At 40.1% G+C, this 288,358-nt stretch overlaps 1 protein-coding gene across 2 annotated transcripts; it reads left to right on the forward strand.

The window, feature by feature from the left end:
• The first annotated feature begins 107,529 nt into the window (after positions 1-107,529).
• lrfn1 (leucine rich repeat and fibronectin type III domain containing 1) lies at positions 107,530-220,082 on the forward strand. Of its 2 annotated transcripts, none has more exons than XM_027014882.3 (4): positions 107,530-108,694; positions 193,176-193,261; positions 211,638-213,033; positions 217,902-220,082. In XM_027014882.3, exons 3-4 carry the CDS (start codon positions 211,658-211,660, stop codon positions 218,818-218,820), a joined length of 2,295 nt encoding a protein of 764 aa, XP_026870683.2. In that variant the 5' UTR covers positions 107,530-108,694; positions 193,176-193,261; positions 211,638-211,657; the 3' UTR covers positions 218,821-220,082. The 2 variants fall into 2 exon arrangements, with proteins under 2 accessions (XP_026870683.2, XP_026870684.2); XM_027014883.3 differs by lacking the exon at positions 107,530-108,694 and adding an exon at positions 123,877-124,305.
• Positions 220,083-288,358: the final 68,276 nt, after the last annotated feature.

Consider the following 288,358-nt stretch of genomic DNA (forward strand, 5'->3'; position numbering starts at 1 on the left):
ATTTTTGAACGATTTGTACTTGTTCACTTTAACACTAGTTGATCTCATTTAGGCTCCATTTGAGCTCATCTAATACTGAAGAAAATTTCAAAAAACAAAAAACGCCTTTTATTTCTGGGGTATATAATGTATATTTTAATTCTGGAGATTCATTTTCAGTCATGCTCTACATTCCTCTAGGTGTGCTACACATCTCCAAAGTGCCCCCAAACCTTTCCAAATGCGTTTAACAATGCAACCAATCATACACATTCCTTCAGATCCTCATCACCAGAATATTGACATCACCTGTTTTACATTTGACTATATATAAACCTGCCTAGAACTTACCAGTATTGCGAAGTATTGCCACTAGTGGTGACTGTGCTTACCGAGCATTCTTATTTTCTATCCTGTGTATCGATTGTGTTTTTTTGCTCTTCGGACTTCTGATTTTTTCCCCTTTTTCGGAATAGTTTGCCTGGTTTATTCTTGCTCTCTGGTTTTTGACTGTTTACCATTTACAGGGTTTTGAACATGGCTTGTCCACCCATCACTAATTTGGAATACATTAAATCCATCACTTTACATGCGTGAGCGTCTGGCCTTGCTTGCCCCATCACACTTAGTCACTCTTGAATCTGTTTTTAATTGCTTGCAGACCACTTCTCTTACAGTTAATTTAGCCAAGTGTGAATTTGGAAAAGTCACAATTGTGTCTGTGTAAGGAGGTAGGACAAAGTTATGTATGCTCTATCAACGTCAAAATTGATGTCATAGTAGAGCTTCCAGTGCCCACTACTAGAATTACAATGAACAAGAATTAGGTCAATTTTTAGGTATGGTTGGGTACTATCGAGGTTTTTGTTGCAATTTTGCATCAGTGGTGTCTCCCCTTACAAATTTGTTAAAGAAAACCTCTGATTTGGTTTGGTCTCCGGAATGTCAACATGCATTTGAATCTGTTAAGGCCTTGCTTTGTTGCTCTCCAGTGCTTTGCAGCAAATCTTGACTGCCCTTTTAAATTAGAGGTGGATGCTAGAAAGATTCAAATCTCATGTTATCTTAGTTTCTTTTAATTTTTTTTCATCTTTTGTATAGTTTAATTCTTTGTTTATTAGTTAACTAATTTCTCATTGTTAGTTGTCCGAATTTGCTCATCACAGCTTATATCAAGCAAGCATGCCTGGTCGTAATGATTAAGACTGGAGTCCCATTGCACTGCCACTAATGAATCCAAACTGCAGCTTTGGAAAGGCCTACCCACAAAGGCCTATTACTCTCTGCCTATACCAGCTCTGAAGATCCAATCCCTTGTCCCAAGAATCCTGGTCTTTTCACTGTCATCAGCTTTCCTTGCTCGTACACTGTCAAGCCAGCAATGGGAAAGGACGCTGTCTTTCAGTGCCATCCATGTGGTGTAATGAAAGACTGACCTCTATCTCTTAATATGACACCCCAGCAGTTAGATGGCTGCTTTCTCCTTCTCTCAGCACTATCCAGATGCCTTCAATGGAACACACTCTCCCTCTGTGTCCCCCCCAGATGGTTCTACATGGTCGAGCGCTAGCGAGTCGGAAGAATCGGCATTTCCCTTTTTAAATTACCAGTTGGTATCAATAGTAACTATTGTTCATACATCAAATTAGATCAGTTAACTCTTTCCTCATCTTTGATCCAGCCTCCTCAGTCCTATAAATAGAGCCACCTCTGACTGTTTCACAACTGTTTTCTCTTTTCCTCCTGATTCTATTATACTTTAGGAATGCTTTCGCTGCAAATTTTACTTGATTAATAAGTTACCTTTGTTGGTCTACTAGTTTATGTGTAGATTACCTGGTTGGTCATCCCCATAGCTTGCTTAAAACTGTTTTCTTTTCCCTGTCTGTTTCTTTTGTCTTTTTTATTAGCCGAGTTAGCTATCTTTATCCACCACAAATCATGTGTTAATTTTTGCTCGATAGAATTGTTATGATTTTTATTATAGTGATGCTAGTAAACACGATACTTCTGGTCAGTAGTAGAATCTAAGTGATTGTTGTGCATGCTTTTCCTCTATATACTTATTCAATAAACATACCTTAGTTATTACGTTTGTGAGTTGAGTGATATTCTGGTAGACAAGAAATAATCATGTATTGAACTGACATCTTTTATGAGTTGAGACTGAATTATTAATCAGGGTGGTGCCCCAATTTACCATATCAATTGTAATCTACAATTTATTAAAAGTGTTAAAACTCCAGAATGGTATTAAAGTGTCAAACTCCAGAATGGTGGTCCAGTTGCAGCGAGAGCTACACTGTGCAGGGCCTGTGTGAGCTTTGAGTGGGTTTGCCCAGATCCACAGATCCTACAATCTACCAGCATTAGGCCAGTAAGGACATGTTTGCTGTGTAAGATAAAATAACACTGAGATTTATTTAGCCTATCCATTTCATGCGCCTACAAGTGCTGCTTCATGAGCTATTCCCTTCACATATTACTTATATGCACTTACATTGTTCAAATGGCAGGGCCAAAAAGAGTAGCAGCAATGTTAAAAGGACCACAGTATTTCCGACAGACAGTCATAACTAACATTAATCACTCACTCAGACCTGCCATTGAGAATGTTCATCTTTCAAAAAGTGGGTTGCCATAGTGACAATTCTGCTGCTCGAGACAACTAGAGGTTGTGCCAGACTTGATTTTGCAGACCTGCGTCCACAAAGGACAGGGCTCCTATCAGAGTGATGGGTTGTATGCAGTAATTCTCTAACTTTCTAAATGCAGACCTCAGGATTCAGTGTGGATGAGTCATGGGATGGAAAAAAAAAACACTTCAAGCTTGATGAAAGAAGAGAATTGCATGAGTACTGCTAGAAAGCCACATTGATATGGACAGGGCCTGCTAGTTTTTGTCCTTTCAGTTCTCAAAGGTTCTCTTAATTTTTTGGTTTAGGTGATGCCAAGTTGTAACGTGTGGTGGCCCGAGTGCCGCAGGGTGCGAGGCAGGACGCACAGACTTCCTCGACAGGGACAAACATTTAATAATATAAATGACAGCAGCACTCACGTATTACAAAGGATCCTTGTGTATTGTGTTCGTTTAACATCAATCCTTTCCTAGTTATGAGGCTGAGACTGCTCTAATTGGTCCTAGACAAACCATAAGAATGTATATATTACCCATATATCTAAAATATGTTTTCAAAAATACATGCATTTTTTTTATTAAGAAAAACTATTCAAACACAATTTAACTAAATAACTAATCAAACGCTAAGTTAGTGGTCTGGTCAAAATGCAGCTATCTGCTGCTTTTGATGTCAAGTGCACTATGGGTAAATATATGAAGCTGTAGCCTTGCCTGTAAATGTAGAAAAATGAGATCAAACAGTCCCCAGATTTGCCCAAATTAACATCATGGTAAATTAAGCATGTGTTTGTTGAAAGTGACATTAGACACTTATGTATGTTAGCAGTTTAATAAGAAAATTTGCACTCATCCCTTATGATGAACTGGAAATATGGCAAATTTGCCCAAGGGAGTGTTATACCTCAGAAGTCTGCAAACTGTGGATCTGGATGCTGTTGTTCAAAGGCCTGACCTTCAGATAGCTGCCAGCACACAGTTGGATGTGTGGAAGCAGAACTGTGTGGTGTCCCTCTGGTAAAAACAAACAAACAACAACAACAACAACAACAAAAAACACTTTCATTGGAACACTCATCAGTCAACAAGCTGGGCTAACCTCTCAAGGTTGAAAACTGGAATGCTCACTATGGACCAGACATTCATTCAATGTCTGTATTTAACTCACATTATGATTTTTTTGTAAAAATTATTTTAAGGTCAGAGTAGAGAAGTAGAGATAATGCACGTTTTCCCCCTAAGTCAGAAATCCTCTTTGCTGTGCTTTCATCTAACATCCTCACCCCCAACCCCATTAGCACCATGGATACTAGCAGCTGAAAACTCCTTATTAATGTTATAAACATGTGTAAGGATTCATTGCAATAAACATAGAGAACATGTGGGCTGTCATTGTAAAACCAACATTTATAAAAAAATTTTTTGCCAACTGTAAAACCTTTCTACACAATTTAAATTACATTCAGATTCATCATTTAAAAACAACATTTGAATCATATTAGGAATATGTAACTTTTCCTCAACTCTTCCCCCTCAGGTCTGTGTAGTATCTCATTGGTGTTTGTCATCATAGGTGTGTGTGTGTGTCTTTTCCCTTGTTAGTCTGTCATATGTTGCACCTGTCACTAGTTAAACTCCCTGTCATTTTGTGTATTTAAAGCCCCCTGAAATTAAAGGGAATAAACTGATTGTTAGGGTTTTTAGAGGCTAATTAGATATTGTTCCATATAGTTGAAAAATGTATCTGGTTTTGAGTAGTCCACCCAATCTGTAGTCCTAAAGGCTTATATGCAGCATGTGAGGTAAATCTGGGATACAAGACCTCTACTTCCCATACCAACAACAAATAGTTTGTGATTGTATTGAGTGTAAAGGTAAACTCAATCCACAAGGGACACCATATTCTCGCATGGCAGACAGAATGCAATGACAGAGAAAAAATATATGACTATGTCTTGGAATGTCCGTTAACCACATCAATGTATCAAAATGTATTCCTTTCTGCTGCCACTGAGGTATAGAAAACGGGTTATTAGTAAGTTTGCATGGAATGTTTGACTAGATTAAGTCTTTTATTCTCGGTGGGGCAATCAGACTTTCCTCTAGAGACCACCACAAGGCTTGAGCATGTGAGTTAAGCCAGACTGATAAAAGATGAAGAACAAATGATTAATAATATAATTGGGAATAATAATATATGGTCCCAGTCATATGACATTGGGAAGAAAGAGTCCACCATCTGATTTAGCACTTTGAAGAGATGCAAGTTTAATTAGGTATTTCATGTATTTCCATAGATAGGGGGAGATACTATAATGAATCACATATGAATCCATTAACCAAAGTTGCATTCTGTAACAAACTGGTGTTATGCCAATATCTGAGGGCTCACTGTGTTAAATTATGTAATGTCTGTCTTGAGATGTTAGAATGATTAGATGGTGATAAAAGAAGCATCTAAGCTGAAATAACCTGTGTGAGCAAGGAGGAGGATGAAAGAATACACTTTATTCCAGAAAATTGTTTGTGCTTATCTTAATATCAGATGTATTCTTTTGAAGAAGGATTATGGGCACACCAAAGATCTAGTGGAGCTCAATCCAAAGCAAACACATTCAATTTCATAGAAGATCTGGACTCCCACTTCCATAATAAAGGACACTCAAAATTCAACAGGTAGTTTGATAGATAATAAAATAATGTTGTATAAAAGATAGAGGGAGCATATACTGAGACAAATATATTTTCCCTTTGATATCTGATCCAAGTGTGCAAATTGTCCAGATGTATCTGAACCAGATGTATAAAGTATTGTTATATTCAAGTTCCTACATCAGAGATTTAAAGTGCCTTAAAGTGCCTTATAATTTTCTCAGACTTAATCATAAAACAGAGGTCCTACTTGTATATATTAAATCTACTCTGGCTAAATCTGACAGTTTTATTTGACCATTGATAATTTCATAGTTAGTCCTTCCCACGAGTCTGCTTGTCATCCCTGACAACACATCCTTTTAAACACATATTACTACTATGAGTTCGTCTACTTAATATATTGTCTTCATCCATATCATAAATCTAATAGGACTGCTACCCACATATGTCCCCTGGTTACATCCCATATCAATTATTGTAACTGTAACCTGTCTGGTCTCCTTCTTAACACCTCAATGAACTTTAACTGGTCCAGATGTCAGCAGCCTTTATTATTACCAGAACCTCCACCACACCTGTCATTTAGCAACTTCACTAGCATATCACCATTGATTTTAAAATTTAAGTCTCTTCATAATCTAGCACCTCTGTATCTTTCTGAATGCCTTTATATTTAAACACCCCCTTGTACTCTCTGATCCTCCTCCTCCTCCATCTTCTTCACTACACACCCTACTCACCTAACTACCATATGGTTTGGTGCCTTCAGCTGTGTTGCCCATTACCTCTGGAATTTCTCTCATAATATGTAACACTGATTCCCATCCTACCTTAAAACTTACTGGTCTAAAACGTATGTTTTCAATCTGGCTTATTCGGTCTGATCCTAATGGTTTTCTTAATGGTTACACTTAAATTAAGTCTGCACTGACATTGTTTAACACTCATATGTATATTGCTGCTATGCTCATGTATACTGTTCCTATGTTTGATTCATTGATTCTTGATATCTTATTTTGTTGCTTTTTTTTGTATTTGTACTGTGATAAAAACATTGATAAAACTGAACAATGATGAAAACATTTGGGTGCCACGGTCCCCTAAACCTTGAACAATGTAAACAATCCTCTCTGAAATGCGAAGGTGAGAGCTCACTCTCAACTTTAGCCCCTATTCCCAAAAACAGAACCATGGCATGTTTCTGGTGTGCAAACAGCATTTAGGATATTGCACTGTTCCTTCGATAAAACAGGAATTCCTATCCACTAAAGCACCATCCCTCAAGACACAAAGAAGTCATACACCAAAACTTTACTCCGTCCTGACACCCAAGTGGTGGAACGAACCTCCACTGATTGTATGTGCTACTGAGTCACTGGCTGTCTTCAAATGAAGACTGAAGACTCACCAACAAACAAAAAAGTATTGCCTCCTTTTCCACTTTAGCCAGCACTTTAGCCTTTAGACTGACCTAACTTTTGTCACAAGAGAATTGATCTTTATAGAAATTATAAAGACAGAGACTACAAAGCACTTATGCAAGTCACTCTGGACAAGAGTGTCTGCCATATGTAAATTATTATGGTAGATTTTAAACGTGAAATTATCCTTGACAAAAGTATCACTTGAAAATATAAAAGAGAATGAAATACACATAATACTGATTGACAAGTTAATAAGTGAATATGGCAAAATAAAAATGACTGAGTATTGCTGATAACCATCTTGTGTATGGAAATTTTCATAGTCGAAGTGCAGCCAAGAGAGCATCTGCTATTTCTTAATTTCATTTGGAATGGCTAATGAGGGAAGCAGGCCCTCAGCTTGCTGGGGAGAGATGAAGAGGTGCACAGGACCTGACACAATAGCTTATAACTGAGCTGGAGGTAGCAGACATCTTTCTATATCAATGGCAGCCTGAAATCTTAGCAGATAAAAGGGACAAGCTTGCCTTCAGCAGAAGTTACCCAGTCTGCAGAAACTTGTAAATGAACACTTGTGGTATCTTCTGACCCTCTGTTCATTTCTTGTAAATACAATGTGCTCGCTTGATCTGCATTTCTATGTTGACAATGTAATGATGGACCTGTCAACCCGGGGAACCATGCGCCTGGGAAGTGTGTGTGATTCTAGATATCGGACTATGTAACCTGTATCAAGAAGAGAGGCAAAGAGAAAGAGGAACTAAAAGTTGAATGTAATGTTTTAAGATAATATCCTTACCTTTGTACAATATATTGTATCCTACATATAAACACGCACCCAATACCTAAAATCAGTAAAAACCCACAAGTGGATTTCATTGGGAATAACATACCAAACATTTAGTTACCATCTGCATTGACATATATCTGATATTGCACTGACATTGGTTTGATATTGCAGTGACATAGGTCTGATATTCCAATCCAGCTCTCTCTCATTTATCTGTCTTTCTGACTAAATCTCCTTTTACAAAGACCCCAGCACATTGTCAGAAATAGAAACAACTCGGCTGTGTCACCAGGCTTTGAATATCTTCTGTTGCTATGCCAGTCTGTACTGAGTAACACTTATGGAAATAATCATAACCATTTCATGTCAGATTCAGCAAATAAATGCAGAAAGACCATAAAGGACTACCACACACCCTGATACACATGGGTGTATATAAACAAACATGTAGACATGTGCACTCACACACAGAGTGAGAAAGAGACAGAGAACAGAGTATTTTCTGCAGACTTCACAAAAGCCAGCTCAGACGTAAAGTAGTGAACAGTGCAATTTAGACTTGCAGCTTAACCTTAGTTGTTGTAGGTCCAAGAAACATTTCAGTGATCTAGAAGCATTAAATATAAAGCACAACTAAAAGAACAGTCCATATGGAGTCCATCAGAGAGCCTTGGTGAAACCCAGCATCTCATTCAGTTAGCTTTTACTAGGCTCCAAGCATGTTAGCAACAGTGGACATCACTGTGAAGGCACCAAACTCCAAATTGTGGTCAACTTCAGTGTCAATCAGAAAGGACCATCCAATGAATAGACAAATTCATGAATAGATAAAATGGGGAGACCCATCTGAAAATTGAGACCAGCAAGTCTGCAGTGCTAAAGAAAGAAGGATTATCCCCTGAATCTGAAAGTGTCAGTTAGAACATATGCACTAGCAAAGCATGGGTAGTCAGTACAAAGTCTGGAAGCGTTCTGTGGCCTTTGGCAATCCGCCTTATGTGTGCTGTTTTATTTCAGCTTTATTTCAAAGTACTTTGGCCCAGGGGTAAACACTCATATCTAAGATCCCTGCAAATATACACATTTGTGATTCAATTTAAGAAAACAATACTTCAGTTATATAAACAAACAAACAAATAAATAAATAAACAAAAATGCCCTCAAATCAACAGTACATTTTGGTGGTTTTAAAGTTAAGCATCTTAGTTTGTGTGCATTTCAAAGTTTGACAGAAAAATGCACTTTGAATAATGCATAAGTGTGTGTGGGTGGGTGGGTGGGCATATGTGTGTAAGTATGTCTACGTATACATGGGCATGTGTTTGGAGGATTTCAGAAACTGTTATTAAGTATGGTTTTTTTTTTTCCAGGAGAGGAGTAGAACTTACAAATTCTTTTGGAGGATGCTGGCAGATCTCTCTCTCTCTCACACACACACACACAATATATATATATATATATATATATATATATATATATATATATATATATATATATATATATATATGCACATACATACACACAAACACAGAGAAAGAGTGAGAAAGTGAGGGAGAGAGAAGAAACATCTATATACCCCACCCCCCCACCCCCAATGCAATTAATGCAATGAATGTCAGGTGTATGCTTTTTCATGTATAATCATTGTACATGGAGTTAAAACACATTCAAAAATTAACAGCCAACCAACAGTCAATTCTGTAATATATCCTGCAATACATATTTTCCACTAATGAATTAACATGAGAACAGATCAAAAATATTACCTAGGAGAATAACATGAACACTACTAACATAAACCAGAACATCCAACGGTAACGTCCTTAGACCTGAGCGTTACCGTTTCTATAGCAACCGAGTCACTTCCGGGTTTTCGTCAGTTTCCATGGTTCCGTGTCTCCTCCCCTTTGTGTCCAGCTGTTCCTAGTTTGTCCCTGATTGTAGTCCTACGAAAACCCCGTTCCTACGTAATTTCTTTGTCTCCGTAAAATGTGTTTCTCGTAAGCTGCCGTTTGACATAGCGCCTCGCTTGACAGCTCCTCGCTTGCATGTGTTTATTTAGATCTCGTTTGTCTTCGTTCTTGTGTGTTTGGTTAGATATCGTTAGTCTTAGATCTTCGCTCGTACATGTTTAGTATTTTCCAGTTTGATCTCGCCCCTCGTTACTATGTACTTTCTCCCCGCGCTCCCTGTTTAGTTACCCTCGCTGTCTCTGCTGTTCCCTCGTCTGTAATACTTTCTCTGTGCTTCAGTCAACGTTATTTTGTCTAATTCAGTCTCGCCCTAACCCTATTAGCCTGTTATTGTTCTGTTAGGCTGTTCTTCTTATGTTTGTCTACCTATTCTTTGTTCTAATTGGTATTGCTGGTCTGTGGCTGTTAATAAACACAGTTTATTCTATCCCCTCCGTCCCTTGTATTATGGCTTCCCTGGTTAGTTCAGTTGCGCATAACGTCCAACGCGCCCGCATTTCGCAAGTGTGTTCCCTCATCGCCTCTCCCACGTTACACCAACAACAAGACTAAAGATTCAGTCCTATTTCTTTCACTAAGACCAGTGTTTTATTGGCGTTTTGATTTTGGAACGATACGTAAATAGTACACAATAATGAAAACAAATCTACCCTGACAAAGAAAGAAGCAAGCAAGAAAACAAACAAATCCCCATGTCTTGCTAGTAATAGTGGGACTTCAAGCATAATATGGCTGCACCTGTCTACAGTCTCTAAGAAAGCTTAGGTTGGATCATTGGAGTTGTGTATTTTTATAATGTTGAGACTGCCTGTAGACTCGAAAAAATACATTTCTCAACTACTCCAATTTCCAGATGCATGTTTGCAAATGTGTTCTAAAGCACCTGTGGTACATTTATGTATTTGTGGACACTCCAACCACAGTGTGCCTGTGTAAATTGTCTATTATACATTACCAAGCTGCACAGAGAGTAACACTTAAATGTAACCAATGTAACCAAGCTATATTGCCATACTAGAACTGACACCTTTAAAATGGGAGAACTTAATTTACCAAAGGAACACAGGCTAAAGTCATGTGGATATGAATAGATGTCAGTTGGTGTCAAGCAGGCAGTATTCATTAGCATAGCATAGGTAACACTTTCAAGCTCATTTTCCCTCAGCACTAATTTAGAGCTCTCAGTGCCTGGCCTGGCTAAACACTGTTAGGAAAATGAGTCAGACATTTAGGAGATGGCCTTGAACAGAGATATGCTGCATGACTTGATGATAATGGACTGTAATTGCATTTATTATGCAAAGTTACTTTCAACCAGACTAACAGATTGAATAGCACTCAATTTAAATGGGCATTGTGACAGTGTTTAAAATAATAATAACAACAACAAGAATAATAATGGTAATAATTACTGCTTCTGTTTCAATTTTCGAATGCTTTTTGAGAAATATATTTCATAAAGGTCCATTCCAGTAGATGCACACTTCACAGCAGATATGCTCCATGTGTAGTTTTGTTTGTGAGCAATTTTTATTGGCTTTTAAGCAAAGTGGTCATACTGCTCTTATGGTTTTGCTGCACTTAAATCTTTGCTATTTTTGCTTTGATGTTAGATGGTTTTGCTACATTTTTTTCCATTTCAAATCATCCAGGCAGACTGACTGCTTTCTCTGACAATCAATCCATCAATGAAACAGTATTAAAAAATATATGCAATACGATTTCAACTCTTTCAGTTTGGTCATGACAAGTCATACCTGAAGTACCAGAATCGGCCTGTCAATATAAGAGACAACAAACAAATCCTCAAGTACATCTTTCTTTACACACATGAGCTTTCTTTAGACCAGTATAAAAAGCAAATGACATATATACAAAGGTTTAGTAAACAGAGCTCTGTCCTGTACATGAAATGATGCATAGAATCTGCATAGGGATGATAAACCTTCAGTTTGGTGAGGTTGACTGACAATCAGGCAGGGGATAAATGAAATAGTGAGTGGAAGAAGCTTATCTGCCAAATAGAAACTATAACACAAGACGAAACTCATCAATACAGATTGTTTCTTTGAAGTGCAATCACACGTTAATTACAGTTCAATCATATGGTAATTAACACTATCATTTCCAAATAGATGTGATCTAAAGGAAAATGAATCCCCCTTCACCCTTATAGTATATATATTTCATGAACCCCATTAGAAGTAGTTCATTCCAAGGTGCAGGCTGTAATGTTAAAGTGTACAGTATGGGTGATCTCAAAGGCCGGGTATAAACAGTAAGTTTCCAACATAAAATGCAACAGTAAACCTGTGTGTAAATAGAGAAGTACCAAGAAAAAATGTGAAAAATTTGACAGCATGGGGCTGAAAAACGCAAGAATTTCAATGTTATTTGAAATGACTCATGCTACAAGGTGAGGGCAATGTCTGTTCCAGTCTTCAATTAACCTCCTGTCGCTTTCTATAACATGAATGTATCCAACAAATTATCCAACCTGAACCAGCTGTGTAGCAGCTCAGGAACAGCTCATTTAACCCACATACTTAAGAGCTCTCGTTTCCCTGACTGGCAAGTTCTTGTCTTTCTGATCCTATGCACATGGCTGTGTGGATTTGTGTGTGCTGCAAATAAACACCCCCTGCCTTTTTATCTATATTTGTATCTATATATAGTCTATAATAATAATAATAATAATAATAATAATAATAATAATAATAATAATAATAATCTTTATTTATATAGCACATTTCCTTTTGAGTCACAAGTGCTTTATCCAAAAAAAGAATAAACCTTTTTGAAATGCACAATAAGTCAAAAAGCCATAGCAAGCTGTGTATGCTAAACAAATAAGCATTTAACCTGGATTTAAAGGCACCTACAGAGCTTAACTCTTTATATTTTATTTATATCTTTATATAACTATATTTTTATAGTTCACTGAAAAGCATTGAAGATGATTCACGAACACTCCTCCTGTGGAGCATGGGACTTTTATGTGTTCATAGGCTGGACAGCCAGTACATAGAACTTTTATTTGGTCAGTGTGACACTGGGTCACACTGAAGTCAAATTGACACAGACACAGCTCAGTAACACATGAATGCTACTTCACAGTATGTCCCTCACCATACTCTACCAGGAACAGCGTGTCATACCAGCATTAGCACAAATAAATGACTGCTTGTTAGGGGTCTTCAGTCCAAAGAAATAAAATCAGTCCCTACAAACTGTACATGAGAACAGGATATAAAATGTGTTCCTTGGGAGAGCAATTCCAACAATATACAGAACTCAGTCTAAAGTTAGGGAATATCCCAGATCAGTAGGTACTTCTCATTGTACTCCATCCGCCCTATGTTGTTTTATGGAAATGGAGCAACAGAGTAGGTCATCTTGTAACCTCCTCACATCATAGCTTCATTCTCCATCACAGCCACTAATCTAAAATTGAAAATCTTGCCCGTCAGTTGAACTGTCAGGTTTTTTTAATGCGTTTCTGAAGATGACTTTTAGAACACATGGCACCGCCTTGCTGTGCTGCATATTACATTGCCTGGTAAGCTCTTATCTGGAACAGTTGGTGAGCTTTTCAAAGGAAACCCATTATTGCTCTTCTTCCAAACATGATAAAGTTCTCATATTGTCGATAAGGGCCAGGGAATTTCTGCAGAATAAAAATATTTCATTGCACAAGATGTTCAGGCACTTGCCTCCTTTGGCAGTGGTTACTTTTCCCAGGCAGAATCCGAGTGGACCTCCTTGAGACTTTATTTTTAAGTTTTGTCCTGTTAATTTAACACTGTGACTTCATAAATCAATAAGAAATTTGAATCCATAGATGCATAATGACAAGTAGCAAGAAAAAAAACTTTAAAGGTTGATAATACTTTTACTCTATGAGAATAAATATTACTCCCAATCTTTGATAAGACAAACAATATATTGTGTTCTATAATTGTCACGGTTGGCCGGTTTGGAATCATGACAAAACTCTGGTTTGGAATCATTACAAACTTCTGCCTTGCTCAAAATCACCCACGTACTGATTATACTCACCTGTTCCTTGTGTGTTTCCCATTATTTCAACCCACAGATCCCTGCAGACTGCTAGTGCTGCACATTAGTGGACTGAACCTGGACGTATCGATATGGAATACTACTCTACATCCTACTATCTTTATTGTTTTCATTTAGTTGTTGTACTGCTTCAGTTTACTATGGAGAATAAAGAGCTATATTCTTCAGCTACGCCTCTTGCTCCCTCTGTGTTGCCAATGTCACAATAATAAAGATTATTAAAACAATTACATGTCTTAATCATACTAAGAATACTATAAACATGTTCCAAGATGTTGAGACTCATACTTAAAAGGTGCTTACCATTTGGATTAGTCCTTTTAGATCTTTTCCTCCAGAGATTTTCAAAATATTTCAGAGACTGGCAAAGATTCAAGGACTCTTGAGTCTGTTGGAGTTCCAGCCTCAGTGTCACAGATTGTCCCTCCTCGCTTTGATGGTTTCCCTGCTGTGTGTGTTGTTTTGGTTCTAGTCCTTAGTTTCATTTTCTCCACCCCTCGTTTGGTTTTCTACACCCATCATTGCTTTCACCTGTTCCTCGTTTCTAGTCTTGTTAAGTTAATGTATTTAAACCCTGTCTTGTTCCCTGTGTCTTTGTTGTTCATTGTTTGGTTGTGTTAGAAAGACCGTCTGTTTTTTGAAGCCTGCTTTTCTTAGCCTGTGTGTTATCTTAACCATTAATTTTTCCTTGCCTTCGTGTGTTATTTCCTAGTCTCTGTTGTAGCCTGCTTCCCGTTTGCCTTCGTGTGCTTTAGTTTAGTTTATCATTTATCCTAGTACTCTGCGTATTGGCTGTATGACCCTAGACTGTTATAATGACTATGACTCTGGATTTGCCACAAATAAATCTCGCTCTTCTCTGCACACATGTTTGCCTCCTTACCGCTCACTATTACAGAATGAACAGTCAAACAAGGATGTAGCGAAAGAGCGAGACTCTGGGAGGTGGTTGTTCCTCTGGGACAAAACTCCGCCTGTTTGTACTAAGTCCGAGTTCGTTACGTCTCAGCGCCACCAAACCAGAGACAACAAATCCCCTGGCGCTGCCGATACATGGGCATCTCATCGTTCCTGGAAAAATCAGGATTCTGTGTATTTTGATGACGATGGGATCCCATGTAAGCACCAACCTGCACCTGTGGATATCCCACAAACCACCCAGTCTGTTCCTGTTCCTGGCGTGAAAGATGCCACCCAGTCTGATCCGGTTCAGGTTCCTGGTGTGAGAGACGCCATCCATCCTGACCCAGTTCTGGGCATAAGAGACACCACCCATCCTCTTCCCAGGTCTGTTTCTGCAGCCATGCCCCCAGACCTCCTGGACTTGCCACTGAATGCTGCAGCCACACCCCTGAACCTACTGAACCCACCTCTGAACGCCGCAGCCATGCCTCCGGACCTCCTGGACCCACCGCTGAATGCTGCAGCCACGCCTCTGTGCACCCTGGATCCATTGCTGGTCTCCTGCTGCCTCTGCCCCTTGGTTCCTGCCCATCCTGCCCTGACCAGTTTCTCCTGTTCCTTGTGCACCTCCTGTTCTCCTTTGTTGCCTGCTCCCACTGTCCCATTGTTTTTGCCTTCTCCGTTGCCTGGTTTTGTTTTTGCTCCTGTTGTGTTATCTGTCCCTGTGCCTGTTTCTGTGCCTGTTCTGGTTCCTGTGTCTCCCTTTATTTCTGTCCCTGTGCTCATCCATGTGTCTGTTCTGGTGTCCATGTCTGTTTTTGTTCCTGTCCCTTTGTCCCTGGCCTGGTATGTTTTGCGTTTTTGTTTTCTTTATTCTTTGGTGCCTCCTGTTATACCTCATTGTTTGTCATCTTTGTTGTCTCCTCAGCCTCCCTCCTGGCACTTTTTTTGTCCTCAGTCTGTTTCTGTTGTGAGTTCTGCTCATGCATCCATGTACACTCCTGGTTCTTGTTCTGTTGCTTCTGCTCCTGGTGCCCCAGTTTCTGTGTCTGTTCCCATGTCTGCTCCTGGTTCTTATGCTGGTCCATTTTGTCCCGTTTCCCCAGTTTCTGTGTCCGTTCCTGTTGTGTCTCCTGTTTCAGTGTCTGTTCCCTAGTCTGCTTCTGTTGGGTCTTCTGTTCCGGTGCAAGCTCCTCATCATTTCCCATGTTCTGCCCCTGGTTCTGGCCTGTCTGTTCCTGTGTCTCATCTGGGTCCTGTCCCTGTTGTTTGTCTTTCCCGTTCTGTTCCTGTTCATGTCTTATCCTAGTCCTTTTTTTTCTGGTTTTGGTTGTTCTTGTTTTTGCATGCTCCATAGTTGGGGGGGCTGTAATGATTTGTCCCTCCTTGCTTTGAAGGTTTCCCTGTTGTGTGTGTGTTATTTTGGTTCCAGTCCTTTCATTTTCTCAAGCCCTCATTTGGTTTTCCACGCCCATCATTGTTTTCATCTATTCATTGTTTCTAGTCTTGTTAAGTTCATGTATTTAAACCCTGTCTTGTTCCCTGTTTCTTTGCTGTTCATTGTTTGACTGATTGAATGTTTGGTTGTTTGGATGTGTTAGAAAGCCTGTCTGTTTTTCGAAGCCTGTGTTTGTTAGCCTGTGTTTGTTTTTTCTTACCTCCATGTGTTATTTCCTAGTCTCTGTTGTAGCCTGCTTCCCATGTTTGCCTTTGTGTGCTTTGGTTTAGTTTATCATGTATCCTAGTATTCTACGTATTGGCTCTATGACCCTGGACTACTCCAAAGACTATAACTCTGGATTTGTCCCTAATATATCTCGTTCTTCTCTGACATGTGCCCGCTTCCTTACCACTCACCGTTACACTCAGCCTTTGCTGTGACAAAGTGCCATTGGTAGATGATATCTTCTCCTTTCAGAGCCCAAAGATGTGCTCAGGCTGGAGTTGCAGGCATGGTGGAAGCATATCCAGGCATTGCGGTGAGGGTTGGGTTGAGGTGGTAAGTATTGTTAGCAGGAATGCAGGCATTTTCTTTCTCTCTGAAAGAAATACCTTTGTGGCAACACGACAGGTGGGATGTGGGAAATGTCAAGCCCCTCTCTGTCCACTTGAATGGCTAAGGAGAGACACAGCTGTGTATCAGCTGTGAGAAAACAGTGTGTATCTGCGTGAGCTGCTCAGAGGTGTGGGGGAGGAACCCTGCCGTGAGGAGCTAATGGGCAAACAGGCCTTTGTGTCACAAACAACACCACTAGATAGCCAGCCAAGCATGATGTGGTCATTTAAAATAATGCTCAAAGAGGTCCTTTACCCCGAGGTAGTTAAACACCCATTTTTAATTTGCGAGGGACACAAGCACTGTGTAGTAAACATGACCAGTGCTAATATAATGCACTGTAATACAATGCCATTTCTACTTAAAAAAGGAATGGAATATGAATTAGCTAACTGCATGTCTGTGTAGGGTCACTGGCTCTCAGAGAGTGAGACACAGACAACTTCACCCACTCAGTGTGCACGTTCTCTCCACACCTCTTAATTGTTATGAGGAGGTTTTTAAATTAAACACATTCCTTCATTTGAAATTCCACTAAAGCATGGCAGCAGCAGCTTTCAGAGGAATGTAAGATGCAGCATTTTCTATGAAGTGTATAACAACTAACAACATCCATAATCTATAGCAATCAGAATCAGGGCTGTAACTAGCCCAAAATTGCCAATTTCAAACAACATCTTTTAAAATTATGCATATAAAAATTATAAATTGATCAAAATACATACTACGATTGTACTGGATTTATTTAGAGCAAACAAATTACATCCTCTGACAAACTGCCATTTGTAATAACAAATCAGTGGTTAATCTTGATTATAACCTATTGCTTCCCCTGTTTAACAAAGCCTTAAATTACAAAATTATTCATTTTTTCTTTTGTTAGAAAAAATGTGTTTGGTTGTTTGGTGATCTGACCACTTCATAAAATATGCATACACAGAGAGAACCGTTAGCATACACACAAAATGTGAGAGAGATGCGGTGAGGTAAAGTTTGCTATCTGGTGTAATGGGTTTCGCTTCCAAGCCTTGAGTGCTCTCAAGGTTTTCTTCTCATGCTCTCAGGATGTTTTCCCATGCCACTATCACCTTAACTGGCTCATTAGAGACCTTAACCCAGATTCTCTGTGTGGATGATTTCTGTAAATCTACACATGAGAAAACGTGTTCTAAAAGTGCTATAGGCATACAAATAAATTTAAATCTAAGGTAGCCCAAATTAAGTCAGGTTAATTGGTATGAACTAAAATAGCAAAGTTATTATGAAAACAATGTGAAACTACAGATTGATTTAAATAGACTTCAGTGTGTACTAACCCTATACATATTTGGTAGTGTGGTCTATTACTTTATGTTTAGTAGGCCATATGTATCTCACTCAAATTTTGATCCTGGTTATGGGCCTGGTCTGAATGCAGCATCTTAGAAGTGGGAACATTGTCGAGGCGGGAGCGAAGAGTGAAAAGAAGGTTTTATTTAAAGAACAAACTGAAACTAAAGATGCTTAGTAGCGAGAGAGTCTCAGGAAGTGTTGCATCATCGTCTTAGCTCTTGGTTTTCTGTGAATACCAAGCACCTGCCATGGAGCCTAAATAACAGGAAATAAATACATAAATGACAGGGGAGGAGGATAACTACTAAACTGGTGACTGAGACTGGGGAAGTGAATGAGTCTCGTGATAGGTGCACGTGGAATGAGAGGGCTGGCTGGGTACCAGCAAGACTGTGACAAGAAGATTTCTTTAACTGTATATAACTATATGTGTTTGTACTAGGGGTGTTTGGTGAACTGCTGCAAATGTATTCACAAAGTAATAAAAAAACACCATTGTTGAATATACGTGCATGGAAACTGGGATGGTTTTAGATTGACACAATAAGATAACCTGAGTGAACGGTTGGTTAACTATCTAAACCATATGTGTTTGTACTAGGGGTGTTTGGTGAACTGCTGCAAATGTATTCACAAAGTAATAAAAAAACACCATTGTTGAATATACGTGCATGGAAACTGGGATGGTTTTAGATTGACACGATAAGATAACCTGAGTGAACGGTTGGTTAACTATCTAAACCATATGTGTTTGTACTAGGGGTGTTTGGTGAACTGCTGCAAATCTATTCACAAAGTAATAAAAAAACACCATTGTTGAATATACATGCATGGAAACTGGGATGGTTTTAGATTGACACGATAAGATAACCTGAGTGAACGGTTGGTTAACTATCTAAAAAATACAGGTTATTATCCTGGTTCCTAAAAGTTCCCAAACCGTAAAGTTTTTTTTTTGTTTTATCTGTCTAACAGGTGTATATTTTCACTGCTATCAATGTTGGTGGCTCAGTTGCCAGTCTGAAGTGCCCCTCCGAAAACTTTTAATTTGCCGATGGAGAACTCGAGAACAGCTGGTGAGAAGCCGTCTCTGCAGTTTCATTGTGATGTGTTGACAGCAGCCCTTCACATAGCTACAGCTGAGTGGCAGGCGTGGCAGCTAGTGAGAACCGTGCTTTCCCTACTTCCACTCAAAGCCCCGCATTGTGCTGCCCCATTAGTCCAGAGCAGCAGTGATAGTGTGGCTCAGAGGAGGCATGACTCCCGGCTACACTGGGCAATGTGACAAAACTACCAAAACAGGATCCTCTGTCTCTTTGGAACTGGAGCGTGAAAACTTAGAACGTGTACACACTGAAAATACTATCTGTTGGATCAACTGTTTGTGAAAATAATATACTGTGTCACTAAACCATGTTGTACCATTATGATGGAATCTATATAAGCATTTAAGGGGACATTAATACTGATAACGGTATTGCTGTAAATGAGTTGAAGCTAAATTGAACTCATAAAGCAGAGGTATATTATGGGTGTGATTTGCCTCCCGACTCGCTCGTTTAGAATCAGTTTAATGCCAGATCAGTTCATCATAATGAAGTAATGAACATCAGTAACACTGGAACTCTCAACCAACAAACAAACTTCAGCTGATATAACAATGGTGTTTGGAAACAAACACCTAAGGCAATACAGTGAAAGAAGGGCCAGTAATAAAGAACAGTGAAGGTGTCACATAGTGTAACAGTAGTTGTCAAGTAAGTGGATAATGGATGTGTAGCAACAGCAGACATGATATTTTTGGTATGATGCCCCTTGTGATGGGTGCTATCTGGGGGTCTTCATACGTTTAAATCTAGTGATCAGTGTTTTTGTTCTGTGGTACAATATAAGGAAGCATGGGCTGGATGATTGGCTGGATGATTGGCTAGCATGGAACAGTGAGAAATTCTGAAGTTTGAACGCAGATGATTGCATTATTTATTGACCTTTACTGAGGGAACAGCAGTGATATAAATCAGCACTGGTGAAGGATATCTTCATGTATCAGACATGGGTGAGTGAGAGATACCAAGCAGGAAAAACAGAACTTCAAACCCTCACTAAAATAATTCTTTGGTGCTGTGTGAGCTTTGATTGCGCTGTTGTTGTTGGTTTTGCAGATGTCGTCTTCTCCCCCGCCCCCTGTACACTGATTTTTCTATTGTACAACAGATGCTAGACACCGGCATTATTGCTCTGAGAGCAAGCGGTGCGCCATAGTGCCCGACAGCTCTGGGTGTTAAGAGATAAAGAACCCGCCGCTATGACCGGCCCTGTGCGAAAATGAAAGTGAAACAACCATGCTACTCCTAGCTGTGCTGCTATGTTTGCCCCTCCCCCCCCCCCCCCCCCCCCGTTCCATTAGCTCTGCTGCTGGGAAAGAAATGTGACAAACAGCACTTTTAGTGCAGAAGAGAGTCAGACTGTGCAATTGTAAACTTCATATTTACATTTGTAAATAGCAAAAGAGGAAGAGGTATGTTTGATTATGTCCAGATTATGTCGGCCACATACGCATTCTCTTAAAAACCTTACCTCTTACATTGTGTTTAAATCCAATGTTCAAGTTCAAGTTCAAGTTTGGTTTATTTGTCACATACATAGTCATACACAGTATAACTCGCAGTGAAATGGTTGATGTGGTGCTGGAATCTTAATATTATCCCTGTCATCTTGTCTTGATATTGGCCAGTCTAACAGTTGAATTATCAGTGTCTACAGATGAATTATGACATATTCTGTAACAAATTGCATGTATAATCTATTAGTACAGTATTACAGCACCTTCTCTTTGCTCGAACTTGGCTTAATCAGAGACCAGTTGGGTAAAAAAAACCCCAAATAATCTGACTTTTAGAAAAATGTATACTCGCAGAATAATCACCATACATTGTATTAGGTTTTATTGTCTGTGAATAAGTTTACAAACTGTGACGGCCCGAGTGCCTCAGATCGCAGAGCAGGACGCAAGGACCCCCTCGATGTTGAAAGACATTTAATGACATAAAACATACACGACAACGATGGCACTCACACAAATCATTAATGGTGAACATTATTACATTAACAACGTGAACATTAATGATGACATAACGATGACAAAGGATAAGCAACAGTAATTATACAAAACAATAACGTTTACAACACCTACACCTACAATGACCCACACCAAGGCACACACTTAATGGGGTTTAAATAGGACAGACAAACATGTAACGATAAACCCCATGCAGGTGTGCGTCCTTACGGAGGGCGTGGCCACAAACAGACGTGGTTCCCCCTGCACACGACAGGTCTTTCCACGTGACTTTTAGGGGGGAGCGTTCCATGACACAAACAGTCTGGATGTACTGCAGCAGTGTCACGTAATTCCAAAATTAAACATGAGATTAAAGTGACATGTGTTATTAAAGCTGTATAAAACATGCTCAAAATAAACATGAAATCCACACCTCACGCTTAAGTTTCTCATTCCAATAAACATGGAGTAGTGAAATAGGCCCAGGTTTGTTATAAGATTACATGCATTCTGTTCTTTTAGAGGCTTTACCACAAGATGCAAATAATGTCACATATTGTTTGAGGATACTGTATTGTGGCGTTAGTGGTATATTAGTTTCTAAAAGCAATTTTGCTCTATGCCCTGTGGCATAGAGAAAAAACATTGGAATTGTCCTTTAAGTGTAGAGCTCCCTGCTAATCCATTTTACAATGGAATACTATGCCCCTTGTAATGCAAAATGTAAATGTAAATTTAACTCTCAAGGCAAGCAGGTTGCAATAAGAACATCCCTACCTCCTGCCCTGCCTATAGCCATGGTGTACAACAGGAATAGTCTCACATTTAGACTTATTTATTGGAAACATACTGCACTTAAAGGCTCTAGCCTAGGAATGAGGCAATCTTACCCACAAAGGTCCAGAGTGCTGCCAGTTTGCATTCCAACCAAGATGTAACACACCTAATCACACCACAGCCTCCATTTGTTTGAAGACTGTGATGAACTGATTGAACAAGTAGAATCAGGTGTGCTCCTGCTCGGGTGGAATTAAAAGTTGCAACCATATGGGCCCTTGTAGATAAGACTCTACACTGCTGTTGCCATGGACATTTTGTGTTTGTCACACCAACTCCTCATCAGTAGTCAGTTTCTTACCACTGGACCACTGTTGGCTGGCTATTTTTGGGTGGGAAACTGCTCTTAACCCAGCAGTGACATTGACACTTCTAAAAACACCAGCAAGAACACTGTGCCTGATTCACTCATACCAGCACAACACTCACTACCACGTCCTTACCATGTCAGTTTCCGTGCTGTGTTGAGAATGGTCTGCCACACAAATAATAATTGGTCAGCAGTGGTCCTGTGGTCAGAAACTGACCAAGGATTAACATGGTGTCTGATGCATGGTGACAGGTGAAATGCAGTTTGCAACTATACATTTAACAACACAATAGGTTAATTTAGTGCAAGTGTTTCTAAAAAAAAAGCTGTGTGGGGATTATTATGATGACGGTGGTAATTGTGAATTTCAATGTGAGTTTTAATAAGATTTTTATTAAACTGCATCTCATATCTCACAGATCTTAGTCTTGCACCTCACCACATAACTGCTACTGCACAGTAGTTGTATTGGCACAGTGTCAGACAATTCTTCTGCCTTGGTTTGTCTTTCTGATTTGTAAATGCTAAACAGTCCATTCTAACCCTCGTATACCTCCATTGATGGGAACAAGTTTATGTCCAACTGCAACTCAGGCATTCCATATGCAAGCATGTCTGCCTCTGGTAACATGCAAGACTTGTGTGTGGTACAAAATACACAAGAAGACTCACTAAATAAAGGGGTTAGACACATTTATCATCATGGTTAGGTGATTAGTTAATGCATTGTTTATATGCACTGTATATAGAGTGTTGTTTATATTCTTTTGTGTCACGATCAGGCTATAATGAAATAGATATCTCTGTTAGACGTGGGCCAAAGTGTGGCTCATCTCCTTGAAGCGACTACAAAACCGTAAATAATTGCGCTGAGGGTTATTACAGTAGGGGGGTTGTGGCTGATAAAAGTGGCGGCACTAATAGCAGCTCAGCTTGTTGGGTGAGTGAGTGGGGGTTGCTAAGAGCATGACACATGGTTTGCAGTGGCTGGACTTTAATAAGAATACAATAAGGCTACAGTGGCAGTTTAAGGTTAAACTGGGGGTAATTGAAATATCTAGAGATAGTCTTTTCGTTCTCTACAATGAGAATGGAGAGCTGTAGAGGGGATGTGGCTTAGAAAGAGAAGACTGGAATTGGGGAGCATGCATGTATATTTGTGTGTCTGTTTGTATGTGTGTGTGTGTGTGTGTGTGTGTGTGTGTGTGTGTGTGTGTGTGTGTGTGTGTGTGTGTGTGTGTGTGTGTGTGTTTAGCACCATGAACAATGATGGCTGTCAAGCACCACCAGGGAATAAGAAATGAAATTACTTTCATTTGAAATTAATGTATGTGTGGAGGTGTTTGGATGTGTAGGAGGCAGATAATATCAGAGATGAAGGGATGCAAATAGAGGAAGAAGAGTAGAAAAGAAGAACAGAAGACAACACAAGAAGGACTGATTCAAGATCTAAGGTTCAAATGAAAGAATATTCGAGGTATAAGACTCTTGTTTAAACCAAGGCGACAGTAACAAACACAGCTTCTCATCCAGCTGATCTCTTTCCAGACAACCCCAGTGGACACCTGCAATTATTCACCGCATTCAATCATTTTGTAATTACAATGCTGAAGCTCCAATGTTGGATTAACATGACTATGGAACGCAGAGATGGCACCCAGTGGCTATAATTTAATGCTGACAGCTCACACTGATAACTACACATCAATAAGGAGGATATGTACTGAGATCATTCTCAGATACATAATTATATAGGATCAGGAATTTTTGCTGCAGATGATAACAATTTTGAGAAGAAAACCCAAATAATGTCTTAGATGACATTAATGTGTGCATATAAACACAGATTCCATGCAATCCATTGCAGCATGTGTGTTAATGTTTAAATGCTTACAGGAAAAATGTAAGGGTTTGCCTTTAGAAAGTGAGGTTAAACCAATAAGTCTGCCATTTGTAGTATATAAAGCATTGGCAGATGTGAGGATGATGGAATGGAGTTTATGGGGCCTTTGCTAATTATTTTCCCAGGGCAGACAAAGGAAACAAGAGAATGCCAGCGAAATGAATTCATAACAAGCTGAACATGAATGATTTGACAAGGCCCTGACGAGTCTTAACATAAGCAGAAATAAGCCAACCTGAGTTTCAACCAAACTCCGGCAGTGTTTACTGGGGAGTCAGGACTCAGGACCCACAATGCTGCATAACTGTGGTTTTTTTTTTTTTTTTTGTGTGTGTGTGTGTGTGTGTGTGTGTGTGTGTGTGTGTGTGTGTGTGTGTGTGTGTGTGCCAGTTCTGACAATGCTGCACTGTTCAGTTTTTGTTTTCCCTGCTATGACAACACCTGATCTAGCTCATCAGCTAACTGCCAAACCTCACAGAGACAAAGACAGGTGCATTAGAGCAGGAAAAACACATATGTCATCCATGCCTGAACTGCCCAGTTTTAAAGCTGGAATCCATTTCCGTAGTGATGCAGCAGTGCTGATTTAGTTCTGTCATCACTGTGATGTGGCATAATTGCATCACATAGTCTTATTAGGACAACTGACATAAAGCACAGCTAGCTGTTCACTGTTTCAGAACATATAAAGCTCTAGGTCTAAACTTCTGATGACACAAGCATTGCATATACTACGCAAACTGACAGCTATACTGCACATAAAATTGTGTTTGGTTCTGTTTTTGAAATCTATTGACAACATTTTGAAATATATTCCATTTTAATATAGTTATGTAATGAAATAATTAATTCAGTAAGAAACATTTATAGAGCACAACTGCTATTGATCCAGTGTTGTACCACAACGAAAGACATAAAATAATTAAAATGACATTAGACAGTCACAAGACATCAGACCTAAAACTGTATTCCATGTAACAGACAATCCCATTGGTCTTAGAAAACATAAAAATTCTTTCATGGAACGCTCGCCTCCCGCGAGTCACGTGGTTTGGCCCGCCACGTGCAGTGGGAGGATCTTTGTTTATTTGTAACCACGCCTGCACACCTGCACTGGGTTAGTGTTTTGTCTTTGTGTATATAGACCTGTGTCATGGAGTGCAGTGTGGTCGGTCTTTGACATGTTTTCCTTTCTGCATGTTTGTCTCTGTATATGGTTGCTCTTGTTCACACTAGGTATATGTATTTAGATGTTCACCGTTTATGTCATGTGTGAGTGCCGTTGTTGTTTTTGTTACATGTTAATAAATGTCTGTCCACGTCAAAGGAGTCTGTGCATCCTACCCCTTGCCCTGCGGCACCGTTACATAAAGACTGACCTCTACAGGACGCCAGCTCCCACGATAAAAAACAGACTTACTAGCAGGAAGTGCGTAGGCACCCCCGCACTGCTGCCTGGATCCCATGACATTGTGGAGAAGACCACGACCGCTGTCCGTGTCTTCTCCGGAGTTGGAGGGGAACACCCCCAGGAATTTTTTGGGTGGCTGAGGCTGTTGAGCCTTGGCTGAGGAGGACCAAGGGGCACTACAATGACCAGAAAGAGGGCAGATGGGAGGAGCCATTGGGATCGCCTGAGTCCTTTCTCTTCAGCGAACTCGCCAGTGAGACTGGAGGGATCTGCCCAAAACCTTGGAGGCAAACCACCTCTGGGACGCTCCTAGAGCGGCAGGAGAGAGGAGGACTGTTGGGGGAGGTAGCACGTTTGGTACCGGGGCGGAAGTGCACCCACACGTGTCCATTGAGGCCGCAGACACCTTCGAGGTGCCTGCCCGGATGGCGGGCGCCACGTCACAGTGCCTTATGTGTTTGTGTGTGGGCGCTATTGTGTGTTTGCGCCTTGTGTTTTTATAGGCGCAACACTGTGGAGAGCGTATCACACTGTCCTGAGAGAGGCAGGAAAGCTGCCTTTTTCCCTGGCACCTGGCCCGCCTGGTACTGGGTGGGCACCCAGCTTTGTGTTTGTGTTTACGTGTACACGGCACCCGGAGGTTCACGTTCAGGTTGTGTGTGGTGTCTCATTCGCCACACAACCTGCATCAACTGCAACCACTTTAGATTGTTTGTCACCTGTGCAGTGAAGATTCAGCACAGTTACCAGTTCTAAAGCCAGACTGGATAGCTTAAAAAAATATAATAAGTGCCTGAATGCTGCAGGGCCCAGGGCAGGATGCACAGACTTCCTCAACGGTGCAAGACGTTTATTAACATTAAACATATACGACAAAGGTAGAACTCACACATAACATGACTCTACCCTTAACATTAAATGAAAAACACATACTCATTAATACTGGACTACACCAACCAACGTTACGGCTACCACTTATGTTAACAAATAAGTAGCAACAATGACCAACGGGAATGCACACACTGATAGGGTTTTAAATAGACAGACAGACTTTCAACAGTAAACCCTGTGCAGGTGTGTGCAACCCCGGGGGCATGGTTACAAACAGTTCACACGTAAATCCCCCTGCATGCGGTGGGCCGTACCACGTGGCTTGTGGGGGGGAGGAGCCTTCCATGACAGTATGATTGACTTTCAATCACATACATTTTTGGATGTCACAAATTTGACTGGCACCCAACACACCCAAACATTCACTTCCTGAATGAGGCTGAATCCGATCTTCATCTCTGGAATTCTGATCACCCGTTTCTTATCAGATCTTTTAGTCAATCATGATATTTAATGGGGTTACTTCCAGCTTTTGATTGCAAAATATTGTCTTCCATGATGTGTACTGAGTGTTCATTGATGCCTGTCTTCTGTCTCTGATCTGTGCTTTCCCCTCTGACTGCACTTTCTGCATAATCCCCTGGTGCTCTTTGGGCACAACCTACTCTTAATGACCTCGGACCATTAAGACTATGAGCTAGATTTTCCCCCTGTTGGATTACGCAAGCAAACCTCATCATTTGAGTTAGTTACCCATTACCAAGTGTCTTCTACAAGTTTCCAGTTTCAATAAATATCCTTTGCATTTGGACCCTTTCTGTCTGTGGGTATTCCATTGTTACATTGGAGGTAGTATGTCATAGAATTGGAGGTGATATGTCATGGAGTGTGTCTTTATGAAAATCACACTGTGGTCAGTAGTACATTAATAGGTTTAATGTCATTGCATGATTGACATGTCACAAATATGTGCTACCATGGTAGTGCACTGAACCTAAGTGTGTAATATGAAAGAGTACTGAAAATCAAAGCAGGTTGGGGTTTATTTGTAGTTGCTGCCTGTGGAGAAAATCCATCCAAAATAAACAGAACACTGTTCAGATATATCTCCCTTCACTCCAAACTTCATTTCTATTTTTTCTACCAAAGGCAAAATTCTTCCAAGTAAATGGAACACTGCAGACTGTTTGTTATGCTCTTTTGTCCCAAAAGGGGAAAAACAAATATTGAATGTGAGAGAGCAAGAGACTGAGAAAAAACAAATGTGTGTGTGTGTGTGTGTGTGTGTGTGTGTTTATTTAGTGAATTAAAGAATGTGAAGAGAGATTGAGCAATGGCCACATTTTTAGGTCAGTGGAAACAGGTAACTGTGTGAACAGATAGCCAATCTCCACTGTCCTAATATCCTTAAGAAGCTTTGGAGCTTTTAAGCTTTTAAGCTTTGGAGCTGGATACAGAATGGTCCTGCTTTAGGCTGAGGGTCAGCAGTTGCCCAGAAATGGCCTCCTCTCTCTTATGCACACACCAATTGCTCCAGATCAGACAATGCGCAGAAGAGCCTTTTTATGAGCGGACAGTCTCAGACAAAGAGCCTTGTTATGGTCCTAGCCATGCTACTAGCTTACTATTAGAAATGATCTGGTCCCAGGGATCTATGCTACATATACTAACACAAGAATGTCTTTAGCAACAAATTAGGATGTGAATATTTCTGGATTTAATTGATGTTATATGCATTTTGGTGCATTATCATAGTCTTTATGACCCTGATAGAAATAGATATAACAAGAGATGTACAATCATCAGGTTTGACACAAAATCTGATATGATCATTGACATGCAAAAAAAATCAAGATGTGACACTGTCACATTTGACTTGAAATCAGCTTTCAGGCATGTAAGAGGCATTCATTTGCTTCCAGTAGCTAAGAAAACATGAATGCAGTATTATGAGCATTAAATAGTAATATATATATATATATATATATATATATATATATATATATATATATATATATATATATATATATATTCTGCACCAATCTCTCACCAAGAGAAAATAAGATTAGGCACCACAACCACTTTACATTTGATAAATGTAGCTCATTTTTCTTTTACAAATATGACTTTTACAAAGACATTTACTAAAGCCAAATCCATCTAATCTACAGTGTAGCTATTTTCAAACCACATTTAGCTACATTTGGTGGCACAATTTGTAATGTTTCTGGTAGTCTGCAGTGTAAGATATCTTAGGTTCCATGCATTTATATACACACATGCATACACATGCCTGCACAGTGTCAGCTATGGCAGGGCATGGAACCTAGGACTTCTAGCTGCATTTATTAACTTTGATCATTGTCTCTCTTCCTTGTTGTTTGCTAGGTTGTTTCCAGAAACCTCAGCAGACTGTTATTCATGACACATATATATTCATGATGCCTGTTTATATGTACACCTACATAAACACAGGTGACAACTTCATATATGCATATTATATATGTATAACATGTCATAGGAAATCATTTCACAAGATTACATTTCAAAGCTTGTGTATATATCACAGACTGCCTAACTGAACAATGAAAGCCATGCGTGTCACCTTTGCTAGTTCTTTACTGATCACCTCTACAATTCTGATTTGTAAGCATGTAAGATGTGTTTGGGGATATTAATGGAGAATTTGAGAAAGTCTATGTCTGTTCATACAGTCTTTTGTGTCTACATAAGATGACAACATCTGCAAACACATTTAATTTAAATAGTCATTGACTATTATCATTGCTCAATGATGGATACAACCTGTAGTGAACATATAGTATATTACCATAGTCCATGTCTGGCTTGACTATAGGAACACAAAAGATGATTGCAAAGGTATGCTGACTTAAGATAAATTACCTACTAAACCATTGGATTCAAGCCTGTGGACTGATTGGCTTATTGTTCCAGGTCATAAAAATTCATGATACAAACTTTGAGTGACAAAGACAACCTTCATTGTCTTTGTTAGCGAAGCTGTTTATGAAAGCAGCTAGTCTGTTTTGCTGCTAACTCTACATGAAGCTGGTTTGCAAGTGTGACAGATTCTTCTACCAGGAGAAGAGTCACTACTGCATTGACAAATTCAAGTTGGGTAATGAAACAAGTGTAACAGACTTAAAAGTTTTCCCCATGCAACCATGTGTCTGTGTCTGTGTCTTAAGATATGATAGAGTGGTGGAAATCTCATTCCTGAAATATCCAACATAGGAGCTGCCTGCAACCAGACAGGGGCAGGTAATTATCACTCAGACTTCTCTGACTACACTAGCTAAATCACATTTCCTACAGCTTTTGAGGATTAGTAATAATGCATTTTAATTAAGTGCTAACAAGTGGTGGCCTGAGTTAGACTATAGATTTACATTCAATCTAACACTATAATAATAACCCTTACACATGTGACACACTGTTGGAGGTGCTGTTAATTAAATCCTTAACCAAAAAATCCTAAAGTAGCTCACATTAAAACAGATACTTTGTGCCATGTAGCTTTGCATCTACTAGCTTTTGGTGGACATTGTACATTTTTTATTCTTCAAAACATGTTTATGTTCAGACTTAAAAAAAAAAATCTCTCTCAATTTTTGTAAGTCTTTACTCATTATTTTTAGACTCCCCTTGACACAATTCATTCTCCTCCATTTCCTCCAGTGACATGTACTGAATTCCTGTTGGAAAGAGAAATCCATATGTGTATGTACCCCATTCATTAACTGTTCAACGTGAGTCAGAGGCGTCGACTCATAACTACTTTATATACTGCTCACTTGTCTCACACCCACTGTTTTTCTGCTTCTCATATATGTAGGAGTTTTACCCAAGTCTGTAATCAGCCATATCCTATGAAATACTATGCATTGGAGATTTTCCCACCCTTTGGCAGGATGTGGCTTTTAGTTGGAAGATGCAACAGACAGAGGTTTGTGTCCAGTTAATGTCAACAGGTTTGAGGTTAGGTGCAATCGTAGTCTATAAATGGGATGAATGGATATCAGACTGGGTGAAATTATCACCTATTATTTAACAGGTTCAAATTAAGACTTCTAATTATGGTAGCTCACTCAGTTTTGAAAAGAACAAAGCCAGCTCAATGAGTAAGACATTATTAAGTAAAGGTCACAGATTCACAGAGATTCACAAATCCTTCCTACAGAAGACCATTGTCAAATAGCTGTTTCTATTAGCCTAAAGCATAATTCACCATTCATGAACATAAAATGCAACACAGCAAAGCAATCTTTTCTCTTTGGCATCTCCATTGAGAACCTATAGTTCTCAGCTGTTCAGAACTTCTCGGCCATCAAGTGTTTGCCCAAGGCAACACGTTAAAGCCAACACTACTGTTTGGGTGAAGGTTATAGTCCACACTGCCAATTAATTTGTGAACAACTGTCATTTTCATGCCTCTGCCTCACTGCAACGGTGTGCACCACCAAACAGAAGAGCAGAATCAGCCCTTAGCAAAGTCAGGCTGCCAGCCATGTGTGGGTATCCTGCTCCTATAAGCACCACAGCACATGTCCCAGATGGAGTGATTATTGGAAGTGTGTCCTGCAGAGAAATTTCATCACTGGCTTGCAGAGATTCCAGGCAGATGTGAGAGAGAGAGAGATGGTCTGTGTTCTCACTGAGCCAGTGCATGCGCTACTCCCCCCCCCCCCCCGCATCTGTTTTCCTCTCACTTTCCTCTCACTTTCCTCTCACTTTCCTCTCACTGTCTCTGCATCTGTCTGTCTGTGTATGTTTGGATTTCTCTCCCACTTTAATATGAGTTTGATCTGAGCACCAGGCTTTAGTGAACAGATGGTATAGTTCTTACAGCTGAGGGGTTTGTGGTACAGAAAGGAAGGGGAACCGGGACAGAAACAACCCAATGCAAGTCAGCTCTGTTCCATGTTTGTGTGTGTGTGGTTGAGAGCAGGACACATGGTGGGTTTTTGACAGAGATCTTTTCCTGTGTAGGGTGGGAGACCTTGCCATTTTTATAGCCTCTATTAATCTGAGGACTGTCACATAGCAGAATTCATAGAAGCAGAAGTATATGTGTGAAAGAGAGAGAGGCTATGTTACATTACAAGCCATACTTTTCAATTCAGATTTTTTGCTTAGATAGCATTTGCATATCATAACGGTTTAACATTCATAATTGCAAGTTCCCTAATTTGAATGTCTGTCCTCTGAAACTGCATGCACATGTTCACTGATACGTTTGCTCAAGTCACCTGGATCACCAACAACAGGATTCTATTTGTGAGATGACTTACAGTAGTAAAATGGCAAAATGGGCATGCTAATAGTTCATGTATGCGTCACATTTTGCTCAAGAGGACAGCAAATAGTTTGTCAGAGGTACATGATCAGGTTGAGAAAGTGAAGAATGCCAGGGGGCTAGCTTTGCTGGCTTTGTGGTTAGTATTGCTACTGTTGTCGCTCTTCTCCATTGTTGTTTTGACAACTACTGTGCTAAGTGTATGCATATAGGCAAAAAGTTTCATTAAACCCTTTGTGCTCATTCTCATTCAAGTTGCACGGCCAAGAATCAGAAAGCCAATTGATCATCACATACGAAAGTGACTCAAATCTGATGTAAAAAGATGGGATGTGTGTGTCCACACAACCATGAAAAAGATCAGATTTGTGTCACATTAAGGCAAAAAGTTTGAGTCACTTTAGGTAAGTAATGTGAACATAGCATGAGAGAGAGAGAGAAGACAGGAGAGAGAGAGAGAGAGAGAGAGAGAGAGAGAGAGAGAGAGAGAGAGAGAGAGAGAGAGAGAGAGAGAGAGAGACAGAGAGAGAGAGACAGAGAGAGAGAGAGTAAAAAGCACACAGAAAAAAATGCTTATACACATATAACCAGCACATCACTTAGGTTCACTGAATTCCCAAACTGTATTACTGTCAAAGAAACATTAAAGGTTTAAAAGTTCAAATTTGAAATGGCCTCTGGCCAGGAAAACTACAACATCCAGGTTCACCTCTGGCAGAGCACATTTAAGAGTGACACAGAAAGCAATTTAAATGGATCCCATGAGGCAGGAAGCAGAGAAGACCCAGGCAAATGTGTTCATGCCTCTGGCTCTTAGCTCAAGAATAAGCGTGGAGCGGCTAACAGTATTTCAACACATTCTTTTTTGAGTTCAATTTGCAAGGAGTGGGCTTAGGCTTTTGAAAAAAAATACTCTTGATACTGGTAGGCATATTCTTCACTTTGATGCTCCCTATGCACAGGGATGGATGATATACTGATCATTATTGGGATAATGTCACTTAAATTTCTTTTTTTTAATTATTTACAATATTTTTGATTTTTACTTGTTTACAATATTTTGGATTTTTTCTGTTCCTTTTTAATTATTTCAGAAAATATTGAATTGTTAATAAAAATGTCTTAAAGTATTAAATCTATAAGTTATGTAATAACAGCTTATGTAATACAGCTTGGTAAGGGCCTGGATTCAGCAATAATACAAGGTGAATAGATGGGCTTGATAAGTTTTGAAGCCAGATGCTAGCCTGCTCACTGCAGTTGCATGTGAGGTCTAAAGGTGACTGTTTATTGGTGTGTTAGAACACAGTGAGCAGCAGTGTTTCACAGCACAGTGGCATCCTTGCACAACTTCTCTGAGCTTTTCTCCACTTCTGGTTCCATTAGAACTCAGTCTGCTGGTCATTCAGATGCCTGTCCCGCTACGCACCTGGACGCCTCATCACATGGCATGTTTTATCTCTTTATTTCTTTTTTTAAATGAAAAATTAGTAGAAAATTGTAGATTTTGTAGTGATACACGTCAATGGAAATACGCCACAGAGATGTTAATGAATAAGAGTGTGGAGAAAGAAAATGTGTGTGAGAGAGAGAGAGAGAACAAGAAGTGTGTGAGAAAGAGAGAGAGACAGAGATAGAGAGAGTGTGTGCATGTGTCTGTGTGTGTGCATTTGTATCAGTGAGAAAGAGAGAAAATGAGAGAGTGGAAGTTTTGCCCACCACTTTGGCGCCTTCTCCTGGCAGGTGCAAGCTGTTAGGGAAGTGCAGTGTGACAGAGCGTGCTGGTGTCCGCATACCCTGTACTTCTCCTTTTTAACTCCAAATGTGTGTGTGTGTAAAACTCAGAGAGCCATCAAAAATGTAATAAGATAATAAACATTTTCAGTTGTATGTTTGTTAATATCACTACTAGATATGACAACATCCAATTTGCAACTGAAGACCTAATGATTTAATAAGAACAAAAAATAAGAATGAACAGAGATCTTAGATATTTCTATTACCAAGAAGGACGTAATAGGATATAAAAATGGATAATGTCTGGTGGGAATAGTTTGTTAACAATAAGATGCTTATCAGTGTATTGCTGTTGCAAGCAGCCAAGGGGATCAATAAAGTTGCCATAAATCTGACAGAAGCACAGTTCCATCTAACCAACATCTGCTGCCTGTATCCTGCCTGATGCTTCTGCCTCTTGATCTGTGTTTTAATGCAAGCCTAATCCTTTCTATTCAGAAGACACCCCAAAGGTGTGCTCTTAGACACCAAGCAAATGAACTTTTTGTCCTATTTGTTTGAGAATATCAAAACCTGTGCAATCACCCTAATACAATTTTTGTGTGTTGGATTGTTTATGGAAAACAAACAAACAAAAAATAAGAAGACATACAAAGAAATGCTTGTGTGGTTTGACTCTGAATTTGAAAGGTGGCTTCTCTGTCAGGTGAAAAGTGGCTTTCCTGTCAGGTGCTGAGTTCTGACGAAATAGAAAACAAATGTCTCCTTTGGTCTTATCTGGAGTCCTCAACCAAATTTCAGAGTGCAGGGGGCTTCAGTCGAGAAGAAATAGTAAAGCATGGGAAAGGGCCCTGCTCTAACTGCTCTGATTGCTCTGATTAAATCATCATATTAGTTGACTCTTCCTCAGGAGGGTAATGCCTGCTTTTAAATCCTGCACAATAATAATCAGGTTTTTAAACTTTTTCACACACATGCACACACACACACACACACACACACACACACACACACACACACACACACACACACACACACACACACACACACACACACACACACAAACACATGCAAACTTAATGAACATGGTATGTGTCAACGGGAGGCCAAGGACTACTGTATAATATGCCTCATAGAAACATGGCTGTCTGAGGATATATCAAGCCATTGAACCCACAGCATTCTCCGTATGTTGCACAGAACAAACGAACTTTCTGTGAAATGCAAGGAAGGGTGTGTGTGTTTGATTAACAAAGGTTGGTGTAATCAGAGGAACGAACACCACATCGAGGCTCCCTGGACCTGGAAAGTAGTGGTTATGTTGACCACTGTGGCTACTGAGGAGATGTTGCCATTGCGTTTTCAGGAGTTGTCGTCATCATGATGTACGTACACCACAGGCTGACACCGATGTGGCACTTGGCAATCTGCACGAGGCTATTAACAGAAACCACACACCCTGAGGCTGCCTTCAGTGTTGCTGGGGAATTCAAGAGAGTGAACCTGAGGAATATTTCTCCTAAATATTTCCAACACAATAACTGTAACACACAAAAACAGATACTGGATGACTGCTGCACCCCCTTCCAGAAAGCATACAAAGCCCTCCCTCACCCACTTTGGCAAATCGGACCACTCCTCTGTTCTGCTCCTGCCTGCGTACAGGTAAGAGATGAAGCGGAAGACATTCATCAAAAGGGAGGTCGATTGTTGGTTGGGCCAATCAGTATCCAGTCTTCAGGACTATTTCGATCATGCAGACTGCATGATGATATGCATAGCCTCGACCGACAACAATGACAAGTGCACAGTCTCTGTCCCTGGATTCTTCAAAAAATGCATGGACAGTGCTGTACCCACAAAAACCAGAAACACACATAGATCCTAACCAGAAACACACATAGAGAATGAGCAGCTCAGTTAGAGTATTTACTAAAGTTTTCAACTTCTCACTCTCCCTGTGTGTGGTTCCAGTGTGTTTCAAAAAGCCACTATTGTTCCAGTACCAAAGTCAAACACTGTAACCTGTTTGAAGCTCTAACCTCCATCATAAGCAAGTGATTTTGGAGGCTGGTTAAAGACTTCGTCTACATGTCACTTCCTGCCACCATGGATCCACTTCAGTTTGCCTACAGACACAACAGATCCAGTGATGATGTCATAACAATACACACTCTCTTTTCACATCTGGACAAGAGGAACACATGAAAAAAAAAACTTTGTGGATTTCAGCTCAGTATTGAACAACATAGTACATGAATCTACATGCTCTTGGTCTGAACAGCACAATGTGCAGCTGGATCCTGAACTTCCTGTTGGGCTGGTATACAGGTGGTAAGGATAAGCAGTACCACCTCCTTCTCACAGACTCAGGAGCACCCCAGGGCTATACACTCAGTCCTCTCTTGTATTCCTTGTACAGACATGACTGTACAGCCACACGCAGCTCCAAAGTCATCATTAAATTTGCAGATGATACAACAATAGCATGCCTGCTTTCAGATGAGAATGAGCCTATAGAGAGAAGATTAGTTCTCTGACACACTGGAGCCAGAATAACCTCTCACTCAGTGACAAGCAGAACAAGGAGCTGATTATGGACTTTAGGAAGCAAGAAAAGGGAGAGTATATACCCAATACCATCATTGGATCTTTAGTATAGAGGGTCTGCAGCTTCACGTTCCTCAGCGTAAACATCACAGAAGACCTTGCTTGGACCACTCACATGGGTCAGGTGGTAAAGAAGGAGCAACAGCATCTCTTCTACCACAGAAGGTTGTGTAGGTTTGGCATTCTGAAGACTGGTTAATACATGCACTGTGGAGAGCATCCTTTCAGGCTGCAGGAATCTGCTCTGCACTGGACCAGAAAGCTCTGCAGAGGGTGAGGACAACCTAACACATCACTGAGGTTGAACAACCATTTTGGTGCTGTACACCGAACTTTGTCTGAGGAAATCCAATAACATATATATATATATATATATATATATATATATATATATATATATATATATATATATATATATATATATATATATATATATATATAACATGTGTAAGGTGTACAGAGTGTGAGTGTTGTGTTTTATGTATCATTCGTGTGTGTAATAAACGTGTTTAATCGTGCCTCTTCACCTGTTAAATACCTTGAAACGTTACAGTGTATTCACTGTGTCCACTGTAGGCATCATGTCTCCACAGATAAGGGGGTCACTGTACAGGGTCTTGTACAGTCACAGTTACAGGACATATGTAGACCAACATGTCACCCAGGTGGACCCTTTTAAAAGAGGGGATTCCCAGTTGTCTAACTTGCCACTAATCTAGTGGTTATGTAGTGAAGATAGTTTAAAAATTATTCCCCTGATGAAATTCTAACCTGGTCAAAAGAGGGCCTCTCTCCACCCCTGGGCCACACACCAGACCTGGGACATGCTGGTACCTTGAGGATTAGAAACAAAGCCATAAATCCTAAGCTCCTAACCCTCAACCCCCTCTCCTTAAGGGTCATAAACTGATGGATGTCATGGAACGCTCACCTCCCGCGAGCCATGTGGTTTGGCCAGCCACGTGTAGTGGGAGGATCTGTTTGTGGCCACACCTGCACACACCTGCACCTTGCTTGTTTATATGTATTTAAACCTGTGTCAAAGTGTGCAGATGTCATTGGTGATGTCACATGTTAATGTTGTGTGTTGTTGTTAATGGTAATGTTAAATGTTATACTCGTTGTTGTTAGATGTATACATGTTTATCGTGTTCTTATAATGTTAATCGTTTCATGTTCATCTTCTTTGTTTGTAACACGTGTGAGTGCCATTGTCTTTACGTGTTTGAATAAATGTTCGTCCACGTCCTTGGAGCCTGTGCGTCCTGCCCCTCGCCCTTCCGCACTCGGGCCAACCAACGTTACAATGGATGGTAAGGTAAAAAGCTCTTACAAGCCTGGGTATTTATAAGATCATAAATTTCATTAGATTCAAATTCCTATCAGGGCAAATAACTTTGCTCATCTCACATATCCACAAAGTAACAATTTACCATTTAATCTACCATGTTGTCAAATAATAACCAGTAATGTAGTGATTTTTAATATAATCTCCAAATTGTGATGTGTGCTCCTAATTTTATTTTAGAATTACCTGTTGTTGCGTTATTCTGTTCATTACTTGTCCTTCATTCATTTGTATTATTCACTGATATTACCTCATCTGCATATTGCTTAACCGTACATCTCCAAATTGTGACCTTTGCACTGAATATTCTATTATTTATATTGATTCATTATTCTGTTCATGACTGTTTGAATCACTGGACAATTTCACAGAAAGGACGCTACTCTCACCGCCATTTAGGCAGTTGTATGAAAGACTGATCTTAACATCTGAGTTAAGTCTTTTCCCTCAACTGTTACACAGCCTCATAACTGCACTTCACTGTTCGCAATGTCAAACAACTTGTTGAATAAATGGGACATTTATTGATCAATAAATAAACAAAATTATTGACATTGTGAAACAGGTGCTCTATACTACTATGATGGACTTGGTGAACAGGTGAACAGAATATCTAACGAGTGACAAGTGAATGAGAAAAGAAAGGGGGTGGAGCAGATTAAAAAATGAATCAAATAATAATAAACCAACTACAAAGACAAGAACTGGGACCAGAGGGAAGAACGTTTGTACAAGCCAGAGATCTGTTTATCTAACTTAGCTAAGACTAGCCTATCCCAAAATGTTAACGGAGCTAGCGGTGAGTGTCACTACCAGGGAGGTTGCCTAAAAGGTGAGGAGATTCCTTTTCCTATTATTGCATCGACTAATGAGGGGAGGAAATATTAACCTGAACAGGATTATCTCTAGGAAATGCAACATGCTATAGACACCCTGGCTGGTCTGTCTGTGTAAGAGGGATCACTGAAGATTAGGTGTGGACATGGTTGCCTGGTGATACACCTGATCCTGAATATTCCAGTGCACTGCCAACAACACCAATGTCTTGAATTAGTGAGTGTGAGCATCACTGAGAGTGTACAGCTGAGATGGACAGTTCCTTGACTTTGCAGGTATCAATGCGAGAGCATATCCTAGATGTATTTTGTGGAAATCTAAGGTTGGCTAATTACTACTAATTACTATTGGGCAAACAGGATTAATTCTAACTTTACCAATGATGCAAAACAAAAATTTGACTATGTTGACGGAATAGTGGAAAACAAATTAAATGGTTTAAGATGAGATGTTCTAACTTCTTCTTTTCTAGATGCAACTTTCCTCAAGTTTAACCACCTAAAAACTCCTTATTCTGACTCCTGAGTGTTGATGTTTATAACTGTCATAATGCCAAATCCCCTGACAGACTACGATACTCAGCAACCCGTTCGTCACCCAGTCAATGACTCAACCAATTGGAGGCGTCCAATCAGCTCGGTGTCACCAGAATATTGAACTCACCTGTATGTCCTGATTATTGGGTTTCTAACTCTAAGTCTTTATGAAGTATTGCCAATAGTTTCTAGAAGCATACTGAGCGTTATTTTGGATTGTTTTTTTGTGTACCATACCTTAGCTTACTATTCCTCATTGTTGTATTTTGCCTGCCCCTTTTGGATTGTCTGCCTGGTTATATTGTGATTGATCTTCTGCTTTCTGACTCAGACTGTTAAGATCTCTATGATTCGGATTATCCCTTTATCTTCCCCTTTTGTCATCACACCGGATTATTGCACAACCCCTGAACAACGTTTAAACCAACCTACAGTCTTATATCTGCAAGCATCTGTTTTTGCCCAATCCGTCACAATAACCCTTACTCTGGGATTGTTCTCAGATTTGCTCAGGCAAATTCATGCCTTTTTGGTGGGTAAAACCAAAAACAAAATTTTAAAAAGAATTTTAACAAAAAAAAAAGAGAAAGAGGGGAATAAAACAAATAGGTAGTGATATTTGGTTATGAGACATATGTCTTTTAAACTATAACAGGTGGGGTCAGTTACCTTAATTCACCTGAGCCATTTGGTCCACATATTTAGATATAGAGTGCACATGTTCTGGTAGGAAGTAGTATAAAGCACACACCTATATGTCATAAAGCAGTTAGATTTTCCAAGTAACACACAACTTAAAAACAGAGTTGGTTACTGAGAGAGACAGAGGAACATAGAAGAGAGATATAGAGAAAGGTGCATGATTATCACATGTACGTTACTGTACTAGTATTAATGATTCACACAATTTTCCTCTATCTGTTATACTTGAGATTAGGAGGTAGTCACTATTTAATACATATATAAAGGTTAAAATGCAAACACTAGAATAATAGGGTTAAGGCATGGATATAATATATATATATATATACTGAAATAACCAGACATAAATAACCAGACATAAGAAAAGTTAAGATAGAGAGAGCAGATTTCCTAACAGTCATGTGGTTTGGCCCACCATGTGCAGTAGGAGGATTTGTGTTCGTAACTACACCTCCACCCAATGACAAGAGTTTAAATACACAAAGACAGTGCGTCTTTGTGTATTTAAACTCTTGTCATTGGGTGCAGTGTTGTCTGTTATTGTTGGTGTAGCGTGATGATGTTATGGTTAGTCTCGTCGTTGTTAAATGTATTCGAGTTCGTGTTCATGTTCATCATTATATGTGAGTGCTGTAACATTGTGTGTAATAAATCCAAGTCGAGAGAGTCTGTGTGTCCTGCTCCATGCCCTTTGGTACTCGGGCAGCTCCGTTATGGAAAGAACAACTGCCACAGGATGCAAGCTCCCACAGCAAAAAATGGACTTCCTAGTGGGAGGTGTGTAAGCACCCACCGCACTGCTGCATGGATCCCAGGAGATTGGGAAGAGGACCGCGACCGCTGTCATTGTTCACTCCGGAAGTGGAGGGGAACACCCCCAGGAATTTCTTGGGGGATGCCTGGGGCCATGGAGCCTGAGCCGAAGAAGACCGAGGGGCACCACAACAACCAGAAAGAGGGTGGTTGGGTGGAGCCAGCAGGATCTCCGGAGGGCAGGGCTGAAGCCCTAGTCCCTTCCCGTCAGTGGACTCGAGATTCCACAAGATGCTGTATGACTTTGTTGCCTCCCAGTTCAGGACTGGGTTTGTAAATGGCAACCTTCCTCACAGCATGGTGTGGAGCTCTGATAAGGGAAAGGAGTACCCTTTTAGCAGTGCCAAATGTGTTCTGGTATTCATAAAACAAGGCCTCTCAGAGTGGGTGTGATGAGCTATCCCAGGGGTGAGGGTCTGGTCACTTCACAGGGCAGTGACTGGTATTTCAGAGCATCTTGATAAGGAGACTTTCTGTGAGGGGAGCAGGCTGCAGCGTCCACTACACCATGCAACAACAAGACCCAGTACCAGAGCCATTTTCCAGCTGATATCCAACCCAGAAATCACCCTTCCCTGAGACATTATAGCAGTTAAGCAACATTAACAACTTATACCTCCAGAGACATCACCTCAAATTTGTCAAAGGACTGCTGTTCCAACTGTCCATAGGAGATAAGCCATCAGCAGAAAATAGTTTACTGGCCTTTCATGACCAAAGACATTGATGAATATATCAGGAGTTGCTTGGTATGCTGTCAGTTTAACACCTCACAACCATAGTATAGGGCCCCATTACAGAAAAAGGAATTACCTTTTCTCTGTCCAATCTTCCAGTGGACTGGATCAGTCCAGTCCCAAAATCTTCAAGCGTTAAAAAGTGCCTCCTCACTGTGACATGTGCCTTCAAGAAAGTGCACATGTCAGTGCACATGGGTGGAGTGCCATCCATCACTGATTGACACAGCAGAAACCCCTTGCTGATTAACCATTTATTCTGCTGTTGGGACTAATCCTTGACTATTGTTTCTGAACTGGTACCCATTTTACATCATTATGACATCATTATGGCAGATGATACAGGTTGAAAGTTCCACATTACCTACTATCCTCAGTCAGCTGGAAAGTTTGAGTGACCCAACCGTACCAGTGTAGGCATGCTGCACAATTAAGTCAAGGCCGATGGCATAGACTAGTATATTAAGCTCCCTCTGGTACTCATGGCCATTCAGACAACCCCACGTCGATCCACTGGTGTCTCACCTTTTGAAATGATGACAGAGAGAGAGATGACTCTTCCTTTATACCTCTATATCACATATATCTGAGCATAGTGGATGTATACACTCCCCACCAATATGTAACAAATTTATGTAGGCACCTCCAGAACCAAATTTGGAAGCCAGTGCCAGAGGCAAAAATGCATATCAAGGCTGGATTGCCACTGTCCACAAATACAACACTGGTGATAAAGTATTTTACTTCAACTCTTAAATTTGCTGGCACACCAAAGAAATTCCTGTCAAACTGGTCTGGTCCTCATGAGATTGAATCAGGTTAGGGTATTAAGACTAAACCAAAGCCCTCTCTAAAATGGGTCCATTCCAGTGTAATGGTTTTAACATTTTAATAAATTGTCAATCACAATTGGTAATGCTAATTGGGGCACCACCCTGATTAACAGGGAAAATGTATTCATTTAAATTTTTTATAATGTATAATTCAGTCACAACTAATGAAGTCACTAATTTGATATGTGATTATTTATTGTCTATCGAGCATTAGAATATCACTCTTGACTCACAGATGTAATAAGTAAGTTATGTTTATTGAATAAGCAGAGATGGGACAACAATCACTGGCTAAGATTCTACTAATGGCCAGAAGTATCGAGTTCACTATAATTATTATAACAATTATAACAATGCAATCAAGTGAAAATTTACACAACTGATTCATGGTGAATAAAGGTAGCTAACTAGCCTAATAAAGAAAAGAGAAAGAAAAAAAAGGAAAAAAGCAATTTTCTGGGAATGACCAACTGGGCAATCTACTTCTCAACCAAACAAGCTGAACAAAGAAAACGTATTAATCAAATGAGATATGTGGTGAGAGAACACAACTAAATTATAATAGAAGAGTCAGAAGACAAAGGGAAACCCAATGTGAAACAGCCAGAGAGAGAAATTATAGGAGTGAGGAGTCTGGAAAGGAAAGTGTTAACTGATCTAATTTAATGTATAAGCCACATTACTATTACCAATAATACCAAATATTTTTACTATTGATACCAACTGGTAATGTAAAAAGGGAAATGCCTGTTCTTATTACTCGCTGGTGCTTGCTCATGTAAAAGTCTTATGACTTGCTGGCACTCGATCATGTCTGGGTGGCAATGAGGGAGAGTGCCCATTTTCCATAAAACTGCAGGGATGGCACTGAGAGAGAGTATCCATTATCCTCAGTGTTGCTGGTTCGACAGTGTACAAGCAATGATGGCCAATGATGATGAAAAGATCAGCATTCTCAGACTGAGGGATTGGATCTTCTGAGCTAACTTGGACAGAGAGTCATAGGCCTTCATGGGCAGGCCTTTCCAAAGCAGGAGTTTGGATTTGTTACCTACAGCACAATGGAACACAATGGTCACAATTTGGAGATTATATAAAAATAGTCACACATTACTGGTTGATTATCATTTGACATCATAGTAGGTTAAATGGAAGTTCTTAGTTTGTGAATCTGTGGGAAAGAGAAATGTATACATCTGTGAACATATCTCTGTGGCATGAGAAAAGTTGGTTGCCTGTTAAAAGTTTGACTGTGATGGAATTTATGGTAACAGTTCCTTGAAGTATTACCAGGCTGGTAAGAGCTTCCTGCATTTCAATCTATGGGGTTTATGACACCTAAGAAGAGGGGGAAGGGTCAGAAAGCCAGGCCAGCATGGTGAGTTATCAGCTAGGCTGTTTGTGGTTTTGTTGCTCGATATCATCAGTATCAGGTGCCAGAGGGGTCCTGATTCCTGTCCATGAGAGAAAGCCCACTCTGATCAGGTCAAAGTTTCATCAAAGGGATAATTTGCAGTCTATCTTCACTACACCAGTCAGATCAGGACCCCCACCCCGTCGAAACAGGGTTGCATACATCAGTAAGCCTTATGCATGTGACGATTCTGCTCTCTATTCCTTTCTTCCCTTCTTTTCTGTTTTGTTTAACAGTGATCAACAGGGTGCACCCAAAACATGTTTGTATCCTTTGCAGGATGACCTTTGGGTGAATCCTAGCAGCTGTTCTTCTTTAAACTGCATAGATGGATAGAACCAGGGCCACATATGGGTATCATCCTCTAAGACAAGCAAGAATTACTTCTGACCATCTGCCACATTCATACTCAGAGGATTTATATCCACTTGGATCCCTGAATAGCTTTTCAGTAACAGATCATTAACCCTACACTTAATAGAAGGGGTTAACGGTTCATCAAACCACTCATCACAGAAATTGTTGAACAAAGCTTGAAGCATAAACAAAATCATGATAGAATGAAACAAAACCAAAAGAAACCACAGGACAGACTGGGATGGAACCAGGAGCCAGGGGAGGAGGCACAGGAACAGCAGAGGAGATGGGGCTAGGAGGTGAGGAGCAGATATGACCATGGGAGCAGGAGTTACAGGAGAACCACAATGGGAACTAGACTTGGTGGTTTGACAAGAGGTGGATAAGACAGGTGACAGGACCACAGACAAGACAGGATGTAGAACAGGATGAACCAGAGACGGGCATCCAGACAATGGACTGGAGGACAGTGGACATGGGAATGGCATGACGACATTTACAGGGAAGGGGACAGATGTACTTATGCAAAGATGGAGGCAGACATACACACAAAGAGCAACAACAACTGACACAAGTACAGAAACCATGACAGGGACCAAGACAAAACCAGGAAAGGGTGATGGCAAAAGCACAGGACCAAACAAGGAAGGCTGTGGGGATGGCTGCAGGAGCAGACAAGGAAGGCTGTGGGGATGGCCACAGGAGCAGACAAGGAAGGCTGTGGGGATGGCCACAGGAGCAGACAAGGAAGGCTGTGGGGATGGCCACAGGAGCAAACAAGGAAGGCTGTGGGGATGGCCACAGGAGCAGACAAGGAAGGCTGTGGGGATGGCCACAGGAGCAGACAAGGAAGGCTGTGGGGATGGCTACAGGAGCAGACAAGGAAGGCTGTGGGGATGGCCACAGGAGCAGACAAGGAAGGCTGTGGGGATGGCCACAGGAGCAGACAAAGAAGGCTGTGGGGATGGCCACAGGAGCAGACAAGGAAGGCTGTGGGGATGGCCACAGGAGCAAACAAGGAAGGCTGTGGGGATGGCCACAGGAGCAAACAAGGAAGGCTGTGGGGATGGCCACAGGAGCAGACAAGGAAGGCTGTGGGGATGGCCACAGGAGCAAACAAGGAAGGCTGTGGGGATGGCCACAGGAGCAAACAAGGAAGGCTGTGGGGATGGCCACAGGAGCAGACAAGGAAGGCTGTGGGGATGGCCACAGGAGCAAACAAGGAAGGCTGTGGGGATGGCCACAGGAGCAAACAAGGAAGGCTGTGGGGATGGCCACAGGAGCAGACAAGGAAGGCTGTGGGGATGGCCACAGGAGCAAACAAGGAAGGCTGTGGGGATAGCCACAGGAGCAGACAAGGAAGGCTGTGGGGATGGCCACAGGAGCAAACAAGGAAGGCTGTGGGGATGGCCACAGGAGCAAACAAGGAAGGCTGACGGGATGGCCACAGGCGCAGACAAGGAAGGCTGTGGGGATGGCCACAGGAGCAAACAAGGAAGGCTGTGGGGATGGCCACAGGAGCAAACAAGGAAGGCTGACGGGATGGCCACAGGCGCAGACAAGAAGGCAAAAACTGCATGCTTTCAAATTTTACATTGTCTGTTTAGAAATGTATAAATGTTTTTTTAAATAATTTATGTTACAGCCCCTTATTGAAAGCTGCAATAAATCACTGTATAGCCACTTAAAAAAGGTTGGTATATCATTACTAGTGCAAGTATTAAGTGATAATTGGTACACATTTTTTATTTACCTGCCTGTAGAACATAAAAGGTGATAACAGTAAGGACAACTTTCTTGAATTTACCAAAAAAGTAATGTCTTTACTTTGTAACAAATACTATATAGTGGGGTAATTATGCGCTCATTTGACTTTTTTCTGTAATGTATAGACTAATCCAATATACGCTGATTTAGTCAGTAGGAAATATCCTTCTTATTTTCTTGTCATTAAAAGCATTTTTTTTCCTTTTTTGTACATACCATTCTTTTGGACATTTGCACACTTCATTGCAAACACATATAATTTCTCATCATGAGTTACTTTATTGTTCATGTGCCGTAATAGCAAGCGCTGCAATAGGAGCATTGGCCACTACAGTGTTTCTGTCTACACCAATTGTCCTGTAGGTATAATGATGACTTTTCCCCCTCCTGTACTGCTGCAAAATCTTGCTGGATCTTTTACAGCCTGCTGTGGATTACATTGGGTAACTTGTATCACATTGTGACTTCTTGGCCACTATAATCTCCAGGCATGAACACACACACACAGACACACGTTGCTAGTAATTCACCCAATTTTTCCTTATTCACTTTGACTGTGTTTGCTGTGTTTTGCAAATAATAAATGATTTTTGGTTAAATCCTGTTGCCTGAAGTCAATAATACTAGTGAACTATGACCTTCAGAATTTAATTAAGTTATTAATATTATCATCAGTGAAAACTAACAGATATTTTTACTTGACTGATAAGATTGTAATAATGTTAGTGGTATTAATATCAATCTCATGCTGATTGTTTAGGTTAATGCTACTTAAACTTCCACTTGGGGCAAATCTGTTGTGTAGGTTGGGTCATACAGGCATAGATGCAGCATTTGACTTGTGCATTCAGTCATGAACTATAATTCTTGCCTGGCTTTCATCAACATTAAACTAATTTAACTCTCAACTCTCACCATTTCACTGCGAGTTATACCGTGTATGTACGTAACAAATAAACCAAACTTAAAACTTGAAACTTGAAACTAAACTCGTGCTATCCTGCCCAATCACACATTGGTAAACATTTTGGCTACGCTGCCTGTCTGCTCCAAATGCCATGGAAAACATAACCAATTATGATCAATTTATTTTTACATTTTAGGATATGGGCAATAATCTGGAAACACAAATATTTTTCCATATTCTCTTTTCTTTTTTATATACTTATCTAGACCTCAAAATTACTGAAATCAAATACTATTTAATACTACATAATACTATTTAGCCTACATGCACCACTTTTAATAATAAATAGTTTCATTTCATTCACTTAATTTGATTAATTTAATTATTTCTCAGATTGCTAACTTTTTAAGATGCTAGATCACTCTATCGCTGTTGTTTGTATGAAATCTCACATAATGTAAAATATCTTCATTGTTGCATGCGGGATTTGAAAGTGCCACTGGGAAAAAGTCTGTTATAATGAAAATTATTATATTTGGATACTCTATGCTATATTGTTAGTAAATATAAAATGAACTGAAAGCAGAGCTATCGTTGTCAAAATGGTTGTGGAAAAAGTTTAAAATAATAAATGAAATATTTACATTGAACATTTTAAAATGAAATGAAAGTGCTACATGGAATAATTTGATTTAATGATTTATTGTTTTAATCATTTCTGCATAATTTGTTTTTTCATATTCATGAAGTAGAAAGCTAAGAAATTATTCAAATGCCAGTCAAATGATCTTTGAATGTGCCCTCAAAGAGATGTTGCACAATGGTAAGAGTAGTGACTCTAGGATGTCCTTGAGCTAGAGAAGCCCATTATGGGAACACACATCTCTCTTCTCTCTCTAATCTAGCCATACTCAGCTCTGCCCTTTTCCATAACATCAACAGTGGTGACCTTTCCCTGAGCTCGCGTTGAATTAGCCACAGCGTCCTGCGGGCAATTCAATTAAGGAGGCAGGGGGACGGTGATGAGCTTCTGCCAAGGAACAATTAAGTCGCAATTCCAAGCAGGTAATTTAAAGGCATTAGGCAGAATGTTTGATACTTACTCTGCCGGAAATAGGAATGTATGTGTCTGTGTGTGTGTGTGTGTGCGCGTGTGTGTGTGTGTGTGTGTGTGTGTGTGTGTGTGTGTGTGTGTGTCTAAGGAACAATGGAAATTTAACAAGGATAGTTGACAGGCAGACATGATAAGTACCACTGTACAACCGTGTTTGCAGATCCCCTCACTGTTTACCTTATGCAGATTGCATCATTTTTCATTCCAGTTTAGGCTGTCACCTGATTGGTTTACAATTGGAGAAAAAAAATCTGTTATGATTTAGATGCGACATTTCCATGGCAACCCAGCGACAATGGGCAATAGCTCTTGGCTGCTGTTACTTGCTTGGATCGGGACAGATTCCACTGTCCTGCAACTTAAAAGACAATAAAACTTACAGCGGAACTTTGAGATCATTTGATCGAAAAGCCTATAACAAGTTCATGAACCAGGCACCATATTTTGTAATGATGCCAAACAGATCCAGTAAAACTTCTATCAGCAATTTAGCTGTCCTGGAGAACACCAGCTCTTTGCCCATACCACTGTAAAATTGACTGTCAAGTTCAAGTTGAAACACAGACACACAGACACACCCAGACAAAAACACACACACACACCCACACATACAGACACACAAACAATTTTTTAAAATTTTATATCCATGCTGTAAGCCATTAGTTTTAAGGAGAACTGATAATGCAGCAGAAAGTCAGGCAGGGTATATGGCACCATTGCTAATAAGAATTTATGAAGCTGCTGTCACTCTGAAGTGCTCCCCAAGGGCCAGGTCACTATCATGCATATATGCAGAAACACAAACACAAACACACACACACACACACACACACACACACACAAAAAGGTAATTGGCTGTGTAACTGTGGCCAAGGGTCATAAGCTTTAAATGCAGATGTACGATTTCATTTCTGGAAAGAAACGTGTGAACAGTGCTGGCCTTCTCAAGGAGTTTATTTATGCCTGAAATCATACAAACTTATTATAACATATTATTGCTGCTGTTGTTAGTTATTGTTAGTATTGTTGTTGTATTTATTGTATTTTGTTTTTTAATTCTTTCTTTTCTTTTTAAACATGTATTCCCTTTTTTGTTGGATTAAGTTGCAGTGCTGTTTGCTTGCTGTTTGTATTGATCATCAGCACTGGGACAGCTCATGTGGTTTTCACTATAGAGCGAGATGTAATGCAACTGCTGTGGATGAACCATTATTTTAAGAGGCCAAGCTGTTTCCAAATGCTACCTGCTTTCATTGTTTTTGGGTACATCAGCCTTTTTTGCCTCCATTTTATCTCCCATCTTCCTTGTGTCAAGCGCTCTGACAGCCATCGAGTGCCATTTTCATAAAGCTTAATGTCAATTTGTTGCAAAGCTGCTGTTGCTGTATTGGTGGCCTGGACCTCGGTTGCGTAGCTTAATGAGAACGAGGCTTCTGAGCGGCCACCTGTTATCAGACGCTATGAAATTGCTGCTTGATTGGCCTGTGTATTGGCTTCTGCAGCCTATTTACTGTCTGAATGGCCTGAATCAGACAAACTAACTGCAATCCACATTCATCTAATTTACAACAGTAAACAAATGCATGATAAGTCTGCACAAAGAGGAGCCATTTTACCAATGGAAAATCTGGTGCAGTCTTGGGACACAGGTTAAAATTCAAGTTGTATTTCCTAGTCATGCAGGGTTTATTTGTAAGCAAGTGTGTCACCTTTTCCCTGCTAATCTCAGCAATAAAAAAATAAATAATAAGGACAGTATGAGGTTTTTTTCAGATAGTCCTGTGTGTTCCCACTCAGCGCCTATGTCCAAATAAGTGGGCAAAATGAAACAATGACAGGAAAATACAAACAAACCTTTTTGTGCACAACAACATTTTAAGGTGCAGTAAGAAAAAGTGACTTAGCATTTACCTTAACCAAAAAAAACATTTGAATGCAAACATCTTGGGCACTTGTCAGCAGACATGATTGAAAGCATGATTGAAAAGCAGTTAAGCATAATTGTTTGGAAGAAAGTTTTTTTTTATTTTTTTTTTAACTGCACCTACCCTGTCTCATCTTTTAGCACGCAAACCATGCTGCCTGGCTAATTGTCAGTGAATATGCTCCGTTTGTCAGTTTTTTTAAACACCTTTCCCTGAGCTCATGCATATAAATGAAATGTCCAAACCAATACTTGCACACACTTGTACAAGCCTGAGTGCATATTTCAGTTAGTAATTATGCTAAGTGCAAAGTCCCTTGGGCCTCATAATGTATGCTTTAACATGACAGGCTAACTCACTGAAGAAATAGGCAGCTAATACACTACAAACCAAGTTAGGCTTGCGGGGTTGAGGCATGTTATTGCAAAGAGAAGAAAAAGTACACAATGCTTTTAATGCAATGTCTGGGGCTTTAGTGTGTATGCAGGTGTAGGACTGACACAATATGCTTGTAGAAGGCAGGTGGAAATCCCCTTTTGGTTCTTTTTGTTTATTTTGGAAGTGGCATTGCTTTTACATCTGGCACATGTTTTTCTGTTTCTGTGCTCAAAAGGCTGCTTGTGCGGAATGACCGGGTGCATTGATCTGTTTACCTCCCTGCCCTGTACCCAGCATGCTTCCTGCTGCTTGACATAAATCGAGCCAGCACCAGAACTCATTGTCCTACAGCAAAGTCACCATGGTATCATTAGTGGACTTATGCTAATTATTTGAATTATGTAAATTACTATTAGCAACAATGAAGTGCCCCTGTATTTAGGATCTAATTAGTATTTTTAATAATTCGGTGCCTATATATTTACCTAATAGTAATGCCAGCTGCTGTTGCACAAGTACATTTTATTAGTCATCTTAATTACTTTTGATTATAAATCTGCTTTTAATATTTAATAGTTTTCCCTTCTGTGAGTTTATAGCATGAAAATATACCGTTAACAATGTTGCTGCAATTAGTAACATGTTATGATCATCATATTTTACTGAGCCCTGCAGTGCAATAGATTTTAACAGATTAACAGTTTTAGGGTTTAACCCTTTGTAGGAGAAACTATGCATTCAGCATGTGCTTTGCATCATTCTACAAGTGGTTAAAGTGTTAAAGCAATAGCTATTACAGCCAAGAAAAAGCCTATGCAACCTCACTGCAGCAATACTGAAAAAAGAAACATACAAACAACAAAGCTCAGATAAAGTCTTTTCATGCTTTGTAGTAGCACACCTAATGTAGAGGGGTGGATAGGAGCAAGAGATTCTTATTGTTTAATAACAAAATAATACAAAGTTATGGTAACAGAATGTGTGTGGTTTATTTGGCACAGTTTCTGTAGAACTTCTCAAGGAAGAATTTCATAACTTTCCACTTCAGCAGTAGATAAAACAGCAGGTCAGACCAGAATGTTTTAGCATTCTAGCCAGGGTATTCAAAAGCTTGTGATGTCTCAAGACACCTGTGCTCTGACTCTTTGTCTATGTCTGTCTCTCTCTCTCTCTCTCTCTCTCTCTCTCTCTTTCTCTCTCTCTCTCTCTCTCTCTCTCTCTCTCTCTCTCTCTCTCTCTCTCTCTCCTGCAACAGCCTTCCTCTCCCACGCCATAACAGCCAACACCTGTAGGAGGTCAACCAGTGGCAGTTTTGGAAGTTGCTGCGATTTTTGAGGATGCCATCAAAAAGCGCCACGGCTTTCAGTGCTATTGCTGCTTTTTCATGGCCATCGCAGAGAGTGGTGGAGCATGCAGGCAAGCAGTAATATAGCACTCCTAGCTGGTATTTGAATCAGAATGAACGCTGTTGTGACAGTGTGAATATGAGATTGTTCATGCTGTTGGTAACTCAGCATTTCACTTATGTTTTGAGCATCCCCATCAACGAGGAAATGCCCCCTGGCCATTTCTTTGGTGGAAATAGAAAGCCTCACCTGGTAATCATTGCACTTACAATTACATCACAGACAATGCAGGCTCGATCCAGGATACTTTAATCCCAACTAATATTTATTTAATTGTAACTATTATGTACAATGTCTCTGATAATGCCTCATATATTGCTGATTTAAAATGAATGTGGGTCTGAATGTGTGGGAAACAGTAGGCAGTTTGTCACTGACTGTAAATGATTTCCCTTTTTACAAAATATGAATTCTGAGAGTTTTATTGAAAATTGTGCTATTTAGTGCAATTACTTATAGTTTTCTGAAATAGTGGAAAATATTTAAAAACATCTTTGATTCCAGTGGTGCACTCAGTGTTAATCATATGTCTTCCCCATTTTGCACATTTTGGTTTAATGAATGTGGCAGCTGGTGTGGCACTTTTATCAAGTGGACCTTTGTTTTCCCATCGTTTGCTTATAGTGAAGGCCAGCTAGATTAAAGCTGAAGTCCCATCAGTGTACTCTTAATTCTTGGCCTGTACCCTGGCTGCTTTTTCTATACTGATTTGTTAAAAATGTCAGACTCTGTTTTTCACCCAAATAAAATCAACCTTTTCAGAAAAAGGGAAATGAAAAGTGATCTATCATAGCACTCTGCAGATTGCAGTCGTGCAGCCTTTTTTGAAGCAGTACTTTTACCTATTTGCAAAAGGCTTACAAAAAAATGCAAGCAAAACATTTTTGGATCAACCTAGCACATATATTTCATTCTAAAATCATATCTTCTTAACATGTGCAGTACTTACAAAAAGCAAATTAAAAGCATATTTATATACTAAAAGATTTGTTTGTATCTAATGCAAACTTGAAGGTGTGTAAGAGGGGGTTTGTATGAAAAATAAAACTGCTCTAGGGACAATAACCATGTAAAAAAAAATGCTTTATAATAAAAGACAGGCCTTTATTGTAGTAACACAGTGGAAAAGGTCACAAAACAAAAATGGGCAAGGAATGGAGTAGCTCGATGGAGTAGCATTTATGGAAAACAGTCAGTGTAAAAAAAAACTAGAAAGTCCACTCAAAAATCAAGGCAGCAGAATACAAAAGGGGCAGGCAAGAATCAGAAACAAGAAATACAAAGTCAGGGTTCAGTATACAGAAAGCTAATCCAAAAATATCGCTCAGTATGCATAAAAATCTAGAGGCAATACTTCATAATGTCTGAAAACTCAAGACTGGCTTAAATACCAAGCACACAGGTGAGTTCAATATTCCGGTGACAATGATCTGATTGGACGTCTCTGATTGGCTGAGTCGTTGGCCACATGACAAACAGGTTGCTGGGTATTGTAGTGTGATAGGGTATCGGGCGGTATGACAGCTATGATATTCTTACACTAGGACACTGGAGTGAAACAGAGAAAGCTCTAGTAAGAATATGTGCTAAAAAAGGGATATGAGGCAATCAGAATCCTTAGCTGATGTGGAAAAGATATAATTTTTAATTAGAGGCCAAGTCCTTCACTGGTACTGATCCAACCATCATAGACCTCAAATGTGACCTTTACAAATAATTTGTCTGCCTACTGAACTCATTTGAAACCTAATGATTAGGCTAAAAAGGGGACTCTTTTAAATCTTTTACTGTTCTTCACCACCAGTCAGCAAGCTCTCTGACTGTCTGATCCAAAGCTTAATGCCTTACCTGATTTTACCTCCTGTTTTCTGAGGTGCATTTCATTTGTTATTTCAGATGTCAATCACCAGTAGTCTCGCTGTGTCAAACTCTTTTCAAAAATATTTCAGTAAATCTAAAGTATGGCCTGATTACCATGCTATAATATTTACATCGCTGAAATACTACTTACAATACTTAATGCATTAAGTGCATAATTGAAATCAAAAGAAATATATTTCTTTATAGATTCTCTGCCTGTTCTTCTCAATTCTAGAGATCATTAATAGGAATCTCTGGGAAATAACTGTTTATGCTCTCAGATGGCATGCAAGGCATTGCCAGCACAGTGCAATTATGAGGTATGAGTATCTTTTCACATATGGCCATCTGCTGATGATCCCCAAAAACACTCCAAGAATCTGTATTGATGCCAACATCCAAATTATCTGCACAGTAAGAGCAGTCCATGTTGAGGTTCCCTAAAGAGTTCTTTGCTGACAGATTTCTAACCCTCCATTTTCCCTAAACATGTGTGATCTCCACAATGCATGTTCTTGACGTACCACTGACATTGTTGGCTAGAGTCATGCTCCTTGGGTGGAAGCATTTGTAGTGCCTTCTTCCTACATCTGTTTCTGAGACTCTCCACCTCCGGGGTGGTTGAGAGAGGGAAAGGATGTAGAGGTGGAGGCGCGAGGAGAGAGATGAATGACTGAATACACAGATCATTTAATAACTGCATTAGTGGGCCTGCCATATAGTGCTTTTATCTTCCAGAAACAAATTAGATCAGCAGAGGCAGCTCTCCCTCCATGTGTTGCAAGCTGGATATAGAGCAAGAAGAGGGACTTGGCAGGCCTTCCTCCACATAGAAAAGTACAAAACATTTCAGCTCTTGTTTCTGGCACTCAGAAAAGGTCGGAGGGCTTAACAATCTGAATAAATGGAGCAGGCCAGTTGGTAGAAAGAATTCTTTTCTTTTGACCTAAAGGTTTGATGCATGCCAGCCCTTATATTTTGCTATCTGATGTATAGACCGTTTGAGACAATAGTGAAAATGACATGACTAGCATTATGTAACACTAAAGTATCAGGTGCACAAGAACTCAGCAACAAGTTTGCACTGAGTTTTGCTAAGTGCTTGAGTCTTAGTAAAGGTTACAAGAAGGAAATTGCTCATAGCAGTGACCAGACACACCGATTGGCAAACACAGAAATGTAGAGATGTACAAATGCATTTTCCCCTCATCTTTATAAGTTTATACAGAGTTTAGAAGTACGCCTTTTAATGTTGCAAAATGTCCTGAGTTTAAAGGCAAGAGAATAATTGTTGGACAGTGTGATTGATTTATTTCTCTTGTACATGCCTGTAGTCTTGAAGATTAAGAATGCTGTATTCCTTTGTGCAAGTTTATTTTTGAGAAAAGTAACATCTGCTATGAAATATAAAACCAAATAACTCTTCCAGCTGATGTTATTCTGTGATAATTCCAAAACTGTTTTTTGTGACATATGTTCTCAAAGAAAGAGCATAAAGCAGAAATAAAAGAATCCAAATAAACCAGTCCAAATATAGTTTGTACCTTTAGGCCGAAAGCGCATTAGACCATAATACCATTTTCACAAAATCTGCTGTCTTGGCGGTGACCAAGAGCTCTCTCTATTGTGCCAAATGCCATCATCTCACACTTGACTTTAAAGGTAATAGTTTCTACATTTTATATGCATTATGTTTCTGAGTAGTCAGAATTTGGCCTGGAATGATCGAACCACATTTTCCAGGCAGTCTGAATTCCCAGTCATTTGTGGCGGCCCTTTGAAGCCTAATGCACGGTTGCTGTGGCTTCAGACAATTCTCACCCCTCAAATTCTCTATTTCATGGCGAGCTTTGATTTGGCTGACTAACGGGATGCCTTCCCCTCTCCACCCACTGAAGGCTCAGCTGTTTGAAATCCAATCGGCTTAGTGCCGAAAGACTCGAACGTTAAACCAATTAGGTTCTGCGATTCACCCCGCACACATGTGGCAAGGCTCTCTCTGTCTCTCTCTCACTATCTATGTGTGTGTGTGTGTGTGTCTTTTTCTGTGTCTGTGTGTGTGATAATTATTTACATACGTGTAAGGCAGTATTATATGAGTCTGTTGTCCATCTTTTAACCTGTGCAGCTGTGTGAACATTTCTAGCCTTTCAGACTTTTAATCGAGTAGGGGACTGTAGGTTCAAGTTTCCCTTTTCCAACCTCAGCAACCGGGCCTTTTAGCAAGGACACACAAGTGCAAACAATTCCAGGTGGGCTCCTGGAATCCTGAGTCTCCCCAACACCTAGCCTCAGCATGGCTAGCCTGGGAAAGAGCTAGAGTCTGCTCATTACACATAACTTAAAAGGGGAAAAAGATGACTGCATTCATTACATTTACTAGCACACAAGATCATAGGGTTTATCACCTTGGGACTTTTCGTTTGAGCTAGCTCTTCCATTACCTTTACTGTCAAACTGATTCACAAAGACCCTCTTTCTCATTCTCTTTCTCTTTTTTTTTCTTTTCATCATTCTCTGTCTCTCTCCTCGATGGGCTTGTGTTCTAGACTCTAAAACTGAAAAGTTGCATCAGCTTTAAAAAAGTGCATACATTTATCACTTCTAAATTAGGCAGATGAGGGTGAATTGCTTTAGGTGTGCTTTTAAGTGAATAATTCTCACTGAACTCATTAAAAGACAAGCTTCAGATGTACTCAATTTGATACATCCTTAGCTGATTTCACCTATGATGTGCCTGCTCTAAAAACAACATACTGCAGAAATCGTGCAGTGCTGAATTTGAAGAGAAGTTCAAAGTAGATTCCATTCATTATCTGCACTTAATGCCAGTAGCTTCTGAATGTGTCAAAACTTGTGTGTGTAACTTGCTGCACTACAAAAATAGCACAGCTTATTAGGCAGACTAATTACACATAGGCCCAGGCATGCCCGGTACAAAAAAAGTAAAAATACCATAACTGCATTATCTGTGCCCTGTATAATTTCTATAGTGAACAGGTCAATCCAATCATGGTTAAACTCATGGCTTCTAGCACAATATGTTCATATAAACCACTCTGAGTTGTCTGTGTGTGTGCATGTGTGCACGTGCGCGCATGTTTGTATGTGTGTATTTGTGAGTATGGGAGTGGATTCTACTGGTTTGTCTTAAAACATGGGATAATTGTTCTGTGCATTGTTCTGTGCATATGACTTTTATCAAGAATTTCTGTGGGTCAGCTTCTGTCCAGTCTTGTTATAGAATGAGAACCACTTTGTCGTGGGATGAGAATTAATTTTCTGCATAAGACAAAGAATAAGAGCTCCTTGCAAGAATGGGCACAGAGAAACCTCTGCAGAAGGTTTGTGGTAAATTCCAGCACATTGTCCACTACAAGCGTACCATCTATAGGCCAAAATTACATCTTAGTCACTGAGTCCTTGGCCAAGAGAGGCATCAGAATGCAACAGGAGCCATCTGCCCAGGAGCCATAGCTAGCTATCAATATCTAGCCTACTATGCTTATGGTAGCAACTTTGCTACTAACCCTGAACTGCAAGTTAAAAAACAAATGGAACAATATTGCAAAGCATGGACAGAGTGTCTAGTTTCACCAGTAGGTGCTGCTAACAGCCTTTGCTGCGATGTCTTATATAGCTAGTAGATCTTCACTTCTATATGTGAGTCCATGTTATAGGAATTCATTCCTTTCAGCCAGACCAATTAAAAAATTGTGCCTTTATTACTTTTATTTAAGAGTTAAATATTGACTCCAGTTGCTGAAACTGAAGTATGGTGTTTCATGTTCTGTGATGTCTAACAGACGTTGGCCAGTGTCCACATCGTTCAGAAGTGGCTAAAGCCATGACAGGTGATGCACTGGCCTCCTGTGAGCCCTTCTGGTCATACAGAAGAATTGGAGGCAGAATGATGACATCTGGTCAATAACGTTCTCACTGCATGCTTACAAGGGCTCTGGAAGCATTCTCAGTAATGAAAGCAAGGATCACTGATCACATTCCCACATACTTATGCATGAGTATTCGCCCTTATTCACACACACACACACACACACACACACACACACACACACACACACACACACACACACACACACACACACACACACACACACTTAATTCATTTTAGGCGACACCTGCCATAGTTGATATGTGTCTTGGTGGCTTATTCTGAGTTTATTCATTGTCATACATTACAGAGGAGCATTTCATTAACCTCCCCTGATCTTCACACTCTCCATAAGCTGCATGGGCAAATAACACACACATACACACACAAGCATGCACGCATAGATGCACATATGCACACACACACACACACACACACACACACACACACACACACACACACACACACACACACACACACACACACACACACATACCTGTACACCTGCAGGGATTCAATCACATTTGCAAAATGTCACATTTGTAAATTTATAATGTCATCAAAATAAGTCTGGCACAAAATGTAATGAAAATAAGGTCATTGTTAATCTATAAGTAATGGTGACCATTCACCTTATGTATTAAGGATTAACAAAACAAATGTAATGCAAAATAGCTGTGTTTTTATTTAAGATGCTGTTCATTGGTTCCAACTTACCTCTGTATTTAGAAGATACCTCTGCATGAGAGCATGTTTTGTGGAACAAAAAACATTTATCCCTTATAGTGCCTGTTTTCTTTTATGTTGTTGTTAATATATTTTTAACCCCTTCTCTGCTTGCCTGCAACCAAGGACAGTGTTAACTAGGTGGAGGTGAAGGTGCTTCTGTACCTTATAGAGCAAGCTGTACATAGTGCACTTGGATGATTCTCACTGCAAAATGTATACTGTAAATATTCACCACTACACACAGATTATTAATCAAGTGTCTATGATGAACAACAGCACATGATAGGCTGCCCTGGGCTGTTCGGCACCCCAGGGCTGGCCCATTGCCTGGAGGCTGTGTTCTCAGGCAGTTGAAGCCCTGTCAGAAAATGCCTTCCACAGTTTTAGAAGTCAGAAGATTGTGATGCCGAAAGGCAAAGCATCTAAATTTCATTGCTTTCAGATACCTCAGATATGTACACACAAAAAACCCTTTAATAGTAGTAGCAACCTTGCTACTAGTAGTTTAAAAAAGTTTAAAAGTAGCAACCTTGCATCTTCACTCACTGGCTACGTTGGTGGATACACCTGTCTTATAGTTGTACATGTGTACAGTTACAGACTGTAGTCCACCTTTTGTCATGCAGTTTATCAACCATACTAGTGGCATGGTAGTAGGCCTTGTGTTGGTATGAGCAGATCAGGGGCAGTAGTATTGCTGATATTGCTTTTAGTTTTTAGAAGTGTGGGAATCACTGCTGGGCTAAGAGTGTTCTGCCACGCAAAAACATCAAGCTAACAGCAGTACTCTGAAAGTGTTTGTGTGTGTGTGTAAAGGAAAGACAATTATATTATTTAATTATGACACAGGAAGATGCTTTACCTTGTCAGAAATGGTGTCATAAATGTGTCAACAGCAAAAAAAAATCTATAGCTTAGAAAATCTTACTGAAATTAATGAGGCCTTTGGGACCTGAAGGTGGCACAAAGGGGCTTCCACAGGTTTATTTTTCAGTTAGTGTGAATTATTGACCCAGTGAAATTACAGCTTGATGTGGGCTATGCAACCAACTTTTAAAACAGCTCGCCTTGTGAAATGCCCTTAATTATTCAGGTCAGCATGGATGGGGTTGAACACTTGTTTATGTTGGTTAATGTTATGTGCCTTCAGTAAATGCATCAGGCAGTCGTGGATTTAAATTTTTAAGTTTGACGGAGCCTATGGCAAGTGGTCTTGTGGCCACTGGCATGCAGAGAGTTTGGAAATATAATAAAGCAGTGACAAGACTACACACTTAAAAATGAGTGTACTTACCATCTGCTTTGTTAGAACAAGACATGCTGCTGTTTTGAGCTTTTAATGCCCAAACTTTTATTTTACCACGAAAAACTACTCAGAAAATCTGGGCTGTTTCAGCACCATGAGCAGCACAGTTTAGGCCTATAGTGCTGAAACAGCTTATTCCCTTGAAAAACATACCTGCTTTTATTGCTATAAGAGGTTTTGCATGGGTCATGAGAATTACAATATAAATTGTCATGCATTCTGACCTTATTTCTCATAATCAGCCACTTCAAAATGTTTAAAGGAATCATATACAGTGCCAATTCCCTCAGGTGTCACTGATTAACCCTTTCTCTTTCATGCATCACTTGCCCACCATTCTGCATGATTAGCACACTAATAGCAAAATCATTTCAGTTGCCTCAGAAACTGTTGTTTGATGTATTAATACCAGGGTGATGTAAGCCAAACTCTTGTCTATGAAGTCTTGTTCTTATCTATCTCCACTGCTGTGTAACTGTCATCTCACAGAGATAAGGGAGATCACAGCGTAATGGTCACTTTGGTGCTACCCCAGCACAATGGTCATTTGTTATGCAGGAGTGTAAATCAATGTCGCACCAGGTGTGAGTACCTGTGGCTGTTGTTCTATGGTGGAGTGTTACGAGTATGTGAATGCATTTGATTGGTCAGTGGTGCAAACCCTGTTCTAGGTTAAGATTAGACAGAAGAGCATCGTGGCCTTGAGTGAAGAGTCAAATAAATGTAAATAGATTTCTGACACCAATTCCCTATAAAGTATACCATCTACTGCATGTTTAATAGGTTAAATCATAAACCAAAAAGCAGGCTGTACATTGGTTAAACATATTCGCAAAACTTATGCTGAGTTATAGAACATGCCCTTTCCAACACTTTTATTAATTATAAATAATAAATAATAAATTATACATATATTCAATTTTACATACATTAAATATTTAACTATCTATTTCCATCACTGGTTATAGGTAAGCAGGGTAGGGCTAATTAAATACTGTAAGTAAAACTCCATACGAAGTGCAAAACAATTTGTGATAACTTAGACCCTTTTATGGTTTTACATATTTCATGCATCATAAATATTAGGATAATGATTGGATAGGAATATCCACATAAAAATACAAGTATAAATGCACCCAAGATGAATTTAAATGATTGATTTCTCAAACCACTCATGAAAGGAGTGCAATGAATTTTAAATACATATGAAATGCGTTTTAGCCAGATGATACACAAGAGTTTATTGATTGATTGACTGATTGTCGTACTTGTGAAGAAATGGCAGATTCACATTTACATACTGTTATCTGAATGCATTAATCCTCCTCCCATAATAAAAACAAACATGCACTGAGCTGGTATATTAGCAGAGAGAGAAGTACATTAAGCCTATATTAGGGACATGGTTTTGTGGACTGTGATGATCAGATTCTCGGAATATGCCTACAATTTTACAGTCAGCCATTGTCAGAATTGAGCAGTTTACATTTTTGGAACAGGTTTTCCTGCATTCCTTAAAGGGTTAAGCACTTTGCAGCTTCCCTCAGCTGGAGCCATCTTTGTGCCTTTTTTCTTTAGCTTGATGGACTGTATGAACAGATATATTAAATTTATACTTGTCTAAGTGCACTCACAACACTTCATTTGCTAATGCATTAGGTGTATGCAAGAATATTTTTAATTCTGCAAATAAAGTAAAAGGATATGTGATAGGTACCTGCTTTAATTGGTGATAATGAAATTGCTTGCATTTTATACATTGTTGCTGTTAATTTTTATTTATTTTTTTTGCCACGCTTTTTATGTATGAAATGTGTAGCTATTTGATTTGTCAACTTTGCATTAAAGATTTTAGTAATTCTATTCAGACTATATTTGTATAGGACCTTTCATAATGAGTATGTTGTGACAAGCCTTCACAAGCAGAGACTGGATTCAGGTGCGGGCTAATTTATTTAATGAAACAAACAAAACCAAAACAAAAGTAAAACATGAAGAGTATAACAGATACAGAGTAAACACTTAGCCAAGTAAGGACAAAAATGAAATCAAACAAAGCACAAAATTACAGGCAGCACCACATAGAGAGCGACACAGATGAGGGGGTTCCATTACAAATGTCATGAATCGGAATTAGAGATATTTTTTTAAGTTCTTTTCTTTCCTCTTCTTCCTAGTAACAACAACAACAACAACAACAACAATAAAAAAAAAAAAAAAAAAAATAATAATAATAATAATAAGAAGAAGAAGAAAATGTTCTTGAACACATTTTAAAAATGTTTTTGAAAAGAAAAAGGTTGAATAGTTAGAGCTGTCTGTATGATCCCTCATCTTAATCCTTCCTAACAGGCTTGGTGTAACAGTGAGCAGTAAGGAGGCAGATGCAAGTGCGGAGAAGAGCTAGATTTTTTAAAGGCAAATCCAGATTCAGAGTGGTTATGGCAGTCCAAAGTCAAGTTATCAACATGGAGAGTTTGATAATACATGATAACAAAACAAGGGCTTGGATAGTATACACAGAGGCTAGGAAAAACAAAGGCTAGGAATAAGAAACAAGGCCTAGGATTCACACAAACGGGGGCTATTAAGCACGAAGGCACAGATTATATTCACAGACTAAACTTCCAATACAAATACAGGCTTTCAATGAACAGCAAAGACACAGGAAACAAGACAGGGTTTGAATAAACTAATAAATACTAAACCAGACACAGGTGCAAATCATGAAAACAGCGAAAACCAGAACAAGGACTGTAGTGGGAATGGAGAAAGTGAAAAAACAACATGAGACAAGGAAACCATGGAAACATGGATGCTAGGATGGACCAACCGTGACACTTGGCCACAACGTTCGAAAGAGACATGGTGCCCTACTTTGACTAGTAAGCTAAGAAATCCCAAGAATATGAAATGGTGCTCATGTGTTGTGCTGTGTGACTGACAAGGAGTTATATAACCACTATTTAGATGTGTAAATCAAAAAGCAGAACAATTAGTGAATGGCTAATTAGTTCCAATGTTATAGTTATTTTTCTTTGTGTTTTAGAAATACTCTGTTTGAATGGTTAATGATGACTAATGAGGCTTCTTTTAACAAAATTCAAAATCACACAAGAAAATGTTAATGAAGACAGACAGAGAGAGAGAGAGAGAGAGTAAGACAGAGAGGTGAAAAGTGTCTGAGATTTGCAGATACTTAAGGAGATGCTAATGTGCTAGCAGTGTGGGCCAGGGTGTAAGAGTATTGACACTTTGTGACTGAGCTAAATTAGGGTGGAAGCACACACCATGTGTAGGTCCATATTGGAGAGCCTTCATGGTGAAATATTAGCACAGGGAATGGGGATACAAAGATGCTGCTTTCAGCATGTTTCCTGCTGATCTCCTCCAATCCATCCCCATCTTACACACTGATTGCAGAAGGAAGAGAACAGACATTTTATTGTGAGTCCAGTGTAACTGACCCATAATTTCTGAGACAGAGAGTCTGAAATGGTGGATAGAGGTGCAAACCAACTGCACTTTGTCCAGAAAAGGTGAAGCTCATGGCTGTAGAAGGCATCAGAAATCTGAATTCCTATAAAGAGAGACAACAATAGGGTGATGAGAGGTCCAACTTTCCAACTTTATTACCTGTGTAGCTGCTAGGTCTTAGGCTTATGAAGAAATATGTGTTAAAGTGTGAACCCAGAGATGTTGTGGAACCAGAAGCACCTGTGTGAGTGGGGGGCTTTGGTCTAGGACTCCAGGAAACTTGACTAAGTAGCATTTTGGGATTAATTTAATACATTTGATGCTATTTTAGATTAGATTAGTGTATGCCAAACCAAATGCTTCCCAGAGCATGCTCCGCGTAGACCAGAATTTATAGAGCTCTCTGTATTTGTGTGTGTGTATGTGATGTCTGCTGCTCTTTGGGAAATGGCTGACATAGTGAGATTGCCATGGGGCACTTGGAATCTTTCTGTCATAGTCCTATATTATATTATAGTCCTATTATTATTATTATTATTATTATTAACAACAACAACAACAATAATAATAATAATACTCCAACTGTAAAACTCCAAATGTAAAACTACACATCAGTCACACACTGGAGCCTTAGAAAAGTAAAGATGCTATGAGAAAAAAACACACTGGCCTGGTCAGAGACCAAAAGCAACTTCATAAACTTTCATTCTGCTCAGTTATTTCTGTGTGGCACCAACCAGATTGTGAAGCTGTGTGTAAATCAAAGAAGCAGTCAAAGTATATGTCTGCCCTGTGGTTCTTTTTCTAGGTTCTCCTTTATAAGATTTTTTTTCTTCCAGGTTTTCTTGGAATTTGGTAAACTACTATCCAGGATTTTAACACATTTCAATTTTGTATTTATCTCTGAAGACTTTAATATCCACTTTAATATGCCTTTAGATCCCATTTCTAATGGGTTAACATTTTACTGAACTATTTTGATCTTACACAGTTTGTTGCAAAATAGTTTTGGTTACACTGTATCACATTGTTTAGATATCAAAATGTTTTCAATCACCACTGTGCCTTTGTTGAGATGTCTTTGCTCAACTGCAACATGACTGATAAGAAAGTCATTTGTAAATGCTATTTTATTGACCAAGTGGTGATAGCTTTCTCAGACCTCTTTGCTGTTCTTCCTCCTCACATTGACACCTTCTGTGACAGTCTTGTAGAGCATTAGACTTAATGCATTAATACTCCTGCCCCACTTAAAACCAAGCCTATATCTAGCCCTCTGGGGAATCTCATAAGTCACCTTAAAATTAAAAAGAGACAGGAGAAAAGCAGAATGAAAAAATGAAACCACTCTAAACAATCTACTGTGAAATATATAATATTCAACTGAAATTCTTTAATAGTCAAGGTCAAATAGCTAGTAAGGCATATTTTTAAGCCTCAGTGTTATTTAAAAAGATAATCATAAATTTATTTTTCACAATCATTTCCTCTTTTCCATAATTAACAACAGACCAGCATACTTTCCATTAGGATAGAGCATGGCACTAGTAACACCAAGGTCATGGGATCACACAAACTGTCATGCTGATAAATATGTACGTCACTCTAGAGAGCATCTGCCAAATGCCATAAATGTAAATGATCACCTGTCTGCAGACTTTGTGCATGGTAGGGCAAGAAGCACAATGTCAGCCGTCTTTACAGTGAATCATGGAATGCCTACTAAAGTGATTTCATTTTTGAATAGTACTAGCTGCCCTCTTGATTGCCCACCTACCAGTTTTTTTTTAAGTACATGATTTACTCTCTAGTGATGTCCTGTACATTGTTATTCACTTCAACATGATGTTTATCCACAAAGTCTTAAAGCAGATCATAGCAGGTCTCTTCTGAAAGGATACACTGACATTCTTTTCTCAAAAAACAATTTCACATATTCCCTTTCCTAGGAAAAATCATTGAAAAAATGATTTTAGCTCAATTTCATGTCTCGATTCTTACAGCCTGAACAAGGTATTTCAGTTTTCTCTCTCTTTTTTTTTTTTAAGTTCTCAATGACCCTGGAGTGAATCAAAATGCAGGTAGCATATTTACTTAATTTTTATAGTGTCACTTTTGAAGCCACAAGTTATTACTTAATTGGCTTCAAAACTGGGTTGGCTTTTCTGGCTCCGTTTTTGTGGTGACACTGCTGGTGTCCTTCATCAGACGATGGTGGTTTTGCATGCAACTTTTGTCAGGTCTTCTGTCACTCATCTCTGTTTTTGTTTTGTGCCACTCCCTCTACTCAGGTGGTGTGTGCATGTGTGCCTTATTCACACACCACCTGTGTCTTATTATCTTATTATGTTGTTTCTTATTTAAGCAGTTTTGTGCTACTATGACTTTGTCGGCCATTGTTCTTATATTGGATTTCTTTTGTTCCTGTTAGTGCACTTTTATGTTCGGCTTCGTTTTTGTTACTTTCATTAAATTCTTCAACTGGAGACACGTGTTTGCTTCCCTTTGTTTCTTGCAAGTTCTTTGCCCTTGACAGTGTTAGAATGGTATGTTTCATCTTCTGAAATCCCACAAATTGTGATTCTGGGATCTGGGATTATTTAATCTATATATGCCCCCTGAAGTATAATTAATAAATACAATTCCTTCCATCAGGATGCTGGCAACACACTGCTGTATATGTTCCTAGCTACTGACCTTGGCAGGCCTGTAAGATCCCTGTTTGATTGTTTAAATGACAATTCCTGGATGTGCCAGTTTTCTGCAGTTAAACAAAGACAAAACTCAATTCCTTGTTATTGAAATGACGAACTGAGAAATGTTACACTTCATTGGAAATTTTGAGTCCCTACCTAGGAAAGCTAAAACTGTGACCAAAACCTAGATGTTAGTTTTCAAAAGCAGCCTTATCTTTAAGAACCATATAAGTAATGTTTGCAAAACATTGTTTTATCACTTCAGAAATGTTTCCAAGGTCTGTAGCATTCTCCTCTAACATCTTACTGTGGAAAATGTAAACATGTTTTAATGTCAATTTGCCTGGATTACTGTAATACTTTTTTTCTGGAGTACCAATAAGCTCCACTTACACAAAATGCAAAACCCAGCAGTGAGAATTTTGACACGCATGAGAATGTGGGTCAGATTTCACCTGTTTTTACAGATGCACTGGCTCCTTGTATAATTTTAGTACTGAGATAGCTTTGATGACCGTTAAACACCATCATTTTCTGACCACATTCTTCCTGAATTAATTGATTCTTAAGTATGGTTCCACAAATGCCCTTAGATATACTAACAGAAATGTGCTAGTCATACCTGTTACCTGAGTAAAGAGTGGCTAGCAACCTTTTTCTCAAAGCCCAATGCCTTGAAATTCCTTTCTTAGTGATCTGAGGGCTCTTGATGGCATATTTAAGAAAAGTGGAAAGATATATCTATTCTGATTAACTTTTAATTGGCATGCAATAAATCATATATACTATAGTTGCAATTTATGTTCTGTTCCTGAACTTTACCTTGCTTATTCTTTGTTTACTTTTTAGCTTTTCTTAGTATCATATTTCATTCTATATATTTAGACTATACCTGTAAACCTGTTGATTTAGTATGACTATCATAAATATGTGACAGAGGCAGCAAGGAGGGAACAAGAGGCAAGGGAAAGTTTATAGAGTTTATATTCTCTGTGACATGAGCGACAATACAAAATAAGCGGGCTGCAAGGTAGCGTTAAGTAAAATAAACAAAAGGCGAGGACAGTGTAGTAAAAAGCTTGCTCAGGAAGGAGTCTCAGAAGCAGCTCATCGTTGACTGTCAGGCAATGTGAAGCAGCAAGGGTAGCTATCTGTGGGCTTATATAGGGGAAAACAAAAGCAGGAGAAATGAGAAACAGGTGTGCACTGACTAATAGGTAGGTGAATGGGACTGTGGCAGGTGTGTATGTGTGTGTGTGTGTGTGTGTGTGTGTGTGTGTGTGTGTGTGTGTGTGTGTGTGTGTGTGAATGAGTGGGTGTGTCCCTCCTGCTGGATGGATAGCCAACCATGGCAAAATAAAGATTTATTATTATCATTATTATTTTATTTTTTAAATTATTTTTAATTTTTAACTGCCTTCCATGTGTGTTGAAGGTGGTTAGGTACAGTATATATGTATCAATCTCAAGTGCTTCGTTCATTGTTTTTGCTTTTTAAAATGATTTCCACAGCCTCTATTTGAAATTTGAATACATTCTGAACCATACCTGTAGGTCATCAGAGCATGCTAAACTTTTTGACTAAGAAATGGCCGGAGAACTATTACCCTAAAGTGAAAGCAAATCTAGGGGGTCCCAGACCACATCAAACCTCAACATTCGGAATGATGGTTGGACTTTGGTTTCTGGTAATAGAAGCTGCCATCTCTAGCAGCCACTTTCTAATTTCAGCGTCTGAGTCAGACAGAGGAGTAGACATATGGGCTGTGAAATGGGGTGATGGGGGATGATGATGATGATGATGATGTTGATGATGATGATGATGCTGTGGTAACAGCAGGTGGGCATTGGCAGGGAAGGAGGATGACATCCTGAGTTGAGTCACTGACCTCAACAAATGGCACCTGAAGGGATGAACATCCATAAACTACAGACACACCACTGACAATGATATTCTTTTTTTATTTTACACTGCACCTTCTCAGTGGATGCTGCCTGTTGTATAATCTGTCAGCAAATATTGTTGATGCTGATTCAGTATTTCTTGATGAGGCATGGGACACATCAAAAACAATGTCATGGCTCAGTGCTATACAGTCTGTTTAAGGAATGTAGTACTTGAATTCTATACAATATATTTTTTTGGAATGTATCAAAAGCATATTAAATTGTATTGTATTATTACATAGTGTCTTTAAAGAGAAGTAGATCAGGCTCAAGGAACAATGTCCTACAACACTAACTTGGTAACAAGATTTTGCAATTTTGCCTTATACATAGGTAAACGTTTAGAATGTACAAAACAGATCAAGAGTCTTAAACTAGAAACCTTGTTTGCCTAAGTAATGAATGTTTATAGATATGCACAGACTCATTTCAAAACAGAATTTTTCTACACATTGTTTTTACCATTTACCTGCTAATTAATTTACTGGAGTCAGATATTTGCCCTACCAATAACTGATTCAGTTATCCACCTTTCAAAGACTGGAGCTGGATCACACATGGAATTAATGCAGAGATGAGGAATGACAGCAAGCACAAATTTGTCAGCATCATTAATTAAACTGCAAATGAACCCACAGAAGGCCAATAGTAGATCGGTGGAACTAATCAGATGATGAGAAATGAGAAGTGCTCTCTTTTGACACTTTTCAAGACCGTGAAACTCTTCTTTAAGATCAAAGCTTCCTCCTTTTGCCTACCCAATTCATATGGGCTTTCCCTTCAAACCTTTATATTTATTGCACAGAACACATCTGGTTTAAATAACCCTCACAAGTATCTAGGTGTAGCAATGAGTAGGTATAGTGCAGAGTTTTTAATTAAAGTACACTGCCCCCCAGGTAACAAAGTAAAGATGTTTACTACTCAAATATAAATAGTCTTCTCAAAGATGTACTCATTGCTGTAGTCTCAACATGGATGGCTAAAGAAAGGTTAACTTAAAAGGCAGTAAGGGCTTATGGATAGTGAGCTTTCCACTTGGAATTATCTGGTGTTACAAATCATATATGTTATGTTCCAATGGGCTGGGTATATGCTGTATAACTCAGAATTACAATGGGCAAAAAGTAAAAAATGCAAGTTTCAAACTAAGGTTTTAAATGAAAACAAAGGAAAACTTTTTAAATAGTGCACAAACAAAAACTAAACAAACCCAACGTAAAATTTATGACCAACGCAGTGGATAAAATGAAAAGGGATTTTTAAAGGAAAGAAATAAAGACATAATGACACACAGATGGCACAATGAAAGGGATGAGAACACACACCACCTGTTTGGGGGCACCATCACAACTATTACTTTAAATACCGCTTCTCCTCCTCCTCCTCCTCCTCCTCCTCTTACTACTATTAATGATAACTTCATTTATATAAAACTGGAAATTCATAACTGTGGACAATAAACCAAAACAAGGAGTTTGTTTGAATGTACAAAATATACAAGCAGACCTCTACAAAATGCAAATGCAGAATACACAAAGGCAAACTTGTGAATTGAGTTTGAGTTTTGTCTGTGGTCTGGGGAGTACAAATAAGTATTACAAGCAACACTGAACAGCGTGACAGAAGGAATGTGGATTGGGATGGTGAATTAAAGTGTGTGCCAATTTGAAAAGCAAAGCTTGTCGTACCATCAGTGTATGTTTAACACATTTAAATCTTCTTTGTCTCACCTGTAGCAGGTTAAATTAGATCCATTCTGTTTTTAGACCTGTTAGTTTGCTCATCTTTTAATTTGGGCTTTGTGGTTGCAGTGTTGCATTTTACAGTGTAGCAGAAAAATACTACCTCAAAAGATCTACGGTGTGTGTGTCTGTGTGTGTATAGGCACTTGCATATTTATGCTGTTTTTTGTAATGTTCATACAGACACCTGCGTGAAGTGTATAGATGTGTGATGTGCCTGTGAGTAGGTGTGTATGTTTGTGGGTAATTGTGTGTGTGTGTGTGTCTGTGTGTGTGCGTTATTAGTCATGAATACACAGCCTGGGACTTATAAACAGTCAGCCCAAGCACTGCAGTACTCACATGCTCCCATCCATCTCAAATAATATAACATTTAGCCATATGAATCTTTCACCAGAGCACTTCATATCATTTGAAATGGGATCCTTTACATTCTAAAGGGTCAGATGACTGATACCAGACTTTGGTGAGGTGTATGTATGTGTGTGAGCCCGACTTTCCCCATCAGCCTCGGCCCAGTACTAATCTGAGTAGACCCCAACTGCCTCAAAGCTTTCTCTTGGCTCTGCTGTTTCTGTTTGACATGCAGTAACCTTTCAGAAGTGAGAAATCTGCACACTGGCTTAAAGAGGTAAAATTGTGGGACTGTGGGTGGTCCCTTAGAAGAATGATTTGCTCTCTCCATTTTTAACCTCTCTCTTTTGTCACTGCTTTTTAAACTAATTTTTCTCTCTCTTTTTTTCACAATCACTCTCTTTCTCTATATCTCAGGCATATGTGGGATAGCAACACTTTCACATGATTTGCCAAAACTATTGTCAATCAAAATGATGAAGGAAGAATCAAATTCTTGTTTGGTCACCCTTGTTGTCAAAGACTACAGCTCATCCAATCAATGTTAGCATAGCTAATGATAGATGGATATATATATATATATATATATATATATATATATATATATATATATATATATATATAAATAAATGGCTGCTAGGTTAGGTTGCATGCATCAAAGTAATTTCCCCTTCTGTTGGCAATCCTCATTTACTATGTGGCAAACCTGGCTACAAATTCATTATAAATGCTAACGAATGCTCACTCAACTTTCCCAGCTTCACTTTTGCCACAAGCAAAGTTGCTTTATTAAACTTCAAAGGACTTATCAAATTAAGAGAGTTTCAGCAATGGAGTTTGCTAAATGCAATTTAAAGTTCAGCTTGAGCCACAATACAATACAATGAGCATTAATTTATCATGACTCCATTTATATGATCGGAAAACCAATATATATTTGCATCCTGCCATGGTGCATTAGGTAACTGGATGAAATAAGTAAGTAAGTGATGCTCTTTGACATAGCAGCAGTGCAACAGCAGGTGCGATAAATGTATCAGACAGAAATGACAGAGTTGGCAGATTCCATTCTTCTCTGTTGCATTAACTTTCTACCTTTTCATGGAGTCGTTAACATTTACATTTTACGGCATTTAGTAGACACAGACGTTAACATTCAGATTTAAACAGTTCTAGTATTAATCTTCTTAAAAATGCGATAAGCTTGAGAAGGATGTGATAGAAAGGAATGAGTCATTCTGAGGGAAAAGTCACTGCTTTGTTTGGAGCAGTGTTGATAAGATGCAGGTATTATCACAAGCTGTATACCTTTCCAAGGAGCTGAAGTCGTGTCTGGAGGCATACGCTCATGACCCTCTCATTCCCCAGAACAAACTCTTTTACAAAATGAAAATATAATAGTTGCATCTGGGGGTGTGGACCATAGTTGGACAGCAGTGCGTTTGTCCAGCCTCTGACAGATTCTTAGGCAATAAGAGCTTTAGGTCCTGCTCACACCCATTCTAAGTTTACCCAAGCTGAAATGAAATGTCCAGCACTTCAGACAAATGGATCGTGGCAGCATTGAGTCAATTACTTAACGTAACCCTAACCCTAACCCAGAGAAAATGAACATACACACAAGTGTACATATATGCACACTTGCACAAACATATGCACACACAGACACGTACATACACAGTCAATAATCTACACACACACACAAATACACACATGCATGCTCACACATATACACACACATATTCTGTCTGAATATGACACAAATCTGAAATATTCCTGTACTAAATGTAGGAGCCTCTGATGTGATTTTGAAAAAAAAAAAGCACTTAATTGATTACTTTGATTTGATCGAATATTCTTTTGCTGTAAGTCTTGTTTAATACTTGGGCAAACTGTAGTCATCTGGTTGTTATTTGGAGGAGTGATTGGATGCTTCATGTGAAGATTGGATTAGACAGATTATCGTTCAAACCACTCGAGTGAAACATGAAAGAGGGAGCTGGAGTGAGGGTGAGACTGAGAGTGAGACAGAGACCAATGGGGAGGGAGAGAAAAAAGAGAGAGGAAACAAGAGAACAAAGCAAAGCTTCCCTGTGTTTGCATCAGGGAGTGGGGGATCGCAGGTGTATTTCCAGCTTCTTCATTTACATCCAAATGGTTCCCTTTGCGTCCAGTCTACACCTCCACTAAAGCCCATCAGAGCTGAGGGAGCCTTGAGATGGGTGGAGAAGGGTCCCAGCATTCCCACGACAAGCTTCGGGAAGCACCCCTCCACCACCACCACCAGCTGATGCCTCTTCTGTAATTGCCATTCTATACCCGTGGTGGGCAGGGCGCAGTGCAAGGTACATTAGATTGAACTGTTAGGCAGTCTCGGAACACCAGGTGAAAGTGGAGGGAGGGCTCGGTATATTCTCCTGTATGCAGAGGCTGTGGAGTCATGCTTAATGACGTATACACTGGCAAAAGAGGATGGGATGGATTATAGAGCTATTACCATCAGTGCTGTTATAATGAGGGGTCATGGACCAAAAGACTAGAAGTAAGATATTTAATGCTGAATAGGGTTACCGGGTTAACAGCATAGCTATCAGGGTAAACAGAGTGTGGGGTCTTGCCATTCATATGCTATGTTAACTTTATGAGTTAAATAGTTTGATATTTATGTAGAAGTAGGTATTATATACCATATTCTAAACAAATTTCTTATAGAAAAGTCTTTGAGTGTTCGTTTACGTACAAATGAACATCAGCCAATGTTTGACTTCTCTTTCAGTCAGTAATGACCCTGCACTGTAACCAGGGACTACCTACTGTCTAACTGCAGCCAGAGTAAGAAGAAAAACAGCTAGACACAGATGCTGTCTCACAGAGTCTGTATGTTTGCATGTATGTAGGTGGGTAGATGTGGGTGTGTGTGTGACAACTGGACTCTGAGTAGTATGATTGTATTTACTGTGCTAATGCACTACTAAGCATAACTGCATGCAATTAGTAGTGATAGTCCTAGTAATTGTACTAGTTAAAATTAGCTGGTTTGTTTAAACAAAGCACTATGTCTGTGTGATGTAATATATATTAAATAAGTCAAGAAAAAAGAGAGAACCATTATTAATGCATTTTAAATTGTATTTTATTATTATTCTGTGTCCCTGAGCTTTAGTTATATGACTCCAATGGATCAGAGCTGGAACTGGGTCAAGTGCACATTAATCTGAATAGCTGTGTGGAGGAACAGTTTGTGGATTCATCTTTTTTTTGAGCTGCTCCTCTCCTTATGTGATGCACAGACTCATTAGCACCCCAGCCTGAATGTATGTTGCAGCAGGAAACACCAGGAAGCTTTCCATCTGAAACATGTGGCTGCAGAGCTGCTGTCAGGTCTAGCATCACCCAGTGGTCTAACAGGGGACATCTGCTCAAAAACTGAACGTGGAGAGATTAGCCCAAAACATGCATGTGCACGCACACACACATGCACATACATCACACACATGCACAAACTCACACACGCACACACACATCCGTGCACGCATGTGCACATACTCTCTCACACACACATGCGCACACACACACTTCAACAAAGAGCAATACTTTCGAGGTCTTTTTTCAAGTCAGAGATAGAAATAAATGGAGACCTTGGCACTTTCAGAGTCTCAGAGAGATGTATTTATCCCCAAGTGTAGATGTGCCCTGCTTAAGATGAAAAGCATGGAGATGATGAACAAAGATTTTGCCCTCACCATCTAGCTCCTCTATAAGTTCTTTCTGTTTCTCATTTTTTCTCAATCTCATTCTTCTCCCTCTCACTGTCACTCACTCACTCATGATCTCATTTTTGTTTTTGCTCTCTGGGTATATCAAAGGCTCAGACCACACCCACATAGAATGTTGTGAATGTACAGCTTGCCACCACTGTAGTAAATGACACATTTTTTACAATTATTTACCCAAAGTGGAATTCTGAGTCTCTTTCACACTCAGCTTACATATTGTTCAATGATGTTTCATTAAGATGACATTGAAAGTGACAAAACATTTTTTCCCTCAGCCTATATGTGAGAGTGTGAAAAGTGGCTGAAAGTAATTTATTTAAACTCTATTTGTTTTAGGTTTTAAATGCTGGCTTGTCAAATCATTTTCTCTCTATATAAGCCAAACAACTTGAGTCACCAGTATAATTAAAAAAAAAAAAAAAAAAAACCTGTTTGAAATTTGTACGCATTTCTGTTTCTCAATGTGAAACAGATTCCAGCACTTTCAACAGATCTATTTCAATCTTTGCTACAGGACTCAAGCACATCAGAGCTTTCCCAAATCCAACCAACTAAGCATGTATTTATTGAAGACAAACATCAAAAATCAAATTAATTAGAAAACTGAAACTGTTTTATCAGCACATCCAAAATAAAAATAATCAGTTGTTCACTCATTTTGGGATTCCCTTTTAGAGAGAACATGTATGTGTGCATGTGTGTAAGTGAGAGAGAGAGGGGGGGGGGGGGAGAGAGAGAGAGAGAGAGAGAGAATGAATGAGGAAAATAGAGTGAATGCTATACTCAAATGTACAATACATTTGATATTCCATTGAAAATTAAAATGACAAATAAGGGAAATGAAATTTTCCTGAAGGGATCATGTGTTCTATGAACATCATTTGCCTATATTTGATTTATTTTGTTTTGTCTTATTCTTCTGCTCCTTACTACGACACCAGTATATTCAAAATATATGTTCATGTTCAATTGTTGCAACAGTAATGACCTACCATCTACATCCAAAATTGACCAAGGCAGAAGTAGCACAGCAAGTTGAGGCTGATTCATACCGACAGAAGGCAAGCTATGTTGAACATTGCCTTCATCCCTCTCAAACTGCATGTGTCTTCAAGCCAGTTTTCGCCATGAAGATTAACTGGATTATGCAATGCTAAGTTAATATTATCCCAGCATTTGTTTAACACCTGTTATCTCTGCACTGCCAGTTATACAGAATTTGCATGTTGTATAAATTGAAATGGGTTGCTAATGCATGCTATGCAATTAGTAAGTTCTGTGTTGTTGTGGTACACATAACCTAATTTTTTTCATCACTTAGCCAACCTAATGGTTTTCATTTTATAGCCTCGTAGTATATCCATGAAGATAAATCATTGACAGTATGTTTCATATACAGTAGTTGAAATGACAAATATCAAATCGCAAGACTAAAACACAAATACCCTGGATGCTAAGAAATTGTTTTTTTTTTGGACATTTTAAAATAGAGCGAACGAGATTGTGAGAACTACTTGGCAAATTAAAACAAGCTGCAGTTGTTAACTAGAACAGCATTCACCGGAGAACAGTGTGTGTGGGAGACCCGGAGATGGGGAGTGTGTGGGAGAACCTGACTCTAAAGGGGCTCTGTCAACACTGCACTGTTTGATGCATGTGAATCCCACAGGTCTCCAAAATCCTAGTTCAAAAGAATACATAGTAGAAGATTCCAGATAATTCAAGTTAATTATGAGTTTCTTCCACCATGTTTCTTATGCTGAGTGATAGTCGAACACCTACGTGTGGCACTACTTTGTAATGCAATATGTGGCAGGGCTTGTATTTCCTCCTTCAGTGGAGCCAACTATTAAAATATGGATTAAGAGTACTTGGAGTATGTGATATATGTGATATAATAATCTCAAATAAACCAAATTTAAGTCATTACCCATTTATGTCATTTATGTCATCAAGCTCTTATCCAGAGCATCTGACAATTTCAATCACGTTACAGAGCTAGGTGAATGTAGTCTTCCGAGTCTTTCTCAAGGATTCTTATTGGTACAGTATGGTACATTTTCCCAGATGAGAGATTGAACCTTGTCCCTGACTGCAGAGGCAGCATTGTTACCCACTACACTATACTATTCACATACACCAAGTTCTTGTCATGACTCATCACTTTTTAGAACTTCTAGAAAGTTCTAGAATTGTAAAAACTTTGCTTCTATGAACCAGGCCCATCAGAGCTCAAATAGAAACATTTAAACTGTTTCATAATCTGATCCTACATGGTTTGGCAAGACACAATCCCACTTGATGATTCAGAGAACAGTTTTTATTTGCCATCAATGTTCTGTCATTCTTTATTTATTTGATTTCTCTCTTTTCCCCCATATGCTCTAGACTCAGTCCTGTTGGATTGGTGCAGAGTATGCAACACAAGAATACGACACATCCAGCTGCTTTCCCCCACTCCTCATACACATCGATCTTACCCTTTCATGCCTTCTCTCAACTCCCAAGAATGTCGTCTTATGGCCCCGTGGCACTGGGGTTTTTCAGTTTTAAAAATGGCGACATCAGAGGTAGTAAAGTTGTTTTTTGTTTGTACTGGGTCGTTATTACATGAACTTGTTCTCGTGGTCTGTCTCTTTTAATGGATGTGAGCAAAGCTCACCTATCATCCTGAGGCTCAGAGATTAATCGAGATGCAGGAAATGTACATCTTGCTCATTTGCACTTCACTTTTTTTCTCTCTCTCTCTCTCCCTCATGCAGTGATAACTATAGCAATGATCATGACTAATGATGCATCATCAATGTGAAACACAGCATTTCCACAAAACTAAATAACATTAGAAACAAATGTAATACTAAATGCCATTGAAGTCTTAAATGCTAATAAAACCACTGCAAACATAAATGCAAGCAGACATCTATGTAAAATGCTTGCATATAGGATTGAGGTCAGTTCTTTTTTACATAACGTATTTACAACATTAGCTATACACCAGTCTCCAAAAAAGACATCAAAGCTAGGAAATGAAAAAAAAAAAACTTCAGATGCTATATGTCTCCCTGTATCAAGGGGGCAGAGTGCTTTTAACCAGAGAAAACTCATTACCCAATGCTTGTGGCTGGCCTGAGGGGATTGTTCTGTTTCTTAGCCTCTTTCTTACGTTCTTTTCTCTCTGCAATTTTCAGTGGCTCTCTCCATGTCTTCTCACTTTTTCTGGTTCTCCATCTTTCCACTTTTCTTTCTTTCATTTGCTTTCTCTGTCTCATCTAGCTGCTCTCTCTGCTTTTCCCACTTGAGCTTGACAGCATGTGAGAGTTAAAGAGTCTCCCTCTTCTACTGTCAATAACCTGGAACTGATTTCCATAATCCAGAGCGGCTGTATTAGGAGGCTAAGCTGGTTTGCCAGTGCAACACGAGAGCTACTAGCCTGTTCTTAACACACCCATTCACACTAAGGGGAGTAAGGCAGGGAGTGGCACAGAGGGATAATCCCATGTGAGATATAATGTCTGTTGGAATGAGAATCTTACATGCTTAAACAAATACCTCACTGCTCAGCATGCACACTTACAGTGAAGTTGCTTTTTAAAGGTGCAGCAGGGTCTTTTCGACAAATGTCTCTTCCTTTGAATTCAGATTCTTTAGTATTTTGGTAAATAGAAAGCTGGCATCACAATTCACAGAATGTTGTTCAAATCTAAGGAACTGGGTGCATTTATTTTCAGTGTTAGTGTACAGAGATAAGAACAGAGTGTGGCGAGGCAAGGGGGAATGAGGACAGCCAGGGTCGGTGTATGACAGTCGAGGTGAAAGGGCATGGAGTCTGGGAATTTTGTTGATCTTAACCTCTTTGTCCAGATATACAGCAGTAATGGACTTCGTTCAGCCTTAGAGGTCTGGGAAGAAAGTAAGCGGAATAGACACAGGGAGGTGGAGGGAGGAAAAAAACAGACTGTTAATGCCATGCGCCCCAAGTGAAGCCTGTAGAGGACACCTGGTTATCATCCCAGTAGACTATTTATCTGTGCTAAATGATGGAGGTTGAGGATGTACAGCCTGAAAAATCAGTAGATGCCAGCCGTGTGTAGTTTGCATGTAGTCTCCATGTGGGATTTGGCTGTCAAAAACAACAGTGCTGAATGGGGCCTGTATTCATTCAGAACCACGGAGAGCTCTTTGCCAACCCAGAGGCTCTCTGCTTTTTGTTTTTTTTAAATCCCTAAGGCTGAAACTGAAAAGGGAAATAATTAAGTTGCCAGTGATTTTTCTGTGTATAGCAATTCTTTAGAAAATATCTTTAAATAACACAATTTGTAACTCCTCTGCCAGTGGAAGTACTTTCAAATACACCATGTAGTCAGTAAGCAGAAGGATGTTGGATATTCACACTACCCTGTATATTGGAAACTTTAAGGAGTAAAATATTTATTATACATTGGACATGCAAAATGTTCCTGTGTTCCTAATGAATGAATTCTGTAAAATGCTATAAATCAAAATGCTAAATTCACTGCTTAAAAAAAATGATAAAACCTGAGTATAAGAAATATAGAGGGAGAGTGTAAATACATGCATCCTGCCTGCCCACAAGCTATATTTTTTTGTTCACATATGTAGTGGAAGCTGTAGCCTTCTACTGTAATTAAACCTAAGGTAACCCAACACCCCTCACAGAAAGTCTACTTATCAAGATGCTCTAGAATACCAGTCACTGCCCTGTGGAATAACCAGACCCTCACCCTTGGGACAGCTCATCACACCCACTCTGAGAGGCCTTGTTTCATGAATACCAGAACACATTGGGCACCGTTAAAAGGGTACTCCATTCCCTTATCAGGTCTCCACACCACTCTTAAGGAAGGTTTATTACTCCACCAGGACACATGTCCCAAACTTCACTACCCCAGCCTTGGACTGGAAGGCAAACTCATAAAGCATCTCGTGGAATTTTGGGATGACTTCACAACATGGAATATTTAGGTCAAGAAAAACTTATTCTTGAAGCAATTTTGGAAAGTGAAGTTCTTCTTGGGAAAGGCCTCCTCGAGAACATTGCAACAAGACCATGATCATGTACAGTATATTAAAAAGAAAAAGGTTTTGTATTTACGATGGATTGTACAGACAATGGATACATACCTCATTGACTATAACAGACTTCCCATGTGGACTTGTTAACCATGTATAGTCATTGTTATATATATGAGAGGCTCAACATGCTCAATTTGGGCTGAAGTCTAACTAAGCTATTATCACTGAACTGTTATGAAATCTATTTATTTAACTGTAACCCCTTCTCTCTCAGTCTGTGGCTCCCTGGCAAGGCTCTGCGTTGTGTTTGATGGAATGAAGGAGACCAGGGAATGCAGAATTGTGGTGCACCAGCTGGTGGTCAACTTCTCTCTAGCTTGCGACAGGCAATGGTTTCTTCAGTGGCATCAAGCTTAGCTGTGGACATTACATATTTAAGGGGATTATTGTCTGTCAATACTGTGAACATACTGCCATAAAGGCGGTCATAGAATTTATCTGTGACTGCCCAGTTTAGCGATAAGAACTCTAATTTATGAGCAGGGTAGCATGTTTCAGCTGGGGTGAGGCCCCTGCTCACGTAGGCTATGATTCGCTCAGCATCTCCCTAGACTTGGGCCAGAACCGCTCCCAGGCCTTCACTTGAAGCATCAACCCGCAGCAAGAAAGGTAGGCTGTAATCAGGATATCCTAAAACAGGAGCCATGGTCAGTTTCTCCTTCAGGGTTTGGAAGGCAGTTTGGCATTCACTGGTCCACTTGAAAGGGAATGCAACCTCAACAGGAGATTTGCCTCTTTTCTTCCACCTTGGATCTCCAGCTGTAAGACAGTAGTGGGGGGGGGGGGGGCTGCTATGGAGACATAACCCTCTATAAACCAGCAATAATACCCAGAGAATCCCAGGAACTTCAAAGAGTTCCTTGCGGTTGGTTGGCAGTGGCCAGTCTTTCACTTTGTTGATTTTTTCAGGATCTGTCCTGATACCATCAGCCGATACCACATGGCCAAGATACTTTACTTCCTTCCTCAACAACTGACATTTCTGAGGCTTCAATTTCACAAAATTCAGGTCACCAAAACAACGTCATCAATCTTTGAAAGGTAAACGGCGCATTCTGTAAACCAAAAGGCATGCAGTTTGCCTCAAATAGCCCCATCGGAGTGCTGAAAGGAGTCTTATGCTTGACAGGTTCAGCAACTTCATCTTGCCAATAACCACAGGTGAGGTCAACAGTGGAGAAGAACTTGGCTTGCCCAAATGCCTCTAGCGCATCTTCTATTCTAGAGGAGGGGGAAGGCATCTCTAGTGCTGCAGGAGTTTAGTCTCTAATAGTCTATACAGATTCTATGAGACCAAGCTCTTTTAATGACCACAACAATAGGGGATGAGTAAGGGATTTTATTAGGGTAAATTATGCCGGCCTCAATGGCCCAACTGACCTGCTGGTACTGGGTCGGGGGTATATTTCTTTAAGGCAATCGAAAAGGCTTGGTGTCAACCAGTGGTATTTCATGCTGCACAGTCTTCGTGTGCCCCTTCATTACTAGGGCCCACAAGGGGTGTGTCATAACAGTTCTGAGTGACGGTGGCATAAACACCAGGGGGACTTCGCTGACAACCCATGGTTGCCCCAGTAACCACAGGTTCTAGGCATTTAAAGACTGGTTAGTCTCACAAACACTTACTGCTTGGCCTTACTCCTGTCCTACCAACATAGCCCTGCAATAGCATGCAATTTCACCTGGTTTCCCACACCGGTGACAGGTGAAATCTAGCTTGTTCATAGCCAAGCTCAGTGGCTCCTTGTGCTCTACTAATGGCCTACTGGGTTCAGCTAACTTGGCCTCGAATTGAGCTAGCCTATTCAATTGCTCTTCTTACAACCTCAGTGAGTTCTGACAAATCTGGGTTGTTTACCAGGTCTTGGGTCATGATCTGCTCTATGTGCATGCATCTAACTGACTGCTTTCTTGGGCTTGGTCAGGAATCTCTTGGCTTCATGGGCCAGGCCACGTACCTACGTACCTTTGCCTGGAGCTCTCTAAATGAGGAAAATCTTGACTTCTTTGGCGCCATCTTTAAGTAAGTGTCCAAGTCATTTAATCCCCGGAAGAATTGACGAATCAATTTAACATCACAGTCCAGGAAAGGGTAACCTTCATTCTGGGATTCCTCGGCTGCACACAAAGTAGCATCCAGTGCAATAGCATAAGAGCAAGATGACTCACCAGGTTTTTGGCTTCGCTTTAGGTCTGCAAGGGGGTCCAGATGTCTGGGCATCACTATATTGAGCTCTCAGCTCATCAAACGCCCTTACTGGTGTCTGCTCGTGAGCAGGTAAGTTCAGCACTAGCTTCCTCACTTCACCACTCACATAACAGACCACTGTGGCAAAGGCAAGATGAGGGGGAGGCTACCCACATCCAGGAGACATTGCGCATGCCTGATCCAGTCATCTATGAGGATTCAATTATCAGGATTGCCATTAAACACCTGCACATTCTTTACTTGGTGTGCTTGTGTAAAGCCATACTGAGGATGGGTGAGGGAGGGTGTCGTGTAACTACTGGCATACTCGTGATACCTGGAGTTGGGAAAGGATGTAGCTGAGCTGACATGTACAGAGATGGATAGGTGTGTGGACCTTCCAAGTGAGGATGACTTCCAGCAGGAGTGGGAGAGCAAGAGCAAGGCATTGAAGTGAAATCATGCTGTGAGGGCACTGCTGCTGGGCTGGTGCGAGTGTGAGGGCTAACATAATTGGGTGGCTGTCCACATGCAACTTTAGGTTTTACTGACCTAGGTTGGGCTGGTGCAGCATTTTTCTCCACCTTAATCTCCACTAGGTGGCCAGTACTCTGTCGCCCTTGACTATGAGGGATTCTGGCAGAATCCCATGACAACCAGGGAGCATTGAGACAAAGATCACTTGTAGGAGATAGCCGAGGGCGAGTTATTTTAGGGGCACCCTGCATTAGTCTTTTGTCTGAGCCCTTTCGTTTTTTTTAAATAGCTAAACAATTTCTGATGGCTTTCAGTTTACTCCTATGTGGGTAAGGGAGGTGTAGTTTATGGGCTAGACTGCAACAAAACTCTAGTCAAACTATGCCCTATACTAGAAGTTACTCTGAGTAGATACCTCAAAAAAATGACAAAAATAAAAGATATTACAAATTCCAGGTAGCCTTTTTAGAAACCAATCAGTTACTGAACAAGAGAAACTGTTACTGACTCGCTACACACACTATTTTTCAGCCTCAACTTTTCATTTTTACCACTAAAGTACCAGAAAGTACTTCCCTTATGACAGTTTCACCTGTAGAAATGTTTTGTTTTGTTTTTTAAAGTTAAATAAAGGATATTCAGTCTAGGAGAAACAACGTTGCCTGCAGAAGTAGCCACCACACCGATCCTCACACCACATCCGGGTCACGGCACCAGATGTAACCCCCTTCTCTCTGTCTGCGGCTCCCTGACGAGGCTTGGCGTTGTGTTTTATGGAATGAAGGAGACCAGGGAACATATAATTGTGGTGCATCAGCTGGTGGCGCTGTTTTTATTGGTCAACTTCTCTCTAGCTTGCAACAGACAACGGTTTCTTCAAAAAATAAAACAGTAATCAATTCAAACATCTTAAGTTTCCTAACGCCGCTAATAAGTTACAGGCAGTATTATCCCCTTCATTCCACGTTCCAATTTACTTGAACTAGACAGTACGCATAAAACTAAAATTTACACAGAACAAAACTTAGTAAGAATTCTAACCTTTATACATTTTACCAACTAATATTTTCAAAGAAATAAAGTACAGAAACTGCCCTTTTGAGGGAGCGAATACAGTACATTAACACAGCCGATACCGCAAAACCTATATACATCTTAGCTACTTAGATTAGCAATTTAGTTATGGTATCTCAAAAATAAACGAAAATAAAAATATATGAATTCTCACCAAACAAATGACATAGGGGTTATTATGTAGCTAATCTATGAGAGACATTGCTGGATGCCTAAGGTTTTCCAAGGATTCGCATAAATTATTCACAACGACAAAATCAGCGTCACCCACCTTCAAATATTAAAACAGTAAAGAATCCACGGAAGTAACGTCGCAGCAACGGAACTTGCGAAACAAATCAAGCGCCACCCAGTGGCTCCAACTGTTAACACTATCTTACATTAACTTTTCTTATGTCTGGTGATTTCAGTCAGTTATGAAATTATTATAGCCATGCCTTAACCCTATTATCCTAGTGTTAGCATATTAACCTTTACACATGTATTACTTAGTGACTACCTCATCATATCGAGTATAACAGATAGAGGAAGATTATTTGAATTATTAAAACTAGTACAGTAACATACATGTGTAGTAATCATGCTTTCTACCTTTCTCTATATCTCTCTTTTATGCTCCTCTAAGTAACCAACTCTGTTTTTTTTAAGTTGTGTGTTTCTTGATGAAAATGTAACTGTTCTTACATATAACTGTGTGCTTTACATTACTTATCAGAACATGTACACTCTATATCTAAATATGTGGACCAAATGGCTCAGGTGAATTAAGGTAACTGACCCCACCTGTTGTAATTTAAAAGATGTATCTCAACCAAATATCAGACCTATTTGTTTTATTCCTATCTTTTTCTTCTTTTTTGTTAAAATTCAGAGATGAGACAAAGACGCATGAATATGCATAAGGGAACCCTCCTGAAACAGGGTTATAAACATCAATGCTCAGGAACAAAGAGTTAGAAGGAGTTTTAAATATAGTTATATATGTGAAGAAAGTTGGATCCAGAAAATAAGAAGTTAGAACCTCCCATGAGAAGAATTAAGTTCTTAGCATAGTCTTTTAAAAAAAAAAAAATTATGTTCATCTTATATCTAGTGTTAGTCTGTCTTAAACCTTTTAATTTGTTTTCCACTATTCAGTCAACACAGTCAAATTTTTGTTTTACATCATTGGTAGGGTTAGAATTAATCCTGTTTAGTCAACAGTAATTAACCAATCTTCCACACATTATGTCTAGGGTATGCTCTCACATTGACACCTGCAAAGTCAAGGAACTGTCTATCTCAGCTCTACACTCGGTGAAGCAAGCTGAGGTTTCCCAATTTGGTACAACCTTTCGCACAGTGTCATTGGCAGCACACTGGAATATTCAGGATCAGGTGTGTTTCCAGCCTACCATAGCCACACCTAAACGTCAGTAACCCCTCTTGCGTGGGCGGACCTCCCAAATTGATGATTGTCACTGGAAACAATGGTAAGAGCTACATTCGTTCCATTCATATGCTATTTCGGGGTATCTATAACGAGTTGCATTTTCTAGAGATAATCCTGTTCAGGTTAATAATTGGTCCCCTTCATTAGTCAATAAAATAATAATAATAGGAATCTCCTCATTTTTTAGGCAGTACTCCGGTAGTGACGCTCACCGCCAGTTTCATTAACTTTTTGTTATAGGCTAGTCTTAGGTAGGTTAGCACCCTAGCTAAACTGTGCTACTCTGGCTTGTGCAAAGGTTCTTCTCTGATCCCAGTTCATTTTCTTTATCTCTTCCACCCTTTTCTCTTCTCATTCAGTTGTCACTTGTTAGGTATTCTATACGCCTGCACCAAGTCCGTCATACTTGAATATAGCACCCGTTTCACAACGTCAAAAATGTCATAATGTTTGTTATGTGTTTTTGCTACACATGGCTCTTTTGAATCTGTAGATGTCACGGTACACCTGTGGCATCTACATACATGTATGTGAAGGCATTCCTGTCTATGTATGTAGGCGCCCATTGTCTGTCTGTGTTTGTAGGCGCATCACTCTGCCGGGAAATCATAGGACTGACCCGAGAGAGGCGGGCACTCTGCCTCTCTCCCTGTCTGGTGAGGGCCTCCCAGGTGGGAGGTTCCTGGCCCGCCTTGTGCTGGGTGGGCACCGGGCATGGCTTTACTGTGTGTGTGTACGGCAGCCTGGAGTTCGCTATCCCGGAAGGGGAAAGTGTCGGGAACCATGTCCCTAGGGAGGGGTCATCATTGGAGAGTGTCTCCCCCCCGTATGTTTCGAAGAGCCCGCCAGACTGCCCTGAAGGAGGCAGAAATCCTGCCTCCCTCCCTCCTGTTTGGAGGTCTCCTGTGACATCGGTTCCTAGCCCATCTCATGTTGGGTGCGCACCAGGCAAAGCCGTCCTCTGTCTGTGTACACGGAGTTCGCAGTCCTGGGATGGACGCGCCAGGAGCCGTGACCCTTGGGAGGGGTTTCTGTCCCGGTATGCTCCCCCCCACGAGTCACGTTCACACATGTTTGTAGCCACACCCCCGTGAAGTCATGCGCCTGTACGGGGTTAAGTGTTAGTGTGTGTCTGTCTATTTAAACCCCCGTCAGTGTGTGCCTCACCGTTGGTCATTGTTTGTTAGCGTCTGAAGTGTAATATTTGGATCTATGTTTGTATAACCTGTGTTGACGTTAAAGTCTTAATCGTTAGTGATAAGTGTGTCTATGTTTATTGTTGATGTTGTGTGAGTGCCACTGTAGTCTTGTTATGTCATTAAATGTTTCACATGTCGAGAGAGTCTGTGTGTCCTGCTCCACGCCCTGTGGCACTCGGGCACAGTTACAGTAGAAGCCTGGCTACAAATGAAGAACCCAGACAGAGATCAGCCTATTCTTTAAAGTTGCCTGTAAATCTGAAAATAATCTATAACAAGACGTTCCTCAAAATGCATCTATGTTCTGTATTAAAATATAATAAGTGTTTAGTTCTCGTGTGAAGATAATTTTAAAAAGAGTAGTGTTTTGTTACCTGTATAGAATTCAACAGTATTATTAGTAGTATTATCAAAAACACAGTCACTATGAGATGAAGGCATGAAGCATTTTCTGACTTAATATCTTATCTACCATTAATTCTACTTTTGATAGTGAATAGTAGTGTGTAATTAACACATTTAAGTATGTTTAACACATACTTAAGTATTAAGTATTAACACTTAACACAAAAGCTGGTAGTTTCTGGATAATTATTTTGGTTTATGTTTCTGTGCAACATAGTGTAGAAGAGGTTAAACAGAGGTATTTGTCCACTACTGTTTTAAAACCAAGTGGATTCCTATTCTATTGAAAATACATAGGAAATAAATAAATAAATTTATGACCCCGTCTAAGCTGTGAGGCCATAACAAGAAAAAAGAAAAATGTGAACGGCTAACGGAATGTAAGTTGAAAAAAAGAACAGCAACAAAACAAACTGGATCACAAGTGGAAGATTTTGTCAGTGTATTGTACAGAGGTTATCATTTACAAATAATCTTACTGGTGCAAATTGCTTCAGGAGTGACTCAGGCCAAAATAATAACCAAAACCCACACTAATGAAATAAAACTACACACTAACTAATCCTAACAACACAAGAAACATACAACAGATTTTCCTAACTGCCTAACATATAAACGAAGACAAAACCCACACCCAACAAAAATGACAGTCATTCCCTACCACCAGTGTCTAAGACCAATGTACCAAACAAACAATTTTTACACTCTTTACAAAATCTATATATGTATATATACACAGCTACCAAAGCAAGAGGGGCAAAGCCAAGGTCGAAGTCCAAAAATGGGGAAAAACACAAAACATCATACGCATTTTCAATCACAGCCAAACAAACTCTCTCTCTCTCTCTCTCTCTCTCTCTCTCTCTCTCTCTCTCTCTCTCTCTCTCTCTCTCTCTCTCTCTCTCTCTCTCTCTCTCTCTCTCTCTCTCTCTCTCTCTCTCTCTCTCTCTCTCTCTCTCTCTCGGGAGGGGGCCATTAAATAGCCTACACAGTTGGCTTGAAAACCCAGTGACGAACGGGGCGGAATCTCAAACAGGGTGGAAATCCTGCCAGTGATTTCAGCACATAACAATACATTTTAAAAAATTAAAAATAAGTGTAGCTATCAGAGTATGTATCTTATCTGAGGACATCATACTTTAATAGCAATGCCTGTTATAAATGTTAGCCCTCTGTCTTTCTTTATACTTGACCCTCTTTCTTTCTCATATTTGGTCTTCCTTTATTATTTTTGAATCCTAGAGATTTCAAGATTTTTTTACACTGTTCATCTTACCATGATTTTCAGTAGAGTGTATTGCACAAATACCTGATAATCAAAGCCAAATTGACAATTTCCACTGTAAATGGATTAATAGCGAAAACCAGTTGTCCAGGTCTTATGTGCATAAATACATACCTTGTGGTAATTGGGGGTTAATTTGATGTTTATGTATGCAATTGCTAAAGGTTCATGCATCGAGTAAAAAAAAAAAAAGCTGGATGTCTGCACTTCATGACCATAAAAAAACAACCATCTAATCTGCTTACTTTTTTTTTTTTTGACAACACAAATAGGGCCACAGCTGAGGAAGAGAGAAAGGGGTTTGACTTTTAGATTTAGACAGCATGGAATACTGTGCAATGAAGTGAGATGCATAAAAATGGGTTAAAAATAATATCTGCAATTGCTAAAGCTCTTAAGATTGAAAGTAGCCTAAAGTAAGCTGTATATGCATCTAGAGCTAATTTTCTTACAAAATGATTTTTAAAGAATATTCTGCTTTCTAAGTAATATTTTAATTATTTTACTATGCAGGTTATCACATATTATGGAATGATTTGTAGTATCTACAAACTAATACGTCTAATGATTAGCAATTTACTAACAAGTGTAACGCGTGCTGGCCCGAGTGCCGCAGGGCGTGGAACAGGACGCGCAGACTTCCTCGATAGGGACTAACATTTATTACAGAAATGACAGCGGCACTCACACGTATTACAAACGATAACATGAACATGAAACTAGTGACATTTAAACAAACACGATGAACACGCATACGCTTTCCCAATGACGAAGAAACATTAACACGTTAGATCAACACGTTACATCGACAATGACCAATAACGTCGCACACCCTGACGTGAGTTTAAATACACACAAACAAAACGAAGTACAGGTGTGTGCAGGTGTGGCCACAAATAAAAGTCCTCCCACTGCACGTGGCTGGCCACGAACGTTCCGTGACAACTAGCATCCTGTTTAAGGAGTGAATCTCTGTTTTATGTGATTGGTGTGAATAACTCCAGCGACTGTCACTATATTACCAAGACTGGGTACCACATTGCATTACAGCACTTTTTTAGTGTAACTACACAGTAAATAACCCATGCTTAGCAACAGTGTGTAACAATGCAGAGAAACTTTGTATGTATATCATGGAAAACATAGTATCATTGCATATAGGACTAAGCAGAGTGTATGAATTCATTATTACAGATTAGTATGCAGTATACTGCACTCTAATAAATTATTCTGTAAATGGTGTTATGTAAAGTGTTACCATATATTGTTTTTGTTGTGCCTTGGAGTGAAGCGCATTCATATATTATTTAATTCAGTGAGAGAGTGGTTTTGGCTCAAGAACTAAAGCTTTTTATTCATTTTTTAGTGTAAATGATATTCTCAGTCACATCCAGTTTGTGATTTTGAAAATAAAATAGGCTACAGAATGTTAGGTAAGCATAAGTATTGAAATAGTTATGCTTGGCAAAAGCATCTACCTCACCATCCTAGTATGAGTGAATGAAAGGTGTTAACCCCCGACCCCCACAATGTTTATTTAAATAATTCAGCAGCATCTAGTTTGAATGCTCAGTTTGCTTAGTTTAGTGAGTTTTCCTGGAAGGCTATCACTGTGGCAGCCCCTTGTGCCAGCCCTCAAATGAAGTCATAGTCATCCATTGAAATGGAATCATTGCAGTTTTTTTGGCTGACTATGTTTGCACATCAGATTGGAGCACTGGTAAAAAATGTCATTAAAGCCCACACAATGACATGTGTTTTTCCCTGTTTCTCTCCATTCTTTCCGTTAACAAAGTCAAGGATAATTCTCTCAGCAGAAAATTAATTTTAATGCACAAAAAAAATTTGAACATTTTAGGAAAAGGGGAAAAGTGATTTGTGATTTGACTTTGGAAAGCCTGCACTGGGAAATTATGACCTGCATCACACTGCAGGGCTAATTTAGGCCATGAGAGCAGAGATGAACTTTTGACCAGTGATGTTGAGAGGTATCCCAGTGTGAAGGCTAATTCCTCTCTCGGCACACCTCTCCTCTCCCTCTGCCTCTCTATTACTTTTCTTTTCATTTAGTCCCTAATTCCATATTTCCCTATTTCTCTAGTTAGATAAATAAGGAATCTAGTTCCACTTACAGTGAGGGTGACCAGAGAATATGTTTTGAGTCCAAATGACCATTGTAATGCAACAAATATGAGCTAGACACATGCAGATTAGGGTTATTCAAAGAGGTGGAGTCGGTAAACATGAGTGGGACGAATACCAGAGCATGTAGAGCCAATACATGCAGGGCAGGCATAGGGAAAAAACAAAACTTAAAAACCACAAACCAGAAAGCAGTCTCAGAGAGTGAACAAACCAGTAAAGGAACAGGCAAAGTTGATAACCGAAGACTAAACAGGCCACTAAACAGAGAAGCAAATCATTGGTATGCATGGACTAGGCATGGAAATACTTCAAAATGAGGGAGTAAAAACACACCAATTATATAGGCAGGTGAAATAAGGAACTGGCTGAGCACATTTAATAATCAGGGAAAGTGGATGAAGGGAGAGAGCTATGATTGGTGGATCATGGTAGCCTGATGGATGCCTTGCTGGCAGGTGGATGCAAGGGAGCATGACAACTATACATACCCCTCACCCAACCTTTAGCACTATTTCTCTCTCATTCTCTCTCTCATTTGATCATTTATATGTTTTCTTTCTCTCACTTTCTCAGACTTACACACTCCCCTACATCCACATTCATACAATCATCTATATGCACACTGCCTTTTATAATAATGTATGCATAGTATTACCAGTAACATCAATAAACAAGGTAATAAAGTTCAAATTTAATTTCAGCTGGAAATTGAACAGACCACCAACACACCAGGAACTCAGTAAACACCTTACCTTGAACCTTACTCTGAAAGCCCGATGAAGAGTTTAGACTCACCCATCAAGTGACTTGCTTGATTAACCTAGCCTATACATTTTGTAATTGATTTTATGTCATGATTTGTAATAATGTTATTTCATTAAGGTACTTAATCTTGTATGTAAACTTTGTTTTGTGCAAAACATTTTATTCATTTAAACAGTTTTTTTTTTATACTTAAAAAACTTGAGGGAAATGTATGTTCTGTGTCAAGCCACCAAGGTTAGAAAAGAGCTAAGAGTTGTACATCTCTGGGGTTGCTTACCTATTCTGATGGCCCACACATCAAGCACCACTATAGAGGCTAACATGTTGCCACCACACTGTGACCATATGTACATTTGAAAAGAGTTGTTATGACACAGTGAGCTGTTAAGCCCTCTCCGGCTGTGATGTGTAAATGACCAGATGATTCTCTCTGCTAATTCATTTCTGTTTCTGAAAGCCTCAGCTAAAAAAGTAGCCTCATATGAAGTAAAGGTGGGGTTACATCTGCTATTTTAAAAGGTTAATTTTAGCTGCAATTTGTTTCTATTTTTTAATGGATTTTAGTGAGGAAACCTTTTTGACACCATTTCACCAGCAAGCCTGATACACAGTGCCACGCCCTTCCCACTTAGTGCAGAATTTATGTGTTTAGGGCAAAGACATTAAAATCAGAGCCCACAAGTTCTGCATCCTACTTTATAAGAGTCAGATAAGATGACAACATTAACATTAATGTAACATTACATTAATAGTACCATAACAACATCATTGCTACATTAACACTTCAATTAGAAAGTGACCACAAAAATGACATATAAAATCCAGGACCAGATTTGGATTGGAACTACAGAGTGAAGTACAGTTGGTTTAGGGAGTAATGTGCTTTACAGAGAGCAGGGCCTGGTACAGTGATAAGAAATTACCCCATTCGATGTAGCTCTGGTGTTTTTGATGTAAGACACACAATGAGGTGGTTTATTGCTTCAAAGCCAATGTACCAAGAGGTAATGGATGAGAAGTGTCGCAGAGGGTAGGGTGATCTGAACAGCTCGATCCACAGTTGGTGCAGTGCAACTGCAACTACTGGATATTGAAAAATGGGCATCTGGGGAAACTAATGGCATATCACATATAAGGGATAGCAAGAGGATTCCATTATAACGAATCCACAGGATTTCTGCCTCTGGCCAAAACCTATACACACACACACACACACACACACACACACACACACACACACACACACACACACACACACACACGCACACACGCACACACACAAACATGTACGCATACATGTGCATTTGAAGTCTGCTAGCCCGTCGGGCTGCTAGGTGACAGCATTTCCTCAGGAGGTGGTGTATTAAGTGTAGAGGCAGCTGTAACCCACCTCAGGGCTCAGAGACACAGCACTGTCAAAAATGCTCCCACTTCCCCCCACCACCAGCACAAAGCCCACCTAACTCTTCTTCTCTCCTCACTCTCACTGCCTCACTCTCATCACCTTCTTTCTGCCTCCATCATGCTCTGTTTTTCTCCTTACTTTGTCTTCCACTCTCGTTCCTCTCGCTTGTTCTTCCCCCTCTCCTCTCTCTTCTCTCTCATTGCTCTCATTTTGATCAATCAATCCAAAAAAATCTAAAATTTATTCATATAGCACTCTTTACAACAGATGTCACAAAGCAGTTTTAGAAATGTCCAAGTCCAAGCCCCCAGTGAACAAGCCAATGGTGACAGTGGCGAAGAAAACCTCCCTAGCGCATTAGGAAGAAACCTTGAGAGGAACCAAGACTCGACGGGGGACCCATCCTCCTCTGGCCAACAATGGTCACCACAATAATAATAATGTCTAGTCCAGTTTTCTAGAGGTTCTAGTCTTGTCCCAATGGTGTGTATGCATCCGAAACACATCCTGCAAGAGAATGTCCATTAAGGGCATTGCAGAAGTAGTTGGCTAGGGTGGAGGTGTGGTGGGCTACAGCAGGGGACATCAGGGGGTGGTGGGAGTAGCCATGACAGCCTAGATGGGTTGAGGTTCAGTAATATTATGACATCAGGGTATACCTCAGCAGAAAGAGAGACTAGATTATTAGGCATGTCCAAGTACGAGGGTATGTAAATTAGAGAACTATAATGTGCAATGATGGACTCTGGCAGCACAGCTAAAAGGATGGAGTCAGAAGGAAACAGGCATGAGGGCACCCTGGAACATTAGCACTGCACTCTCAGTGTGAAGTGAGAGCATCAAATGAGAGGCAAATTGACAGCATCATAACATCCCAGTTTACCATAACTCTTAATGCCCATGGACCCCCAGATCAACACCTTTACCTAAGATGGGAAGTAGTTAATAAAATGCTTGACTGTACATATAGGTTTTCAGCCTAGCCTTAAATATTGAGACTGTGTCTGAGTGTAGAACATTTACAGGAAGATTATTCCATAGTGTGGGAGCTTTATAGGAAAGGGCTCTGCTCCTGTGCTAGATTATCTTATTATTGGTACTAGTAAAGAGCCTGCACCTTTTCATCTAAGGAGACGTGGTTGATTGTAATGCACTAAGAGTTCTCTAAGGTACTGTGGGGCAAGACCATTCAGTGCTTTGTAGGTCATTACAAGTATTTTATAATTAGTACGAATTTTTACTGGGAGCCAATGTAAAGTAGCTAAGATAGCAGTGATTTTTTAGTTCTAGTAAGAACTCTGGCTGCTCTGCTACATTTTGAACTATATATAGCTTCTTTAGGCATTTAATGCTACAGCTGGATAGTAAGGCATTACAGTTGTCCAATCTTGAAGTAATAAATGCATGGAGTAGCTTTTCTGCATTATGTAAGGAAAGCACTTTCCTAATCTTAGAAATGTTCCTGAGGTAGAGAGAGAGAGTGTCCTATAAATATTATTTACATGAGCTTTGAATGAGAGACTAGGACTTATAATAACTCCAAGATCTTTAACTGTTACAGAAGATATGATTGGGAGACCATTGATGTTCATTGAGTAATTGGGGAGCGAGGATCTTGCTGTCTCTGGGCCTAGTAGAAGCACCTCTGTTTTGTCAGGATTAAGTGAGAGAAAGTTCCTCAACATACAGTGTGTGACATCCTTTATGCATTCGTCAACAATACTAAGATGATATATGTCCTCTGGCATATAGCTGAGTATCATCAGCATAGTAGTGTAAACTAGCACAGTGTTTACATATAATGCCACGTATAGGTAACATATATAAAGAAAAAAGCAAACGCCCTAGAACAGATCCTTGTGGGACACCATAGTTAACCTTGTTGTATGCTGAGAAGTCTCCATTTATGCTAACAAACTGGTAGCGACCAGCTAGATAAGATTTAAATGTGGTCATTATACCAATTTTTTGTCGCTAATTTTTTTTATTCTTACGTGCAGCAATATCATTAAGTTTGCAGCGGAATACTGATTCTAAGCATTCAGTTATTTGATCAAGTTCTGTGGGGATTGAGGGTACCTAGTTGCAAATGATAAGTCTGAGAGATTTGCAATAAATCTAGGTGCAGTGGCTGATGTGATCGTGCGTCTGTAATGATAGCGAGGCGAGATTACTATTTTGTGGCTCATACGTAGTTCAAATGTAATTAGGGAATGGTCTGAGATGGCATCTGACTGGGGTAGTATAACTACATTCTCTAAGTCTACCCCACATGTCAGTACTAAGTCAAGCATATGTCCACCAGAGTGTGTGTGTTCTCTTATACATTGGGTGAAACCAGTTGATTCTAATATAGAACTAAAAGCTGATCTCAGAAGGTGTTGGGCACTATCAAAGTGAATATTGAAATCACCAACAATAATGGGCACTTTCTACTAGAGATTAGAAAGGAAATCTGCAAATTCTTAATAAATTCTGAGTAAGGTCCTGGTGGCTGGGTGGGCTTCTTATCGCTGGCTACATCATTTATGTTAGTAAAAGTTGTAACGCGTGGTGGCCCAAGTGCAGAAGGGTAAGGGGCAGGATGGGGCACAGACTCCAGCAAGGTGGACGAACATTTATTAACATATAACAACAACAGCACTCACACGTATCACAAATGAAGAACAGGAACATGTAACAGTTCATCTTAAACAAACACGATAAAAACACATACATTTAACAATGATGAAAAGAACATTAACACGTTACATCAACAATGACCAACGACACTACACACACTGACATGGGTTTAAATAGACAGACAGGACGAGGTACAGGTGTGTGCAGGTGTGGCCACAAAAGAGAATCCTCCCACTGCACGTGGCGGGCCAAACCACGTGACTCGCGGGAGGTGAGCGTTCTGTGATAGAATCCCGTCCCAAAGGGTGCAGCTCCCGACACGTCCGTCCAATAAACGTTAACCTCCGGGTGCTGTGTACACATAAACACAAAACACAGCATGGCAATGCCTGGCGCCAACCCAGTACCAGGCAGGCCAGGTGTCGCCAGCAAGGGACACCTTGTGACGAGAGAGAGAAAGGCAGCTTCTCTGCCTCTCTCACAGCAGTCCGGTATGCTCCCAGCGACATTGCGTCTGTAAAGACACAAGGCGCAAACACAAACACACAATAGCGCCCACACACAACCATATAAGGCGCCTTGACGTGGCGCCCGCCATCCACACAGGCGCTTCAAATGTGTCCATGGCCTCAACGGACACATGGGGGTGCACGTCCACCCCGGTAACAGACGTGCTACCTACCTCCAATGGTCCTCTTCTCTCCCGACACTCTAGGAGCATCCCAGAGGCAGTTTGCCTCTGGGGCTTTGGGCAGACCCCTCCAGCCTTGCTGGCAAGTCCACTGAAGGGAAAGGATTCAAGCTTCCACTCTCCCTACTGGAGATCCTGATGCTCCACCCAACCACCATGTCTCTGGTCTATGTGGAGCCCCTCAGTCCTCCTCGACCCAGGCTCAACAGCCTTAGGCCCCCCGCCCCCCCCCCCCCCAAGAAATTCCTGGGGGTGTTCCCCTCCACTTCCGGAGAGAAGACACGGACAGCAGTCGCGGTCCTCTCCCCAATGTCCTGGGATCCAGGCAGCAGTGAGGGGGGTGCCTACGCACCTCCCGCTAGGAAGTCCATTTTTTGTCGCGGGAGGTGGCATCCTATTGGTCATTCTGTAATGCGTGGTGGCCCAAGTGCCGAAGGGTGAGGGGCAGGGCGCATAGATTCCAGCGACATGGACTAACATTTATTAACAGATAACGACAACGGCACTCAAACGTATCACAAACAAATAACATGAACATGTAACGGTTAACATTAAACAAACATGATAAACACGCATACATTTAACAAGGACGAAAAGAACATTAAACTTAACATTAACACGTTACATCAACAATGACCAACGACTCTGCACACACTGACAGGATGAGGTACAGGTGTGTGCAGGCGTGACCATACACGAGAATCCTCCCACTGCACGTGGCGGGCCAAACCACGTGAATCGCGGGAGGTGAGCGTTCCATGACAGAAGCCCCTCCCAAGGGGCGTGGCTCCCAATGTGTCCGTCCAATGAACGCAAACCTCCGGGCACCATTTACACGTAAACACAAAACACAGCACGGCAATGCCCGGCGCCCACCCAGTACCAGGCAGACCAGGTGCCGCAAGCAAGGGAGACCTCACAACGAGAGGGAGAAAGGCAGATTCCTGTCTCTCTCAGAGCAGTCCAGTACACTCCCAATGACGTTGCACCTGTAAAGACACAAGGTGCAAACACAAACACACAATAGCGCCCACACACAAACATATAAGGCGCCATGACATGGCGCCCACCATCCGCACAGGCCCCTAGAAACTGCTATTTGATGTATGAAGTATCTAGCCAAGATTTCACAGAACAATGTTTAAGGGTATATTTGTTTATTCATGTCCTTATTTATTCACATTTGCAGTAATACACTTGGATTAAAGGATTCAGACAGAATCCAGGACTAAAGGACTAAAGGATTAAAAACCCCTGAGTCCTGGCCTGGGCTGGCTATCATTCATGACTGTGCCAGTGCCACTGAAAACCATAAGACTTGGCACAGAGCTTGCTGCAGATCCAGACATGTGTAAAGCCTACAGCCTGTGTAAAGTGTATGTAGACTGTTTGCTGTCTTGTGTAAAGAGGTTGTAAAGAAAAAAATACTCTGACAAAGGTGGCCTAAGGAATAGCTGGTTTGTACAGTAGAGTGTATATGGTTGTATAGTGTGTAACACTACTTTTCCTACAGTTTTAAAATGTGATTCACACAATTCAGCTCCAGTGTCATTCTACCTGTCTTGTGTTAATTTCTTAAATTGCTTCTAAACTCTGTGGTTTGCTTGAACTATTCCGAAATTGAACAGAATGAATTAGCTCCGCTGGAGACTCCTTTCACTAACAAACTGCACCAACTGCATTACTCCTGTATGGGTGGGTGTGATTCCTTTTTTTTTCTTTTCTTTTTTTTTTCTTTTTTTGAGCACATGCCACATTGAGAATATCTGCAAAACCAGGAAGTTGGAAAACCTTAATGTATTTTCTATGTGGATGTGTGTGAGTGTCTACTAGACAATGTCTATTTATAGACATTGTCATACAGCAGCTTTATCGCAGTCCAGGCCACTAATGAGGAAGGTTTGGATGGCAGTGGAGAATTTTCAGCCATGAGGAAGGAACCTTGAGATGAGCCAGCACTTAAAAGAGGAAGCCATCCTCCTCAGGGTGACGTCAGATAATGAAAGAATAATAGAGGTTTACCTCTATGAAACAATGGCAATCAGACCATATTCAGATCATTAAAGGAAAGATCATGGAGACAAACCAGTGATCAATGTTAAAAGGTCTGTTAGATCTAAGAGACCACAGATTTTGTTGGAGATATTCAGGGTATTTGAGATATGAGAACAGTGCAGGTAGAACTTCACTGTAAGAAAAGGCTGATATAGAAAAAGTAAAAAGACTGAAAAGTAGGTTCAGAGGTCATATACACAGAAAACAAACTTTAAACAAATGATCCAGGTCCTGTCCTGTCCTCCTGTCCTCAAAAACTAGCAAACTCACAATGCACACAAAGCCTTCAGCTCTGTTCCTCAACAATCTTGTGTGTGTGCGGGTGGGTCGGTAGGTGTGGCATTGCATGTAGAGTTCATAAATGTAATATGATTTTAAAGTCACATTTTTAAAGTCTAATGTAAGTTTGTTCAGGTACTAAAACATGTTAAATTTGCACCTCAAAACAATCACTAATGCTAAATAATATGTGTTATAAATAGCTTATTAGTAGTGAAATATTTGGATTTTTCGATGGTAACATGCATTAAATTATTTTTTAAATGATCTATTTTTTAAATCTAGTTGTAAATTATGTGGGGACATTGAAATATTTTATCAGCATCTAAGGTTAGTTTACATAGGGACACTATATATGGAGACATAATCAGGTGCCTAGCTCATTAGCATGTTTATTTGATAATAAGCACATAGAGGGGCAGTGCGAGGGGCAGTGTTCTTAAGAGTAAGTGCTGGCTATAAATATTGGTTGATGGGTTGAAATGTGAGATTGGAAATTGGTAGCAGATGTGGGTAAAAAATATAGGTTCCACAGTGCATTGCCTTAAGTACCCCTTGCTTATGCGTACTTAAGTGTTGTACTCTGAAAGTAAGCAGTTTATATTATAGAGTTAACAATTCCATTTGAGGATGTGGATGAAGCATCTGAAAGGAAGAAGTTGAAATATGCAGACTTTGTGGCTTAGGTGAGAAAATGTAGGAGGCAGGTATATATAAGGCCTAGAGATAGGTGCTCTAGGGGATTTATATCTATGTCTGCCACATCCTTGCTTGTGGAATTTGGTTTTAGAAGCTCTTAGCTGAGGGCAGCTGTGAAATAATTATCTGAAGTACCTGAAAGGGCTAGTGAGTGGCTGTGGATGAGCAGGGCACAGGTTAGTTGGGGGAAATACTTTATAAAGATGGACTAGCTGAGGTGTTCAGTGTCTCAGGCATGTGGAAGATGGGCAGGTGAGGTGATTGTTGTGTCATGTCATTTTCATATCTAGAGTGATATATCCAGATGGAACCAGTGGCAATGAGCATACATTAATGGTGTCAGTAGGACTACGTCCTTAGTCACCAGAGAGACCAGTATGGATCTGCTGTGTTGGGCAGTGCTTGGTGGTGTAGTAGGTGTAGTAAGTTCATATGGAACTTGAGGTACTGAGTATGCATTAATGGTGCCAGTGAGGCTGAGTATGGCCTGTCACTGGGGAGGCCAGTATGGATTTTATTGTACAAGAAGAGAGTTTTGGCTGCGTGGGGGCAGCAAAGTGGGTTAATTAACACAATGTGCGTTGGTGTAGTATGTAAAGCCCATGTGGAACTGGTAGCACTGAGCACACATGAACTGTTTCTTTGTGGAAGGTTATGGCCTTAGTTACAAGGGAGGCTTTGAATGTGGTTGGTTTAAAAGTGAGCTTGGAGGGGGTGGGTCTCGGAAGCCAGACCTCAAAGTTGAGCTTTCTGTAAGCGTTGTGGGCTTAATTCAGCAAAACACCAATGAAAGGAGGTGCCTGCATGATGACCCGTGAAGAGCTTGCGAGAATGTGCTGTCTGTTGTGAAGTGAGTAGGCTGGGACCTATATGAAACTCCGATGGTCTGGTACAGGATACTTGACAGCTTATTTTGTGTATAATTACACATTTATTTCACTTTTTAACAGTTAAGTTAAGAAAATCCAACAATTCACTGATCAGAAAAAAAATCTATCTATCTATCTATCTATCTATCTATCTATCTATCTATCTATCTATCTATCTATCTATCTATCTATCTATCTATCTATCTATCTATCTATCTATCTATCTATCTATCTATCTATCTATCCTTCCACCTTATTCTTTTTAAAACTCACCTTCTACATACTTTACTCCTAGCCTCTCAACTGTGACCACTGGCTTCCAAACTGTGAGGAATCAGAGAGATAATACGACACAAAAAGAAAACACAAAAACCGCAGAGAACACAAAAAGACAAGAAAGCAGGAAAGCAAGTAGGAACTGAAATAAAAAGAAGCATTTCCCTGAGTTAACTCAGCTCTGCACTTCAAATCCAAACCTGCTTTTGGATTTTGCAATCATTGACAGTTAGCATTTGTTAAAGTAGATTAAAGTAAAGTCATAATGACTCCTAGGTAAAAAAAAAAAAAAAAAAAAAAGTAGAAAATTTGTCTCTTTGCAATGATTTGAATTCCTGTTTTCTGTGAGTTCACTTAATACACAGTCATTTAAAAAATCCAGGACTGGATTTCCAAACCTCTATTACAGACAGTTCTGTAGCATCTGTCAGCAGCAGAGCAGGTGAGATGATAGAAAGAAAGAGAAGGAGTGTCTGATAAAGATAGAACTTCTGCCATGCAGTATGTCTTTACTGAACAGCCAGAATGTACCTCCAGCTCAGGGAAGCAGAGAGCATTTGTCTCAACCATATAGGGAAATCTCCCAAAATATAATTGCAATGAAATGTCATATCATCCTGGACTCCAAGCTGACCCATGCTTGGGCCCTGGTCAACGCTTTAGTCATACCAGTCCTGGAGGCTGTCACCAGTTCCTTGTCGCCACGGGAATGTGAAGACTTCATCGCCATAACCAAATCCTGTGAGGGGGATGGCTAACAGAGGGGAGTGGAAGGGTTAAACGTTTTGTGATACTGCCTTGTCATTCACGCAGCCTAAGGTGCTTCCCATAGCCAATCCAAACCTGGCCTCTGATTCCAAATTGGGCTCTTTTGTAAAAAGATTTCTGGAAGTTATTTGAACAATCTGTATATTTATTTAGCCAGTATGCCATCACATCTGACTGCAAACTGAATTACATTAGCAGAAGCCCAGACCACAGTGATCTTCACTGAAATCATTAAAATTAATGATTTTAATTAAGATTAGATCTAACTGGTAATTTTCAGACATGGCTGCAATTTACACCTAAAGATGAATTTGTTTTCCAGTTTCATTATACGTGTTTATATAAAAATTGTGACTTCATTTCTCAGTGAAGCAGTGAGCAGCAGTGGAGATTTGCTAATACACCAGTCATTCACGATCTCCCATTTGATTGCATGTGCAGATATCTACAGTGCCACTCTCCCAAACACCCCAGTGTGTGCTCCTTATCCAGCTACAGTTCACTTGTCTGCTGGACTCAGTAATGGCTGTCTGCCACCAGAGGAGACTAGTTATGCTCTGTGTGGATGAGAGGGGTGTGTGTGTGTGTGTTCGTGCCTGCACGTGTGTGTGTGTGTATTTGTGTGTACTTGTGCGTGTGTGCATGTGCATGCTTGTGTGTGTGCGTGCATGTGCGTGTGTGCGTTTGTGTGTGTATTTGTGTGTGTGTGTGTGTGTGTGTGTGTGTGTTTTGAGGATACGGTGCTGAAGAATGTGTTATGAGGAAAATTGGTTTTCCTCTACATTCCCTTCCTGTTGGGATAGTTGTTGCAAAGCACACAACAAATCTGTTCTCTCTCTCACACACACACACACACACACACACACACACACACACACACACACACACACACACACACACACACACACAAACTTACTTTCCTGAACATATTTTGCAGTGTGTAGGTGATTTAAAATGAGAAATTAGATATAAGCAACATCAACATTGAGTTGTTGAGCTCAACAACTGAAAACACTAGGCAGGATTGTCTTGGAACATAATTAAACATATTTAAACAATTCTAATGCATAAATAAATCAGACTATAGGTACTTTTTTTTACCAGATTTTTGCCAGTAGGATTAATGTCACATGATGGGAGAAATACAAATCCTTCTCTGTAGTTTTCATGCATTTTGTTTTTCACTTTTTAATACATTTCTAATTGTGTAAAGTGCCCTGAATGCATTTTAAAAGCATGTTTGTGGTCTGTGGTTGCAACATTTCTAAACTTGTGTATATGTTATAAAGGCTTACAAGTTGAGTCTCAGAGTCTTATGCAGAAGGGAAACATCTTTGTTGGTGCCATCTTTCTACAGAGAATGTGCCTAAAGCAATATATTGCAGTAATCTGACTTCTTGGAGCACCATGCATAATTCCCTTACAATGAAAAATTCCCGGCCTTGTTCTTTGTGACCTTCAGGCCATGGGTATAATAATGGAGATGTGTGACTAGGTGACCTGAGAGTAACCAGGGCAGCCTAAATACCCAGAGCTCCAGGCATTCCAGATGCTCGGAGCAACGTGTTGTGGCCTCCAGCGAGGTTTGTCTGACCCTCGGCCACATCGCTACACCTGGTCTCCTCAGTCTGTGGAGGGAAATGTTTCAGGCAGAGAAAAAATGGTTTGCTATACTTTGGCAAACACCAAGATGGACTGATGCCCAAAGCTCAACGATGATCCTTTGCCTCACAGTGGCTCCAAGAAGCTCCTGCAAATGCAGTATTGAGGGAGCCCTTATAGTAGAGATCAGCGCGAGGAGCCCCAAAAGCCTGGCAAGCATGGAGTCAATTGCTTGTGTTTCATGGTCCTCTGATACGTGTGTGCATGTGCATGTGTGTAATAGGATTACCTCTCTGGGTTTTTGCAGACCAGCGAAGATAAGCGCAGACTCCTCCATTTTTCCAGATCGATATCTTGGGCCGGCATGGCCACCAGAATCAAATTAGCTGCTCTCCACTCTCCACTCTCAGCACTATACATGAAACCTTTTGCTGGCGGCACGGGTACGCATGTGTGTCCTTTCGACAGAGAGCTGCCTCAGTTCCTCATCACCCAGGACTAATGCTGGGGAAGATTTATAGAGCTAAAGTTAGGGGAAGGCAATATGGCCTTACAAGCTGAGAAGAGATAAAAAGAAAACCTAAATAAAAGAGAGAGAGAGAGAGAGAGATGAATGGGGGGGCAGAGGGCAGAGACATGTCAGTTATGGAGTTAAAAGGTGTCAAACAGCTCAACTTTGCGAACTTTGATCTTTGAGTCTCTTGCAAGTGCACATGTAGACACATGACACGTGCTCAAAGGCAGAACACACACAAACCCAGAAGCAAGCTGAAAAAGTATGTGCCCACAAATACTTCTCCACTGGGTCACGTACGATCAGGATCATCAGAGGGGAGGCTGTTTGTGCCGAGACAGACTGAGAGAAGGAGACAAGGGTTCACAAGTGAAAGAGCAAGAGAAAGAGAGAGACAAATAGGAGCCTTTACCTTTATAGCATCTGGCAGGCACTTTCATGTAGAGCATCGTGCATACAGAAAGATAGTACATCTTTTCCACTGGCAATCAAACCCATGATTTTGGGGTTGCTATCACGTTACTCAGCCTGCTGTAGCAGGTGAGCGAAGGGAGACTTTGACTGATCCCTTCCTGCATCGACCCCTGCTTTCATTCACACCTGTCAAAGCCCTCCAGCCTGTGTTCTGCTCCAGCATTCACTTTGCACAGTACCTTATACTCTGCACTCCTTTTCCTGATATCTTAGTTGTTGTTGCTAAACATGAAATCCTGAGGATCTTTTCCAGTGCTGCAGTACTGAACATGACTTTTTTATATGGCTGTGTTATATGAAGTAAATAAATATGAATAGCTAAACTACAAGAAAAAGAGAAGCATTTACCACATGCTATTGTGTTTGCATTGGCTCACATGTCTGGAGTTCATTGTAATAAGTGCACTCGGTCCTGTCTCTGTCTAAATAGCAAAACAGACCCAGGAGACCCCGAAAATGCAACAAGGTTCTGCACAGCACAATGAACAAATGTCTCCCACCACCAAATAGTCAGTATTCTCCTCATAGTCTATATAGGTCATACACGTATTGCACAAAGTATATACATATGTGATAGGACCAAAAGAGAAATATAAATTATGACAAGATAAAACAAAGATAGAACAGAGAGCTAATTAAATAATTGGGTTATTACTGGGATGTGTACAATTCTAAGTCTGGGCTTTGGTCCAAGTGTTCACTAGAGGCTTTTCTTATTTCTACATGTATTCCCCCATTTCCTCATTAGCTCCCACTGGTGATGGTGTGTGTGTGTGTGGCTAGTCATCAGTGTTTCTAAATTTTCCCATGGCACTCCACTATTCTGTTCACTTCACTGGCTTCCTGCAGCTACTTTGTATTAGATTTGAAATACTGATGCTTACTTACCTGTACCTGCTCCCTCATACTTGTTGGCAATGGTCAAAAGCTGAGAGGTCCTGAGAGGTTGTCCCACCATCTATCCAAAATTCATCAAGACTAGCAGGCATTTGGTAGAATGAAATTCCATTGGCTGTCTGAACAGTCCCTCACTATCTTCCAATGCTGATTGAAGACTCCTCACTTAGAAATGCACTTTAATTAAATCTAATCATGCACTTGTAAGAAGATTTTATATTTGCACTTGTCTTGTTAAGTAATTGCTTTTGAATCGTGTTGTTCTATGTAGTATTATATTGTATTGTATTTCTCATTTTAGGTTCCACTATTGACACAGGCTTCAGTCAGTAGCTTGGTTAATGATATTTTTGAACTCTAATTTGTACTAGGTAAGGATACTTTCAGTAGAGAACTTAAGCACTTTTGAAAGTCGCTCTGGATAAGAGCTAAATTCTGTAAATGTAAATGTAAATGAGTGAGCACATCAGTGTGTGTATATGTTTGCGCATGCGCAAGACGTGTTTGCAAGTGTCTGCATGCATATGAGCACATTACTGTATGTGATTAAGTGAGAGTGTGTATGTGTGCATGTGAGGATGCAGGAGTGAGTGTGTGTGTGTGTGTGTGTGTGTGTGTGTGTTTGTGGGGTGGGGGGTTGTATGCATGTGTATGTGTTGCATTCACATGCAATCAGACCTGCTTGCTAGTGCAATGGGGATAACAAATTGTCTTCCTTGTCATCAGCCTCACTCTCTTTGCTCTCTCATCAAAATTCTTCCGAATGCTCCGTTGCCATGGCAGCCTGCAGAATGTACTGCTGAGATTTCTCCCCTATGATAACAATTCTTTCTTCACCTCTCTCTCTCTCTCTCTCTCTCTCTCTCTCTCTCTCTCTCTCTCTCTCTCTCTCTCCCTCACTCTCTGTCTGTCTCATTCTTTCTACCGTCCTCATAAACAAATGTAACATAACCTCTGGTACTGTACATATTATTAGATAAACCAGCAGGCATGTTCTCTGAGTTAATGATACCATGTGAAAAAGCTTGTAAAAGTAGTTATGTTTTCTGAAACTGACAAATGCAATGCAGAGTTGATCTGTCTCTTTCTCTCTCTCTCACTCACTCTCTGTCCCTCTAAGTGTGTGTGTGTATGTGTGTGTGTGTGTGTGAGAGAGAGAGAGAGAGAGAGAGAGAGAGAGAGAGAGAGAGAGAGAGCAAGAGAGAGAGAGAGAGAGAGAGAGAGAGAGAGAGAGAGAGAGAGAGAGAGAGAGAGAGAGAGAGAGAACGCATGTGGCCCTGGGTTGATTTTAGAAAGAACAATTTTCTTACTGAACAAATGTAACAGGGAACTTCTGCAGATTTGAGTGGGAGTTTGAATGCTGGGTTTTGGAATCTCCAGCTGAGTTTTTATGCACTCTAGAATCTTTTAAAGTTCTCCTCCTCAGATCCATGTTTGAATTTTAGTTGATTGTGGGCCATTAGTGTTGTTCACAATGGGCAAATGAGGACTGGTAACATTAGCTAGGAGACAAACATGGTCATTACTTGTGATAGAGCATGTAACCTATTACCATATACCAGCCATGTCCAGCAAGAGTTAAACATGCAGCAGTAGGATGAATTAAACAGTGCAGAAGAGAAGCATGAAATTCCTTGTACTCATGAACATACAAGCTTCAGAATGGGTGCCATTTATATGTTGTATAGCCTTTTGTTAATTTATTATTATTATTATTATTTTTATAAAGGCCAGATGTCATACCTGACCAGCCCACATTGCTACTGTGTAATCGAGCAGGAGCAAATATGTGCCGCGAAAATGCGGCCACAGCAACTTCATTAAGAAGCAGCTGTGTTATCAAGCTCCTAGCATTACCATGTAGTGCTGTTAGCTCCTCCTGTGGGAGTCACAGACCCCCTACAGAAAACCCCAATCGCTCCTCTGACTTTAAATAGCTCACATACGTTCTGCTTCCCTTCTCTGCCTAAGAAATGGGGGATGCTTTTCCTTGAAATGGGGGCATGGGGAAAACAGGCCTGTGGTTTAGAGTGGGGTGTGCTCAATTCTGCACCTAAGAGTTCCACTGCTGGTCAAAAGTTTGTGCTCACTTTTTTATAACTAGCAATTTTTGATATCAAAGTATTTTTAAACGTAATTACAAAAATACTAAACCAAAACAAAATATAAGGAACAGCAGAGAAATATATTGAGACACTTGAAAAGTGTCCTTAAGTCATGGGCTGTCTAAAATAACCACCTTTGCCCATAATGTAAAGATATGGAGGTACTTCTATAGCTGATGAAGGACCTATATCCAAAACATACCTTTATTCTGGTACCCTGGAAACCTTGTGTACTACACCTTTACCACAGTTCACTGATTTATATATATATATATATATATATATATATATATATATATATATATATATATATATATATATATATATATATATATCAGATTTCCAGGTACTGGTTGGTTTGTGCTCTAGAATGAAATCTCTTTGACCATCTTGCCTCCTCCTTTAATGCCCTTTCTCTCTTTCTTTCTTAAAACTCCTGCACTAGACCTTAAAAAAAATCTGCACATCTCTGTATGCCAGCAGTGCTGGAATTGCCTGAGGAGGAGTGGAGAAAGATGTCTCTCTGCTGGACCCGCTGAACTGCGCTACAATACATCCACAGCTGAGTCCATCCCTGCAGTTAATTTGAAGCTAGCCACAAAAATCTTACCTCTCTGCCTTGAGAGAAACTCTTAAAGAGCTGGCAACCTTTTATCCTTATTTTGTGCACATTTAGATTTCTTATTTAACCCATGTTTTGTGTAAACATTTTACTGATATTTACATTTACATTTTTTAATGGAATACAATTCTTGTTTAGTATCAAGGATATCATCTAATAAAAATTCAGAAATTCCAGACATGTTTATTCAGTTTACACCATAGTCTGGTGTTCACTTGTAACAGTGAGCGGGGAGAAGAGCGAGATTTATTAAGGGCAAATCCAGAGATGTGGTCGTAGTCGTAGTCCAGGGTCATTGAACCAATACAGAGATTACGGGGATACATGATTAAACAAACAAAACACATGAAGGCAAACAGGGAAAGCAGGCTATAACAAAGGCTAGGGAACACGAAGGCTAGCATAAACACAAAGGCATGGAGTACAAACTTAAATACATGCATATACAGGCTTTCAAAAACATTCACCAAACACATAAACGCAATCAACAGCAAAAACACAGGGACTCAGACATGATTTAAATACATGAAATTAACAAAGTAGAAATGAGGGACAGGTGTGAGCAATCAAACGAGGGGCAGAGAAATTTAAACTACTGCATGGAACTAAAATACACACGACAGGGAAAACATGGAACATGGAAGCTGGGAGGGACTAATCTTGACATCACTGCAAACACAGATCAAGTGCGCATGCTAGTGCTTATCAAACTCTTATCACATTGACTCTCAGCATGATACCTGTTGATTACAGGATCATGGACAGGAGCCACGCAAAGTCAGCACCTTGGACAGTCTCCAACCATTCATCACTCAATAATCATAGTCATGAAGGCTTCACATTTTTGTGCTCTGCTTGTGGTAACTCAGCTCATCCAGCAATTTCCAGCCACTACATGAAGCATCAGGTGTGTCAGAGCTTTTGAGTATGCAACATCTAAACTCTGGCACTTGGCAGCTTGGGGATACAGATCATGTTGCTGATTTTATGGCGTTCTGTGATTGCTACAAAATCTCAAAGCATCTTTACCTTTGTAAACCTTTGAAAGGATCTTTCCAAAACAGATCCACTCAAGGTAAAATTCTATAGTGATTGTACATGAAAAATTTTCTGAAACATACAGTTGCACTGACACTACAAAAATCAAGACATCTAACTCTGTATATCTCCATCCATCCATCCATCCATCCAGCCATCCATCCATCTATCCATCTGTCCATCCAACCATTCACTTACATTGTGCTAACCAAATTTTTAAGAAGTCCTCCAAAACTCTTTTTGCTCTCTTGCATGTGCTCCCAGGTTGCCTCCTATATGCTTCTTGTGTGGTTAGTGTTATATATCCTGGCACTCAGCAGCAGGCTAATCTATCACAGATCTGCATGCAGGGGAGGCTCAGCTGCAGCCATATACACAGGCCTGTGTAATATAATAAGGCTGGCTAGTAGTGGAATGCTTCGGAGCTGACACTGCTGCCTCTCTCCTCTAAACTGCACTTTACTCTGCTTGCCAAATCACTGACATCTCTGACACGCTGTTATTGGAAAACAGTGGAAAGTCACCATGGTTTTTTTTTTTTTTTTCACCACTACAATCATTACTGATGGCATTTAGAACTCCATTCTCCCTCTTTCTTACTCTCTCTCTCTCTCTCTGTCAAAGATGCACATTTTCTATCAGTATATCTTAATTTCTTGTGCTCTTTCTCAAGTTCTCTCTCTCTCTCATACACACCCACACACTCCCCTGTCTTTCTCTTCTCCTGTCTGTCCCATCTCCCTTTTTTGGTGCTCTTTCTATGTCTCTCATCTCTCATAAGATGTCTCATGTGCCCTTTCATTCTCCCTCCACCGCTCACTGCTTCTTTCTGTCCCTGTCTTTTGTTCACCTCTGTGCTAGACCTTGAGAAGTCTGCACATCTCTGTATGCCTGTCTTGCTGGAACTGCCTAAAGAGGAGTTGAGAGAGACGACTTTCTGCTGGAACCCCTGAACTTTGTTGCATTACATACACATCTGAATCCATCACTGCAGCTCATGTGAACCCAGCAACAAACATCTTACCTTCCCTCTGCCTTGAGAGGAACTCAATGCAAAGAGCCAGCAATTATTTTTTTCCCCTTCAGGATACCGTTACATTGCACTTTCAAGCCAAGCATTGACAGATAGTTATGTAATATAGGATGGTTTCTTTCATTCTAATTGATTCAAAGCAACACCCCATTCTCTCTTTTGGAAGAGAAGTAAAATGAAATGCCTATTTGTCTTCTTGTCCCTCTGTGTGACTAGCTGCAGGTAGATCAAGTGCCACAGACTATTTATATAATTCCCTACATCTGTTTCTGCTGATAATTAATACCGAACTGCTAGATTGAATTTTTTTTATTTTTTTTAATCCAGCGTGTGAACAGGGCAGCTGTTATCAGTCTGGAATATATCAGTCTGGCTGCTTTCTGTGCTTGTAGGTGGGTGGTTTTAAGGAAGAGATAAAATGGCAAGTGATTACACAGACTCTTACATGCTGAGGAATCTATATGTCTCTGTGCGCAATTATTCAACCATTTTGATAAACTTGAGAAATCTGACAGGTCCTCAAAGCTCCCAAATTATAAGGTCAGAATGGATGGAGCATAAATGCCCTACTTTTATACCTGAAAAAGTGCGCATTAGGTTCATGCCACATAAAATGGGGTTATAATCTGATTCCGTTCTTGAATAGGAGTACACTCTTGATTCGATGATGATAGCAGTGGACGGGCTGTAGTGCGCCACAGTTCTAAATCAAGATAACACTGGAGACGCATTGTTTGAGATTACATTACCTATGACGAAATGACATCACGTTGCTGCGGTACTGGGGTCGCCTGGCGGCACGGGCGGGTCGGGGTGATATAAAAAAATGAATAGTTTGTGTACATTTTTCCCATCAGTATTATCATTTTGTGCCGTATGAAAGACGGAGAGGGACTTGTATAGCTTGTTTTAGCACGGGCAGATTTCCGCCCCTTACTCTGTCGTGATTCGACCGCTACACAGGTGTTAAGGCGACAAGATGCACAGCTCTTGTCATTCGCTCGTTCATATGGAGAAAAGCAATACACTAAACGACTTCGCTGTGGTACCAAGATCATAGTTTTTTGGATCCAAACAGCTCGCTTCGGTAGGCTATTCCTCATGCAATTTTCAGAAATACGCAGATAAAAATACGTGCGTGGGATACCTTCTGGTTTCTGTACATTGCAGAGGATACAAAAGAATTCGAGACGAGAAAGAGAATCCTACGTTAGATCGTGGATACAAGTGGCAGAGCGATGAAGGTTATGGCAGTCCGCAGCACACACTGGATTCACTATTCTTTATTCGCCCCAATCGGAACAGCGTCCCTGAAAGTGCCGCTGCGTCGGAGACGAGCTTGTTTCACTCGATGCCTTTGAAGCGTCTCAGCCAGGATATTCATCGAATAAGAAGGTTGTTCTCATTTTCCGCTCAACATCGTTGGATGCGAAGTTACACAGAGATGAGTGTTGCAGAACCTTTCGCCTCGTGTGGTCCCGCCGTAGTCCATGACGCTTTTGCAGTTTAAACGGACCATTTTGGCTTTCCCCAGGCAAGCAGCCGCTACATCCGACCGTCTTCAAAACTATACTCTTGTGTTTCGGTAGTGGATTGTTAAATCACGCCCAATTCTTTGCCGATAGGATTGACTCTGGATTAAAGGTTTTGTTATTTCGGGTGACCTTACGGTGTCGAGCCTACTCTGGAATTCAAAGATAGTCCGATACCCGTGCATATTCCGTTAACGAGCAGGCTTCGACATCTGGAGTTTAGAAGTCACCATTTAATATAACTTTTACGATTTGGAACATATTTAATCGGATGTGAAGAATGCCAGCGGATGTGTGTTTTTTTTTTCTCTTGTTGTGTGTGATATGTTACTCATTTGAGAATACTGAAATAGTCAGTAGTCAACGAAGAGAAAAGGAATATTGAAACATTTCTGGAGACACGCCTGCCCTCAACTTCGGCTGCATTTTGATGCGACTGGCCAAAGGTAACTCGCCTTGATTTTTATTTTTTTCTTCTTCTTGTGCAGTTGCATTCAGTGACGTGTTCAGATAATCATATAATACCAATGTAATAATGTAAACCGCAATACATATTAAATCATCGTTAAATGAATTCGTTTTAAATATAGATAAATTATTCCCATGCATTGCTTGTAGCTCGTGTTCAGCTGTGGCCCGACGGTGTCTGTTTCCTGAGGCGTGTGTTGCAGACGGGAACGGGATATATATATTTTTAAACTTCATGGGTTACGGTTTTCTAATCATTGCGCATGGCGCTTCTGTAATATCGAAGCTGCTTGAAGCGCAGGCAGGTGGAGCAGTCTCTAATCAAGAGCTGTGCGTCGCTGTAAGTGGTTGATTAATGCAACATTTTTTTTCTGACCTCTGAGATGAAAGATGTTTTATGCCTGTTGTTGTTGTTCCCATTACCCAACCCAAGATCCACTGTGTTTTCCTCCAAACGTGAAGGATGGCACAGCGCTGATAGGATTCAGCTAACTACCAAGGGTAGTTCCGATACCACCGAGTATACACACTGCTAAAATAATTCGCTCGCGCGTTGTTTAACTGTTCTTAATGAATCTGTGGCCGTACAGTAGTGGAGTCTATGTGACTCTTCCACAGCGGCCCACGAGATTATAAGTAGCCTATTCGACCAAGATGCCAAGTTGTCACTTGTAAGGCGCATCACGATCTCAGAGGAACACGCAAATGTGCAGGCTTTGTCACTGCAGCGGTACAACAGAGGTACTGTTAAAAAATACAGTTCTCCATAGGTTACAGTGTAATGTATTTGTCCTTGTATCGTACATTTATTCAGCAAATGCATAAATATGTAATACGTAAGCAAAGGCTAATTTGCACCCTTGGACAAACCGCCATAATCCCTTTGCCTGCAATTGTATCGGTTGCGCTGCAAGCTATGCCTGGTCGATAAACTCAGCGGTCCAGCTCTTCGGGCGTGTCTACTGCGAGCGGCGCAAGACTTCAGCAACTTCGCGGCGTACTGATGCTCGTAGGCTGAGCGGTGCCTTGCACGGCGGCCGCTGGGGGACACTGATACTCCCGTGTAATTATTGAGCGTTAACTAGTTCTGTTGAACACCAGCGCGGTATTTAAAGATTCATGAACTTAGGTAAAACGCTTTAGAGAAATTGTCATTTAAGTAAATATTCAGTACTTACACCTGTGTATCAGGTGTTTCCAAGTGAACAGTGACGTTTTGATTAGCTTATGATTTAATGGCATATTTATTCACATTACAGAGAAGATATAGAACATGGCAGGCGATTATTTGGGATAACATTAGTCATGTAAATTCCACTACAGCCTCCTGCTGCTCTTGGAATGCTAATGTATTCAAATGCGATTCAAATTCATGAACTATTCATAGCTTTTACATCCAGCTGGAACGCATACAGCGATGCAGATATCAGCCCTTACATCAGCGGAACGCATTCGAGACATAAATTAGACGACAAACTAAGGCTTCGATATCACCGTAATCTAAAATGTAGGCCGGGGAGACTAAAGGGTGCGTAGGTCTTGTTCGGCTTTTTACATTTATTTTATTTAATTTCATGTTTTTCTTTTTCTTTTTTTTTTTCTTTTTTTTTTCTTTTTTTTTTGAGGGGGAGGGGGAGTACCACTAAATATTCTGTCCCAATTATAGGGTTGCTACATATTGCGATATGGATTGCACTATGTGAGAAACGATTGGAGTGCATTTCCTTTTTTTTTTTTTTTTTTCTCTGTTTGTTGGGTCAATGTGAATGAGGTGAATGTTATAATTCACCAAGTAAGATTACCCTTGGGTGTCTCATTTGCATATAACAGCCTTTACGATATCAATACCTCCAATGATATGTTTTGCATACCAATACTCATATACACTTCATCAAGACTTTGGCAAAGTTGAGTTGTTCTGTGTCGCAGGATTTGGCTGCGGTCAGCAGTAGATTTCAAACAGTACCACAGTGCATTCTGGCCTTACTCCACCAACAAACAAACAGACAAACAAACAACTCTGCTTGACTTCTATCTCAGTTAGCTCAACTGACCCTGCTCAGTTCAGTACTATCCCAAATCACTGGGGAAAAGAGATTTGTCGCTCTAGAAGTTTGTGTCAGTGATTCAAAGCGAACGCCACCCGAAAATGGATTTGTTTTCTCCATCTTCTGCTTGTACTGGGGAAGTCAGAACCGAGCCCTGCAGGCTATCATCATACATGTGTGGGTGGATTGGTTTCTTCAGAAAATTATTTCCTTTGTTGTATTTCCCCCAGGCTGCATTAAAAAAATGAAAATAAGTATATTATCGATTGCCTCAACAGGAGCTCATTAGTGACTTCAGGTCATCAAGCTTGAGTTCACCTTATGTTTCATAACTGCTGACAAAATCCCACCAGGAATACTTATAGAAAAAGCCTGAAAAAACCTTGAAAAAAGAAATGAGAGGTTAATAGTATGTAAAAAGGTGAAAGCGAAGGGGCTTTGGTATAGTTTGCAGAGCTGTGTTTGTGTGTGTGTTGTGTGTGTGTGTGTGTGTGTGATGGAAATTGGGTATAACATCACAAAATTACTTATATGACAAACACATGCAGCTCTACTGAAACAGTTAAAAAAACATGCTCACATGGGTAGGCAGACATCATCATGTGCACATGTACACATTGACAATATCCAAATAGATCTGTCAAATCACATGTAGTTTCAAATGTTTTTAGACCATATGTCATAGAATTGCATTGCATTTCACCTGACTCCACTGTTAAACAGCAGTGGATTCAGATATCCGCAGAACTCTTTAGTAGATAGTTGAGAGCTGTCCTGACCATGCTCAAAGTGGGCCATTTTATGAAGGAGAAAACCATAAATAGCTCAGCAGTAGCTAATCAAAAACAGATGGGCTATATCCCAAAGCAGTTTAAATTCATATGAGAAGCCAAGCCTGTAGGTACAGATCAGCAGGTGCCAGCATCTGTATCACATTAGATGGTTTACATTCTTCTCACTTAATGCTTAATGATTCATACCTTTATTTTTAGTTTAATGTAATTTGCTCCTCAGAGTTATTGGCAAGATCTCTAAGAAGAACTCTAAATCTAAATGTGGGGAAGTGTCCTAATTTGCTTCAGGATATAAAGATTGACTTCCACTGCAGCACACTGATATTAAATTCTTAATTCATAAGCCAGTATGGAATTTTGTTATGACTCTTCAAGTGCTCTTGTGGTAAGAATTTGTTAATATGTAAATGTCTCTCTGTCTTTTTGAAATCTAACTTATATAAAACATATAAATGGTTGTGCCTGATTCTACCTTTAGTTTACTAAAAGGCACTTAGAATGTTTTGAGAGTCACCTTCTTTTAGGCTGTTCAGGGTCTAAATGAAATTTTGCATTAACAGAAATTTTAGGAGAAAGACTATACTGAAATCTTCTCCCCACATTTGGTGGATTTCTTGTTTACCACTAAAATATTTTTACACTTCAGTGTCTTCTCCATGTTCTGCCACTCCTACATTTCACCTAGCTCCAAAATGGTGAGTCCTATCTTCCAGTTTATGGCTGCCCTGATCTCCAGCCAGATTTCTAGGAGTTTGTTCCTCCTTCATTCACCAGTCAAGCCACAATCAATAATTAAAGGCTCACAGAAAGACACAGAAGTGTCTTTATTATTTATGGTGGGGTTGGTTTTAAGGCTCATTTTTTAATGCTAGGTCTGTCTTACAGATGTATAATCAAAATCAAATTTTTTTGAAATAGTGCTTTTTACACTAGATGTTGTCACAGAGCAGCTTTATAAATGCCAAAGTCCAAGCCCCCACTGAGCAAACAAAGGATGACAGTGGCAAGGAAAAACTCCCTAGAGCATAATGAAGAAACCTTGAGAGGTACCAAGACTCGGGGGGGGGGGGGGGGGCATCCTCTTCTGGCATATGTATATTGAGTGCATAGGTTCACAAGAATGAATGAACATATCAGTTTGCATTAGGAATGGTCTGTTTGGAGATCTACGACACATAGCACAAAGCAAATGTACGGAATCCATGGTTACCCATCAAAATATGAGCTGATACCAAACAATCCCTTTCAAGTATTTTATTTATTTTAATTTTTTTTTTATGTCAATGTACAGCAAAAATTGAGGTAAATGTCTGAGCCTTTATGCTTTATGAAAGGGGTGCATGGAAGGCAATTCTGGTCTGCTGCCAGACATTTAGTGAGAAATATATTCATATGAAAAAAGGTGAGCCCATTTTGTGTACTGTGAGACAATAATGGAGGATAGTGAGCACTGCAAAGAAGCATTTAAAAGCTGCTTGGATGTTCCTGGGTGGAAATGGTAATTATCTGTATGAGAGTACTAGCTGTGGTAGAACTATCACAGTTAACATCAAAACATTTCTCTTCATTTCCCATCGTTATCTAAATCCCCAAGACTTAACTAATCCATATTTGCTAAGAATTATATCATTCCATGTGAGTCCTCTGAAGCCCACCCACTTAGTTATCATAATAAAAGTCTAAAGCTGTAGCTTGTGAAATAAACAGTCCGTGAAAAATGTTTTGCCTCTGGAATATCGATCATCTAATTTCCTATCCAGACGTATTAGACCCACATTGCATTGAAGAGCGTGGTGACCTCTGTCTGTCTGGATTTCACAAACAGCACCTGAGCTGGGTGATGTGTAGGGTAGCTGTGTTTATTATTGGCCTGTCATGTATAATTCAGCCTTACTGAGCTGTTGACCACCACAGAACCTCTCTGTAGTCAGCCAGAGCTCATCATACAGATTCAGGGATGCTATTTTCCTCCCAACTCGCATTAAGGCATTACTAATGCTGTCACCGGAGATAATGGACTTTAAGGCTTTGCACGTTCTCCCTGGGCTGTTGGTGGATTTGCTTGGTGATCAGGTGTCATGGAGTATTTGCTCTGGGAATGGCTCATCTGTGCGCACTGTTTCTGCTAGTGATGCGGTGTGCATAGGGAACAACAACAACAATAACAACAATCAGAATTGAGATCAGAGTCTGTGCTCCTGAGTCATCTTACATGCTTGAGCACATGTTGGTTGTCTTAGTGGCTGCGATGAGGATGACGTTATATCATCTTTATCAGCCACATTACACTACATGTCTACAATCTCTATAAAATGGATGAGCGTTGGCTGCCACCTGTTTGGACTCTTCATAGACTGCTACTGTAATTGGTAATTCTCTACAGAAGAAAATCTACCCTTAAGACACCATATGGAAAGAAAGTGAAAGTGTAGAGAAAGGCTGAAACTGGACATTTAGTAATGTGGGCTTAACATGCAAAGACTTCTTAAACAGACTGTCTGCCTCAAAATGGCTGCCCCCCACCCCTCCACAAAAAAAAGCAAACGTTGATTGTTAAGGCAATAGTAATTTTGTGCTTCACTGTGATAGGAGAATATGCTTTCAGCATTGGTTATATCAGAGCTGATTATGCCACTGTAGATCTCGAGATCTTTGAGCTGGAGTTCTTGCTGGCCTCTGTGGATAAGAAAAGCCAGTCCCACTACTGAAGGAAAAGAGGAGTTTGGTGTTCATACTTGCATATAGTTAATCTCACAACTGGGGCTAAATGTCCCAAAGATACCACCACAGAAAATGTCAAATTGGCCCACAGCATCAGTAGAAATAACCTGTGAGTTCTCATTTAAAGGAATCATTACAGTGGCCTAGTTTTCTCTATACTTCATAAAATACATTGGGTCTGACAGACCAAGGCCATTAAGAGTCAATCTGTGCAATTTCACCAAATTGTAATTAATATTGTATGTGATTATGGTTCTGGGAATCAGTATTCATAATCACAACATTTTAAAAATGTATTAAAATATATGCAGTATGTCATCAAAAATGGCATTAGAAATTCAGGGCACAGGAGGCTGAAGTTTGAAGTCTGTGGCAGGGTGCACACTGTATGCCAATATGAATAATCACATGGAATCAAACACCCTCTGTACCCATTAGTGACCCATACGGCAGGAAACAGTGTTCCAAAACAGTTACCATCATCCCACACTCAGTGTCCGTTTTACTTGAGTTGTGAATTTGTGTTTTAGCAATGATCTGGAACTATTTTGGCTTTTCTGATTATAAGGGGCAGGCATTGAAAGGCTTTGACTGGGTCATTTCTGATTTGCAGATTTCTGATCCACTTGCAGTCTGCACTGGATTGATAAATTATTTGTCTTTAAAAAAAGAAACAGAAAGACAAAACACTTTTGCACATCAGAAGAGTACACATTTGTATAAACAAAATTTTAAGCATGCATGCACACACACACACACAGAGATGCACACACACACACACACACACACACACACACACACACACACACACACACACACACACACACACAGCTTTCCATCCAATTTCTGGAATAGTGTGAAATCATTTTCTGCTTCAAACAAGGGAAAAATGAAACAAAACAAGCAAAAAAAGCAGTCTTCCCAGAACCTTAAAGAATGTTTGTTTAAAGAACAACACAACAGTGGAAATCTAATTAAGAAGAACACACACACCCACTCACACAAAGGAAGGCAAGTTAGAAAAGAAATTTTTGAAGTTACTTTAACATAGATGGCCACTTGCCAGAGCGGCGACACATCTGGTGGGGGATGAAGATAAGGGAACAGTGTCTCATCTCATGATGCTGGGCAAGGAGCAGTGGGTTTACTGTCCCAGAGGCTTTGGTGTGCAACCACTTCAGGAGGCATACAACAACAGTGTTGTTGAGTAATCAATCACAACTCACTTTGATAGTAGAGTGGGAGAGGGAGATATGGGAGATGCAGAAACACACACACAGACACACAGACACACACAGACACACACACATACACATACATATGCTCACACACACAAAATGGGACAGACAGAGAAGAAGATATGGAAAAGACAGACAAAGATAGGGAAAAGCTGAAGGAAGAGATAAGATGGGAGTGGGAGAGAAGGAGATAAGATTGCTGATTGAGGGAATGAGTGAGGGTGAAGTGACTTGGCTGGAGCATTGGCAAGTTTACATGGGGAGGAAGTTCAGTAATGAAGCCTTAAGGACTGCAGGCCATTTCATGCCTGTAAAAAGGACCATTCATGGAGAAACCAGCATGAGAAGAAGTAAAAAACCTGATTTGCTGAGTACTTGTACATTCTTCTTCCTGGTGGGTATGGAGGTCACAGGAAGGAGAGAAAGAGAGCAAGAGAGGCAGAGACACATGAATGTGTTTAAAAAGCTCCATGATTAAGAAGCTCCACTAGGTCTCAGCATGAAAAACAGAATTGATCAAACAGGAGAAATCTGTAGTGCATAGAGAATGGGAAAGTGGCATTAAAGTTAGGGCAAAGAAAGGAGAAAGAAAAAGAGAGAGAAAACAAAATGAAGGGCGTGAAGGAGAGAATTAGTGGCATCGGAAATAGTGACAACATTCTGGAAAATTATAATGAAGAATAAATACCTTTTCCCATTGGCCATTAGAGAATGTAAATTCTCCCATTGGTTGTATTCACAAAACATGAAACATGCCGCATTGTATTGAACTTCTTTTTTTCCCCACAGACTGCTGTTTTCCAGATTCTTTAACATGCATGTTACCATCTCAGAAGAGCTGATTGATAATCTCTTCTTCATTACCTCCTCCACTCCTTCATTTTTGCTCCTTACAGGATGTGAGTTAGAAGCAGATTCATACATAAATTCTCATGATTGGCAAATTATTGCTGAAGTGTGCTTGTCATTATAGATCCCAGTGACCTTCTCCAATCACATAACAAGTGTCAGAACAGCTGTTAGATGCCATGCCATCGTCATGGTGTTGAACGGCTGAGGGTTGGAAAAACAGCCATTTGAGATTAATAGCATGTGACTTTCTCTCACACAGATATTGACATTCACACACACACACACACACACACACACACACACACACACACACACACACACACACAGAAAGAATGAATCTAAAGGGGTTGTTGAAAAAGGGGTCACTAGGTATGAAAGCATCTGGGGTTCTGATCTGCCTCTATTTGCCATACAGTCCTTTCTTACCAATCCTGGCAAAGCCCCCTGCTCATCCATATGACCAATCCTGGCACTGCCACACTATTCAACCAATCCACAGTGGCACTGTTCCCATGTCTAATGTTGGAGTGCTGACATGTTACTTTCAGTCATGACTAGTACCAGCGGGAAACAGTGGGTCCTGGAGAAAGTTAAGTCTGGGCTCAACATTTAGCTGACACTGGGTTCAGCTTTTAGGTGAAAGAAATGTACATTTGTTGATAACTGAACATGGAAATTCATGCTGCAAATTAAGAACAGTGGCATTAGTTAAGCAGTTTATTTAACATAAAAACCTAATTTTAGTTTCGTGTCTCATGTGAATAAACTTGTGACACACATTTGAAATAAAAAGAAATAGTGCTTTCCCACTCATTGTACTATATATTCCCTGTATATGCATGCACTTTATTAAAACAATTTTTTATAAATACTTTATGGAGTAAGGACTATAGTTCATTTGCTACCATGCAATATTTGAGTTAACAAATATTCATCAGTGGTGAGTTACTGACCAGAGGATCACTGTTGGCTGGATATTTTCGATTGGCAGCTCTGTCTCCATCCAGATGTCCCACTGATACCTGTTAACTTCCCATCAGTCTTGGTGTGTCTCATAAACTTGTACCAGCTCACAATTACAACCATTCCACTACGCATGTCACTGCTGTGTTGAGAATTAATCACCACTGAAACAATGCCCAGTCAGATACACTAGTGGTGAAGTTGATAATGGGTAGCGGATGAATAATATTATGTCACTAACCTGCGAATTCAATTTCAAAGCACATTGCTAAATTAATCTATGGACTGCTTCATGGGACCAAGGCTTTTCAGGTGTGGATATGAGTAAAGTGGAGTAGGTGGATGTTATTGGGAAAGACTAATGGGTCACTGTGTACTCTATATCACTCAGGGTAAGTCAAGTACAGTCAATTCTGTTCATAAGGCACTGCAGTTTGGTAATCAGGATGCACAGAAGATGCCACGACTGACCTAACATTTCAGTTCATCTCTGACACCCTGAGTCACCAGTAGTGCAGCCTTCTTCTGGAATTCTGTTATCACAGTGATTCCCAGGTTTGTTTCCCAAATTCATTTAGCATTTCACTTCCCCAGAACAGTCCATCTGCACAGATAGAGTCAAGAATAAAGTGGGTCAGTGTGCAGACCCGAAACATTCATTTTCCCTACCTGTTATTGCTAGATGATTTTTCATGGCAGAAACAGTACAGCAAGGTGGAGGGGGAGGAAGGAGTGCCTCTTGTTTTCATGTTATCATCTGGATGATTCTAAATGAGCTCTCCAACCCAAGCCAGAACAGACATCCAGCAGTGTATTCAGTTCTTCGACTATCACATGCACAAAGTACACAATTTATCACTGTGCACCCAGCTCTCAAAGTGCCACATCATGATGAATAACTCTCCAATGTTTATCTGGAGTGGACATTTAAAGATACTCTTTGGTAAACTTCTGCTGGACCAGGGGTTTTTGTGCTGTGTCCAGAAGCTGGGAGCCAAAGGCAAACAGAATAAATCTAGACCCAACTAAACAAGCTCTGGTATTTTAGAATGGTGGTGTATGCGAGTTATATCTGGCCAGGGAGGATGTTGTAATCATTCCCATTTATTTAGAAGATTGAGTACTCTGGTGAAAACAAATTACTTAAACTACTTAATAAATACCTGTATATTTAAAAAAAAGAAAGAAGCAGAATAGCAAACTATGCCTACAGAGAGAATGATCATAACTGTTTGGCATAACCTTTTAGATTAGGGTAATGGACTATATATATATATATATATATATATATATATATATATATATATATATATATATATATATATATATATATATATATATATATATATATATGATATTGAGGGTATGGCATAGTATTTACACCATTCCTAGGATTGTGCTTATCTGTACTGAGATCGATTATTATATTCACAGGATCTGTTGAAGCTTAGGGGTCATAGCTCCAAATGCCCCTACTGAGACACCTTTTGTGTTAGCTTCCCATTCCACTCTCTATTTCGTTTTTCAGTCCCAGAAAGGTCCCTCAATGTTTCCATTACTTGCCACATTTATTACTACTGCTCTTTTCTGAATTTTATCTACTTCCACTTTGTCTGGTTGTTTGATGTATACTGCAAAATAAAAACTACTTGTTTAATAGTAAGTAGCTTGGCAGGGCTGTTATACAACAGGACATGGAGTATCAGTACTTAAAAGCTTTAACTGCAATACACTGGTAGGAGAATATGAGATGTAATAGCGTGAGAGGTAATAGTAATGATACATAATGTGTAGAAAAGGACTTAAGGGGTGGAGATTAGCTGTCTGTGTTGGACAGAAAGATGACACTTCTTCCTGCTTGTTTTCTCTGGCATTTGAGGTGGCAGGTGTGATGGAAAGAGGTGAGGAGTAATTTGCTGCTCAGATTCTGCCTTTCACTGATGTAACACATGATTGATTATGATATTTCTTTTCCCCTAACCAAGTTTTCTGTTAGCACACATGCTAAATGGCTGGGTGTGTATTCACACTTGCTATCTACAGTACCTGGCCCACCATTTACTCTATATAGCTCACACTGTTACCCAAAGCAATTTACAGTTATAACTGAACACAACTTGAGCAATTGAGGGTTAATGGCCTTGTTCAAGGGGCCAACAGTGGCAACTTGGCAGTGGTGGGCTTAAACTGGCAATATTCTGATAACTAATAAAGTAATTTAACCATTAAGCTTCCACTGCCCACAAGCAAGGTAACACCTTTTTCAATCTTTGTTCCTGGATTGAGTCTTACAGTAACACATGATAAAAAATTAGTATGATTCTACTTTGGTATTCTGAGAAGCATACATCTTGAGTTCCTCAGGATTGTATGGTTAGCATAAATGTATACTGTGGAACTGAATTTCATGTCATCTGATTGGTAGCAGTTGCTCACATCTTGCTCACAGTGCTTCTTCATTCTTATAACACCGAAAGAGTCCACCCTTTACATGTTGTTTGAAATTAATGATTTTCAAAAGAGCTATACTTACTGAAATCTCCTGAAGACAAATGGTCAATATTAGCATGCAACACAATGTGGTTTTTCTTGCATTACTGCCAACTAATTATGCACTAGGGAACTTTTTTTCTTTTTTTTTTTCTTTTTTATAAATAATAAATATCTTTTTGAACTCTTGCCTTAATTTCAATGTGATTGTGTTTTGCTGGCAAAAAAACCCAAACCAAAACAAACAAATAAACAAATAAAAAAAACCCCACATTATATATATGCCTCTAAAGAAGGAAAATTGTCTCCACAACTGTGGTACTGCATTGAATCACCTATAATTTAAAACTACTGCTTTTTTAAAACTATAAACAGGAGATGCATGTTTAAACAATACACATGTAAGCATCATACTTCAGTAGGAGTTGGATTGTATAATTTCACATTAAAAGTCCTGAAAAGGTAATCTCTCAATGAGTTTTTACAAAATTATACATTTTTGTTTTAGAAATAGAACAGAGGTGCTTTATTTAGCTAAGTGAAATATTTCTACCTGGATCTTCAGGCTGAGGCTAATCAAAGTGAGTAACCAGCATTTGCACACCTCCCACCAACTCATACAGTAAAGGTTGCCTACACTGAGGAGGTTGTCTACATGGAAGGGGTTGTCTACATTACAGGAACAGCTTGCATTTCAGGCTCATTGCCATGCTCTTCACATTTTGTGTGCAACAGAGTGTAGTAGTTTCCTGAATAGATGCATGTTTCCATTTTGGTTAGGCCCACTGAAGAGGTGGAGGGGTTATAGGCACTAAGGTAAATTTAGTGTAATGACAGATCAGTTTGGTGTAGGACTTGGCTTACTGGAATGCCTGATTTTCATATTGCTTTGTCAAAACAGTTACAAGCTGATAATTTTATTAAAGAATGTAATATTTAAAAAAAAATGGTGTTTCAGTGCTGTAACTTTTGTTTATCATCCTAAACTGTAAAAACACAATGCACAAGGCAGTGCAATGATATGACAATAGGTACAAGACCTAATACTAGATATATATGATATAAAATAGATCTGACAAAAACCATGGCATTTTGTGCCCTGGGAAATGCCATATGTTTACTTGCACAAACAATGAAAGACAAGGCTGTTAAGCGTTAGCCCTATAGTTGAAGCTCTCCTGGTTTGTTGGTGTCATATGCTGGGGTGAAACTTAGCTAGCCAATTGGTGGAATTGGAGACTACTAACATTGGGAGAAAATTAACATAAAAACTGTTGGAAAAAAAACCAAACAAACAAACAAATTAAATACATTTTTAAAAGGGTGTTTATGGGGCAAACCAGCATGTGTGGCAAACCCTCACCAAAATGGAGAGTAACTGCTCGTCTTCTTTATGACACCCATTATATGTTAATATTGCCTTTTTTTGGTAAAATGTAAATACCTCAAAATGTATATTGCAAACATAAACATCATTTATATGGTTAACCTCACACAGACAGTGAAGAGTAATTAGTTAAAAATAAACAAAATGATCATTTTCCTTAGATGTTGTGTGGCTGAGGTATGTGTTAGGAAGTAAGTTGTGATAGCACATTCATATGTGTGGGTGGTTGCGTTAGTGTAGTAGTCAGGCTTCAGTGTGTATGTGCATTGTGCGCTTGTCAGGTGTGTGCGTTTGTGTGTCGTGGTGCAGTAGTGGGATGTTCTAAATTATTTACCAGTGTCAAGTTGACAGATGACGCAGAACTCCAACTGCTGTTGCTGCCAGGAGATGAACGGACATGAACAGGCTGATATTTACTTCATGGACGTGATCAGACTGCAGACACGCATGCAAACACACAGACACACACACACACACGTGTGTGCACACACACACCCATGCAGGCAAATACACACACGTGCACATAGACATTTATGCACACACATATGCACACAGGCAGACACGCGCACACACACACACACACACACACACACACACACACACACACATACACACACACACACACACACACACACACACACACACACACACACACACACACACACACACACACACACATCAGTGGTCCTTCTATGAAGCCAATGACCCTTCTGTTAAATAAAAAAAAAGGCTTGGTATTTAGCCAAATGTCCTCATAAATCTATGGTGTTTATGAAAAGAACATAAAGATGCTACCAGAAGAATGCAGGCTGAATAAGAACCACAGGGAGAAGCAGTGGAGAAGCAGCCATTAACACCTACACTTCCCAGAGCGTCCCCCACAGTAAAAAAAAAAAAGAAAAAAAAGAAAAAAAAGATGTTTAACTTAAAATAGTAGGTATCTGGGCTGCCTTAAAGTAACATGTTACTGTTCTATTAACTTATTATTATATACTCCTACTAGATATGCTTTTAATTCAAAATTTTAAACTAAGGCAATAGATCATTTTCATTGCTAAGATATCCTCCCCAGTAGTACTCATTTTTTTCTCTATTCCATCTCCCAGACCAAAAGTACCAGAAAACCAGTGTTCTTTGTGGCTTGGTTCAGGCAGGCTAGGAGCTTGAATGGTGAAAAATGTGGCCTGGCTCAGGCTGTGTGTCAGACTGGGTTGAGAAACACTGCTGTTAGACACCAGATGCCACAGACATGTCCTCTAAGTCTCTTACCTCATGCATACTGTGAACACACATGGACAGAAAATTGTGCATCTCAAAATCTGTGTCTGATATGCCTCTACTTTTGATGTCCTCTGATAAACTACTTTTCTGGAACCAATGATTTTGAAGCAGAGTTGCCATGGTAATTTAATGGATCAAAGTAACAAACAACTGCCTTTTCAAATCTGTGGTTTGTTTCTGGTTTGGTGTTTGGTGGTATATACCTGCACAGGCCAGTTGTATTTCATTGCAGATAAATGCCAAGCACTAGTGGTTATGACTACAGACTGATTAGAAAACACTCCTTGAACCTGAACTCTCTCCATAAAAATGAAGTAGGATTATGGAAGTCCAAAAAAAACATTTTTTTTTGATTGCACATCTGAATATTTCATCTTGAATTCCTGATCTGGAGAATGGCAAATGCTGACTCACTGGGTATGTAAGTCCCCCAATCATTTGCATTCAGTGAAACAGGTTTTTCAGTTTTAAAATAAAATACTGCTGCTTCTTCTACTGCAAATGATAAAAGATAATAATTTGTAATTACAAAATAAAATAATAGATGATCTGTTGGGGATTAGAGCGAGAAAATGGAATCGTGCAGAAATATGTAAACGATGTTTTAGCGTCTATCGCTGATGCTGTGGGGTAGGGTGTGGGCTCGGAGGAGCAGTACTAGGGGTTGCTACGTAAACACTGCTCTGACGTAAACAGTTATCTGAGCCTTTACATCGATGTGTGATGCAAGCAAAACAAACAACCCCCCCCCCCCCCAAAAAAAAAAAATATTAATTGAAAAAAATAAATTAAAAAAATAAAAACAACAACCTGAGCCCCGAGCCGTCACCTTCCTCGGGGAGCATCGCATATGGATCCATTCGAGATCTATGCATTTAAAGTGGCAGCACATGGTTTAAAAATATTGTTTCTGGAAAAGAAATATGTCACTGCTTGCAATAAATAACGAAATAAATAAATTAAAAAAACATTGTGTCACGTTTAAAAAATAAAATAAAAATGAAATAATAAAATAAACATAGGGCATAAACATAAAAACTGACATTTTATATTCGTTTTTATTTTTAGGAAGAATCAGTCAGTGTTGATGTGTGGGATCAACCATAAAAACAGACGGAAAAACAGAAAGGTTACCAACATAACCAATTTTAAAGCGTTTTCAGACTACGTAATTTTCTGCTTGAAAAGATATTAGACAGTTAAGTCTGACGTTTGTGGACAGGTGTTCTTATGCACGTTAAATACACGTTATTCATAATAGACACATTTTAGTGAATAAAGTGCACCTATCAAAACGAAACACAAAACGTTAATATTTAATGTGAACAAGCATGTTACAGTGTTGGTAGTTATGACTGCCCTTCCACCAAAATACTTTTTTGAGGACAGAAGCTGCCAGCTAATAGGCTTGAAATTGCCTTGCGTTAGAGGCATAAGATCGATACTGTGAATCCACTTAGAATAGCATTTAAACGGTCTAATTGCAATTTAGCTCCGTTTTCTGCTCAGCTATGCATAGTAGCAGTAAGTGGTTCAGCCTCATCTCGTCTTCCTGCAAGGTCACATGGGTGGCGTTCTCTCGGTAATCCTAGCAGCTGCGCGTAAAGAGTTAAAATGTCGGGTTTAATATGCCGTCGGAGTCGACTGCCCGTCACCCCCGTGGTCCTATCCACAAGTCACTAGAAGCAGCCCTATTTTCGCGAAGCATTATTGGTTCAAAACGTAAACACGGACGGGAATCAGCATAAGACATGTTCACCGCTGCAATTCCAGATGTAACCGCCGGGGCAACGAGTATGCGCTCAGGCAACAGCTGTAAGTTGTTTGCAACTACTACGCCGTTAAATGTGTTGTGACTTTCTCTCACGTTTCTGTCATGTGCATTTTAAACAGCGGTTCCCCAGTGCAGGAAGCCTTTTTCATACTCCATGGGACTACAGACAGAATCGGATAGCAAAAGCTATACGCACTTGGTGCACTTTGGAAGCCTATACTGTTTCAGACGACCGGGTGTGCTGCACTGCTGAACGCTTGTTGTCTGTTGCAGCAATAGCAGAACACTCACTCTCTGGCTGCATCTTTTCCTGATTAAATGGTAGCTTAAGAATGTGGCAGACCTCATTTCTTAGAGCTCTTTTGCGTTACTTTTTGGTTTTGTGTTTTGCCCTTCTATCAATATCGTTATGAATTCCTGGGGCTCTGTTTATATTAAAGAGTGTATAAGTAATACAGCCATAAAATACGTAAAATATTTTAAATCCCAAATTAAATTGAAACGAATAATGAAGACAGTGATTTGTAAATTATCGTTGACCTGTATTACATTGGAAACAATACAACAGTGCATTATTTGATGCTTTACCTCATGAATTGTATTGATTTTTGAGTCCACCAAGTGCTAAAATGTTTCAGGTGTAACTTGCCCCATTTTGTCTGCAAACAAGTATTAAGATGAATAACAGCATAGGGTCTTTGTTGTTGCCTTTATTATGCATGTGAATGTGTTTTTTTGCGTTGTCTTGTTGAAACATGCATGGACATTCCTGGAAAAGGCAGCATGTATTACTCCAAAATCCCTATGTTCTTTTTGGTATTAGTGGTGCTGTCACAGAAGTGTAAGTTACCTTTGCCAAGGGCAGTCACACAACCCCATACCATGACAAACCTTGGCTTTTGTTACTGGTTTGGATGTCCTCTTCTTTGGTCTGGAGCACACTGTGTCCATGTCTTCCAAAAATGACTTGGAAATATTGATTTGTCTGACCACAATACACATTTCAACTGTGTGCTGGTCCATCACAGATGCCTCCGAGCCCAGGGAAGTCAACAGTGCTTCTGGATGTGGTTAACATGAAGCTTCCTTTTGGCCAGTTAAAGATTTAACTGGTATTTGACAAAGGCTTGCCAAAGTAATCCTGAGCCCATGTGGTTATATTGATTAAAGATGAATGCCAGTTCTTGTGTTGCAGTGTTGTATGAGGGATCAGATCACGGCTATTCATGGTTACTAATGAAGGACACCGCTTGCCCTTTATGCACTGACCTTTGTTCATTGAATCTTATAATTGTTATGCAACATATTTGTGAAATACCCTTTTTATTTCTTTAAGGAACATTGTTTTTAAACATTTCAATAATTTTCTCTTATTGTTATACTTTGTTACTTGCGCTACACTCTACATTGCACCTGTCCCAACTTTTTTAGGTATGTGTTCTCTGAACTGCAGGAATTTATGTATATTTACACATGAAATAAAGCTGCGCAGACAAAACATACAATACATTGTGTTCATACTGTCTGCAAGGCAATAAAAGTTCAAATAAATTTAGAAATTGATGCTTTCTTTTTTGATTTTCCTTCCCCATACCACCCCAACCTTTTCTGGTTTGTGGTTGTAAGTAAAATAACCATGGGAATGTAATTTTTGTAATGCTAGAAGAATTTGTGGGTGGTTTCACAACAATGTTCCTTTAAGTTTCCAAAAGGAGCTGCTGATGCTCTAAGACTTAGTAAAGAGTATTACTACATGCATATTGTATTTTCTGTAGTAATGCATTAGTTCAAATGCGATATACCTCTTTTAAACAAGTTATTCCAAATTTGGGGTCTTAATGAAATATTTGACATGCTTTGGTAAAAATGCCTCAAGAATACCACAAGGATCAAACACCACAACACCCTTCTCACCCTGTCTAAACAGCCCTTTCCAAAAAAGCTGGTTTGACTGCCTATTCCTTTAAATGATAATGAATCACTGCTCACCCCACCCCACCCCACTTCTCTGGACTGTACAGCTTTTCATTACCTTTGCAACTGTTGAGCATGAACTTGGTTGGTATAGTCAGATGTTGCTCACAGTCCATTTCAAGTTTAAATAGGTACATCCATAACCATGACCTAGAGCTTTACAAGAGTACAATACTAATTAATATAGTGTAGTGGAGAGCCATGCTACTTCTCCTGTGGGGGGCTGAGGCTTAAATCTCCTGTTTGGTTAAGTGCAACATAGTATCCCAATAATATTTCTTGTGCAACTCTCAGTATTAGAATTTGTAAAATGGTTGAAATCATCAGTTGCTTTGGATAAGAGTGTCTGACAAATGCCTAAAGTACTAAGGATGCATGCATGACAGTGATTTTAAAAGTTGCTACTTGCAAATCTTTCCAGTCTAAGAGCCTGAACATACAGTGCAACAGGTGGCAGAGCAGATGACATATACTCATGTTGTATATAACATTCAGTTTGCTTTGAGGTCAGGTCTCATTCTAGTAGCATCACACTAACTTACAGACCTACATATTGCAAAGTGTTCCCATTTGCCAAATAACAGATAGTTGCTAATCCCCGATTACCTGAGTTGAACACAACTGTAACTTTGGAGAACAGCTACATGCAAGTGTGAGCACTCTCCCAGGGGTTGGAAAGGGGATAGTATGGGGGCAGGGCAGGCAGATCAGTCAGGGGTTGGGACAGGGGTGAGGTGAAATGGCCTCAATGATCCACAGCAAGTCATAAACTTCAAGTGAATTTATAAAATCATCTGAAACATCAGGAGACATCAACACTCATTGTCTCAATTTACTTTCATATTATTCACTTGTTGATAAGAATGAAGATCATTCACAAACTAATAGCATTATTGTGGATACTGCAGCCAGTAACACCAATAACTTTCTAGAAAATTACATCAAATATATTACTTCAGCTATTAGCAGTAGTCTGTGCTAAATGGACAAATAACGTGCATAATATATTTTTTTAATACTTACATCTCCCTTGTCTGCTGTTTTGCCACTGATAGTCATGAACCCTCTTTTAGTAAAAGTTTTGTTACCAGTCCTGTGTTGTACTGATCCAGGTTGGAAAAACAGCCAGATGCAAAGTGGTTAGCACACATGTACAAGTTGTTGCTGACAGTAGCTGGCAGTCAAGAGCTATAAACTTTATCCACTCAGCTTTTCTGTCCTGTTATGCTGAGGGGTGATGTAGCAATTTGTGCTTGTCAGTGCAGTCAACACAACAGTTAAGCTTTGACATACTAGCGGGTCCAGTGCTTCAAGAAAAAATGGCACATCTTGGTAGAGGTAGTTTTCAAGCCATTGGTGGGCTTACTCAAATGTTGGGCTGTATGAATCTAACGAGGGCCCATCTGACATAAGATGTGGAGCAATATCTGTATGGCTTGTGTATGTCAAAATTATCTTATTTCACAGTTTGTGGGTTGGTAGACATTCTAGATACCCAAATGTATGTGCACAAGCACTGAAAAAATGAATTTTTCATGTCTCCTTTAAATTTCAAATACCTCATTGTAATACAGATAATGGTCCAGCTGAAATACTAATCTGCCAGTGTCCTGTCACAGAGGGACTGCCCGTTTATTTAAGGCCATCTCATCCCTTGGCTCTGCGTATAAAATGTAAATGAGTGAAACCAATGATTTTGGAACTGGTTTGATGATCGTTGAATTTTAATTAATTTGTAATGGCTATCTGCAAATGAGCAATCAAGACAGGCAAATTAGGGTCAGCTCTGCTTCAATATTTGGTACCATGCCTGTCTTGGTGAGAATTCACCAAGACCCCATGGGATTTTCCCCCGACGGCTGGACATGCAAAAAGCTCCACTACATGAAAGACTGTGTGAATCCAAGTGTGTGGGTGTGGGTGTGTGTGTGTTCAGAGAATGTTCCACGGAGTCGGATGGGATGGCCAGAGGTGTGGGATCCATGGACCAGTCATTGGTAACCATGTCCTCATTGCCTTTTAAAGACACACTGATTTTTCGAGTCATTAGCTATGAAAGATAGCTGCCATTCTGGGGGTGACCCAGGCAGATAAAAGCCTAAACCAACACTTCTGCTCAAGGTGGCCCATTTTGAGTGCAGACTCTTTGGCACACATCCTGTTCAGCTGGGTGAAGAAGGCAATTACCCATGGCGGGTTGCATTCCTCAGGTGTGTTGGTGTTTAATCACTGGTGTCCCAGTATGTGCCAGGCATAGATTCTTGTCTGGTTTTACATATACTGCTGTGCCGATGTCTTTGTTGCGCCTTTAAAAAAAAAAAAAAAAAAAAAATTACTTCTTTCCTTTTCTTACCTCTTTGGGCTGAAGATTGAGTCTTCTTTCACTTTAGCTGTGTTGTGATTTTAAACAAATGCATGTGATGTACGTGTCATTGTAGCAGAATCAACTGTGACTGTGATTGAGTGCCACATGGAAGATTTGCTTGTGAATTACATATATAATTGCAACAGGATATAGATTTTTATTTGTTTTTGTTTTTTAACACAGAAGCCATGGAGGTCAACTATCTATGTGTAAATTATTTATTATGAGCATTTGGGCCATTGTTACTATTGATTCTTGCTAGTGTTTATAAAATATGATCATAATACATGTTCACTTTATAGACTGCAGTGTAGAGATAATTTAGTGCTTTCACGATCCTGTCCTAATTGGCCCAAAATGAAATAGATAGGTTTTGTTATTATCTAGCCATATGTGTTATAAAATGGCCATTTCCAAATTTTTATTCTTTTAGAATAAGTAGAAGCAGTATTATATCATTTTGTTTGTGGATGTTTCAATCAACCTGTTTGCCTCTAACTCATATGCTGACATGATTTAGCATATTGATCATAGTTGTAAAATTCTTGCTATCACTTATATCTCTGTATTTTACTGACGTTAAATAGACAATGCTCACCTAAAGAAATGACTTAAAATTTTCAGCCTCATAAAAAATATCCTACATGATGTTAAAAAGAAGTATCAGCTCTGATCCTAATGTGTCCCACTGCACAGTTTGGGGTTTGTCCTTCTGTTGAAGCAAAGTATCCATGCTGAGTTCTTCGTGAGTGAAATGAGATGTGCTGGAGCACAGAAAGCAATGATGTGTAGTGATTTGTGAAATAAGTCTTGAGAATGGCATTCAGCAGACAAAGCTATATATTTTATTCATAATATTATATATAAACCGATAAACAAAACCCAAAACACAATTTTATCTGGGACAGGACTTGTTTCTTCTGGTCTAGCTCTATGCTCTGCCCTCTTTGCTTGCAGTCAGAAAGCAGCTATAGGAAGTCTCGTTAGTGAAGTTTTAAGAAGAAGCATACCACAGAGCTGTCAGATGGGTGGCCACCTTCATTCAGTGTGTTGCTTCTTTATCACTGCTCTGTACAATAGAGGCATCATGGAAATATGAGCCGCATGCTACTTTCGAAGCAGCAGCATCTCTGGCACAGACTATTTCTGTCCTATCAGGTTCCTCTGACATCCTGGATCATATTGCAAAGCCTGATGGGAAGATTCACTCTCTTGTTGCTGGTATATAGCATTGTATTTTGAGAATTGACAGTGGATATTAGCTTTCATGGAAAAAAAACCTCCCCAAAAAACCACCTTCTCAAGAATGCATTTGCGTAGTAATATCCAGTGCAGCCTTAAGCGCTCAGTATACTTTTTGTGAACGAAGTTTCAGAAGGTTGTGCGATGCCAAAAGCACCTTCGCCAATCCTAGGCTTAGATGAATAATGTTTTCATCCATGGAGTTTGTCCAGCCACCATGCACATGACATGGCACAGTCCTCCCCTTGATGTCTGCAGTTGTTCGTTTTCTCGGCAGTTACGTCACATTGTTTGCTGATGCCAGCCAAGAAGTCAGTTGAGGCCTTAGGGTGGATCTGGCTGCCGGCTGCTGTTGAGTCTTTTTTTTTGTGGGGTTTTACTCTCTTAGGAGACAAAAAGCAATTTATAACCATTACTAATGTTTAGAACAGCCACAGGAAAAAAATGGTTTCAAAAGCTTTCTTCTCCAAACAGATCCTCTTGCAACTTATAGGGCGGTGCTTCGATCCAACTATGCTGCACATAAAACCTTTCCTTCAAGGGCTTCTTTATTGATGTGTGTGGTTTTAAATAGCACTCTTACAGCTAAACTCTCAGAGAGCATCATTAGAGAGCTTGTGCTTTGTGTGGGTAGCTGATGTGATGTTATTAGGGGAATAGGCAGTAAACATCGCCACAGAACCAAAAACACTTTCCAACAAGGCTAATGAAGAAGCAAGAAAGCAGAATAAGGTACCTTTAAATATACCTATAAAAATGTCTTATAAAAAATATATGGATATATGGATAATATGAGTCTTTATTTTTAAATATAGAATCTTTGCATGGCTCACAAAAGAAAATAGCATGTTCAGTATGTTCAGAAATTAGTAAATTGCAAGTGTGAGTTTTTGCCGTTGCAGTAGCAGAGGTTTCGCATATCCATGATGCACCTGGGGTATAGCCATCACCATCATCAATGTCTTCAGTACACATATCCTGCTCTGCATCGTTAAACTCAGTCTTGTTGGGGGGAAGGTCAATCCATGTAAAACTGTGTTTCTGTGGTGCTCTTGTGATTGGAATAGGCTATATTTGCCCCTCACTACAGTAGACTGAACAGATAACTTTAACATTGTTATATACTCCAGGTGATATGTGAAAATGATCTTTACTTTTTCATAAAAGTATGAAACTTGGTACACAGGTTTGAACTCTGAACATTTTCAGAAATAGAGTCATCATAGAAATGCCACAAAACACATTTGATTCTTCATTATCTTCTTCAGTTTCTTTTACATTCTTCGATCAAGCTGTGTGCTTCATAGAGGCTATATTTGCATTTGCAATTACCCCAGCATTAGAGCTCAAGCATGGCCTGGCTGACCTATGGAAGAGTTGACCGCACTGGTCCCTGATCACTTCGGATCAACTCCGATTGGGTTGGTCCATCCATCCCCAGGCTGATGGAGATGGCATATTTGGTGCCACCTCAAGTGATTGTGCCCAAGGAGGGGGGATTTGCTGCATTTTGTTTGTGCCCAAGGAGGGGGGATCTGCTGCATTCTTCTTCATTGTGAACACCTCAAGACAAGCTAGATCGATGATGCAGTATCGGTGGCTGCTGGTTCCATTGTAGGGGAGAATTGTGTAGCATTCTACAGTGGAACGGAGCTGCTCTGGAATGCATTAAAATCGAGCTTTTATCATAAACACTAGTTTGAACCTGCACCCATGCATTAAAATTAAGAGTATTCCAAGGTCCAAAAATATGTGCAGCTAACAAAACCATTCAGCTGATTCCATAGTCAACCTATCCTGGCAAACTAAAATATAATGCTCAGTACTGGACAGGATGTCTGTCCACTTGGATCAGTGAAGATTGTTTCCAGTTAAGTGCAGTTGGTTACTTTTCTAATGAATAAATGACTGAATATATACCTTACAGTAGGTTTTCTGTCTAATAACAGATGGCACAAGATTCAATAAAATGATCAGAACCTTTTTAAGTATTACTTCATCCATCATATGAAGACAAAAATTCAGACAAAACTCCTTAGTACAGAAACTGAATGTTCTGGATGTAACTATATGGAACTCCACACTCATACTGATGCGTTAGCAGCATCTTTTTCCCATTCCAGTGGGAATACCATAAAGCTTGTCCTCATTCCTGTTGTCATTATGGAAAAAGGTCACTCTGTAAAAGTGCTCTGTATGATCAGCTTTTTGAATTTTCAGCTAATTTTCAACCCAACCTGGCAGAATCCGGTTCAGCTGAGTGAGTGAGTTATTTTGAGTCAAGCAAGTTTGACAACTGATGACATATGGCTTATTTAGGAATCATGCAAAGGCTGTCGGGATCAGCTCTTTTGGTCAGTGAGTGGGTCTGACTCTGTTTAGTCTACTCTGTTTCTCTAATAGTGAGACCCTAGCAGCCACAGATTGCGCAGAGTACAAACAACAAAGGAAGCTACAGTCTACAGACTTCAGGGACAAAATGTATGTGAATTAAAAAAAATAATAATATTTTTATAACGATTTTATTTGCAATTTTCATTAGAATTGAATTAGAATTAACCTATAACACACATAAATATTTCAAAAATGCAGAAAAACTTGATTCGGCTGGATGTTTGAATCAGTTTGATGGATTTACAAAAAAATAAAAAATAAAAAATAAAAATAAATAAATAAATAAATAAATAAATAAATAATATATATATATATATATATATATATATATATATATATATATATATATATATATATATATATATATATATATATATTAGTATTTACTAGTCAAATAAATACGTAAATAGAAACACATCATGAATTGGATACCACTACATTTTTTGGGATGGTCTTTCCACCACTTAGACATCCACGTGTCTTGATGGTGATATCCAAAATGTGATCACGGGCAAAATAGGACCTGCACAAATTTCTCGACTGAAATTGTCATGCAGAATGAAGGCTGAAGATTTTTATGATTTCAAACTGACATTCAGTTTAATAGGTATCATTTATCAGCTGACAAGAAAGAAAATGAATGCAAAATAACCAGTACGTTTAACCAGTTTTTGACTTGGCGGCAGGGTTTGGGGGAGAGGGAGGGGGTTTATGTGGAGGGAGGTAAAGAGCCATCACTAGTCTTTTTTTTGTGTTAAGGTTTGTATCTCTTATCACTGTTTGTGTTAGTTTCAGCAGATATGAGTTTCAAAAGACACACTGTTCAGTTCATGTTTGGCAGCAAGTCTGTGTAGCATTCTGATTGGTCAGAATAAAATGATAGACATATGTATCCAAAGCATCCTTTCATCATGAAGGATAGAAGAAAGAAGCCAGTTAAGGGCTGGGCTCAGTGTAGAATTATATAAACCCAGCCTCCTGCATAATCAGTCTAAAAACCAGGTGCATTCACTTGTGTGGAGAAATGCTCTGGCATTCAGTTGAAAAGATGAATGCATCGAGGCATCTGAAAGGTCATCTTCACTAGTCGATTGATGCGCACCAATACATTAATGTAAACAAGGCAATTTACAAGTCTTTACAATGAAATGAAGGCAGATTGTTTATCACAGAGGCAAATGCCATTTGTCTGTTACTCTTCTTTCTGTCTCTGTTCTGCTATCTCTCTCTCTCTCTCGCTCTCTCTCTGTTAGCATTGGTTAATGTCGCCTGTATCAGAAACTGAGCTGCTCTTTAGGGGCCCTGGAGCTAGACAGAAGAGCAAGGATGTGTGTTAAGTGCGTTGTGACATGGGGAAGGAGAGCAGACATGAATTTAAATAAAGCGGAGAAACACAGTTTCTGGGCAAAGATACACATGCACTCTATTAATATGGAACAGACACACACACACACACACACACAGGCACGCTTAATACACGTCCCTCCACCCATGTCATTTATTGTCTGTGCTTAAGTACTTAAGTCCAAATGAATCAGTAATTTGCTTAAAGTTGTCTGTAGCTGGCAGGGTACATAAGATTGTTTTTAGAAGAGCTTATGTCTATACTAACCCATCCATGCAAAAGAGAGCGAGAGAGAAAGAGAGATGCAGAGCATTTGATTATTATTATTATTATTATTATTATTATCTGTTACAGAGGTAATGGTAGACATAATAATGGTAATAGCAGTATTGTTGTAGCTATATTGTTCTTATCGTTATTGGTAGCAGTTGTATTATTGTTGTCTATAATATATTTTGTTTAATATGTTAATTTCTTCATCAAAGAAATACTAATATTTGGCAGTACAAATGTGAATATTTGTCACGCCAGTAAAGCACCATTTAATTGAATTTAATTGAACTCAAATTTGAGAGAGAGAGAGAGAGAGAGAGAGAGACAGAGCGAAAGAGAAGCTTCTTTTAACTCCCCTCTAGTTAAGTTATGAACACGAGGTGTTCCTGATTACAGGTGTTTATTTTGGACATCCATGCTGTCAAATGTGGCTTCAAACATGTCATGAGACCTATATAAATTAAATAGACAAATCATAAAATGATTTAATACATTCTCACAGAGAATAACTATAAAAACAGATTGCAGAAACATGAAATACATTAAATACATGAAACATGAAATACATGAAACTTACAAAAGGCTATACGCCGTTAAGCAATAATTAGCTCGAACGTTCACTGAAACGTTAGCTAGCTCATTATCATATTTAATAAGTAAATAAACCTCCCTACCACATAATACACATTGGTTGTATTATCTCAAAAAATAAAAAAAGAAAGAAAACCGCAGGCTCTGTAAATCTTCAAACCTTATTTAAACTCAGAGGGTTCTTTACCAGAACACACAAAAAATGCGTCCCCAATAATATTAACCTGATCACGACATGGAACATGGATTATATCATGGATTATATCATTATATCATGGATCCTGTACAACACTAGACATATCCTTTTCCTATGAACATATTCCTAAACTATATTTGTCAACTGCCAAATAATAATTTTATTAACATGGAGATTATACTTTAACTGAACAAGAAAGGCTTAACTTTATAACTGACTGTGTTGTAAGATACAGAGAGAGAGAGAGAGAGAGAGAGAGCGAGAGAGAGAGAGAGAGAGCAATAATAGACTGGAAAGAGGCGGACAAGCAAGAGCGAGATTAAATATGATCAGATCCCTTTATTACTATTTGACCTTATTACTATTTGTTTCCATTTATGTGATACACATCACTGAGTGAAATATTTGTTGACTCATTGTGCTTCCAGAGGCAAGTGGTAGTGCTTAGACTGACCATTGAGACTGTGATCTGCCTTCATGGCTGTGACCTGCTTTTGAGGCTCAGAGGCCCATCTTTGAGGTTGTGATATGCCTTCAAGACTCTGGCCTGCCTTTGATGCTGAGGTCTGCCTTTGAGGCTATATTTTGGCTTTGAGGCTGATATCTGCTCTTGATATCTGCTCTTGAGAATGACCTGTGTTTTTTTTTTTTTTTTTTTTTTTTTTTAATGAACTGTTTCCACTGAGAATCAAATATGCAGAAAATACATTCCCCATGCATTTATAGACCTCAACAGGCAAGACAGAAAACAGTCTAGAAAAAAAAACAAAACTTGAAGAGACTACAAAGATAACCACAAAACAGTGGGTAAACACTAGCAAGACAAAGCACAATGGGACCAAGCTTTTACATACAGGTATTGATGACATTAACATGAAACAGGTGCTTGGGGAGTGTGCTAGAGCGGAGCCTGAGCCAGAGTGGCCAATCAGGAGTGGAGGAGCTGGGGAGGGGCATGTACATTGGCAGACATGCTATGACATGCCTTTTGTGCATTTTGCCTTATTTGATGTCAGTTGTGCTGTTTTGGAAATACCAATATAAAAAAAACAACAATACAAGAATAATCAGAAAACTCCTTAACAAGTCTTAACTTATCTTCAAGAGATCCCATTCAATTAACATGGGTTTTTTAAAGCCTATCTCCACAAATATGAGTATTTAAAGTCCCACCTCCACAAATCATGGTAATTCAAAGCCCTGCCTCCACTTAACATTAAAAACCTTTGCATATATTTATTATATTTATTCAGCACTTTAATACCCAGGTAGAAAGGGATATCACTCTTATTCCAATTCTATTTTAGCTCAAATATGGTGTGACTGAACTCATTAGACAGAACAACAAGACAGAGTCAAGTGATGTCACGTTATGAAGCTGCACTTGACCATATACCACAATGCTAGTCTTATATTAATAGGAGACAGACTCCACAGGCTGGAATCTCCACAAGCTGGAAGCATGGGAAATGCTTACCTTTGAACCTTAACACAATTGACAAACTAACAGGAAAACAAGTAAAAAACAACACAAACAAATTCACACCTTAGTTTGCAAAAGCTTGCTTTTCATACTCCAGTCGACACTGATTTCTCCCTTTGCCTTTGTACTTGAGCTTGAGGAATTGATTTCTTTTGTTACTTTAATGATCTCAGCAGTTTTCCTCATCCCTCTGTCACCATTCGCTCTATCTTTTCCTCTCTATCATCTCTAGCTTCCCTCTCTTCCACTCTCAGTCGTGTCCACTCTGCACCAAGGACTGTCATTAATGTTGAATGAGAGCAAGAAGTCCTTTGGGAACAGGGAAGAAAGAAAATATGTGCTGTCGGTGCTCTCTCTTTCTCTATTTCCTTCTATCACGCTCACTTTATTCTTCTCTCCTCTCCTTTGCATGATGATTTTTGCTTCAACCACTAGTTCAGTGTTTAACACTTTCTATATGTAAACTTTTCCTGATGTCTTTCATGTAGAAACATAATATGTTTTATAAACCAAAATTTTATACGACTACTGTCTTCTAACTTACTGCTGAATCATGTTTTAAAATCAAATGATTAATGCAGTAATTCACTACATGAGCTGTGAACACTCCTTTTCTCTTTTCTCTTCTTCTTCTCTTTCTCTCTCTCTCTCTCTCTCTCTGTCTTTTTACTTCTTTCTTCCTCTCTGTCTTTTTTGGGTCAGCAACACTACTTTATTGATCCATGCAGTGTTAAACTGAAGCCACTGTTACGTATGCAGCTTTGTTCCCATGGCAACAGCGAGCTGGCCGCCGAGCTCTGGGCTGGGCCATATTTACTGCGGCGCAGCAGGAAGCCCATGGAACATTTTCCCCATGAGCCACTGGCTAAAAGTAGGCCAGCGTTTCCAGTGTTCTGTGTTCAGCGTCACATTCTGGCACATCTCCCACTTGCTGACAGAGACACCTGCCATGAGTCTGTACCAGAACCAGATGAGGAGGTGAACAGGATGAGTGGAAGAGAGGATGAGAAAAAAGAGACAATGCAAAGGAGGATGGGAGAAAGAGAGAAGTGAACGCATGAGCAGATCATGTCTACAGCAATGCATTTTGGCTGCCCTTCTCAGTATGGCATGCACACGCACACCCTCACACACACCCTCACTCAAACACACACAAATCTGAACCCCGAGGAAAGCGGAAACAATGGCTGGCAAGGGCTTGGGGTGGGATTTGTGCCAGAGGCTCACTGCCTGCTGCAAGATATCAGAACCCTTAGCCTCAGCAGAATGCATCTTTCTGCATCACAAAAGCGCATTAGTCTGCCTGTGGGTGTGTGTGTAGGTGTGAATGTACGTGTGTGTGGGTGTGTTTGTGTGTGTGTTGAGAGACCATGTATTCAATCATTTGTAGTGATCAAACGATAACTTGTGGGGGAAATCATTCATTTTGCTCCATGAACAAAAATACATTTATACAATGATGCAACTTTTACACTTTTTTTTACTGAGACAAGGGTTAGAATTAGGGTAGAAAAAAAATAAATAAATAAATAAATATATAAATATATATATATATATATATATATATATATATATATATATATATATATATATATATATATATATATATATATACACACTGTATCTGTGTATGTAGCTATATTATGTAATGTTATATAACACACAAGAAGCATGGAATTTGAAACATAGCGATGATGTTCCGTAGTAACATTCCCCTGCCACACCTTGCTGAGTTATCGGGGCCTGAAATGGGATGATGTCTCTTTTGTGCTTCTGCGTGAAGCCCATCTCACCATATGACAAAGGAGAATGCTTTCCATACATAATAAATGGTGACAAACTTCTCTGGCTAGGTTGTAGGAAAGGGCAGCTTCCTCCTGACATGTGTAATAGATGTGTAAATCTGGGACTAGCTCACTGGCTGTGTTATAACAGATAACGTTACAAATTACAAACTTTACTGCTCTATTGAAGAGTATTCCTTGCATTTAGTGTTCTGACTACACTTTTGGATTCACCATGGAATGGAATAATGTTTGCTGTGTGAATTTCAATTAAGCTCTGACTCTGTTTCTCTCAGTGATAAAGCAGTACTTATCCCCAATGCTATAGTGGATCATAATCTTGAGTTTATGGTTTGGACTGAAACATGCCACCAGCTGAATGTCTATTTTACACTATATGAAGCTACTCCTCCAGGATATCAGTATATTGATAAACCATTTGGCCATGGTGGTGCACTGGCCGTCCTGTATTGCTCAACATATAATAAAATACGTGCTGATTTACCAAGTAATGTCTTTCGAATGCCTTGCTCTGAAAATTTCAAGGATGAAACATCAGTGGATTCTTCTTGTATACTCTTCTCCTAAAACTTAACCTGGTTTTATAGCATATGAAAGCTTCAGGGCAATAGCCAGAACATTTCAATAGGAAAACTGGTTTGATGGGACATACTTATTTAAAAAGACCATGTCCTTTGTTATAAGTAAGGACAAGACTGATTTAAATAGACCAAGACTGATTTTATACCACTGCCATCAAAAATTGCCAGGGAACTGTATAAGCTCGGTTTTACACTGTTAATAAGCTATTGTAGCCTACTAATAGTTAGTGTTTAGCCCTATTTTAAGAACTCTGCTGTAGGAAGAATTTCTGATGCTTGATAAAATTGATAATATCTATTTACAACTTTGCTTTTTATTATATGCTATCCCTTGGCAAATCTATATGCTATACTAAACCTACTGACACACTCCCACCTATTGATTTGATTAAGTGTTTGGCTGATATAAAGATTTGGAAGGCTCAGAATGTTCTACAATTAAATAATGACAAATCTGAGCCCATACTAATTGCATCTTCAGTGAACTTGAAGGAAATTGGACATTCTTCCCTGGCTATCCAAGACTTTATTATGTCCTATAATGTCCTCTGTCTCCAGGCATAGGAATCTTAGTGTCGTTTTTGACTCCACATTGTCGTTTGAGGATTATATTAAAAACATCAGCAAAACTGCATATTTTAATCTCGAGAACATCACTCAATTACATTCTTCTGTATATTCCTAGGTTATATTTCTTCTCTCCCCCTGTAGCTGAGGCATTTATTCATGCCATTATTATATCTAGACTTGACTGCTATGATGCTGTTCTTCCTGGGTTTCTTGCCCGTGGGCTCAAGAAGTTGCAGTATGTCCAGAACTCAGCTGCTATGGTTCTCATACCAGAACTTGGGAACATATTACTTCTACTCTTAGTCACCTACAATGGTTTCCTCTCCACTTTCACATACAGTACAAAATCCTTCTTATGGTTTTTAAATTCTTACATGGTCTGGCACCTCCTTACCTTTCTGCTATCCTTCATATTTATTCACCTTCTCATTCCCTTTGGTTTTCTGATACTCTCCTGTTCTACACCCTCTTCCAGGCTACATACTTACAAAGATAGGGCTTTCAGTGTGGCAGGCACTAAATTCTGGAAGGCTATCCCTGTACACCTCTGCTCTTGTACCTCCCTCTCCAATCAGAAAACCTCTTCCACATTGCATTTCCTCATCTTTAGTCCCTGATTAAATAGGACTACACATATGAAATTTATTGTAAATTTAATTAATTACCTCTATTTAATTACACTTTGCTCCTTTCTTTTAATTGCATCTTATCCTGAATTTTTAAAATGTTTTAATTTCTTAATATCATATATATATATATATATATATATATATATATATATATATATATATATATATATATATATATATATAATTTTATTTATTTATTTTTATTTATTTTTTTAAAGTGTCTTATTTGTCCTGAGGTGTCCTGAAGGGCACTTATAAATAAATATCTAGTTTTATTAATGTTAATTAGCATAAAACATTGTTCTGTCCATTCTCTATGTGTGTAAACTTGTTTGGATATGCAGGTAGGTCTGAGTCACAAATACACTGCCTTGATTTACTGTATGTGGGAAAACATATTCTCCAATATATTCCATCCACTTTGGTAAAGCATACACACACATATACGCACACACATACACACAGAGCAGATGGCAATGTTTAAGCTTTAGATATGTTAAGTGATGAATAATTGTTGATTGCCATGGGGATAGTTCCGTGTTCTGTTCTGAGATGCAGAAAAAAACATCACTCAGCCCCTAAAGATAACTAGAATCTTTTGAAAAATCACCACTGGTAGTGAAGGAGTTGAAACAAGCTTTATAGTATTCAATTCACATTACTGATATTTAAAGACATTCCTTTAAATTAGCTAAATTTGTTGACATCATTCAGAAATCCCTTAAAATGTGTTTTTCAAATTTAATAATTAGTCTTAAATGAGTCAGCTTTTAATATTAATTTAATCTAGTTAGTAGTATTTTTCTCTTGGTTAATTAAATTCCTGCTGAGTGACAGATTCTTGCCTGGAACAAGAATGGAGATTTCCTGAAGGGCATGACTTGGCCAGACCATATCTGCCACATGACACTGTCCAGTCTTCCCTCTCTGTGTGTGACTGTGTGTGTGCCTATGTAAAAAGAACTAAACATGTCATAACCCTCTGTGTCTTAGGTCCCCTTAGGTCTTAGGTTTCTCTCTGACAGCATCATTCAATATGGATATGAAGCCAATATCCTCCACAAACATCTAGTGGCATATCTCTAAGGATGCCGAGGATGAGCTGTTACACAGAGACCTGGCCAGGAGAATGGTGCAGTGACCCAACCTCATATGCTCTAAGTGTCCATGTGAGATAATTCAGAAATCATGTGCTCATTGGACCCCCCCCCACACACACACCATCAAACGAATTTCAAATTTTGGCACATATGGATGAATCCTGTGAGCCCTCACTTATTTCTGAACCACAAATACAATCAACCCTATCACAAATTATTTTTCCTTTTTTTTTTTTTTGGCAAGCCCAATCAATCTAAGCATTTATAGTACCCGTCCTGGGTCCCAATTTCCCTGCAGTTTCCAAGTATTTCCTGCACCATCACACCTGATACAGCTCATACATCGTTTGCTAATTAGATGATGATCTGCATCATGTGTTGGGATTAGGGAAAATGTGCAGGTCAGTTGGTCTCCAGGATAGGAGCTGAGAACACCTGCTCTAAGGAGCTGAATGTCAGTTCAGTTGATGATAACCTACCATGGATGTCAAAAGGGAGCTCAAGCCAATATCCTATGCTTTCATGATTAGGTTTCTAGCAGTAGTGGCTGGATATATTTATGGCAGGCCACCAGAGAAGCTTGAAGCTTGATGCCATTTGTTAATGTCTGCATGTACAAGTATTCGAGTATCAGGGGAATTCAGAGAGGAGATTCACAGAGGAGAGCAAAATGAGACTTCGGATGTTCGTTACCAGGTCAGCAAAAAAATAAGCTTGAAGTGGATCTGCTGTGTACAAGCAAACATCATAATGGCCACAAAATTGGCTATATCATTTGAAATCAACATTCAATACACAAAACATTTGCAGTGATGTGAAAACAAGCACAAGCAAATAAAAAACTAAACAAAACAAAACCAAGAGCACAAATCAACTTTAATCAAATTGCAATAGTCACCATTAAATTCTGTCATGTGGATGTCTCCCTTAAAATCCTGTGTGCACTGTATTATGACAGCACAGCAGTCTGGAAAATAAACTTGACATTTTCAGTCATCATCCTTATTTGATCAAAAATATGGTTTTAGGTTTGTCATCTATTACATCAGTTTACAACCAGCCACACTGTGCATCGTCAAACAAAACAGCATGCATACCATCTTCATTTCTTTCTATCTCTCCTTACCATGTTCATCCTCTTTGCCAGGTAGTGAATATGTAGTGTAGTGAATATGTAGTGTAATTGAGTTTGAGAGTGTGTGTGTCTGTGTGTGTGCGTGAGCTTGAAGTATCTCCGGAAAGAGTATCTTCCTCACAGGCTGATGGCTCACGCTGGGAGAATGTGGCTCAGTCATCACCTCGAAAACACCCCCCCCACCCCCAAAGCACCTCCTCTGACCATTTTTCTTCTTTCAGAATCTTTTCTTCTTTTCAAAATCTTCCTCTCCTCTCCTCATCTCCTTTTCTTAATGCCTTCTTCTTTCACTCAGTATTCTCTTCTCTCTATTGCTGATCTCCATTGATGTCTGCATCTTATTTGCTTTGTTTAGCCCTCCATCTGTTGCTGTGAACTAGGCTCATTCTGATGACCTGTTATGTCCCTGAGTCATGACTCTGTGATACTGCACTCACAGTTAATCCCACCTTCTCTGGTTCTGGTTCTCATACAGCCCAGCCTCTTAGCCTCTGGCACCAATCAAATGTCATTTCCATAGTGTCCAGAGTGCAGAACTCTGGGGGTATGGGGGTTGGATTCGGGGTGGGGTGGTCTCTGGACCTGCAAGGCTGAATTTCAGATGCAAGAGTGAAAGATTAAGTGATGAGGTTGGATGTGCATGTTGTGGCAGGCTAATTACAGACATTTAACACAGATTGCTCACTCTACGCTCTCAAGCTCTCCTTTCCTTCTCTCTTCTGTCTCCTCACTCTCTCTCTCTACATGCACACACACACACACACACACACACACACACACACACACACACACACACACACACACACACACACACACACTTTCTCATTGTCACAGAGTCAAAGTGAAATAGGACTCTCCAGCTCCCTCCAAGGCTTCATTTCTCATTATGTACACTGAGAATGAGAGAGACTGTGTCGCATCCATGGCAGAGAATAAGATGAATCATATTTGATGTCCCATTTATATGGGATCACCCTGTTTCATATGAGTAATATAACTAAAAAATACAGTGTTTCATACTGAATGAGCTTTCATTTGAAGATAGGATTTGTGCCTAATTGGCTTTGTTTATGCCACACAGAATATTTGGTGACATGAACATTTTGATGCCATTTACAAACTTTCGTCCTGGCCCTCAGTTACTCCTTTTATTGACTGCAGTCTTTATTTGCTTCAGTGCCTTTTTGGTTGTTAGCTAACATTATCTAGCAGCTACCTAGGTATCAAAATTAACCACTTACAAAAAACCCCCCAAAAAACCAACTCCCCACTGACTGAATATAAGAAAAAATTATAATATAAGAAAAAAACTTTTGTGCAGACATAGCCTTGCTTCAAAATGTCTGTCCGAATTCTGTGAACTGGCTGGCCTTAGTAGTTAGGATATGGATGTGCATATTATATTTCTGTCAGTGTTTTACATCTTGCCATTATTTAAATCTTGCATAGTCACAGTGTTACACAGAAATTCTTATACAGAAAAATCCTCTTCCCAGATAAAAAGGATAAAATGCAGCATACTGCAACTGTAGTCTTATGAGTTTAAGACCAAAACCATGTCATAGATCAGTTAAGGTTGGGAGAAAGAGAAGACCACATTATGGCTGGTATTAAAATGGCCTGTTTTCTGGTCAATGGCTTTTACCATCTCAGTTCCAGCTGATGGACCTTAAACAACAAGGGTTATAAATGCAACCATGATCGAGTACGACTTATGACCACCTTTCCTGTCTGATGGCTCATGACCACATTTCCTGTCTGATGTCTCATGACCACCTTTCCCATCTGATGCCAGTCTGATGTCACTGCTGCATCTTCTAAGCAGATCTGATGTACTCTAATCGCTGAGCCAAGGGATACATTGGCTCTCTGTTCAACATGGATCTCCACTTCACCGTCATGGTAGTCACTTCACTAAAGTGTTCTAGAAGGTACTGCAGTGTTGAAGGATCCCATCTCAGCCGATGTGCAGTTACAGCAAGCTGTCCCTTGCGGCAGTTCCTTAGGGTCACTTATCCAAGGCAATTTCCATTAGGATTGTAACATGAATGTAATCTCATATGTCACACTGTGTAAAAATGAACAAGAGGTTCCCTGGACTGTGGAAAAAAAGATGAAAAAAATCCCAACATAGCCATTCCTTTGGTCACAACAGGGCAAGCGTGACGAGAGCAGTTCTTGTAGCAGCCGCTTGCAGTAGACAATGGTTTAGATGTCTAAAAATGTGAGAGGTGGAGCCCCTGCTACATCAGAAAAGAAATACTCTGTGCAAGTTCATTCTGTGCAAGTATGTCTCTAGTATGTTCAGCAAATTCTAGTATGTTTTAATTCATACTGGACTAGATGAATGTATAGTGCAATAAAATACAATGTTAAAGTTAATTAAAAGGAACTATGGAGGACATGCAGTATACTAAGTACAAATGGAATCAATTTTATTGTTGTCATAATTTGCTATGCAAGTGAAGTAATCTTGTTGATAGTCTCAGTGGAAGGCATACATATATCTGTACCAGAGGGCATACCATGGCAATACACGATGCATTGGTAAAAGCTTAATTACAGCACCACACAAGCAAACCCTGCTGCTAAAACAACAAGCTTTATCTTTAATTCTCATATCTATCATCACACAGTAATGTGGGAAGAAACTTTTGTTTTTTGAGGGGTTGGATGGGGGGCATCTTGGCATTTGAGTAATTTTGATGTGTTTGAACCAGATAACAGAGTTGTAATTATGCCTAGACACATTGGGGAAAAGCACAAATGCAGGCCTGGATGCTTCCCTCACAAAATTATATTGCATTTATTTATGAATCAAAGCGTGGGTGGTGATAAAATTTTCCTTTCTTTCTTTCTTTCTTTCTTTCTTTCTTTCTTTCTTTCTTTCTTTCTTTCTTTCTTTCTTTCTTTAGGATCACAGTACTGAATTTATGAGGTGCAGCTAAAAATGACAGTAAGGACTGTTGAGCTGATGGAGCAAAAGTGTGTGCCTCCTCTGCATCCAGCTCTTCATAAAATTAAAGTTCTGTAAAAAAAACCAAAAAACAAAAAAAAACCTTAGTGTTCTAGTAAACCTGGCGGGTTCAGAAGTGGTTTGTGTTGACTGCCCGGTGTGTCTCTGGCAACTGTCTGCTGTGGGTTCATTGAGTATGGCTGTTGCAGTGCCAAATCATGAGGGCGGCAGGGGCAGGGATGGTGTAAGTCTGCATACATGCTTGAACAACGCCAGTATTCTAACGTGCAGCAAATGCATGCTCTACTCTTGATTTTGTTGGCTGTGAGCCTCGGCATATTGAATTGTGTTGTTCAAGGGATGTGTTGAAAATAAATAAACCTGCTTACTTGTACATATTTTGAAGAAATGATGACCAGCTTATTCAAGCTTCTTTATATTCACTGTCTATTAAGTGAATAATCAACCTATGACATCTTTCTCTCTCACTCACCTTCTCCCTCTCATCCTCCTTCTCTTTCTCCCAACCTTAAGCATTTACTCTCACTCTCTATGAGCCAGAGACTCATAGTTCCTCGATGAACAATGTCAGCTCTGAAATTTGATTAGAATAGTAAATCAGAGGTGGGGTCATGTCCTCCATTCACCACCAATTTAACCAATCTGCTATAAGCACTATGAAAAACGTCTTAGCTGTGGCAGCAGAAAGTGCCTCAATATTATAAGAGATTCCTATAACATCCTACTTGGAACTGTACGCACAAATACTAAGTCTGACCTGCTGGCAAATGTGGCTCAAGATAGTATCATTTCTGAGAAGACAGGATCGGAGGAGGCTATTTTGAATCATGCTTTAGTTTTGAGCACATGGAATGATGCATGTCCCCTTGTCACTTACGTCTTTATATCCAGCTGCCAAGAATTTGTCTGATGTCGTCATGTTTCATTTTGGAGCTCCTCTCTGTTCTCCTCTCATGATGTGCCAAGAGGCGTGGATATCCTGCTGGGAGGAATTACTGTGCGATGCCGATCTGTGAACGGTCATGTTGTTAAACAGCCTTCTCTTGGGCCATATGCCTGGTGCATGGCAGACCATCACATTTGCTTTGGCTATGCAGACGCACTTGATATAGTGCTATTCCAGCTCATGCCCCATGGCATCCCGGAAAGCAGCACTGATCGACTTGCACTTTGTAAGCTTGACGTGCTGACAATCACATAAATCTAATAGCCGAGAGGCACTAGGAGAATTCTATCTTAAAATGAACTTAAAATGAAAATTTAGCCAGTCAAATATCAACTCTGCCTCTGATGTAGGCTAATGTAGGCTAATGATATATTAATATATTGATAGCTAGATAAGCCTAACACTCTCATCCCAAACAATTACAATATCTGGGATGTCATGCAGGGTGACCAACTAAGGTTTGACCAGAGGTCTCCCAGCACTCCCTGCGCTGTCTGAATCCAAAAAGTGGGACTGGGTGATGATTCTGAGTTTGTGGCTCCTACATTCTCCTCTCTCAGGATGTCCAAGTTCAACCTGGAATGCTGTCTTTGTGCTGAAGGCAGACATTGGAGTGGCAGGGAGGAAGGCAGTATTTCAGAAGCAAGAACAGACAGTGAGTGGAAAAGACAAAGAGAATGAAAAGGGCCATATTTTCATTCACTGCTGTCACAACTGGCTTTAAGGCTGTCAGCCAATCAGAGTTTCCATGTGATTATTGGAGAGAGAGACGAAGGAAGAGGGAGAGCCATAAGATACAGTGGCAGTGAATATTCAATAGTGACTCATTGGCACTCAAGTATTGGACTCCATCCATGTGAGACAGTGATGGGACGAATAGAGCCTGAAGGCTTAGGGAGTGTAATCCCCTCAAACTGCAGCAAGAAATGTCAGTAGGAACATGACAAAGGCGACTAAGCCAGCGTACTGGTTGAAGACCTTCCTTAGCAGGTCAGATTCTCTCAGCACTGCAGCAAGTTATTTGTGTTTGTTTTCAGTATCTATTTTGTTAAAGAATTCATATTTTGAAGGTTTTACAATAATACGCTAATTCCTAGAAGAAGAATGTACATTCTAGTTAAACACTGTTATGTGCCAGCATGGTGATTTAAACCTGACCTCTCACCACATGCAAGTGTGCAGCACAAGCACTAGTGCGTTTCAGGTATCACAAGCATTTCTGTCAGGTGTTAAACTCTGTCCATCTGTACAGCAACCTTGGAGACCTCCAGCTCTTGTCCATCATGAGCTTTCATAGCTGTCCTATGTTGTATTTTCATGTAAGGATTATATAAAGCGACATGGGGTATGAAAAAGGTGCTATACAAATTATTATTATTATTAATAAATGTAATAATTAAGCATGTAATTCTGGTAGTGTCATAATGAATAAAGCTGGAATATTTAAAATGACAAACACCCCATTTGCCAAATAGAATTGAACTACAATACTCCCACCACTAAATGATCCTTCAGCGTCAACTTCCCAACAGCCAATTACCCCTCAAGTAAAAATACTTCACATGGCAAAATGCCATTCAAGTACCCCATCAACCAAATAGGCCTAAACCACAACTACCCTGGCAGCTAATTACCCCTCAGCCTACACTACCCCACAGACAATTGTCGCTCAACCAAAATACTCCTCAAACACTAACATTCTTGCCTCCATGCTGATGTGTGTGCATTGAAGCTCAAGGATAGTGCCGTGGAACCAAAGGAGCAAATGTGCTCCTTCCAAATGGTGCCTTGAAACTTTAGAATTTAAAGCTATAGTTTTGTCTTTGGACAAAAGTGCACTTGCAAGTGTGAACTTGGCTTAAAGTAGGAAAGTAGCTGTATAAGGACTTCTATTAAACTAATAAGATTTCTCAGTACTGTAACACTTCAAATAAAAGTCAAATGGCTTTGATGGAGTGCCCATTTTTGGGGACTCTATGCATCATCAAAGTGGTTTCTGAATGCAGGAATTTCGGTCACATACTGCAATCACACTGGGCCAGCACAGATCTGAGGGAGAAGAGGTAAAATATATATTACTTTTAACATGATCAATTACACGTCAATATACCAAGAGCATTACATCATGGAAGCCCTCTCTGCTATGTAAGAAATATGAGAGAAATAGAAAGTCAAAGCTCAAATGACGCGGGATAATAAATCTTTTCATGCCAGAAGATTTTTCATCCTGCAGTTTTCCTAAGTCTGTTTGGATGTTGCAAAGTGCACCTAGCTAAGGATATATCTACTGACTGTGGCTATTTTAAACTAATGTCTTTGTAATGGTGTGGGAGAGTTGGTTAGCTCCCATTCTCCATAGCTGGAAGTAAATTTGGCTGGCTGATTACATTTTTGGTTGGGAATCATTTATTAGCACATAAACTTTATTCCTATATGCTATTGTTAAAGTTGTGACTGCATCATGTTCAAAAGAGCATGTGAGGGCCTCTCATTCATTGGCATGCTCTCAGATCATTCAATGAGAACATCTACGACTGGTCAGTGCATAGGCACAACACAGCAAAAATGTTTCAGATTGTTTGGAGTATACATATGTGGTACATATTCTGTGGTTTTTCAATATTGTGTTCCAGTATTGCAATAATGATTAACAAATGATATATCCTGAAACTCTGAAAGGTTCAGAGAGCTGCACAGGAATAGGGGTAACACTGCTGATTTGTGTAGCAATCTGTGAATATAGGGACAAAATAAAAAGTATTGCTGCAGTGACAGTTGAGATGGGAATATGTTTTACTTTATTTCTGTTATGAAAGGTCTGTTAATACTGCATTGGTATTAACATTAACAATGGTATGAGTGTGGGCTTCCACATAGTTTAATTCAACACATTTTCAGATTTTATACTGAGGAGTTTTATCAGACTCCTGACTGCTTAAAGAGAGTTGTTATTGGCTGTAAGGTGTAACTTTGACATCATCTGTTACATGAAAGTTGTCTCTAAGGTGTATACTCATTCATCATAAAAGTTTTGACTAAATTTAGAAAAAAACAAAAACAAAACCCTGCACATATTGTATGCATAGCTTTCATGTACAAGTGCAGGTTTGAACTAGAATTGATGTTAAGGACTACATATTATCTATTTTGTTGAAATAATGAGAACATTATAATGCATCAGTACTCAAGACCAAATCTGGCAAATTGAGAAATAAATAGTGAGGAAAAAAATTAGATTTTTATAATACTGTGAATTATATTTGTATCCTTCTATTTCACAGAAATGAAAACACTAATGTCTAATGGTTATAAAAATAAGCCAAATATAAAAAACTAAATTTATTCAATGAAAAATGACATATTTGGACAGAATGAACCATGGATATGGAGTGGGGATAGTGTTGAGGCATGTAGAGATAGATTACCACTAGTGTTAGGAATGTCAGAGTTGGGACAGTGTTATGGGTGTCAGGGAGCAGAATGTCATCTCTGTGGTGTTGTCTAGTTCATATGCAGTGCAAACAGAGCCATTGTGGGTTAGGGAACAATCGTTTTCACCTCCCATTTTTACAGGAAGTTGAGTCATATGCAGTTAGTGGTCTGTTTTTTGTCTAGGAAAGGTTCATGTATAGGCTTATTCTAGGCTTTACATAGTGAAGCAAAATGTGTAACGCTAAATAAGGTCTAATAGTTATGACATGTCATGACATGGAATAAAACATTTAATAGTAATGCCACATAACGACATGGAGTAAAAGGACTGACATATGTTATGGAATAAAAGCAGTTGTGTTGTGTGGAATGATATGTATGCTTGATACTACAGCACATACAGCTATGATCATTAGGACATGACACTCATAAACAGCCATGTTTGGCTCTTCTCCATAGAAGAAAACAGATTCGTGAAGCATCTGGCTCTCTTAGACAGACCATGGATGGCCAGTGGCCTCTCAACACACTCTGCTCTCCAGGGGACTGGCTAGCGCATGCCTCAGCTGCTCTGAGATCAGCTGGGGGGACAGCTGCTCAGCAGCACAAACAGATGGAGGAAGCAGCTGGCACTGGTCTGAAATCAGTGGGTTAAGCAAGGGAGAAAGAGTGAACTACTGCTCCACTGCCATTATTATGGCACAGAAAAAGCCCTTTCAGACATCCAGCATTCCTGTAAGAACGCAGTAATTGATTCTTATGTTGATGCTTGTGTTGTGGACTTTTACATGGATGTGTGCCCATACCTTAAAAATTATAGTTAATCTCAAGGCCACTAAACAATTTATACTATACTCTCTCTCTCTCTCTCTCTCTCTCTCTCTCTCTCTCTCTCTCTCTCTCACTCTCTCACTGACTTGCTCTCTCCCTATATATATATATATATATATATATATATATATATATATATATATATATATATATATATATATATATAATTCTGTTCACTCCCTCTCATTTCAGGTTTTTTTTTTTTTTTTTTTTACTTTTCCTCACTTATGCATATTTCAGCCTGTTTGCTAAAAATATGTAGATATTCATACACACACAGGCACATACACAGATGGAGAACATGGTTCTTAAAGCCTAAGTTCTCCAAAGAATAAATGTCAGCTACCTTACAGAATGCACACACACACACACATGCACACACACACACATACACACACACACACACACACACACACACACACACACACACACACACACACACACACACGTGCATATGCATGTGAGTTCCTTTCTGTTGCCTATGCAGAATTCATTAAAGCAGCCCCACAGCTGCCATGAGTACTTCATAAAGAATGCTTTGTATCCTCGCTTGACTTCCAACAAGAAAGAGAGAGAGAGCGCAGGAGAGAGACCCAGTAAGATTGAAAAGAGGACAGAGAAAGAGTAGAAGAGAAGCAGGAGGGGGAGAGTGAGTGAGAGAGAGATAAGAAGGCGCCATCAAGAGAAAGCTTTGTGCACAGAATCTATCTTCGTTTGCACAATGGATTTTTCATATGTATGCACAGGAGTTTACTGACACCACTTTGTGAAACTGAGTTACCATTAATAGGAGGTGCACAGCAATGAAAAAGAAAGTAGCACATGAGCCCTCTGTCCTGCCATAAGCCTGGGCAAAACAACTTAAAACAAACCCCACACCAAGATAGGCATAAATCAACAAAAACTAGTGTAAAGAAAATGGGGTGACATTTTACATTGTAACACCACTGTTACACTACATTGGTATTACAGTGTAATATACTGAGTAACAATGTGTAACAGTGTATAGCTATTCTGCAATTACATAATACAAGAATAGAATTCATGCAACATTAATGTATTTCAATGCATTATTACATATGTTTACTAAGAATATACATTAGAATCATGCATCATAACAGCAGTGCTGTAATTTAGTCTGTAGTTTAAACCCCCTCTGGTGACAGTCATTTCAAGCACACTTTAGACCTGACATACATTTACGTGCAACAGACAGGAGGTTGTGTACTCGTACACTGTAAGGCAAACAGGAGTAAACTGAAACACAGCAACAACATAAATGATCAGGTGAATAAACAGGTACATGTTTTTTAGAAATGTTTTACAGACATACCTGTCTTCTGTGCTTCCTAAAAACATAAGTCCAAAGCCTGGTTGTGGTTAAAAACGGCATCATCTGGGGTTGGTTCCCAACCCTAACCCAAGTTTAACTAAAGAGTAATCACTCAGGTATTCCTGTATGATTTAGTTATTGTCAGCTGAACACAGTTTAATATTAGTTTTTGGTGAGTTGAGGAAACTGAAAACAATTTAACTGTAGAATCGAAACTAAATGACAATGAGCTGAAAATTGAGTTGATATTGAAAAAGAAGTGAGCATTCTGTGGTTTTCATCAGAACACATGAATACAGGATAATACCATGCTACAACAGTATGTTTGAATTCTTTCTTCCTTTTTTCCTGTGGAAATGAAAATAAGTTGGGAGGATTTAGGCACAGTTAAGCAGATCTTACACGCTTCTGTGCAACTAATGAGATATAAGCAGAGATTAACACATATCTCAGGCAGTACCATGTATGCCAAGGGTCTGAGAGAAATTTATGTTCTGGAACACTGTATAAGGTATAAGAAATTGATGAATGGTTGCACACACCCACACACCCACCCAAACATATACACACACACTCACACATACATATACACCCCCCCCACACACACACACATACACACATGCACACACACAGAGACAGACATACACATGCACACGCACACCACACACACACACACACACACACACATATACACATTGTGATGCCTTTTGCATGATTCCCTAAGAAGATTTCAAATCTGCAGATTAAAAAAAAGGAATTAAAAAACTGCCTAAACATGACCAACAAAGTACAAACAACAACAGCAGAACAAAGCATAAAATGTGTTTGTGTGTGTGTGCCTATGTATGTAAGATGGAGATGGAGATGAAGATGGAGAGATAGAGACACTGGAGGGAGAATTACCTGTTACCCTTCAGTACTGCATAACTATAGTACTGACAAAGAATAGTATACATGCAGGCTCAGTACACCAACACACCAGTAGTCCAGTAACATATAGATAGTAGTCTAATAACATGTTGCAACAGTATTACAGTATTACCGCAGTCCAGTAAGATATAGACTCAGTACATCAGTTTTATAATAGTCTAGTAACATTTTGCATCAGTACTACAGTATTACAGCAGTCCTGTAACATGTAGGCTCAGTTTACCAGCATTATAGCAGTATAGTAACATACATGCTCATCATTGCAGTATTACAACAGTTCCGTAAGATGCACACTTAGTACAACAGTATTAAATGCTGGCATTTCAGGCCCAATATGGTCACATATATGGCTGCATGTCATATTTGCCAGTCTTTATTTAAGTAATGACAGTGGAATTAATTCTGAGCGATCACAGTCAATTTAGGTGGGTCTTTGTTGTACATGCTTTATTGACTCATGTTCACCTGATCCAAAATAAGTTATTTATTTTGGTCAAAATAATATGGGTAGGTCTTTATCCATGACATCTTAATGCTTCGCTAGTGTTTTTATTTTATTTCATTAGAGTAATGTATTATAGACACAGTATTGCAGTGCTACTGTAGTACAGTACTGTGTAGCCTCAATATTCCAGTGTCATTGTAGTGCAGCAAACCATTAGGGTCAATAACACACACATCCCACTAGCACAGTGCTGTATAGGCTGCGAATAATGTAATGCTTGAATGCTTGATTTTGTGTCCTGTGTCCTGTCCCGTGTCCCTGCACTCTGCCCTTCTCTGTGTACTATAGCCCTACAGTGACCATCAGAGACAAGGTCAAGTATGAGTGCCCTCTCTGCTGATGATGTACATCACTCTATAATGGCCATCACGTACACACACACGCACACACACACACACACACACACACACACACACGCACACAGACTCACACACACACACACACACACACACAGACTCACGCACATACACAAAGCATGTACACACACACGCACACGCGCACACACACACAAACACACACACACACACACACACACACACACACACACACACACACACACACTCTCTCATTCCAGGCCATTGAGTCAGTTATAGATTAACCTAGCACTTCTCTTTCAAGAACATGTAGCAGGAGTGGAGTCATCTGGAACCTGACATATTATATGCGAACTGACATCAAGGCAAGACTCAGGCAGTAGAACATTTCAGCCAGCACTTCAGTGCCAGTGATGGGAGCTGTCAGGTCCATGCGATGGGGAAGAGGCGTAAGAATGGCAGGGGAGAGAGCTTGTTTGCCTGGCCAGCTGCCAGTTCTAAATCAATAAGTCAAAAAAGCCCTGGTTCTATCTACAAGCGTCAGATGATTCATAATACAAAAATAAACAAAGAAAAGAAGAATTGCAAGTGAAATCAACTTGTGTATATATCTTGGAAAGCATATATGCTCCCTAGTAATCAAAGTTATGACCTTGGAGTTGTTAGCACCATGTTCCACCTGCTCTACCCGGTGAGTGTTGTGCTCTTGTACATTATGTAGTTTATTTATGTACATTGAATAGTTTTGGATTACAACATTTGTCTTTCTCTACATTGCTAAGGGTGAAAAGATTTCAGGGAGAGTGTCAACTCTTCCTAGCAGCTCTGTGCCACTTGTGCATGCTGGCTAAACCATATGTCATACTCTCCTCCATCAGTAAAATCCACACACTTACAGATGTGCAAAAACACGCACACCAGATCCCACATTTGGAGCAGTGTGTGTGTGTGTGTGTGTGTGTGTGTGTGTGATATAATGACTGCTGTGGAAGGGGTGTCTGAGAAATCCACTCATCCAGCTATGGTGAGATAAAAGGCATGGGTAAAAAGGACAATGAACCCCCGCTGTCGTGCAGAGAACGATCTGGACAGTGGGTGTAGAACATGAACAGAAGGAATCATGTGTCTCCAACTAGAGAATTTAATGAAATGAATGGAAATGCACTAGAACAAAACTAGAACAAACATAAAGACAATGACTGACAACAGTCATGGAAACAAAAATGTTTCTAAAAGGCACAACATACTAACAACCCCCAGGTGGTTTGGTGAATCAGGCACAACACACAACACACACCACCTGAGGAAGGTGGAGAAGGGGGGTGGGGCAATACAGTTACAATTTCATGTTAATTAAATAGAGCAATAAATTAAAGGCAAATTTTTCCTTTTTTTTTTTTTTTTACCTCAGCCTTAAGGGGATAATTAGGCCATGCTGGAGAATGCTGGGTTAGTAACCAGCAGCCCACCCTGCTGGAAATGTCAGATGGCCACTTGCTTGCACCACCAACAGCGTGAATTTGAGCTTGGCGCAAAGTTTGCTCTCAATGTCCCTAACCATCAGAAATATAACCTGAGGGCTTGGCTTAGAATGGACAGGAGGGCTTTGCTCTGTCCCAAAAAACAAAACAAACCAGCATGACTTGAGAGCGTGTGTTCAGGATATGTGCTGCAAGGCTTCTGAAGTGGCGCTGGGCTATTTCCAACCACGCTTACTCCAAACAAAAGATAGGAGAAGGAAATTCACTACATGGCTGGAGCTAATTTGTGTGATTGGCTTAGACAGAACCCCGGTGCTGGGCCACATGGGGGTGGAGGTGATTACAGAGCAGCAGTCGTGGCAGCGTGGGAAGTGCTGCTGCCTGTCCTGGCTCTGAGTCCTGACTGGGCACCTTCTCCTTTAGCCCTGCAGGAGAGCAGTAGGCTCCACCACCACCTTGACATGCCTGTTAGGCTCTTTAATTGCAAATATGGGTTATATGGTCTCCTCAGGCTTTCAAGGCTACTTGCCTTGGATGCTCTGTGTATACTGCTGAGGATTCATTATTAAGGGTGGGGATATTGCTATGCTTGTCAATCGTTGATGTTTTAATTTAGACACAGAGTTAATTAATAATGAAATATATATTTAAAATGCATATAACTGAAATGAATCTCATAAAATAAAGATAGTTATAATAAGGTATTTATAAAATACAATAAAATGGCCAATTATTATGTTTTCACTATTCCTGCATTTAATTCCTTTTTAATTCTAAAAATGTGGAGGATATATTTTGTTTGCATGTTTTATGAAGCTCTATGCTGTTGACTTGTGATTTAGATTTCTGCCCAGGACTCAATGCCCCATGGTTTCCTCATAAACACTCCAACTGCATATCTGCACAATTTCACAATGTTCACAGCAGCAGAAAAGATGGGGAAATTACCATAATCCAACATCATGCCTCTATGTCTCAATTTGTCCTGTGCCTTTCATATACATTATAAAGAGTAGCTTGTCTGCTTTGACATAACACTCCATGGATGTTCTTGTGAATAAGGGCAATCATTCTTCATCTGTGATACCTCACCATTTAATGATGTGACATCTTCATGCATACTGAATGATCGATTTTCATATTTTATTTACCCCTATTAACACATACTTTATTAGCACACACATTTTATTAGCATTAATTTGGCTGATTTTGTAGCCAGAAAAGGACAACAGAAGGCTGTTTTGTCTAATGGAAGCTCTTGTCTTGCTGCTTCTCATTTGTCTTGCTGCTTCTCATTTTCGTTTAACCCAAGAAAGAGTGCACAGTTTATCCAGATCATCACGGGAATGGTGGCATTAATTAAAGAAGACAGCACTTAATTAACCACAGCATTTGGCATTTTGTCCCTGCCAATGTGACAGCATTCACAGGAGGGGCTCGTGAGCTTATGACCAACTATGAGGTCAAAAGCAAACCAAAAAACTTTCTTTCATTCTGGCCAACACTGAATTCATTAGAGACAGGCTAGGGTGCATGGCATTCTTGGCCAGTCTCTCTCTCTCTCTCTCTCTCTCTCTCTCTCTCTCTCTCTCTCTCTCTCTCTCTCTCTCTATATATATATATATATATATATATATATATATATATATATCTTCCTTTCTATCACTATTAATACAGGACATTATGTAAGAAATGGGTGTGGCCATTACAAAGCTTATTACTTATGTGTAGACTTTAAAAAGATGATATATCCATTTCACTGCACTTTCTAAGATATGGCATAGAACTTGCAGGAAAGGAAAGGAAGAGTTTAAAGAAAAGAACAAAAACAAAACTGAACATAAAATGCACTGGAACAAAAGAAAACCAACATAATAACAATAATGAGCAATAAACAGTTACAAAACCTAACAGGCTTATAAATAATATAATATTAGATAATATAATAGTAAAATAAAGACATAACAACGCCCAGGTGGTGTAGCGAATGAGGCACAACACACACCACCTGAGGGAGGCGACCAATCAAAACAGGAATCATATACAATACAAGACAAAATGTAAGCACAACGCCTTGTGCAATACTACCGCTGTATAATGGAGGCTACCATCAGGGGGCACAATCACAAGTATTCTGTTCTACTCTCTTCTATTTATAAGCAGTTTCTAGGAAGTTTTACCTCATTGTATTTGATTACGATTTCCATTATCTTCTAATTCTATTTTATTTTATTTTAATTTGTTTTTATTTATCAATGTTTTTATTCATTCATTTAAATCCAACTTTAACCAGATGAAAACTCATAGTATGAATAATGATTCTGAGGTCCTAACCAGCCATACCAGGTCTGGTAGGCCTCATCACAGCTGAAGGTTTCCCTCGTTACTAACACACCAACTGCTTGGGAGAAACGGATAAAACCAAGTTCACAAAATGAAGTCTTTCTCAGATCATTAAAACATAGCCACTGTCTTGCCATGTTTGAAACTGAGGAAGGCACTCAGGCTTTTGTGGTGCGGGTTTCTCTGGTTTTGACTACTGTCCTGCTGAAAATATCACTGTGCTTTTATTTAATTTCCTTTTTTTTTTGTATTCCAGCAGTAGTATTAAAGAATACTAACTTTATTTCAACAATAAAACATCTCATTGACCATTCATCTTTGGCTCCTTAGAATGTTTTAAACTTTAAACTTTAAACAAAAGTGAGTCTATTATGTGACAATAATAAAATACCAGCATAAATTAGACCTTACACTTTTAAAACACACAGAAAATGAAATAACTGCTAGTTGAGTTTCACTGCATGGCAAGTATGATGCAATTCAATGTCTTTATCATGCTTCAGTTAATAGCTTCTTGACCCAGATTTATCCTGTTCCTTTATCAGGTTTTTAACACATAGAGAGGTATATAGTATCAGGCTGGGACTGCTTGAATTGGTCACAGTTCCTTTTGTAATATAGCAAGCAGTGATAAGGCTTCTGTAAAGATGTTAATCAAGATGGCCACTGCAGCAATTAAAACCAACTGTGAAGAATCAGCATGCCTCTGAACTCACAATCTATGAGAAGAGAGATGAGAAAGTAATTCTCACATATTTCATCCTGGTTCAATTTAGCACAGTGTGTGTGTGTGTGTGTGTGTGTGTGTGTGTGTGTGTGTGTGTGTGTGTGTGTGTCTTTAGGAGGGGTGTAGACAGGAAAGATAAAGTGTGAAAGAACATTTTATTCCCCATCAGCAACACAGCAGTAATTATTCACCTGAAAAGGGTCCTTTTGAGCACATTACATAAAGCATGTTTTCTTTTTTGTATTTGTTATGAAATTATTACCTCAAATTACACAAATCAGAGAACCTCAGTTGACCTGTACTTTGGCAAACATATTTCTTTATTCATTGATAATAAAAACAGTTTTCTGACAATTATCTTAGGCCTTGGGTCATCGTGTCTTTCACAGCTAAGCCCCTCTCTTGAACTCGAGTGCTTTGGGTTTTGCTGTGAAGATAACTTTTGAACATGTTGAAATCATGCCAGAGAAGCATGGCCTACATTTCCCAGCAGGCCACAAGTATCCAATAAGCTCAGGATGTATTGCAAAAAAGCACAGAAGCAGAATAGCCAGGCTCAGAAACACATATTAAAAATGACTCGGATTATGATTAAACAAGACAGCCCAACTGAGACAACTGTCTGGTGCCATCTTTAATGTGTACATTATTTGTAAAGCTGTCAAGAAAACAAATATCTTTATTAATGCTACAAGCAGCTTTTGTGAAAAGTGGTTTGCCTTGTACAATGGCATGTTTCCCCTTTAGTGATCTTCTCACCCACACACAAAAGCATAGATGCACACTTACACATGCAGCATAAACAGAACAAACACATTAAAGCTAGCAAAGCAACATATAAACTAAAATCAATGCAAGAGTGACTCATTAGCTGGCTATGTTCTCTTGGTCGAATGTTGCTTGTGGCCTTACATCCACATTTTCACGACTACAAAAAGTCTCATTAAAATCCCAGCGGGTTTACACCTTCCAAACAGAGTCAGTGGTGGGGGTGGAGGAAGGTATTAGCATGAAAGTTACATATTGTATTTATTAATGCAGTATTATGTATTTATATATGTATACACTCTTTAATTGCTAAATATTCCAAACCAGTGACCAGAGAGCAAGAATACTGCACAATTAATGTTCAGGCTGTATTGTTCCTAAAACATATTACTAAGGAGCTTTTCATCTATGGAGTGAACCCAGACATATCAAAGGAACTCCCACAGACTTCAGACTGACACCAAATGACACCAAATGAGCTCTGCATGAATTTACTGCTGTTTACCCATTAATGCCATGGTTATATAATCATGCAGTCCACCGATGCAGATTGTTCACAAGAATAAGAACTTACCCAAACAAAACATTTGGATTACTGGCTCTCTGATCTTTGCAAAATATGTTAATATAATGAGCAACATAATTTTATATCTTCATATCTGCACATGGGTATATTATTGCATTGCTATGGTGAAAGACATCTTAGACTCTTTGGGTGGTACCCTGAGTACAGCTAATCACTGGACACCCTCCAGAGGACAAGTGTAGGGGCGTTAAACATTGAACGTTCACGGTGGGCTGGTTTTCCATTTAATCACTCTTCATGATGATGTAGCACACCATTCACAGTGCTAATAGTGCTGAATGTCTGGACATTTGTCTGATTTATGTATTGCAAGTGCTTCCTCTGGGTAATGTGAAATGTATTAACTTGAGATCTTACCCTCATGCCACTTGAAAGAGAGAGGACCGGATATTGATCACCGTATGTGAAACACACTGATGGCAGTGTGTTTGAGGGATAAGTTTGCATTTAGGCAATTCCTAAAACACTTGCTGCTTCCTGAGTAAGAATTAATTAATCAATCTCATTCTTCCCCTGTGCAGTCATTTCAATGACAATGTAGCCACTTAGCTAAACGTAGAAAAATCAGTGGAAGGTTTTGGGGAAAGTCTCTTTCTAAGGCCCTCCCTCTAACATTTCACTTGATATTTCAATATTTTATTAATCTAATTTACATTCCCATAGGTGTGTTGTCATTTCATTTGCAACGAGCATGGCATCTGATTACCCTGTAAAACGCTCTGGCAAGTCTATTTAACTCTATATACTGTATACCACTAAAGGGTTACAAGCTGACTTCATGTAAATAATGGCATAATTGTCAGTTGTTGAGAAGCCCCTTTAAGAAATAAACTCATTTTTGCTCATAGAGTGAGAAGGTTGAACTTGATCGCCTTGCTGTTCAGTCTAATAAAACGCCTCTTGATCTTTTTAAGGTGTAATGGAGCATGGCAGAGGTGGAACTGAACAAGATGTAGTGGTGCAAGGCTATGTGAGATTTCTTAGGAATTATGTTAAACCTTACTGTAGGATCCACATTAATTGTGAGGAATGGACAATATTTTATTCATTTTTATTCATTTTTTCAGTGTTCTTGCTACCATTTTAGCATATGGTTGAAATTCCAACATATAATTTATTTTCTGGGACTTCTATTTGGGATATGATAAAGTGCCAAGTCACATCATGTTCTACATCCTCACCAAGGCTAAATTACATTCTAGAACCACATTAAGGATTCTAGAACACATTCCTGAAACCTCACTTTTGAAATCCAGACTTAAATCACTAGCGTCCAATTGAAAGGATGTGTTGTGTCTTGTGGCTCTTTTGGCTGTTTGCCATATCATCAGCAGACTGCTGCCTTGTCACTAAGCAGGACAGCGCCCACTAAATCTCCGGCATCCGATCTCTGCAGCCCCCTGCAGTTTTCCCAGCATGCTCTGCTGCTGTAATTTATGTAATTTCTTCTCATGTCTTTTGGATACACTCTTTCTTTATTTCCCTTTTTTTTTCAATTCTTTCTCTGTACTGGCGGTTGTAAATTAGAGCCAAACAGGACCAACTCTCTTACAGCTTGACAGAGAAAAGCACAGGGAAAAGGAAGCCTGATTAACTTCAGGGGGAGTGTGTGTGTGTGTGTGTGTGTGTGTGTGTGTGTGTGTGTGTGTGCGTGTGCGCGCGTGTGTGTGTCTGTGTGTGTGTGTGTGTATTGTCTGTTCAGTTAGAAGGAGAGATATGCTAGAGAAATAATTACAGCAATGAATGTCAGCCTCTGGTAGGGATTAATCCAGAATGGCACATGTGACTCCTGAGTAACGCTTTATAAGAGTGTGTCATGGGTGACATATGGAATCTATAAACAGATGTGGATTGAGGACAGCTAATGTGCTGTTCTCATGTATGCTCTGGTCGACCTAGAGGGGCTATTGATTGCCAAAGATGGAGAAAGGGGGAAAAGGAATAAATAAACAAAACAGTAATTCTCACTGGAGATTGCTAAAAATCCTCTCTGTTCTATCCAAAGAGATAAACACAATTCCTCCTTATTTTCACAGAAACACACACACACACACACACACACACACACACACACACACACACACACACACACACACACACCTGGACCCAGAACTACCTTTCAGAAGACGGTGTCTGGCACATATTGCTTATAAAGAGACTAAGTCCAGGGACTTAGCAGTTTTTACCATATTTGTAAAGTAGGCAGGAAATGCATCTTGGTGATTTCTGACCATTTGGCCAATCCTTGCTTACAGCTGTTGAAACCTGCCATTGTTCCCTGCCATTCACTTTTGCATAAATTATAGCGTTTTGCTGGGCCTTTTCTTTACCATTATAGTTGTTTGTGTACTGTCTATGAATGCTGCATGCTTTACACAGTCATTTTTACAAACCGTTATGCCTTGTTAAAATGATTTTAATTTTAACAAGATGATCTTTCTTGTGTTATTAGTTTCTTATTTTCTGTGCTATGGTCTGATTCACAGTGTGTGTGGTCCAAGATTTATTGTTTGTGTTTTATGGATCATTGCACTGATAGTACATCATTTCCTAAATTTTATTCATGAGTAAATAAGTGCTGAATGGTTTTGGAGTAAAGTTCTAAATACCGTCACTTGTTTTGATACAATGGAGGAGCCTCAAAGTAGGTGCTGCTATAGCCAAACATTTTCTGTCTGTTTATTCTGATTTATAGACCTGTTACTGTTAATTGGAAAAGGTTCATTCTGTGAGAATGTGTATACAGAAGCTACTTTAAAACAATGACAACTGCTGCAATAATTAAGGGCCAGCCATTGAAGATTTATTGCTTTGTGAATATGAAAAAAAAACAACCCCATCCTTTGTACCCACATCCAAACATCCATCCATCCATCCATCCATCCATCCATCCACCCACCCACTGTTGGGATGCTGCATACTTAGAATGGGGGAGCGTGTGCACAGAAGTTGTTTACACTTATTTGATGCAAGGTTATCAAAAATGCAATAGGAGCTAGCTTATCAGGAGATGGTAGACCAGGGACCCCTCCTCAACCAATAGAAACCTTTTAGCAAATCTGATGCTTTTACGTTTACCGCCGGTCTCCTAGGACTGCCACCTCAGAAAGTGCACTTAGAGAGTTCTGCCCCTAACCTTTTCTGGAAGCTTCCAGTAAATGCAACAAAAGCTAAACATTTTTGGAGAACTTGAATTACTCAAGTGATTACAATGCAGGTGAGGTGAGTGATATTATATAGGTCACTGCTGAATAGGCAGCTCAATAAAAGACGTTGTTACAGCATAAAACCAGCATAAACGTAGCCAGTGAAAACCAGTCTGCTGAAAGCTGAGTGAGATCAGGCTCACCTGAGCAGACTCCACTCCTGAGAGGGCTCCTTGCAGTGCAAGTCCATCCCAGTAATTCCATGGTGAATATAATGTTTCTCTTTCTCTCTCCCTCTTTCTCATTCCCTCCTTCTTGTATTTGTCAGGAGAGGTAAAGAATGCACTTCTTTTACCATTTCTCAGTGTATATTGTCCAATTGCCTGACTTTAAATTGAAAATTAACACCTTAGCTTAGTCTGTTGGCTGTAAATAAAATAAAAATGCAGAAATCTCTTGTGAACTGCCACAAGAAAACAGGGTAAACTATGAAATCAATGTTCAGAAATATACTGATTCATGAGTGAGAGATTATTGCAAGCAGAGTTAATTTTATGCTGAGTGACCCATAAGTATCTATGTTTTTTTCATAGCAGTACTTAGCCCAAAAATGCTAGCATGTCTAATGATGCTGTGAAAATAATGGTAACCCATTAGTATCGTTTCATCCTATCATCTGATATTCTTCCATTTATAGGGACACTTTTGTGCACAGAAAAAAAAAAAAGAAAATGAGAAACTGTTAAAACAAACAATTTATGTGAAACCAATTTCCACAATTCAACATAGTGAATCCAGTGGATTGCATTTCTTTCACAAACGTAATGTACCCTTTTAACGTTGCAATATGTAAATAGGCTAATCCACAATGGCTAGACAGCTCCTTTATATCAAATTTCGCCCTAATGGTAAGTGAATGCATGTGAATAATGGGAAGTAAACGAAACCCACCTGACAACATCTCCCCACCCCTCACCTGGACTGCTGAGCTTAAGGCTGTGTAAGACCCTTGCACTCATCCTGCACACCCCAGACACCTCTAATGGAATTTACAAATTGAGCGCATCACTCACCTCATCCAAGACATTGCATCACCAGCAGTAGTGGAGGGCTGACTTATTAGTTTTGCTTCCCAGAGTCATTGTTAGCCTATGCAGGTGTAATGCTAGCATCTAGCATTAGTCTACCTTGACTTGCCAGCATTTAGAACTGGGGATGTGTCACCGTGAGTGTGGAGGCCTGATTAAGGTGTGTTCAATTTAAAGAGCTCATGGAGAGCCGTGAGCTGCATACCCACTAAATGCCCAGTGTGATAGTGCTGAACGCTATCACTGCTTTTCAAGCTGAATGATTTTGTCTTGTAAGACTGATTACTAACCCTGCGGTGATAGCTACATTTTGTCTTTCCACAAAAAAAAAAAAAAAAACAGCTAAAAAACTAAATTCAGCAGAGCATCTCCTGGGCATATGACTTGTTATTCACATAACTGGCACATAAAACAAATGGAGCCCGACTGTTTCAATTCCAAAGCTATGAAATGGGAGATAAATGAGAAGATGAGGAACCCTTGTATCTCCTTTTTTTTTTTTTTATCGGCCTATGCAGTGACTTAACTGGTCGGTTAGAGAGAACATGACAGCGATGTACTCCACTTTTTAGAAGTTCCTTCTCAACATTGATGCTTGGTTACAAATATTTTTGCTTGTGTGTGTCTTTTGTACCAGAGCACATAGAAAACAGAAATCTGTGTGGCAAATCTTCCAATAGAATCATCTTGGAGTAAGCTGAATGCTTTTCTTCATGGTTCTCAAGACAGGCTGCTTCTTTAACAGCTAGGGATCTTAATCAACATGGAGCTCTGTAAAAAGTGTGTTCACCAGGTGTAATCTGTGGAAACCAACTTAATGAAAAAATGCAATAAATACTTTAAGACTTTTGAAAATTGCTCCCAAGGGGGATTCTAGTGAAGCAGCACATAACAAGCCAAATTCATCCCTCAGGCTCAGCTCTAATCAGAGCAACACATCTTAGCATCCATGACAGCCAGTCAAGGGTGACTACATATTTCCACATTTCCTATACTGACAAATATAGATGACTAAACTGTGAAACATAGCAACATTAAATGTTTATGGTACTGTTAAAGTCTGAAAATCATTCAGCTGGCAGGTCAGTTTGTAGGGCCGCAAAATACATTTATTGGTTTTTTTTTTTTTTTTTTTAATAACAATGTGTCTTAACTGTACTCACTCATGGACACATATGAACACACTCTATTAGTAAGTGCAGCACTAACCCAAGGGCAGCTGTGGCACTGTTTACATTGGCATGTTAATGCTCACAGCCCTACAAATGATGCATTTGCTAGATAAATTGCTCATTATCCTCACTAAATCTGCTAAACATGTGACATATCACCCTGCAAACATAAATCTACTGCAGCTCCACATATAATTGACCACCAAGGGTGAAAAATAAAATGATTATTTTATAATTAGGTCAACCACTCTACATTACAGAAGAATAAGAGCATGTTAATGTAGAATTGCCCATGTAATAGTGCTCGCCTCAGCCAAAAGAGTTTTCTGTTCATACGTGTTTAATCATGGACATTCTTCTGTGCATTAATAATTGCCATAGTCTGCAGGATTAGTTTGTAATTGAACTAGAAATCCTTTCCATCCTAAACAGTTTTCTCTTCTGTTCTCTTCTCTTCGAAGAAGTTTATAAACAGCATGGTATAATTTTTTTTTTTTTTACAATTTATATTGAATATTCAATTTATATTTCAGCAGATGCTTTCAAACCACTTAAGAATCAAACTCTATTTGACACTACATGCATGTGCTATCAAATCAAACAGTTTAATAAATAATAATAATAATAATAAATATTATTAGCATTCATGATTCATGATGATGCTCTCCTGTGACGGAGGTGGCACAGAGGAAGCAAGAGATGAGACTGAAAGAAAGAGTTCTTTATTATCAATAACCCATACAACTGCAAAGCAGTGACAAAAAGGATGAAACAGGCATTTGAAGTAGCATTGCGTTCCATCATAGTAAGTAGCTCTGTGGTCAGCTAATGTACAGCGCTGACATCAGGAACCTGTGAGTTTAAATAGCAAAGGAAGAAAACAAGGAACAGGTGAGGAAGGTTAATAGGTGGGTGATTGGGAGCAGGGCAGGTGTGTGTTGTGATCCTGACCAGGAGTGGGTGTGTCCCTCCTGCTGGATGACTGGCCAACCATGACATATCCCAAGGTACAATGCAGCAATAAGTAAAAAAAAAAAAGCAGATGTGCATGTACTAATGCTAGGCCAAAACCAAAAAGAAATATATTCTTTTGAAAAACAGTGAACAGGAATATCTGAGGCAAAAGCACAAGATGAGTGTGAAAAAACAGTACAAATAGGTATGTCAATGGGAATCCAGAAGCAAAAGCCAAGGTGGGGAACTGGTATGTGTGGGTGTGGCCATGATCAATAAGCTGGCTATGCAGAATATAGGAGTTCAGGGGGAAGCAGGAGGCATGACAAAATTTACAAAATATAATATGCATGAACATAAAAATCAGAAAATAAAACAAACAAATAATTAATTAAAAAGATGCAAAAGAAAATTAAATTAAAATATAAATTACTCATTGTAAAAAGCACCACACAAAATGCCTTGGAATCTTTTTTCTTTTAAATCTTTATTTTTGAAAATATTTTTAAAAATCTTTTCAAATGTTTTGTTTTGGAGTTCCTGACAGAGTCAGAAATCTTATTTCACAGTTGAGGAAGCAATGCACTAAAAGCTCACTCACCTTCTGAATATACTTTATAGGTGTGAGAATGCAGATTGGTAAGCACAGCATATTACTTTCAGAGGTGTGAAGATGAAAATACAATGAAGCTGTAGTGGTCATGCACTTACAAACAAGTGAAAGGATTTTAAATGAGACAGTAAACTGGCCAATGCAAGTAAAGCTGACTTTTCATTGTAGCATCCATGTGGTAAGTGATAAAACCTAAAATATCTATCATTCTAGCATCTTTCCCATTTCTCATATAACAAAAAAACATATTATTATTGTTATTATTATTATTATTATTATTATTATTATTGTTATTATTATTATTATTATTATTATTATTATTATTATTATTATTATTATTAGTAGTAGTAGTATTTAACAATGGCTGTCATATGCCAGGGGTGAGATGCATGCTGGGCTGTTTTATGAGTAGATAGGGTTTTGCAGAGGGTCACAGTTCTGTGTGAGTATCTGGTGTTTCTGTGAAGCTCCCACAGGTGAAGTGACAAGTATGTGGGCAAAAGGTTAGTGTGCTTTATACAGCAACCCCTCCACCAAATATGAGGTCGGGGGAAAGACCCTAAACCATGATAAACAGAGGTGTTGGCAAGATGTCAGCAAGCTTTTAAAGTTTACCTGGGATGAGTGGGTGACAAAAGGAGAGAGAAAGAAATGGAAAGATTGAATCACATTTACATACTTCCATAGCACCGTTATTGTTACAATGGCAGTTGATTAAGCAGATAACTTCACAGTTTACAAGACACTGGGGACAGTGTTCTTGAATAGATGTGCAGTGGCAATCCTGTAGTTTGGTCCTCAATGGAAGATATCACTCTTTTCCGCTTTCAAGGCAGGAGTGTGAACTGTGAGCAGCCTGCTGATGGTGTATAGTTAACCCATGGAGGCATGACCCAGGTGACAGCAGTTCTGAACTGTAAAAGGAGGTTAGCACCATGCTGAGCTTGGGCATGCGGACGGCAGGTGAATGCCACCTGGGCAGAGATGGAGCAAAAGGGCAGATCTCCCTCAAGCACAGAAAGGTCACATCTCTGTGGTTCAGTGGTTTCAAAATAGAGAATGAGAATCTCAAATGCACTTTCTGGACTATTTTTCTGTATACATCACAAGGAAAAGCATAAGGAATATGAAAATCCTTGATTACAACATCAGAGGCCTTACAATAATTTATTGTTTTTTATGGATTCTTTATTAGTGGGTAAAGTAGTCTAATGAGATCATGAGGATCAGAAGAGCAGGAGTACTCTGCCTTCATAGCATGTTATTGCAGTTCAACCAGTCAACAAAAGAATGGACAACTGTAGTGCTCAAATTCTTGATTGCATTGTTTTGCTGGCCTTTGAATTTAAATGTAAATCCACTGGGACAACTTCTCTTACAGACTGTATTGTGTGCTTTGTTTCTCTCAGCGTCGCTCACTTGGCTCCTGGAAAAGCCTTACATTGCATGAAAATCTTAACATACAGGAGCAGCTACTCTGTGTCCTTCTCTCTATCTCTCTCATTCTCTTTTTCTTTCTCTTGCTCTCTCTCTTCTTTCTCTCTCTTAAATAAGTCTCTCCATCTCTGTTTTTACCATCTCATCTTTGCCATTTTGCCTATGTTGCCGGAGAGAGAGTCTTTGGCCATTAATTGGGTTAGTAGCTTCATCCACCATTACAGTGCATTAGGCAGCTCATTCCTCTGTCCACATCCCCTCTCTCCATGCCCGTTACATCTGTAGCGCAGTGATAACGCATTAATGCTAAATGATAACGCTGTAATGCTGCCTGTTCACACACCCACTGCTTAAGTGCTCAAGATTAGCCTGCAGGTAAACCATTCGCTACATTCTCTTATCTGTGGGGATATCATAAACCCTGGCCTACTTACAACAGCATTTACAGCATGGTAAAACATACAGTGACAAATTAGAGGAGATTGGGTTGCTGTTTGTTGTTCTTTTATTACGATATGCTGGAGAACTCTTTGTAGCATGCATTATTCAATGCATGCACACTGGTGTATGATCTGAAATGAGTGAGAGAGAGATTGAGAGAGAGAGAGAGAGAGAGTGTGTGTGTGTGTGTGTGTGTGTGAGAGAGAGAGAGAGAGAGAGAGAGAGAGAGAGAGAGAGAGAGATTTTCAAAAATTGTAGTAAAGTACACAAGGTTTCCAGAGAACCATGCTGTTTCAGACAGAGGTCCTTCATCAGCTGTGCAAACAAACTGAACAGGAGGAGAAACTGGTTCATCAGAGGCACTCTTTTATGTACTTCACTACAATTTTTAAAATCTCTACATCTCTTACTACAGCACACTGCAGTTACCCACCTGAAATCTTGTGTGTGTGTGTGTGTGTGTGTGTGTGTGTGTGTGTGTGTGTGTGTGTGTTTCCATCATACCCCATGTGCGTTGTGTTTCCTCTTCCTGCCATTGGCTTCAAAATGACAGAAGGGTGCTCGAGCGCGAATGCATGTCTCTGTACACAAACGTGAGCACACATGCAGCACATCACAAAACAGTCGAGCAGCAGAGGAAGAGGACACTGTCAACTGGGGGAGAATATTGGGAGGGAGTGACTAAAGGAGAAATTCATCTATGTGTGTGTATGTGTGTCTGTGTGTCTGTGTGATGAGACTCCAACTTTCTCTTCTGAGCAAGACAGGCAATGGGAGTGAGGGTGTAGCTTTCATAAATATTTATGCTGTCTCTGTTTGTTTTTGTGTGCTTATGTTGTCAAGCCCCATGCATCGGATGGTTCCCCTGGGGCTCTGACTTCTGCTGTGATGGAAACTTCTCATGTCTACTTTAGGCTGGGTCTGGATGCCTGCTTCTGCTGGTGGATTTATTTTAAGTGTACATGATGTGATAAAAAAAATATGCATCAGCTGTACAGCTAAAGTTTTTAGTTCAGTTATTTGAGACTGACCCCCTGCAGAAGCTCATTTTAGACCTAATCTAATATTTAAATGGTCCCTTGAATAAATCAATAAATAAACTCAGAATATGCAGATATAAACAGGCTTAAAATGGCAGCTGCCAGTGTGAGAGTAGTCCAGGTCTTACAGTCATTTATCTCTCCATATACACAATCTGCCAGCCTACAGTACTTTCTGTTCCTCTCTCTGCGTTACAAACCCTCCCAGGATGATGGTGTTGCTTGCGTGGTGCTAAGTGATGGTTACTAAGCAGTGGTTACTAAGCGGGGCCCCTCCGTGATATCTCAGAAGGTGTATGTCAGATTTGGGCAGGTGACCCATTCTACCGCATATTCTAATGCATTGTAAATGTCCCTGCTGCCACAGAAAAAAGCATGAAGGCTGGCTGGAATATTCTGTTAGGGCTTCCTGGACACTCAGAAGTGCCATTTTTCTGATATGTGGTGTTATTTTGCTTTGTATTATGCTGCTATGCACTCAGTAATGGTTTTGAAGGAATATCAGCCAGGCCTCATCCCTGGTGGGAGAGTTTGTAGTCAGTATACATTGAAAGTCACTCCCATGCTGTATAGCTCGTAGCACTCTGTGTGTGTGTGTGTGTGTGTGTGGGGGGGGGGGTCACAAAGCATGTATAGAGTATTGTTCCTCATTGTGTAAAGAGTCTGCCTGGCTGCATTATGCTCCTCTGAGTGCAGTCTGAGCAGCTGTTATAAACAAACTATGCTTACTGCGGCAAAATGCTTTCCCTTTGTCAGGTCATCTTTCTTTGCATATTATCTGCCTGCGTGGAATGCTGCCCATCAGAGAATGCCTATATGGCCTCCTCTTATTCTTTACAAGTTTAAGATTACTGACATGCTGTGGATTATCACAGCAGTTTTTCAGGATTTCTGCAAGCTCTATCATTGGTTTTCTCTTTCTCATTCTGCCTCACTCAACCCTCACCTCACATCACTATCACAGATAATAGAGAGGTCTGAGGATGGATGAGTTCAAATAGATGACAGAAACAGTGACAAGATTGTTCTTTAGCACTTTAATGATAAAGTGTGAGAGAGAGAGAGAAAGAGAGAGAGAGAGAGAGAGAGAGAAAGAGAGAGAGAGAGAGAGGTCCTCTTCTAAACTTAGGAATAGACCTCAAACTTCACTGAGACAGACACACACACACCAGCCTGAATTTCACTTCATCAGTTTATTAAATTAATTAAGACACAATAGGAGATTTAGAAGGTTTTACTTTCACCCTAAATCACAATTCATTTCATCCCACCAAGCAACATGTCAAAACAAATATCAATCCCAACAAAACTTCATAAAACCACTTCACACAAAAGTTACCATAAACCAAGCAGTAAATGTTAACCCTTCCACTCAATTGGCAGCTCAAAATAAACAATGTACAAACCACAGCAGTCATGCAGTCCTAAAAGTGACCTGGATCACTTGAATTAAAAGTCCATATAAAGATTTTAATCCCATGATGCACATACAGCTGCTCCAACACACTGACCATTGTCAATCCACTGTCCCCCACAACTGCTCCACTGCTGCGCTCCCTTCATTGGCTCCCTGTATCTGCATGCATCAGATTTAATACCTTGATGCTTGCCTACAAAGCCAAAAATGGACCAGCCCCTTCATACATGTGGTCAATGGTCAAAGTCCGATACGTACCTCGAGTACTTTGAACCTCAAGTTTGGCTCAGCTTGAAATACCTTGCTTCAGGTCTCATGGATGACAAGCATCGAGACTATTTTCTGTCCTGGCTCCAAGATGGTGGAATGAACTCCCACTTGCTGTCTGGACAGCAGAGTCCCTTGCAGTCTTCAAATGCAGACTGAAGACCCATCTATTTGCAGAATATTTAAAGGACAACTGACACTGCTCCCGTACTGACTGACTAATTTAATACTTATTGTAGGGGTATTGTTTAAGTTGTTTAACAAACTCTAGCACTTATTGTTTATTGCACTTTTTTTAAGACCTTATGTATTTTGTACTTCTAGGTATCAGCATTCATCCCTGTATTCTACAGTATTCTAGTTCATTGGTATGTTTGATTCTAAGCTACTGTACTAGGATATATTCTATGAGTAAATGACAAAGCACTTTTGTAAGTTGCTCTGGATAAGAGCGTCTGCTGAATGCCGTAAATGTAAATGTAACTGGAACTCCTGTTAAAAAGAAAGGGCAGCCACATCGGCAAACAATCGCACAGTTAAAACCACCAAAAAGAAAAATAACTTTCCTTTTTGTTGTGCATGCAACATGATGAATCAATTGGCAGGTCACAACCTGGAAGTCCTCATACATACTCGTCCAGAAATCGTTTCCAGTTGGCCTGTTACCATCTGCTTAAAAAGAGGTTCCTGTCCAATCAACACATCTATCACGTTACACACAAATACCATAAAACAGATCACCTGTAGCCACAAAAAATAAATAACTTCAGTCCCACATGATGATTTACATAAACAAACAAATTAACAAACCAAGCACAAATAACACTAATTAAATTAAACATTAAACAGCATTATTTATCAATTTGTGACAGAGAGAGAGAGAGAGAGAGAGAGAGAGAGAGAGAGAGAGAGACAGAGAGAATGAGACCAGTTCTGGACAGCTGCAAAATAAGTAAATGTAATTACTGTACCTGTTTCAAGCATATTTATTTGAGTACCTGCTTATAGTGTACTTATTTGAATATCTTCCACTTTTCAAACCTTTTAAGGTAAAATTCAACTTATTAGTGAACAAAGGGTGTAAAAAAGTCATGAACAAACATAGTAGAACAAAGCCCTATTTGGACGGGATTAGTTTTACATGGTGCAGTGGAATAATGTAATTTTATTACATGACATCTGCGAAATTTATGACCGATTCGCAAGGGATAAGAAATCTCTATATAAATGACTGAAATGGGTAGCTACTCGATTTATGTACTGCTGTCACCTCAAAAACACATGCGTAATATGTGGCCTCCGCTGCTTACAATTCAATCCCTACTGCTCACAACGCGGTATGTGGCATCCTACAATTGAGGTGTAAGCCATCGACATTAAAATTTTTCATATCTGTCTCGCAAAAAAGGCTTTTCTGGAGATTGTAGTTGGTGGTACAGAGTATAGAACATCAACTGTAGGGTCAAAATAACAACATAAGTAATATAAATTTGAAATATTGCCCATAAACATGATTATTACTTACTCTGAACTAAATAACATATCTATGTAACATATCTATATTAATGTAACCTGGGGTTATTTTTTATGGCTCGTTTTACAGAAGGTAAAAGGCGCCCACTGTTACTAGGGCCCACAATTGGTAAAAATGACCAACATAGTGTAACGAAGGTACACGCACGTGAAAGAGAGGATCCAAATTCAAGAGGTTTTATTAGGTTTATATAGCTATTAGGCTGGGACCGAAGGGAAAGGAGTTAGACAGGAGACAAGGTCTGGAAAACATGCAGAGTTCGGTAATCGGGAAAACTAACACGTACAGGAAAGGCTTGGTATTCGTTATGAGAACGCAATACTTTGCAACAAGAGTGTGAGGGAGGGTATCTTAAATAGAGTTCGGGGAGGGAGAGAATTGGCAACAGGTGCATCTAGTTAGTACTCCAGCGGACCAGATTGGAGATGATGGTGGGAAGAGGTGGATGTCGCACTGCTGGGACGAGTATGGCTCATGGGATCTGTAACTCACAGCGCATTCGGTCAGGACTAACATTGGGACTAGAAACGCTGGTAATAAATACATTACCCCACCTTCCCATGTGAAACTAATTTTGTCCGAATAGGTCTTAAGGCGTTTCATCTTGATGCATGCTCAATAATCCAGGTAAAAAGGTCCCACAAAGTTTAATCAGTATAATCAGTTTTATCAGCAGTCAGTGAGATGAAGTCACTTGGATGGGTGATGAAACGGTCCTTTTATTAAACTTTAAGTTCAGATGAACTGATGAAACTTTCTGGGATGTACCTTTATTATGAAACCCCTTCCAGCAGGACATAGCGTGAATTTCAAATGGTTGATTTGCTTTGATCCGTTGTATTTGCATATGGTAGACGTATGAGAAGAGTGCATATATAATGTAATCAAGTGACAGGTGACAGAAAGTGTGCATATGTTTTTATTATTAATAGTAATAATAATAGTAATAATAATTACTGGTAATAATTGTATTACTACAAGTAACTCCCAAGTGTATTACTGCAAATGCAGGGTTTGTGTACTCTGTCTACCACTCAATTAAACTGAACTTTGTAGCGTAATACAATGAGGAAGAAACATACCGTTGGCCCAGTGTGTGTTTGCGGTGGGGGGATTATTTAATTGGTCATCTGCTTTAGATCATTTTGGATAGGAGTGCCCTGTGATGTTGGAGATCCACCATCCGGCAGATTTTAGTTCCAATTCCAATCTAACTCACTGATCCAGTTCATCAAGGTTTTCAGCAGCTCACAAAGAGTAGAGCCGGGTATTTTGACTCTGCTGTGCAGTAGATCTCCAGGACGAGAGTTCAGTGCTGCTGATTTAGATAGTCAGTCAGTCTGTCTCTCTCTCTCTCTCTCCCTCTCCCTCCCTCCCTCCTTTCCTCAGTTTGAATGAGAACTGTGCTCTTCTGGTCAGTGTGTGTTTGTGACATGCAGCAGTGTGTGACAGGTCTGAGTCACTGAAGAGCAGAGTGGCAGTGATAACAAGAGCCTGGGCTAGTAGAAATCAGAAGAACAGGTGCTTGAGCAGGGGGAGGAGGAAAAACCAGGGTCTACATCTAATGTCAATATCAGCGTAACAAGATGATTTTGTCCCTATATTTCAGTTATCCACAGACAGCCAAGCATAGAGCAGAACAGGGTATGTGTGTGTACAATCAACATTACATTTACAGCATTTAGCTGATGCTTTCCAAAGCAACTTACAGAAAATACTGTAAATGCTGTAATACTGTAAAGAAATAGTATACTTTATCATTTATACTTACAATTTGTAGCAGGATTACGAATTCTTCCAGCAGTGAATGGAAACATCCAGTGATTTGCTATGCAAACATCGAAGCTATTCTATGCTAGCAGCTAAGCTAATCGATGCTAGCGGTCAAGCTAGTCCATGCTAGCAGCACTCAAACAACTCCACATAAACTTCAGATAAAATAAGCCTCTTCCTTTCCATGATGTCCAAACATATTGGCAAAATCATCAAATCAGTCTTATGGTTTCGCCAAACCGATGCGCTATGCTATCTGCTAACAACACTGAATCACTGAAAGTACACAGTGCGAATACCTTTAAACATTAAAGGGATGACTAAACAAGGCGAGTGAGGTGTCTACGTTTTCATCTTTTTCAGTTAACCAAAGGCTTGCGTAGTTTGGGTTTGTTACGAAGGAACCGAACCGGAAGAAAAACCTCGCTTTTACGCACAGAAGTGAGCACGCAATTAAATAACGTTACTAACACTGTATACCATTTAAACATGTCACGCAGTTGTTTTGATGGTAATTGAATTTTCTATGACAAAATCCGAACTTATGTTATACCGGAAGAATGATTTAAAAGACAACTTAAACGGGCAGGCACGTTTTTGTGGAAATTTTACCCGAAAAACATGTCTTCAGCATGCAATTTCTGGCGAACGGATACATGTAGACAGCTGAAAATCGGTAAGCAGGTACTTGTATTAGTCCTAATAGATGTTATATTGCATTAATAAATGTACTGTACTTTAAAAATATTCGATGTTATCAAGTAATTTATTTGAGTATGCCCGTTTTATTTGAGTATGCCCGCAGGCGGGCCCGCTAGGGGGCGTTGGCGCATATAGGGGCTAGAGGAGGGTGTAGATTTACAGTACCACTTCTTTTTAAAAAAATGAACCTACAATAAATATTAAGTTTCATCTCAATGATGTATTAGGTAAAGGGTGCCTCACTACAGAGCATGGCTCCAAACCTCGACTGCAATATACACCTAGAAAATCTGTGTTTCAAACAGAATGGACAGTGAGCAGGTGTTTCTACAAAGTGTATCATGGTTGGATCTGTTTTGGGATGGCAGTAGGATTGAAAGTTTGATGACTACAGAGCAAGCTGGTTAAAAGCCCAGTAGAGAATCCAAATAAATAAACATTTTTTTCATGACTATAATTTGTTTGCACTCTCCATTATTTCCACCTATCTTCCATTCTCAAGAAGAGAATGACTGACTGGCACTTGAAATCATAACATTTCACAATGTGTTTGTCTCTGGGAGACGATGAACAAGCAAGTCAGGGTGTTCAGCAACTGTATGTAAAATGGAATTTTCTCTCCTGAAATAGCTGGTTTCCACTTTTACAACAGATGTAGACCACAGGGATTCTATTAGCACGACTTATGTGCTGTTTAGTAGTTAATGTACCACTGCTGGTAGATATGACAATTCTGGTTTCAGTGATGGCACAGCATATTTTGGGAATACAGAATCTGAAACTGCTTTTAGACCTTAACAAAAGGAAAATGATGCATGAATAAAAGTTAAATGTCTGACCTCAGAAACAGAGTTGTGAAAGTGTTGGAAATCTATAGAAAGAAGCCCTGCAGCTTAGAGCCTGGTTGGAGTGTTCAGAGGGATTTGGGTGCAGGCATTAGCAGGTGAAGCAGTGTGTTCATGAGCCTAACGCCAAGATTCCCTGCAGGGTAGCTGTGGTTGGAGTATAGCAGACATGGGCTAGTGGAGCAGAGACAGGAAACAGGTCTGCACAAAACACACACACACACAGACACACACACACACACACACACACACACACACACACACACACACACACATACACACATTGCTCTCTCTGTCTCTTTTTCTTTCTCTCTTTCTCTCTCTTTGTACTTTTGCACATTGCATATAGGTGAATTTACATATGGCATACTCATGTAAGGCCTTACTGTACATTACTTTACATAAAAAGATGATCTTTGACCATGACCATGATCTCACCTCATCTAATTAGATCTTTATACTGCTTTAAGTAATGTGCTATTTACATATCTGAATTGCATGAAGATAGGTTGTGTACAAAAAAGACTATACTTCCCGTATACTAACTAATTGCCTTAACTGCCATACACTCAGAGGATTGTATTGTTCTTCCTACTAAATTGCATGGTTGAGGTTTACCTGCATGGATCGCCAATAATGGATCTTTCCTGTGTGTGTGTGTGTGTGTGTGTGTGTGTGTGTGTGTGTGTGTGTGTGTGTGTGTGTGTGTGTGTGTGTGTGTGATCACTAGCTCCAGTGGTGTGTGAGAAGAGACAGAAATCCTCATTAAATGTCATTTCATGGCGAGATGCATCACGTCCCACCCTGCTCTGCATACAGACTACAGACCAAACAGAGTGTGCTGAGCCAGAGGAATTTCAGGAAAATGCTGAATAAGAGAGCAAGAGAGAGAGAGAGAGAGAGAGAGAGAGAGAGAGAGAGAGAGAGAGAGAGAGAGAGAGAGAGAGAGAGAGAGAGAGAGAGGAAAACGGGGAGGGAGGAAGAGAGCTAGACAGTGAAACAGAGAGGAGAGAGAAAAAGGAGGGAGAGTGTTGTAAAAGTGCACAGTTATTAGGCCTTTAAGAGAAATAAAGCAAATATTAAAAACTGATATCAAAGCTAGTTAACTCTTCTGAGGCCTGTATTAGCATGCTTAGTTTGGTTTTGGTTAGCTTTTAGCTCCATTTTAGCAAAGCCATAGTTGACAAAGTTATTCTTTAAAATATATTCTTGCATAGTGTGACTGTGTTTGTGTGTTTTTGTGTGTAGCTTTTGTTTCTAGTGTGTGTGCTGAAGCATTTGTGTGTATTGATAGATACATATCTTTGGCAAACAGTGTGAAATAAGTATGAGTAAGGAGAGAGAAAAACTAAAGAAATGAACTGATAGTGATAGAATGAGAGAAAACACATATTGGTATTGGCATTACCTGTGCTTGTTGTAGGAGATTTGAGTGACACATGCACACACACACACACACACACACACACACACACACACACACACACCAGCAGCAGTGCCAGGTACCGTGGCAACATCACTACTGTAACTGCTGTGGTTTTCAAAACAACAAGAATCAAAAGGCATGAAGAGAGTATGCACGTAATGTAAATGTGAAGTGTCTTCCACACTTGTAAAACCGCCCTTACAAAAATATTGTGGTTGATTTGCCCTAGACAATTTTAATGTGTTTGTCTTTCCAATTGGAATAATTTGGGATTTGTAATCTACCCAGCAGTGAGCAAACCTGCTTTTATATAAAAGGTGTTTTATTTACATCTTAATCATTGCCCAGTTTTGGGTATTAAGGATGGCTACAGCCTGGGGATGGTGGTGGTGGAGGGCATGCTTACACTATAGCTCTATGAAAAGCATTCAGTCTGTCCCAACACATAAACTTATTGGGTTTTTCATGATTAGTAAATCCTATGTAGATGAAAGAAGGTAGAGAACACACGTTGGCCAGCACAATAAAGAAAACATGCCCTATAATACCACTGAGACCATCAAAATATCCAACTTTTCCTCCCTTTAGAAAGGTGTCGTGCGACTCAGCGTGGCTGTCCGATGGTGTCCGGAGGGAACGAGCTCTCGGAGATCTGCCATTGGAATTAAAAGCATCTCCACGGAGAGCAGCTGCCGTTTTGCACTATGGCATTGCCTTTATGGATTTGACCTCAGAGATCAATGAGACATGAGGGAGCTATGGAAGATGGGATGCAGAGAGGGCTTTCCTATTAATATCTTCCTCCAGTGCATCCCCAGCTGCCTGTAAGAATCTGCCACAAAGCCACTGGGTGCATGATACAGTGCCCCTCCTCTATTCATCCAGCCACCCCATTGGTGACTGACGCAGCTCTTATCTCAGTGACAGCCAATAAGAATACAGAGTGATTGGCAGCATACTACACTGCTTTTTCTCTTTCTCTCAAATTGACTCTGTGTGTGTCTTTGTCCCTCTCGCACTATTACTCAGTCATTGTGATGTCTGGCCTAAAAACTCTCACTCTCTCTCTCTCTCTCTCTCTCTCTCTCTCTCTCTCTCTCTCTCTCTCTCTCTCTCTCTCTCTCAGGAAGATATCAGGAAGCGGGCACACTTAGCTGTCTAGCTTTTGAGGATCTTTTGATCTACTTCACTGTCAGGGAGGTCCTATTTAAGTGATTTCTTGATTGAGAACAGGTGTGGCAGTAATCAGGCCTGGGTGTGGCTAGAGAAATTGAACTCAGTTTTCCAAAGATGTGATAAACCACAGTTAATTTATGTTTTAAAGGGGGGGCAATCACTTTTTCACACAGGGCCATGTAGGTTTGGATCTCTCTCCTGGCTTGATCCAAGATGGCGCCGGTGAGGTCGGCTGCCGTCATGACTGCTCCATCCACACCTGGCACTTTTTTCGCTCTTTTCGCTATCTTCTTCACTCTTTTCGCTCTTCCCGCTACCCCTGATTTCTCCGCAACCCTTCTTACACCACGACACGTATCTCTTACAGCAGAGATGCACTTATTTCTCTTAATCTACCTAGCACTCACCTCAAGCCTTCTCTAACCCCGGACACAAGATGGTCGACGGAGATCCTGAGGGAGAACAAAGGACGCGACGCGAGGAAAAGGCCTCGAGGGAAGTGAGCCAGCGTCAGGAACAGGCTGAGGGCTCGGGCACACTGATCTCCCTTACCTAGCATCCTGCTAGCCAATGTCCAGTCTCTGGACAACAGTCTCGATGACCTATGGGCCAGGATAAAGTTGCAGAGGGACATTCGGGACTGCAACCTCCTCTGCTTCACCAAGTCGTGGCTAAGCCCAGCGGTACCAAACCACGCCATCCAGCTGGCCGAGTTCTCCTCGGTGCACCGCATGGACAGGACGGCAGATTCGGGGAAGTTGAGAGGCGGTGGAGTGTGTGTGATGGTAAACAACAGCTGGTGCAACAATGCCAGTGTTGTTACTCTCACCCGCTCCTGCTTACCCAACCTGGAGCTGCTCGCCCTCAAGTTTTGTCCTTTCTACCTTCCTCGGGAGTTCACTTCGGTCATCATCAACACCGTGTACATCCCACCTCAGGCCAACATGGACACTGCACTGTGGGAACTTCATGAGGCTCTCATACAGTTTCAGGCACAACACCGGGACGCTGCACTTATCATGCTTGGGGATTTCAACAGAGCTAACCTCAAGCGTGCAGTGCCTAACCTTTACCAGCACGTAACCTTCCCCACCAGGGGAAATAGGACACTCGACCACTGCTACACCCCATACAAGGACAGCTACAAGGCACTAGCTCATCCAACGTTTGGTAAGTCAGAGCATGCCGCCATCTTCCTCCTACCAAAATATAAACAAAGGTTGAAACGGGAAGCTCCGGTTCAGAGGGAGGTTGTGCGCTGGACAGACCAATCGGTGGATGCTCTGGATGACACAGACTGGGACATGTTCCGGCGCAGCACTGATGATGTCAGTGAGTTTACGGAGGCAGTAGTAGGGTTTATTGGGAAACTAATGTACGACACGATTCCAAGAACCACCATCAAGAAGTTTCCCAACCAGAAGCCCTGGGTGGACAAAACCATCCGTGAGACTCTGAACTCTTGCACTACTGCCTACAACGCGGGGATCATCAGCGGGAACATGGACGAGTACAAGTCTGCGGCATACGGAGTACGCTGGGCAGTGAGGGAGGCAAAGCGGCACTACGTGAGGAAACTAGAGACACAGTTCCAGCAGAGTGGCTCTAGATCCCTGTGGCAGGGACTACGGACGATCACGGACTACAGGAGCCCACCCTCCAGACTGATGAGTGCGGATGAGTCTCTGGCAAACGAGCTAAACACATTCTTTGCTCACTTCGAGGGTACATCTAGCAGCACTAATGCTAACAGTGCTTACGCTAACAATGCTAATGGTGCTATCGGCGTATGTGCAAAGCCCACCATAGAACAGCGCCCTCTCATCATCACAGACAGTGACTTGAGGAGAGTATTCAAAAGAGTGAATACCAGGAAGGTGGCAGGACCAGATGGTATCTGCGGGAGAGTCCTCAAAGCCTGCGCAGACCAGCTAGCCCTGGTATTCACCAGCATTTTCATTCTCTCCCTGACACTCGGTATCGTCCCATCCAGCTTCAAGCGTTCCACCATCATCCCCGTCCTGAAGAAACCTCGACCCTCCGACCTCAATGACTACTGCCCTGTTGCCCTCACATCAGTCGTGATGAAGTGCTTCGAGAAGCTAGTCAGAGATTTCGTCACATCTTCACTGCCAGCCTCCATGGACCCACTGCGGTTTGCATACCGCCACAACCGCTCCACTGATGATGCAATTGCACATTTTCTCCATACCACACTGACCCACCTGGACAAAGGGAGGGGTAATTATGTTAAAATTTGTAGACTACAGCTCAGCATTTAACACCATCATCCCCTCCCTACTCACTACTAAGTTGGAGGATCTAGGACTGCATACATCCCTGTGTGACTGGATCACCAACTTCCTAACAAACAGACCACAGTCAGTACGGGTGGGCAACTGTGTCTCATCCACCCTCACTCTCAGCACTGGAGCTCATCAGGGTTGTGTCCTAAGCCCCCTGCTCTACTCACTGTACACATGCAATTACTCAGCCACTTCCAGCTCTACCATCATTGCCAAGTTTGCTGACGATAACGTCGTTGTGGGCCTGATCTCGGACAACGATGAGAGGGCCTACCTGGAGGAGATTAAACACCTGGAAAACTGGTGCCAGGAAAATAATCTCCTCCTACACGTCAGCAAGACAAAGGAGCTGATCGTGGATTGCAGCAAGAAGCAGGAGCGGCACTAACAACCTGTGAGGATCAGTGGAACCATGGTGGAGAGAGTAGATACCTTGGTGTTCACATCTCGCAGGACCTGTCCTGGTCCCACCACACCATCTCCCTGGCAAAGAAGGCTCGTCAGCATCTTTACCGCCTCAGACGCCTAAGAGACTTCAGACTGCCCTCCAAGGTACTGCGGAACTTCTACACCTGCACTATTGAGAGCATCCTCACGGGGAACATCACAGTCTGGTTTGGGAACAGCACCAAGCAGGACAGACAAGCACTCCAAAGGGTGGTGCGTTCAGCAGAGCGCATCACTCATACGGAACTTCCTGACCTGCAGAGCATCTATTACAAGGAGTGCCAGACCAAGGCCAGGAGGATTGTGAAGGACCCCACCCATCCCAACAATAGGCTCTTCTCTCTGTTGAGGTCAGGGACACACTTTCACTCCCTGATGACCAAGACAGAGAGACTGAAGAGGAGCTTCTTCCCACAGGCCATTCGGGCCCTGAATCAGGGAAACTGATAAACTGTGGGGACCACCACCACCATGTAACTGTAAATATTCAATTGTAAGGTGGAACTGTACAGTGTGTACATACATTTATACATATCCATATATACATTGTACATTGTGTATATAAACATATTATACATATATTGCACATACACTGTTAATATATTTTGTATATATATATAGATATATATTTCCCTATACCACTGTAATTCTCTATCAGTTGTTATTGCACATTGGGAATAGCCATAAACAGGATAAACAGGAATGTGTATGTGAATATGTATGTGTGTTTACAGCAGGAAAACATATACCAGTACACAGACTACTGTGACTACTGCTTTATATGAGATAGAGAAAGAGAAAGGGAGAGAATCTAAATTACAGTGAAGTACACAAAGTTATCAGAGAAACAGGACATTTTGGACAGAGGTCATTCATCAGCTGTACAAGCTAGGTTCTGCAAGCTGTCCTGGCATTCTAGGAGGTAGATCCCATTTATATTAGAAAAAGTAGATGTTTAAATCATAACATTCATTCTATGGGGTTATAAGAGTGTAGACCAATTCTTTTTCTTTATGTTTCCTAAGTTCATTGTTGCCATAGCAACAACTGGTAATGCAAACTGGCATGTCATTAATGCAATGTCCATTAGAATTAAAATGCTTTGCCAATGGAAATGACAAATCCTTAATTCTGATTATCCAAAGGTGTTAAAAAACCCCCAAAAAAACCAACAACCAGCAAGCCATATCTTGGTTTCTCCAGTGTAAAGCCAATTGATCTCTTGCAAATAAAACAGTAAATAAATCCTGCAGTAATAGCATGAGGAGGAATGAGTGATAATAATTTATCATTTTGTGCCAGTTATTTTAGAGGCTGTGTTAATACATTTACATGTAGGAAATCTAGAGCAGTTGCAGGCTTTTGTACCCCAGTTATTATTCAAATTTTCATTTATCTTGATGAGAATGTCTTTCATGTTTTTGTCTCATCTGTAGGTGTTTTGGGGAGGATCCTTAAAAGGGGGTACAGTCTCTGTGTCCTCTTGGAGGATTCTGAAGTATTTGAGTCTAATATTAGCCACTGTTTTATTTAGGATGAGCACCAAAGGAATTCTTGTTGTCCTGTTGTAGATTGTTTATAGGTCAGTGCATCCAATCTCTGAACAGGTGAAACACAAGTTAAGGCATCATTAGTGACTTCCTTAGGAAATCCACAGTTAGTAAAATATTCACCAGCTACTGGTGGATAAAACATTAACTCAAGACTGTTGATAAGACATTTACTCAGACAGACCAATTTGTGCTCCACCTGGACCGACTTCAAAAAGCTTATTATTCAATGCTCCACACATAGATCCTGGAATACCTGAGGCTGTATAACATCAACAGGACTCTAAAAGCCTTCATAAAGAACTCAATGGGGCTATGTAAGACAACCCTAGAGGCTGGGGATTTACCAAGAAGATGCCCTTTCAATGCTTCTGTTCTGCATAGGCATAAACCCCCCCAGTGATATCATCACTAAGAGTGGCTATGGATTCAGGTATGGAATGGAGCAACCATCAGCCACTTCTTCTACATCAGAGTCACTGTCCAGGAGTGGCTGATATGAAAAATTATTTCCAATGGCTAGAAAAGGCTGGATGGAAGTACAGCACGGAGGCACTAATCATTGCAGCACAGGAACAAGCTCTAAATGTGAGATCAATAGAGGCTGGGATCTACCACCCCAGGCAGGATCCCAGATGCAGGCTGCACAAAGAGACAATCCAACACAAAACAGCAGGATGCAAGATGCTAGCAGGCAGAGTGTACATAGAATGCCATAACCAAGTGGCTAGAGTAGTATACAGAGATGTGTACCAAGTATGGGCTGTGAAGTTCCAAGGTCAAAGTGGGATACAGAGCACAAGGGCTGTGACCCCCAAACTGAGAGAGTGGCTCTAAAAGATCCCTGCAACAACAACCAAGATCTCCATCCAGAAGAGTGCAGTTCTGCAAATAGCTAATGTACTATGCAGGACCCTCAAGCTCCCAGGCCTCTTGTAGATTAGCTGAACTTGAAAAATACAAAAGAGTGCCCATATATATATACCACTACAAATTTTTTTAGTTTTACAATTGATGGATATGTGTTTGACCAGGCAGAGCAGTTTTGTTTTATTCTATAAAATACTGGCAACATTTCTTCCAAATTCCAGATAAAAATATTGTATTTTAGAGCAATTTTTATGAAAATGACTAATGGTCAAAATAACAAAACAGTTACAGAAATTTCAGACCACAAATAATGCAAAGAAAACAAGCTCATATTCATTTATAAACAACACAGTACTAATATTTCAACAAGTCAAGAAATCAATATTTGTTGGAATAACCCTGACTTTTAATCACAGCTTTTATGCGTCTTTGCATGCTTTCCACTAGTCTTTCACATTGCTATAAATTTACGCCACTGCTGGCGCAGAAATTCCAGGAGCTCGTCTTTGTTTGATGGCTTGTGACCATCCATCTTCTTCTCAATCAAATTCTAGAGGTTTTTAATGGGGTTCAGGTCTGGAGATTGAGCTGTCCATGATAGGGTCTTGATCTGGTGGTCCCTCATCCACACTTTGTTTGACCTGGCTATGTGACATGGAGCATTGTCCTGTTGAAAAAAAAAAAAAAAAAACAATCATCAGAGAACATTGTCAGAGCAGGAGGAAGCAAGTTTTTGTCCAGAGTGTTTTGAACCGTCCTCGCTGTGCAATTCACCCCAGCTGCTGCATGCCATTCTTTTTGTAGGTCACTTGACATCTTGTTCTTATGAACCATAGTTTTTTACATTTTCAAGAGAGAAGCAACCTGATGCTCACTGTATCCCTCTGCCAGTAAAGCTACAATTGAACCCTTCTTTTCCTCATTAAGAACCTATTTTCAACTCTTTTGGCCTGGTCTGTAGCTCTATTTTGACTACACTTACTTTTTGGGTAGTCCTAGCACTGCTTTTCCCATCCAGCTGGTTCTATAACAGAATAGTGATGACAGCAGCAGTGGTTTTTATACTGTTGCTCATTACAATACGATTTTGTTAAGGTGATCACCTATTCAGCATTTCATTAAGCAGAATGAAGTGTGTGTGTGAAGGAATTCAACAAACACTTGAATGGAATGGCTGCTGTACATGTGGAGATGCTGACTTAAGAAAAAAAATTGTCTTATTTTTTTCCAGACTGCCTCCATTCGCCATGCAGCACATTAGCAAAGCCATCTGTCTGCACTCTTAGGGAGGCAACTGGAGCGTTACTAAGAGACTCGTGTCAGTAGTCTCCACAGACATACAGAAGAAGCAGAGAAGCAGAGCAGAAAGAGCTAAAGAGAACAAATATAGAGCAGAGAGAGATAGTGAGAAGCAGACAGAGACAGAATTAAAGACAGCAAAGAGATGGAGAGAGCAAAGAGATTGTTGGAAAGAGCAAAAAAAGAGAGCAAAAGAGACCAAAGGGAGTGAGAGAGAGGAACTGCAGAGATAAAGAGAGCAGATAGAGAGAGAGGGAGTGAGAGAGGTAGAATGAAACCAGTTTTGGACAGTACCAAAAGAAATCTAATTAATCACTGTACCTTTTTCAAGAATATTTATTCGAGCATCTCTAGAATATCTTTTTTTTTTCTTTCCAATACTCAACATTTTAAGGTAAAGTTTTTTACTTCTGAGGGAGGGAGAGAGAGCAGACAGATAAATTGCTGTTCTTTCTGAGGCAGTGACAGATTGGCAGATGGCTTTGGCTCATGTTGATCTCCTGTTCAGTGGCTTTCTGGGCCTGACAAGGTAAAGTTTATGCAGGATAAAATGTCAGCAAGTTGAATGAAAAGGTCAGCTTAACTGGTCCAGGAAAACAATGCTGTCCAAGTGGAGCAAGAGTCACACTTTCAGGGAGGTTTACATGGCTCGAGGCTCAACAGCAGCTCTGAGTTTAATTCCTTGGTAACCTTGGTAACACCACCTCCTCTACCAGGTGAGCTACACAGGTGCGCTTTGCTTACATATTCAGGTGTTTCCAAAGAGTTTATCATATTATACTGGAACATTGTAGAAGGGTACAATGTTCTCATCTGTGAATGTTACTAAGCGGGCACTGTGAATGAGTGCAGGAAATCCTTTACGGAAAGGGTTATCAATCATAAGTATCTTTTGCTCAAAATATTTATTCAACATATTTGAATATATTACAAATATTCATTGTTTGTTTCACTTTGTACACAGAGCAGAAGACTCAGTATCTGCTTCATTCTGATGAATGGAGGGTCTCGTTCCTGAAGCACTCTCAAAAACGAAGGGAGTTGCTTTCGGTCTTTGCTTGTGTTCTCTTTTGATTTGGACTCCTCGTAAGAGCCACTTGGTCTTTGCTGGCTACGTTTGGCTCAGTTTGTGCCCCGTTAAAAGTAGATAGGAACCCACTGGTCTTTGTAGGAAAGTCAGTACTGCTGTGGGTACTCTTCTGCTTGGCACAGCGCTGCGATCCTTTTATCTGCTGCAGTCTGATGAAAGCCGTTCACTTGGACACAGTGTTCTGCACTGCTAGCTAATGCTTCTGCACAGTGAGTGAGTCATGAGAGGCAAGGGGACAGTACTGACCTTAGATAGGAAAGGCGGAGAGCAGGACTGAAGGTGGAGAAGAGAAGGGGGGGGGGGGTTGGGGTTTTTCAGTGCCATATCCTGCTATACAGTACAGTATCTCAGTGGCAACCCATGTCTTATTAAATAAGGCACAAATGTAAATGTGGAGCATATAAACACTTTTACCAATGACACTCCCTACCAGCATGCCCCGAGAATGCTGCAACACCAAAATCTTCCCTCAGGAAAGCAGTGTAAATCCACCTTAATCTTGTTGGGCTTCCCGGGGTGTGATATTGCCTGAATACACCTTTGCCCCAAGGCAGACAAAATGCTGAGTCTATTCCCATTCTAAAGCCCAGTAATGATGTACTGATATATATATATATATATATATATATATATATATATATATATATATATATATATATATATATATATATGTGTGTGTGTGTGTGTGTGTGTGTGTGTGTGTGTGTGTGTGTGTGTGTGTGTGTTTGTGTGTGTGTGTGTGTGTGTGTGTGTGTGTGTACATTTCCAACTGATGCTGCCTGTGTCTGTGTGTCTAAAAACTGAAAACGAGGCACAATTTGGTACAAAAGAAAGTGTTTATATATGTGTGTGTCGAAATCAAAGTCAAATTAAAGCTGCCTTACAGATGTTCAGTGTGGCACCTGCCATATTACTGAATCAGCAGAACTCATGCTTTCTTACGGTTTTGAGTCTTCTTATATCATGCAATGGCTCCTAGACAGTGAGACAGAAATACAAAGAGGAAGAGGTGGAAAGGGGAGAGAAATAGTGGGGGAAGAGACAGAAAGAGAGATAGAGAGAGAGGAAAAAAGAAGGATGGAGAGATGAAAGTAAAGGAGGGGCGGAAGAGAATAGGACAGAGACAGCTATGATAAGATGAGGCAGACACTTCTGCAGATAAAAATGTACCTGCCTCATCCTCTGCTGACCTCAGAGTTATCTCACTAGACCAGGCGTGTGTGCCGATATGTAGCCATGTAGACCGAGTAGGTAGACATTTCTGCCACTATGCCAACTGCTTGTTTCCACATCTACTTGCAGCTAGCAGGTAAATGGGGATGTTGAGCTCACTACTTACTAAGGGGGATAAATATAGTACAGTCTAACCCTATAATACATAAAGAGAGAAACATATGCATGAATGGTGGTCTCAGCCATACTGTTGTTCTGAAAAATGTTATAATTAGGAGTTCTCCTATCATCAGCACCTATCATCAGTTTTCAAACACTTGAGCTGCTATTGTATTTTTGCATTGGTTTATTAAAGTTCACAACACTGAGACATCATCAATCCACCTACAGTACATAATTGTTATGGAGAGAGCTACAGTACTATTAAGAAGCCATAGTATATTCTGCTTGTAATGTATTCCAATCCCTAACACCCTCATTCCATGATGTCATGAGCGAACAATGTGCAGACAGGAAGGAAGCAAATGTGAGTCTCTGAATGAAAATGTTTAATGAAACAAAAGTGCACTAATAACAACTAAAAGTGCACTAATAACAACAAATGATAGCCAACGTAACATCACTGACCGGCAATTGTGAACACAACGGGTTTATAAAGCGACAACATAACCACATACCAACACACAGGTGACATGGCAAATGAGGCTCAACACACCTTTATGGGGCGTGGCACACAACCAAAACATAACACATGCTACAGAAAAGCAGAACATAAACAAAAGGCCACATGAACATCACAGCTGCTAGATGGAGGCAGCTGTGGAGGGTGCACCATCACACCTGAATTCAGTTCTAAATAGACTAAGAACATTTTATATGTATTTTAAGTCATCATCAACAACAACAGTGTCAAGGTACCGTCATTCTGCCGACAGTTACTGGCATTTGTCGGCGGTGAGCAAGTCGATTTTGCATATGTTTCTTTTGTGTTAGCACATGTCAACGTTCTGTTTGACCACACCTCCCTCAGGTGGAGTGTATCAGTATCAGTCTATCAGCAGCCACACCACCTAGAGGTTATCATGACACTATGTTTCGTCTTATTAAAGCCTGTTTAGTTTCCTTGACTAGTTGTGAGTCATGGATGTTACGTTGGCTTAATTTGTTGTAGTTAGCGCACTATTGTGTTTTTTGTTTGTTACTTTCATTAAACACTCCAGTTGGAGACTTGTGTTTGTTTCCCTTTCTTTTTGTCTGCACCTTCATCACCTGAGACAAACAGCAACAATAATAATAACTCTAATAATCATAAAAACTATTTGCATGCATGTTATGTGTCTTAGTGAGCTGCTATTTAGCTCCTTTTGAATGCTAATCCAAAAAAAAATTTAAAAAATGAATATTAATAATATTACGAAGAGTACTCAAACTTGAGGCTAAACCAGTTCATGGGATATTATTTGCCTAATGACTAATACTACTACTCACTTATGGCCCTCTATTTAGGGCTTTCCAAATTCACCAGTGTTTTTAGTATCTTGTGCTGAAGTATCCACTTAATTGCAATAGAGTGCTGAGACTTCTCTTTGTAAAATATTGCGGACAGATGCACCCAAGCGTATCCAAGGCTACCGTCCATCATGGTAACTCCGTCTCATACATAATTGAGCAATATGTAAGTGAGCTGCCTGATGCAACATCCCTTATCCTCCCACTCGCCATGCTGTTAGTGTGTACGTAATCTTGCTTGGCATGTGTACTCTGCTAGACTTTCCTTCCTGTTGAGAGTGCATCTCCAGAGTGCGGCATGGAATCAGACGACCTATTGAAAATGACGAATGTGAGTTTTGACGCTACTATAGAGACAGAAGTCACAATTATCAGTCACTTCATATACATTTCTGTGTTCTGCTCCTTGTTACACTATAGAGCAATATGCAGGCCAGTGAAAGCTTTTGGGTTTTGCACTCCACAGGATCTAGACCTACTGAGTTGTTTACGCTTTTTTTGTTGTTTGTTTGTTATTTTTCTCCTCTCGGGTAAAAGCAAGGGAAGCAGATGCTGCAGCACAGGGTGGAACTGGCTGGTGTTCCAGATCAGACACCTGGCAGAGAAAAAGCTTGACGGACTGTCAGTGTAGGCCAGAGTGAAGGCAGCTGTGCCTCAGAAACACTGCCTTTATTCCCTCAAAGGGGAGGGACTGTTCCAGTACAGAATTCATCAGATTAAAGGGAGAATGCAGAGAGAGGGATGAAAGGTGATGGTAGAGTGACTCATACAGAAGATAAAGTATATTAGAGGTTGATCAGAAGAGAACAGTATAGGTGTCACTCTAAAAGTGTTTATAGATTTGGTTGTATTTTAAACACCAATCAGTAATATTAAAATATCAACAAACAAAAAAAACTAATATCCCTGCATCCCTGTATTCCTGCATTCAATGTTCTCTTTCTTAGTCATAAAGGCAGACATGCTTGGAGATGTGCTTTCTGTAACGGCCCGAGTGCCGCAGGGCACGGAATAGGATGCACATCCTCCCTTGACATTAACAGACGTTTATTGACAAACAACGAATACAATGATGGCACTCATACTTAACATAAATGGTGAACATGAACATGAAGCTAACTAGTGTGAATATTAGCAATGACAACAAGAACAAGGACAAACATGAACAATGACCGATAATACTGCACACACCAGCCTGGGTTTAAATACATAGACATAACGAGATTAAAACCAGGTGCAGGTGTGTGCAGGCATGGTTACAAACACGGAAAAACAAATAAGACCACTGCACGCGGCGGGTCAAACCACATGACTTGCGGAAGGAGCGCGTTCTGTGACAGAACCCCCCTCCAAGGGGCGCTGCTCTTGACGCATCCTTCATGGAAACGCGAACCCCAGGCCGCCATGAATACATGTACACAAACATAAAAACGACAATGCCTGGCACCCACCCAACACAAGGCTGGTAGCCTTCACCCTGGGAGGTCTCTCGACACATGAGGGGGAAAGGCTGAGTCCGTACCTCTCCCAGAGCAGTCTGCAAAATGCTCCTTGGTGGGTCCATTGGCTCCAAAGGTGTAGCTATGATGTCCAGCAGTGACCACCCCTTCGTAGGGACCCAGCCTGGACCTATGATACATAGCACCCACACACACAACAAATAAACGGGTACACACAACAAATAAACGGCCCTGTGAACACATACAAAAGGTGCAAGTACACACAAAAGACTGCACCTACAGATACACATATAAGGCTCTTTAACAAAGCACCTGCTGAAATCGCAGGCGCTGGAGGCATGTCTCTGGCCCCACTAGACACGTTGAGGGGCACGTCCATCCCAGCTCCTAACGTGCTCCTCCAGACAATGGTCCTCCTTTCACCAACCACCCAAGGAGAGCCCCCGAGGCAGTCCTCCTCTAGGGCTTTGGGCAGACCCCTCCAGTACTCCTGGTCTGTCTGTGGAAGAGGAAGAACACAGGCTTTTTCCACGTTAGCCAGGGACCTAGCCAGCTCCACCAGACCACTTAAACCGTGGTCTCCATTTAGCCACTCAGATCTCGGTGGTCCCGAGAAATTCCAAGAGGCATTCCCCTCCTCCGCCGATGTGACCACCAACACCTGTAAGGGTCTTCTTCCCACCATCTGGGAATCCAGGCAGCAGCTTGGGATGTACCTATGCGCATTCCCATAGGAAGTCCGTTTTCTGTTGAAGGAGCTGGCGTCCTGTGGTGGTCGATCATTTTGTAACAGCCCAAGTGCCGCAGGGCGCGAAACAGGACACACAGACTCCCTTGACAGTGACAGACGTTTATTGACAAACAGCGAATACAACGATGGCCTCACACTTAGCATAAACGGTGAACATGAAACTAACTAGTGTTAACAACAACAACAACAACAACAACAACAACAACAACAACAACAACAACAACAACAACAACAACAACAACAACAACAACCACAACGGCAAACATGAGCAATGACCGACAATACTGCACACACCAGCCTGGGTTTAAATGCATAGAGATAACGAGATTAAAACCAGGTGCAGGTGTGTGCAGGTGTGGTTACAAACACGGAAAAACAAACAAAACCCTCCCACTGCATGTGGTGGGCCAAACCACATGACTCGTGGGAGGAGAGTGTTCTGTGACACTTTCCTTCCTAAACAAACATGGCACTTTCCAAATAAAGAAGGCTAAAAATTAACAGTCAATACTAAATATTAATTTATCAGCTTTGGGCTTCTTTTGTTAGGGAAGGAGACCTGACTCACTGTAATCTCATCACGCATTCTAAAGCAAGGGGAAGAGGGAGCTTAACATACCACTTTATGAATTTTGCATTGCCTGGATGAATGGTTGTGGGTGACACACTTTGAAATTGTATTCAGAATTACAAATTGATGTTCAGTAGGGGCTTGTCCTGCCAGTTGAATGGAGAGGAGAGGAGAAGAGAGGAGAGATGTGCTTTGAGAGAAAGAGAGAAAAACAAAGAGAGAGAGCAAGAGAGAGAGAGAGTGAGAGAGAGAGACAGAGAGCTATGAGACTCAGTGGACCTTGACTCATCTCATCCTTTCTCCTCAAAACAACTGAAAAATGTTCTCTTCACAAAGCGTGCTCATCGCACATGGGCACCATGGCCTTCAGTGACAATTAATCTCATCAACTGCAGTTTGCTGTCAATTGCTCTAGAATGCCATTTACAACCTTCAGCTCTGCCAGACTGAGGAATGGTTGCTACCCCAGTGTCCTCAACCTTCTGAACCAGGTAATCAGCAAAGCATCTTAGGTGAACCCATAGGTCGACACAATATGTCTCAACATATTCAAAATTGCTGGCCTGGATGTCTGGCACCACACTCATGTGCCACACACGTGCACATACATATACACACTTGGAAATATATCATATATAATATATCATATACCATATATACCACCTATAAACTCTGCTGAAACTGCTGCTCAAATTAAATGTACAACCCTATCATCAAACTCTCAGGCTACTATAGTTGTTAATACCACACTACATTTGCACTACATCACTACAGCATTTGGACTACATCACTATTATGGACAGTGTATGGTACTGCACGCTGATGTACATACGTACTGCACATTTGTATATTTGCACAGTACTGCAGTTCCACTTTACCATCTCTGGACTACAGTGCATACTACCTGAGCCACAGACCTCCACTACCAACAATATTCCCTTCCATATTCAAAGACGATGTGCATTTAGCCAAACAGTTGTTTACCTCTGTACCTGGTCCTAGCTCTTCTTTCTCTTTTCTCTTATGTGTGTGAATTGCAATTGTAAATACATATAATAATATATGTAAATTATATGTGTAAATGATATGCATATGTAAATGATATGTTCATGTAACTATATGTAACAAAACTTTGCAGTGAATCTCTTTATACTCTTTATAACCATAACAACAATATTCATATTTGCATTCATATTTGTATTGCTGGGGCATGGCGAAAAGAAAATAATTTGTGAGAAATGTGTTACCCTATAGCCTAAACTCAAAACACTTATTATAACTCATAATAATATTTTTAATTTTTCATCCTATTCCACTTTCATATCCTGTACCCCCTCCTGTTGGAATGGCACAGTGATGAAATTTTGATGATAGAAAATGCTATTGCCATGTCATAGAGACTGATAGTGCCTCAGTTTTCTTCCATTATTGTGCTGTTTCATTATGATGTTTTCTATTATATTCGGATGTTAGATAAGCAGTGCTCCTATGCCTTTAGGCTTCAAAACAATGGTGCAATAGGCTTCAGCAAAGCGTAACTGAATGATTTGTACTGAATGATTTGTACTGAGTTCTGAATAATTTGTTTGCAACCTCCTGCTCTTCTCTTCTGCATACTATGTGATCATTCCCTGTACTTCTTTCCAATTAATGGAATTAGAATTTAGAAATATGGCATTGTTTTTATGTGATCACAGGTAATAGAATTAACTCTGCATTATAATAGGCAAATATGCCATGAACAGAACAAGGCAGAGCTACAACAAAACACCTATTCAGTAAAAAAGAAATAATAAATTTGAGGTAGAGGCACCTAAATGTGACAATTGCAACATTCTTAGTGTTGAACAATAATCTCTCTCTCTCTCTCTCTCTCTCTCTCTCTCTCTCTCTCTCTCTCTCTCTCTCTCTCTCTCTTTCTCTCTCTCTCTCTCTCCCACTCTCTCTCACACACACTATCTCTCCCTCTCTCCTTCACTCTTTTTATTTTTATTCCAGGTTGCATTGATCTTATTACCCAGAATTCCCCAAGAGAACACTATGTTTGCTTGAGATGAGTTACAAAGGAAGAGCCTTCATCTCTGGTGAGTGTTTTACACAAACAGACACACTTCACTTTCCTCCACCTGTCTCTCCACATTGTTGAGGGCCACTATAAGATTTGGAGGCTGTTTTCCCCATATGAGTTCTGCTCTTAATGCTGGAGCTCGACCATGTTTACTGGCTGGTGGCTGCACACTAATAATGCCACTTGCCGAAGCAGACAGTAATGCTCTCAGTGCCGATCCATTATTTCGATCCGCTGATTTGCTGGCTAATTAGTCAGTTTGCTTTCGTCCAGGAGTCGTTTGGCAACCCATAGCGAAGGTTTTGCAACCTGCTCACCAAAGTCCAATTTTATGATACTTTAAAAAGGATGTGGACCCATGGGAATGTTATAATACCATCATCTTTCTTCTGCATGATTTCACTTCATTTCCCAGCAGGGGGAATCAGACTAGTGGAAACATCCAGTGGACCAGTTTAATCTTGGTAAACAAAACCTGGTGCTTAAACAGTTCTATAATCTCAAAGGTTCTGTGGTTCCATTGAAGAGTTAGAATGGGGTATTTGCCTAAAGATCCATCTATCTAATGGTGGGATTAAAATATATTACAGTATGAAACAAATAATTAAACCATTTAATTTATTTTAACATCTTTAGCTTGAGAGAGTACAAAGCAGAGACTGAACCCATCATATTCCTTTGAATATTTTTGGTTTTCTTTGTTTTTTTGAGCGTGTATGTGTGTATTAGTTTGTGTGTATGGCCTTTTTTTTTTAACCTTGAATGATAACAAGGAATGTAATTCAAGAATGTATATAAAACATTTGTTTCCAGTGGATCTCGCTGATGTACAATTTTATATTGATCATATGACTACACAATATCCAAACCAATGACCTGTTAATATTTAGTAAAAAACAAAACCTAAGAATATTTAGATAATGTTAATGTATTCAGCATCAGTATACTCATTAATCTGGCAAGATTAGGCCAGATAGGTTGCATATTCCAGAGGCTTATCTGGATGTAGCTGCTGGGTTTGATATTCATATTGATAAATATGTATGTTGCTCTGGATAAGAGGGTCTGCCATATGCTATAAATGAAAATATATGTCATTCACTTATATATCTTGTCCTTGTTGGTGGTTGGTAATTGGAAATTGTATCTAATTGGTCCACCAGGCCTGAGCCTGGTTCTACTGCAGCACTTTCTGCAATGCAAGTAGCTTTCCTACTAAACTGAATTCAAACTGCTTTAATGTTTATTTCACATCCAAAAAGCCACTGAAGTATATGTGGAAAGTGTGCACTCATTAAGTATTTACACTTCTCTGACAGGAATAACATAAAAGCTTAGTGCATTATTCATATAGAAAACTTGGCTGGTGCTGTTGAACTGCATTACTGGCATATGTGTATAATACTGACCCTGAGACGAACATTATGGAAACTGTGGAAATAAAAGCACCATGGGTTTCACAATCAAATTATTTCCATATTCCTAGATTAGAACTCTCTTCAGCACTTCACCAAAATGTCTAATGGCACTAACGCTGGAAGAGACAAGATTGTGCTAACTTATTTCCATTTGAAATGGTGAGCAATACCATACTGGGTGACTCATCCCTTTAAGTTACATAATACTTAGTAGTCCTCTGAGTTAATTAAACAGCTTTACCTGCCTTCTTATAATATAATTATAATAGTTTTGCCCTGATTTCTACCACAGAATCCATAAAGGGTAATGTTAGCATTGCTAATAAAGACTGAATCCCAGTAAAGGACAGTTAGCATTATGCAGATGAGATCATGCTAACTGGCTATTTGCTAGCAGATTTGGGTTAAGCATTCTTTGCCTACATTTGTGGTATATGTTTTTTATGGCAGTAAGCTACCACCCACAGACCATGTGGCTAAGCTCCTGCAGCCCCCCTACATCCATGTACAATGCCATTCATAAAGTTCATCATATTTACCAAGTTGATAAGAAATTGGCATTGATTCATATCATAGCTAAAAGACTTAATGTTTGTCTGTTAATCGGATGACACACATAGTCTTTAAACTTGTTTTTACATTTACATTTACATTTACAACATTTGGCAGATGCTCTTGTCCAAAGCAACTTACAAAAGTGCTTTCTCATAGAATATCCTAGTACAGTACAGCAGGTTAGAGTCCAACATACCAATGAACTAGAATACTGTAGAATACAGGGATCAATGCTGATACCTAGAAGTACAAAATACATAAGGTCTATCTTAAACAATGATAAGTGCAATAAACAATAAGTGCTAGAGTTTGTTAAACATAATAAACAATACCCTACAATAAGTATTAAATTAGTCAGTTAATATGTGAGCAGTGTCAGTTGTCCTTTAAATATTCTGCAAATAGATGGGTCTTCAGTCTGCGTTTGAAGACTGTAAGGGACTCTGCTGTCCAGACAGCAAGTGGGAGTTCATTCCACCATCTTAGAGCCAGGACAGAAAATAGTCTCGATGCTTGTCGTCAATGAGTCCTGAAACAAGGTATTTCAAGGTGAGCCGTACTTGAGGTTCGAAGTACTCGAGGTACGGACCGGGCTTTAACCATTGACCTCATGTATAAAGGGACTGGTGCATTTTTGGCTTTATAGGTAAGCACCAAGGTTTTAAATCTGAAACGTGCAGCTACTGGGGGCCAGTGAAGGGAGCGCAGCACTGGAGTAACATGTGTAAACTTAGGAAGATTGAAGACCAGTCATGCTGCTGCATTCTGGACAAGTTGTAGAGGTTTGATGGCTCTTAGAGGAAGACCAGCAAGTAGCGAGTTGCAGTAGTCTAGCTTTGACATCACAAGAGACTGCACAAGCACCTGGGTAGCTTCCTGCAAGAGAACGGGCCAAATCCTTTGTATGTTACAAAGGAGAAATCTGCAAGACTGGGTTAGATTAGAAACATGAGTTGAGAATGACAACTGGTTGTCCAAAGTTATGCCTGGGCTACTGGCAGCTTTGGATGGTGACACCAGGGAGTTCTCGAAGGAAACTGTGCACAGTTGTTCACAAACATTCAGACACACACACACACACATACACTTGCAGACACACATACACACGTGGGGTATCTTAGTTTAAAATCCAGTTCAGCTAGGGAGCTGAGAAAGGGCAAGAGCAAGTGAGCAAACACAAACTTGGAAGGAAGCCCGGCCCTCATCATTTCAAAACGACTCTTGTTTTCCAGAGTATGAGTGCTGTTGTTGCACTGAGACTGGGGAAGATAGCAAAGGCCCCATGGTGACTACTTCAATTATAAGTAAAATAATTTGCTGTTTGCTTTTGGCCCACAGATACTTGCCTATAGGTCACACTGGTTAAATACAGTCTAGCTTCAGCTGTTCAAACTGTCTGGTAAAGACGCCACTAAGGCAGTGATGTTAGGGGATGGGCTTTCATTGATTCTCTCAAGTGTCTCATGGTACTAACCAGTCAGAATGAGCCCAGTGATTTAGCAAGGGATTGCTTATTTTATGACTAGCATAGGATCACTTTCCGGAATAGGTCTCAGCAACCTATCAATGTTTCATGGCTCTTTTAGAAGAGGAAAAGTCCAATATAGCTGTACAAATCTTACTGGCTACACCATTACCCAATTCCATTGTCCCATTCAGAAAATTCCAGAGCATGTAAGACAGGTACCATCAAGTGATTCCATTATTGCACCTTCGTGTGTCTGTGCATTACATAGACTTGGAGAGAGAGAAAGGCACTGTATGTTGACAAAGAAAAAGAGAGGAGTGTGTGCAAAAGAGAAAGAGTGTATAAAATATAAATAGCCTTTGGAAGAAAGGAAGAGAAAGAAAAAAAAGATTAGATGTGTGTGTTAGCGAGAGGTATTTGTGTGTGTGTGTGTGTGAGAGAGAGAGAGAGAGAGAGAGAGAGAGAGAGAGAGAGAGAGAGAGAGAGTCTAAACTTGCTGTCTAAACACCTCCTGTCCACATCCACACTTTTCCAAAAAGACCCTAGCCCTCTAGCTAGCCAGTCTGGCTAATCGTCACCTAATAGCAAGGTAAATATAACAAACTGTAAGATGTCTCATAAGCTACCTTTGGCAAGAGCTCTGAATATTCCTACAGACTGTACTAATCACAAAGTGATCACCAAGTCCAATGCAATGTTTGTGGCTTTTGTTATATGCACAATATTTAGCTGATATTAAATACCTAAGCATAAACATAACACACAAACCAAGTAGGACAGACCCGGAGCAAAGAAGAACAACTGTTTATGATGTATTTTTGCATGCTGAATCTAAATATGTTTTCAGGTTTTTTTTTTATTATTATTATTATTTTTACCTATTTTTGTACCTATTTAGGTGTACATGTATGGCATTTAGCAGACGTGATCCACCAAACTGTTTTTAGCAGTGTGCTTAGAACCGATTATACTCATATATCATTATGCATAGTAGGCCTATAAAAATTAGTACCAAGGAAAGATCCCCTCTGTGTTGGCAGACTATTGCTGGAAACTGAAGCAGGATGTTCCTGAGGTCAAATATTCGCAGAATACATACACCTGTACAAGACTACATATTTTTCTGTGTAATAACAGCCTTATTTATGAATGAGTAATATGTAGTTATTGTAAATTTCACTTAAAAATCATGTCTCACGGAGACATCTGTAAAACAGATTTGAATTCGGTGTATAAAGAACTATGGGGACCACATGTTTTGATATATATTTTTTATTATATTTTTAGTGTTATTAAAGGAGTTCCATTGAAGTAACTCACTTACTCTTTTTAATAGTTACTTTCTTACTTTTGCTAAGTAATAATTTAAATGACTACTTTTACTTTTACTTAAGTAATTATTATTTTAAAGTAACAGTACATGAGTACAGTTTTTGGATACTCTACCCACTTCTGGCCCTGTCTCACTCCCACTCGACACAGCTCTCGCCTACTCCCATTCCACACAAACCTCTCCACCTCATTCCTACCCCACACAGCCCTCCCCTACTCCCACCCCACATAGCTCTCTCCCACCTACTCCAACTCCATACAGCCATCTCCCACTTCCACCCCATATGGCCCTCTCCCACTCCCCAGTTTGTAAGAGAACATTACCTGGGTTTCGCGTATCATGAGCAATATAGCACTCTCTCCCTTCCACACTTTAAATCACCAAAATAAAATTTGTAACTGTTACAAATTTCATGAGAATTAGTCATCACTGAGTTATGTGAAATTAAATGATTTATGAATCATAATTTTATGATGTTAATGTGACAAATGAAAAATAAATGGTGTAAATGTATTATATTTCATAAGACACTGTTGATGTATTGCCATTTTATAAGTACTGGAATTATAAATTAGTCAAATGTAGTACTATTTGGGCTAAATGAGTCTTGTGGGAATGAAGCCTCTCGTCTTTTTTCTTGAACAGTACAAAAAATAATCTTGCTTGTGAAAATTGCTAATTGCATACGACTTAACAACACATCAATAATCATCATTAAGTATAATTATTTGCTCCTTATGGTGACACCGCAGACAGAACCTGCTGTGAATTTCATAAAAATCATGTAAATTCACAGGCACTCGATGAAAAAGAGGCAGAGAGAAAGAAAGCATGGGGGAAAGAAGAATGCAATCTATATCAGTGCTGAACGGATGTCCTTGCTGGGACACTTCAATGATTCTTGAGTGAATGTGCTTCTGCACTGGGCATCGTAGCCATGCCTCTGATTCGTGCTCCACCATTAGGAGTCTGCTGAAACACAGCATTGCCATTTTGTGCGACCGTGACCTTCCATTAAAGTCCCCATCAGGGACAACTCCTTCAAAAGCCCTCCACCCTGCTCTTCACCACTTACACCTCCACCCTGCATATATAATATTACTGACAGTAAAAACAATTGCCAGTGACCCTAATTGGAATGCACTATCTATTACACTTATTCACCGGCATTGTATAACGGATTATCTAGTGTTATATATGCTGTGAACTGCATAACGCTCCCTACTTTATCATTCTGTGGTAATGTAGTGTCCAGATAATTAGCTCATGCTTCACATAAACACCCACACACATACACACTCTCACACATGTAGGAAAACTCAGTCAGATGCCAAAAGGGGCAAGTGCAGTCATGATTATGACAGGACATTCATTCTGAGGACTGTTATTATCCTCTTGCTGTGGGACCCATCCCTCTCATCTTTGTTTGATGGACAGCCAGTCTGTGTTGGCTCTGGCCTGGCTATTGATGGGGGCTCCGTAAGTAGCCTTCCTCTTTACCATATCCAGTTGTCTCTACCCCTTTTGTCTCTGTTTCTTGGACTTGTATGGAAGGGTTTCTCTGATCTCTGTCTATTTGTCCCTGTAGTCTGTAACCAATACTTTAGAAAAGTCACCCTGAGGAAACCTGAGGAGATGGATGTGTCTTCCAATGCAGAGCCTAGGTCTGAAAAAACAGCCAAGGTGCCTATAGAGGTGCATTCAAGAGCAGCAAATGGAATTCGATAGCCTTCTTCCTGTTAGATACACAGGATGGAATATAGAACTCTTCAGGACTGCCAAGAAGCAGGTGGCATTTTACACACTCAAGAGTAACACCTGCACAAGCAGATTTGATGAGGAACATGTTTGGCCCACAATTGTTTTCTGAGACGATATGGAATCCTCAGTGCTGCTCATAATTCAGACCAGACATTACATATAACAAAATATAGCGGAGAACAGTCAAACATCAATGTGAGGATTTGTCTCACAAAACTAATGATATGCTCTTAGTTAATGACATGGTCAAAAGACACAACATCTTATCACTGCTTGAGAGCTTGTGATAATTCCCTGATACTGTTGGCAAACTTCACAGCCCATGTCCTGATTAGTTTCTTGTATGACATGGAGGAATTGTGACCTAGCAACCCAAACCAAGTTATAGCACACTCTGCTGTTAATTTGGTCTGCAGAGATTCCAGGGTCACTGAGCTGTTTCAGTTACTCTGGCAAATCTAGCCCATTGCGGGCAAACATCATTAGAGTGATTACAGTGCTCACTGTGCTTGGTAAAACCCAACTTTATTTCTGCCTTTCTCAGTTTGGGTATCACAGCACAGATGCTGACAGCATTGCATTCAGCCATGCTTTCTAGCCAGTAACTGAACTGGCATGAAGCTACATGCATGCTCACAAATACCAACAAGAAGGTTTCATTCTGAATATACTGAATGAATCGCAGCAATAGAACATGAAAGAACAACCTAAGGGCAAAGAACAACAACAACACACACACACACACACACACACACAAACACAAAACAAAAAAAAAAAACAACCAAAAAAAATCCATAAATGGAAAACCTGATTTAATCTTCTGTGGTCTAACTGTGTATTGTAATACTATTAAGATAAAATTTATAATACTGTGTATGGAGAATTATATAATAATTACAGCACCAAACTGTAAATCTAGACCCTAGTCAGAGAATTAAAATATTTAAGACTGATCTTCTTTCTAAGAGACAAACAGTGTAGCATTTGGCAGTAAAATGTTCCCCGATTTAGGTGTTTGATTCGGGTCTCACTGGAGCAGAGTGTGCTATTCAGGACTGTCACACACTGTTCTGGGTCAGAGCAGACAGACTGCATTGGACCGCACCCTCAGTACATCCCAGGACCAAGAACTGTGAATTTAACACCAGAGTTTTCCCATAGGCTGCTGCTTATAAATATCTCCCTGAATTGTACTTCTGTTTTTCAAATCATTAGTTTGTAGTATGCAATTAAGCCTTATAGCTCTCAGAAATATTACATTGAAATATTACATTGGAAACTAAAATGCCTTTGTTTCAGCATGTTTTTATGCTGCTGTGATTCAACCAAAAGGCATTTACACTATTCCAGATTAGCTCAAATCTTGTGGTGTTACAAAAAATGTGACTATTCCATGAGAATGAATCAAAGGAAATAGTGCTCTTTGTTCAGTGGGCATTAACATCAAGAGCACAAAACTTGCCTTCTGCAACTGTCCTGCCTATTTTGGTGTATGGAATCCATGCTAAATGAATTAATTACCAGTTGTTCTACAAATCTAGAAATTACAACATCTGTTGACCATTTTAGCAGCTATGATGTTCAATTTGAGTTTGTGTTTAGTTGTAGCCTTTAAGTGACTGTTTTAAAGCAACAACAAAAAAAGGTTAAATCATTGCAATACAGTCTCTAGACAATGGGCACTGCATATGGTACTACATATGAAACCAAACTACAAAAATATTAGCATTGCACATGTATTATTTCTATGTTCCTTTTATATGTGTGATTTTCAGTGGTGCTTCTTTAGCACACCATGGCAGCAAATACTACAAATACATGCTAGCCATGTTATGATCCCAGTACTGGCAACCATGCTATGATGCTATAACTATCCTATGAAATGTGAAGAAGCTCATGGTGCAGACTCTGGCAACCATGTCATGATACAGGGGCTGGCAGCCATGTTAGCTTTCCTCTTGACCATGAGGAATCTCGGGCCAGTCAAACTCTTCATCCTCATAGCTGTCACAGCTTTGAGAGGTGGTAGCACAAGCATCACTCTGAACTCTTTCTTGTGGTGATGGAGAGGTGATGCTTTTTTTGTGTGAGACTTGTAGTGCATTAGCTCAATTTGATGGAATTAATGAATTAATTAATTAATGAACTAATTAATTAATTCATTCATTCATTCATTCATTCATTCATTCATTCATTCATTCATTCATGATAAAACACAAAATTTAGACAGCTGAAAATGAAACGCAAAGTGACCTATAATCTGACTTTAGTGCAATGCTTCTGTCTGCTCGAAGCATTTCTAAGTCCCTAATTTTATTTTAAGCCATCTTTTGGGAACTGTTGACAGTCTCTCTGTAAGTAGGCCACAAGGACTGCAATAATCTAAACTGCAAAACAATACGAAGATATGTAAGCTCACAGCTGTAGGACAGGAAGCTTGGAACAGCTAATAACAATGGCTTAGTTTCTGTAACAAAGTTACTTGTAATAAACAGGTGATTAATGCGTTATTACATTTCTTTTTAAAATGTACTTTTGGCTGGATACCATGGACATTTTTATTGCCATTATAAGTAGTACCTTTCACATGGCAAAAATTTGCTTGGTTTATTATAGTTTGAGTACATTTTAGTTAAAATGTTTGTAAAAATTTCCCTAATTAGTTTACTTCATAAGAAAGTCAAATATATTGAAATTATGATTTAACTACATTCCACCCGTGTAAAGGCTCTATAGTGCTTTATGCTGATTGCACGATTGTAAATTGTTCTATGTGTGTTGGAGTGAGAGACTCATAAAGAGTTTATGTTTGTGTATATGAGACGAATGGTATTTTAAATCCTGGATGGGCATGGCTGCATTTCTGACCTATACATTAAGAGCCTTTTCAAAACAGGTCTGAAAAAATTTTAAGATGGTAATTTCCGCTCCATTAGACAGGGCAGGTGACCTCCCAGGATGGCAGCGTTCTGCAGGATCTCAGTATACTGTCTTCTTCTGGATTAGAAAAAGTACTTAAAATTCAGCAAATAAACATCTAAATGTTTAAACGTATAGTTTTATAATATAATATTCAGGTTTATAACTAAATTGAGTATTACTGTGATGTCATCAGGGAAGGAGTGACACCAGAGTACAGGAATGCATTGTCTTTATTATTCATCAAGATGCTAATAACAAAGGAAGCACTGTGGCGAGCAGACTAAATAAAGAAAAAAAAGATGAAGCATCACAGCAGAGTAGTGGTTTCACTTGGGGCGTCCTGTGCACACAAGGATTAGGAGCAATGCACTGCACCGAGCGTTAATGAGCATTAATGTGGGCTTTAAATAGAGGTGGATAGTAAAGAGGACACATGTGCGAGCAGTCAATAATCACGTGTGTGTGAGCAGGGCAGGTGCTATGTGTGTGTGAATGTATGTATGTATGGGTAAGTGAGTGAGTGACAGTGGGCATGTCCCTCAAGTGGCATGCCTGGTGCACCATGACCATTACATAATTTAATAACAATTTAATAACAGTAAGATTGCTTACAATTATTATTTAAAATAATATTTACCATTTTACCTTCTTGTATTTCATAATTATGGTTTTATGTTTTATGTTTATGTTATGTATTTTTTTTAAATATAATTTAGAAATAAAAATATAATTTCAAAACAAAATAATTTATTTAGTCATAACTATATTTTTTAATTTTTATAGGCCAAACTCTGGTTTGTGTAGTTTACTTCTCATCTATCCTCACTGCTGTACATCTGTGTTCTCACAGATATAAAGGTGGCTACATCACAGTGGTCAGAGCTGGGCCAGAGCTGCTGGACAGAAGTGTTATTTGGATATATCACTTCCTTGAGCTTGCTTTTTCTGCGAATTTGTAATAATATTTTTATACTTTCTTTTTATTATTATGACTGTTGGTATTTTATTATGTAAACCTAGCACATTAAATTTTATTTCACTGCCATGCAATTACAATAAAGTATTCTATTCTATCTATTCTATTCCTTCTCTTTCTTTAATTGTTTCTTTCTCTCTCTCACTCTGTCTCTCTCTTTGCCAGGCATATGTTTATGCATATGTTTATGTGCAACAGAATTTGCTCTTTCCAGCACAATGATTAAATATAGAGTCAGATAAATGTATTAAAGTTTTAGACGCATTGAAACTTCACCTGCACCTATTTCTGTCATTGGTTGTAGGTAAGCAGGGTAGGGGTAAGTAAACACAAAAACAAAAACCTCACTTTACCTATTTTAAACTGTAGAATTCTTAATGTGTCTATATACTTTCTTTTCACAGCAAACATTCCTGTGCTGATTTAATACTTACAGTGTTACCACTCTTTACACAGGCCAGGTAATATCAGACCTATACTGAGTGGTGCCAAAACTACATATTGCCTAAGGCTGGAGACTGGAAAGTTTAATTACAGTGCTTAATAGTATACAACACTAGTGAGTTTTTGCTTTGTCAGTAAATCTAGTGTAATACAATAGTCTATTTCATTACACAAAACCTTAAGGAAATGGTGTTTATTACATGATATATGTCACACAACCTTTATTATCAAACTATTTACAGACAATTTATTAATTGTTACAGACTCATCTCCAAAAAGTCTCTGTGGCAGTAAAACTCTGTAGAATTCTTTGTAGAAGCCTAGTGAACACTGATGCTTTTGCCACTGGCAAATTTTTTGCCATTATGACAATCACACCACAATCACACCCAACCCAAAAATGAATGAATAAATGACATAGAGCTTTACCTAAGAAAAAAAAGAGAGAGGGAGGATAGAAAGAAAGAAAAAGGCCTAGAGAATAAATTGGTTTAAAATTGCTTAAGGTGGCTGGCAAGTGTGAGAGATTGCATTACCTGACGAGCTGTTAGAGGAGGCAAAGGCAATTTCCCCTTTTCACTCCTGAAAAAGGAAGCAGCTTTAAAATGGTCAGAAACTTTATAAGTGGATGATACATCACTTCCACTTTGAGACTGGACTCACTGGTAATTATTTTACTGGTTTTCCTACCAAACCATGTTCTGTTTTTAGCTGAATTATGTTATAGAGCCAATCGTATCATCAAGATCAAGCTCGGCGAACTAGAGGAAGAATTTAGCAAGAAACTCTCACATTATTTAACTTCAATAACATAGGCATCATGCTGTTAGACTCAAACGTACTCTGCTTGACTGCAATTTACAAGCCATGAACACTGCAGAGGAAACGATATGAGCACAATCAAGAAAGACATGCATTCTATTGAAGGGAAAGTCATGAATGCTATTGTACCATTTTAGTACAGTGCCTCTTTCACACATTAATGGCAGCCATGCACTCAGAACACAGCAGTAACAGCATCAGGATTGTGGATCAAGCAGCGGACGCCACAGGGGTTCTGCCTTGGAGGCTTCTCACATTTGCCTCTCTGCTGAACATGGGATGTAAAGGTTGTTCTTTTCCTTTTCTCATCTCGGCTAATTACAAAGCCTAACAGAGAGCCCTGCCTGCACTGAATGTCATGCTACTTAGTGTCTGGATATGACGCAGATTCCCCTGTGCAGTTTTTTGCTATTTCAGGAAACCAACTTTTTTTTTTCTTCAGGAACAAGAAAACTATTCTAATCAAATAAGAACTTCTCACTGCTCACTATTGATAGCCAGTGCTCTAGCAGAAATTAAAATGTATTGGATGGCACCTTGAGGCAGAGAACATAGTGGGGAATGATCATTAAAGTTGGAGCTCTAGAGTGGCTTAGTGATCACAGCGAAATTGATAATGCATCAAGCAAAATGTTTGCTTGTTTTATACCACACAGACTGGTGCATTTTAACATGGATAACCATTTAGCTGATTAGTTAGAAAGCTGTCCCATTTGTCTTCATTTAATGTTTACTGATACATTATTTCATTTAACATTTACTAATGTAAAGGTGGTTGTTCTTGTCCAGCCAAAAACTGAGTATCATCACCATAAACACTGCACCATTGAGGCAAAAAATGCTGTTGGCAATACAGCTCGCTGAAACCAAAACTGTCATTAAAATGCCACAGCTTCTCCCACCTCTTCTGCATCCTTTAAAGTGTTTATTACCTGGCTTTCATTTCCTTGTTAAACGCTGCCTGTGCTCATTACCTTTCTTATGTCTTGATGCTTCCTTGCAATTTCTAATTGTCTTGTCTTCAGTTATCACATTTGGATTTCCTTGTTTGTATCTGGAGCAAACAGTGTTCTGCAGCCCACCTGCCATGCAGTCAATGCTAAGTGCTAGTGGATTATGTATCTATTATTATTGACACAACTGCTAGAGTATTTGACATCTGTCTGATAGACCTGTGGGCATATGGACATTTATGCTTTACTGTGTTCTTGCACCAAAGACTCAATGAAGCGTGTCATTCTAATTGAAGAATCAAATGAAATGTGTTGTATTGACTAAGCATGGGAACAATCAATCGAGACGTATTAATAATTTTGTGTTTAATATTGATTTTTTTCCAGGCTGTGTGATCCAAAAACAGGGAAAGAAAGACAGGAAGCAGGCCTCTTACCCAGCGCAGGTGTCCAGGCCATGTTGCTTCAGATGTTCTTGTGATTCAGGACAGTTTTTTTAGATGGTTGTGGCATTGCTTGTGGCTTTGTGTTTTCATTTTGTCCTTTCTTGCAGATCTTCCCTCAGGTGGTGTGTGTTTGCCTCTTTTGCCACATCACCTGGGGGTTGTTATGTTTTTATTTTATGCTCTTAATAAGCACTTATTGTTTTGTGACCGTTTGCTGGTCATTGTTACGTTGCTTTTCTTTTGTTGTCATTGATGTGGTTTTATGTTCGGGTTCATTTTCTTTATCTAAAGACTCATTAATTAAGGCCACTAATTAATAAATAACTCAGATATCACCTAATATGCATTATTATTATTATTATTATTATTATTACTATCATTAATATTATTATTAAATTACTTGAATCATGCCAATAGAGTTTTAGCATCAAGGTAGCACTATTTGAGATTAATTAAACAACAGGAAAAAAACAAACCAACAGCCAGCTAGAGGCTTAATGAGACCTTGGCCAGATGTGAGAAAGTAGCCTCTGCATCGAATTGATTTCAATACTAATTAAAGTAGCACTGGTGAAAAACAGTTCTCTCTCTCTCTCTCTCTCTCTCTCTCTCTCTCTCTCACCCTCTCTCTCTGTCTCTCTCACACACACACACACACACACACACACACACACACACACACACACACACACACACGTACATCTCTGCTTTTGACCTGAATTGCAGCTAGCTGTTAGTTCTGGCCAAAATAAAGTCCAACACTGCACAGTTTGCTAATTTCCACCATCTTAGCACAAATGTTCTGCCTTTGTTCATGTTTAACTCACACCATAGTGACTGCTGTGATTTATGTTTTAAATGACCAGTCATAATAGCCCATGAGTAATACTGAATGCACAAGCTCCTGTTTTTTTTAAGTTGCTTATGTTCACATGAAGCTTTGAACAGACTTATCAAAGCAAAGAAAATGTCTGAATCACTAGGTTCAAAGTCACAGTTTTTATTAAAAGGAAATGAAAAGTAGTCTTTATTGAATTTCTCTGGAGAGTATAGGTAGTGAGTCAGTGCCTCTGGGCATTAGCAAGGCGTCTGGCTTGGTTGGGCATCTGTGCATCTGCTAGGAAGAATGCAATTGATATGTCAATAATTTGGCAAAAGCCCTGGGCCATTATTGTCTCAAGGCTGTGAACAGTTCACGAAGAGACTATTTGTGTCTAACTTGTATTTATTCCTGCATGGTGCTCTGCTTTAGAAAAAACAAAAAACAAATGAAGAATGGAAAAATAAACTGAACATGAACAGTGAAACAAATACCACAGGGTCAAGGTATTCTTTTTTTTAATCATCAACAGACCAGATGTGTAGATTCCTAAGTAGCAGACCCAGTACCATGTTAATAATAATAATAATAATAATAATAATAATAATAATAATAATAATAATAATAATAATGTTATTACATTCCCTATTATAATTACAATACTCCACTGGCATGTTGAGATTTCAGAATACTTTGAAAGGTTTTAAATGTGCTATTACAGTGAGAGAGGAAGATAGCAAGAGATAAAGAAAAAGAAAGAGGGACAGAGATTGAGAAAACTTAAAAGAGTGAGAAACTAATGATGCTTAGGGCAGAGATGGGCAGAGCACAAGGCTGTGCAATATCAGCTGAGCTGGTGCTTTAGTTGCAGATAGCTTTTTGAGATCTGAGTGATGAAACCACCTCGCAATAGCTATTCAGAACAAGGTGCTTTTTTGTCTTTTAAGACCCATGACAAGATAGCAATGTCTTAACGTAAGATATAAAATATCACTGCCATTAACACCACTGACAAACTTGACAGTGGCTGACATCTACAGAGCAAATAGCTCCGTAATTAATATGCACCACAGGGTGCACTTGCCCGGGCAGTCACATAGCTTTTAGTGGTCTTTACAAGCTTAGTTATAGCTCTTGTAAATATTCAATACCTGTATTATCCCCATCAAGACTGAGACTTCGAATTCTCTGGCATTTTATTGGAATTCAAAGACATACATTTTTGAGACAACAGAGTTGCCTTGGAAACAAAGTTCTGAATCTTTCTGTCTCTGTCTCTCTTTTTTTCTACGACTGGAGTTGTAAGGAGATCAATAGCGAGATTTCTTGGGGGTGGGCGCAGGAAGTGCTCCAGCTCTCTGCCCCCTCTGAGTGCCCTAGTTAGCTCTGTATTCTCACTCCAGTGTTCCACACTCAGTGCCAAAGTGGGTGGATGTTAACACGCAAATGAAACTGATTATCCGTTAGTCATATTGACAAAATGTGCCGTTTACAAACCCAGTGCCAGTGCAATCCCAAATGTCAATGCTTGTATACTTTTATTATACTTACATTTGTGGAAGCAGATTTGCTTTTCTGTGGTAATTGGGCTAAATTGAACTTAGCATGCAACGGTATGTGTTAATTGGAATACTCCAGCTGACAGAGAAAAACAATACATGGCTCAGTTACTTTCTCAATAAATCAGTGATGCAAGGTATTAAAATGTCAAATGGAAAGGTGTAGCACCTCCATTTTAAAGAGGGATGGCTCTTTCCCATTATATTGCCAGTGCTCTTTTAAGGCATAGCCAAGTGCTAAAAAACATTTGTTCCTCTATAGAAACCGCATCACTGCTATGTGATTGCAGGACATCTAGTGAAACTGTAGCCTTTATTTTTAAGTAACTTCCAGTTCTTCTAACATTCCTGGCATTCCTCATAGTTCTCATAGTTCAGCGATGCACAGACAGCCATGTGAGGAAAGAGCAAGACAGAAGTGACACTGAATAATGAAACTCAGTGAGCATTAAGACCTGATGTCTTTATTGTCACTTTCTCTCCCACTGTTAAAATTAAAGAGCAAGAACAGTATATCTGTGGTAAGCATGCTCTAGATTTATAATCTGTGAATTTCTCTCTAATATGATAATACAGTCTACAGTAGTTACTCTTGGCAGACACAAGTTTCCTTACATCAGATAACTTCAAGGACACAGCGGGTAGTCCATGTGTTTCAAGCAGGCTGATCTGAGAATGACGGAGAAAGATTGATGATGCCTGGAAAAAATGCATCGCAGTAGATTTGTGAGGCTAGACAATGTGTGTTTGTTTTGTTCATTTATGTATTTATTTGTGTGTAACATTACTAAAATGTCTTGGGGCAATTACTGTACATAATATGGTTTTGATAATAAATACAATTATTTTCATATTATGAAGACAGAAAAAGAGAAAATAAAACTAGGTTTTGTAATCACAATATGATGCCTAGTTAACCTGGAATACCCACGGTTGACAAGATCAAATTTGCCAAAAATTGCCAAAGGAAAAACAAAAAGTCAGGGAAACAGGAAATTTGGTACCCATGATCTCTTTAAGGAAGGACACATATTCACTTCTGATCTGTGTTGTAATGTCATAAGAAGTGACAGTTCTTTCTTATCATTTACATTTTGTTGTTGTAGTTGCTACGGAAGTATTTAGCTGAATCACTATAGCAACAGTTCCACCAAATATGCTTGAACAACCTGACAGGCCATTGCAGCTTTGGAACACATTTAGTTTCTTTTATAGCCATGCATTTAAGGCGTTTTTCTAAACAAGTTGATAGCCATTATCACAATATGTCTCAGTGACTTACTCTACACTTAAACAATGGCAGTTGCACAAGTCTCTTGCCAGCAGCAAGCACATCAATTCTACAAATGAATTCAAGCTCCACCCAAGCAAATGTCTGAAAAACCACAGTATAATATAGCACAATCAGAGCTGCAGAACAGGCCCATCAGCAAGGGAAGCAGGATGACCCATTAACTACATGTCACTGTCCAAAAACTCAGCACCAGGAATCACAGTGTGTGAGTCATCAGGTCGTAGCAAGTTATGGCCCCTAATGGACACCACTAAGCTAAGCACAGCCTGGGAACAGCTCCCCCCCGCCCCCAGGATGGCTAACGTGAGAATGCAAAAGATCTGATATAGCAGATATTCAACTTGATATTGCATTGAGGATCTTAATTATCAGACCCCAAAGTTTCATTCTTCTGTCTCCCTTTGCCACCTTGCTGTCAACCGCCAACTTACACTCCTAGAGGAGAGAAATCAATATGGTGAATGGAGATCAGACAGAGAGAGCATTACCCTCAACACATAAGACCCATCAAATAACATCACAGTCTGGCAAAGCTGCAGCCTAGGCCATTTGAGATGTTTTATATCCCGTTTGGTTTACAGCCACAATCTTTTGCACAATTAAACAGCTGAAATTGGCCAAGAACATAAAGACTCATTACTTTCAAATCCTGTAGAATGTGATAAGCGTCACTCTGCAGAGGCCTTCATGCAGTTACACTTAAAGACATGCATGCCAGGCTAAAGCACACTCTTTCCTTAGCAACGTTGCTTTCTCAAAGCACTGGAGAGGCTTTGGGCAGGAATAAACATTTAGCTTTGTGTGTAGCCTTTTCATGTTTGTAAACAAAGCAGTTGGGCATGCCCAGTTCTGTCACACCTTTCGGTACAGTAAGTTAAAATCTTCAGGGCTAACCAATAGCAGCTCAACTTACTCTTAAAGACCAAAGTACTTTATTGGAGTTAATCAAAAATAATAAAAGAACACAACCTTAGCAATTTATACCAGTATATGTAATACAAAAAAAAAAAAAAAATCAGAAGATGAGGGCAACTGCACACTGACCTAAAACCTTCAATTAAGTACTTGCTATTATTACTAGTGAATATAGGAGTATGGAGTATATTTGAGGTTTTCACATTGTGTGAAAGATAATCTTCTCAGAAATGGTGCTTAAACATGACTTTCTCAGAATTTGAATTTCAGTGGAAGCAAATGAGGTTCTTTTATGGTCCACAATAAAAGGATCCATACAAAAGCTTGTAAAGAGATTCTAATTAATTCAAAGACATGTGTTGCAGCAAATTATGCAGTTCCCAATCTGTTCTTTTTTATTGCTCTCATATTAACTTTGAGATTTTGCACTGAAACAAGTGCTCCTCAAAATAATTGATAAAAGTTCTGTCACAGTTCTACCAATTATATACAATTAGATTACTCAAAATAAAACAAAAAAAAAAATATTTGTTATCTCTAAAGAAAACTAATTCATGACAAAATGACAAAACAAACATGATTCTTACCACAATGTTATCTAAATAAGAACTCAGAATACATTTTCAATTCTTTCATGAAATTTAAAGTCTATAGTCTTGTTCTGGTGAATATATTTGTTTTACATTTTTGTGTGGTGTGTTTGCAGGACCAGGAAGCTGATAAGCCATGGAGAGGTTCATTTTGTGCTTTATGCTGATGGGGGTTCTGGTGCATGGGCAGCACTGCCCAGGCCGCTGCATCTGCCAGACAATCTCCCCGACCCTGACCCTGCTTTGTGCCAAGACCGGCCTGCTGTTCGTGCCTCCGACTATTGACCGCAAGACTGTAGAGTTGAGGCTCACGGACAACTTCATCACATCTGTCCGCAAGAAAGACTTCCTCAACATGACCAGCCTTGTGCACTTGACGCTCTCTCGGAACACCATCAGCCAGATCGCTCCACATGCCTTCGTTGGGCTCAAAGCTCTGAGGGCGCTGCACATGGATGGTAACCGGCTGACGGAAGTAAGAAACGACCAGTTGAAAGGCCTGGTCAATCTGCGGCACCTCATCTTGGGTAACAACCAGATCCACCACATTGATCCTTCAGCTTTTGAGGAGTTTGTGTCCACCATTGAGGACCTAGACTTGTCCTACAACAACCTGAGGACATTGCCTTGGGAGGCCATTGCCAAGATGACCAACATAAACACATTGACACTGGACCACAACCTTATTGACCACGTAGGAGCTGGAACATTCACGCTGCTCACCAAACTAGTTCGCCTGGACATGACATCGAACCGCCTGCAGAAGCTACCACCCGACAGCCTCTTCCAGCATGCTCAGGTGCTCTCCGACCCCAAGGGCTCTTCCAGCTCATCAAGGCTGACTGTGAGCTTCGGCGGGAACCCTCTTCACTGCAACTGCGAGCTGCTGTGGTTGAGAAGGCTGACAAGAGAGGACGACCTGGAGACCTGTGCCTCACCTGAGCACCTGATGGACAAATACTTCTGGTCCATTCAGGAGGAGGAATTTATCTGTGAGCCACCACTCATTATCAAGCACCACTCCACAAAGCCCTATGTGATGGAGGGGCAGGGAGTCACACTCAAATGTAAGGCTATGGGCGATCCGGATCCCACCATCCACTGGCGCTCACCTGATGGCAAGCTGGTGCACAACAACACCCGTACTGTCCTGTATGATAATGGAACACTGGACATCCTCATCACCACTCTGAAAGACAGTGGTGCCTTCAACTGCGTTGCCTCCAATGCAGCAGGCATTGCCACAGCAGCTGTAGAGGTTAACATGATCCCGCTGCCACTGTTCGTCAATAATACTGGTCACATGAGGGAGGCGGACCCAGGCCTCTCTGACATCACCACCTCCACCAAATCTGGGAACAATGACACCAAGCTGCAGGACAAGAGAGTGATGGTGGATGAGCTGACCTCCAACTCAGCCATGATTCACTGGCCTTCTGAGAGACACATCCCAGGGATTAGGATGTACCAAATCCAGTATAACAGCACCCTCGATGACACACTCGTCTACAGGTAAAGAACAATACACCCTTTTTGTATTTCCTAATAAGGAAGCATCAAATAGTACATATACATACACATAAATCTGGCTAACAATACTCTATATTTCATATATTTATGTTTTTATTTTGTTTTTTAATTTTTATCGCCAATTTTTCCTCCCTAATTTCAAGTCCCATCCATCAGGTAATTCTCCCTTGTCACACACGATACCTGCCATCCAGAAAGTATGAGGCATATGCAGCCAATCAGGACAGTTTTTCAAGCTATGGCTCTGGGAACATCAGGGAGCAGTCTAAAATGCTCAGAGGAATTACACTCACCACCCTTTTCTGATTTATCAACTCAGAGACAATGGTGGTGGGCCAGGGTCACTGTAATTCACAGGGTTGAGCATGCCTGCCACCCCTCCCAAAGTGTATGTCCAACATGATCTCTCTGGGTCCCAGCACAGATGGTGGTGGCATCATGAGGGATTGAACCCACAATCTCACAATGATAGACTAAACACCTCGCTGTTGCACCACTTAGGAGCCAGGCATTTTTATCACTTGTGACCTTTTTTTAAATTTATTTATTTATTTGCTTTTTATGTAAAGTTTACTTTTTTATTTGAACAGTTAAGCCTAGGTGTGCGGTATGTCATACTAGGTACTAGCCTAGGTATGCAGTATGTAATTGCTGATGTAAGCAATTTACTTAAAGAACACTAGCTGAAGCTATAACTGATAGCACTGAAATAGTGGCTCTTAGACAGTAAAAATGTGTGTAACTGATGTGGTCTGTGTAATTAGAATCTAAAAATTTAAATTCTATCAATTAAGCCCCTGCAATGAAAAAGCATATATGTCCATTTACTGTTTTTCTACATTCTACAAAAACAATTATATAAAGTATTATTGCAAGTTTTATTTTTAAATGCCCACATGAATAAAGTCTAAAGAAATTTAGAATTTTAATGTAGTTTTAATATAAAAGTGGTACAAAAAACTAAAACTAAAAACTAAAATAACTGACAACACTGAAATGGCTGATATATGTTTGTTTATTTTTGTTGTTGTTGCAAGGGCTCAATTATTATGTGTATCTGCTCTCACCACATAGAGGACAGGTGAAGTGCTAAGCATGTTTTCTTTGGTGGGAGGAACTTTAGAGGAAGTTTTGAATCAAAGGTGTGGGATTGAAGGGAGGGGTGGACTCCTTGTAACCAATGTTTCATCAATTACAGCAGTTTTACATGCCAGAGGTATGAAATTTAAAATGTAAGGGAGCAATATAGATTATAGCAGGATGGCACAGATTTAGGCCTTGATTTATAGGAGCTCTAAAGAAGCATACTACATGATTCAGCAAAATTCATTTCTTGTACCACCCTCATAGGAACACAGCATTCCTGCCACAGCAAACACTGAATAATGCAGTGCAGCAGCTGCATTCCTTGTCCAATCATAGAGGAGTAACTGACAATTATTGCCTCTTCGACAGCTTCTGCATCTTGCTAATCCACATTGCCTTGGCATAATTTCAGATAATATGAATCTAGTAAAAGTTGCCCAGCTGCTAATCACAAAATCCTTTGGCTTGAAAGCTTCTTGGAAAAACTAGATGAAACTTAGATCAGATATTAGGTGATCATTAAAGCTTAGCAAGGCTTAGAATTATGAGTAAATTCCTTCTGTCCACATGCTGAGGCTTGATTGTATGATTGTATGATTGTATGGCATGGTGTTTGAAGGACTAACATCAAAGGGGTTCTAAGATATGAAAACAACAAGCAGAGTCGTTTGTGGTGTATTGGAACAATTTACTCACTAAATGGGTTTGAGGAGCAAAAGCATCATATGATATGGCATCTGTAAAAAAATTACTAAATAAAATAATTGTAGTGATTACTTCATGCTGCTTATAAACCAGTCAAAACTGATCTTTGGAAAGGCGAAAATAAAAAAAATCTGATAAAATGCTGAAAAATCTCTGGTTGTGGAGAATGGAATTTACAATGCAGGACTTGAACAGAAGGAATCTAGTGCTCTCATGGAATGATGCCCTGCAGGTTTATTAGATGATAACAGGTTTGCATTGGTGAATGTAAAACAGCAATAAAGATGTGTATGTCATTCATGAAAAAGACCGGTCTGAATTAATGCGATGATTAATGTGATGATGTTCTTTTAGGCCAGGCATACAGTACAATGCTAAGACAAATGTCAAGCATCTATATTTAAAATAGATTGAGTGAACATCGAGTGCAAAAAACTATCTCAGCTTGGTTCAAATAGGCAAATAACTCTTGAAATTCTAGAAAAAGAAGCTATGTTTGCCCTATGACATCAGGGAAACAGAAGCTATGATTATCTGATGACATCTGAGAATTTATACAAATGAAGTTGAGCATAAAGTCTGATGAACTGATGTTTAGAAACCTATACTGTGATTGATAAACTTTGCTGCTCATCCTCTCTGTCATGTAATGCACCTTACATCCTTGACTGCTCACGGATTATTCACAGTGTGTAATAATTAGGTCCCAAAATGGATTGATTCATCGTAATAGCAACATATGGGCTGGAAGCAGCCTCTGTACAGGCAGATGCACTCTAAACATCTATGCATACAACAAAAAAAAAAAAACACAAAGATGCTAATCACAGACTTTTCATGAAATGCATCATCTGTACTGGGATCCTTTCTTTGAGGAGTTCCAGGTGCAGCTTCCCAAATTCCCAGGGAAAGGCATAAATGGGGGAAGGCATCCTAGACATCCATGTAATGGTGCGCTTTGATCACAAGAATCTCAATATGGTCTGTGTTGTTGAATTCTCTGATAATGTGTTAACATGGAAAAATATGTTTATTCATTGTTTTATGTAGGGGAACATTAATATGACAGAAGCTGATCCGAGGTAAGATGAGTAGTTATATTGGCTTATAAAAGGAAATGGATTATACATGTACTTAAATTGTTTGTGGGCACACAGAAGATGTTCGCTGTGATGTCTTTAAGCTTAACACGGCCAATAAAATGTCCAATGTTAAAGTACTGCCTGCAGTTGGGCCAGTGAAACTTTGAAAATGTTCAAAACAGCAGCTCAAAACTATCTCTGTACGTTTAAATATAATTTTGTTCACATATTTCAAAAAGATGCACTTCTATCTACAGTAGTAAGAAATGTTGCCTCTCTATTGAAGAATGAAAGGAGAATCCCTGATGGAAGCTTTTGCAGCAGCTAAAACACCTGCACAGCCAATAACATTCAACACAGCCTCTCTCAAAGCCACCATTAAGGAATGCATGTGGAAGCGTGATGAGAGCTATGTGGAGGAAATATACTTACTAAATGAAATACATGTAAAATACAAATATAATTACTAAATGAAGACTTACTGCAATGCCAACTGTTAAAAACAAAACTGTTGGTGCATGTGACACACTTTGTCAAGCTGTTAAACACAAATAAATACAAATTACTGTGGCTTAAATACAAGCAATGTTTGGCAGTTTTTTCACACTCATTTACAGAAAAAGAAAAAAAAAAACACTCCAAAATGATGAATAATGGTATTAAGTATGTTAATCTCTGGTGAAGGTTTTCTGAAGTGTTTTCTTACATTAACAAGGGAACTCATTCCTTGGCCCTTGAAGCCTTAAAATTAGGCCTCTGTGTTTCAGTTCCATTTTAGGAGGTGTACCTGACCTCTGATCATATAGGAAGAGCCCTCAAACTGGCACTGGTTATTTTTCAGCATGACCATTTGACTTCTACTGTGCAGATTCATACATCATCAGCTGCAGAGAATGACAACTTCCTGTCCGATGTTGTCCAATCAGAAGTATAGAAATATCGCTCACTACAATCAGAGCAGGGAGACTTGGAGAGAGAGAGCGCGTGAGAGAAAAAGAGAGAGTGAGAGAGATGGACACAAGAGGGAGACAGGGGCAGTCTTGCTAGGAGAGCACAATATAAATGTACATGTTTTATGTTCATATAGTGCCAGTTTTATTATTCCAAAGCTTTTTGCAGTCCTACAAAAGTCCAGCAATTGCTGCAGCACTCCCCCACTTGGGGGCTTAAAAGGATGAAACCAACATATGTATCATGATTACAAACAGACTGGCACTCTTTGTATGATATAAAAGCTATTACAAAAAGAAAAAACAAAAACAAAAAACTCTCAGTGAGATTCTAGAATGAGGAAAAGCCCTGTGAGAGAGAATAAGAGCTCACCAGCCACGTGCACACAGAGCTACCTCAGAACATCAGGCACGTCCATTAGAAGGATTAGAAGATTTAGCTTGGGGTCTAAACAAAAACCCTGTCTGTTAGCTCGCATGCTCTCTTTCTCAGCGTTTGATTTTCCTCTTCTCCTGAGCCTTTTTCACAAGTAGTTGCACCCTTAAATGTTCTGACTGTTTTCCGCTACTGAGCCATGTGTGAGCAGCTGAAATGCTGTGGGAGTTCATCCAATAGATTGCTGGGACTAGACCTAGTGAAATTCCCCACAGTGCTGTGCATAGCCTCAGATACAAACAAAATGCACAATGTACAAGACAAGATTTTTATAATGCATTTGCCCTGTGTTATATTTCTTTCTCCATCCATTTTTTCTTTCTCTCTCTCTCTGTCTCTCTCTCTCTGTATATATATATATATATATATATATATATATATATATATATATATATATATATATATATATATAATAGTGTCAGCTGTCTGCACATGTTGTAAAATAAGAATACATGGATCAGAACTATTGTTGATTTGTTAACAATGTTATCACTTTACAACACCATTCTAAACAAAGTGTACTCTGCCACATACAATGTCATATCACAACAATGTTGGCTTTACTCCACTTTTTCACTCTTTTTTCTACAGGATGATCCCCTCTGACAGTAAGAGCTTCCGTATCAATGACCTGGCGGCTGGGCGGGACTACGAGCTATGCGTGCTCGCGGTGTATGATGATGGCATCACGTCCCTGACAGCAACACGTGTTGTTGGCTGCGTGCACTTCCGTACGGCACCCGAGGCTGGCCAGTGCCGTTTCGTGCACAGCCAGTTCCTGGGTGGCACCATGATCATTATCCTGGGTGGTGTCATCGTGGCTTCTGTGCTGGTCTTCATCGTCATCCTCATGATCCGCTACAAGGCGTATGGTGGCAGTGACGGCAGCAAGGCCAAGGCCACCGATGTGGCGACACCTCCACTGCCAGGCGGGAGCCAGAGCCGGTCAGGAGCTGCCGATTCCAAGCAGCAAGCCCCACCTGGGGAGGAGAGTGCATGCTGGAGGGAGTCCTCACCCAGGATGGACTGCCAGGCACTCGTGCTGCTCAGCCTGGAGAATGAGACTCGGGAGGAGCCAAAAGCACATCTCCCATCACCATCGCCCACCCCTGGCTCCGAGGCTCTCATGGCCACACCTGCCCCTGCAGTGTCCAGGCGGGCAAGCTTGGGTGGCCCACCCTCAGAGGACACCCAAACGGACAGCAGCCCAACGGGCTCCACAATGTCCCTGTGCCTGATAGGCCCATCAGCCGGTGATGGTCCCTCGCGCTCCAGGGACAGCAAGGGAGCACTGGTGGGTATGGGCCTGCTGCCTGGCGAGCTAGCCAGAGCAAGGCATCGCTTTTCCTTTGATGGGGACTACGCGCTATTTCAGAGCCACAGTTACCCACGCCGGGCACGGACCCGGCGACACAAGTCCACAACGCAGCTCAACGCAGACGTCTCACCGCCCACCAGCCGGAGGGGCACATTCAGCAGCACGGAGTGGATGCTGGAAAGCACAGTGTGAAGGAGGCACACATGCACATACACAACTGACTACAAACTATAATGCTCCTATTTACACACACGTGCACACAGACTCATATGCACAACAAACTGAACACACTCACATACTCCTACATAAACACGAAATACTCGTAGAGTTACACACTCACACACACACAGAGATACGCATGCACAAACTTTCCTCATGTGTGTCTTTGTCCAGATTACATTAGTGTTCAGTGTTTTGTTTGAGAGCACAGTGTGGCTCCATCCTGCCTCCTCCTGATGTCCAAGAAACAGAGTGAGAGAAAGAATGCTACAAAGCTTCAAAGGGAAGGAATGAAAGAGAAAGAGAGATAGAGAGAGGCAGTTGCTATGTCCCTTCTGATAATGCAGCGGTGCCTTATTCCTGAACATGTACCAATGGAGGATGCTGCTACATGTGACACACACACACACACACACAAAATAAACAAACAAAAAACACCACCATCACACTGACCTAATCATATCATTCCAATAGATTCAACCATATGCACACACACACACACTCACATACACACACACCACTGTCTCCCCACCTCGGGTTGTCCTCATGACTACGTGGGAATACGTCATTATTATTTTTTTGTCGTGTTTTGTTATTTTTATATGTGATGCCAAGGTGAGAGGCCGATGGATATCTCTCTATTTGCAGTTTCCTTTTCATAAAATTTGATGACAATGAAGATGATAAATGTCCTAGCGAGAGCCTGGGTGATATCTTACTATGTGTCAGCTAATTTAAAGACTTTTGCACAGAAGACACGAAATAATATGGACAAGTATCACACCAGTTTATACAACATAAAAAGACATCTGAATAGAGCTATACACATACCGATTGCTTTAGTTAGAATGAGCATCTGAGCCTGGTAAATTCTGTGGACTCCTTTAGGCAAAATTGACTATAAATATCATAAAATGTGTCATTCTTCAAGTGACTGTATGATAGTAATCGGTATTGTATCTGGCTGGTCTAGATAAAAAAAAAAAAAGACAACTGCAAGAACAGAAACAAAATCTACATATATAAATATATTACAATCTATCACTGTATGTGTTCTAAATATGTAAGTCATAGGTCACATGACTTTTTACAAAGCATTCTGGGTGATGGCCACACATTTTTACATTAAAAATTTGGGTCATCACATCTCCCCTTAATTTAGTATATTAAAGTTTTGACCACTTACCCCTGATGAAAGGGGATTAAAGATTTTTTGTTTGTGTGGGTTGGCTGTATGAAGTTTTGTGTGTATCATTTTTTTCTAATGTTTGTTTAAGGGTCTCCCTTTTATTCTTTATAGTGGTATAAACACTACATTTTTCACTCTGAGTTTATGGGAACTGTCATCCTATACACTGGTGTGAAAAAGTGTTTGCCCCCTTTCTTATATCTTATTTTTTTGCATGTTTGTCACACTTAAATGTTTCAGATCATCAAACAAATTTAAATATTAGGCAAAGATAATACAACACAAAATGCAGTTTTTAAATGAAGGTTTTTATTATTAAGGGGAAAAAAAAGCCAAACCTACATGGCCCTGTGTGAAAAAGTGATTGTTAAAACATAATTTAACTGTGGTTTTTCACATCTTTGGAAAGCTGAGTTCAATTTCTTTAGCCACAGCCAGGCCTGATTACTGCCACACCTGTTCTAAATCAAGAAATCACTTAAATAGGGCCTGCCTGACAAAGTGAATTAGCCCAAAAGATCCTCAAAATCTAGACATCATGCTGGAATCCAAAGAAATTCAGGAACAAATGAGATACAAAGTAATTGAGCTCTATCACTCTGGAAAAGGTTATAAAGCTAATCTAAAGATTTGGGACTCCAGCGAACCACAGTGAGAGCCATTTTCAACAAATGGTGAAAACAGGGAACAGTGGTGAATCTTCCCTGGAGTGGCCAGCTGACCAAAATTATCCCAAGAGCGCAGCAACAACTCAGCCAAGAGGTCACGAAAGACCCCACAACAACATCCAATTAACTGTAGGCCACACTTGCCTCAGTTAAGGTTAGTGTTCATGACTCCACCATAAGAAAGAGACTGGGCAAAAATGGTCTGCATGGCAGAGTTCCAAGATTAAAACCACTGCTCAGCAAAAAGAACATACACCACTGTACTTGTTGTGCATACATGTGATAGAGAGACTCCAAATTGGACATCAGCATTAATGCAGTGCAGCAGCACCAAATGCATGTTGGGAAAGACTAATCCACGCTCTTGCTAAAAAGGATCATCGCCTGTTTGTACCCGTAAAAGAAGCATTGTTGCTAAATACTTTTCCAGTTTAAGAATAAGGTATGCAGATTTTGTCATGGAGCTTCCATTACACCCCTTAGGCTTTAGATTGGAATAGACCAGTTTGGGGCTATAGAGCAGTGCTCACTCCAGCACGTGAAGGCCATTATCAAACCGATTAACATGGTAATTGCTCCTGTGATGGCCAAGTCTCTAATTACCCACTCCCAAGGAAAAGAAGAGGAAAGTAAAAACAAAGCGCTTGTTTACCGAAGTGGATCGGCCTTTGGGCAGCATATGGCTGCTATATTCCCAGTCTCTTAGGTGAAATGTCGCATAACTGTAATTAAGAGAAAGGACTGCTCCTTAAATCGTGGGCCCAGTCCCCCCAGATAAAGCCCGCTTAGGGGCTTGTTCTACCACACATTCAAAAACCATGAATTGGCCCAAAGTGAAATCCAACAGAACTTTGGGTTCTGCTCTCTTAATGAACTTAGCTGTAAGTCATTGCCCTACATTTTTGAAAAACAACTGGAAAAAATGTTCATGGTGACAACAGCAAAAGAGCTGACTATATTGCAAAAGCTAGCCACAGAGTATAACCAGGAAACATATCCATGAAGTATAGCCACAAAGCATGACCATTAAGTATAACCAGCAACAAAAATTATTTTCAATGCACTTACTTATAGTCCTATAGTTTGACATAATGACTCAACTGCATTAGAAACTATGTAGCCAACCTTTATTGAAAACCGTTTATCTTCACTCCGACTCTCTCGCTCTTTGCTCCATGTGCATATGTTTTCAAATTGTGTAACCAGTCAGCAATGAACAGTACCCTCTGCCACCATGCTGGGGAACCAGTAGGCCTGCCAGTGACAGCTAGGAGCAGACAGTAAAAACTGGAACCGTTGTTACTGGACCAGTGGCCAATGGAAAAAAATAAATCACAGTACCAGTTTTCTGCCGCCAGAAGGTTCTGGCATTTTGGGCAGTGGAAAAACAAAATGTCCCTAGCACATTAAGATAGAGACAGAACAGACGTTGCTCTAAACGTCATGCGCTCTGCCATCTTAAATTGTTCTTTCTTATCTAGTGCTTTTGCTAAACCCAGCCATGACTGATTCAGATGGTTAAAGGAGGTAAACCAATAATCTGATTTTATTGTTTTGTTTGCTTTTTTTCTGAACTTGTATAAGAAGATGAGATAATAGGTGGAAAGGTATTCACAAAACCAAACACTTGATCTTGATTGTTGAAACAATTATCAGAATTACCACTGAAAATGGTACCAAGACATGCCAAAATAGTTTTATCTGTGCTCTGACAAATGCTCTCATATTATTAACATAGAACCTGCATCAAAGGAGTACTTTGGAAATTAACACTGTCAAGGGAAAGAGAAGACAGTTTTGTGTCATGACAGGTTGGTTCAACACTATGGCAGTTTCTTCAATCAGTTTAGCACATTTTACAAATCAATGCTGCACATGATCAAACCATCTAATGTGCATCTGGATTAGCACTTGCATTCAGTATTGCCACTTGAATATTGATTGAAACCAACACTTGTTTAAAGAGATGCAGTCTTGCAGCAATTTTCTTTAAAAGCATATTCCCATAATTTTCAAATCTCTAATACATCAGGAGTGTTTGGCAGATTACCACAAACAATGTCTTAATAAAATTGATTCAAACATACTTACAGTGGAAGCCAGAGGCATTTATAATAAATCTGTTTGAGCTAATATTTCTTCTGTTTTGCATAAAGAAAGGACGCACATTAAATTATTGTCCGTAGATAATAGATAACAGATATGGCAGACACTGATTAGGGAGGAAAGTGCAGAAATATTCCTTTTACATTGACTTTAGTGTACTAGTTTAATTGTATCTGTCCAATTACATTTGTTTTTGGAGATCTGAACACAAAATATTTTTTGCAGTAATAATTGTCAAAACCAAAACCCCTTCATTTTTCTAATCACTTTCCTAAAATGAAATATGCACATAACTGTCCACGCACATATCCTTAAGCAAACATAAAGATGATATGTAAAGTATCTTTAAGAATTTTCACAACCTCACTCCCATCTTTCTGTTTGTAAATATTGGGGCTGATGTAATCTTTTCTTACAACTTTATTCATACAGAGTGCACACACACACACACACACACACACACACACACCACACACAATATATATATATATATATATATATATATATATATATATATATATATATATATATATATATATAATATGACTCAGCCAATCAGGGACGTTCAATCTGATCGTTGTCACCGGAATATTGAATTCACCTCTGTGTTCAGAACATGCATAGAACATGTATATAAGCCTGTCGCAAGCTCTCATACATTGCGAATTATTGCCTCTAGATTCTTCTAAGCATACTGGGCGTTATTTCTTTGATCATCTTCCTGAGCATCATATCCTGATTTTGTTTTTCTCATTGCCGATTTTTGCCTGCCCCTTTTTTGGAACTACTGCCTGGTTTTGGATTGCTCTTCTGGTTTTGACATTGACTGTTCTATCTCTGTGATTCAGATTTCCCCTTACTTTGCTCTTTTGGTTTTGACCCTGGTTTATTCAGCTGAATAGAACCACTGAATAGAACACCAATAAAGCTCCTGTTTTATATCTGCAAGCATCTGATTCTGCTTGGCCCATCACAGAATACTTTGCCTTCATGCAGACGGCGGATTTGGAAGCCTTGAAGGAGGCTCTTACCAAGCAGGGTCAGCTACTCAACCAACACCAGCAGGTGCTTAAGGTCAATGGACACGATTACCAAACAACAGGCTGATCAACAGACACAAATGTCTAAACTCGGGCAGTGTCTCAGAGAACTTGCCTCCGGGCTACAAATGATGAATACCTCTACCTGGTTCACTCCAATGCCAGTATCCGCTTCTGCAGCCATCAGTACTCAACCGATCTTCCCCATGAGTAAGCCCAAGAAATATGATGGCTCCCTTGAAAGGTGTCAAAGTTTCCTGCTACAATGCTCCATATATTTCAATAGTATTCCACCCTGCTCTATCCAAGAAAAGAATTTGATCCTTACCTCTCGTCTATCAGACAGGGCATTAGATTGGGCTAATGCCATCTGGGAGAGTATACAAACCTCAACATATGAAAAATTTATCACTCAATTTAAGGCAATTTTTGACCACCCACATGAAGGAAGAGCATGTGGGGAATTGCTCACTATACTATGCCAAGGCAACTGCTCCATAGCTGATTATGCATGCAAGTTCTGCACTGTGGCTGCTGGTAGCTGGTGGAACAGTGTTAATTGTCACTTTCCAAAATGGTCTCAATTCAGAGATATGGCATGAGCTAGCTTCCCGGGATGATGAGCTTAATTTGGATCAACTTATTGCTCTTGCCATCTGTCTGGATCGTTATCTTCAGGAATGAAGACCACAGAGAACCAGTAGTACTTGCTCCACCTACCCCCATTTTAGTAATAGATCAGAGCCTAGTCAAGAGCACATGGTAGAGCCAATGCAATGTGATTCCTCTTTCTTAACCGAAAAGGAGAGACCGTGCTGGTTTCAAGAGGGTCTGTGTCTCTACTCTGGTTCATCAGGACATATTATCAGGGAGGGTCGTCTTAGACCCAACAGATCTGTATCACTGAGTCATAGAGCAGGCATGACTCCCACACCACAAACTTAGGTAGTGGTCTTTCCCAAGCAAAGGATGGTTGCTAAGTCATTTTCTTGCCTGTTTATGTTGGGTCTCACACTCTGTCCTCTATATTTACAGCCCTTGTCAACTCTGGGCAGAGTGCAACTTCATACATGCACAATTGGTACAATAATTGAATATCCCATTAGAGCCTTTACCCAAGACCCTTCGAGTGGCCACACTGGATGGATTACCAGTAGGAGGTGTTTCCATATCTCTTCGCACTGCACCTCTAAAACTAACCACCAGCGCACTCCACTCCAAACTCATCTCGTTTCTTTTCTTAAAAGCCTCATCATTCCCAGTTATTCTGGGCCTACCTTGGCTTGATCAACATAACACAAGCATATCATGGCCCCAAAAGGAGATAACTCAGTGTTCGGTTCAATGTCAGAAGAACTGTTTGACCTTACCCACGATTAAACTATGTTCCACAATGATAGAGAGTCTTGCTGATGACCATGCCTTTTCCCATCCTCAAGAATATCAGGACCTTGCTAGAGTGTTCAGTAATAAGAAAGCTAATTTGCTACCCCCTCACCATCCCTATAATTGTTCCATTGAACTCCTGGAGTGAGCTGTGTTACCCAAGGCTCACATCTATCCTCTCTCCCAAGAGGAGGAGAAAACCATGAATCAAAAACTGAATCAAGGTTTTATTCATCCTACCCCCCCCCCCCAGGTATCAGACTTCTTCTTTGTAAAGAAGAGGGATTGTGGCCTTCATCCCTGCATCGATTAATCTTAATCAGATCTCCCAGAAATATGCATACTTGCTACCGCTCATCCCCATCACCCTGGAATAACTACGAGATGAAAATTCTTGACCAAATTAGACCTCTGTGATGCTTACAACCTTATATGTATAAAGAAAAGAGATGAATGGAAGACTGCCTTTGTGACCACTAGGGGTCACTATGACTACAAGGTGATGCCATACTGTCTCATTGTAGCTCTGTCTGTGTTTCAAGCCTTCATCAATGACATCCTTTGAGAAGACATAGGGAGATTCGTGATGGCATATATCGATGACATCGTCATCTACTCACCTGATCTTCAGACCCATATATGACAAGGGAGCTCTGTGTTGAAGACTCTCCTTGAGAATGGACTTTATGTGAAGGGGGAGAAATACGAGTTCCATACTACTACTGCTACTACTTTCCTGGGATATGTAGTCAGCCATGGGGGAATCACAATGGATGATAAAAAGATAGAAACCATCCTCCATTGCCTGGTACCTACTACCATCAAGAGGCTCCAGAGCTTCCTAGGTTTTGCAAACTTTTAGCGATGATTCATCAGGAACTTCAGCAGTATAGTGACCCCCTCACAGCCCTCCTAAAAGGAGCATAGACCAAGTTTTGTTGGAATCAAGAGGCTGAGCAAGCATTCATCTGATTAAAGGAAGCTTTCACCACTGCTCCCATACTTAGACATCCTAATCCGTCAATCCCATTTGTAGTAGAGGCTGACACTTTGAACATTGGTGTAGGAGCTGTACTCTCTCAGAGACATAATGAAACCAAACTACATCCAGTGGCATATTTCTCCTGAAAATGATCTCCGGCAGAACAAAACTATAGTATAGGAGAACGTGAACTGTTGGCCATTATACTAGCTTTGGAGGAGTGGAGGCATTGGCTAGAGGGGGCTAATCATCCCTTATTAGTTATCACTGACCATCGGAATCTGAAGTATATGCATGCTGCCAAACAACTGAACCCCTATCAATCCCATTGGTCATTATTCTTTTCAAAGTTTAACTTCAAGATTATGCATCGTCCAGGAACCCGCAATACGAAAGCTGATGCCCTGTCCAGTATTCACCTAGGGGAGAATGAGGAGAAATTGGGTGATAAAGAAACCATCCTAACTACCTGGTGTCTACAAGATGGGATATAGATGAAGAAATGGAACAAGCCACACAAGGCACTGTCACCCCAATGATATGTCCGGAAGGTAAACATTACATACCTGCCTCTTGCCATGGCCATCTAATAACCTGGGCTCATTCCTTGCTCACTGGGGTCATCCTGGGGAAACACATACTCGTCAGTTCCTGGCTAACCGTTATCGGTGGGAGAGTATGACAAGCGACATTCACCTGATATGTTTCATCATGTTCTATCTGCAGACAGAGCAAGACTCCTAAGACTCTCTCTGTAGGAAAACTCATCAGGAAAACTTGGTTGTCTCCTGCAGTCAAATGGACAATGTGAATGAACTAATCCAAAACTGAACAAATTCCTGTGATGTTTTTTGCATGAATAATCCATCAGATTGGTCCAAATTCCTACCTTAGGTAGAAATGGCACAAAACGCACTCACTAGTTCTTACATTGGCCTAACACCTTCTAGGTTACCAGCCCCCTATGGACCTCTATCACGGCTGATATCCCTGTGGTAGATGAGTGGATGCAGCATAGCGAGAAGGTATGGGAGGAGACACACCAACGTATCGAACATGCCCTACAAAGATACAAAGAAATAACAGACAGACACAGAGGGGACACCCCAACCTACCAACCAGGTGACCGAGTGTGGCTATTTATGTGGAACTTCCATGAGCTGAGGTCCTGCTGCAAACTGGGCCCCAAGTATATTGGCCCCTTTGAAATAGCCAAACACATCAATGAGGTCACGTACCAACTCAACCTACTTATACACTTCCATATCTTGAGGTCTTTTCATGTGTCTCTTCTCAAGCCTGTTATTTCAGGTCCTTTAAATGAGGTTTCTCCCAATGATACCCCACCTCAGCCTATTGATTATGTCGGCACTTCGGTAAACGCAGTATGCCGTATTCTGGATTCCAGGAGAAGGGGTGGTTCAGTACAATACCTGGTGGACTGGGAGGGGTTCAGCCCTGACAAACAGAGCTGCATCCCTTGCTGTGATGTATTGGATCTTGGCCTCCTTTCGGACTTCCACACGAGGTTCCTGGACAAGCCTGCTCCTCGTCCATTAGGTTGCCCTCGCCACCTTCCTGTAGAGGATTCTCATACTGGACTGGAGTCTGCTGTACTGGTAAGGTGTTGTCACGGTCATCCTTGTACCTCGGCTGTCCCGGACTCTTTGGGGGGTTACTGTCATACTGCCCAACCCCCATCACACTACACTACCCTGCAGACTGTTTGTCACCCGGCCAATGACGCAGTCAATTAGGGACGTTGAATCAGATTGCCGTCACCAGAATATTGAATTCACCTGTGCCTTCAGAAGATTTTGTAGATAAGCCTGTCGCAAGCTCTCATACATTGCAAAGTATTGCCTCTAGTTTCTTCTAAGCATACTGAGCATTATTTTCTTTTATCATCTTCCGGTATATTGTACCCAGATTTTGTATTTCTCGTTGCTGATTTTTGACTGCCACTTTTTTGGAATTACTCCCTGGTTTTGGATTGCTCTTCTGATTTTGGCATGGACGGTTCTATCTCTATGCTTCGGAGTTCCCCTTACTTGCTCTTTTGGTTTTGACCCTGGTGTATTCAGCTAACACTGAGTAGAACACAAATAAAGCTCCTGTTTTATATCCACGGACGTCTGATTCTGCTTGGCCCATCACAGAATACTTTGCCTTCATGCAGATGGTGGATTTGGAAGCCTTGAAGGAGGCTCTTACCAAGCAGGGTGAGCTACTCAACGAACACCAGCAGGTGCTTAAGGGCTTCACGCAGTCAGTGGACATGATCACCACACAACAGTCTGATCAACAGACACAAAGACTAATAAAGCTCCTGTTTTATATCTGAGAGCATCTGATTCTGCTTGGCTCATCACATCTTCATTCTCCAAGTTTCTCCCAGCTCATGCAGTAAAGCACATCCTGGCATGAAAATAGGCATGAAAATCTTTCAGTGAAGTTTGCAAATTATTGTTTAAATACCACCATCTATTATAAACCCACAGACTCTCATACCTATTTGCAGTAAAATTATTCACATCCCAAGGCCTGTAAAAATTTCATCCCTTACTTACAGCTACTTAGACTTAAACACATTTGCAGTGAGAATGAAGACTTCCACCAGAAAAGCATGGGAATTTGTGAATATCTTCAAAACTGTGGGTTTCCTGAGGAAGTCATAGATGATTCCTTTGCTTGTGTTTCACATGTTCAGAGTATGGACACAATGACCTATAAACAATCTGCTGTTAAGACTACAAGAATTCCCTTGGTGCTGACTTATCATACAAATAAACAGTGGCTGATGCTGATATTATACTTAAACACTTCAGAATCCTACAGGATGATGCAGAGGCTACATTCCTTTTTAAGGATCCTTCTTTAATCTCCTACAGATGAGACAAAAACATTAAAGACATGCTCATCAAGAGTGAAATAAATGACCATTCAAATAATGGCTGTGGTACTGTAGCCTGCAAATGCTATCACGGTGCCTTGGTGGTTAGCATGTTGCCCACACAGAACTATAGTCTTGGGTTTGAGTCCTTATATGGGTACAGTTTCCTCCCACCATCCAAAAAAATAAAACTACCATGGAGGTTAAGTTGACTGGATATTCTAAATTGTCCTGTATAAATGTAATCTGTGGTTAGTGCTCTGTCCTGGTCTTAACCTCTCCCCCTGGTGCAATCCCCCAGGGGTCTGTGGTCTCTGATAGTGTTACAAACCCCAGGAACAACACTCAGCCATGCTTACTCTCACACACCCCCTTATCTTCATTACTGACCCCTTTATAAGCTTCCCTCCCCTGCATTCACATTCTGAAGTATTGTTACTCTATGGTGCATACCGAGCATTCTGTCTTACTGGTTTCTGAATTCTGCTTGTTTTTTAGACCTTGTCTCCTGCCTGACCCCTGGACAACCCCCCTGGACTCTGCCCCGTGTTGCCAAGCCTGGAAAAACCTGACCGCAAATACCTGCCTGACCCCCATGGATTTGTTTGATTTCGCGATTAAATCCTCTTGCAATTGGATCCTCTTCCTTGTGTGTGTGTGTGTGTGTTCAATCATTCCAGATAGATTGTACACTGTGTGCAAATTGGCTGCTTCTTCTCTGCTGATAGCTGTAAGTGTCCTTGAGTCTGATACATGTGCTATACAAATGTAACTAATAATAATAATAACAATCACACATACTTCCTCATGCATCACTACGGGAGTCTACTGAATTACTTGTAAGAGATGTAATCAGCTTTATATTGGAGAAACCAAGAGAAGAACACCTTTGGACCATCAAAATTAAGGATTTGTCATTTCCAGTGGCAGTATTAATGGACACTGCATTAATGACATTTGTTTGCATTGCCAGTTGTTGCTATGGCAGCAATGAAATTAGGACATTAAAATAACTCATCTACACTCTTGGAACTTTATGATTTAAATATCTACTTTTTTCATATATATATATATATATATATATATATATAATTTTTGGCATGGCACAACATCAGAACACTCTCTACTATTGCAGATTACAGTTTAATTAATTAAGATGGCTTCAAGAGGTAATTTAGATTAAAAATAATAAAAAGAAAAAAGTTAGGTGTGGTCTATGGAGCTGTAAATTGCCCAGGTCTGACAGAAGTTTAGAACACAATCAATTAATGAGTCATTTCTGTGTTTCTCTAATGGAGCAGGGTCCTCTAAATCTCTCAACCCTGAAGGATGGCAGTAACAAACTCAATGGTCCAGATCATTTTGACAACACCCAGCAGACTTTGTTCCAGAATGGAGTAAGTGAATAACACTTACTGGATTTGTGGGTATATATATTTGTTTAGGAAAGATATAGGAAAAAATCTGATTTTCCAAGAACATTCTTTTTTTTTGTGGTCTACATATTTTTACATATTGGTGGTTTGCTTGTTTTTGATTGTTTTTATTTATTTATCAGTAAAACATAAGGCTAGGTTTACATGTGGTTATAATGTCATTTAGGTAAGTAATATAACTGAATGTAAAACAATCATTAAGATCTCAATACCAGTGTGTGTATGTGGGTGTGAGTGTGTGTGTACTTATGTACTCTTGTACATGCAGTCAAATAGCTCACAAATATCTTTATATGTTGTCTTAAGGCTCAAACTGATTTATAATCTCACAAGGGTGAATATTCACCCTGCTTAGAATGCTGTATTGCCTGGTGTAGCTGTGCAGTGCTGTGCAGTAAACTATAGTAAACATGCAGAAAAACCAGAAAAGGAAAGCAAAATAAGTCAAACCACAGTAAAAGCAATCAGCAAGGCAACCAAGTCCAAAATGGAAAATGTCAACAAATCAGGAAGGAAAATAATACTGGGGGAATCAAGAGATTGAAAAGACAATGCAACATGCAGAAACAAAATCAAAACAGAACAGAACCTTAAATGAGGGAAGAAGAGAACACATGTGCAGGGTTAGCATGCAGGGGATCCTGTATTATTATTGTTATTATTGTCAGGAATTGTGTTCGAGGGCAAGGGATTCAGGGAGTTGAATTCCAGGTCTTTGACAGCAGGCATGACATCACTCTTCATCTAACCCAGGAGTTTTGATGCCAATTCTGCCCCACTGACCCAACACGCATGATCCAGCTCATCGGCTAATTAAGCCTTTGATGAATCAGTTGAGATGTACTAGAGAAGGGAAAATGTTTAAGTTCACAGGATATGTGTCGAAAGAGCTTCAGTTAAGAAAAGACTATCAGAGAGCTTCAAGACTACTGGTGGTTGTTCTAATGGCTGTGTCACCCCACCCTCAATGTGGATTTTGTACAATATACAATTATACAATGCACAATGTACAATATACATACCTTGCTACTCACATTGTGCTCCAAAAGCTCAGCTGAAATGCAGGCATGACCAAATAGGTGCAGAAGGAGGCTGACTGGGTGAAGAGTATCCTCATACCTGTGACTGTGACAGTATCCTCCCACCTGTGACTGCCTTCATGTGCAGCAGGTACAGTGTAGAAGGGCATAGCCTGTCCTTTCCTATCAGCTAAATGATGAAAAAGAGCATCTGGATTTATACCTTTATGTGTGTGTGTGTGTGTGTGTGTGTGTGTGTGTGTGTGTGTGTGTGTGTGTGTGTGTGTGTGTATGAGATGAAAGGGCTTGGCCTGGATTTTGCACCACATTGTGAATTCACCAAATCAAGGTAGTCATTCTTAAAGCTCAACATCCTGAAAAAGTCTGCATTATATAACTTTAAAATTCTTTGAATTCAGCTTTGAATGCTAACAAGACACAGAAATATTTTTTAAATAAAATTTTCTCTTGAATGATATGTCAGAACAAGGCTCTTCCAAAAGAACATTTGCAATATCTGTCTCAGAAAGACAGTCGGAAAGTGAGTTCTTGGGGATTTTTCTTTCTTTTTTTATGCCATGGTGCATCTTCATGAATACCATTGTCATTGCGTATGTGTGTGTATGTGCGTGCGCACTTGTCTTTTGTGACTCATGAAGTCCAAGGCTATCTACAAAAAGATAAAATATATAAATGTATTCTAAAAGTTCAATAAGTAATTTTGCAGCTATCTAATTCTAAATATGCATTTTAAAAGACACCATGCCTTTTAAGTGGCTAGACATTAGTGTTTCTTGTATTGGTTCTAGTTATGGTTGAACACAATTAATCTTAAAGTAAAAATTTTGCTTGGGGCTAGATTTGGTATCAGTATTAGCTCAATACAATGTAACTGATATTTCAAACTCACCCAAGAGAGCCAATACTCATGCACACACAAATACGCACATGCGTACACACACACACACACACACACACACACACACACACACACACACACACACACACACACACACACACACACACACACATTTGTTCATTAATTCAAGATTATTTGAAAGGCTGTTTGTTAAAATGTAAATCGCCCATAATGTTCCAATGGTTCAACAAAAGTGATGCCTGGTGTGCATGTTGCTCAGCCAGACCCTGCCATGAGGTGAATTTCACCTCCATGCTCAATTACACTGAAACACCTCAATCAGGCCCGTTGTTTCGATTATGTGTTGTTCCATATAATCGTTCTCAACACTCTCTGATTCACTAGATCACTGTAGAACACGCAAATATCATTAATTGTGTCATTTTTGGGATGTTTGGTGGTGGTGGTCCAGATAAGTGTCGCTGTGGGTATACACTTATCTGGAAGGAAGCCTGTGGATATGCAGTACTACATTGATGAGTCTTCATTGTACCCTCAGAAAGCTGCTGGTGAACTTGACCTCTTTAAACAGAAACAGCCCTTCTGAACCAGTAAATCTTGGCAGTTTCAGGGCAGCAGTCTTCTCTAGTCAGCTGGATCGAATGACCTGAAGTGCCCTTTAATGCGGCTCCATTCCAGGAAATGACTACTGTTCATTGCATAGATCAATGACTTGGCTAACACACTTGTTCACTTTGTCCGCTGCAGTCACCTGGCCTCCTTTTACTCCCTGAACCACCCCAGCCAGCCATCACAAACCATTTTTAGGTTTATTATTTACCATTTTGCTGTGTAAAGAGTATGAGATTCTACAGCATAATCAACATTAATTGTGAAAAGTGACGCATGCATCACTTATACATGCTGTTTGTTTGTGAGGGATGTGCATAAGAAGAATTGCTAGTGTTAAATCAAAGTTAACAGTGCTCAGTGTAGAGTGGTGGGGAAGCAGAGTGTGCACCAGCGACCACTCAGACACAGCGGGTCCTGGTTGAATAATTCACCATTTGCTGTTTATTGCTGAATATTTTGCGGTGAATATTTTATTGTGCATAGTGGCCTGTAGAGACATTTAGTGGAAGCTGGGATCTCTGCAGAATGATGTCTTAAGAGAAATCAACAATTAGAAGACCCTGCTGGATTAATGGTATACATGTTATTATTTCAGTTCTTATATTCACCTTAATAGCACTTTAAATGGATGATGGCACTTAAAAAAAAATTGGGGCTGTCATCTGCAGCAGATAAATAAAATGAACACCTGGTCTAATTTGAGAATACTGGCATCTATGAAATATTATGTTATCCATATAGCACTTTTTATGCCTTTGCCCCTTTAATTGGACAATTGACTACACAGTTGTTTTTGCTAATAAGCAAGCAAATCACCTGGGGCATGCATGCATTTCAGCTGCTCCAGGCCACACCAAAGGCAACACACCCCTAAAGAAGCATTTGTGTATTACAGTCATTACAAGAAGTCACTGATTTCAAAATGCAAAATGTAGCATTTTTATTTAAGATCAGGTAAATTTGTTAAGTTACTCTAATTGGGGAGCCATGTATAAAGAAAGTATTCCTTTGTGGTTCATCCAACCTGTCTATCAAACCTAAATGTCATGGCCTTGTTCTTAGCAGGGTGCCCCAAGTGCATGTCCGCACCAAATAACAACTTAATTTCTTTCACTGTATGTAATTTATATATAGTCTTTGTTCCCTTTGTGTCCCTTGCAAAAACTTGCTAGTTTTTGAATACAAATCAGTTTGTGAACTCTTCCATCCTAGGTATTCCATGATCAACTGTGAGATGTATTATTGAAACATGGAAGCATTTAGGAACCACAGCAACTCAGCCATGAAGTTACAGAATAGGCTTGCCTAGTGCTGAGGCGCAGTGTGTAAATGTCGCCAACACTTTACTGACTCAATAATTGAGTTCCAAACCTCCTCTGGCATTAACATCAGCACAGAAACTGTGCACAAGATGCTTCATGGCATGGAAATCCACTGTGGGTGACACAGTTTTTGCCCTAGCAGCTGCATGCATGCCTTACAAATGTGTTCTGTGGAGTGATGAATCATGCTTCTCTATCTGGTAATCTGGTGGATGAGTCTGAGTTTGGTGAATGTCAGAAGAATGTTACCTATAAAGTTTGATGGAGAAGGGATAATGCTATGGGACAATTTTTTAGGGTTTTTTAACAGTTCACCTAGGCCCCTTAGTGAAGGAAAATCTTAATGCTTCAACATATCAAGACATGTTGGACAATTGTATGCTCCCAATTTTGTGGGAACAGTTTGGGGAAGGCCCTTTTCTGTTCCAATATGACTGTGTCCCTGTATACAAAGCAAGATCTGTAAAGGCATGGTTGTGTGAGTTTAGTGTGGAAGAACTTGACTGGCCCACACAGCGCCCTGACCTTAACCACATTGAATACCTTTCAGGTGAACTAGAATGGAGATTGAGAGCCAGGCCCTCTTGTCCAACATCTGTGTCTGACCTCACAAATGCTTTTCTAGATGAATGGGCAAAAATTGATTCAGACACATTCCAAATTTTTGTAGAAAACCTTCACAAAAGAGTAGAAGTTAATATAGCTGTAAAGAGAGGACCAATTCCATATTAATGCCTATGGATGTAGAATGGAATGTCATAAAGGCTCCTGTATGTATCCCAATACTTTTGTCTATACTGTGTACCACATGTGCCACACAGATACTGTGCTGTACTTTAATAAGTAGATATGTTTTATGTAGTATTGCTTGCAGAGTGATCTGATACACCCAGATTTTTAAAAAATTCATTCACTGTCGGATCATTAAAAGTAATTATAGAACTCAAAATGAAAGCCCCAAGCAGAGTCCATAAATATGAATCCATCTGTTCCCCAGCTTAGTTTGTGACAAAGTTCTCAACTTCCAAGCATTCCACCTTAGTTCAAATTAAACTGCCCCTTCTTTCAACATTATCTTTAAAACCCTAAAGCATTTTATCTGACCTGAAAAGGGGTCAAAGCAAATACATGGGTGAAAAATACAAAATTTTGCCTCAAATCTTTTTCACAAAAAATCTTTATTACCATTAGCTCCAAACATAGTGATCTCCTCCTCTGGCTGTTTGCTTCAAGAGGTGGAGCTCATCTGCCCACATCTATACCCAAACAAAGGGAGGTCATTGGAACTAACTCTGCCATCGTATAGAGCTCTCCTACCCCACACACACTTTCTGTAGCTTTTGGCTGGGGTTTTGACTGCACAGGCCAACATCCACCTCTGTGTTCAGGCATAAAAGCCTGAATGAAAAGCTGGAGTTATTCTGTGTCATGACATTAAAAAAATAAAATAAAATAAAATAATAAAAAATAGATTGCTCAGGACTCAGGGAAACTGATTTGTTACTGACAGATATGGTATGGCTGGAGTCTCTCATCTTTTTTAATGTATACAGCTTTGTATACATTAATATATACAGCTGTGTATATATGTGTGTGCTCATGTGTGTGTCCATTCAGTCTGACCTTAAATAAAACATGTTTATTAATGTAATCTCGTGACATTACACTAACAAACTTGCAGGTACAAAAATTCAGCGCACCTTGCCTATTTTCTTGCTACATTACATCATAGTATGAAAATAAACTTTTTAATGGATTAATAATTTATTGCATTAATTAACATATATCATTAATATTCTCCTCTACAATATTAAAATTGTGACTATAAAATTTGGCTCCCTGATGTGGCTCCCTGTTAAGTCTGAAAAAATGGATCTGAACATTGTGAATTTTGGCTCCACTTTAAACAATGCTTTGTGGAGTGGTTAACAAAAAAACACATTGCAAATAATGTGTATAAAAAATAAAGCAGGAGGTCCATGTATTTGATTGAGGACACAATCAGGGTCCGTATTACGACCGATTGGAATCTCAAACATTAGAGGAAACATTTCACTCAAATGACAGAGATTACCATCAGTAATCTTCATGCTGTGGACCAGCATTCCAGAGTAAATTGTTAAGCGATGTCTTACATTGAACTACCGCTTTGAAATCAGACATATTTCAAATCTACACATAAAACTGCTCTGTGCCGCCATGTGTAACATCTGTTTGGGCATCTGTGCCTTAATTAGGAAATGATAAATATAAAAGGACAAATAGAAAGGATATCAAAAAGCAGTGTTTCTTTTCAAAGGAGTCATGAACAATTTCTGTTTTGGAGTCTGCCTCTGCAGCAAGTGAAGCAAAGACTTAAAAGGATGTGAATCTGCCTGCTATTTCCTGGACAGGTAAGATGCCAGTGTAAGTCATGTATCCTGATGAGGGCCTGCATGTTTATATTAGGACAATTTTAAAATGTCCTTGACAACGCAAGCACATTTCTTCATACAAAGACCACTTCCTCTTCAAAGCTATTGCTTAGTTTCCATAGTGTCCAGGTGTTAATATTTACAAATAGCAAGAAAAAAAAATACACCTAACTGCACAGTTAAGGTTTCATGAGTATATTATATGACACAATTTAAATTTTAGGGAGCTTTGCATTTTCTTTTTCTTTTAGGTTTTTTTTTTTTTTTTTTATCACCTTAGCCCTTAAGTAGGCCTATTTGACATTATCCCTCAAAATCATCATGCAGTAGTCAAAGTCATGTGATACAAGGGGTTTGTAATTACTATGAGGCAGTGGGGGGAGAAGTAATACGGTGGTCACAGAAACATCGCTCAGTGGCCACCCACTCTGTAACTGCAGTCCTGGGTTATAATATGATGACCATGCAATCATTAACTTGTGACCACAAGGACTGCTAGGAGTCTTTGAGCACAGTTTACTGGAAGTGTCTGGGGTCTCTAGTCTACCCTGTGGGGGCCAGGTATTGTATGTAAATGTCACAGTTTATCCTATGTTGCTCCCAGGGTTTTGCAACATGTAACTCCTGAACCCAAGCAATTTCCCTCTAGCCAAACAGCAGCATTTCTTTTTGCCTATGAGAAGAGTCTCTGTGGAAACCTGCAACTAATCCTTACACAGCTCTTCTCCATTTGGATCTCCCTGTTAGAGTAGGAGAGACAAGAGACTTGGAGGAATGTCCCTCTGCTTCTCCTTCCTCAGATCTGGCTTTATTGTAAATCAATGAGCTTCTAGAGTAGATAATCCACCTCCTCTCCCAGGCTGGCCAATAGACATCCTGGCCCATGTTTCATCAGCCTCTCTGATTTGCATGAGCCATTAACTTGGGTTCCAATATGCAAAAAAGGTTCTTGCTGCAATAAAACCCATATTAAAATGTGCATGACTTATAATTCTGTGTGCCTGGGTGTGAGAGAGAGCGAGAGAGAGAGAGAGAAATCAAGAATATGTGTGCCTGTGTGTGTGAGAGAGAGAAATCAAGAGTATAGAGTACTGGCACCGGGTCAGGCTGACACCATGAAATAGGCTGGCTTTGGGCCAGATGAGTACCCTCTAGCATCAACAATGTGTTTATGGTCATCTTCCTAATGTAGCAGGCAGCTGGGTTATATTCTCCTACCTCTGGCACTCTGTGCTCACACCAGAGTATAGAATGGACCCTCTCTCTCTCTGGCTATCTCTCACATTCTCTCTCTATCTCGCTCTTTCTGGGTAGAATCAAGAGATAGGAGAACTTTCCACATTTAGATTAAGCTGCTCTGACTCAGCATATAGATGAGATGTTTCAGTGTGTCTGTCTGTGGAATGGATGAATAAAAAATCCATATTCTTATCATAATAATCTAATATACAAGAGATTTCAGTTGTGCAAAGCCAGCTGAATGTTATTCTTCCATGGGCCCAGTGTTACTTGGTTCTGCATGGCTAGAATCCAATAGCGTGCTGCATTGCCCAAAGTCTCCTTTGAAATGATTTTGAAATAATGTTTTTCTGTCAGGATATTACTTACAAAGACCTACAAAAACTGCTAGTGGAGGAAATGGAACAGGTGTAAGATCTCTAATGAAGCAAAGTGAGACATGCACAGGCATTTGTTGGATTTGGTTATTTTATTAAACCAGATTGTACATTAGCTGCATAAATCTCATTGAAAGAGGTTTCCATGGACCATGCCTCTGAAAAGTATGTTAAACATACAGCATTATACACAAAAACAAACATACACACACACACACACACACACACACACACACACACACACACACACACACACACACACACACATACATGTGTGTGTTTGTGTGTATAATGCTGTATGTGTGTGTGTGTGTGTGTGTGTGTGTGCATGGCCCATGAAGATTATATATATATATAAACTACAGTGCATATAAAAAGGCTACATATGCCCTAAAGGCCTTTTTCATCATTGTTGTGAAATTACAATATATTTGTGATAAACAAACATAAATGCTCTAGGGAAAAACAAAAAACAATACCAAGCTTACATATGTGTGCTTGCTCTTTTATAATCATGAATATGGGTGTGTTCAGAATAAACCAATCACTATCAATCTCATGTTAAATAGTTGTTAGTATATACCTGCCATGAAATAAAGTGACTTATTAACAAGAAATAAACTTGTTCCTACAAGAGTTCCTTGACACCTTTTTGATAACATCCAAATAAAAAAGTCGAAAACCTTACAAAACAGGTAAGGAATATTTTGTGGAAAAATATCAGTGAGGAAAAGGATACAAAATGTTTGCAAGTAATGAAACACTATAAAAACTAAAATGAACAAGCAAAACTATATGGTACAACAGTCATGATGTCCCTCTAAAACTGATGAGAAGACCAGGAGAAAACTGGTCAGGCAAGCTGTCATTGGGCCTCTAGTGACATTAATCCTCTGAAGTCTAAGGGTATTTTCTCAATTTTTGCATGTTTTCTTAAATTCACTTTAAAGGTTCTTCCTTATAGCATGAAACCCATATGTTGGGCAGCAATTACTAGCAAGTATTGGTTGCTTCCCACATATAATAACAATCTCCTGAATTCTTCATATATCTGGGCCTTTTTATAACAACAACAAAAAAAAAATTACAAAAAAAAAAAAATTCAGAACCCAGATCTATGCTCAAGAGATGCCCAGCCAGTTTAATTGTTAGAATGGTTTTGCAAGGAAGGCCTGCAATAATATTGCTAAGTTGTGCCAAACTGAGTGACTCTTAAAAGATTGAATGCTGTAATCAAATCTAAAGGTGCTTCAACAAAGTGTTAGTTTAGTATTAGCTGCACACTTAGGCAATAAGGTAATTGTATGTTTTCCCTAAATTATTCCTTATGTTTTCACTTTAACATATTGTGTAATTGCAATGTATAAAAGCAGAAATGTTTCTGAGATGTTCAGTCTTGGCTTCATTTCTGTACATCACAAAATCTGTCAGATATCCACCATACCCATCTGCCTGTCAATGTATGTGTGAATTTATACTGGACTCAGATTGAGATAATTCCTGGGATCTGTTGGAGCTACTACTCCACCTTAGGGATCACAGCCCCAAGTGTCCCTCATCTGTGTGTGTACCAATATAAAATGTATAAAATAAAAGTAAAAAAAAAAAAAAGCACAAAAAGAAATGTACACCAGTCAGCCACAACATTAAAACCACTGACAGGTGAAATGAAAAATCCCTCATAACAATGGCACCTGTCAATGGATGAGCTATATTAGGCAGCAAGTTAACAGTCAGTTCTTAAAGTTGATGTGGAGCAGGAAAAACAGGCAAGGATATGAACGACTTTGACAAAGACCAAATTGTGATGGCTAGACAACTGGGACACACCACCTCCAAATTCCTGGTATGCAGTTGGTGAATATCTATTAAAAGTGACCCAAGAAAGGAAAACCAGTGATCTGATAACAGGATCATGGATGGTCAAGACTCATTGGTGCATATTTACAGCAAAGTGCTCTGTGGAGGCAACCCAGCAGAGGCAGTTTGAGGCTCTGGAAAATGTTCTGTTAAGAAACCTTGGGTCATTGCATTCTAGATTTTTTTTTTTTTATTGATAGGCTTCTTGCCCTGCCATACATCCATGGTCCATTCCTTGATATTTCACTTCTTATCACAGAATGTGAGGTAGTGGTAGCTTACTTTTTAAGGTACTTGACTTGTAATCAGAAGCTTACCAGTTCAAGCCCCATCACCACCAAGTTGCCACTGTTGGGGCCCTGAGCAAGGCCCTTAACCCTCAGTTGCTCAAGTTGTATTCAGTCATAATTCTAAGTTGCTCCCCATATCTGCAGGTCTTTTGAGCAGGCATGTTGTTGAGCTTCGCACAAACCCTCTGACAGTGCAGCACCTTTCCTTCCATCCCCCTTCCCTGAATTCCACTAACAGGTCTGTGTATTTTAATTGTTTGAGCACCTGGTTGTGTCACCATCTGAGCCGACCCTGCATCAGTGAAATTTTGCAAACTGTCAGAGCATGCTGGAGTGAGGCATTGGCAAAAATTGTGGACTTACATGGCAGAGTGTCAAAAGTTGCCCTTTAAAAAGCTGAGATGAGCCTGTAGGAATATTCAGTCAGCCGACCTTCCAATCCCTTGGTTCATGACAACCTCCCATGTTGTCCAACGCCCCTATGCAACTGCATTTACACTGTACTATTTTTTCTCCATCCTGGTTACTTGAGCCAGCATGAGGTCTTTTGTCTCCTTCTTACTGGCTCTGGACCATAGGCTAGGTGGGTGACCTCATTCAAGGTTTTCACACCCAGTTTGGACCGTATCCTTCACTTCTGGTGGTAGTCTACTTTCTGCCCTTCATAGCCCTTACTTAATGTTCTCAGCTTGGTGGCCATATCCCTCAATCCCCCATCATAAAGGTTCCTCAGTGCTGTTACTATTCTTGACTTTTGTTGTTTATACCCAACGGTGATGTATTTTAGGGGTAGCTGCAATGTACAGTACAGTATTCAACCTTCAAAAGCCATGTTATCCTTGGGCACAGTGTGAAGTGATGGCATGAAACCTTATGCTTTCCAGGTAGTTGGCTTCAGATGATCCTTGCTAGGCCTGCTGAGACTGAGACTGCTGTTTTTTCCTATTTCCTTGTCACAGAGGCTGGCCAACTACTGCCTTCTCAGACTTGAAATGGGTTGCATGGCAATTTGGGGGATGCCCTCCCCACAGATGGTGAAGATTACTGTTAATATGCCCCCCTTTCTATAGAGAGACTCCTTTTTTGCCTGGCTTGAATATCATCCTTGCCCAGGTGATCAGCACATCTAGTCTTTTCATTCTTTTTATCACAGAAAAAAAGCTCTATAGTATAGCTTTATAGTGGGGGCAGCCTACATCCTGTTCCAATGAGGATCACTTCAAACATTGCCACAAGAGGATAATATGGTTCCTTTCCCTCAAACAGAGAATGTTATCACTTCCTGACCTTGGTGCCTTCTTCACAAAAAGACAACTTGGTATATATGACTTACAGACATTCTGAAAATTAGAAAAAAATAGGAACATTTAGCATAAATCCTATATATAGATATAAATGATCAAACATAAAATAATCAGACACAATCATAAGTGAATCAAACATGAGACATTGGAGGGGCATCTGAATTCCTTCACCATGCAATCCTCATGAGGATCCATAATGGCTTCAGCACTCTGACAGTTCTTGTACAGCTTACATGATATGTTGTCTGATGATGGTATGTTGTCTGAGTCGATGTGAATCTTTCCCAGAAGATTACATGCCTGACTAAGCTAGGTTAATGAAGTATTGAAGAGATCTGATGGTTCTGAGGGTTTGAGTACATACCCTGTGAGCCATAGATGCTCAGTCCTCATCAGATAACTGTACTGGCCATGAATGTATTATTCCAGATGTAAGTGTTCTGCATGAATTTTCCTTGAGAAATCTGGGTGTGAATTGGAACTTTTTTTTAAAGATTGCTTTTATTTTCTCCATTTTTTCTCTGTTGCCAAATGTGTTCTGTTCTCCTCAGGTTACCAAGCTGTCATTGCATGTTATTCCAGAGAGACATCATGCCTTCTTTTTCAGGTTGTACTGCCATTCTTCAGCACCTGTGGAGCTGCCTGTTGCTTGATGCCAGGCCCTTGTTCTCCTTCCCTCTCTTCCCTTTTATCCTTTCTATGGGTTACATCACCTTACCTGGTGCTACCTTCTTCAAAAGGTGGAGGTGTATGTTTCATGACTAACAAGAAGTGATTTGACCCAAGGAATGTCTCTGTTCTGCCACACTCCTGTTCGCCCAACATTGAACATGTGGCTAGCCTTTGTGCTAACTACTACCTACCTAGGGAATTCTCACAAGGGATCATTGCTGTTTATATTCTACCACAGGCAGACTTGTACACTGCTATAGCCATATGATCTCATCAGCAAACACTATGTCAAACACCTGGACGCAGCCCTCATAATGGCTGGAGACTTTAACATGGCAAACCTCAAGTGAGTTATGTTGAATTTCTACCAGCACATAACTTGTTCAACAAGGAGTTGTAATACGCTGGACCATAGTTACACTCCACAAAAGCACTCTTATAAAGCCACCTCTCGTCTGGATTTTGGGAAGGCTGATCATGCTGTAAAACAGGAAGCTCCAACAAAGAAGTGGTAGCTCAGTGGTACTTGACTTGTAATCAGAAGGTTGCCAGTTCAAGCCCCACCACTGCCAAGTTGCCACTGTTGGGCCCCTGAGCAAGGCCCTTAAACCTCAATTGCTCAAGATGTACTCAGTCATAATTGTGAGTTGCTTTGGATAAAAGTGTCAGGTAAATGTAAAAAAGAGGTCAGACACTTGTCTGCCACAACAGAGTATGTGTTAAGTGAAGTAGACTGGGATATGTTCTGTGCAAGCTTTGATGATGTGTTGGAGGTTATGCAATTCATTTCCAAACTAACTGATATTGGTCTTGTGGTGAATGTTAATCTTTTTCCAAATCAGAAATGGTGGGTTGATAGAACAATCCATGAGGCTATGAAAGCATGTACTGCTCAATGTTCAATCTATTCCAGGCCCATTCTGTTGTCACTAGATGCCTTAAGATATCTACCATCATCTCTCTTTCCAAAAAGACTAACCAAGCCTGCCTAAATGACTGTAACACTAACTAGGTCTCTCAATCAATTAAGTAGATTTAGCCACTGAACAGGTAGACATTTTGACAAATCATCTTCTCTACTATTCCGTAGACAATGGATGATTTCTCCAATTGGTAGGGTGCTTATACAACTGATACAATCATGATAATGATGTTGACTGACATGACTTGCAGTAAATGCCACCATTATTGTGAGACCTTTATTTTGAAGGACATGAAATTGAAATGCCTGTAAACATGTATGATCAGTGTGTATACCATATGATATATGCATAAAAGTAAAATAATCCTTTGACATGCATACATATATGTGGACATTATGTTTTATTAATTTATCTAGCTGTTAAGTGGGATCAATGCTGTGGATCAGTGGAAAAATTCAGTGGCATGCACAACTTTTTGGTGGTTATGCTCCTGAAATCTATTAGCATCTATTAGCATTTATTAGTTATTAATATCCAAAGGAGACATCTGTGAAATTAAATTTAAGATGAAGATTAAATAGATTATAGCAGTATGCTCATGTCAGAACCAATATGAGTTGATACTTTTAAATTCATATTGGAAAACTAAATATGAACCAAATCAGTTGTTTTCTGTAACATTGTTGTTTTTTGTAGTAGGTCATGTGAGGGGAAACCCTGTCACATGAAACTACATTAATACGAAATGTAATCTGAAATGTTTTAACTAGCAAAAAGGTTTTTGTGTGGTTTGTCACACAATCTAAGGAATTAATATATAATTTATCCACTAATCTTAAATGGAAAACCATTTCCTGTGACATGCACAGGATAGCAAGTGGAGGTTCATCTTTTTATTCTTATTGTTTTGAAGGCTGCATAGTGGTGGACCTCTGCCTCTCTATAGAGAGAAATGAAAGCCTAGGAAATCCCAAGTGGGATATGGATGGTCAATAATCAGAAGGATGTGAAGTCTCTGTCCTGAAGCAAGATAAGGTTAAGAGTGCCTGAGTGCCGAAGGGTGAGAGGCAGGACGCACAGACTTCAGCGAAGTGGACGAACATTTATTTACACAAAACGTATTACAAATGCAGAACATGAACATATAATGATTGATTAAAGACGAAACGAGGTACAGGTGTCTGCAGGCGTGGCCACAAATGAAAGTCCTCCCACTGCACGTGGCTGGTCAAACCACGTGCCTCGCGGGAGTCGAGTGTTCCGTGACACTGGGTAGATCACAAATGTCCATTTGTTCATTTTCTACCCACTCCACATGCACTAATAGATAGAATCAGTAGCTCAAGCCATCTGACTTATTTGTGTTCTTTAAGACACCTATATAATAGTGCAGCCTTGAATGATTGAAACAGCAACCAACAAATACTGTAAGAGGGACCTTGTCTGCTCATTATCTCAATCTAGACCTGAGTGCTAAGTGTGTGTGTTACATCAGACTGTGGGTGTAAATAAGGCAGATGAATCTTAATATGGATTCTGTCAACCACAGTATAAACCAATAGTATAAACCAATTTTAGAACCCATTAAGTATAAAATGACTATTATTATAGAGTTTATTTTTATTGAGATTAAGAATCTGTGATATTCTGTTTTGTATGCTACTTGTCATTGAATGACAGTTAATAGAGTGTAATGCCTAATGGACATAACACATTTGAGCATTTGTTAATACTGTGGTGTCCATCACTGGTTGGAGAGAGCACAGAAGAAGATCTTTATTTTATTAGAAAATAGTACTGTGGTTAGTGTATTTGTGTTATCTGTTTTCTCTGCTCCTCCACCCCCCACTTCCCCAGTTTTGCTTTGTTTCTTCTTCTGCCTACTTGCTGTGTGTGAGCTTTTTGATTAAAAGAGCTGTTCCTGAACAGAAATTACTCTTCTTTTACACTGACAGTATAATACTGTTAATTCTGGGATTGTGGTAGATTATAGGTTTTGTCCTTGCAGATCATTAGCTGTACCTGCAGGTCATTATTTGTTCATAGTCCCATGCTTCCTTTTCATAAAGACTTTTTCCAATAGAACATGAGTCACTATAGCAACAGAAGCAACAAAATTACCTTTCCACCCTTCAGTGTAGTTGAAAGAAGAGAGAGAGAGGGAGCGAGAGAGAATTTCCATTTGTTTGTGCATTAGAGGCTCACAATTTCACTAAACATATGGGCTGCAGCCTCTGAAATTTCTCTTTATGTCTATTTCCACCTTCTCCCTCCATTGTAGGCCATGCAGGCACACAAGGACAATATCCTTGTAAATGAAAAAATGTGTGTAATGGGACAGATTTTTTTAGATGTTGTAACTGAATATAAATATAGAATGAATGTATACATTCTGTATACATTCATTATTATCCCTGTCTTTCCATACCATCAGAGCCAAGTAGGATGCACATTTAGACAGCTTTAAAGATGTTCCACATATTGTTAGATGAGTCAAAGTGCTTTTGCTAGCAATGATCGGTGTCACCAATAATACAACTGAACTTCTTAAGAGATCAGTGGCAGATCTCGTCTCATAATGACCCAAATAAATCCACAAAACTAATTTATCATGATCAGACACTGATTGTTAAACGTTCCAACATAAAAAGAGGATCCCTTTCTTTGTCTGATGTTTCCCACTTTAGCTGTGTTGGATCTATAATGTATCATAAAAATATTACTGAACATGTTTGAAAAGTATCTTGAAACCTTGAAATGGCAAAAGCTGTCTATCAAGCACTGTGTGAAAGAAAATCAATTCAAAATTTCTTTTAACACATCAAATCAATGTACAGCTACTCATTTTGAAAAAGAAAGGCAGCCAGCCCGCTGTGTAAGAGATTGCATTGTATCATTTGTCGAGCCAGTACTTAATGCCTAACAATCATTATACATCACTCTAACTGATATAATGATTGCTTAAAAACCAATTAAGCAGCCTTTACTATATGTTAATCATGTAGCATGTTAACTTAATGGCTACAAGGCTTCAGTGTTAGCCACATGTATTTAACACATAGCATTTCAGTTAACGGTGCAAGAAGTAGTGAGCATCATAGTATTACAGTGTGCAGAGTCTCACAGGAGTGTGGCTGAACCAATATAGAAAGTTTTACGAGCTACTGAGATGAGTGGTCAATGGGTCATTGTCTACTTGTGGTCAGTAGGCAGTGGACCTGGCCATCAAGCAGCACCGCAGGGCTATCTGGCTAGATTTAATGTGCTAGAAGGTAGACCCTTATTAGCTTTGGTTACTGTTAAACCTATTTTCACGTCTTCATTTTAGAGTCTGCTTAAGCGAAAAACAAAAAAATATTCTGAGACACTAAATGTGTTGAGATGCAGTTTGAGCCATGTTTGTCTGGCCATTTAAGCATTTTTGAAATTGCATGTTAATCCCTTGTTTAAATGCAGGATTCCAAAGTTACATTTCTAAATTTATTGGCATATGTAACAGTTTGAGCATTACACCATGCTCTGTGTAAGAAGCCTTTTGCTTCAGAATTCCTGCACATCACTGTTCCTTAAAAGGAATTGTAGGTCAAGCCAAAAGCATTACCTGCATGTTCTCACTGAAGGATGAGACATTCCCAGACACTGAGATGGTTACATTTGCTTTCTGAGGATCAGGGTCTGAAATAGAGTAGCTGGCATGGCTTAAGGTGGCCTCACTCGAAATGATGCGCTCCATGAATCATGTCTGCCATTAGAGACTCATACACTTGTAACCACATGAAGTAATGACTCTGAAAAACCCTGGAGAGAACAGGAGGGGCTGGATGTAGGGTATGCGATGCCAAGGCAGCCAAAGCCTTTAATCATACAACAGAGACAAAGGATGAGTTGGGATGGTGCACACACATTCTCTTCCAAGTCCCTCACTACCCATAACTACCCATAACCCATAACCCCCACTCTACCCAGGGCATTTAAGCTTACAGCAAGATAACATTGTGTTTAAAGTCAGAATATATGAGTAGCTGCTTTTATGTACTTTTCTGGAATCAAATGGTGCTCTCAGAACAAGCTAAGTTAGATTTTCTGTGAATCAGCTAATTGTTCATGCATGTTGCTTGCCCTGGTCTTTCCTATTAGCACAAGCATTGGCTAACTGCCCCCACTGTTCAACACACAGCATTTATTTTGGTAACTGTGCAAAAGCTCTTCCCTTGTGATGTGCTACACTAACTGAATATTTAACACAAAACCCACACATTTCCTTCACAGGCGCATTCTGCTGTGTATTGCTTTTTTACTTGACAGAAAAAAAAAATGTTAGCCTCTGCCACCCAGGCTGGTGAGCACCGAGAATAAAAATCCAGTCATGTGGATCCGGGTCACAAAAACTGGGCCCTGAGTAGCAGGGGGCTGAGCAGACAAGGCAGCTCTAAGGCCAGCAGCCGTGACACTTTTGCACAGCAGAGGCACTCTGATAATGACCTGGAACTACTGTGCCACTGAGGAAAGAAAAAACAAAGTGCTGACTTTGACTGGCCTCTGAAACTGAGAGCACCACCCAATAGAGTTATAATTGGACCCTGTCTTTTTTTGTCTCTGAAAAAGTAAGTGGGTAACTTGGTCAGCTTTGCTTACACTAACTCCCCTGTCATGTAGGAAAAGATCTGGGATTTAATCTCACTTTAGATGTGAGGCCATGCAATATGTACTTACTAAAATTGATATTTAGTATATTATGCAACTATAGTGTATATAATCATGTACATCATGTTTACTAGAATATATTGGTATGCATTGTTTAGTATACTGTGTTTTGAGTGTGTCTCAGATTGAAGATTGCAGATGAGGCAGGAGAGGCCCACATGGTGCACAAAGGTTCCTCCATAGAGCTCATTCACATGCAAGCAACATGGCATAAGAAGTCTTTACCATCCTGACTAGCTAGTGTAAGCAGTGTGACACATTTAAATCACAGACCTAAGATAAGAGATTTAAATTTATCATATTAATGGCATGTAGCATGCTCAATACTTGATTGTCTAGTTACTTAGCAGCTTATAACATCACTGTACCCAACATTGTGTCAGATTTCTGGCTTGTGGTCATTGGTGCACACTTAAGAAACTAATATGGGATCACCATGAACTTGTACAATCTGCAGAATTTTAATCTGAAGACATCTGATTTTGCAGCCCTCCCTGGAAGAATACACCAGATGCATCCATATGGAATTCACTAAAACAAAAGAGTCATGTCTCAGCCACATTTGAACCTTCCAAACGGCACAGCAATCAGTGATGTAATGATGTAATGCTTCTGACCTAAGCGGCTGTATCTTTATCCATGAGATTCAAATTTTGTCTGCATAGTGTATGCAGTGCCAAATGTAAAAAGCTTGTTACTAAATTGTTGACATTTAGGCAAAAACTAAATGTGATACATTTAATCATCGACATACATCCAGTATGTCACATATGACACTGGCTAATGTGGAAGAAAAAAAAAATTAAAAACAAATTAGACAGGCCTAAGTATCTCACAGTGAAATACATAATACATCATTGATTGCTAAACATTAAGATCAACACCAATAAAAAAATATTTTCAGCAAAGTGTGACATTGACTAGCTATCAAATCCTTACAGTCTATGAAAAAGCTATTCTTTGGGGATGAGTCAAACTGTCACTGTAGTTCTGGTCATCCAGCAGGAGGGGCATGCCCACTGCTGCACAGAACCATAGAAAGCACCTGTCCTGGTCCCAATCACCTGTTTATTGATCATACTCACCTGTTCCTTGTTTCCCCTGTCTTTATTTAAGCCCACAGGTTCCTGAAGTTGGCACTGCACATTAGTGGACTTCAGAGCAACATGCCACTGATTATCTCAGTGTGAAACCTACACTTTAAATTTCTACAGCTCTCTTTCTGCTTTGGCAGAGCTGTAGCTCACTTACAAACTTTGAATAATGGAGAATAAATAATCCTTTGCCTCACCCTCACCTCTCAATCCCTCTGTCAGCATCACAGAATGTGTAGCCTGCATGGAGTGACGTGAGCAGCCCTGACTGGCTAGGATCTGCAGACAGGCCCTGCTACATCCACGGTTGGTAGCAAATTATGCTATGGAGTTCCGGACACAAGCAGCTGGGACCCAATGGAATGAACCAGCGCTAGTAGATGTTTTCCTTGGAGGCTTGTGGGGCGAGTTGCAGGCTGAACTCGCTTGCAAGCAGGAGGCAGTGACCCTGAATGAGGTGGTGCATCTCGCCATCACATATGACTGTCTCCTGCTGGAGAGACACCACTATCTCCACAGAGGGTTGCCTACCCGAGAGCCCACTTCACCAGCAGGACCAGCTGTGGCTCCCGAAGAACACACGCAGCTGGGCGACACCAGGGTCCAACGCAAGCGAGAGGAGACAAAGAGAAAGGTCTTTCCAATACCATCAGTGTTTCACATTTCTGTGAGAGTCTTGCACAAAGGTTGCTCTTCTCTCATTACAGCATTAGTGGACTCCAGTGTAGCATGGAACCTCATGGATCTGAGTTTCGCCAAGAAGCTGGGGATAAAGCCAATTCATAGTAAGCACTCTGGCTGCTGCATTTTGAACTAGCTGGAACTTGTTTAGGCACTTAGTATTAGAGCCTGATAGTAAGGCTGTAATGGCCCGAGTGCCACAGGACATACAGACTCCCTCAACGAAGACATTTATTAACAAAAGATAAAGACAACACCACATACATATAACGTAAACGGTGAACATGAATACACATATGACCAGCTTGAACATTGTGAACATTAACAAAGGCAACATGAACAATGATCAACACCGTTGCACACACCAACAGGGGTCTAAATACATATAGACATAATGAGACTAAACAAAATAGGTGCGGCTAAAAGACGACAAGTCAGTCAACGAGAAACTCCCACTGCATGTGGCAGGCTGTACCACATTATCAGTAGGAAAGGGAGCATTCCATGACAAAGGCATTACAGTATTCCAATCTTGAAGTAATACATGCATGGACTAGCTTTTCTACATCATGTGAGGACAGCATGTTCTTAATCTTAGAAATTTTCCTAAGGTGGAGAAAGTTGGTCCTAGAAATATTATTTACATGAGTTTCTAACGAGAGACTGGGATTCATAATAACTCCAAGATCTTTAACTGTTAAGGAACTTACCACTGAGGTTCACTGAGTAATTAAAGAGTGAGAACCTAGTTATCTCTGGGCCTAATAGAGGCACCTCTGTTTTGTCACTATTAAGTGAGAAAAATTTCCTGAACATCCAGTATCTGACATCCTTTATGCATTCGTGAATAATACTAAGATGATGTATATCCTCTGGTTTGGCTGAGACATATAGCTGTGTGTCAGTAGCAGTGGAAACTAGTATAGTGTTTTACATATAATGTCACCTAGAGGTAGCATATATAAAGAAAAAAGCAAAGGCCCTAGAATGGATCCTTGTGGGACGCCATAGCTAACCTTGTTGTATGCTGATAAATCTCAATATATGTCAACACACTGGTAGTGACTAGCTAGGTAAGATTTAAACCAGGAAAGGGCTGTTCCCCTAATCCAAACAACATTTTGAGTTTATCTAGTAAAATGATGTGATCTATAGTGTCAAATGCTGCACTCAGATGAATAAATATAAGCAAAGAGACATTGGTCAGAAGCCAACAACAGGTCATTAGCTGCTTTAATTAGTGCTGTTTCTATACTGTGATTAGGCCTAAACCCTGACTGAAAGAATTCATGTATCTGGTTCCAATTCACATATGAGCTTAGCTGCTGAGCTGCTACAGCTTTTTCTAGGATTTTGGAAATAAATGGAAGGTTTGAGATCGGCGTGTAGTTTGACAGCTGACATGGGTTGAGGCTAGATTTTTTTTTTAATTGTTTGATTACTGCTAATTTGAATGATTTAGCAGCATAGCCAAGGTTCAAGGAGGAGTTTATTAAATTTAGTAAAGGTTCAATTACTTCAGGTAGGATTTCCTTAAGAAAGTGTGTGGGTAGTGTGAGGGAAAATGCTCAATGCTTGCTTATAAGGGAGGAAGTAAGGAATATGTGACTTTTAAGTGACCTTTGCCCTCAACTTGACCAGTCTGCAAGAAAGGTGAATAGAGAAGTGATGGAGTATGACAGTTATCGCTTAACTGTTGCTGGGCAGGGGTGTAGCAGCAGGGAGTAACAAACTTGCTTTTAGCAGGAAAGAATGTTCAAGGACGGTTGGGAGGCCTGGCACCTGGAGTCATGAGATTAGCTCATGAGAGAACAATGGGGAATGGTGGGGGTATATGAGCTCATGTGAGAGAGAAGTTTGAGGCTTCTCTCCCTTGATGCATCTGCACATCTGGCTCGAGTCCTATTGATTTTTCCTCCACAATTTGGTGTAGTCAGGATTGCACAGCTCCATACCCCGCAACTGAGAGGGAGACGTCCGTGAGGAAAAAAGATAAATATCCTCATTTCCTAAACCCCATATCCGAAGGGAGAAAGAAGTTCCAGAGGCGGGATCCGGACTGCTGCAATCGACCGTAGAGTGAACCGAGGGTAAGGTGGATCCAGCGGCTGTCTGGGACCTCGAGGATCTGGGACCCAGCGCAGTGTGACGACACTGGGGCAAAAAGTGTAGACTCCAAAAGGTGAACTGTAAGGAAACAGTAGCACCAGAGTCCCCTCCCGTCGATGGACGCGAGTGGTAAAGAGTGGGCTCCGACGAGCCGCGGATCAGGGCCACTCAGGAAAGTTTGGTTTAGTATGGAGGACGACAGTGTGACCGAAGCCAGTAGTAAGTAGTAAATAACTTTCCAATATTGGTATGAAATGGATTGTTTGATGCCTCTGATTATGTACAAAAAAAGAGTGAGAGAATAATATTATTCTGTAACACCAACCAGTTAACAACACATTTTATTGATCTCTTGATTTTGATTTTATTATTGATGCAGTGATGGGTAATAATAAAAGTAAGAAACAAAACGCTGAAACAGCTGCACCGTCAGGGTGTCAGCCTCAAAAATGGAACTCGTAGTTATGTACAGATATGGAAAATAAATATGGGTCAGACATAACGGCTCAAATAACATTATGGAGTAAATGCAGGTTTCCACTGGGAGGTTGTGTGGGAATAAATAAACTATGACGTATACAATATAATCTGAGGGAGGCAGAAAAGAACAAACTGATTACAGTTGATTGGGGAGCATAGGAGAATTGGATGGGGGAGGCAGAAGAGAGAGAGAGGAAAAAGCGGGAGGGGGATGTTAACCGCATGTTTCAGATGCTTCAGTCTGTGCAGGTTTCCAAGGTTGATCCCGATACCAACTCCTGCCCACTAATGCTTCACGCTCCACCGATAGCAGTGCCCGCCATGCCAGTTCAACCACTGGTTGAAGAGGAACAAGGGGCTGTGACAGGAGCAGCAGCGTCGGCACTGAGCCAAGAGCCAAGGCAACTCAGGCCAAGGCCAAAGCAAGACACTCCGCCGACAGTGGTGGAAGCCTATTCCAAAGTCTCTCCCCGAGCCTACCCAGGATGACCCGGCCCTTACGGCGATGCCATCACAGCCATGCACGCAGCAGCTCTCGATAGTCAGCCACTGACTTCAGCGACTCCTCCTGCAGCGATGGAAAAATCCCAACTGAATCTGTACAACCCATTCCACAACCCTGTGTCACCGATACCGACGATTCAAGCCCCCATGTTAGAGGTGGTGGGGCTGGAAGGGCCAATACTGGTATATTGACCATGGACAATGGAAGATATGAAATCAGCATTGCAACATTTACCACGTCTAGCGGAGGCAGGAGGCACTAGATGGGGACAAGAGTTGTTGACATTTTGCCAGGCGTTCCACCCCACATGTGCAGAACTCCAACATCTCATAGTGCAACAAGCGGGACCTAACGCATGGGCCAAGATAAAAGGGGACTACCCGGGGAATGATGTGCACCTGCAAAACCTCGACTGGACTTGTCCAGACAATGCAGCGTTTAGAGGAATTATTGCCACACTCATTCAGCGTGCAACCACAGCATTTCCAATACGAGTTAACATGGCCATCATAGCTGGCTGCAGACAAGAGCTGGAGGAGAATGTGACAGAATACTGTGGCAGACTCATATAAATCCACACTACCCACTGTAGAATAGAAAGACCGGAAAGGATGGCAGCGGGACCGGCTGAGGTCTCAGCATGGGAAACCCACCTCCGCAATAGCTTCATGAACAGTCTGCGAGACGAAATCAGAAAAGAGGTATGCGAGCTATGCATCGGGTGGGAACGGCCCTCATGAGCACTATCGAGCAGTACGCCATCCACTCTGAAAAACAGCTGAGAACTGTATCAGAGAAAAAACGAACGAGGAAAGAGAATGAGGCACATCAAGCAGCCCTCACAATGTATCAAGCTGTCGCAGGACAAAGAGGCAGAGGCTGTGGTCGAGGACGAGGCTGTGGAAGAGGAAGAGGAAGAGGGGGCTATGAGCAGGACGACAGCGAAAGAGATGACCGATGCTACACGTGTGGAAAGAAAGGGCACTTCGCAAGAGACTGTAAAACATGGAAGGAGAGGGGCTATGATGAGGAAGCAGACTGATGGGCAGAGTCGGGGATGGGTCAACCGCAGCTACAGATAAGAGCACACATACATCATGCACACCGCACCCTCCCAGCACACACGCACCGCATTCTCTCTCCCTCATATCTGAAATATACCGCACCTCCTTACTCTTGCGTGCTGCAATTATCCCTAACAGTGCACGGTATATGTATGTCATTCCTGGTGGATTCAGGTGCTGCTAATTCTGTAATTCAGGCTAGGGAATTAGACGTCCCATTATCTGGGAAAACACTGACTGTGGTAGGGGTCACTGGACACACTACCCTAGAACATTACTCACACCCTCTCCTTTGCCAAAGTGAAGGGGGTTGAAATTTTACCCATGCATTCTTAATGTCCACAGTGTGTCCAGTAAATTTGTTGGGACGAGATCTGATGCGCAGACTGTTCATCGTACTTGAGTCCAAACCCGAGGGCCTAAAGGTAATTGAGCCAACAGTGCAACAGATGTATTCTGATAAAATTGAACCACTGCACTCATACCAGTGGCTGATTGTGCAGGAACCCACCAGAACTGACTATGTGCAGATGTCAGATATCCTCAAATGCAGTGAACAAAAAGGGGTAGAAGTAATGACACTAGAACACCTGCACTGTACCGCATATGTGTCTGTAGGGCCAGATCATGAGTATGAAAAGGAGTAGTTCGGCAAGGAGCTCCCAGGAGAGGTAATTTGCCTCAATTATGTGTATTGGGGAAAGGGGAAGTGCGCAGCCTTAGTGATACTAGCTGAAGGCCCGCCTACTCACCAAAAGGAGCATTTTGCTGTGGCACTCTCACATCCTCATGTGTCAATCACAAAACCGAGAGGCCTCAAATGGGAAAATTTGGGGTCTTGGGTGAGAGCAGAGCAGAAAGGTACATGGGAAATTAATGAGCAGGGAGAGGAGGTAAATAGCTGTATGGGAACAAGAAGACAAAAGTTGCAATTTACCCTCAAGGTTACAAGACATGTAGAGGTGGTAGGAGAACACAGGGGATGGCAGGAACAGGCTTCCAGTCCTCTTCCTGAGTCCCCCCTCCTAAAAAAGGTTCCCAATGTGTTGTGGGCACGAGGGAAGAATGATGTAGGCTTGATTAAAGGGGTAGCACCAGTAAGAATCACACCCAAGTCAGATTACAGGCCCACGCAAAGTCAGTATGCCCTGAAACCAGAAGCCATAGAAGGCATTAAACCAGTGTTCAAAGACCTCCTGGACACAGGATTGATAGTGCCATGCCCGGATTTGCCTGTACGAACACCAATTTTCCCTGTTAAAAAACCAGGTCGTAATGAATGGAGGTTTGTACAGGACCAAGCAGTCAATACAGAAGTTAGACAAAGAGCTCCAAACGTCCCAAACCCGCACACAATCCTCTCACTTATACCAGACGATAGTAAATGGTTCACTGTCGTGGACCTAGCTAATGCCTTTTTCAGTATTCCAGTGCATAAGGATAGCCAGTAATGGTTTGCCTTTCAATTCAAGGGAAAACCTTACAAGTTCACACGTTTGTGTCAGGGGTATTGTGAATCTCCCAGAGAGAGAGAGCCTAGCGCCACTCCAGTTATCAGAGGGCAGTGTACTATTGTACTATGTTGATGATTTACTTCTGGCTGCACCCACCCAGGAACAGTGTGATAGAGATTCCTTGCATTTACTCATGCATTTGGCCGAGACTGGTCACCGAGCCAGTAGGTCGAAGTTACAATTTGTACAGCCAGTATTAAACTTCTTGGGACACATGATTTTTGGAGAAGGGAAGGCATTGGCCACTGACCATTCATCAGCCATCACTTACATTCCAAGGCCCACCACCAAACGCCAGCTGCTTTCATTCCTAGGAACGTGCTCATACTGCTGTACCTTCATTCCTAATTATACACAATTGGAAGCTGCATTGAGAGCTATAGTCCCAACAGGGGGATCTCATACCAAGGTGGAATGGACCCCAGAGGCAGAGGAAGCGTTCGTGGGGTTAAAACAGTCCCTCCAAACCACACCCACCTTAGGTATACCAAATCCAGACAGGCCATTCACCCAGACAGTTGATGAACGAAATGGGTGTATAACGTCAGTTCTCCTGCAGAAGCCTGGAGACAGAAATAGGCCAGTTGCTTACTATTCCTGTAAACTAGACCCGGTGGCCACAGGCCTGCCACCATGCCTAAGGGCAGTAGCGGCGGCTAAAAAAGCCGCGTCACGAGACATCATGGGGTACACCCCACTAACCCTGCTGGTTCCACATGCTGTACATGCACTTCTTAACAACCACAAGACATCACACCTCACTGCGCAGCGATGGCTAAAATATCAAACCGCGTTGCTGGAAATGCCTAATGTAATGGTTCAGCAGTGTACAACTCTGAACCCAGCATCCCTCCTCCCTATGCCGGAGGACAGGGCGGCGCATGTCTGTGTGACACTAACAAATTATCTCTGTTCCTCTAGGGTTGACCTCCAGGATGAGCCCCTCAAGAATCCTGATTTAGTGCTGTGGGTAGATGGGAGTGCATCCAGAAACCCAGAGACAGGGAAGCTGCAGGTCGGGTATGCAGTAGTCACTGCACATAGTACTGTTAAGGGAGAACTACTCCCCTCACATTATTTAGCCCAGGAAGCTGAACTGATCACGCTAACAGAGGCCTGTAAAATTGCTAAAGATAAAACCATCACCGTTTATACAGACAGTCACTATGCCTTTGGTGTAGTGCATGATTTTGACATGATTTGGAAACAGCGAAAATTCCTCACTAGTTCAGGGCAACATATTCAGCACCATCACCTTGTTGGCACACTCAAATCCAAATTAGCAAAAACATATCAGGAGATGGGCCTGACATGGACTAAGGCCCTCCCACTGGTGCTCATGAGCATGAGGATGGTGCCAAAGGCAAAACATGGTCTTAGCCCATATGAGATTCTGTTCGGACACCCACCAAATGCAGGATTCGGAGGAATGGGAGCAATTAACAAGCTGGAAGGAACCATATCTGACATCATGCTTTCTTAATGTATTAGACTACATGCATCTCTTTTTCAGGTCCGGCTCCAGGTGAAGGAGAATCTTCCCACAGAAGCAGATGGACCACTCCATGACCTGAAGCCTGGGGACTGGGTGGTGATTAAGGACCTTAGAAGAAGTAGGTGGAACAAGCCATGGTGGCTGGGACCAGCACAGGTTCTCCTGACTAGTCACACCGCTGTTAAGACTCAAGGAAGGAAAACTTGGATGCACGCATTGCATTGTAAAAGAGCTCCTGATCCTGAGGGGTGATAAGATAACCAACCTAAGGGGGGAGCAGGGAGGAAAAGGCCATGTGCTTCCCTCTCGTCCTGAGGGAATCAAGTTTGGTTAACCCTCACCCCTCAACAGGATGCTGCTCCTCTTGCTAATGAAACTTGCAAGTTTGGGCACAGAGATATTGGGAACATCCACCTCCCAATATATCCTCATTAATGGCACCAAAGGGGTCATCACTTGTGCCACTCCCTTAGGAAATGGGGAGCCAAATTATTTGTGTAGAGACCCATGTGGTTGGAAAGATGTTGTGATGGTAGCGCCAAGTAACGGTTATACTAAAGAGGCAGTAACCCGCAACTGTTGGGAACCTCGGTGCAAGGCAATCAAGTCACGGGGGGGGGGGGGGAATACAGACCCATGACCTACACCTTCGATCCGGTCCTCCCCTCGGACGCAGACGTGTACTGGTGCAGTGTAGAAACGGCAGGGGCAGACAGATGGGTTAAAAGGTTTACCATACTGATCAGTTTTCCTCCAACACAGGAGAGTCTGCAACTGTCTATGACTGAGGAAATAGAACCGGAGTACATGGATGACCTAGGGGCAGAGGAGTCTGACCTCGATGGCGAACATCCCCACACTCCAGGACTAGCCCAGCACACGCTAGCCAGATGCAACGGAAACGTAGCCTGTGCATTGGCACTCCTGCATCATGGTCAGCTGAATACCAGTGGTCCCTGCTGGATATGTCACCACATGGCATAGAAATGGGCCAGCAAACCATTGAAATGGGATCCCATGGTAAATGGCGCCCTGGGAAAGAGTTCCCTTTCACAAGGCATGAGACGACTCCTTCGTGCCGGAGCATTAGTATGAAATGGCACCACCCTAAGCAGCTACACCTATCAAGTCAGGGCAAGAACAGGGCTGTACAAACCCCCCACAATCAGGATTGAAATACCACAGAAAAGGGGTGAAACCTGCATCTGTAGAGTAGGTGGGACGAGGGTGGGGGTTAGCAACTGCCTCACCAGGATAATATACAATGACACACAATGCACGTCAGATAACATTTCATGGACATGCAACATTACTTTTTGAACTCTGCCCGGGGCTGCTTGGGCATGCGGACGGCAAGCCTATTATATTATCCCACAAGATTGGGACGGGTGTTGCTTCCCTACTCCAGTAGCTCCCCCCATCATAGTCCTTATTCCAGAGAAAATTCAGGACAAAAGCTCAAGCAGGACAAAACGAGAAGTGACCATGCCTCACTGGTGGCGTGGGTATCATCTGTGAGACCCCTGGACAACCCCGGGGACAACAATGGGTTGGGCCCTATTACCTGGTGGCAGCAATGCTGCTACCTTGCAAATATTAAACAGGCTGGCATGGCAGACGCAACTTTTAGCAAACGAAACTGAAGTGGCTTTAGGAACAATAGACAGGGAATTGTCTGCCATTCGCACTACTGTCCTTCAACACAGGCTTGTTCTCGACACGATTTTAGCAAAGGAAGGGGGAGTGTGCAAGATGTTGGGCACTGACTGTTGTTTTTACATTCCAGATGGTCAACTTAACCGATTTAATTACAGCCATGAGAGATGATCTACCTGCCCCTCCAGAAGCAGAATCCTGATTATCTCAACTACAACATCAGTGGGGCCCATGGGGCCAGCTGTTAGTTCAAATTTTCATGCCCATTATCTGTGTGATGTTATTGCTTTTGTGTTTTGCTCCATGTGTGTTGTCCTGTTGTTCCAGGGTTGTAGCTCGACTAGTCGCTCCACAACTGTTGTTATTTCCCTACAATAATGGGAAGGTAGATGCCCTGCAGCTGCAGGATGACTTTGACCCCGACGAAGAACCAGACTTAAACCCTCTTCCCAATTGGATGATGGATCCCGACGTTTAGAAATGTATTCATGAACTTTATTATTATGCATGTTACCCGTTTGAGGACTAGCCTCAAATGAGTTGAATAAGCTTATTTTTGAAATCGATGTTAGGTAGTGACAATGTGTGATATTATCAAAGGGAGGAAATGTGAGGGAAAATGCTTAATGCTTGCTTAAGAGAGGAAATAAGGAATATGTGACCTTTAAGTGACCTTTGCCCTCAACTTGACCAATCTGCAAGAAAGGTGAATAGAGAAGTGATGGAGTATGACAGTTAATGCTTAACTGTTGCTGGGCAGGGGTGCAGCAGCAGGGAGTAACAAACTTGCTTTTAGCAGGAAAGAATGTTCAAGGGTGGTTCGGACACCTGGCTCCTGGAGTCAGGAGATTAGCTCATGAGAGAACAACGGGGAATGGTGAGGGTATATGAACTTTTGAGAGAGAGAAGTTTGGGGCTTCTCTCCCTCGATGCATAAGGGACAGAACCAATAAAGCTCCCTCATCTGCACATCTGGCTCAAGTCATATTGATTTTTCCTCCACAATAGTGAATCTAATAAGCAAGTGGAAGATTTTGAACATGTGATAAGGGATGTAAATTCTTGCTCTTGGATAGGTGTGAAGGATTCTAGAGTTCTCCCAGTTTGTATTCCGGATCACCTTCAGACCAGGGGAGAAGAACATGAGAGCAGATCTCTGCTTGTTTTTTGGATATCCCTCTTTGCTTGTACCTTGTCTGTTTTGTTTATTTCTTGGACTGATTTCTGGATATCAACCCTGGCTAGTACTTTGGATTATGATTGAGGAAGTCCCTAGTTCTCTAATAAAGCTGCATTTGCCTTATTGCGAGCGAATCTGTTTCTGCACATACTTGGAACATTACAGCCATTAAAGAAATTGAAAGACGTTGAAAAATACAAAACAGTAAGAGACAAGGAGATGTTTTGAGCTACTTTATCCACAGCTGAATGAAAAAAAAAAATCATATCCATGGAATTCAAGCTGCCTTTGTCATTGTCTTATGATTTAAAATCACTATATCTACATTTGAATTTCATATATTAATGGTTATGTATGGCAAATGAATTTGGACTACCTTAAGAAAAACTTATATCCCCAAAGCACCAATTAATGAAGGGAGGAAACGCAGCTTTTTAATTATCGTAAAAAGTGTTTTAAAGTTTATTTTACAGCTCTAAATTGTAAATAGCTCATGGATGAGAAAACATTGGCAATTTTAATCATTTAACTGATTTAATTAAAAAATGAACGAAATAATCAAAGAAAGAAAATTATTTTTCTTAAGGCATTCTAATAATAGCATATCTCAATATTTGCATTCTGACTGAAAATACCAGAATTAAATATTAAAAATGTGGTCCTCGTTTTTTATGCACAATGGACGGATCCACCCAGAGGAACTCTGTGCCTCATTCACACTGGTGCCTGAGAAGTCTAAAATTGCAATGTTAGTCCTGGAGCTCTGTCACTGGTGTGTCTCCCAACAGTAGACCACACACTGAGAATCAAGGATGACCTTTTTTTAGTCCACCAATCAAGCCCAGCAGTAAAACATTTACATTGTTTCGTCATTCACATTGCAAAGCTTCCCATGCTGGTGCTGGGTGCCCATCACCACTCTTGATCACCCCTCAGTTGTCACACCAGGCTCATGCGGCATATCCATCAAGGCAGACTCCAAAATTCAGGCATCTTTGCATACATCAGTGCCTGATAACTCTAACACAGAGTGTAGTGGGGTGTGGGCACAAGTTGGGGATGGGATGTGGATTCTCATGGAACAGCCAGACAGAGGCCCACTGAGCCATTTTCAAGGGCTCTCTACCCCAAAGCAAGCGTAATTCCAGCCACCTCAGAGAAAAATAATTCAGCATCTGCAGAGCCATTCACCCAGGAGGGGTCCCTGCCTGATACTGATGAATGCTTCTCACAAACAGATGAAAGGGTTTTGTCATTTCAAATGACAAGATAAATAGTGGAAAAAAAAAAAACACTTAACATAATGCTGTAGGCCAAACTCTGGTCTGTGAGGTATTGTTCTTTTGCTCTCCCCATTATTGTATCCATCTGTTGTCTCTTGCAGAGATAAGGGTGGTCACATCATAATGGTCCATTTTGCCCTGGCCCACCATGCATGGTCAATTGATAATCAGGAATGCAACTTAATGTCCTACAAGGTGTGAGTTCCTGTAGGAGTGATACCCAATTATTGTCTTAGGGCAGGGGATGCCGCAACAATGTGGTCAGGGTCAATTGGTCAGTGGTGGGCAAACCCTGTTCTTAGTCAAGATAAGACTGAAGGAATTCTGAGCCTAGGGGGTCATTGGAATGGAGCCAAGATTGGAGCTGGAGCAGTGGTGGTAGTGTCACGGTACGGCCCCTCCCCCTTCAAGTGTGTGTGCGTGTGTGTGTGCGTGTGTGCATGTTTGTGTGTGCATGTCTGTGTTGCCACGCCTTCTTGTGTTGTGCACCTGACCCATGTAGTGTGTTTGTGTGTGTTGAGTTGTGCTTGTGATTAAAAACGTATGTTCTGTTTAACGTGCCTCGTCCCCGCATCCTCCTTAACCTGTTAAATGTCACAGAAACACAGACTGACCAAGGATGCCTGGGAAAGGCAAGAAGAAGAAGGGGAGGAAAGGAAGTCAACGCTCTCCCACAGCACGTACAGCGAATTCTCCCATGTTCTTAGGCACCTTCCTGACTCCAGGTGTGGAAGCAAGGGAGTCATACGGAACTCCAGCGGATGACCAGGACTGGTATAACGATTTCCAATCCTCAGAGTCAGACTCTGTGGACCCCTACGTTCCAGTGGTAAGACCTTCCCTCATCCTGGCCTCGCTTCATGGAGCTAGCGGAAGGGAGGAACCCACTGATCGATTTTGGGGGGGCCCTGTGTATGGTCCGGCATCGGACAGTGCAGAGTCCTACGGAGAACAGCCGGACCAAGAGGACCGGTACTCGGAGATGGACTCTGCTGGGTCCTACAATCCCTACCTGGATGATCATATGGGAGACACAGATTATGGAGAGACAGAAGAGTGCAGCGACGTGTCTGCAGTCGGATAGGGGTTCCTATTGTGAGGAGGAAACTCCTATGGAGGTAGAAGAGTACCCTCTTGGGATCTTCCCTCCCACGGCGACGCCAAAAGCTCAGAGAGCAAGGAGCCTCCAGCACCCAAGGCACCGCCCAGTGTACACCACCCAGGTGTGAGCAGGCTAACACGGATGGCTAGAAGGGAGGCACTGTTGTCAAATGTGGACACTCCCCCACCTGAGGCGAAGAGCTCCAGAGCGTATGCGCCTACGCCAAAGCCTCATGCAGTAAAAAAGGCAGCGGTACCAGTACCAGAACTAGGACAGTCGCCACTACCTAGGCTGGCGAGGGATACTTCCTGCCAGGCTGGTCAGTCTTTGACCCAGCCAACGACTGGGGGCCTGACTGGAGTTCCTTCCCCTTCCTCGGACTATTGAATGTGTGTGGTGTTGTTCATGTGACTGTCCCTGTTACCGTGTCTGTCCCTATTACGCTAAATGTACCAGTCACTTTGTTCCCCTTTGTGTCTGTGCCCATGCCCATTAGTGTGTGCATCTTTGTGTCTGTCATCATCTTGGTCCCTGTCCTTCCTCCTGCTACCCTGCTCACGCTGGCCCGTGGCGGGTTGTCTGGTCCTCCAACATCGCCTTTTGGTGTTGGTCTCGGAGCCACAGCCCGATAGGCTGGCGCACCAGGAGTCGAGCCCTTGAGGGTGGGCTCTGTCACGGTATGGCCCCTCCCCCCTCAAGTGTGTGCGTGCGTGTATGCGTGTCTGTGTTGCCATGCCTTCTTGTGTTGTGCATCTGATCCATGTAGTTTGTTTGTGTGTGTCGAGTTGTGCTTGTGATTAAAAACGTATGTTCTGTTTAATGTGCCTCGTTCCTGCATCCTCCTTAACCCATTAAACGTCACAGGTAGGGGCTGAAGTAGAGACAGGTTTGGGTGATCTCTCTGTTTAGCTTTCAGATAACATTCATGTAGTACTTCTTTGCTACATTTGTGTTTTTTACAATGTCATTTGTATATCCTCAATACAATATGTAAGCCTATTGTAAATGGTCATTAATTGTCTTGTATGCCTTTTAATAAACCCTGTGTTACCTTTTGAAGTGTTAAACTTAGCAAAACCAGTCTTGATTTTGTGATGGACAGAGTGCTGCAGGGCAAGGAACAGGAATATACAATCCTCTCAACACAGACAGACATCTACTTACATGAAACACGAATGTTGAATGGTATGGCACTCACACCTGACAATAGGTGCAGCATGATGAGGACGATGAACAGAAACATAAATACAAACAAGAACAGCAAGCATGAACAATGAACATGAACTTACTCATAAACCATGAACATGAACACCAATGCTAACATGAACATTACATTAACAATGACCTGTCTGCCCACACAGGGGTTTACATACATACATCAATGACAAACGAACAAGGTGCAGGTATTTAATAACAAGAGGGGTTGTGATTCCAAACAAGAGGGCAGTAACAGGCAAAACAGGAAATAAACACAAGTCCCACAGCATGTGGTGGACCATACCACATGATGTGTGGGGCAGAGGAGTGTACAGTTACAGATTTTATTAATCTGTTTCCATTTCAAAAAAGGTGGTTACAAAGGCTACTCAGACACCAGGCTGAATTAATTCAAATATTGTTTTCCTTTAATGTGACAGATTAAATTTTTCTAAAGCTGTGTGGACACACGGATCTGATCTTTGCAGATTTGAACACCAGTAGCTGCAAAAACAGTTAAAGCTACCCATCTAGCTTTTTTACCTTCATCATGTACAACTGATCAACTTGCCATCCCCCATAGCAAAATGCAATGCATATATGAACTACTAGCTGTCCATTTTGTAGGTGTTAATACAATGAGCTGTCTCATAAATATGAGTTTTTTTTAAATTATTGGTTATGTTGGTGTTGCAGGTGCAAAGATGTCTCTGTGCACGTGCGCCATTGTAGAGGACAGACTTATTGACATTACAGACAGACAGATTTTGATATCAAGGTGGTCAATTATTTTTAATACTGAAAATGTTAAAATCAAAACTATTTCTCTGAATTAGGAAATTAGAAAAAAACTATTTTCAAGGTAAAAAGAACTTTGCACACCAGAATGCTGAATCCGTTTGTCTCTGTAAGGTTTAAGTACCTTTCCCATTCTATTAAACCTACAGTGAAGGGGGAAGTAGAGGAGCATTAGAGAAAAGCAGCCCTGTGTTGTGCTCTGCCTGCTCTCAGCTAAACAGATGAAACAGCCCTGGTGGTACATTCTAGCAGCCTGCCTAAAGTTTTAAATAAACCATCAAAATAGTCGAGGCCTGGCAGGTGATAGAAGACAGGTGCTCAGGAAGTTAACAAGGCCTGAAAGGCATGCTACCTCTGACCCTCACACTGCTCCGTTGTCTGCCATAGCTGGTCATAGTCTGCCATGGCCTGATCCCTGGTCCAGCCGGTGGCCTGACTTGGCGAGGATGTGCATCTTGCAGAATTTCTCCTTAGTAGCATCACAGTTCAGTCCTTCTGCTGAGACCATCTGTCAGCAGCACTGGAGTCAACAAGCCGGCCATCCAATTCAGGACAACGTGTCAGGTACTCTTTTTCAGACTGTCAGAAGATTTAAGGCAAGAAGCTGTGTAAAGTAAAAATATTAGTCACATATTAGCACAGATGTGTATGAGCACAGATGTTTATGAATTGCAAAGGCATTTTCTTGTTTCTCCTTCAGCACCAAATTCTACTGCACCTGTGGCAAAATTACGCTTTCTGCCAGCATTTGGTCAATGTCTGTTCCAGCTTCCACTGTGTTACACTGCAGCATAGTTTAGCCAGTCCTTAATTTAAATTATACAGACTTCTAAAGTCTCATAAATTTATTGGCATTTTCTAAGAGTCATTTTGGTTTGTGACTTCATTGTTTACACTACCAATCAAAAGCAAAGGAACGAAAAAACATACCTTCTGAATGATAAACACACCACACACACACACACACACACACACACACGCACACACACACACACAACAAAATCTCATAATCACAGTAATCAGAGGTTCCATCACTTTTTTTATCCCCACAGTTTTCATGCATCAGAGAAGACTAGCCAATTCAATCTCCACACCACTGTCACAAAACACCCAGCTTATACATAACCAATGGTTCTGGTCAGTATCCCAGACATGCATACACAGTTTCATAGGAGACACATGCTTTTATCATTTCAAACCAGTGCAGCTGTTCATTCTGCTTAGAAGATCGTATAAAGAAGTATGACTCCACAAACACACAACATTTTTTTCATTCTTACTATAAAAAAAGTATTAGTAACAAAAGCTCCATGTGCTTTTCAGCAGTTCTATACTACATCAAATATATTACAATACATAAAAACTAAATTATCATTAGATTAAAGTGTAAAATGAAATTTAATCTCAATAATTACCAGAAACCAGAAACTAAACATCAGTGTTGCAAATGATGATATCAGCCATATACCAGTCCTATGTTCTTCCTCAGGGGTACTTGTCCTAAGAGTGGATGCTTTCTTGGCAAAACCTACACAGCCAAACTTGTTCATTAACACCATAAATCTGTTCAGTTATCAGGTTGAAGAGCAATAATAAAGGTTGGAATATACTTTGGCTTGGAGATGGCACAACACATATGTTCTTTTGGCAGCTTGGCTTTGAAACATATACCTTTTCCAGCTTGGTCAGAAAACATCCACTCTTATTACAGCTGGACCAACCTCTAAAACCAGAGGCTATTAAATGGCATATTAGTCCCTGTCGGGTGGCTTTGTGGATAAAGATTAAACCTTCTCTTAGAATATATTACAATGTCAATGAGGATTCACTGAAAACCCTTTTTTTAGTTCAATGCAAGGCTTATTTCATGCCCTGAAAAGCATCAATCAGTCTTTGGTAGATAGAACCTTTGTAAATCTTTAAAAATAGATTAAAAAGTATTCTTTGTGCTTTCATTATCAGGCCCTCAAAAAAGGTCGTTGTTCACACAACATATGGAGGATGCCACTTACTACAGGTTACATATTTAAATCACTTATGAAATGCAAGAAATGTTTGAAAACTTATATCCCTACTATTGTACTGTGGTTGCAGCCAACTCTTATGCCATGAAATATTGCTTACCTGAACAGCAGGTACATCACTGTGAAGAGAAATTTCAAATGAAAAATATATAGCTTGAAAAATATTTATATGTATATCATGTTATATACATATCTTAAAATACATGTCTTTCTGCAAATCCACTACAGTGAAAATGTATGTTTGGTTAGGATTTGGCTGTAGTTGGTTGAGATTAAGATTCATAGTTGTTCTAGAATATAGGTTAAACTCAAGACTGTTAATCTGAAGCTGTTTACATGACCTGTTATGACATCTGATCATAACAGTTTTATTGGTACCAGATTAGGCCTTCTCTGCTTTTCATAGGCTGCAGTTTATGCAGTCAATTGTCTTACAGCAAAAATTCAGTCACACATGAATGCAACAGCATAAAAGTGATTCCATAATCAATATCATGGTAAGATCAGTGCAAATGCAAATTAATAAATAAACAATCAATTTATTTTTTTTCAGAAAGCAATCTGTGCTCTGCCTTTTTTTTTCTCTCCCTCATTTTCCATCCTGCAAATGTAACAGGTTCAGGCAGCCAGTCCATCTGTGTTATGAAAATGATCTCTCTTTGGTGGGGTATCGGGAATGCAAATGTATCCTGAGTGATGTGTTCAAATAGGTTCCATTATTGTTTTGTGTGGTTCCAATTTAGATAAGGGAATAATCTGCCTAATGCCCGTGATCGGGTTAATCTGAGCGGCAAGGCAGAGTGCTGATGGGGGGGGGGGGGGGGGGGGGGGGTGATGGAAAAGGGAGTGATGAGATTATATCTTATATATGGACAAAACATATTTGTCTGTCTCTTCCTCTGTCTCTCTGTCTATTTCTCTCTCTCTCTCTAGCTATCTCTAGCTCTCTCTCTGTCTGATGGACTCTCTCTGATACACAAGTCTAGGTCCTCAGTTACATAATGAAAATAAAAACATAATTTGACTCATTTGCCTTGTCAATCTGTTGTCCAGATATGCAGTGTCTCCACATTCTGTGATAAAAGTAAATATTTACCAATCATGAGATTTTAAGACTTCTCAACAATACAGCTGTGAGAAAGAGACTTGCACATCACATTGACATTGCTGCATAATTCAATTCATTTTAATACAATTCAGTCACTCATAGAGAATAACACTTTCTACAATAGACATTTACAAAAAAAAAAAAGGCTAGGCTACAATATGAAATTCTTGTTAATAAATCATGCTCCAGCACACACACACACATACACACAAAACTGTCACAAAGCATTTGCAGAAATATGAGTTTTTCTTTCATTTTAGTTTGCAAAAACTATAGGCTGCCTTAGCTATGCTTGAATCTTGCACGCTGCCTTTATCTCAGGAAGGCCGACTGATGCGTAAGACTGTGACCTCAATGCCAATGTTGTTTGTGTTTGGCTAGCTGAAGCCAGAGTTATTTGCCAGATAGAGTGAGGCTGAGATGAGCACCCCATTATTTTCTACATTCAGAAAAGACTTATGCGGCACCTCAACTGTCACAGCCGAGAGTGTGAGTATTGGAAGAGACACACGAGAAACCTGAGAAAACTGCTGATAGACAGTCAGAGAGAGAGAGAGAGACAGTATGAGAGAGAGAAAGTCATAGAGGCTTGGCATCAGAGTCAGAGAGTCAGAGAGAGTCAAAAGACACAGCGAGAGAGTCTGAGAAAGAGTCAGAGAGATGGAGAGAGGGAGAAGGAGAAAGAGGGAGAAAGATACAGACACAGGGAGAGAGAAAGACAGAGGCAAAGAGACACATAAAGAGAGAGAGGGAAAGGGAAAGGGAGATGCTGTGTGCTGGTCAGCGAATGTGACTGTATTGCCATCTGCAGCAGCACCCCTGCATTAGTGCCCCACTCATTAGACACATGATTATGTCATTAATAAGTCTGAATAAGTCATGAACTGCTGATTAATGCCTAGATGCCATGAGAGCAGCAGTCTCCTTCCCTCCTTCTGACACCCCATTGTTGTGGCAGCAGGGGCTGAGGTCCAGAGCAGAGGAAGGCCTGTGTAGAGTTGATCTGTACCACATGATGGAACGATCACCTGATGGGCTACGCGCCAGGATACCTGTCCGCATGCTGTACAATCTGACACAAGAAGCAGGGGAGGCAAAGAAATAAGGTCTGGCTCCTGAGCCACGATCACACCACATAGTTAGGGTCTCAGGTTCTGGGGCTGAGATTAGGTATGTCAGAGCTAAGACTCATGCCTATAATGCTAATATCACAACAATCTATTATTTATTTAGGCATTAATGTTTGTTATTTAGATAATACTTGCATCACAATGCCTATGTAAATGTGTTCTCATACTGCAAACCCTGCAGGTGCCACCCTATTGCCTTGTTTGTGCCTGAAGCATGATGTAAAATTCTGACCCCCACACTGCTCCATTGTCTGCCATAGCTGGTCATAGTCTGCCATGGCTTGATCCCTGGTCCAGCCGGTGGCCTGACTTGGTGAGGATGTCCATCTTGCAGAATTTCTCTTTGAAATTCATGCTGATAAAGTCATATTTTACCATGAAAACAAGATTTTTCAAAGTGGAACTCACTAGTGCTAATAATAACCAGGAAAGTTTTAATATCAGTGAAATTGGCTCAAAAATGTTTTGGTTTTTTTTAACCAGTGCTATTTCAAATAAATCCTTCTAACATAACCTAAAAGTTGCAATGCAAAGAGATTTATAAATATAAAACTGTAGGGATCATCATATTATAATGTTGCATTTTGGCATGGAGTGCATTGTGCTTGAGATCTCTCCATTGCTATCTGTCTAATGTCATTCTCTGTGGTGCTTCTCATTGAGCAAACTATGCAAATTGGCTCTTATTCTTCCCTGGGGTGGGGGGGGGGGGGGGTGATAAGCACTGTGATTGTGCAGCTCCAAGTTGCAAGCCAGCTCTGAACAAAACTCCAGCATTACAATCCTTCTGTGACATAAACAGTGTCTGTGGAGGATGAAAGCTCTTGGCTGTGGTGTCATGGCTTTGGTATCCTGAAATCAGAGGTATAATAAGCAATTAATACTGAAAGAAACTGCAGAATGCTATCAACATTCTTAATTTTCAGAGTGCTGATGTGGTAGGAAGTGACTGATAATTAGATTGAATACTCAATTTCTAATGTTTGTCTTTGCGTGTGTGTGTGTGTGTGTGTGTGTGTGAGAGAGAGAGAGAGAGAGAGAGAGAGAGAGAGAGAGAGAGACTAGCTTTTGGCTGGTTTGATCAGTTTTCTATGGAAGATATAACTAGAAAACATCTTCTTTTTTTTTTTTTGTCCTGTCAGTCACAAAGTATTATTACAAGGTATAATACTAATATCACCCAAGAATATTTCATCCATTAATAACTTAGACTATGTAGATATAAATTAAATATAGATACCAAATTTTTAACAATATTATTAAATACTAAATAATATAGTGAAATTATGGTAACACTTTCTATGAATCTGGTATTAAAGTCCATTCATAAAGATAATTCATAATTCATAATATAACACTTGATATAAGACTCTGTAACTGTACATAAAATGTTATAACACCATAGCTTCAAAACACAAAGTGACGATGCATTATAATAATTATTTTATCTGTTCTTAAAATTGTTGATGAGACATAAAGCTTTATAACATGTAATGTTAGGTTCATTCACATAAAGTTTTATAAAGACTCACATGGTAAAAACATGTGTCCCCTCTAACTGGCATACCCTTAGTGTTTCTTACTAACTTCAGAATGAAAATTATTTTAAGGTCAAATAACATCTAACTTTCTTTACAGACATTAGGTAAAGTGTTGCCATTAATCAGCTCTGGGGGTTAAGGGGTTAAGTAGACTCCATTAATATTAGCATATACCAACTTTTAATAAAATGAAATCATCTTGATTAAGTAAGGATGCCAAAGGAAGAATCCAGTCATTAGTTTAGACTTTGAACAGTGGTTATTTTATTGACAAATTACACTTTTACATCAAAATGTATAATGCTGTCACTATAAGACTATAAATGTATATATATATATATATATATATATATATATATATATATATATATATACACACACACACACACACACACACACACACACACACACACACACACACACACACACTGCCTGGCCAAAATGGAATAACCTGGTCATTCAGTATATTCAGGTAGTCAGTTGACCTCATTCTTTGGGCACATAACATTGCTGAACCTAGACATGACCAACTGGACCCCCTGCAGTTCGCTTACTGCCCCAACCGCTCTACAGATGATGCCATCTCTACCACACTTCATCTGGCACTCACACATCTGGAAAAAAGGGCACCTACGTAAGACTGCTGTTCGTAGACTTCAGTTCAACATTCAACACCATTGTTCCTCAGCATCTGATTGGAAAGTTGAGCTTACTGGGCTTGAACACATCCCTCTGCAACTGAATCCTGGATTTCTTGACTGGTAGACCTCAGTTTGTTCGGATTGGGAGCAGCACTTCCAACACCACCACACTGAGTACTGGTGCTCCCCAGGGCACCATACTCAGCCCTCTGCTGTTCACACTGCTGACTCATGACACATCATCAAGCTTGCTGATGACATGACCGTGGTGGGTCTCATCAACAAAGACAACGAGTCAGCATACAGAGAGGAGGTGCAAGAACTGGTGAGCTGGTGTTAGGTCAACAACCTGTATCTGAATGTTGACAAGATAAAAGAAATGGTTGTTGACTTCAGGAGAGCAAGGCGAGATCACTCCCCGCTTGCCATCAATGGCTCCTCAGTGGAGATCGTCAAGAACATCAAGTTCCTTGGTGTTCACATAGCGGAGAACCTCACCTGGACCCTGAACACCAGTTCCATCACCAAAAGAGCCCAGCAATGTCTTTACTTCCTTCGGAAGCTGAGGGAAGCCCATCTCCCATCACCCATACTCACTACCTTCTACAGAGTTACTGTAGAGAGCATCCTGAGCAGCTGCATCATTACCTGGTTTGGGAACTGCACCGCCATTAGAAACCATTAGACTCCATTAGACTCCTGAATTCTGGCTAACTCCAATGCCAATTCAGATTCCAAAATGGGCACTTCTATACATGCTTATAGACAGTCACACACACACACACACACACACACATACACACACACACACACACACACACACACACACACATACACATACATACATACATAGCTATACACACACTCACACATTGTTTTGCATCGGACTAGTGCTGAAGTCAAACCTCACACAAATAAACTATGCACTCCTGTTGCAGTCTTGCACATTATCCTACTTGCTGCTAGAGTATTGTACTAAACCAGCACTGTACTCTGAACTGTTCTGGCTGCTACCGGTGATTGCTATGTTCAGGGTAGCATGTCACTGATTGCTATGCACAACTCGCTTTACATATACCCAGTACTGTGTACTGTACTAAATTGCACTGTCTACTCATTTTGTATTTTGTATTTGTCCTGTCCTGTATTTATTATTGTTTATTTAATGTTTATTTATTGACATTTTGCATTATATTGGACTGTTTGCACTTGTGTAGCATGTTGTCTGTTGCACTGTTGTTTTTATGTTGCACCATGGTCCTGGAGGAACATTGTCTCGTTTTTGTTGTGTACTTGTATATAGCTGAAATGACAATAAAACCTCTTGAACTTGAACTTGAACTTGAACTTGAACTGCAGCAACCCCAGCACTGCCTCCACAGGCTTATACAGTAGGCACTAGGCATGATGGGTGCATCACTTCATCCTCTGCTCTTCTTAACATGATGTGCCCATCACTCTGGAACAGGGTAAATCTGGACTCATCAGACCACATGACTTTCTTCCATTGCTTCAGAGCCCAATCTTTATGCTCCCTAGCAAACTGAAGCTGTTTTTGCTGGTTAGCCTCACTGACAAGTGGTTTTCTTAAGGCTACACAGCTGTTTAGGCCCAATCCCTTGAGTTCCCTTTGCATTGTGCATGTGTAAATGCTCTTACTTTCACTATTAAACATATCCCTGAGTTCTACTGCTGTTTTTCTAGGATTTGATTTCACCACATGTCTAAGTAATCACCGATCATGATTTTTTTTCTGACCACATTCCTTCCTCGAAGATGATGTTTCCCCACTGTCCTTCCACTGTCCTTAATGTGTTTGACAGTTCTTAACCCACTTTTAGCAGTTTCAGCAATCTCCTTAGATGTTTTCTCTGCTTGAGGTATGCCAATAATTTGACCCTTCTGAAACAGATTAACATCTTTTCCACAACCACAGAATGTGTCTTTCGACATGGTTGTTTAACAAATGAGAAGCTACTCACTGCATCAGTTAGGGTTAAATAACTTGTTGCCAGCTGAAACATAATCATCCATGCAATAATTATCCAATGGGAGGCTCTTACCTAATTGCTTAGTTAAATAGAGGCAGCGTGTGTGTACATATATATATATATATATATATATATATATATATATATATATATATATAGTAACATACAGAGGCTAAGCAACGTTACGTAACTAAGACAAATTACGTTGAACAACAACATTTATTTACACAGACACCAAAAATTACCTAGCAATTAAGATAGCATAACATCAAACACTGACAACAGACAACAGAACCATAGGGGTTGTTTATATACACACATAAATGACAAGCAATTACAAACAGGTGTGACACATGGGGGCATGGCCACACGGAAAAATATATACACACACGGGGAGACACTTGGGAGGAGGGGCCATACCATGACATATATAACCTTAAGACCATTAACATGTACAACCAATCCAGACTACATCAAAAAGGCATTGATGTTCACATATACAATTAGCAAACAATTCCCAATACCTCCTTTATTTAATAAAAATAATCCTAAACAAGCAAACAAAAAACATTTTAAAAATCTTAAAAGCAGCTAAATTGGAGTATTCTAGCAGGAAACCCTATCTAATGTTAAAAGAATATCTGGGTATGAATATTTTTAAATGATTCTGTAATTGTGATGGAGTGTCACTGTACTGTTCATCAATATCACATCAATACTTATTATAGAAGGAACTACTGGAAAATGCTGCCAAACTAATATAGAGGTTTCTAAAAACTTGAATGAATGAATGAAAATAATAAATGGAAACAATCTATGTTATTTTCTGGGGCAGGGTAAAGCTGAAGCAAACTTAAAACAAACATATTTAGAAATGCCCCATAAAACATTGCAAGAATATCTTTAATCAGTAAGCTAATGGGCATTTGCCTGCCTGTCTGTAACATTTTATTATCATTGATCAAACAATATTATTATTGCAGCTACAAACTATTTTGTTACTCTCCATATTTTGATTCCTGATCTGTACAGATTAATACTAGATAATTTATCAACAGAATAAACAACAAATCAGATTTACAAAGTGACTTAACACATCAAAGGGTAATTTACCAAGCAGGAGTTCTCAGTTATCCTGATAACCTAAGCAAAAAGTTGAGGCTTGCCCAATAGCAATAAATCTCAGCTCTTTTCCTCTTGGTCAGGCTTAATTTATCTGGTTAAAATCATACATTCTGCTTTCAAATAACCCCTACATCCAGCTCATGAGGTTGTTATCCAGTCCTCCAGTTGAATTAGGTGGGTTTGGGGAACATCTAAAATTAACATCAATTAACAACAATAGACAATGCATCACACATAGACAATGCATTTTCACATAAGCATTTTAGCTCAGTTCACATATAAAAAACAATCTTAACATTAATGACCTGCTTTGCACTGCTGAGATGGCAGAACAGTGACAGTGTTACTTGTGCTTGGATTCATGTTTATATCAGAAGAACAAACCTTTCACTCAAGTGTTTCACTTGACACAGCAGGTAAACAATCTACAGGTAAACAATTATGTTTTTCTCAATAAATTATGAGTCACATGGCAGAAATTATTTAATTGTTAGTACTGCTTCAGCAGTATGGGTTTCAATCAAACATCCCAAATAACCTTTTAAAAGCATCAAATTTTCTCAGGGAGTGATACTGAGACAGTTTGATCTTGAATATGGAATTGCTGGCAGCAGCTGAATTCTGACCAAGATGACATCAGCACTGAAAAAAAGTAATAGCACTTCTATCACCCTAGTTACGAGTCAATTTCTCACTTCAGCCATAACCTCACTTAAACCGCTTTACAAATATATGTCAAATGTAGTAGTAATAAAAAAAAAATTTTTAAAAACCTTACTGTCGTAGCTTGTCTGTGCTCAAGGTCTACATCTCAGCAATGACAAAACATTGTCAGAATGGAGGAATGGGTATTGGAGGCCTGAACCACTTTGTGATGATAGACAAGAATACATTTTCACACAAAATAAAGGTCAATATCCTTTATCTATGTATGTATACATTTACAATCACTGGCCACTTCATTAGGTTTTTCCATCATGGCTTCCATTCTCCTTCAGCACGCTGAGTGCAACATGTTTAGTTATTCTTCTTCTGAGTCAGTGATAGTTTTGTCTGTGAGTGTACATTAATTGCTAGTTTGACGGAGAAGATTCTAGCGCTAGATGTGTGCATCCAGACCTTAGAAAGTGTTAGACCTATAGAACTAGAAATACAAGCTCTGGATGCCTTAGGGAAAGTTAGCAAGCCCTCAACTCCGGCACTATAGCCCTCACAGCAGGGCAAATGGGTGACATTATGGAGAAATAGCCGAGCTGTAGTATGATCTGGTCCCATCCCAATGCAGCATGGTGATATAACATACAAGCCAGTTATTTTTGCTGAACTGCTGGATGTTCAAGTGGTGCTCACAAAAGAATGTGGGGTTTATAGATAATTGGAACACATTCCAGAGCAAGCCTGGCCTTTTAGGGAAGGATGGTATCCATCATACTAGGGAGGGCACTGCTCTCCTTTCCTGTAATATAAGCCATAGTGTCATGACAGACCTAGTTAATCTATAACAATCCAGAGTGGAGGCCAGGCAGCAGACAAAGAAACTAAACCAACCAGCTGCTGGTCGCTACGTGACATCACCCAAGGTTCATCATATTGACATCATATTGTCTGTTCCCTGAGCTAAGCAAAACTACAGAAAACAAAGAAAAACATGTCTCAATTAACCTAATTAGTATTAAGTAACTGATTCACAGAACAATACCTGCAACTTTTATCTAAAGCTGGGTTTACTAAATGTTAGATCAATGTTAGATCTCTAACATCTAAAGTGCTTATGATAAATGAAATCCTAACAGATCAGAAATTTAATGTACTTTGCCTAACAGAAGCCTAGATCAAACCAAGTGAGTACATAGCTTTAAACAAAGCATGTCCTTCTGGCTATAGTTATGTACACCGCCCTCATCTAACTGGCCGTAGAGGCAGAATTGCAGTTATTTATAGTGACACATTAGGCATAAACCAGAAAGCTGGTTATGATTTTGATTCCTTTGAAATTATTTTTACTAGCATAAATGCCAGTGATAAGAAGCCCACCCAGCCTCTTCCACTAATTGGCATGTACAAGCCATGAGGACACTACTCAGAATTTAGAAACGATTGATTTCACCCAATGTATCAGGGAACCCAATAAATAACAAAAATAATCCTAGATTTCTTTTTAGTACAATTGCACATCTAACTATGAATAAAACTGACACCCATGCACAGATGACATCATCACACAGTAGAAATGAGTTCATGAATTTATTTAATGAGAAAAGTAAGCACATTAAAGATAACAATAGTATGCTAATACAAGCGTATTAGCATGACATCGGGCAGCTACTTACAGATCAGAACAACCAAGCCAAAAAGGACTCTAGGATCCTTCACACCTATCCAAGAGCCAGAACTTAAATCTCTGATCTCACGCTCAAAATCCTTCACTTGCTTAATAGAGTCACTGCCCACACACTTTCTTAAGGATATCCTACTTGAAGTAATTGAACCTTTACTAAATTCAATAAACTCCTCTTTGAACCTAAACTATGTTCCTAAATCATTCAAATTAGCAGTATTCAGACCATTTATCAAAAAATCTAACCCCACCCATGTCAGCTGTCAAACTACAGGCCAATCTCAAACCATCCATTTATTTCCAAGATCCTAGAAAAAGCTGTAGCTCAGCAGCTAAACTCATATCTGAATCAGAATCAGATACATGAAGTCTTTAAGTCAGGGTTTAGGCCTAATCATAGTATGGAGACAATACTAATTAACATAGTTAATGACCTGTTGTTGGCTTCTGACCAGGCTTATATCTATTTTCTTATATTGCTTGATGTGAGTGCAACATTTGACATTATAGATCACGCCATTTTAATAGATAGACTCAAAAATGTTGTTGGGATTAGAGGAATAGCCTTTCCTGGTTTAAATCTTATCTAGCTGGTCACTACCAGTTTGTTAATATAAATGAAGACTCAGCATACAACAAGGTTAGCCATGGTGTCCTATGGTGTTCTAGGGTCTTTGGTTTTTTCTTTATATACAGTGCATCCAGAAAGTATTCACAGCGCTTCACTTTTTCCACATTTTGTTATGTTACAGCCTTATTCCAAAAAGAATTAAATTCATTTTCTCCCCTCAAAGTTCTACACACAATACCCCATAATGACAAAGTGAAAAAAAGTTTTTTGGAATTTTTGCAAATTTATTAAAAAAAAAAAAAATACTTCCTGTAAATGTTTGAGTCTCAATATTTAATGGTAGGCTGAAAACCTATCTATACAGTCAGGCATTTTATTAACTACTTCCCATCTTAGGTCTAGATCTGGAGGTCCATTGACATTGAGAGTTATGGTAAACTGGAATGTTATGAAGCTGTCACTTCACCTCTCTTTTGTCAATTAAGTTTGTTGACTGAGAGAGGTGGAGTGCTGATGTTCCAGGGTGCCCTCATGCCTGTGTTTCCTTCTGGCTCAATACTTTTAGCTGTGCTGCCATAGATAGATCTTCCAGAGTCTATCTTTACACATTATAGTTCCCTAATTTACAAACCTTCGTACCTGGACATGCCTAATAATCTAGTCTCTCTTTCTGCTGAGGTACACCTACCCCTGATGTCATGATGTTACTGAGCCTCAACCCATCTCAGCTGCTATGGCTACTCCCACCACCCCCTGATGTCCCCTGTTGTAGCCCACCACACCTCCACCCTAGCAAACTACTTCTCCATTGCCCTTAATGGATGTTCTCTTGTGGGATGGGTTTTAGAGACATGTATACCACTAGTCCTAGACTAAGTAATTTAAAAAAATTGGATTAGACATTTACTGCCTATTTTTTAATTTGGTAATTTATTTTTCTCTTAAAATTGTTATTAATGTGGTCACCATTGTCGGCCAGTGGAAGATGTGCCCCACCTTTGAGTCTTGGATCCTCTCAAGGTTTCTTCCTCATGCTCCAGGGAGTTTTTCCTTGCCACTGTTGTCCTTGGCTGGACTGGGACATTTGTGAAGCTTCTTTGTGACAACATCTGTTGTAAAAAGTGCATTATAAATACATTTTTATTGATTTTGATTGACTGACTAGTTACACATACCTTGTATCTACACTCATTGTCCATTTATCAGCTCCACTTACCATATAGAAGCACTTTGTAGTTCTACAATTACAAATTGTAGTCCATCTATTTCTCTGCATACGTTTAGCCCCCTTTCACCCTGTACCTCAATGGTGAGGACTCTCACAGGTCACCTCAGAACAGGTATTATTTGGGTGTTGGATCATTCTCAGCATTGCAGTGACACTGCTGTGGTGGGGGCATATTAGTGTGTGTGGTGCTGGTACAAGTGGATCAGAGCTGCTGGAGAAACTGTTAGTTCACTTGAGGTACACCCACCTTGTTTATTCAACTTGAAGATGTAAAGTCAGAGAGAGTTTATCTGTTGCTGCACAGTTTGTTTTGGTCATCCTCTAGTCTTTCTTTGGACTGAACATTGCCCACAAGACACTGTTGGTTGTATATGTTTTATTGGTGTACTATTTTTACTCCAGTAGCTGGGGTAAGTCTTTTGTTTTTATGCAGAAATGTTTTACAACATTAGACAGTTTAAGCTTTTTTTCTGGTGACAGTGGGTGCTAGGAATTCTGGAAGTGTATACTGCCACCCAGAAGGTCATAATAAAAATAGTCATAGCGAGGTCGAGTGAGCAACTGCTACCTATAGTGAGGCACTATTGTAAGAAGAGGCACCAGTATCAACTGATGAGTGGTGGGCTTTCAGATCTTGTCTATGATCATCACACTGTTTGCCACAAAAGACCTTTTGTGCATCTTCTCACCAGGGCCCACACCTAGCACCTACAGAAGGCTTGTCAAAAATACAAGGTTAATGTGTGGCTACACTATGCAAACTGAAACACAAAACATCTAAAAGAATATCTGCTTCATGACATTAGAAAACTATATAAATAAATCCTGCAAATGGAGTGGCAATCATTCTGAATCTTGTTCTTTTCTCATAAAACCTATGAATAGAGAAACTATTGAGTTATTTTAATATGGTCATGTAGTTTGGGAGAGTGTTCAAAGATATTTTTGAGGATACTACTGTGCATGTTTTACAGGGAGATTCTTATATGCCTTTTAGATGTAAAAGTGTCATTTGTCATTATTCACTGTTCAAAGTCTGGATTCTTCTTTTGACACTGGTCTCATCAACAATTTTAAGAACAGTTAAAATGTATTATAATGTATTGTCACTTTGTGTTTGTGACATTTAACGGGTTAAGGAGGATGCTGGGACAAGGCACATTAAACAGAACATACGTTTTTAATCACAAGCACAACTCAAGACACACAAACACACTACATGGGTCAAACACCGACAACCTTGATGATATGACACGAGACTTATATACACTCATGACAATTATACACAACAAGGATCAGGTGCACAATACAAGAGGGCATGGCAATACGGACACACACAGACATGCCCGCACACAGACACAGACATTTGGGGGGGGGGGGGCATACCGTGACAGAGTGCCCCCTCAAGGGCGTGACACCCGGTGTGCCAGCCTACTGGGATTCGGCCCCGAGACCAACGCCAAAAGGTGACGTCGGAGGACCTGACAACCCTCCACAGGCCAGCGCGAGCAGGGTAGTGGGGGGAAGGATAGGGATCAAGACGATGATGGACACAGGGACGCACACACTAATGGGAATGGGCACAAACACAAAGGAGAACAAAGTGACTGGTACATTTAGTGTAATAGGGACAGACATGGTAACAGGGACAGGCACATGAACAACACCACACACATTCAATAGTCCGGGGAAGGGGGAAGGAACTCCAGCCAGTCCTCCAATCGTCGGCTGGGTCAAAGACTGACTAGTCTGGCAGGAAGTGTCCCTCACCAGCCTAGGTAGCGGCGACTGTCCTGATTCTGGTACTGGTGCTGCTGCCTTTTTGCCTGCACGAGGCTTCAGCATAGGTGCATACGCTCTGGAACTCTTCGCCTCAGGTGGGGGAGTGTCCTTATCTGACAACAGTGCCTCCCTGCTAGCCACCCGTGTTAGCTTGCTTGCACCTGGGCGGTGTGCCCTGGGTGGTGCCTTTGGTGCTGGAGGCTCCTTGCTCTCTGAGCTTTTGGCGTTGCCGTGGGAGGGAAGATCCCTATGAGGGTACTCTTCTACCTCCATAGGAGCTTCCTCCTCACAATCAGAACCCCTATCTGACTGCAAACAGACATCACTGCACTCCTCTGTCTCTCCATAATCTGTGTCTCCCATATGATCGTCCAGGTAGGGATTGTAGGACCCAGCAGAGTCCATCGCCGAGTACCGGTCCTCTTGGTCCGGCTGTTCTCCATAGGACTCTGCACCATCCGATGCCGGACCATACACAGGGCCCCCCCAAAATCGATCAGCGGGTTCCTCCCTTCTGGTAGCTCCATGAAGCGAGGCCAGGATGAGGGAAGGTCTTACCACTGGAACGTAGGGATCCACAGAGTCTGACTCTGAGGATTGGAAATCGTTATACCAGTCCTGGTTATCCGCCGAGGTTCTGTATGACTCCCTTGCTTCCACACCTGGAGTCAGAAAGGTGCCCAAGAACACGGGAGAATTCGCTGCATGTGCTGTGGGAGGGCGTTGACTTCCTTTACTCCCCTTCTGCTTCTTGCCTTTCCCAGGCATCCTTGGTCAGTCTGTGTTTTTGTGACGTTTAACAGGTTAAGGAGGATGTGGGGATGAGGCACGTTAAACAGAACATACGTTTTTAATCACAAGCACAACTCAACACACACAAACACACTACAGGGGTCAAAGACCGACAACCTTGATGATACGACGTGAGACTTATATACACTCATGACAATTACACAGAACAAGGATCAGGTGCACAACACAAGGGGGCGTGGCAATACGGACACACACAGACACGCATGCACACAGACACAGACATTTGAGGGGGGAGGGGCCCTACCGTGACAGTGTTATAAAGACTTATGCTGTGGTACATTTTATGGGTGTGACTATAATCAATTATAGTGTTGCATGGGAGTGTGGATACTGGTAACACTGATTTCACTGGATATGTCTCCAATAATCCATGGGTATGGGGAAAAAATGAAATAAATATTCCCATGGTGACAATAGGAATGGGGATAAGATTTATGGTTTTCCCATTGGAACTACAATAAATTATCTGCTAATACTTAATATGTCTGCTAGCATTTCTGCATAACTTGATTCAAAACACATATTCCACACAATTTAAACATTCTCAGCTTCTGTGCTGGGTTTAATTTGCCTGTTGGATGACGTAGTGCTTATCGGCAGTAGTGTCTGGCTAAAAAGTGTGTCAATTATTTTGGCAAATTTCACATCATCTATTATTTGACAGAAATCCAACTCTAAGATCAATGTTCAGTCACTTGTTTGTCAAAAAAGCAAACAGTTATATTTTGAAATGAATAATGCCTGGAAACAATTTTCCCTGATCAAAGTCGAAAGTTATGTGACAAGCATAGTCAGATGCTAGTGGATATAAGTTTGGGGTTTTATTGCAGCTCAAATCGATGGTGAGTGAACAAGCCAGGATCAAAACAAAAAAGACAAAGCCAGGGGTAATCCAAATCATGAAGTAAATCAGTCTGAGTAAAAAAAACAGAGAGCAATACGTAACCAGGCAAACTAATCTAAAAAGGGAGCAGGCAAAAATCAGAAAAGAAAGAAACCAAAACCAAAACCAAATCCGATACACAGTAGACAAAACCAGATAATAACACTCGGTACACACAGTAAACAATGGAGGCAATACTTCACAACATAGATGCGCTCTAAGAGATCTTTTATACATTGACCTAAGTGAAAGCAGGTGAAATCATTTCTCAGGTGATGAGGATCTCACAGTGTGTCTCTGACTGGATGAGCCATCCAGATGACTAACAGCCTGCTGGGCAATCTAGTGCACCATGGCGTCGGGCGGTATGACAGAAAGTGGAAGGACATAATAATTTTACTGTACAGTGCTGAGCATTACATTTTAGTTCACCAAAGGAGAGGCTACTTTGGCAAATGTATATTACATTTAAACATTAGTTGAATGAGTTTCAAGTGTTTGCGGTATATTCAGCTATGTTCTTAATTTTGTTCTTTGAACTATTATTGAAGTTAATAACTTCATATTCATCTGTTTTGTTAAAATAGTAAGAAAATTTTAATATGTCTCTTCAAGAACATGTCTGGCAAAATGAGAAATTAAATAAAAGTAATTTATTTACAATTTGTGCAATACTGTAAATTGTATTTGTACTCAGTATGTTCATTCATACTAATCATATTTTTAAAAGTTATAACAAACAACTCAAATCTAAAAATAATTTATATAATAAGCCCCCTGCCAAAAATGACAAATATTTGGACAATAGTGAGCACTGTTAGGCCACAGGAAGATGAGGAGGAGACAGGGATCAAGCCCCCAGGGATGGGAAGGAGATGGTACTAGGTAATGTGGCTGTGTATGGAGTGCAGTTGGTGTTAGGGTTGTCACGGATGGGAGGGGTGGGGACAGAATTTCATCCCTGTGCAGCTCTCAAGTTCCTGTGACTGTGATTGCTGATTGTTGCCCTATGGTGTGGGTGATACCAGCATGTATTCATTTTTGATTCGTCAATGGTGCCACACTGTTCTTGTTCAAGATAAAACTCAAGCAATTCTGAGCTAGAGTGAGAAAGTTTAGCTGAGAGGGTTGCTGGAGCAGAGCTGGTGGACTGAGGAGTTATGTTTGGAGAAATATCTCCCTTTGGCATGTTCTCTTGTTTTCTTTCTCTCTCTGCACCCTCCCTTTCTCTTTTCCTTCCTTTCCCTCTCTCCCTTTCTCTGTGTCGAGCTATCTATAACATTGAGGAAGTATTTTAGATGCTGCATTTATCTACAGTATAGTTTCTATTGCTTCAATACAATATCTGTCCAATTTAAATATGTAATTAATTGGCTTATGCTAAAAAATCCTGTGTTACCTTAAAAACTCATGTGAAACTCAGATCTTCAGATAGCATTACATAATGTGAATGCTTAAGTGTACACCAATTAGAATGAAGTACAAGCAACAGTTTTATAGATAAGACACCAATTATTTGTGTCTTATCTATAAAATCCTAATTTATTTTAGCTGAATGGTAAACACCCAAAAAAGCAGGTGAGTAAATAAATCTAGTAACAAAAAACCCAACAGAGTAATTTCTCCTTACAGTGTTTTCCTCAAGATTTGTTCACTGCTTTCCAAATATGAGGTATTATAGACATAATTCTTTGTTATACATTGTATTTTTATTACCGTGTGTGCACAATTATTAGGCAATTTATATTTTTGAGGATTCATTTTATTATTGAACAACTACACTGCTCTCAGTCAATCCAAAATGTTAATAAACCTCAAATCTGAATATTTAAGAAATGTCACAGACTGCTCCTCCCCCTATAGTCACGTGGTACAGCCCACCGCATGCAGGGTGATTCACAATTGTACTGTGTCTCTGTTTTTTAACCACACCCCCCCCCCCCCCCCCCCCGGATTGCACACACGTTTATAGGGTTTAATGTTAATGTCTTGTGTGTCTATTTAAACCCCTGTACATGTGTACTCCCTTTGTTGGTTATTGTCGCTACCTTTGTCTCTACGTGAGTCACTAATGTGAAATATAGCTGTAGCCTGTAATGTCTCTTTGTTTTCACCATTTTGTGTTTATGTGTATATTGTCAGTGCTAAATGTTAATAATGTTCACCTTTGCAATTGTATGTGAGTGCCACTTGTGTTGTCTATGTTATATGTCAATAAAGGTCATGCACGAATGAGGAACTCTGTGCACCCTGTGCCACTCAGGCCAGCAGCGTTACAAGAAAGTAAAAGTGAGGTTTTGCTTTTTCTTAGGAGAATACTTATCTGTGCATAATTATTTACCAATTATAAGTGTACAGAATTATTATGCAACTAAATGAAAAACAGACAAAATTTACAAATAAACATTGCTGACAAAAACAAACAAACAAACAAACAAACAAACAAAAACAATGACCAATATAGCCACTCTTCTTTTCAATAACAGTCATAATCCTTCCATTCATGGAATTTGTCAGTTTCTTAATCTGTTGATTTATCAGCTTTTTGTGTAGCAGCAACCATAGCATCCCAGACAATGTTCAGAAAGCTGTACTATTTTCCTTCACCATAAATCTCCCATATAAGAAGGGCCCACAAGTTCTCAATGGGGTTTAGGTCAGGTGAGGAATGGGGCCATATCAATTTTCTTTCATCTTTAAGGACTTTACTGGCTAGCCACACAGTGGAGTACATTGATGCATGCAATGGAGCGTTGTCCTGCATAAAAATCATGGTCTTCTTGAAAGATGCAGACTTTTTCCTTTACCACTTCTTGAAGAAAGAGTTGATTTGGAGTCTATCTTCAACCTGAAAAGGTCCGACTAGCTCATCTTTAATAATACTAGCCCATAACAGTACCCTACCCTAACCTTGCTGGCATCTGAGTCAAAGTGGAGCTCTGTGCCCATTGCTAATCCAGCCACGGGCCCATCCATCTTGTCCGCCAAGAGTCACTCTCATTTCATCAGTCCATAACACCTTCAGATATTTCTTGGCCCACTCTTGATGCTTCACCTTGTGTCTTGTTCAGTGGTGGTCAAGTTTCAGCCTTCCTTACCTTGGCCATGTCTCTGACTACTGAATACCTTGTAATTCTGGGCACTCCAGATCGGTTACAGTTTTGGAATATGACAGCACTTGAGAAGGACAATGGGTTCATGGTCAATTCACATTTGATTCTTCTCAAATCTTTGGCAGTTAATTTGCATCTTTCTTTCTCATTACGTTTCTTGCAACCCTGTTGACTATTTGCAACAAAAGGTTTGATGGTTCTGTGATCACGCCCCAATTTCTTAGTAATTTTAAGAGTGCTGCATCCCTCTGAAGGTCTATTTACAATTTTTGACTTTTCAAAGTCAGTTAAATCTCTTTTTGGCCCATTTTGCCTGAGGTAAACAAGCTGCCTACTAATTATGCACACCATAATATAGGGTGTTGATCTCCTTGGGCCACACCCTTCCATCATTACACAAATACACATAACCTGATATGCTTAAATTGAATAAGCATACAAGTTTATACAGTTTGGAGTTGGAAAATATGCATAAGAATGATGACATGGTCAAAATACTCTCTTTGCTAATAACTGTGCATGCAGTGTTTTTGAAAAATAGTGTACATTAGAGGTCTAGCAATTCAGCATGTTCATTGTTCTATTTGATAAGGCGACAACATAATATATCTTTAAATACAGCAAAACTTTGTTACACAAAACCAAGCATTACTTGTTAAAAGAAGTGTTATAAATAATCAGAAAATTATAATGAATCAAATGTTCAAATATATGAATAGTCTAAGTTTAGTGAGGTGCTGAGCCTGTGAGTCAATTAAAATCATGCCCATTGGCATTTTCTTTCAAATCATAACACTACTTCAGAATTCATAATTTATTTCTTAACCTGAGACCAGGAAACCAGCATGTTATTTTTATTGCTGCAGGAAATTACTTGTTGGCCTGTGTAAATTCAGGCCAGTGTATGGTTTTCTATAACTGGACATCCTACCATCTGTGCCAAATGACTGATGAACCTTTAGCTGGATCTTTATTGGAGCTACCAAGGTTTCTGCTCAGTGAAGCAATTATCCCTAAATTAAGGCCAGACCTGTGGACCTGTGCTACACTATAAAAGGGAAGCGTTTAATTTTCGCTCTCTCCTGAGAGTGGCAGGGATGTCACGCTACATTTAGCACCGCAACAGAACTGGATCACGCTTGTCTTGGTACCCATCAGCTTCTGGACTAGCCTGGATTAAACACCAATCTAAACTCACAGCCTGGTCAGATACAGACACAACCCTGCCCACAGCTACATGATAACACACACTCTTCTACAACAAGGACCAGTTGCATTCTTCTTCTATCGGCATGCATATTCATGTTACCATGCCATCTGATTCCATGGGTGCAACCCATGTAAATTATGATCCCTCTGCCTCAATAAAGCACTCTGATGCTCATCTTACACTCATGACTGTCAACTGTCAAGGTAAAATGTAAATAACATTCCTTTGGTCTTCTGGGCACCTGCTAGAATAATTTCTGGAAAAAACCCCTCAATTTTCTCAATGCTGATGGGGTTATCGTCATGCAGAGTTGAAGGATAACCCCAGAGTGGCTTATTTCAGATTCTTGAGGGATGATGCAGAACTTCTCTCATTACTCTGAACAATGTCAACTGCTTATTAAGTGCAGCTGGAGGATTTGATTAGTCGATAAAGGTCAAAAGTGCAGCATATTAACACTGTGTTTACCTTCAATTGATACCATCATTTGTCACATTGGGTGACAAAAGCCATTCGAAGTGCAATTCAGAACAGGCTAATTGTGTTCAAATGGCTGTTTTTAACCTCCATGCCAGACTGCAAATGTAGAAGGCCTTGGGTGTCTGGCTGAAAAGCTCTGACAAAAGGATGTGGTGCCATAATAAAGCTGTCTGATTAGTGTTGAGGAGATCTCTTTTAGTCAAGGAAATCCATTATAGACTAAAAGTAAAATATGAGCCCACTTCAGATTTGATCTGTTTTCTTAACCTGATGCTTACTGAGGTCTGTTTCTTTTTTCCTAGACAGTTTTATATTCTCTGCATTTATTCAGATCTTAGCTAGCCTAGTGGGATAAACTAACAGTTTTCAGGATTAAACACTGATGGAAGACTGACTTAGTCAGGTTCCTTGAGACTCACTGGAGTGTCTTCATTATGAAAAAGACATAAAGTATTGCTCAGAACCATTCCAATGAACATTCTAACTACAAAATAGCCTCATTATGTTACTTTCAACTCATTTATACTTGATATGTGGAATTCACACTGAAAATTGTGTCCTTGTCCTCAACATACTTCATTTTCATAAGCATTTGAAGTCAGCAATTAACTCCTTAACCTTGTTATTGGTGTATCCATTACTTTCATCCATGTCAACATGAAACATGACTAGTATTTTCACCGTAAAATACCAAGAGATTAAAGAAAACCAGTGTGACTAATAAACCAATCACTCATTTTATTGTAGTAACATCATTTGTCTGGCTGCCATGTGTAATGTGTGTTGACTTCTATTGAGATTTTAGTTTGTACTGCCAAACCAATGGATTTAATAAAACATCTGAACTAACTGACCTACATATAGAACACCTTAATTCTTCCAAAGGGAATAGAATTACCCAAATGTCTGTTCCACTATTCAAATATATGACAATGTTACTTATACAACAATTAGTTCCAACCAAGTAATTTGATTGGACAAGAGAAATTCTGAGTGCTGATAGTATATAACAGCAAAGAGACTTTGAAATGTTCATGTACCACTCTATTTACAGGTGAATTCTATCATTATCTATTTTAGATTGTAACAAACTTTGCTCTTAATTGCAATCACACATGCCACCATCACAACTGTTTGCATTTACCAGTCACATCCATCCAAAATGACTTACAATTATGACAATAATTTGGGATATTTTGGCCAATGAGGGTTGAAGGCCTTGCTCAGCGTCCCAAAAATGGCAAGTGGGAAGCTTGAACTGGGAACTTTCTGATTAACAGACAAGTACCTTAACCTCTGAGCTACCACTACCCACTTTACTGCACTGGTTGTACAATAAATGGAAACCTAAATTTACATGATACAAAGTAGCTGGCCTGCAGTAATGTAGAGCTGAACAAAGTAGCATCCTAGTGTACAGGAAAATGTTTGTGTTGCTTGTTAGAGTCCAGTTCCAGTCCAGTTGTGCAACTATTTGTGTTTGCAGTGACAAATAAATTATTAAATAAACAAATGTATCAATCTGTGGCTGCCTATTTTTGTTAACTAATTAATGTCACTTGGGGATCCGTTGTATTAAAGCAATATCACACTCAAGGTTGTGCAGTTATATATATATATATATATATATATATATATATATATATATATATATATATATATATATATTTATTTTTAGTTTTTTTTAAATTTATTTATTTATTTATTTTATTTATTTTTTTCCAGTAAGTCCTTTTCCCTTTGCACTTTGCGACTCAAAGCACAGCTCTCAGAGGCAAAAGTTTGATATGGGGTTGCTTTTTACTTCCCTCGCTGCTGTAATTTGGCACTTAACACAGAACAAAATCTCCCCACCTCTCTTTCTCTTCTTGTCTCTCCCATTCATCTGCCACTCTTCTGTCCATTCTCTTCTTCTCCCTGCCTTTCCATCCTTGTTATACAGTTCATGTCCTGTCAATTACTCCTTGATTAGGATAACTGGCTTGGCCTGATTAAGCTGCTCTGCTGTTTGATGCATAATAAACAAGGCTGATGAATAATGCGTGCCTGTCACAGAGGG

Source organism: Electrophorus electricus, chromosome 17 (genome assembly GCF_041902795.1).
Source record: "Electrophorus electricus isolate QZ-2024a chromosome 17, ASM4190279v1, whole genome shotgun sequence".
Classification (NCBI taxonomy): domain Eukaryota; kingdom Metazoa; phylum Chordata; class Actinopteri; order Gymnotiformes; family Gymnotidae; genus Electrophorus; species Electrophorus electricus.

Excerpts from the sequence above, each read along its gene's own strand:
- lrfn1 (XM_027014882.3), top strand. The coding sequence starts at position 211,658 with ATGGAGAGGTTCATTTTGTGCTTTATGCTGATGGGGGTTCTGGTGCAT. Across the intron at positions 213,034-217,901 it reads GATGACACACTCGTCTACAG|GATGATCCCCTCTGACAGTA; the intron begins GTAAAGAACAAT and ends TTTTTTCTACAG.